This window comes from Tamandua tetradactyla, chromosome 17 (assembly GCF_023851605.1).
Source record: "Tamandua tetradactyla isolate mTamTet1 chromosome 17, mTamTet1.pri, whole genome shotgun sequence".
Taxonomy (NCBI): domain Eukaryota; kingdom Metazoa; phylum Chordata; class Mammalia; order Pilosa; family Myrmecophagidae; genus Tamandua; species Tamandua tetradactyla.
Window position 1 is genome coordinate 18,971,782 of NC_135343.1, and position 288,358 is coordinate 19,260,139.

At 45.9% G+C, this 288,358-nt stretch overlaps 3 protein-coding genes, 1 long non-coding RNA gene and 1 pseudogene across 12 annotated transcripts; 1 reads left to right on the plus strand and 4 right to left on the minus strand.

Moving 5' to 3' along the window:
• Positions 1 to 4,954: 4,954 nt before the first annotated feature.
• On the minus strand, positions 4,955 to 14,114 carry LOC143660788 (uncharacterized). Of its 2 annotated transcripts, none has more exons than XR_013164251.1 (3): positions 13,996 to 14,114; positions 10,073 to 11,558; positions 4,955 to 6,624 (listed from the first exon to the last, which is right to left on the minus strand). It is a non-coding gene; the product is annotated as an uncharacterized LOC143660788 (long non-coding RNA). The 2 variants fall into 2 exon arrangements; XR_013164252.1 differs by lacking the exon at positions 4,955 to 6,624 and adding an exon at positions 6,634 to 9,797.
• Positions 14,115 to 14,660: 546 nt separating this feature from the next.
• Positions 14,661 to 128,460, plus strand: TTC7A (tetratricopeptide repeat domain 7A). 2 transcript variants are annotated; one of them, XM_077134151.1, is made up of 20 exons: positions 14,661 to 14,980; positions 23,106 to 23,269; positions 30,076 to 30,244; positions 44,438 to 44,568; positions 48,207 to 48,322; positions 60,728 to 60,806; positions 61,559 to 61,716; positions 62,328 to 62,391; positions 69,517 to 69,654; positions 70,223 to 70,306; positions 74,525 to 74,629; positions 81,960 to 82,077; positions 83,520 to 83,577; positions 84,860 to 84,932; positions 88,910 to 89,070; positions 104,054 to 104,170; positions 107,022 to 107,119; positions 108,687 to 108,824; positions 116,455 to 116,657; positions 126,375 to 128,460. In XM_077134151.1, exons 1-20 carry the CDS (start codon positions 14,794 to 14,796, stop codon positions 126,594 to 126,596), a joined length of 2,583 nt encoding a protein of 860 aa, XP_076990266.1. In that variant the 5' UTR covers positions 14,661 to 14,793; the 3' UTR covers positions 126,597 to 128,460. The 2 variants fall into 2 exon arrangements, with proteins under 2 accessions (XP_076990266.1, XP_076990267.1); XM_077134152.1 differs by having other exon boundaries at positions 108,690 to 108,824.
• A 25,831-nt stretch (positions 128,461 to 154,291) lies between these two features.
• STPG4 (sperm-tail PG-rich repeat containing 4) lies at positions 154,292 to 206,716 on the minus strand. Of its 4 annotated transcripts, none has more exons than XM_077134155.1 (7): positions 205,556 to 206,711; positions 203,715 to 203,774; positions 201,484 to 201,741; positions 189,733 to 189,797; positions 189,230 to 189,284; positions 156,832 to 156,859; positions 154,292 to 154,431 (listed from the first exon to the last, which is right to left on the minus strand). In XM_077134155.1, the coding sequence occupies exons 1-7, from the start codon at positions 205,631 to 205,633 to the stop codon at positions 154,364 to 154,366; spliced, it is 612 nt and encodes a 203-aa protein (XP_076990270.1). In that variant the 5' UTR covers positions 205,634 to 206,711; the 3' UTR covers positions 154,292 to 154,363. The 4 variants fall into 4 exon arrangements, with proteins under 4 accessions (XP_076990270.1, XP_076990269.1, XP_076990271.1 ...); XM_077134154.1 differs by having other exon boundaries at positions 156,832 to 156,936; positions 205,556 to 206,707; XM_077134156.1 differs by lacking the exon at positions 154,292 to 154,431 and having other exon boundaries at positions 156,831 to 156,936; positions 189,230 to 189,261; positions 205,556 to 206,708.
• Positions 159,605 to 164,594, minus strand: LOC143661655 (Y-box-binding protein 1 pseudogene; annotated as a pseudogene).
• A 3,395-nt stretch (positions 206,717 to 210,111) lies between the features above and the next one.
• Positions 210,112 to 226,078, minus strand: CALM2 (calmodulin 2). Of its 4 annotated transcripts, XM_077134160.1 has the most exons (7): positions 225,397 to 225,469; positions 219,622 to 219,652; positions 215,810 to 215,877; positions 213,128 to 213,271; positions 212,938 to 213,044; positions 211,664 to 211,799; positions 210,112 to 210,750 (listed from the first exon to the last, which is right to left on the minus strand). In XM_077134160.1, exons 4-7 carry the CDS (start codon positions 213,195 to 213,197, stop codon positions 210,722 to 210,724), a joined length of 342 nt encoding a protein of 113 aa, XP_076990275.1. In that variant the 5' UTR covers positions 213,198 to 213,271; positions 215,810 to 215,877; positions 219,622 to 219,652; positions 225,397 to 225,469; the 3' UTR covers positions 210,112 to 210,721. The 4 variants fall into 4 exon arrangements, with proteins under 4 accessions (XP_076990275.1, XP_076990274.1, XP_076990273.1 ...); XM_077134159.1 differs by lacking the exons at positions 215,810 to 215,877; positions 225,397 to 225,469 and adding an exon at positions 226,060 to 226,078; XM_077134158.1 differs by lacking the exon at positions 215,810 to 215,877 and having other exon boundaries at positions 225,397 to 225,527.
• Between the last annotated feature and the right edge of the window lie 62,280 nt (positions 226,079 to 288,358).

The following is a 288,358-nucleotide window of genomic DNA, read 5'->3' on the forward strand; positions in this document are numbered from 1 at the left end:
GAATCTGATCTTTTTCTTCAGGACCCACCCTGCTGGGAAGTGAGAGAGAAGACTAATTTAGTTCACTCCTCTAAATGGTAGTTTAATTCAATCACTTAAACTGTCTGTCTAGATGGTCTATTCCCATAATTACTCGGCCTCCCAGCTTTTTCTTCTATTCAAGACAGGTTTTAGGTATGCAGGGCTGGTGGCTCACATAGCTGTGCAGTGTAGGGGAGAAACTCTGTGGAGTTCACGTGTGCAGACCTTTGCGCTGTCCCCATGGTCAGAAGCTCTGCTGGCCTACCAGGTTGAGGCCCACTGCTGGTCAGCACGTGGCCCATTTCACCTCTTCCCAACAAGGGCTCTGTGATCCTCTCAGTGGATTGGCCCCATCCCAGACCTCTCATTTTGATCTAAATATGCCTCTGAGGTCTGGCTGCGATTATCGGTGGCCCCGCTCAGAGTTTTCTACCCTACAGACCTAGCCTCCAGGGGAGATTTGCAGCCCTGACCACCTTCAGCCCATCAGTGACCTTTACAGTGCCCCGCTACAGGGCTCTTAGAAATTTCTGGACACCTTTCATATTGCTGAGAAACATAGAGGAGCTACATTCTGGCCTTCTGCCTGCCCAACGAGGCTGCACCCCACTTCTGCATTCCTGGGGAAGCCCCAGGTTCCTGTGAAGGGCGTGCTCAGGGGATGGGCGGCAGGGGAGGAGCACAGTACCCTTGGAAATGTACCCTTCTGTAGTCCAAACAGAAATTGTGTTGCAGGCCCCTCATTTGCTTCTACCTTCACCTTTAATTCGGCCTCTTCCCTCCAAAGAGGGGCGAGAACATAGAGGCCCCAACTTTCAATGCCTCCCCTCTCCCACCGCCGGCCCCAGTAGCTGAGGCTCACTAGATGAGCTTTCCAGTTACTCAGATCTTCAGGGCAGAACTTCTCCTGTGTCTTTCCTCTCTCCTTCCTCGGGTGCCCTCCCTTCCCTGAGGCTTTAATAGCTGAATGACTGGTGGAGAACATGATTTATGGAAGCAATCATGAGAAATACAAGAGTTTCAATTTTTCAAAATATTATCCTCATTATGCACTTCTAGGAATCTATTCTAAAGAAATAATTGATGCATGCCCAAGGGGGCTGCAAAGAATTGGAAACCACCTGAATGTTCATCATTAGGGGATTTAATAAATGGGGTACAGCCATATAATGGAACACGACTGATAAAAAGGGTAAGATGGATCTTTATTTTTATGGAAGAAAATTATCCTCACATTGTTGTGTTAACTGGCTCTAAAACAAGATGTATAGTGCTGTCCCATTTTTGTAATTCAAAAAGATACAAGTTATCAAAGAGAAAAGTCTGGAAAGGAATACAGCAAAATCTTATCTCTGGGTTAGCTCTGGTATCTCTGGGAGTTGAGACTGCACTGAGCATAATTTTCTTTTAAATGTCTGTATTAAATTAATTTTGTAAGAAATCTGCTTTACTTTTTTAATCAGAAAAAAAAAAAAAACACCAATGGTGATATATTCATTCCAATAGAAAAATAAGTGCCAACAGGATGTTAAATTTGAAGTTTTGGTTGGAATGCTAAAATATGACAATTGGACATCAAAGTAGCGTGGGAGGAGACCACAAAAATGCAGATTTTCAAAGGAAATTTTCAAGATCTGATTACATGTCTCTTGGTCCCCTCACCCAGAGAGAAAAGAGGATGTTTTGGGATGACATTATGCCAAAGATTTCTTTGGAAAAAATCCCCGGATCACCTGCTCCACCCCCTCCAGTCTAGCGAGGGGGCTTCGAAGGGTCCACCACTGGGGAGTTTGGTGTGTGAGCTGGGAGCTCACGCTTGCCTGGTGCCGGCTCCCTGGGAGGCAGCTGAACAGCTCCAGCAGAGAAGAGGCCTGGGGGTGAAAACGGATCCTGGGGACCAGATAAGGAGGTGGCAGAGGCAGCCTGGTCAAGAGGGTGGCCTGCGAGGGCCGGGAGATCCCAGGAGTCCGAGGCTGGGTGGTGAGCGCAGGGGCAGAAGCTACGGGGGAGCAGGAGGAGCGCACTAACGGGAAACAGGCTGAGTCAGGGGAGATCAGCAGGGGCGTCTCCAAGGACCGGACAAAAGCCCCTGTGTGTCAGCTTTAAACATCTGCTGGAGAACCTGCAGGTCCCCAGGGGTGGGGCTCGAGCAGCCATCTTTCTAGGAAATTTTCTAGCCCCTTTCCTCTCCTCCTCTCTCCACTTTGACCTTGCCGGTCAGAATCAGCCACAAAAAGAGGAAGTGAGTGAGAAAGTGAAGAAGCTGAAGACAGTGCACATGTGCACGCGTGCGCGCACACACACACACACAGGCTGCACAGAGTCCTAGCTCTGAAGACGTGGGGGAGAAATCTACCTTTGAATGAAGGTTAAGTATTAATTAGTATAGTTGCTTGGACCTTTTAATTATTGATGTGACTCTTCCTTTGTTAACTTAAAGTGAGCCCCAAACTCTTTTTTACCCCACGGTGCCCAGAAAAGTGATGAACCTGACAGCCCACTGAGAGTAGGGACCACCTCACCCACGGAATGGGATTAAAAGGCAGTGGAAGAAAAAAAAAAAAGGCAGTGGAAAATAAAAAGTAAGTGATTTTGGTGGCTACAACCCGTGGTCCTGCGTGTTCAGCATACCGGTTATGCAGGATTCCTTTCTTTAAAAAGCACTACGCCTTGAGTTCTTCGATATGCTACAACAGTGTCACCCAGTCGTCAGCCAGGGGACCCTCTTCCCTTGGAGATTTGGATATAATAGGATCAGACCTAGCCAATCCCACAGCCTGTACAAGTCTGAACTTGCCCCATCATTCCTGCTCGTTCCAGGAGGCTTACTCACCCGAGGTGCTTTTGGCCTCTAATTTGTGTGTCTGTTTTGCTCTCCACTGGCAGAAATCAGCACCTTTCCACCTTCCCCCGACAGAAGAATCCCCTTACACGAAGAGCAGCTGTGAGCAGTGGGGAGCTCACTGTGGGTTTGACATCTCCCCAGAGAAGGATCAGGGAGACATGGCCAAGGAGGTCCCCCAAAGTTCAGTTTAGTTCTGCACATTTGTGCAGTGTCTGCTACTGTTCAATACTGTGCTAAAGTTGACAGCAAAAATCAGTGAAATGGAAAATAACATGTAATACAGAGGATCAACAAAAACAAAAGTTGGATCTTTGAAAAGAACAATAAAATTGATAAATCCTTGGCAAGTTGTCAAGAAAAAGAAAGAAAGCAGCAATGCACAAATAACCAATACCAGGAATGAAAAGGCAATCCCTACAAATCCCACAAACACGAAAAAGATGGTAAGATGATGTTATGAATGACTTTATGCCTAAAGCATGAAAAGCGAGATGAAATGAACATATTCCTACAAAAATACAACTTACCCAAAATTGACCAGATAAGGAAAAGAAGTTTTGAAGTCCTAAAATTTTTAAACAGACTGAATCAGTAGTTAATAATGCTTACCATATACAGATCTTCTACAGAATAGAAAAAAAATAGGATGCCCTCTGTGATGATTTGAAAGGATTTATGTACCCTAGAAAAAGCCATGTTTTAATCCTGATCCAATCTTGTGAAGCAGCAGTTTCTTTTAAACCCGATTCAGTACTGTATGTTGGAAACTTGATTAGATTATCTCCATGGAGATGGACTCACCCAATTGTGGGGATTAATTTCTGAATAGAGGGAGATGTACTCCATCCATTCCAGGAGGGTCTTGATTAGTTTCCTGGAATCCTTTATAAGTGGAAGCATTTTGGAGAGAGGTCTTTAAAAGACAAGATAGCTACAAGAACTGAGAGAACCCACACAGCCAGAGACCTTTGGAGATGAAGGAAAACGCCCCTCGGCACTCTAGAGCATGGGGGAAAGATGACTTCAGTAAAATAATGCTGGAACAAAAGAGTATCCATAGAGAAAAAATAAAATTTGATTCCTACCTTACATCATACTCAAAAAAATCAATTCCAAGTAGAATATAGACCTAATAGAAAGATAAAGCAATGAAGTTTTAAAACCTATCATAGGAGGATATCTTCATGACCTAGAGGTAAGAACATATATTTTAAAACAGGATGTGAAAAGCACTAAGGAAAGGAATGATAAATCTGATTACATTAATAACTTCTGTTTACCAAAATAAGCTATTAAGAGAGTAGAAAGCCAGGCCGCAGAATCTGAGAAGATATTTACAGTATGTAAAAGGAACACATATATATCCAGATTATATAATGTCCTCCTTTATAATAAGAAAAAGACAAAACAATAATACGGAAAACTGTGAAAGAGGCTTGAATAGATTTTTTCACAAGAGAGGATATCGAAAAGGCCAATAAATATACGAAAGGTACTAAACCTCATTAAAATTCAGGAAAATGTAAATTAAAACCCTGGGGTGGTTTATCACTATACAACCACCAAAATGCCTGCAATTTAAAAGCATGGTAATATTAAGTAGAGGCAAGGAGATGGAGTAACTAGAATTCTCATCTAGCTTGTGTATGGGAGGGTGAAAATTGGTATAGCTATTTTGAAAAAACTGTCCAGCATTATTAACTAAAGCTGAATACATGTATGCCCTATGATTCAGCAACTCCACTTGTAGGTGTCTATTATTTACCAGGAGATGTGTATACAGGTTCAGTTAATGAAAACATTATTTTAAAAATATATTAAAATGTAAAATATCTAAAGTATTTAATATAAAATATTTTAGATATAAAATATTATTTAGTCACTTCTTCATTAATTTAAATAATATAAAGATAATTTAAATATTAAATATACTATTTATTATTATTTAATTTAAAATATCAAAATATAAACATTAAAAATTAAAATATTTAAAAAATTAAATTTATTTTTGACAGTATTTAGGAATACAGGTTCAGTTGATCAAAAATAAGGAAAAGCAATATAGTAATTACCATAGGAGCCAGCAGTTACCTTTAAGAGGGAGGCATAGAATTTATGTGGGCAAAGAATATATTGGGAGCTACTGGGATACTAGCAACACCCTATTTCTTTCTTCTTTTTTTATTGTGAAATATGATATACATATAAAAAAGCAATACATTTCAAAGTACATTGTGACAAGTTGTTATAGAACAGATTTCAGAGTTTGGTATGGATTACAGTTCCACAATTTTAGGTTTTTCCTTCTAGCTGCTCCAAGACACTGGAGACTAAAAGAAGTATCAATGATTCAGCAGTCACACTCATTTGTTAAATCCTATCTTCTTTGTTATAACTCTTCCTTGTCCTCTGTGATCTTTCTCCCTGTGCCGATCTGAATCTGTGGTGGACCCCAGAAAAGCCATGCCCTTTGATCCTCATTCAATATTTCTGGGTGGGAGCATTTTGATTGTTTCCATGAAGATGGAACCCACCCGATTGTGGGTGGTAACTTTTGATTAGATGATTTCCATGGAGGTGTGTCTCCACCCACTGAAGGTGGAGTTGCTTGCTGGAATCCTTTAAAAGAGGAAACATTTTGGAGGGAGTCCCTTTTGGTAGAGCCACGTGAAAACCAGCAGACGCTGCCATGTTTGCCATGTGTCCTTCCAGCTGAGAGAGAAACGTTGAACGTCGTTGGCCTTCTTGAACCAAGGTATCTTTCCCCGGATGCCTTTGATTGGACATTTCTATAGACTTGTTTTAACTGGACATTTTTCTCACCCTTAGAACTGTACACCAGCAACTTATTAAATTCCCCTTGTTAAAAGCCATTCCGTTTCTGGTATATTGCATTCTGGCAGCTAGCAAACTAGAACACTCCCAATCTTTAGGGGTATTTGGGCTATGTCCATTCTATCTTTTTCATTTTGGAAAGGGCTGCCAACACTATGGGATAGGGGGATGGAACTGGTTGATGTTCTGGAGAGGCTGGACCCTCTGGTTTCAGGACTTATCTGGCCTAGGAACCCATCCGGAGGTTGTTGGTTTTTGGAAAGTAATCATGGTGTGTGAAGCTTTTATAGAATCTCGGATAGAGCCCTACATGTTCTTTAGGGTTGACAGGAATGGTTTTGGTTGGGGTTTGGGAAACTATGGTAAATAGCAGTATCTAGCTGAAGCTTGCATAAGAGTAGTCTCTTGACTCTATTTGAACACTCTCAGCCACTGATACCTTATTTTGTTACATTTCTTTTCCCTCTTTTGATCTGGAAGGTGTTGTTGATCCCACAGTGCCAGGGCCAGGCTCAGCCCTGGGATTCACAGCCCACGTTGCTAGGGAGACTTTCACCCTTGGATGTCATGTCCCACATAGCGGGGAGAACATGATATTTCTTAACTATAGCTGATGGTTGGTGAGAGTTTGCTAAATTTATGTCACAATTTAGTTTCCTAGGCTGCTTAAATCAATACCATGAAATGGTTCTGCTTAATCAATGGGAATTTATTCATTTATGGTTAGAGTCCAGGAAAATGTCCAAATCAAGCATTATCAAGGTGATGCTTTCTTCCTGAAGATTGGATGCTGGTGATCCTTGGCTCCTCTGCCACGTGGCAAGGCACATGGTGGCATCTACTGGTCTCTCCCTTCTTGTCCAGGTTTTGTTGATTTCAGCTTCTTCTTTTTGTGGCCTTCTCTTTTTCTCTTTGTATTCATTCTGGGCATAAAGGACTCCAGTATTAGGATTAAGATCCATTCTGAATGAGGTGGGTCACACCTTAACTGAAGTAGCCTCATTAAAATGTCCTACATACAATGGGTTTAGACCTATAGGAATGGATTAACATTAAGAATTTGTTTTTCTGGGGTACATATAGGCTTCAAATCATCACCCTTTATAGTAATTATGCTTTATCCATTTTCTTGTGACTGTATTTTTCACAACAAATATGTTTTCCAAATGATAAAAAAGAAAGATAAAATAATAGGGAAATTGATAGAGCAAAACTATATTTCAGGGCCAAAAACTTCTATAATCACCAAGAGGCCTTAGGATTGGTGGGGCTTAAAATCAGACCAGCTAAGGTGAGCTGAAAAGGCCTGATGACTTGTGTGTGGGGGTGGCTTTTCCCCTCCAGGATGGCAGCTGCTGGGTAAAACATGGGCCCCTGCTCTGGGGAGAGGGCCAAAGTAGCAGCCCTGGGAGAGCACACAGAGAACAGAGAGGCCACCGAGGAGAAACAGGAGCTACCTGGGACCCCAGAGAGCAGAAGGGACCAGGATGGCAGGGGGCATGGTGTTGGGCTGGGTCAGAGAATGGAGGGCAGGTGTTGGAATCCCAATCATGAAGTGGGGGGGTAGGGGTCAAGGGAAACCCCACTGCTCTCATCTCATGGCTGGGGAAAACTTGAACATTCTGGGATTCGAGAATTTATGTCACAAATAATTGCTGAGCACCTACAGTGCTCAAGCGCAGGGCTCGGGTGTCAAAGCTTGCCTTTGCAGAGTCTTGACCCTTACCCTGATGATTACACAGTTGTTTTGATAGCTGTCAAATGGGAAAGACTGACCATACAGCCAGCTTCTCACAGAGCTTTAATGTCAACATTGTGGGAAGCTGGCTCAGGTCGTGAGCCCACAGTATTAATAAGTCAAGACATGAGATACCATGCACCAGAAATGCCAGGAGTGAAAATTCAAGGTAATAAGGAAAAGCTGATTTCAGAATGCAAGGACTGTTGGCTGGGTGGCCATGTAAGATGGGGGATGGCAGTTTATCATTCTGACCCACATCACACCTGGTGATGATATCAGAATGGGTGACCATTACCCAGGAAGCAAAGGTTTCATCTACAATTAAATCGAATTTAGATTTTGGGGTGACAGCAAGATGGGGTGCTATTAAAATAGAGCATAGGTCACACTCTAATATGTGTTGGGGCACTTAGGTGAACCTAAGGAGCAAAAACAATGATATAAGAAGACTGGAGTAGCTCCTCAATTGGCTTGTCCTACACCTCGGGTTGGCCAAGAGCACTTGGTGACCTCCAGCCTAATGCCTCACAGTTACCATGGCAACTGATATGAGTGATTTGATTGACGGGGTCTGTGTCATAATAATCATATGTAATAAATCTTGGACTCAGTATGCAGAAGAACCAAAGCCTTCTACATCCACACAGCTTACTATTGACATTCACATGACTTTACTATTCCAGGAACTCTTGCCCAGGATGATAAAAGTTGTAAGCAACATTTTTTCAGAAACTTCAAGAAGCAGCCATTTAAATAAGCTTTGCAACTTTTCAACAGCTAACCATCAACCACTGTTTACTCTCAAAGACTTTGAAATCCTCACTTGAAAACTCTCATCTTGCCCTATCTGACCTGTTTTCAGTTCTGACCTATTTTATCAAGATTCTTGCCCAGTCTTATTCAAGCTTCCCTCACTGGAAGAGCTGCCTTAAAACAGATCCCAAAACTTCATAAATACACTTTGCCCCCCAACTACTAGAAGCTACCAGGATGACTCCATCAGGGTGGAGCCACTCCTTTTCCAGCAGTGAGACAGACTTAGCTTTGCATTATCAGAAGGTGGTTTTGGATATTTCAGGGAGCAAGCATTCAACTACTGAGACCATGGCCTCCTTGCCACTGTGGTCCAAGACCCAGGACTCAGAAATAGGGGCTCCTCTGAGATCCTCGAGCCTCTTGCGTGGGGGTATCTCTGACCATAATGGTGTGGGACACTAGTTCTGCACTGGTTCTGATACCAAGTTCTTTTTGTAATTCTTCTCTCCATTGAGTTCCCCAAATACTGTGAATGTTTTTTTTCCTTAGGAATAAGGAAAAATTTTTAGGAATCCTTTGCTCAGATTTCAAAATCTTTTTCCTTGGTGGATACTGTCTTATTATCAACAATGCTACTACTTGTCTAGATCCATCCTAGTCATTTTTTGTTGTGTAGCTATAAAAGGAAAGTTCATAAGGAAGAGGATGTAGTGTGAGTCCCAGTAAGTCTATTCCAAAGCCAACCCCAGGACAAATTTTGTCTTGGACCAACAGTGAAAAACCTATGAGAGCTTTCCACAGATTTGTCTTTTTTTCCCCCCAAGACAGTTCAGTTTAGGGAGAGATCATTCCAAACTCTCTATCTGCAGACTCTGCAGATTCATCAGGGTTGCACTGGAGAAGGTCTAGCTGTGAAGATGGGGGACCCTGAGACACAAGATGTGCAAGTAACACTCTCAACTGAATATTCCCATATTCTTACTGAGTTGTCTCAGTGCAAACCTCAGTCCACACCTTCTCTGGCCAGACTTCTGCCTTACAACTCCTGAATTTATGCTATAACCTGAAATTGTGCACTTATTTTACTAAATGCATAATTTTACAAAGAAAAGTTTTGAATTACAGTGGCCACTATGGGGAAAATTTTAATTAAACTTTTTATTCTGAAATAATTTCAAACTTACAGGACAGATGAAAAATAATATAAAACTCATACAAAGAACTTCAGTATACCACCCTTTGAGATACACAGATCCACCAATTTTAACATTTTGCCATATTTGCTATCTATCCCTCTATCTGTCCATTGATCACATTTCTAAACATTTGAGGGTAGGAAGTATACATCATGCTCCTTGAATGCAAAATACTTCCATGTTCATTTCTTAGGAACAAGGCTATTCACCTATGTAGCCACCTTACAAATAGTTGTCAAGTTTAAGAACTTTAGCATTGATATAAAGCTTTCAGTCTATATTCCAATTTTTTTCATATTTCCTAATAATGTCCTTTTGAGCCTTTTCTCCTCCATTATTAGTTCCAGTCCAGGATTATGTATTGCATTTAATTGTAATTGTCTCTTCAGCTACTATGGGGAACCTTTGATATGAACAAAATTATTCAGTTAAGAGGTGCTAAGGGCAAAGAGAATATAATTTCAAACAGCCATAGGTCTCCATTTTTTTTAATTAATATGAAGAAATGTGTTCCCAAATTGCCACCTTAACAGGTTCCTTGGCCAAAGCAAAAGAAAAATGTGAACAACTTAAAACCATCTTTTGATTTCCCTCGTAAATCGCAACTTGAACCCACCATTCCTCTTTCCCATTCTATGTTCCTCCCTCTCCTTCTGCCCCCATCTCTCCCCGACTCACCCTCCTTTGTTCCTTGTGGGCCAGAGCCCCCGGAGCTCACTAAATCTTTAAAGGTAAACCCCCTGCAGAACAGAAAAATCTTATGGTGGATTTCCAGCCTTGGTCTCATTCTTAGTTGAAAGCTACTGTCGAAGACTCTTCAAGGCCTCGACGAGATAGACAGAAATTCGCAGAGGAATTTAGAATAGTTTTCGGGACATATAATGCAGGGCCCTCAGACACATGTCAATTAGTTTATATGTAAGAGCCTCAGATGCAAAATAGTCCAGTGAAAAAGTCAAAAGATGAAGATCTTGAAGGGGAACTCAAAAAACTCTGAATTGTGTAGGAAACCAGAAGGGTTTAGAACAAGTGTCCAAGTTGGCCAAGGTCTTTCGGAGGCGATCATAGGTTTTTTCTCCCATGAAAATAGAGTGTGCGCTGATTCGGTCCTTCGGGACTGCAGTGCCTCAGGGATGGACACTGGAATGCTTGGCCACAAGCCTTTCGGCAGAAGAGCCTGAAGCAGGGGTGAGCCCAGCTCTTCTCTTGTGAATGGTCTTAAGCCAGAAACAGGGGATTTAATATGCAAGCAAAAACTAGAATGGAAAATAGTCCCGTGGCCAGATCTCTAAAATCCTGCTGAATATTTTGAAAGAGCTCTAGAACTAAAGAAAAAAAAGGGGGGGGGGAAATGAAGTAAGTCAGCTCTAAAAGTTTTTGATTTCCCTAGAACTTCTACCATTAACTTTCATACAAAAATGCCTCTAAAAATTAAAGGGCAACCTTGCAAATATGGACACAATAATATCAATCTTAAACGTGACCACTCTTGTACAATCTTTTCTTTGGAGTAAATACACTACTATGTAAAAATATTTGGAAAGCATTCTCCGTGCTCCAGCCTGCCCGTCAGCCTCAGACCTTCGAGAAATATCCTTTTCCTCTCTTGGGACCTTACACTGGTTATCTTAATGGGGAGGGATTTACTGTGTGACTCGAATTGCTACATTAAATGCTTTCCTACTGGTCTCTTCCTTGAAATCCCTAAGGAAATGAGATCATAGCTAATTTGGATATTGATTTATCAGTTCTTCTATGTATCAGTTAAGCATAGCTTGAAGCCCTCTCGTGGGCAAAAAATTCTACTGCTCTTGGCAGGATTACTGGAGCTAATCCTGCTCTAGTATTAAATCTAACCTCTCCCCAAACTTCAACAACAGCCTTTAAAATGAGATGCTAGTAAAGGAATAAATTTCATCATTGAAAGCCTTATAAAGAGAGGAGTCTTCATGCCTTGCACAAGTCCTTCTAACACTCCTACCTTGTCAGTCAAAAACCCAGTGGGCAGTAATATAGGTTCATTCAGTATTCCAGGGCTATAAATATAATAGTCACTCTTCACTTATCCTATAGTATCAAATTCAGATTCGATTTTTATCTTCAAAGCCTCTGGAGACCACATGTTTTTCAATCGTACATCCGTGATGTGCATTCTTTGGTGTACCTTGAGATAAAAAAAAAAAGTCAAAGTTTGCATTCCTTCTCCAGGGAAAGTCAACAATATACCTGGATGGTTACGACCCAGAGTTTATAGAGGCACCCTTCTGCTTTCCACAAGTCCTTAATCAGGACCCACCTTACACAGCCCTGGGATTCTATGCTATCTAACATGTGCGTGACCTTTTGTTGTGTTTTAAGATGAGGTAAGTGCAGACGATGCTATCTATTTTTGTGCAGAGAGGACATATGGATTCCCTAGAGAAGTTACAATTTTTCAAAGTAAAGTGCATTATCTAAGACAAGCTTTATCCCTTGGAGGTAAATCCTTTACTGTAGACACGAGCTGTGCAAACCGTTCCCAGGCCAAGGCCTAAAAGACAATGGCGAGGATTGTTGGGTCTTACTGACCACTGTGGGTAGTGGGTCCCCAACTTTGCTGAAATCTCCATGTCATTATTTCACTTAACCACGTCCTGGGTAGCCAAACCAAACCTTTTCCCTGGGAACCCAAACATTGAACAGGACTTTCTTGAGTTAAAAAAAACCTCGTCAACACCCTCCCTCTTCTTTAGGGCCCAGCGAACTCTCACAGATCTTTCTACCAGTTCATCCCCATGCAATTCATCTAAATACTGCCTTTTCCTTGACCCAGTGTCAGAAGTCTCACCATCTCATTTAAGAGGAGCATCTAAACTGCTGGAATCTTCTGTCCTGCTGACTTGGTTTTAGGGCCTCCTTTAAACCACTTAGTCTTGCAAGCTGTACAATCACTGTCACTCTTCAAAAATACCCGGCCTTGCTCAGCACGTGGGTTTACCTTCTATGGATTTCTACTACCTTCCGTGAGACATTGTCAAGACTAAATAAATGTTCTCCCTCACTGTAAGCAAGAAACTCAGCTTTGCCTTTTCAGCTAGTAATTCGTAGCACTCTTGGTGAACCAGCATATGACAGCAGTCCTAGGTCAGAATGTGTTCTAAACTCTCATCTCAGAGATTTCAGATGATTAAAAACCAGCAACAACAACAAAATCACCCCATCTGACTTTCAGTTTGGCAAGTGTTACTGATTTGATTCTAGATAGTTCTTACAGTCATTAACACCCCTTTAAAATGTTGGGCTCCAGAGGGCTGGGTGGGGTCCTGTCCTTGCTGGAAGAAAGAGTACTGCAGGGGTCAGGGCTGGCTGACCGCTGAGGAATGGCTCGTTACAAATTTAACTGTGATGATGGTAGTTCTGCTACCGTCTGCCCTTCTGAGACCCACGCAGACACTGGTGCCCAGGTCACAGAAACAAGCTGTATTTCCCTCTTGGGTTGGTTCTCTAGTCTTTTGCAATCTGGGGGTGGGATTGGCAAAGGGTTGAGGAGAAAAGAGGGAGGAGGGGAGGTTTCCTTATTTCTCTCAAGATCTTGTCCCTCTTATCGCTCCTGTCTCCACTCCCTGCCCCAGGGCGGACTGCCGTCCTGGAGCAAACCAAGGGGTGTCCTCAGGCCACCCCAACCCCACAGCCAGGCTCATCACTCTGCAGGTGAAATCTCGTCCTGGCCGCCAACAAGGGCAGCCAAAGGGTGGCAAAAACCAGTTTGAGGACTTGACAGGAACAGTGGAGGAAGGAGTTTACCGGCTGATTGAGTGAACTGTCCCAGTTTTCCTCCATTTACCTCCCGGCCTTTCCAGAACAGACACCAGGTGCTTAGCGCAACACTGAAGGTCAGGAAATCCTTATTTCCTCACCCGAGGAAGGGGGATGGGAGAGCGGGATTTGGAGCCCGGACAGGAGGGTATGCACAGGAATTGGGGGTGAAGTGGAAGCAGGGAGACTGTCTTCAGCAGCTCGTAGGCTTGAAAACCAGCCCATAGTTGCAATTGTCCATAAACAGGAGCAGGGCACTTCCTGCCACTGAAAGCGTTCAAACTGGCGAGGAAGGCCACGTGTCTCACAGTGGTGACAGCCACACAACCCAAGGGCCCTTCTAACTCTGTAATTAAAAGATTGCCCTGACTCTCCTGTCTTCCGAACTCCTCAGTTTGTGCCCCACAACACTAACACTTTGACAGTTTTTCCTTTTCTTTTTTTGTCTTGCGGTTTCTTGCGCGTTGGTATCGACCCCACCCCCCCACCCCCAAGAGCTGTGGGCCCGGGTGGCACTGGATACCGCCCCCGTGCGGCTGGAACCGTCCCCTGGCGAGGGTGGAAACTGGCCTCCCTCCCTCTAGGCCACGCCCTGTACTTCTTTGAACTTTTGGTACCCCACGGCGCTGGGCTGGGCCCTGCTAAGCGCGCCAAGCAACTTTGATCGTTGAATGAAATAAGTGCCAAGTTAGGGAAACAACTTATTCCAGAGCAGGAGAGGTTCCGCACGGGGCGGGCCAGGCTGCTAATGTGGGGCGAATCAAGTTGGAAAGAGGAACCCCGCTGTCGGAAAAGGGAAACGACACCTATCGGAGTGTGGACGTCTAGGGACTCCGAAGGCGCCCGTTTCCTCCCGGGCCCTGGGGCTGCAGTGCGAGGCCCGCGCGTTCCAGCAGGGCCCGGGAAGGCTCGCTGTCGCAGTGGGGGGGGGGGGGGGGCGACCGGCCTCTCCCCGGATTTGTGACGTGCCGGGGGCAGCAGTGGTGACGGGGCCACCGCACAAAGCCGAGTCGTCGGGGCGCGCATCTCCCAGGCCGAGAGCCCCCTGGGGATGGGGAGGGGGTGGGGAGCGAGGCGCCCCCGGGCGCCCGGGTTCCGCGCAGCATTAAAGTGAGCGCAGAGGCGGCGGCGGGGGGCGGGCGCCGGGGCGGCCGCGAGCGCCCGTCGCGCGCCTGGCTGGTGTGGCCGCGCTGGCCGCCCGCGCACCCAGCTCGCCGAGGTCGCGCCACGCCCCGGCGGGGGTGGAGCAGCTGCCAGGGGCGGGTCCGCAGCTGGCGGCGCCCGGGCCCGGGGCGGAGGCTGTGGCAGCAGCTGCAGCTGCGGCGGCGGCGGCAGCGGGAGGAGCTGCTGCAGCAAAGGCGAAGGCTGCTCCTAGACGCGTCCGGGCCTCGCAGCCGAAGCCCCAGCCCGGAGGCGCCGGGCGGCGCGCTGGGTGGTGTTGCTGCCCGCCCGCCGCCGCCCGGTCCCCCGCTGCCCCTCCGGCCCCCGCCGCCGTCCGCACCTCCACCAACCTCGCCGCCGGCGGGTACGCCCCAGCCTGGACGTCGGCCCCGGCCGGGTCTCCACTTTTCGGCCGCTTCTTCCGTGACAGCGCCCGCTCGAAGATGGCTGCGAAGGGTGCACACGGCTCCCACCTGAAGGTGGAGGGCGAGCTGGAGCGCTGCCGCGCAGAGGGCCAGTGGGACCGCGTGCGCGAGTTGGTCCGGCAGCTGCAGACGCTGGTCGTGCAGGGCGGCGGAGCCAGCAGACGATCCAGCCCGAACGCCGCCGCGTTCACCGCCCAGGACGCCGGTGAGTGAGGGAAGGGACTGGTTGGTTCCTAGGCATCGAGCGCGCGAAACGCGCCGCCTCTTCCAGGAAGCGCGCCCCGACTGTCCCCGGCCGGCGACGGCCGCCTTCGAGATTACTCCTCCCTGCAAGTCCTGGTCTAAGGCTCAGCCTGGATAATTAGGGCGGTTCTTCTACTTGGGGGGAAAGAGAAAAAGGACGTTTTGCTCTATGCGCCTGGAGATCATGTGGGTAACTTCGTCTACTGCAAAATGGTATCTGCACGTATCAGTGCATCCACTGGACTCTGTCCTCGCCACAGTTCGGGGATGTTCTAAACTCTTTCGGGTGAAGGCTGTGACTTCTTGCCTTCCTCTCGACTCTCCTTGTCCTTCCCTCTGTTTCCACCAAGTAAAGTTGAGCACGGAGTTGGGTTCGCAGCAGACACGGGTGGTGGTTTGACCTAGCGCCGGCGCGGGGTGGTGGAGAAGTGGGAAAGAGGCCTGGCCGGCCTCGGTTTCCTCATCCGTGGTCGGGCCCGGAACCCGGCTCGCCGTGGCAGTGGGTGGCTTAGCGGTAGGGCTGGTTTGGCTGGGCTGGGGCGGGAAAGCACCCCGATGTGGCATTGGGGGAACACCCCGCCTCACTTCCAACCTCAAGTCCTGTTCCGGTGCCTGCAGCCCTGCCTGGAAAGCCCTAGACCCTGAGCGCCGTCTGTATGCAGAGCCACTGCCTGGTCCTTTGTGGAAAGCCAGCATATAAATAAATATAAAGAGATCGGAAAGGAAGGCTCTGTGGGGGTGGGGAGGGGGGAAGGAATGATAATAATAATAACCGCCAGTGCTTATCTACCTCTTACTCGGGACAAACACTGTCCTAAAACTTTAGTCAAATTATTAACTCCTCAAAACCACCCCGCTGGGGCAGGAGCCCTTATTTCATCCCACTGTATACATAGATAAGGAGAGTGAGGCACTGAGAAGTTAAATGGGTCACGCAGCCAGTAAATGGCAGAATCAGGATTTGAACTCGGTTTCTGAATACATCCTTTTAACTTACTGGTACAGTAGATAATTCCTGCCCTCCGAGAACTCCCAGAATGGATGGGGAGACAGGGAAGTGATCAGAGTGCGGTTGTGTAGTTGGATTGCTCAATTGAGAGAAAGGGAAGAGGACCTCGAGGAAGCAGCATACTTTGGCCTCTGATGAGCACTTGGGAAGGTCAAGATATGCTGGGCAAGAGGAGAGGGAGGGTGGAAGGCTGCTGCAAGGGGTTAGGTGGCAGGGGCAGTCACTTTGAGGCTTTGGGGTAGGTCTGAACGAGGCAGTGAGGCCAAAGCTGAAGATGCGTGTTTGGGAGAAGCTGGTACAGGACAGGTTCCCCGCGGTGTGGGGTAGTGGGCTGGGAGGGGGCAGGGAGGGTGGGAGTGGGAACCGAGCCATCAGATGGCACTGGGTCCTGGGCCAAGTGTGGGACTCTGAGTGAGGCTGGCACCCCAGAGCGCTAGACAGGAAGCCTGAGGGGGGGGGGGGGGGGCTCCTTGTGTCTACCCAGGGGCTGAATCTCCTAAGCTGATCTTCAGAGGTCTCAGAGAGCTTGAACACTCCATAAACATCCAAAAAGAAAGGATATGGGAAGTCAGTAAATTTGGAAAGTGGAAAAAATGGATTCAATCACATTAAAGAGAATTTTTTTTTTTAACTGCAGGAATTCCCAGAGCCTTTAACATGCTCACCTGCCATGGTATGGCCAAGCCAGGGTTAGAATATAAAATACTGCATTTCCCAAACTTACCTTGGCCACATTCGTTGGAACACAGTTTGGAAAACATTGGTATGGTATGGCAGGCTATAGTTTGTAAAGTGCTTTCTCTATTTTTTATTTTATTTTTTTGTTTGTTTTTGTAATTCTTGCCCTGTGAGAAGGGCAAGAGTTATTGTCCCCATTTTAGAGACAGAGATACTGAGGCCCAGAGAGACTGTGGCAGAGCCTATACCCAGGGGTGGGTCCCTGCCTCCAGATGCTGCCCCTTCACTGTGGCTCCTGAGTTAGGGGTAGTGGGGCCCCTCCTGCCTGCTTGGATTTGGGCTCTGTGAGTGATTTTTTTTCTCCCATTGTTAAATCCAGACACCCCCCCCAACACACACACACACACACACACACACACACAGGAGGGAAGAAAACAAGTGGCTCCCCAACTCCATCAGTGGAGCACTTTTTCAATCATCTCTTCTTTTGGTTTTCTCTGTCACGGGGTTCAGAGCCTGCTCGTGTTGGGGGTGTAGTGCTGAGGGCCCCCCCACCCCCGCAATCCAGGTTGGAGATTCTTAGAACCCCACCTGGACTGGAGCACACTCGCAATCAGTTCCATAATTTGGGGGGGTGGGGGGAAGGAAGGTGCTGAGGGAGGGACTCGATCCCCATTTTATAGACTGAAGCCCTGAGCTCTCTCTCTGTGTCAATGAAATTTCCTCCAGAAACTGAAAACACAGCTCCCAGAGTCCAGCCTCGTTTCCAATGGGGCAGAGCGCCGGAGGAGCCGATGGGGCTGTGCGGTGGCGGTGGGGCCACTCTTTCTGGTCGGGTGGGCGTGAGGCATCAGAAGATGCTTAAGAAGACCGACCCCCTTTTCCTGTCTGAGGAGGCTCCATGCACCCCCACTGGGGTAGAGTCAGGGGGTAGTGGTAGTACTGTTTATACATTTTCTTTGAAATGCACATCCGGTCCAGATTTGGTCAGGGCGGCAGCAGGGGAACCCCAAAGTGTGACTGGCTCTGACGGGGAGTATTTGGGTAAAAATAAAGAGCCCATTCAAGTGGTTAAAACAAAACAAAACAAATGAAAACCCTATTATGAAAATTTTCAAAAACTGTAATTTTTGTAAAAAATGTAGAGAGAAGAATAAATCCCATGTACCCATGGATCAGCATGAATGATTGTGAGTGAGCTCCCGAACAATCTTTCTGGAGCAATAGCCCACACTCCCCTGCACCACACATAAGTATTTCAGTGTGTATTTATTAAATAAAAACTCTTTTTAGAAATATAACCACCATACATTATCACACCAAAAACTTGATTACATTTCAGAGTTGGTTTGTTAGAAACAGGATCCAGATAAAGTCAGATGTTGCATTTGGCTGATGTGTTCAGAAGCTCTTTCTTTTCTTCAGCATTTATAGTGCAAACTTCAAAGCAAAGTTGAAAGAATTTTTTACAGCAAAGTTGAAAGAATTTTTCAATTCCTGTACAACTACCACCTAGAGTTTACCTCTAATGGTTTACTGTATTGTTTTATCACGTCTGTCCCTCTGTCCATCCCTCATCATCCATGCTGAGTCTCTCCTAATCTGTAGTCCTCCTTTGTTCTTTTTTTTTTTTTTTTTTAAACGAGGTTGTTCTGAGCATTTCTTCGCTTTAAGTTAGAGGGGGTGAGGTTTGGGGCAGGTGGCCTCTCACTGGTTTCAGCTTCCTCTTCTCTCTGTGGTTGGAAGTTTCCAGCTGGCAGTGGTCCTGTGAGATGAACAGCTGCAGAAACCATGGGGCCTCCATTTGACCTGGGGAGAAGGGCTGGGTCTGAGCCCTGGGGTGGGCAGGCTGGCCATGGTGAGGGGAGCATCGTCCTCCACGTAGGGGTCCGGCGAGGAGACTGGTGTCTTTGAAGTGGGTCCCTGAGAAGGTCTGGAGAAGGGCAGAAGCTACAAGGGCTGTGGGGAAGGTGGCCGAAGAGGCCTTCGAAACAAGGGTTGACAATGAGAAGACAGGCTGACCACTAAACGGCTGATTCCCTGGAGCCTCCGGAGGGCAGGGTGGTTGGGCTGGGCTGCCAGAATCACAATTCCCCGAGAAGGTTTGACAGTCCTGAGTCTTCCTAAAGGATCCCCTCCCCCACCTCCCCACTCCTGGGTGACGGGGGTGGGGGGCGAGGGTGAGGGTGGGTGGGGAAGCTGGAGCACAAACCTAGATAGGGAGTAGGATTCAAACAATGAGATGATAAAAGAACAGTAGTTTTATCTTGTTTTGGAGAAGGACAGGAACGTCTCTATCCACTTGGATTTTTATTTTAACAACTGAGAATCTAACACTTTCAATTCCAAAATATCCTTCAGTTCCCCAGACTGGCTGGTTGAGAGTAGTAGGATGGAAAGAAGAAAAAGGAAGGAGTACTGGGCAAAGAAAGAAGAGAAGGAAGTGAATTACAGAATACCTGTTAAAAATAAATTGGCGGAGTGGAGGACTGAAGAGGGAGGGCAAAAAGGCATGGGAGAAGGACCTCAAGTATTAGTAAAAGAGCCTGATACTTGCAGGTATATGAAAGTGAGAACAACTCTTATCCCTACTATTAGCTGTTTTTTTTTTTCTAAATGCAGTTTTATTGAGATATATTCACACACCATAAAAACCATCGGAAGTACACAATCACTGGCTCACAGTATCATCACATAGTTGTGCAAACAACCCATGATCAATTGTAGAACATTTTCATTACTCCAAAATGCTATTAACTTCTTTTTTTTTTTTTACATGGGCAGGCACCGGGAAACGAACCCGGGTCCTCTGGCATGGCAGGCAAGCGTTCTTGCCGCTGAGCCACTGTGGCCCGCCCAGAATGCTATTAACTTTTAATCTACATTTTACAGCTCTTAGACTGTTCTTTATTTTTTAAACTGCAGAAGCTTTGGTCCTATGGAATGCAGGGGGAGACAGACTGTTTTTTGGGTTAAATGGCTGTGGACATAACAATATTGCATATATATTCAGTTTTGGCTGATCTATAGCTATCCCGTGCTTCGGGTAATGATTTAAACCAGTCATGATTTCCTCTACAGTCCACTTTCGGTAGCATAAGCATGTAATGGCTTAGATTATAGAAATGTTTCTTCCTAGGGGCCCACTCCCTATAATTCTCCACTCCCTTACTCCATTGACCATAACAGCTTCATCCCAGGGAACCACGAGTAGAAATGTAACATCCTGAGGCAAGCACACACATGCACACATACTTGTCACTCTCATACACATCTGAATGTGTGAGGCTCCACATTCCCCTGGGGAAGAGTTTTGGTAACCCACAGAGTCATGCCCTTCCATCCATCCCTGCAGACCCTTGAGGGCTCCTTGTGGGCTCTCAGGTACCGCCAAGGCCTCTGGAACAGGTGGTGGGGAGAGGGGGGGTTTGGGTTCCCCCAGACTCAGATTTGAATTCTAGCTCTGCCGCTTATGGGCCTTTTGAGCTTATCCTTGTTATTTTTAGGTGTCAGTCTGCTTTCTCCTCTGGAGAGACCAGAAAAGTGCCTGGGTGCAGCGTCAATGCTCAGGAAAGGCTAGCTTTATCATCTATAAAATGGGCATACCTTCCTCTGTTAGGGCTGTGCAGAGTCAATGACACTATATATTAAAGCGCCTGGCACTTAAATCCTCAGCAAATATTAGTCCCCCCTTCACAGTAAAAGCACTGTTGTTTAGAGCAGGGCTTCTCAAAGACCTGTGAAGGATCGGGGTTTTTAAAATTTGTTTTCAATTTCCAATCTGTTGTGCTCTGATACTTTCAAAAGATACAACAAAAATCAATGCCTAGAAAAACGAAAAGGGAAAATACACAAACACGACTCAGTGTTTTGTGATTAGATTCAACAGGCCCAGAATTACTCTGTCAAATTATTATCAAAGTTTCTAAACTGTACTCTAAAACGTCTGCACTTACCTCCTCGGGATTGGGTAACAAACATTCCCGGACCCACACCAGTCGCGGGCCGCACTTTGAATAGTGCGGGTGTCAGGGCACGCCCGTTATTTGGGGGAAAAGTGCTTACTAAAGGGAGTATTTTGAGATTGAGGTTTGCCTGGAAGGAAGCTGGTTTCTCCCGGCGTAAAGGATCTGAACCGACGAACTCCGGGGACAGCTCGTAGTTTGCGCGGCTGAGCGAAGGCGGGGGGCCTCGGGGCCCGAAGGCTAGGTCGTGCCCGCGCGTCGCGCCGGTGAGCGTGCCCGTGAGCCGTGCCCGCCTGCCGTGCCCGCGCGCCGAGGCACTGGGCGGCGGAGACGCGGACCAGCCCGGGAGGCGGGGTTTCAGGTGGGAGCTGCTGGCGACGTTCCGAGGGACACGTTTCCCTCCGAAGCAGCCGAGGTCTGGAGTCCAGACTCTTGGCAGTCTCCTAACCCTCCCCCCTGATTTTGCAGGTGTAATATAGATTAGAGAGGGAAAGCACCTTGCCCGGGGTCACACAGCCGGGTTATAACCCAGGAATGCAGCTCAGGGCTGTTTGTCCCGTGCACCCACTGCTAAGCAGCCCGCCTTTCCTCCCAGCTGACATTTGGAAACGGAGAAGATTGCCTTCCATTCCTGTTTGGTTTGAATGTTACTTTGACTAGGTTCAAAATCCCCAAGGTCCCAGAGTAAAGTGTGAAAAGCCTTCTGGCCCTCTCTGTCCCCTGCCCCACCCTCCAGCATAAGCCAGAACGGTTATCAGATGTTTGTGTATCCTTTCACATATTTTGTGCATCAACACACATATTCTGTGCATTGATGTGCATTTTGCTTTCATATCAGCTCACCTTGGCGCTCATACCATAACAAGCACATAGAGACCTTCCTTTTTATGACTCCGGGATCCCATTTCATGGGTGTAACGTACTTTATTAATCACTCATCTGTTGAGGGGCATGCCAGTTGTTTCTAATTTTTTTTTGCTATTATAAGTAGTGCTGCAGGAAAGACTTTGTATGTAGGTCATTTTACACATGTACAGGGACACCCTCAAGAGTGGAATTGCTGGGTCACTGGGGATGTATAAAAATAAATTATATATATATAGCCAAACTGCCCTTTTTGAAAGGTTCTGCCAATTTATGTTCCCACCAGCAATGGATGATAGTTTGAACTAGGTACTTCTTTTTTTTTTTTGCCATTACTTCAAAATGTTAATTTAAAGAATCATGAGGGGGCGGGCCACGGTGGCTCATGCTGCGGACCCTGGTTCTGTTCCTGGTACCTGCCCATGTTAAAAAAAAAAAAAATCATGAGGTAGCAAAGGATCTGATGGTACGCTGTAGCATTCTCAGAGGTAAAACATCCTGCAACTGCTCCTCGGATTCTGCTCTCTGAGGGGGGTCTCCTTACCATTTTGGATCGGTGGCTTTGAGATGTGAGCAGATTCTCTAACCCTGTGGTCTGAGAATGCCATCCTGGCAGCTGAAAGAGCACTGGGAGAGACTGGGACCAAGTGGGCATTCCTGGAGACAGGTTTGGGTGGTCCCTCCGTGAGCCTTAGGCTTGCTCAGGGGGTAGTTTAGAGCTGAGTCATTTGGCAGGTATTTGGGGCTCCTATACCAAGTGACAGGTTTGGTCCTTGCCCTCGGGGGCAGTGGGCCAGTCGCACAGAGCACAGCAGCCCAGGCCGTCGTGGACCCACTCTCGGGCCAGCCTCAGACGAAACAGTCAGCTCCCAGTCCCGTCTCCTCGGCTGGAGGTTGCAGTGTTCGGTGTGGTCTGGGCAGGCAGCAAATTAAACCCAGCAGAGTAAAGCTGCCCGCCATGGGGTGCAGTCTGCAGACGAGGGTCCGCACATGAGAACACCCTCTAAAGGGTCAGCGCTAAGCCTGTTCAAGGGTTTGCCTCGCTGCATTAGTAAATCTGCTCTCCGCCTTCACTTTTGGCTCTGTCCGCTAAGCTTTCCTTGGGTCGTATTAAAATACCTTAAAAATGGAGTAAACCGATTATGGTTACACAGAAATTAGGAGCATGTGAAAATGCATCAGCCCACTTCATATTTTCCCTCCGGTTTGGGGAGAATTCTTCATTTGATTGAGAACTTATTACCCACAGCAAGGACTGGGTATGACTTTTTCCTTTTAAAATTTCATTTTAAATACTAAAGTTTTGGGAATTTGCCCCAAGTCCTGGGAACTCTACCTCCTCAACCATCAAACTGCAGCAGGAAATAAACCCAAAGGGGACATGTGAATGTGGCCACGTTTTAATTTGTGGAAAATGTGCCTTTGTTTTCTCAGACGTGAGCCATTCATTTGCTGGGGCTGGAGTGGAGTGGGGGGGGGGCAGTGCACGGGGGCACCTACCGCCCCCAACATCCACGGGGTGCAGGGTTGCCTCTGGCACGTACCCATCTCGTTCCTGCCCTGTCTTCCAGATGATTTTGGAAAATTGCTCCTGGCTGAGGCCCAACTGGAGCAGTGTTTGAAAGAGAACCACGCGAAGGTCAAGGACTCCATCCCCCTGCTGGAGAAGAATGAGCCGAGGATGAATGAAGCCAAAAACTACCTGAGCAGTATCCTTAACCACGGGAGGCTGGCGGTAAGTCCCCAGCCCCCGGGCCTAGGCCTCCTGCCCCTCCCTCCTGCCTCCCCCGTGCTGTCAAGCCCCACCCCCTCCCCGGGTCATTTGGTCCCTTGAGCAATGTGCCCCTCTTAAGGGTTAGCCCTGCACTGTCCAGTTCAGTAGCCGCTAGCCCCACATGGCCGTTGAGCTCTTGAGATGTGGCTTAGTCTGAATTGGGATATGCTGTTTAAGTGTAAAATACCCACTAGAATTCAAAGACTTAGTATAGAATGAAGACTAAAAGATTTCATTGATATTAATAACGTTAATGGCGGGCCACGGTGGCTCAGCAGGCAAGAATGCTTGCTTGCCATGCCAGAGGACCCAGGTTCGATTCCCAGTGCCTGCCCATGTAAAAAAAAAAGAAAGTTAATATTTATATTGATTACATGTTGCAATGATATTTGGGATATATTGGGTTAAATAAAATAAGTTATTAAAATTAATTTTGACTATTTTTTTTACCTTTTTTAATGTGGCTAGAGAATTTATTAGAAAACTTGACTAGAAAATTTAGAATAACACATGTGGCTTGCATTCTGTTTCTACTGGACGGCGCTGGGTTGGCTTAATATGCACCTGCCTTTTTAGGCTCTCTGGGGTCCCCAGGGAAATAAGACCTCAGTGAGTCTGTGAACTAGATGGAGGCACCATACATACAGAGCTGGCTAGCTATAGAAGAGCTCAGTAACAGGGCTAGCCAGTGTAAGTCCATGTGAATTTACTGAGCACCTACTGTATGCAAGACCTTCTTTATACCTTTGCTGCTCAAAGCATGGTCCACCCACCAGCAGTGCGAGCATCATCTGGGAGCCAGTTAGAAAAGCAGAATCTGAATCAGAACTTGCATTTTAGCCAGATCTCCTGGTGATTTGGGTGTGCATTGACATTTGAGACTGCTCTAGATTACAGTGTATCTTGAGCCCTAATAGGATATGGGTATGTTGTTAGACATACTCATTAGTGAGCTTCAACAGATGTGTGAAAGCAATCTGTGTACTAACTTAAACATTTTATCAAGCACCTGCTGAGTGCAAGGTACTGTGTTATGTGCTCTGAGGGTAATAAAGATGAATCCAGAAGGGACCCTGCCCTTGCAGAATTGCAGGTCTAGTAGGAAGATAAGTCCTATAGGCAAATAAAAGCCATGGTCCAGGGCGGGCCACAGTGGCTCAGCAGGCAGAGTTCTTACCTGCCATGCCAGAGACCTGGGTTCGAGTCCTGGTGCCTGCCCATGCAAAAACAAAAAGCCATGGTCCAAGGTGGGTATGATATATATGTGGGTGGGGAGCAGGGTCAGGGTGAGGGTAGTATTAGAATTGGAACTTTCTGGGGGCTGGACCTTGGAGGGAGGAGAGATGCAGACACTTAGAGATGGTAGGGCTGGGCATGAGAAGGTAAGGAAGCAGCATGCAACCTAAGGGCTCCTGGAAGAAATGGGAGGTAGGTCGGTTTAGCATGCGTGAAGGTGAGTGGTGCAGAATTGGGTTGTAACATTGCATTGGTGCCGGGGAATGGTCATTGGAATGCCAGGCTGAGGAGTGTGCAGCTTCTTCTGTGAGCAGTGTGGAATGCTCAGGGAGGTTGGGGGTGTCCTGGGACTTGAAGATGAAGGGAAAGCACAATGAGCAGACCACCAGCCCCTGAGACGTGTCAGTGGAAATGGAGGGTCTGCTCCTTGAGTGGAGAAGGAGGGAGGGTCGGGGAGTCTTCTCAGGGGAGGGGGTGTTGGCCTGGGTTTCAGGTGGCTCACTTAATTCAGCAAGTATTAATTGAGTGCCTACCATATGCTAGGTATTTGTCTAGGCAGTGAGGGCACTGGAATGAATAAGACAGTAAAAATGCTGTCTTCACCAAGCATACATTCAGTTATCTGTAAACTAGATGAACCAGTAACCTCTGCAGTAAACTCGGCAAGATGTCAGATGGTGATGGAGCTGTGAGGAGAAAAACAAAGCAAGGAAGGGAAATGAGGAGTGATGGAGCAGAACTAGAATTTTAGGGGGTATGGCCAGGAAAGGTCTCACAGAGAAAGCAGTATTTGAGCAGTGGCCTAAAGAAAGTGAGGGAAGGAGCATGTAGGTATTTAGGGAGAAGGCATTTTAGGTGGAGGAAATGGCAGGTGCAAAGGCCCAGAGGTGGGAATGTGCCTGGCATGCTCAAGAAACAGGAGGAGGCCATTGGTTGGAGAGGAGTGAGCTGGGGGAGCACAGGGGAGATGGTATCGGAAGGAGAAAGAGAGGGTGTCGTGGGAGGCAGACCCTGTAGGGTTGTGGAGCCCACTGAAGGAAAATGGCTTTCCCTCTGAGTGAAATGGAAAGCCCTTGGGGGATATTCAGCAGAGGAGCTTCAATATGTCTTCGGGTTTGAAGATTCTTGGTGGCAACCAAAGAAAGAGGCAGATGGCCTGGGGCAGCCTTTCGTTCTAGGGGCTTTGCCCAAGCAGCACATACCTGCCTTGTTCACATGAACAGTCTTGCTGGGTGGAGGTAGAACCTGTCATGAGAAACCTGTTTTTAAGCTCCTCCACAGGGTTCATGTTAGGTTAAAGTAGCTGTTGGACCTGCACATGTCCCTTGACCTCTAGGGCCATCAATTCCTTATCTGCCAAGGGAAAGGGTCAGACTTGTTTGGTGGGTTCCAAGTCTTTCTCACCAAGACCCATTTTTATTTGAATCCTGATAGGTGCCATTAAATTTAAAAAAAATCCAAAGGTGATGCATTCTTGTTTTCAAAAATATAGCCAATGAATAATTTGAATAATAAATAAAAGCCCCAGGGTTGAGCACTAGTCACCATTCTGTGTGTGTCCTGCATACCTTTTTCTTTTCAACACACATACACACACACAGTGCTTTCTCTTCTTACAGGAATCATAGGAGGTATATTTGACAACTTGCCCTTTTTCATTTAGAACTTGAAGCTTTCTCCATGCTGGTACCTTATTCCTTATATTTGCTGAGTAAATGATGGCCACATGTATCATTTTGAAAACTGTTTCATCTACTAGATCCCATTTATTAAATGCAAGCATTACCGTGTTTAATTAACCAAACACATACATAGGTACCAATAATGGTGAGAAATTGCCATTATATATATTTATCTCCAGGTCAAAGTCAAAAACTTGATGTTGATCAGGCAAAATAAAATATTAAAAATAGTTTGTGGGATTCTCTGTCTTACCCCCAAAGGTCAGGGTGTGTCTGGGGGTGAGCTTCCTTGGCAGCAGATGAAATCTCACGTGGAACCTCGTGCATTCCAAGTAGCTCTGAAGGCCCAGGAGGGGAGGTGGGTCTTGGGTTACCTACTCCAGGTGATCCCCAGCCACTCATCAGAACCTCCATTATCCAACAGAAACCAGGCATCATGCTATCTCATTGCTCTTGTTCCCATTTTCTCAGGGACGAAACAGGCTTGTGAGAGGTTAGGTCACTTAGCCAAAGTCCGCGGTAGCCGGTGTGGAATTTGAACCCAGGCCTATTTCTCTCTAAGACTCTGAGCTCTAATGTACCAAGACTCCTTGTGCTGCCTCCCAAAGGACTGGAATGGAGATAAAATACTGACCGGGAAGCTGGGACTAAGGTTAGCTGTGATGCTGACATGCCCACTTCCATAGGTCCCGTTTTACAGTTCATTTCTTCTTTCCTCTTACCCAAATCACCTCAGGAGGTCATGCCTTCCTTTTTATTAATGGAGACCTGAGGCAAGCAAGAACAGGTGACGAGCCTGGCACTCACAATGGAGGGGTTTTTCTCCAGACTCAGTGACCTGCCGGGTCTCACAGCTCTGAGACTGTTGTGTTCACAGACCAAGATCACTTCAAATCCAAATGCACGGGTCCTACAGAGTGTAGCCAGCTTTTCACCTTGCCATAAGGACATTAAAAAAAAAAGCAAAAAGCAACAGCAAACTGTACCCTCTTCTATAACTATCACTCCAAAAAGGAAAGACTGTTGATGCAAAATGCAAGATGAGTATACTGCTTTCAAGGTAAAGGGCAGCCTTTTAAATAGCACAAACTTAGCTTTATGAAACATTCACTTCATGGTCTTTAATTTTCCCCACGCTCTTCTTAAACTGTCATCAGTCCACCAGGAGCCACCATTAGCTACACCCTGTCCAGAAGCCCTGAAATGTGTCCCTCAGAGCCTAGCTCCCACTTCCCCCTTTGCAGGAGAAGAGGATAATAATAATAATTACTCATACCCTGTATTTATCTCGCTGCTTTCTCGAGAAAAGTTCAAAGCTCTTTTCTGGACCTTGCTCCATTAATACTCAGTATTGCTGCAATGGGAGGTCAGGCGTGGGTGTCATCAGGAAAACGAGGCCTGAGTAGGGAGGACATGTGCCCATGGTTTGCAGCCAGTGGGGGGCATGGCCCAGCTTGAAGGGGATGGGGGCTTTGTGTCTTTGGGGGTGTGTAAACTTTGGTCCTGGCCTAGGGAGTGGGTAGGTGGCCTATTTGGGGAGACCAGTAAATGCCCTTGAAAAATTCAGCATTTGAGAGTTAATCAGTAGTCAGAGAATACATAAGGCAGGCAGGCAGGGCTGAATAATGGTCCACTTGAGAGAGGCGTTGTAGGCACCTCTCAGAAGGGAGGGCACTGGTAGTCAGGGAGGCTTCCAGGAGGAGGTGGCCTGAGCAGGGGCCCAAAGGATGGAAGAGGATCTGGATCTGGAAAGGCTGAGAGGAAGGAGAGATGACTGTTCCAGATAGGGGACCTGTGTCAGCAAAGGCTTGGAGGAGGAAAGTGTATTTACAAAAACAAAATCACCAGTAGGGAGAGAGAATTTGGCTTCCCTCGAGCGTGACTTTGCCTCTGTCCGTTTCTTAGTTGGCTTCTGAGAGGGCAGCCGATGGTGGGGAGCGGTGGAGGCTTCCCCCCGGGGTATAGATTCCCAGACTCTTACTTCCCTTCAGGGAGGCAGGGACAGAGTACCCCTGCCCTGACCGAGGCCAGCGTGGGTCCAGGGCTGTGTGTCTCGGAAGCCCTGAGGGCAGCGTTGGTGATTGGTGGCAGAGTCCGGCCCCTAGAGTTGCTGGCGGCCTGAGCCCGGGAATGGGGACAGGGGGCTGCGCAGGTGACGTCACGTGGTGGGAGCCCTCAGAGCGGGCCCGCCCACCCTCCTCAGCAGCACTGGGCGGGGGTGGCCAGTGGCACCCCTGGCCTCCTTGGGCGATAAGGGAGACCTTGAGGGTCCTTGAATGGGGCGGAGGTTTGGGCAGCAGCAGCACTCGAGGAAGTAGGGGAATGGGAACAAGTTTGAGTCCAGGCACTTTGAGCATCCTTGATCTTGAACTTTCACCCATTTTTTTTTTTTTTTACTTGAGAAATAGCCACACACGTACAGTCCAGCCATATTGTACAGTCAACGGCTCACAATATCATCACATAGTTGTGTGTTCTTCACCATGATCATTTTTAAAACATTTGTATCACTCCAGAGAAAGAAATAAAAAGAAAATGAAAGAATTCATACTTCCCATACACCTTACCCCTCCGTTTAATTGATTGACCCATAGTATTTCAATCTGCCCAATTTTTACCTTTTATCTCTCCCTGTTATTTATTTATGTTATCCTTATTTTATTTATTTATTTTTTTAACTCTTCTGTCCATACCCTGGAGAAAAGGAGCATCAGACACAAGGTTTTTAAAATCACACAGTCACATTGTGAGAGTTTTATAGTTACACAATCATCTTCAAGTATCGAGGCTACTGGAACACAGTTCAGCAGCTTCAGGTACTTCCCTCCAGCCACTCCAATACACCATAAACTAAAAAGGGATATCTATATAATGCATAAGAATAACCTTCAGGATAATCTCTCGACTCTGTTTGAAATCTTTCAGCCATTGAAACTCTATTTTGTCTCATTTCTCTCTTTCACTTTTTGGTCAAGACGGCTTTCTCAATCCTTTGATGCCGGGTCCCAGTTTATCCTGGTAGACCTGTCCCACGTTGCCAGGGAGATTTACACCCCTGGGAGTCATGTCCCAGGTAGTGGGGAGGGCAGTGAGTTCACTTGCCAAGTTGGCTTAGAGAAAGAGAGAGAGAGGCCACATCTGAGCAACAAAAGAGGTTCTCTGGGGGTTTCACCTACTTCTGTTAAGAGGCACCCAGTGGGCCACCTTCCTCCTCTGCCTCCTGTCCCGTGCTGGTGGGGCAGCTCCTCAAAGTCCCCAGCGCCAGTGAGGGGCTGCGGGCTTTCCCCAGGGGCTTAAACTTCAGGGCCTCTCCCTTGCAGGGCTCTTTCCAAGGCCTTTCACCTAATTATATATGATATATTTATAATATATATATTTGTAAAGCCGCATTCGTCTTCTTGAAGAGGACCCCCCCAGATTGTGAGAGCCATGGGCAGCACCAAACTTGGCTCTGTCCCTGGGTGCCTCATGGCATTTAGAACAAGGGCCTGCGCTGCTGAGTGCCCAGCCTTGGACTGAAGCCCACAGGGACTTCAGGAGAGAGAAGATGGGGCCCAGTCTGCAAGCTGCCCGGAGTCTAGTTGGGGGCAAAAGACACACATGCATGAAACAATTCGGGACGCGTAGAAGAATTTTGAGAGCCAGGGTGCTGGCTTGCAGAGAAGGCGAGCAGGGAGCTGCCAGCACGTGCTCCGGCGTCGGGGTGGACTTCCAGGGGGAGGCAGGTGTCCGAGCAGACACGCAGGCAAATCTTTGTGGCCTGCAGGGGTGTTCACCCCAGGGTGCCTGGTAGGGTGGGGGCGGAAGTGCTGGGGCCGGAGCCCACTGACCAGGTCCCTGTGCTTTCAGCCACAGTACATGCGTGAGGCCATGCTGATCCTGGGCAAGCTGCACTACCTGGAGGGCTGTTACCGCGACGCCATCAGCATGTACGCGCGGGCCGGGATCGAGGACATGTCCGTGGAGAACAAGCCTCTCTATCAGCTGCGGCTGCTGTCAGAGGCCTTTGTCATCAAAGGTAGCTGTGGGCGCAGGCCAGGCTCCCCCAGAGCCTGGCACAGGGTGGCCTAGCGCAGTGGGTGCTGCTGTGTGGAGGGCAGGTCTGCAGGGGTGAGGGCCAGATGTTTAAGCCCCGGCAGCGCGCAGGCACTGACCGGCCCCACCCATGCACACGGCCGAGTGCCGGACACACAGGCCAGGGGATAGGAAGACTCGTGTCCTTGCCCCGACTCTGCCGACAAGGGGCTCCTCGGCTGTGTGCACTCGGGCTCATCACTTCTTCACCTCTGCTTGGCCTCAGCTTGGGTATCTACAGGACTGTGGTCCTCACTCCTGCCCTCGGAGGGTTCCAATGACCAGGAGGAATCAGAGGCATCATCTGAGTTGTATAACCAGGTTGAGAAAGCCAAAAAATGTGTGCTGTCTCACCGTCAGGCTGCTTTTAGTGGCCGACACTGCCTACGGCCAGACGGGGTGCTGGGTGCTGTAGCGGCATCTGCCGGTCCTCGGGTGTTTGTGGAGCACCTGGTCTCGTGAGGGGTGCTGGGAGCCAGTGATGACAGGTCAGGGCCAGTTCTACCCCAGGGGAGCTCTCAGCGTCCTCCCTGGGGTTCGGGGACCCAGAGGCAGGGGCGGAGGAACTTCATGAGGACCCTTGGATGGCCTTGCTGGGGAAATAGTGCTCCTGCACCGGCCCTGAATGGGTTAAAAGTTAATAAAAGGCCGACCCAAGATGGTGCATTTCAGGGGCTCAGAGAGCCTTAGGGGTGGCCCCTCTGCCCAGGCTGTTGCCAAGAATGTTAGATGTTTGATCATGGTCCCTCTCCCGGGCCAAATCAGTCCCTGGAGAAAAGTCTAGAAAAGCTTGTGCCCATGTGGAGATTTGGTGTCCGGCATTATATGCATCCCCTCTTCTCTATTGAAGATAGGAAGGCACATTCCCCTCTTCTAATATATGGGGAAACTGAGGCCCAGAGAGGAAAAGTACCTTGCCCCACGTCACCCATGGATTTCTGGTGGCACCAGGACTAGGACCGTCAATCTCTGACTTTGGCCTTGGAATAAGAGCTGCCCCTCCGCCCACACTTCTCTGACTCCTTTGGGTCCCCCCGGGGGTGACTGTGGCATCTGTGCAAGGGCAGACCCTCCTTTGGCTCTGGCTGGTGGGGGCTCTTAAGGATTATTTGTCCACCCCTGGATCCTTGGGTCTCCTCCCCATTGAGAGCTGCTCATATTGTCCCAGTGCCGGGGGAGGGCGGATGCCCAAATGGGATGGTCCAGTCTGTGGGGGAGGCCTTTTCCCTTTGCTCTCTCACCCCCCTTGCTGTGCCCTGGCATGGGCCGATCTTAGGGCGATCTTCATTTGGGGTTTGGGTCTTTTGGGCGTCTTGGAAGCCACTTCTGCCGTGGGCTCTCCACCCAACAGTCTTCCTTGGGTTTCCTTTTCTGTACTTTTCCCTGTAAATCTGGCTCAGTATATATTGCTCCCTGTCTCCTGCTCTCTACTCTCCAGCATGCTTCCAGCTTCTTGGGGAAACACAGTCCTGGTGGTCAGAGGTCCTGCCGGGGAGGTAAGGAGCCGGGCACTGCTGGCATGGGCTGCTCGGTCGCGGGCTGTGCTAGTTCCCCACCCTCGGTGGCTGCACGTGGCCCCCACTTCCCTGCCCCCTCCTGCCCGTCCTCCTTCTCCTGTTGTGACTGCACCCTGCTGCTTGGCATGCTGAGGTTTGCCTGACCCTGGGCGGGCTTGAGACTGCACGTGGTCGCATGATGCTGCGTTTCCTGGGTCTGGGGGGGATCTGGTGGTTCTTCCCATGTAGAGAAGAGAGGGTAGGGTGACTGGTTGTTGGTCCTGACTCAGTTCTGTGAGCCTGAGGTCATGACAGCAGAAGGCCACAGCATTCACAGGAGAATATTAAGCCCTCGTGCATGCCAGGTGTGCCCTTGTTTAATCGGCACAGTAGCTCTCCTAGTAGGTCTTCTCTTCATCCCCTGTTTCAGATGAGGAGTTAAGGTTGGAGGAGGAGAAGGGATTCATATGGGGCCTCCAGAAAGTGGTTGAGCCTGGACTCAAACCCAGGCAGCCAGAACTCATCCACACCATGTAATATTGCTGCTCAAAATTTTAGGCTGAATGGAACTATAGAAATGCTCTGAGCCAGCCCCTCATGTTTCAGATAAGAAAACCGAGGCTGGCAGAGCAGCTCTCCCGGGGATGTGAGCTGGCTCGTGGTTGAGCTGGAATCCTCCACCCCCCCAGCCTGGTGCTCCGTTTCAGGCTCTCCCTGCTCCCGGTGACCTCCTGCGCTCCCGAGCTCTCCACCTGGCCGTTGCACCACCACTGTGTTTGCCTTGTGCGTTGGCTTGTGCTCTGGGTCCCATCTGGGCGGGGCAGGGAGTTGGTTCTCAGGCCCTCCTGGCCAGGGGGAGGGGACGGGGCTGTGCTGGGGCAGGGGGCCTAAGCGGGCCAGGTCACACCCTTCTGGGACCCTCTGGGTATAAGGGTCTCCAGTTTGGAGTTGCTTTTCTTGTTAGGGGAGTCAGGACCAGCCCCCCAAGACACAAAAACACATTCGGCCCCTCTCTCTTACCTTCAGAGCATCGTGACCCTCTGAAGTGCCCCTTACAAGGACCCGGTCTTCCTCTGAAGTAGGAAGCCGGTGGATTCGGCCTGGAGATGCTTCCTGAATTTCAGGGAGGGCCTTGGACCCCAGCCCAGGAGCATGAGGGGGGGTGGGGGTGGCGGGCAGTGAAGCGGTCTTGGGTGTCCCTGCCGGGAGCCCATAAACATTGTGCTTATGTGTGTGTTTTGGGAGAAGGGGGCACGTGACCCTCTGACTTCTCTAAGGGGAAGGAAGTTATTGTCCCTAAGTCATTTGTTTGTTCAGAAACAATATAAAAATAGTAAATCTTTCACTAAGACAGAAAATAGATCACCTATCGGGGAAGGCCTGACGGCCCCACACCCGAGAGATCTGTGCCGCCCCCCGCCCCCCGCTCCCCAGCCTTTCAGTCCATGTGTGCCCAGGCTGGGCTGGTGGTCAGGGTGGGCCTGCTGGGAGGAGGGGACTGGACTCATGGAGCTCATGGTGGCATCTGGGAGGTGGCCGCTCTGGGCTCTGGCTCTTCCTGCCCGCAGCTGCAGGGGAGGGAGCAAGCAGGAGGGACCAAGAAGGCTGCCTGAGGAGGGGAGGGTAGAATTGGGCTTTGGTGCACTGTAGGATTGAGGCTCAGAAAGTGGGAGGGATGGAGTAGAAACTTCAGGAGCAGAGCACAGGAGTGAGCTCTGTGAGGCGTGAGGGGGTGGGCCACGGGGTGTGTCAGTGGAGGGAGAGGTGACATAGACATGGGCCTCCCAGGAGGAGAGGCTGCACAGGTTTTATTGGTTTTTTTTTTTTGCATGGGCGGGCACCAGGAGTCGAACCCAGATCTTCGGCATGGGGTTTTATTATTTTAAGGACAGAACTTTTAACATTTTTTAATTCTCAGAGTTTGCTCATTATAGTTAGTTTATAATAGTGAGAGCATACAGTATTTGTCATGTCAGTGGACCCCTGGGCCACCTCCATCCATTGGCAATCATGAATACTGCCGCCGGAAATGCCAGTGTGCAAATGTTTATTTGTGTCCCTGCTTTCAGTTCTTCTGAATATGTTCCTAGGAATGGGATTACAGGACCATAGTTAGCCTCCTGTGGAACCGCCACGCTGCCCTCCAGAGGGGCTGCACCGTTCTACTTCCCTACCAATGGTGAATAGGTGTATCTCTCCCTCCACATCTTCTCCAACATTTGTATCTTTCTCTTTATTTTTAAATCGTTTTATTCACACACCATACAGTCCATCCTAAGTGTACAATCAATGGCTTCTGGTACAATCACATAGTTTTGCATTCACTACCACAATCTATATAAGAACATTTCCATTTCTTCTGCAGAGAAAGAAGAAAAAAAAGAAAGAAAAAAACAGAAAGAAAATTTTTAGGAAAGAGAGAAAGAAAGAAAAAAATCCCATACCCTTCCCTTATGTTCCCCTCTTATTGACATTTACCTGTGATATATTGCCTTTGTTACAATTAATGAAAGAATACTACAATGTTACTGATAACTGTAGACATTAGTATGCACTAATTGTATTTTCCCCATGTACCATCCCATTTAAGACCTTAGAATGGAGGGTGGGTCACGGTGGCTCCGTGGCAGAGTTCTCGCCTGCCATGCTGGAGACCTGGGTTCGATTCCCGGTGCCTGTCCATACAAAAAAAAATGGTGATATGCATTTGTTCTTGCTCATGTAAAAACTTGCTTACATTTGTACAATTAGTCACCATCATTGTCCACTCAAGGTTTTGCTAATTATACAGGCTGGGTCCTTATCCTCTGTCCTTCTTCTGGTGTCAGACACGCCTCCCTCTTGCCGTCACACTCACGCTCGGCTTTGTTCATAACACGTGCAGTGCTGTGCTGCCATCAGATGGTGTTGTGCTATCCACTTCTGCATCTTTACAATCAATCTTTAAACAATTTTTTTTAAATGTTTTTAAGAATAAATGTTTTAATAAATATAAAACACTTAACAAAATCCAGGACAAAGAGAGAACATTCCCAAAGTTAACTGTTATCATCCCTCATGCTTGCATAAGTTGTGAAGTCAGGCTATAACGTCTTGGTCTGCATTTTTCATGCTTCTCATTCGGTTGATGTGTCAGCAGAGTATTGGTTAAACGTTTTGTACTCCTGAAGTGTCAAATGCCCAAATGACAGGTATTTTAAATATGACTTATTTAATTGTAAGTTTTTGTACCTTAATTTTTAATAATGGCTATGTTGAACAGCCAGCTCACAAAATTCCTGAAAACTTAAGAATCTGCTCTCATGAGCTAGTACCAGCAGGCCCTGGCAACCACTGAGCAAAACAAACAAACACACAAGCCATCCGAGTGTTAGCTTCATGCTGTTAGAGATTGAGACTGTTCGACTCGGTCTCCCCTAGAAGTGCGCTAGGCTCTTGCTACTGAGAGTGAACCAGCAGCATCGGCATGACCAGGGCCTGGTTACAAATCCCAGGCGCCTCCCCACACATGCCAAATAGAGTCTGCACTTTAACAGCATCTCCTCGTATTTATATGCACATGCCCGTTTGAGCAGCAGTACCTGGGACTACTTGTTCAGTAAGGATTTGTTGATTAGCTTTCATCTCTGTAAGATGAAAGGTAGTTGTTCATCAAATGGATGAAGAAACAGGCTTTGCTCACGGTCACACAGCTTGTAGGTAGCAGGGCTCGGACTGGTGGCCAGGTGATTGTCTCCAAAACTTGTGTCCTTTCTGAAACAGAGGAGCCCACGTGAGGGTGATGGAAAACAGATTAATTATAGTAAACTCTGAGATGGGTTTGCTCAGCTGAGGAGGGAGCTTTCTCTTTCTCCAGAGAAAGGAGAGAGAGCCGGCAGTTACTGCACAGCCAGTGGACTGGGCCTGGGCTGAGGCCTGGCCGGGAAGGACTGTGCCTTTGGGTGTTACTCTGTCCCTTCGGGGTAGCCCAGAGGAGGGCCTGACTGGGAACTGGGGGCCCAGACCAGGGCTCTCGCCTCTCGGCTCCTTCAGCCCTATGTGGAGTAGGAGCCGCAGCTCTGGGGAAGGCCATGCGACACTCTCCCCCAGGCTGCTTGGTGCGGGAGCTGCCCAGGGGTGGTGGTGATGGTGGGTGAGTTGTTCAAAAACTCTGCTTCTCTATTTCAACATAAAATCCGTCATTTTGGTTCAGAACGGGAAACCTGCCCCTCTGAACAAGTGCATTGGAGCTAGGGAGGGCTCTGGGAAAGGAAGCAAAATCTTTGGGCAAAGCAGCCCAGTTTTGGTGGGAAATGTCTCCCATTTACGTAGTGTTAAAAGCAGTATAAGGCGGGTCACAGTGGCTCAGTGGGAGAGTTCTCGCCTGCCGTGCCGGATACCCACATTCAATTCCCGGGGCCTGCCCAAGCAAAAAAAAAGCAATATAGAATTTTTACAACTGCTCTTAAAAAAGTAGAAATCAACCCACCACCCCCGCCCCCTAATACTACAATATAGAATAATTTGGCTGTCTCGGGTAACCTTTCCACAGTGCCACCCAGAGTCCGGCTTATTTTATTCTTTTTTAAAAAAATTATTATTTTAAGGTTTATTTTTTTTAATATTTTTACTGAGCTGTCTTTACACACATACAGTCCATCCAAAGTAAAAAATCAGTTGCTTACAATATCATCACATAGTTGTGTATTCATCACCATGATCATTTTTAGAACATTTTCAACACTTCAGAAAAAGAAATAAAAAGAAAAGACTCATACATCCCATACCCCTTACCCCTCCCTCTCATTGACCACTAGTATTTCAATCTATCCATTTTTTTACCCCTTACCCCCCCATTATTTATTTATTTATCCTTTTTTTTTTAAACTCATCTGTCCATACCCTGGATAAAAGGAGCATCAGACACAGGGTTTTCACAATCACATTGTCACATTGTAAAAGCTACATAGTTATACAAATGCCCTCAAGAATCAAGGCTATTGGAACACAGCTCAACAGTTTCAGTACTTTGCTTCAGCCACTCCAATACACCATGAACTGAAAAGGGGTATCTGTATAAATGTATAAGAATAGCCTCCAGAATAACCTCTCGACTGTTTGATATATTTCAGCCACTGACACTTTTACTGTGTCTCATTTCTGTCTTCCACTTTTGGTCAAGAAGCGTTTCTCAGTCTCATGATGCGAGTCCTGGCTCATCCCAGGAGTCAGGTCTCATGTTGTCAGGGAGATTTACACCCCTGGAAATCATGTTCCATACAGGCGGGAGGGCAGTGAGTTCACCTGCCAAGTCGGCTTAGAGAGAGAGGCCACATCTGAGCAACAAAGAGGTTCCCTGGGTGTGACTCTTAGGCATAATTATAGCTTCATTTTGTATGCTCAGGGCTGTCAGTCCTGTTTCCCCCCAGAACCTTAGCCCCTCGAGATAGGCATCACCTCCTCTGTGCCCCTAGGCAGTCGCCTTCCCTTTCCTCCCTCCCCGTCGCTTTGGGCTCCAGCCAGCTTTTCTTTTTTTTTTTTTTTTAGGTCTAAGCCCTAAGGGCTATTACCCAGCCCCCCTCCCTTTTTTTTTTTTTAACAGTTTTATTGCAATATATTCACACCCACCATACAATCCATCTGTTGTAGTTTACTAGTTGCCTGGAATGTAATATACCAGAAACAGAATGACTTTTAAAAAGAGGAATTTATTAAGTTGTAAGTTTATGGTTCTAAGGCCATGAAAATATCCAAATTAAAGCAAGTCTATTAGAAATGTCCAATCTACGGCATCCAGGGAAAGATACCTTGGTTCAAGAAGGCTGATGAAGTTCAGGGTTTCTCTCTCAGCTGGAGAGGCACGTGGTGAGCATGGTGATGTCTGCTAGCTTTCTCTCCAGGCTTCTTGTGTCATGAAGCTCCCCCAAGGGCATTTTTTCTTCTTCATCTCCGAAGGTCTCTGGCTACATGGACTCTTTGGTTCTCATGTTTAAGCTTTTAAAAAAATTGTTCCTTCTTAAAGGGCTCCAGTAAGCAACCTCACCTTGAATGGGTAGGGACACACCTCCATGAAAATCATCGAATCAAAAATTACCACCCACAGTTGGGTAGGTCATATCTCCATGGAAACAATCAAAAAGCCCCCACCCAGCAACATTGAATGAGGATGAAAGGACATGGCTTTTCTGGGGTCCACACAGATTCAAACCAGCACAGTATCCAGGGTGTACAATTAGTGGTTCACAGTATAATCACAGAATTGTATGCTTATCACCACAGTTTCAGAACACTTTCGTTACTCAGAAAAAAACAAACATCCCACAGCCGTATCCCACTTTATTATTGACCCTTAGCATTGGTATGGTACATCTGTTACTGTTGATGAAAGAATATTAAAATATGACTAACTATAGTTCATAGTTTGTGACAGGTGCGTTTCCCCCTATATACCACTCTCTTATTAATTCCCGTAATGGTGACGTAGATTTATTCTAGTTCAAGAAAAACCACTTTTATATCTGTATGGTTAGTCTCAGCCTTTGTCCACCACGGGCTCCGCTGTGTTATACGGGCCCACGTGTTAGCCTCTAGCTCTCCTTCTAGTGACATGCATGACTTTTAACTTCCCCTTCCCACCACCATCACACACGTCACTCCGTGCTGTTAATTACACTCCCCATAATGTGCCACCATCGCCTCTGCTCATTTCCGGACGCTTAAACCCGGCTCCCCCGGCTGGGCTGCTCCCCGGCCTCTCTGTGGCCTGCCCTCCCCGTGTCTCAGGTCACCCAGCTCAGCCCCAGGAACCCCCTCCCCACTGTTCACCCCCGGGGGGTAAACACCCCCTCGGCCCACAGCCTCCCTGGACTCTCCTCGGCCCGGGCGCTGCTGGGTCTCTGGCTCTAGCTCTGGGTAAAAGAACGCAGGAGTGACCCTCACGTCTGCCACACAGGGGCCTGGCCCGGAGAGGGCCCCGCCCTTGGTGTTGGTGCCTGGTTTTCAGATCTGTAAATGGGCGTGGACCCCTAAAAAACCAGGCCTGCCTGGGGTCTCAGCCCCCCACCCCTCACTTTCCCTTTCTCCCTGGCAGCCCAGGCCCGGGGAGCCCACAGACCCGCACTGGGCAGACGTGCTGGCCGGCTGGCTGGGAGCGGGTTGGCCAGGCTGGGAGAGGAATGACCTCGGTTTACATACAAATACGGAAGCGAGGGGCTAGATGGTGACAGTGCTGTGAAAAGCAAAAAAACCCACATTAAGTAGCTGTGGATTATGATCTCCCCACATTCTTTTCTCCTCACCTCTCAGGTTGTTTTTCTGTTCTCTTTTGGTTAATGCAGCCCTAGGCAATTCTGCTCTCACCTGGGATTTTGTGGCTTGTCACAACATTTAAAAATAAAAAAGAGAGTACTGGGCTCTTCTAAGGGTCTTACTATTTTTTTTTTTTGGTCCTGGTTTGGCAGGAATTAGCTGTTTATTTTGGCCTCCTGGGAGGGCTAGGGGCCATTTGCCTTGTGGGGATGGGGGTCAGCAGTTGGGCTACTGCTGTGGCCCCTCCATCGCCCCCCATCCCCGGCTGTGGCCCCCAGAGGGAGGGCCTAGCTTCTGGGTGGAAGGATGAGTGCAGGCCGCAGGGGAACCCTGGAGGCTGGGCATGGAATTGAGCCTACCTTGTGTACCTTCCTGCATCTGGAGCTACAAACCAGAACCAGATACCTATCCTCATCTGGTCAGGGGGCTCAGAGGACGGGGTGTGGGTGCATTTCGGCCACGGGGAACCACTGGAGGGAGACCGTATAATCTCCCGCAGCCCTTTCCTCCATTCTCCAAAGCTCCCCTCGGGAGGACTATGGGGGTGACGTGTGGACAGGGCTTTTCGGGTGTCCCGACCAGCCCCGGGCAGGGTGAGAGAGCTCGGGGTCAGCCTCAGACGCCCCCGTGAGCGGCGGGGAAAGGCAGGGGTAGCTCTGGGCTGGTTGGGAGCCTGAGGGGTGGACCCTGGTGGGCACTGAGATAAGGAGAGGCTCCCAGGGGTCTGAGCCAAGAGAACAGAGGGTGACGAAGCCAGAAGGCTGGATCTAGTTTGCACTCTGGCACTTCTAGCTGATGGGTCTCGGAATGGATCTTTTATTCTCTAAATTATGTTTCTCATCTAGGATAGAGTCCATCTAAGGCCATTGTGAGCATCACTTAAAAACGTTTTCTGAGTACACGCGCCCCCCTCCTTATAATCAACCCCCTAATCTAATCCCATGGCTGCCCTGTGAACCCGGCGTTGCACACAACCCCGTTTTGTGTTTGGCGAAACTGAGACCTGGATCTTGGCGAATATTTTGAGATGTATCCTTCTAGAATTTTTTCCCATATCTTTATATGTTTTTTAAAAACAGATGTAAGTTCATATTGCCATTTTTTATCTTATGCCTTTTATTTGCTTGTCTCTATTCTGTTTTTCTGTTTTTGTTTATTTATTTATTATTATTTTATCTTATGCTTTTTCAAAGTTAACATTGTAGGAACTATTTTCCAATCCACATCTACATCACCATTTAAAGTAGCTTCATAGCATTTCATTGTAAGGATCTATTGCAATTTAGTGAACCTGTCCCGTGTTATTGTAACCGTAGGATAAATAACTTTTTTTTTTGCTATTATAGATAGTGCTGCAATTAATATCTTTGAATACTTTACAAACATCACTGATTTCTAATTGTAAATTCTTAGAAGTGAATTTACCGGGTCAAAGGGTCTGTACTTTTTGGACGCTTTTTGATACATGGTGCCAAATTGCCCATTATTTTTGAGTGTGATTTGTGGGGGGGGGGGGGGGGGGAGTCTTCCCTTCCTGGCCTCTACACGCCTTCCTGAGGGTAAAAACAGTGACTTGCATTCTGTCCCCCTCCCCTGCCCCTGCCTGGGGTACCCAGTTCTGGCGAATGCTCTGGGCGCCCCTGCTCTGTGAGCTGCGGGGAGGGTGGGGGGAGGTTTTGCACCCCACCCCTAGCATCAGAGCCCAGGGCTCCGGGGCAGGGCTTCCCTGCAGGGTGCCTGCCCAGGGTGCAGTAAGTGGAGAAGCTGGGACCAGCCCGGAGCTTAGCCAGGATCAACTCGCTTCCAAACCCAAAGATTGGAGTTAATTAAAAAGCAAGCCCTCTTCTTGAACAGGCTTGTAGAGCCGGGCATTTTTACAGAAGGGCTCCCTCTGCCAGCGGGACTTAGGAGGCAGTGCCTAGAGCTTCCTGGCAGCCCCTGGTGTCCTGCCCCCTGGACAGGGCTGTGCTCCCACCACCTGCTCCTTTGCAGACTGGCTCAGGAGTGTCCATCTCCGTCGAATGCTGTGGTTTGGCCATTTCTGCAGAAATGCTGACCGGGAGGAGGGTGAGAAGCCACTCAGGGGTTGCAGTCCCGGGCTAGGTTTCAGATCGGACATCAGTGGATAGGGAGGCGGACCTTCCTATCAATCAGAGAGCGAATATAAGGTAAAGAAGCCCCTTTGGTGACTAGACAGCCGCCTGCTTAGGAGAAGCCGTTGTGCCGAACCTTTTTGATCTTATGTATGCTGGAAATTATTTGGCAGGACGAGCCCCCTCAGTGAAAGTATTCTTTCCACTTTGCTGTTTTAAAATCCTCTGGAATCGTAACGACCTCCTTTCAAAAATGCATTATCTGATTATTTTTAGGTAAATGTGCACACAGGTTGATGCACAGAACTTTAAGTGTATAATTCTGTGCATTGTACAAGTGTAGACGCCCATGTAACTAGCACCCCAATAAAGACATAGAACATTTCCATACCCCAGAAAGTTCCTTCGAGCCCCTTCCCCACTGCCGCCTCCCCTCCCACTTGTTTCTGTTAATATAGATTAATTTTGTCTTTTTGTGGCGTGCCATATGAATGAAATCATACGGTATATATTTCGTGATGTCTGGCTTATATTGCAAAATATAATTTCTGAGAAGTTCATCCATGTTGTTGTGCATACCAAGAACTTGTTCTTTTTTTGTCCTTTTTGAGTAGTTTTCCATTGTGTAGATATACCATGGTTCACTCATGAATTCTTCAGGACCATTTTTTAAGTAGAAAGGGAGAAACCCCATTGGTCTGTACACTCAGAGTAAATGAATCTGTCCATTCATTCCCTTACTAAACTCGAGGCCCTGAGCCGGATTGCAAAGGTCATCAGAAGTGTGCAGAGAAGATGATGGCAACGTAGGAGAGGGCACATGCCCGGGAGATATGACTCATGCCCTGCTGGTTCAGAGGCTTAATGTCAGCTGGGAAGGCTTCAGAGAGGAGGTGGTTTTGCTTGGAGCATTCTAGGAAGGCCGGATCTAGATTTGCAGAGAATCATGGTAGAGAGGCCCCCTAGGGGAGTGAAATGAAAAAATGAAGCCAGAGGGCAAGGAAGGCCCCACTGACAAATGTTCGGGGTTCACCGCTTTGCAACGGCCGGTCCACCAGAGGCTCGGTGCTGGTGGCCTGGGCTGCCACTTAGCTGGGGTCGCCCATCCCGGTTCTGGGCCCAGCAGGGTGGCTGTGTCAAGTCCGTTTTCCGTCTTCTGGGACTGGCTACATCCCGCTGCCACCTGCAGCTGGTCTCCCAGGCCAGGCCTCTGAGCAGTTTGTCTACCTTCCTACAGGTGGGAAGGAGGAGCCGGCCGGCCTACGCCTGCCTTCTCTCTGTGCCTCCTCTGCGGCTGCCTCTGTCCCTCCTCCCCCTTAGCGCTCTGGAGGAAGCTTTTTCCTCTTGGCCTGACTCATCTGACAGGAAGCACGCTGACTCTTGGTGACCCCCTCTGTGATAAGCCAAGGCATTCATGCTCTGTATCCACCTTCGCCAGCCCAAGGCACCCCAACCTTCGGACTTGGTCATACCCCACCCTGGCAGAGGGCACACTCACTAATCCATATGGGTTGAAATCTGGCCAAGAAAAATAATAATAGCTCCTTGTATTTGCAAAGCCCTTTGTGCTTTGTCAAACATAAGCAGGCTCGTTTATTTCTTCATCCAGTCAGCCAACACTGAGTGTCCGCTGTGGGCCAGGTGGCAGAAAGGTGAATAAGATCAGTTTGATGCCTATAAATCCGGTCAGGAAACAGATGTATGAACAAATAAGTATAGGAAATGGTGGGATAGAAACATATAAGGGTGTGCTGGGGCCTCAAAAAGGGAACGGCTGGTGATACCAGGATATATCAGGAAGAGCTTCATGGAGGTGGTGGCACTCAAGCAGTATCTTCTCAGAAGGTGAGCATTCATTTTGGGCTATTGAGAATGGAGTGCATTCCAGGCAGGAGGAGCAGCCTGAACAGAGTCAGGGAGGCATCCCCAAACCCTGAGGCTAAGAGGAGGGGATGGATGCGAATGTGGCAGGTGCAGTGAGAGATGAGGCTGGAGAGGTGGCAGGGACTGGATCCTGCAGGGCATTGGGTACAGTGACAGGAGTGTGGACTTTGTCCTGTAGCAGTTGGACCTTTGGAGAGTTTTAGGCAGCAGAGCCGAGTCCAGGATGGATCCAAGTGGAGTGTGGTGGAAATAGGGAGGCCAGTTAGAAGACCATGGGGGTCACCCAGTTGAGATAAAAGGCCCAAAGTGGGGTAGTAAGGGAGGGGGAGGGAGGTTTGAAATGTTAGGGACCTGGTCATTAGCCGGATGTCAGCCGTGGGGCAGGGAGTAGTTGAGGATTCCATTTTTCTACGTTCCTTCCGCAAGTTCTTCTTAAGCACCCACTACATGTGAGCACTGCATCATGTGGGGCACTAAGACGAGGCCAGACGTGGTTCTGCCCATTGAGATCCCACAGTCCAGAGTGTAGCATTCTAGGGGTTGAATCTAGGGGTTCCCAAGCAGTATCTTCAGGGATCTGCCTCTCTCCATCCTAGCTTTGTTAAGGCTGGCTTTCGCCAGCACTTTCAGGCGCGTTTTGCCACCTTAACCCTAGTGAAAATGCTGAGACTGGTTCTTCTAAGCCTAGCCTGGGTTGTTATGCTCATCTGCTCACTCCGAACTGGTCACTGCAGCCCTGATGACCGGTTGAGCCTGGCTCACGTGCCTCCCCTGGCTGCGAAGTGGGGGGTCATTGTCCTCTGAACCACATGAGATCACAGGAGGGCTGGTCAGTGGCACCAGAAGAATGGGTCACAACTACAGGCACGTATGACCTGAGCGCAAATAACATACGTGATGTGGAAACTGACTTCACAGGAGGGACAATAGAAAACATCACGCAGACCCCTGGTGAATGCAAGGGGCCATACTAGGAGCTGTGATAGTCCCAAAAGGCCCACGTAGCACTTCCAGCTCGGAGGGGAGACCTGGACACAAATAACCCGAGTCCAGTGTAGAAGGCATAGGGCCTCGATGTTTAACAGGTGGAAGAGAAGGGGTCAGGAGTGGCTTTGGGGAGGAGTTGGGCATTGGGGTGAGGCAGCCCAGTTCCCTGTGTGGGGCATGGATGCCTTCTCTTGGGCCACTGCTTAATCCCAGCTGCAGCTAATACCACTGTTGCTTTAGCCTCCTCCTTTCCCTCTGCCAACCTCTGCCTCCCGCCGGCTGCTCCAGAGCCTGCGTCTCTTTGGATGAGCCCACCCTGGGCCCGTGGGAAGGACCTGGAGTCCGGGGGGCGTGAGCAGGGCAGGTGTGAGGTGTTGCCCTCTCCCGCAGGCCTCTCCCTGGAACGCCTTCCCAACTCCATCGCTTCCCGCCACCGCCTGTCGGAGAGAGAGGAGGAGGTGATCACCTGTTTCGAGCGGGCCTCCTGGATTGCTCAGGTGTTCCTGCAGGAATTGGATAAGGTGAGCCGGGAAGAGCCATGTTCTCCATTGGGCCCCCGCCTAAGGGCTTTCCACCCATGGCCCCTGCTAAGCCACAGGGCCCCTTGTGCCAAATAGAACAAGGTGTCCTTCCCTGAATACCTTGGCTTCATTGGCTGGAAAGATCATTGTAGTGCAGCGGTTTTTTGAGGACGCGGCTCTGTTCTGCAGACTGTCCACGCTGTCAGCAAGGGGCCCGGGGCCTCCTGGGGGGGCTCACCTTGTATCTGCAGACCGTCCTCGCTGTCAGCGAGGGGCCCGGGGCCTCCTGGGGGGGCTCACCTTGTATCTGCAGACCGTCCACGCTGTCAGCGAGGGGCCCGGGGCCTCCTGGGGGGGACTCACCTTGTATCTGCAGACCGTCCACGCTGTCAGCGAGGGGCCCGGGGCCTCCTGGGGGGGCTCACCTTGTATCTGCAGACCGTCCACGCTGTCAGCGAGGGGCCCGGGGCCTCCTGGGGGGGCTCACCTTGTATCTGCAGACCGTCCACGCTGTCAGCGAGGGGCCCGGGGCCTCCTGGGGGGCTCACCTTGTATCTGCAGACCGTCCACGCTGTCAGCGAGGGGCCCGGGGCCTCCTGGGGGGGACTCGCCTTGTACCACCAAAGGTGACAATGCAGTTTGACTCCACCAACTTCTGTGATCCTCGCGGTTCTGGAAGTGGGGATGAGATGGAGCCCCGTTAAAAGATGAAGGAAATCAAGGTTTAGAGAGTACATCTCTCATCTTGGAAGGGCTGGAGTCAGCCTGGTGTGTGCATTTAAAGGTCTTTCCCTCCTCTCTGCTGCCTCAGAAGCTCCCTGCTGGGTCCCCGGGGCGGGGCTCGGGTCTGGGGTGCATTCACCAAGCCTTTCAGAGGCTGGCAAAGAGCTGAGGTCGGGGAGTTCTCAGGGCTCCCCCCAGCCGCCCACGATGACCCATAGTTACTGCATGCAGCATCCAGCTCCAGGTGTTGGAGCACCGTGACCGGTTTCCAGATCTTCCCCTGCTGGGGGCTCTTTGTTGTGTTCAACAAAGATAGTGAGGCCTTGCTTGTGTGCCGTAACCCTCATGGTAACTCTAAAAAATAGGGACTGTTTCCCACTTTGCAGATGAGGAAACTGACATTTGGAGAGGGGTAATAGCTTCCCAGACTTCATTCAGTTAGCAGGTGGCTTTGGCAGGATTTGAATCCAGGCAGTGTGGCAGGCTCTGTGGCGGGACAGGTAAGGAGGAGGTGGTTCTGAGCGGAGAGACTTAGAGCCCAGCAGATGCTTGATTCTTACCCGCTTTGGTTGACATTTTGGCGCTTGCCAAGTGTCACCTGTTTTTAAGACAGGACTTCTTGGAGGAGGCCCCGAGGCAGGCTGATTCCCCTAGAGCTTTCTCAACCTCAGCAGTACTGACGTCTTGGCCCAGGAGGTTCTCCGTTGCAGGGTCTGCCCTGGACATTGTTGCCAATGTTTAGTGGCATCCCTGGCCTCCACCCACTACATGCTGGTGGCACTGTGCCCCCCCTCGCCCATTGTAACAACCAAACATGCAAACATGGCTTCAGATGTGACCAGATGTCTTTGGGGCAAAATCACCCCCCTGCTGAGAGCCATTAGCAATTCCCTCTGCTTGATTGGCCCTCAGGAGAGAAGAAGTGATTGAGGGCTCAGTGCCTGTGCCCTCACAGGCTCACTGGAGGCCTCTGGGGGTGGACAGGTCCCCACTAGGGCCATGGCACGTGGGTCACTGCTAGACGATTGTGCTTTAGGGGCCCTTCACATTTGGATTGCATGCAGTGTGGAGGAGACTTTCATGAAAAAGTCTCTGGCTCAGCCGGAAGCCCAGACTTTGGACTTCTAAAAGGGTAATGGGCTGTCATGGTGTCACGGGCTGGAATCAGGACCCAGAGGCCCTGGGCACACAGGTTATCTCAGGCAGAGGGAGGGCAGGCCTTGGAACCCGGGGCATCCTCAGAAACGCCGCCTGTCCCTCCCAAGACCCGTGTTTTAATAGTGAAATGGGTCGGGTTAAACAATGGAAATTTATTCGCCCACAGTATTGTGACCAGGAAAATGTCCAAAGCCAAGCATCATCGAGATAATGCTTTCTTTCCAAAGACTGGCTGCCAGCAGCCCTCGGCCCTCCTGTCACAGGGCAAGGCCCACAGCTGTGTCTGCTGGTCTCCCTTCTCCTCTGGGTTTCCCTCTGTCCAAATTTAATTCTCTTATGAAGAACTCCACGGTAGGATTAAGACCCATCGTATTGATCGATCCTATTGATCGAGGTGGGCCACACCTTAACCAAGGTGACCTCATCAAAAGGGCTCACTTAGAGTAGGTTACACCCACGGAAATATATTTAGGAACATGTTTTTCTGGGGTCCATACAGCTTCAAGTCACCACACCCCAGCTCCAGCCACAAAAACTAAGAATCTTTCTGGTCTACTTGGATTCCGGAAAGATGAGGTGGCTGGTTCATTGATGTTTTCTCCCCCTTCAGGTCAGCCCAGAGAGGGGATAGAGAAGGGAGGTCTTACCCGGTGGGGCTGGTTGACCACCGCCCCAACTTTCGGGCCGAGGTTCTATTGACGGCTGCATGAAGATAGTGTAGTTTTTTCTCAGCTTCTCCTGAAGCCGGAAGTCCCAGCCCCTGGCTGGGATGTCCCGGGTTCCAAGGCCTGCCCTCCCTCTGCCTGAGCTAACCTGTGTCACCGGTTACGTGACGGGTGACAGGGTGCTGTCTGGCACATGGTAGACACTTTGTGTTTGTTGACTGAATGAAACAACAGAATCACCTGGACTCTGAGCTGGCCAGACTTGAGTTTGAAGTCCAGGCACACACAGCTTTGTGACCTCAGGCACTTTCTGAGCCTCAGTGTCCTGGACTATAAAAGTCATACACAATCAGCTGAGGTTGTGATACTTAAATAAGCTTGTGGTTTGCGGTGACTGTGTAGTAAGTGTGTTTCGTTTCCCCCTCTCTTCCCGGGGCCAGGGGTGGGGAAGTGGAGGACAGCAAAACTCAGGAGACAAAGCCCGTGGGAGCAGAGGCTCATGGAAGATGAGATTTGCTTACGCGGAAGAGCTTACTGGGCCTTTGAAGAGGGAGGGCCCTGCGCGGCTCGGAAAGGAGGGGAGAGGTGCAGTGTGGAAGGCGGGGAGAAGTGCAGTGTGGAAGGCGGGGAGAGGTGCAGAGTGCGGGCTCGGGCCGGGCTGCCTGGCTCTGCCACTCACAGCCTGTGTGACTGCGGGGCAGTGAAGTAGCCTCTGCCTCAGTTGGCTCATCTGTGAAATGGGGATGACGGTAGCTCCTACGTCATAGGGTAGCTCTGAAGTTTACTTGAGCTGATGCGTTTATAAAGCTTTGTGGTTATTGCATAATGTTAGATGCGGGGCTTGAGGGCACCCAGCATTTGGGTGGAGAGAAGGTGCTTTAGACACTTTAAAATACATTAATAATGTAAAGCAATTTAAGTTGAGTTTTTGTGTGAGAATTGCACAGAGAATTGTGTGAGAATTGCACAGAGTGTCCCGAGGCACAGGGTCCTGGGGTGGCGCCGGGGTGGCCCCGTCCCTGCCCCTCGGCTCCTTGAGCATCTCCCTCGGACCCCTGAGACCTTGGCTCTCTCTGTTGTTCCCCTTTCCAGACTACAAACAACAGCACGTCGAGGCATCTGAAAGTCCCTCACCCGGCTGACTACGAGCTCACCTACTTCCTGGAAGCTGCCCTCCAGAGCGCTTACGTGACGAACCTGAAGAAGGGGTAGGTCTCGGGAGGGGTGGGTCTCGGGAGGGGTGGGTCTCGGGGTCGGCATTTGTCTTGGGTCTGGGCGCTTTGCACCTTCAGTTACCTCCCGCCTGCCTGCTCTGGCGTGCGTGCGTGCGTGCGTGCGTGCGTGCGAGCACTCTCCCAGGAACTGCACGGGGCTGGTTTGTGTCACATCTTGTCAGGCTGGGGTGTGCAGAGGCACTTTTGGTGGGAAGGCCAAGTTTCGGGAAGCTGCCAAAACCATAAAGCATGCACATGCTTCAGGGGAGAACTGCCCAGAAGAAAACCAGGAGTGGTTGTCTTTAGAGGGGAGCGTTTCGGGAGCCCGGGAGCCTGGAAAATGGTGCTGAGAGAGCAGAGGTGGGGCGGAAGTCTGGTTTGGGTCACTGAGGACTGAGGTGTCAAAGTTGTTCTGCTTCCGTGGGCCCCCGTCTGCCCCCAAGTTCATGGAGAAGGCTGCTTCCCTCTCACTCCGGCTTTCAGGGGCTGGGGAGGCGGGAGGGGAAAGTGTGGTCAAGATAAAGGCCTGGTGTGGTTTTGGAGGGTGCAGTTGTCCTGCCGAGGAGGTGGCAGAAAAACTGCTTTTCCTGTGGTGACCTGAAGCCTCCGCAGCCCTGAGAGCCACGCCTGGTGCCCCGAACTCCTGCCTCGGGCTTTTGCCCCCTGGGGTAGGCAGGTTCCCTCCCTCTGTGACCGCCCCAGGGGGACAGCTTTGGCCGGTGTGAGGTGCCCGGCGGGGACTAGTTGCTTGGTGCTGTGTGGTGGCGGGGTTGAGGAGAGAAGATACACGAGCAGGGGGGCCCTTTGCAGGCAGCTGTGGCTCCTTCCTGCCTGCCGGGGCTGCGTCCATCTGGGCCACTCCTGGGGTTTCTGGCACCTGGGGTTCCCTCCCCATCACAGCAGCAGAGGCTTCGTGTCCCGTCGCTCCTCTGCTTTCTTACAGTCCTGGCCCGTGAGGACATCAAGGGCAAGAGAAGACACCTCGTGCTGGGTGCAGCCATGTGCCAGTATCCCCGGGGTGGGTAGGGGGTTCCTCACCAAGCCCCCTCCCCTGAGCCTCCCACCTGTCGGGGGTTGGGCCGTGCAGGTGTTACCTCCTCACAGGCGAGGAGACTGAGGATCAGAGCTTTCTTTTAAGGGCTTGGCTGGAGTTTTTTTTTTTTAATTAATTAAAAAAATTTTTTTAAATACCAAAAAACACCAAACACAAACATTCTTAATTTTTGATCATTCCGTTCTACATATATAATCAGTAATTCACAATATCATCACATAGTTGCATATTCATCATCATGATCATTACTTAGAACATGTGCATCTATTCAGAAAAAGAAATAAAAAGAAAACAGAAAAAAGTTCATACATACCATACCCCTTACCCCTCCCTTTCATTGATCACTAGCATTTCAATCTAAGTTTATTTTAACATTTGTTCCCCCTATTATTTATTTTTATGCCGTATGTTTTACTCTTCTGTTGATAAGGTAGATAAAAGGAGCATCAGACACAAGGTTTTCACAATCACATGGTCACATCGTGAAAGCTGTATCATTATACAATCATCTTCAAGAAACATGGCCACTGGAACACAGCTTGGCTGGAGTTCTTTAAGGCTATATTCAGTTTTTTTTTTTAATTCACTTTTGATGGATTTCTTGGATTTGGTGGGACTTGAGCTGGGTTGGCGGAGGGGAAGATTCACCAAGATGGGAGGAGCCGGGAGGCTCCCAGCAGGTGGGGTGGGGCTGGAGATTCCAGGACGGGGTCTGCAGAAGAGAGACCTTGGCCAAATAATTTTGGGAACCTCGGGGTTAAAGGTTTCCTGGAACCTTTAGGATGTGAGGCTCTGTTAGGGCCTATGGCTCACATTTTGGGGAACAGCACTGTCCTCTCAGAGCTGCCCCCCAGTTCTCTGTCTGGCTGTGGAAGCCCCTGAGCCTAAGTCCTTAGCTGCCTAGAGGAGGAGCAAGTGGGGTTCCTCGCCCAGAAGGCGGAGCATACCATGGTGGAGCCCCGGGAAAGGAGGAGGGGACTGGGATGGCTGCAGGCAGGCAGCGGGGGTGGCCTTGGGCAGGCTGGGGAGGCAGTCCTTCCCTGACCACACCCCCAGCTTCGGGGACCCCTGTGCCCTCCCCCCCATCCCGTGCTCGCTGTTCCATTTGCAGGCTCAGGGTCCTCTGGTATGGCAGGCAAGCATTCTTGCCTGCTGAGCCACCATGGCCCACCCTGTGGTCACTTAATTTTACTGTTTTTTATGGCAGCCACAGCTGGACAGGCTGCTGATCCAAGTGCGAGCCTTTTGCCTTTTAATTTATCTATTTTTAAAGTTTCTCCAGTGCTGGCCAGGTGGGTGAAGGTTTCCCGTTTGGTAGCTGATGATCTGGAAGCTCAGAGGGCCCAGGCAGCTCAACCCCAAGGGGTACTTTTAGTCTTTTTATTTTTGGTGCGCTTCAGAGCAACAGTGGCCCAGGCTGCTGGTTGCTGTTTCTTCCTGTCCAGGCAGCTGCCTGGCCTCGCTCTGCTGCTAAAGTGCACGGAGCTGGTACCTGAAGCTTCTTCACCTCCAGCAGCCTTCAGTCTGCCAGTTGTGAGCTCCCAGGGACCAGTCTGGGGGTGCTGGCTGCAGCTCCCGGGTTGCAGAGGTTCGGAAAGGAGGGAGCCTTGTTGAACCTCTCTGGCAGGGGGCAGTGATAGCCCACTTTCGTAAAGAAAGTTTTAATAGCCGTACCCACACAGATACACGTTGCCTCAAAGGCAGAACTGATTAATTACAACAGTGACTTTATGGCAGAGCCTATAATGTTTACTGTCCATTCCTTTACAGAAAAAAGTTTACTGATCCCTGTTCTACAGAGTTTAAGGAACTGCCCCCACCCCCACTCCCACCCCACCCCTCCCCACAAGGATTCTTCCAAGCACAAAGGGCAGAGGAGCTGCCCTCCTTATGTATGAGTGTCCCGTGGAGTAGATTTTGGGGGAAGGACAGCTCCAACTTCATATTCTGTTGCTATTTTTTCATTTAACAAACACTCATGGAAACAGCACATGCCGTTCATTAAGTGCTAACACTGCACCAGGGACTATTGAGTGCTTTGCTTGCTAGGTGGACATCATCCTCCCGACAGCCCTCCGACGTGGTACCTTTGTGAGCATCCCTCTTTACAGAGGGAAACTGAGGCTCAGGGAGGGCAAGTGACACGCCCCAGGCTGGCTTTCGGAGCCGGTGCTCTTTGCCCACAAGGCTGCACTGCATGGCAGAGCTCCTGGGGTTAATAAGATTCTGCTGCTGCCCTTGAGAAGCTCACAGCCCAGCATCCACTCCCCGAGCCTCCTTGCACTTGGCAGGGGCTGGGTCCCAACTTCTCGTATGACAAATGTGGTGGGTGCCATAGCCACCTATGAGCAAGTCAGGGTGGGGTCAGGCAGGGCCTGGCAGCGAAGGCCACTCACTCTGTGGCCGTGGGTGAGCTCTTCTCCCTGCCCAGCTCTGCTTCTTCACATTGCTTCTTAGATTTGCCTACATCCTGTGGGGGTGAGCCTCAAAGGAGAGGGAAGGAATAAAAAAACACTTAGGCACACATCTCAGAGCACTCAGGAGGCTCGGCTGTGAGCCCCCTCTCTGCTGAGGGCACTCCCTTTCCACCACAGCTGCATTTTCTGCAGGGATGGGGATAAATTGAGGGCCAAGGCCAGCCAGGAGGGCAGGGGAGAGCCAGCAGCTATCAGGCACCTGCGGTGTGCCAGGCTGGGGTGCTGGGGCAGGGCTCTGGGAAGAGGCCACACGACCCCTGTCGCACTCACCACTGAGCAGGGCCGAGTGGCCATGAAACCCAGGCTGTTTCCAGTTTTTGGGGTGTGGAAGGCAGCCTGTAGGGTGTGTGGGAGAAGGACAGGGCCTTGGTGATGATTGGGAGTCTGTGGACTGGTGATTCGGGGCCCTTTTCGCCCCCATGCTACCCTGGGTCTTGTCTTCAGATACAAAATTATATCTTCCTGGATGAATCGCCACCAGTTCCAATATTTTCCTACCTCGGGCTCTGCCTCTTCCCAAAGGTCCCCCCCCCCCCCACCCCCGGTGGGTCTGTCCCTGCCCCCATGCACTCCAGAAACTCAGGCTGTATGACAGGGGCCACGCGAGCGTGGGTGGGTTCAGCGGTGGTGGCTGCAGGCCAGGACTAGCAGACTTCGTTGATGATCCTCACCCCTCCTAGAACGCCTGAGTAATTTCCGTTGTTTTTCTGTTCCTGTAACTCTGCTGCCCGCCCTTCATCCTCTCACCTTCGTGAAGCACAGAGTTTACTCCTTAAAGCTAGGATCCCGGCTCTCCCCTCCTCCCCGCCCCAAATAAGGAAGATTGGAAATGGAATCACCGTTTCTTTCAAAATAAACAGCGCAAACCTTTTAAAGCCTCCAAACAGTGGGCAGCAGTCCCCAGAGCACATGGCCGTGGCTCAGCCCCTCTGTTTCCCGCTGCCACATCAGCCCCGAGGTGGCCCCAGAATGCGACAGATGTTTAAAGCAGGACTGTTGCCCCATGTGCCTGGCCAGGCTTTAAACAGTTTCTCTGCGCATATCCTCACAGCAGTAGCTGAGATTTGTTGGACACATCCTGCCTGCCAGACAGCGTGCTAATTCCTATCTATGTAATCCTATGAAGTAGCAGCTAATAATACCCCTGTTTTACCAAGGCAAGGAGAGATTAAATAAATTGCCCAAATTCCGGGGGCGAACAGGTGGTGGGGCCAGTGTCCCTGGAGCTGGACCTGGGTGTGTCCAGCCCCGTGGCTGCACCCTTCTTCCCCAGAACCCAGGCCTGGCTGCAGTAGGTGGACTTTAATAAGCTTTTTAATACTATTGTCTTTAGGTGCAAAGTTATGTCTTCCTGGGTGAATCACCACCAGTTCCAGTATTTTCCTTATTCATTTTTTATTATTGTTAGGATCTTAAAAAAAAGTCACCCAAGCCGGCCCAGGGTTTCTCAGCCTTAGCACTGTTGACATTTTGAGCCGTGACTGTTGTGGGGCCTCTCTGCCGTGGAGGCTGTTGAGCAGGCCTCCCTGCCCTCTGCCCACTGGATTTCAGTGGCACCCTCATCCGGAACTATCTCCAGGCATTGACCGATGTCCCCCAGGCGGCCACGTCCCCCCGGGTGAGAAGCTCTGCCGTGGCCTAACGTGAGCGAAGGAGACGTTCAGAAGCAGGTTGGGGCCTGGACCCCTGAGGGTCGCCTTCTCCAGGGTAGCACCCACAGGTCTTTTCAGCGGCCCCAGTGCATTGGGAACTGGGAGAAGTCCTACCCTGTCTCATGGCGCTCACAGCCCAGCGGGGGCATGGGGTGAAGGTGAGAAAACCCAGAGGGCAGCCCGCAGGTCATTTCCCAGGCAGCCTGCATGCCCGCAGCGTGCTGGGCACTGCACCTGGCTCGCAGGTGGGGCTGTGGACGGGACAGGGCGCTCATGGAGCCTGCGCCCCAGGGCGGGAGCCCGCGGTCGGCCAGCAGCCCAGCGTAGGGTTGCGTTCCCGCAGTGCGCCCGGCTGGGGCGGAAAAGGAGGCGGTCTGGGGCGGGGCAGCCTGGAGGCCGGAGCTGGAGTGAGGCCAGGGCCCACAGTGCTGCCCAGGTGCCGGGGGTGGGCTTTGGGGCTGAGGACGCCAGGGGGTGGCGGGCTGGCTTCTGGACCCGAATCTGGCAGGCCGAGCTCATCCCCCCAGAATCCGGGTTAGAGCCAGCCGCCTGGCAGGGGGGCCCTGCCGAGAATGGGGTGCTCAGCCTTTGGGGCCAGATGGCCACACAGTGCCACTCCACCCAGGGTCCAGCCTTGTTCCTCGATTGAGGATTTGACATAATTGAAGGGTGTCATGTTCTCCCTTGTGCTAAGTGGGTGACGCTCGCTTGAGCCCCAGACAGCGTCCCTGGCTTTATCCCGAGCGTGGGAAAGCCTGGCCCCCCTCTTGCTGTCTAAGCCTAAGTGACTCATTCAGTATGTCTGAGGGACATTGCTTTTTTCCTGGGGTCTTGCCCTGTTGATCAAGCATTTAATTCCTTGCAATGACTCCTGCCTTGCGGCTGATGAGAGGGCTCCAGATTGGCCTGGAAGGGAAAATGCCGGCCTGGAGGTGCAGTCCGTAACTGGAGTTCCCTCGCCCAAGGCCTGGGAAGCCCGAGGCGCCTGTCTGCTTGCTGCCACCAGAGGGCAGCCGTGGGCTCCAGTGGAGCCTCTCCCCGGGAGTTCTGCAGCCTCCAGCTTCTTCCATGCTCCTGGGGATTGGGGTGATGACAGCTGGGTCCCGGGGTCCTGGCTTCCGGGAAGGTTCCGGAAAGGGATCTTGTTCTCTTTTGCATAAAGCAGCTCCAGGAGTGAGGCAGCAGGGCGGGCTAGGGCAGAGCAGAGCCAGGGAAGCTGATTGTCCCTGTCCATGGCTCTGTCCTCCCCAGGACCGAGTCCCTGGGCATCTTCCGAGAACAAGAGCATGAACCGACTCCACCCCTTCACCCAGAGGATGGGCACCGGGCCATTTCTCTTTGGGTTGGCTTTTTCCCCCTGCTTTCTGCCTAGACCTGGCAGAGCTCATGCTTGGCTCAGGGCTTGGCACAAACCTCAACTGTGGTGTTTGAACCAGGTGGGCTGCGTGTTTTGTGCACGTATTAAAATGATCTACCTTATCAATAGACGAGTAGAACATATGGAATAAAAAATAAATAATAGGGGGAACAAATGTTAAAATAAATTTAGTTTGAAATGCTGGTGATCAATGAAAGGGAGGAGGGGTCAGGGGTATGGTATGCATAATTTTTTTTTTCTGTTTTCGTTTTATTTCTTTTTCTGTTGTCTTTTTATTTTTCTGAATGGATGCAAATGTTCTAAGAAATGATCATGATGATGAATATGCAACGATGTGATGATATTGTGAATTACTGATTATATATGGAGAACGGAATGATCATGTTAAGATGGTTTGTGTTTCTTTCTTGTCATACTCTAAAAAAATTTAAAAATTGATAAAAAAATTTTTTTTAAATACATTTTTTAAAGTTGCTAAAGCAACATATACTCACTGTACCAAAATCAAACAATAGAGAAGAGAGCGACTGTGTTTTCCAGGGGGATCCCCAGCGCTGGCAGGTTGTCAGAACTTTTCAGGGCCATGTGCCTGTTCCCCCAGCCTGCAGATGGTTATGGGGAGAGGGGAGGCTCTGCGGAATGAGGAGGTGCCTTAGAAAACCCAGCGTGCCACTGGTATGACCCGTGAGGGTTGTGTTCAGTCACTAATTTCGTCTTGTCCTCAGCAACCACCTGCTATCTGCTGGGCAGGGGGAGGGCAGAAAACAGATTGTTCTGCTGAGGGGGTGGGGGGGTCGGGGACTGCAACTGCCCCACTATCAGTCCCACCTTAGAAAAGGCGCCACCCCATTGCCCACCTGTCCTCAGTGCCACGCAGGGAAGTGTCACAGCCTTTGGCGCTGGGGGTGGAGAGGAGAGTTTGATATCACAGATGATTTGGGTCTGTGTTGGGAGTGAACCGCTTGACAACTGTTTAAACTCCGCCTGACCTTGTCCCCAATCCAGCCCTCCAGCTGTTTGGACCGGTTGGCTGTGCCCTACTGGGTCTTTGACTGGAAACCTCATACACAAATAATGGTGCCAGCCCTGAGATGGGAACCTCTGGTCCGAGCCGTACATGCTGGTATTTGTTTCTGTTCTGCTCAGTGATGAATTCTGTACAGTTTCTCATGATTCTCTGTTTCAAATCAAATCAAACAAAAAATATTTGTTGAGCATTTACTGTAGGCAGAATACTGTGTTAGGCTCTGAGTACTCCAGAGTATGACTGTAGGCAGAATACTGTGTTAGGCTCTGAGTACCCCAGAGTATAACTGTAGGCAGAATACTGTGTTAGGCTCTGAGTACCCCAGAATATGGCTGTAGGCAGAATACTGTGTTAGGCTCTGAGTACCCCAGAGTATGACTGTAGGCAGAATACTGTGTTAGGCTCTGAGTACCCCAGGGTATGGTTGGTTTAATAGACTGTGGGCCTCTTATGGATAGACCATGCAAGTCATGCATCACTCGTTCCATCTCGTTCGCTCCAGCAGTGTTTGCTGAATGTCCCGTGTGAACAGGGTGCATGAGCAGGCATTTGCTTGGCTTGTAGCAGATGCTTTGTAAGGTCTTAGTAAATTGAGTGCCTCAAATTCTGGAATTCAAAATTGTCAGAGGAGAAATGTGTAATAGTGCCGGGTCAAACGCTCTCCGGGGTCTTTTTGGTTAAAAGGGAAGTCAAATCTGATCTCCTTGGCCCCTGCCATGAGCCCACCCTTACCCTGGGGTAAACAATCTCCTGGAACAAGAGGCATCTTTAAGGCTTCAGTTCTCCTGTTGGAAAATGGGGATTAATGCACATACTCAGTGATGACTTACTTTGCTTTCTCTGCACCAAGCACCATGCCGGTGCCTGGGACAGTGAAGTGGGCTCCACCGAGTTCACAGAGGCTGCTGCAAAGCCCAGCTAGGTGAAGCCCCTGACAGCTCTGCACTGCTGCCCGCTTGATGCCGAAATGGAGGGGCCTGACACCTCCTCCCCGGGAAAGCACCTGGAGACCACCCTGAGATGAGCTCTTTTTCTTGACCCATCAATGAATGCACATCTCCTTATTTCTGTTCCTGGCTGATCAGGACTTACTTTAGTCAGAATAAGTGGCTTCCTGGCTTCTCCCCACACAGCCTGTCTCTGGGCCAGGGTTTGTTTGAGGCCCTGTTTGGATGTTGTTGAAAGTGGGCAGCTTTGCTTAGAAAGGTCAGCGTGAGAGATGGAAACAAAGACATCTTTGAAGCTGGCCTCTCTGGGCAGCCAAAAATGGCTCCCAAAAGCCCCAGCTCTCCCTGGTATGGACAGCTTTAGACACAGCATGGGATTGCTCAGGTTTGTGCCATCTGGGAGGAGGAGAGGCCTGAGAAGTCCCCACATGGTTTCTCATTTCCCAGAGGGGTAAGTGGAAGCAGAGGGTATTACAGACACCTTGAAAGGGGTTAGTGTCAGGGTCAGTCCCAAGCCACTCCCTGTCCAGCCCTGGCCCCTGGAGCCTCTGTGTTGGTTTTTCCCTTTAAGTACGTAGAATAAAAATTGGGATTTACCCAAAAGATACCTCAGAGTGATTACATGCTAAAGGATTCCTGAGAGTTTATTTAAATACTAAAATCCCTTATAGATTTGGAAATAGTCAAAATGCAAAACTTTGGGGACGTGAGATCCTTAAAATGCAGGGCTGATTCCTTACCTGTGTGTGTGCTGAGAGGCTCTGCCCTTCCCACGCCCCCCAGGCGATGCCAGTGCAGGGCCTGGGAGCCCTCGTGAGTGCTGAGGGTGTGGAGACCGAGGAGTGACCCTGAGCGGCCCTGGAGGAGGTGGGGCCGAGGGAGGAGCACCTCTCCCTGCAGTGGGGAGGACGGAACGCTGTCACTCCTTGGCTCCGGTGTTGTGGGAGCCGCCCGGGCCAGGCCTGCCAGGGCGGAGGCTGGCAGGGAGCCTGCAGAGTGGAAAATCACCCGCAGTCCGGGGAGCTGGGGCCACAGGGCCTGGGGCAGCCTGGCTCGGCCTGCGGCGTTGGCCCAGCGGTCAGGGCAGGGCACTCCAGCCAACTGAGTCCCCGGAGTCAGCCATTTCTTCCCTCTTGAGCTCATGTGGTCACATATCTTCTTTTATTCTTTCTGCTGGGGGCGGTACAGGGCTCTTTCCTCAGCTGGCCTGTGGCCTGTGTCCAGCTTTTGGGGATCTTATTAAGGCCTCAATGGGGCTTTCTGCTCAGGCTTGTGGGGACTCAAGCATGTCCCTGGGCTTGGTTTGTCCAACCTGGAGTGTCTTAATGAGGAGTCCTATTCTCATAGCATGGAGGGATGGGGGTGGAAGGAGAAAGACACAAAGCTGGAGGACCCCCTCAGGCATTCCCCGCCCAACTCTTTAGTTCCTTGACTTCCATGCAAGATTGTATGGTAAGTTAAATTAAAATTATGATCTTTAAGACATAAATTAGAAGGGAGAAGGAAAATAGCTCGTGTTTGTTTCCCGTGCGTCTACCACATGCCTGGATGTGTTTGGGGCTTCGCATATGTTCCTCTTCCTGAGAACAGGGAGGTGATGAGGAAGTGTCTCTTCTTGCAGATGGGGAGACACGGCTCGGGGGGCACCTCGCTTTCCCAGGTTTACAGATTTAGGTTATGGCCACCAAACTGGGGTTTCTGTCTCTAATCATCCCTTCTGAAACCCTGGCTTTTTGACTAGGAGGACTAGAAGACACGAGATCATCAAAACCTGGGGTTCTCAAACTTTGTTCCACCTCAGAATCCCCTAGAGCCTTGTTAAAACTAATCGCTGGGCCCCACCTCAAAGTTTCTGATTCTGGAGGTCTCGGTGGAGGCCTTAGAATTTGCATTTCAAGTAAGTTCCCAGGGAAGCTGATGCCCCTGGTTTGGGGACTGTGCTTTGAGAACCACCCAGCTAAACTGTCGTCTCTCAGAGTGTGGGATGAGTGCCTCCCTTGGTTTCAAGTGATACACAGACTAACCTTTTAAAATAAATGGCTGAATTTATTATATATTGTCCAAAAAAAAATAACTAGCACACCAAACCCATGATTTCCAGTATCTTTGATTAGGGTGGGATATGTACTGAAGTAAAAAGAAAGCAAGTATAAAGAAAAGTGTTAAATGAATAACAGAACTGGTGATGTGCCCAATGGTAGCAGAATCGTGAGTCGTAAACAAAGAGCAATGGCCTCACTCGAGAGAAGACGTCGCTGGTCCTGGGCCCCAGCTGGGCAGCAGCAGCCCGGGCTAAGCCCCCTGAGGGGCTGCCGCTCCTGTCTTGCTTGCCCCTCTGTGCTGGGGGAGGTCTTTGGTCTCCATTCTCAGCCCCAGACCAGGGACCGTGTTAACAGTGTTGACAGACTGTGCATCTGGAGCTTTCTTGTTTGAGGCCACAGCTTCCCAGATGGCAGGGACTTGAGCTGCAGACATGATCTTTTAGGGCTCCCGGGCCCCAGACACACCAGCCCTATGTTCCTTCCGTGCACTGAGGTAGGAGGGCAGACCCGCACCACTTGCCTCATTGCCAGCTTTGGCTTTTCATACTTTGTGGTCTTTCCTTTTCTAAATTTGCTGGCCTGGCAGCCCCTGCTGTCCCTTGTGTGGAGTGATCCTGGGAACCCCTGAGTGTGCGAGAAGCACAACCCCTTTCCCTAGTACAGACGTGTACTAGCGCCTGCCAGGTGCCAGGAGCTGGGATTGAAATTCAGGAACTAGGAGGCGCACACCGTGGCGGGGCAGTCAGACCTGGGGACAGGAAATAGCCAGGCCCTGCAGTGCCTGCTTGGAAGAGGCATTTACAGGGTGCAAGAGGGTACAGGGAGGAGGGTAGGTGTGGGAAGGGACTTAGGGACGGCTTCATGGGGGAGGTGATATTGGAGCAGGTGTCCGAAGGGTGAATAGGGAGAAAGCTATTCCAGGCGTTGGGAACTGTGGGTAGAAAGGATGATGAATTTGGAGCAGGTGAGGGGCAGGCCCACCAGGTGGGCCACTGTGCCGAGGTTGGGGCTGGATCCCACAGCCCTGGGTGGGTGGGTTGGCCGAAGTGGCCCAACCTGGGAAGGACACAATGGCATGAGGTGGGGCCGCTCTTGGTGGAGCGGGCCACTTTCTCAAACCCCAGGCCACAGGCCCTAGTGGGTTGTGCGATGTCCTTAGTGGTCTGCAGCCAGTGTTTTCATCAAAGGGGATGGGAGGAGGTAAAACAGCAAATATCGGAGTGAGCTGTACATAGGAGAGATGGGTGTTGTTTCAAGAAACTTCAGTTTTATGTCAGGAAGGAGTGTATCTGTCCTGGGTCTTGGCGTGAAATGTATTTCTTACGGTGGGTCATACTTTAAAAAGCTTGAAAGGTGCCTCGTGGCATAGAGAGCTGGCTGCAGGGGCTGCGACTGGCTGGTGGGGCCATCCAGGCCCCTGGTGACGCCAGCCGGCCGGCCTAGGGAGCTGAGAAAGTCGGGACTGAGACAGTGAATCTCAGAGTTGACAGCATGCGGCCAGTGAAGGAGAATGTGAAGTTGACTCAAGTGAAAAAAAGCTTTGGATCGAAAGAACATCTTGTTTGAAATAGTGTCGGAGCCCATCTGGTTGGTGGTCAACTATAAGCCCAAGTTGTTGGGGGGCTTTGGGAGAGAAGGGGTGCCCCTGTTCTCTGATGGCTGACCCCTGGCCCTCTAGGGTCCTGGTGCTACCATGTTGACCTTCCCACCCATAGATGGATGCTTTCTCAATAACCTCCGCCTCCCGCAGTCAGGTCTCTCCAGGGGGGTCTTGGTAGGAAGGGGACTGGTAACGCCTCTGCTTCTGCTGTCCCCTCACTAGGAACATCGTCAAAGGCATGAGGGAGCTCCGGGAAATCCTGCGGTCAGTGGAGACCAAGGCGACTCAGAACTTCAAAGTGGTAATGGGGGAGCCCGGGGCTGGTGCAGCTGCAGCTGCTTTACTCCGGGGTTGGCTCTCACTGGCGGGAGGCAGAAAGCTCAGCAGGGCCCTGGAATTGGGGTGTCAGTGTGGTGCCTGTGGCCCCCATTCTCCCCGCTGGGCGCACACTGGGCACTGTTGGTCGAAGTCGGCGCTCTTTCCCGCTCAGCCAGGACGCACCCTCAGCGCCCTTCTCAGCACAGTACTGCGGGTGGCCCCACGCTTTAGATCAGAGAAGATGGTGTCTCCCCAGGTGGAGTGCTCCCTCAGGGATTTCTGATTTTAGGAAGGAGCATCGGCTCTGCTCTCCTGCCTCTTTGGGCCTTCAAGTTAGTTTAGCTCAAACTCAGAGCGACAGCTGCTGCTAGCTCTAGAATTTTTGGTCAGAGATCAGGAAAAGCATCTGGTAGAGACAGCTCCCTGTTCCTGTGGCTTTACACTTTTTCCCCAGCTCGGCAAAAGGACCCACCACGTGCTCAGGGCTGTGCTGGGCTCCATGGGGTCAGGAGGAGGAAATGCACCCCTTGTCTAGGAGGGGAGAGAAGATGAAAGATAGAAATGGGAACCATGAAAGACTGCAGTGGAGGGGCCCTTGGGAATAGAGCAGGGCCTCCCAGAAGGGCTGCAGGCTGCACGGTGGGCAGGTGTGGCTGGGTGGTGGGAGTTGGCATTCAGGGCCAGGGTGGGGAGAGCCACCCGGTGCCAGGGTCTCAGTCCCTCTTTCTCTCCCAGATGGCAGCCAAGCACCTGGCAGGGGTTCTGCTGCACTCCCTGAGTGAGGAGTGCTACTGGAGCCCCCTGTCCCACCCTCTGCCTGAGTTCATGATCAAGGAAGAGAATGCCTTCGTCACGCAGGCACTGCGGAAGCCTCACCTGTATGAAGGAGACAAGTAAGCTGAACCTGCCTGGTTGGAAACCACCCCCTGCCCCCATACCCCATCCCACATGCCCACCAAGGGCTCATCTCTGCTGGTGGCCCTTCTCTGTCCTATGGTCTCTTCCCACTCCAACCCAGCTCACCACCTGTGGGCCTCTGGGCAGGAGCTCAGGTGAGGGGAGACTCCCATAAGCATCCAAAAGCCAAACATTATTTGGAGGTCACCTGCCTTCCTAATAGTTTTGCTTACTACAGTATTTCTCTTCTTATTTGCACCAAAAATTGAAGATCAGATCTGATCTGTGACCAACCCAGCAGAGCTTCTTTCTGGCTTTCCTCCACTCCTTGCCCCAGCCCCTTGAGGCTGTGCTGGGTGCTGGAAGGGGCATTTCTTCCCCAGGAGCATCTGCAGTAGGTCCGGCCCAGTGTCCACTGCCCACAGCAGCCTTGCAGGTCTCTAGCTTGGGGCATGTTGGAGCTGCAGGTGGTGTCTGGTGCCTGTGAATTATGCAAGAGAAGGTCACCTTACCAGGGCCAGTACTGACTTGGGCAGATGGGCCGGCGTGGGGACCAGTGCTGCTGCTTCGTTGTGTTTGATCCAGACCAGCCATTTGTGTCTTTCAGCCTCTACTGCCCGAAGGATAACATAGAGGAAGCCCTCCTGCTCCTTCTCATCAGCGAGTCCGTGGTGAGCTCCGGGGGCTCCTCGGGGGCCTCCAACCCTCTGACCCTAGGGGGTTAAGTGTGGGGCTCAGGCACAGCCACCCAGGTCCTGGCCTCTGCCTCCATGGGTGTCCTTGAATAGGGAACTTCTTGGATCTGCTCCTCACACGTGGAGCCAGTCTTGCTCACTGCTTTGGGCCTGGCTGCATGTATCAGTCAAGGTTCTCCAGAGAAACAGCACCAACAGAATATCTAGATTTATTGTAAGGAATTGGCTCATGTGACCATGGGGCTGGCACATCTGATATCTATAGGGTAGGCTGCAAGCTGGAAACTCTGATAAAGGTGATACTGAAATCTGTAGTCCAAATTCCCCAGGGGAAGCTGGCTGGCTGGAAATTCTGGCAAGAGCCAATGCTGAAGTTTAATCTGAATTCCTCTTCTACCTCTGATCTTCTTAGTTCTTGCTTCTAAGACCTCCAGCTGATTGGGGAGGCTCCACACATTGCTGAACCATGTCCTTAATTGATTGTAGATGTACTTAACTGATTGCTTGTATATGCAGACCCCATCTTGAAATACCCTCACAGTAACAAGTAGCCCAGTGATTGACCAAACAATTGGACACCAGAACCTAACCAAGTTGACACATGAGATTAACCATCACATTACGCCAGGCAGCATTTAGGGCCATGAGTCCTAAAACCTACCCCAGATGAAAAGGGACTGAGGAAACAAGTCCCAAACCAACTTTCTGGGATTGCAAGAGATGAATGTTGGTGAATGTCAACCAGTCAACAATGTATGTTGAGCACTGTACCAGCGTCTTTGGTGGATTCAAAGGAGGGGCCGAAGGAGAATGAGCTTCAGAGTCAGAAAGCCTGGATTCAGGTTCTAGCTCTTGCCGCTTGTCAACCTAGGGCCATGGGCACCACTTCCTCTCTTTGAGACTCAGCTTCCTCTCCTGTAAAATGACTATAACTCATAAAGGTAACTATACCCATAGAAGAAAATTCATTTCTTCATTCAACACATATTTAATGAGTATTTACTTTGTGCTAAGCCCAAAGTCTCTGCTCTTGTGGAGCGTACATTGTAGTGAGGGAGACAGGCAAGAAATTAATTAATGATGAAAATATACCATGCATCAGTGTGTACGTGCTACAGCACAGTGAAGCAGGGGAGGGAGATTAGTTCTGGGCAAAGAGCAAAAGTGTTAACTAGACTTGATCCCAAGGCCCGTTTCCTGTGTCTTGGGCAGGGAGAGCCGGCAGCACACACTCGGGGGCCACGGCGCCCAGCAGCCCTGGCCAAGTGCTGGAGGGCTTTGGAGGTGCAGGGGGAGAGAGCAGTGTGGCTGGGTTGCCAGGAGGAGATATGATGAGGGGTGGGCAGGACTGGTCCAGGGGGAGCAGCAGGTCCAGAGGCTTTGTCCTCTGGCTGAGGTCCCAGTGGTTTCCACGCTGGGATCACGTTGGGAACCAGGTCATTAAAAATGATGCATCTGATGTGTATGTGGTTTTAGATAATATAAAAAGATTGTATATTCAGATTACTGCATTGAACTTTTCCAGACCTAAGTTTTATAAGTTTATTTTCCTGGTAAAGTGTGTGATATAAAAATGTACAGGCTAATTTAGAGCTAGCATTGTATCTAAAACAGGAATTAATCAAATGACTCACATAAATAACCAGTTTTAGCAACCAAAAGGAATCCTTGAATGTAAGAATCTAGAGGAAGAATAAAGTGGTTAAAAGTGTAAACTCTGGAACCAATCATGGCCTGTGTTCAAATGTTAAATAAAGAACTTACTAGCTGTTTAAAAAAAAAATGATGCATCTGTGAGCCATGTTAGAAGTGGAGTTTGAGAATCAGACCCTCTGAGGTGGATGCCCGAGTGTTCCTTTGGACATCTGGGGCACGGGCTGCAGGTCTTGCTGAGAGGACTTTGGTCAGTGTGCTGCCCGGCTCAGCAGGCCGAGGGGCCCTGTGAAGAGTGTGGATATCTGGACCCAGATTCGCAAACTAGCCAGGGCCTGTTTGGTGGAGGTAGGGGATTGCTTGCAGAGGGAGCTGCTAGATGGTTGGCTTGAGGTTACCATTCACTTTAAAAAGTTAAAAAAGTGCCTCCTGGGCTTGGCTCCAATGGAATTCTGCGGATGAGCACAGTGTGTCCCAGCTTTTGGCACCTGATTTGTTCTAACACAAGGCCCTTCTCTTGTGAAGGCTGCGACTGGTGAAATAACGGTGCCAGCTCAGATCAGCTCCAAGGACTTTGCTCAGCAGAGGTGGGAAAGCCTCTCTCCTAGCTGGTGGGAAGGTCTGTGATTTCTGCCCAGCAACTTGACATGGCAGGAGAGCAGGGGCTGGTGAGAGCCTGACCCGGGTCGTTGGTAGAGTGTGTTATTTCCTAGCTCTGTGGGCTGGCAGCTTGAGAGCTGGTGGTAATTTTGTCTTCTGGTGGGGGAGCAGCAACATGAGCTGAGCATTACAGTGTTCTTGGGAGGGGGTGTATGCTGGGCACAGATGCTGCCAGATGACTCCTTTCTGAGCACAGTTGTCCTGGGGCATCAGCAGCAGTGGAAATGCAGAGGCTGGCTCTGGTCATGCAGCTGAGCAGGGCTGGGGACACATGTGAGCAGCCCCTGAATGGGAAAACCACCGACCTGTGTTTTGATTTGGTTCTTGCATAAGCAGAGCCATCATGGGGTCTCTGATGCTGTCGGTGGGCCTGTTGGACTCTTCCTCGGAGGCAGGAGAGGAAGCCAGGGCGTGAAGTCTCAGCCCCCTGTCTTTATGCTTTGGGCACTTACCTGGCCTCCCTGGGCCTCTCTCAGGCCTCCAAAACAGGAATGATCATCCTCGAGAAGGTCATGGCCTGAACTGCAAGATGCCACTTACGAAGTTCTCTGAAAGCCAGTTCCCTTTCCTTCTCTTGGATTGGAGCCCTGCTCACTTCCAGGATTAGAGGGGAGAAATAGGAACTGGGCAGAAGCAAAGGTCGTGCTGCCTGAGGCCCTGCAGCCAGCGGAGGGTCAGAACTGCCCTTGCATTTTGCTGAGTCGGAAGAAGAGTGGGCCCGAGAGGCCCAGGAAGCAGTAAGGACCGGGGTGAGCTACCCTGGGTGGGCCCTTATATTAGCTCACCTTCTGGGACTCAGTCTCCTCATCCACAAAGAGAGGTCAGTGACTTCATCTCTGTCCCTTCCGTGGCCTTCCTGTGAGGCCAGATAAAATGAGATAGTGGACATCAGAATTCAGCCTCTGAAAGGGTAGTCCATGGCACATACGTGCAGGATGGAGGAATGATTATTTGTAAAGGGTTACCCACGTCTTGGGCATCACTTGGGCCAACCTGCTTGGGGTAATAGAGATTCTTTCATTGACCTTTATGTAAGACCTCATATTGGCTTCATGGTCCTAAGACCGTAAGTGGGTGATGTTGACAGTGATGAGCTATTGATGATGGGTGAGGGCGGTGCGGCGCAGGTGGTTTCTTTGACTGCTCCTCCTCTGAGCTGCTGGAAGGTCGGAGGTGAATCTTCCAGCAGGGACAGTTGGAGACACCTGAGTTTAGGATTAAATGCAGACCTGAGATCAGTGCATCCCTGAGGTGGGAGACTGGGGGTGGGCCTGGGATTATAACAGTGAGTGCTCTAGGCTGGGAAAGACCAGTGGAGATATTCCACCATTTTTCCTGGAAGAGTAAGGGGGACAGTGCAAGAATACTTAATGTCGGCATATTGCCATCAGAAGCACATTCACGGCTGTTAACTGCATTTGATCTGGAGGATTTCCTGTAAAGTGGGAGTCTGAGGCTATTTAAATGATAAAGGGGAAGGAATGTGGCCGGAGGGAGAAGGGATCAGTTCGAGGCTTAGCTGCCTGTAGAGCCCGAGTGGCCGCGGGGCAGAGAACAGGATGGCGGGGCCACAGGGCAGACCTCGAGCCCCTGGGGTGGAGGCCGTGTCCTCTGAGGCCTGCTCTAACCCTGAGCTGCACGTCATTTCCTACCCGGCTGTGCCTCTCCCTCCAGCCCCCACGGCTTCCTTCGGTCTAATGGGGTTCCCCGACCCCGCCCTGTTGCCACTGGTGACCAGCGGCACCCCCAGCATTTCACAGCGGCCCTGTCCCAGAGCCGTGGGAACACTTCTGCTCCCGGTTGTCCTTTGGGGAACTGTGCTCCCCTCTTGCCCAGGTGTGAGTCCTCAGGACCCCCGAGAGGACGTCCTGCCTGCCGCCCGCCTGGTCACCGGGCTGAGAAGAGGAGCTGCTGCGATTCCCTTCCTCTCTGACCTGATCCGTACCCGGGTCTGACAGCCGCACCCCGCCCCCACCAGACGCACATCCAGAGGGGGGGGGGCGGGGAACGTTTCCACCCCACGCCCAGAGCCCCTTCCTCCAGGGCCACCTGCCCCAGACGCGGGTGGTGTGGAGCTGTGGGTGTGAACACGGGGCCGGGCGCTGGGCTCGGGGGGTCAGCCAGGCCCAGCCTGTGCCCGCGGGAGCGGCAGATGGCAGGCGTGCTGGGGCGGAGGCGCGGGCCGGGTGCGGAGGGAGAGTGAACGGAGGCCTTGACCGGGGCCTGGGGAGCCGGTCAGGGCCGGCGGCTGAGGGAAGGGATGCCTGAGTGGAGGAATGAGCGGGCGGCCAGGTGGCTGGAGGAAACCCCAACCCAACCAAAGATGGGGGGCCATGTGAGGATGGGGGGCTGCGTGGAGGGGCAGGTGGGGAGGAGATGCCGGGTCGGGCCTCGGGAGGCTGTCACAAGAAGTGTTTAGACCTCATCCTGGGTAGGGAAATTGGGAGGTGGGGTCTGGCGGGGGCCAGGGATGAATTCCCCTTTGAGGCCAAGCCCAGCAGAGCTGAGGCCTGTGGGGACGGCCGGCCCCTCTCCCTTGGCAGGGGCGGGCCCCACAGCCCCTGCCCCCGGCCCGCCTCTCCCTACCCCTGCGGATGTGCCACCTCAGCCTGCCCCTTCGTCAGCCCACACCAGCTCAGGGGTGCCTCGCTTGCCCCACACGGCTTCCGTTTTTCGCAGCCCCCACCCCCCTGACTCCCCCTGAAAGCAGGGATTGCATCCCCCTGGCCCTGTCTCATTCCCTTCCCCGCCCCTCGTTGTCCTGGCGAAGGCTGCCTGGCCCCAGCCCGTTGGCGAGTGCTGGGCGTTGCTAGCCGTGCGGGGGTGGGTGGAGGGTGGGGAGGACATTGCTGGGGACAGAGACCTGTGTCCCTGCTTGGCTTGCTGCAGCAGCTCCTGCTCAGCCTCTCCTTAGAATTTCTTTTCTCTTCCTGTGTGGGTGGATTTTCTGGCACTCCCCCCACCCCCTACGTAAGCCTGTGGGGCACCCGGCCAGCTCTCATTTACCAGGATCCCCTCCTAGGGCTGGGCCTGGGGAGTGGGCAGTACTCCCTCCTGTGGCCAGGGGTGCAGCTGCCGGCACCCTGGCCCTGGCCTGCCCCACGGCCTCATCTCCCCATGGATGAGTCACTTCCTTGGGTCTTGGAGGCATTTTGGCTTCCAGAAGCCTCCATGAGAGTGTACTTCAGGCCCTGGGAGGCACAACACACCCAGCGCCTGCAGTCCAAGGCTGCTGGACTTCTGGCCTCTCCGGCCACTCGCCCCTGGGAGCTTAGGTCCCTGATCTGTAGGAGGGGAAAGTAGTTGTGCCCCGAGGGAGGTGGGGAGGACTGCCTGGTGGGTGCGTCTGAGGAATGGGTTTGAAGAGGCAGTGGCTCCCCTCTTCTTCAGAAGACCAAGTCCTTGCTTCTGCGGCCCTGTGTGGGGAAGTAGAGGAGGGTGAGACCCCCCACACACACACACAGAACCGGGATGCTGGAGGGAAAAAAAAGGGCAGGGGAGGTAGCAGCCAGCAGACTGTCTGGTCAGAGCCCAGCTTTGCTTCAGCTCAGGCACAGCCCCCGGGGTGTGGGTGGGGAGATAGGGGGCGCTGTCTGTTTCAGGCCCCACCTCCCCAGCCCATCCCTTCTGCCCCCTAGCCTGAGTGCTGGCCCTTGGTGTGGGTGTAGGTAGTGGGCAAGGAGTGGAAGGAGGGACCCGAGTCCTTGATGGTTTCAGGTTAGGGACCTGGGAGCTCCCCTTCTTCAAATCGTAGAGAATCGCCCACTCATAAAGCACGTTTCCCTCTCCTCTCCCTCCCTGGGCAGCCATCTGGCAACTCTGTGAGCCACTGCGATTCTTAAGTGCTGGATGCCAAGAGCAGAGTCCTTGAGTGCAGGGAGATTCTTTAGGGAGGGGCAGCGTGGACAGCCAGAGGGCGTCAAGGACAGGTCTGGGCTGGATGCAGAGGTGACCGGGACAGAGTGGCACGTCCGGCTCCTTGTCCACAGGGCCTGGGGGCAGGGGTTGTGGTGGGAGAGAGGAGGGCACTGAGGGCCACAGCAGAGCCGAATGTGATCGGAAGCTCTCGCTGCTGGCGAACAAGTACAGACACACCAAAGACCTGTCCCTCATGCTACTGGCCTGTGTGCCTCAAAAATGCCGGAGTCAGGGAAGACGAAGAAAGGCAGAGGATTTCTAGGTAAAAGGAGACTAACAAGACAGCAGCTGATGGCCAGGAATGATCCTGGATTGTGTTCTGGAATGAGGGAAAATAAATTACCATAATGACATTTAATGGCGGAGGGGATGAAATTTGAATCTGGGTGGAGCTCGACGACATGCCGTTATGAAGTTAGGTCCCCTGGATGTGGCAGTCCTGTTGTCATATGCAGAACATCCTCTTGTATTCTGTGGCAAAGGGGCCTGTTGTCTGAACTGACTTGCAGTGGCCCAGCAGGATAACAACACAAGCAGTCAAGTTAGAGGCAAAGCAGGGGTACTGAATGGTAACAGTTGATAAGTGCAGGGTTGATCATTACTGTACTGTTTTTGCAACTTTTCTGTAGGTTTGAAATTTTTCAGAATGAACTACTGAATACCAGGTGTTTGAACCCTCAGCCCCTGTCCCCTCGCCTTGGACAGGGCTTGTGCGGGGGCGGACATGGGGAAAGGGGGCTCTGGCTGTTTTTGTCCAGCCTGAGTCCATGGGCGACGAGGTAGGGGTGGGGGGCCATGGCGTGGGGCCCTGTGGGGCAGGCGCCTGTCTGCTTTCTGCCCTCACCCTCTCCCACTGTGTCCCACCCCCAGGCAACTCGGGACGTGGTGCTGAGCCGGACGCCGGAGCAGAAGGAGGACCGGATGGTCAGCCTACGGCATGCCGCGGCCATCTACGACCTCCTGAGCATCACGCTGGGCAGGAGAGGACAGTACGTCATGCTCTCGGAGGTAGGCCACGCTGCCCGCCCACCAGTGCTGCCCCGGGGAGGCACTTTGTCCACACTCCCTGGAGACACAGTGCCTGGATTCAACCTCGGCTCTGCTGCTCACCGGCCCTGTGGCCTCAGGACAATGACAGAAGCCTCAGCTTGCTCATCTGTGAAATGGGGCCATTAGAGAACCCACCTCACAGGGCTGGAGGGAGAATCAGTACGTTCCTGTGAGAGTGAGCACAGTGCCATGCACACTGCTAACATTAGCTGTTGTCCTTTTTACCGGATGTCTACATTTTGAAAAAGCACTTTGAGAACTCTCACTTCATTTGCTCCTCGCAGTTCCTTGGTGAGATGTTAAGGATGTGAGAACCGAGGGCTGGAGAGGGTGACAGAAGTGCAAGGTCATGCCATCTGCCTGCAGCAGGGATGGCATTTTTCTGGAATTTTCCTACAGGAACCGGCCGCAGGCCTCCCAAAGCCACTTGTGGACAGGGATTTGGGCAGTCGTTACCCCTGAGGGCGTGGGCGGGCCTGGGGTTGTGGCCTGGATTGGGGGGCTCTGACTACCTCTCTCTCCCCAGTGCCTGGAGCGGGCCATGAAGTTTGCATTTGAAGAATTTCACCTCTGGTACCAAGTGGCTCTGTCCATGATGGCCTGCGGGAAGGTAAGGTCCAGGGGGTTGTGGAGTTGCACACTCACTCTGGGGGGGTTATGCCGTCCTCTGGCCTCTTCCTGGAGGCTCGGGCGAAACTGGGGGTGGAGATTCCGAAGTGTCATCCACCAGCAAATTTTCATCTCCAGGGAAGTGAGGGGCACAGGGAGGGTGTGTGCGAATCTGGTGTCCACATGCGGCCCCGGCGTGCGAGTGGGAGTTCCTGGGTGTTTTCCTCTGAGTGCCTGTGCAGCTGGAGGGACGTCGTGGCATTTCTGCTGGCGAGCTGCTGGGTGCGGCTGCACGAGATGCAGGTTCCAGGCAAGGGAAGCCCAGTCTCTCGGTGGCGGTAGTACTTGCCCTGCCCGCCAGGGAGCCCTGCCCAGGGTCCAGGACCTTTCCAGGAGGGAGGGGCTCCAGTTCGGAGTGGAGCAGGGGCTTCCACCAGGGAGTCTGGAGGGAGAATTGGGAGATGGATGCCACGGGGGCCCTGGGTCAGGGCCAGAGCCAGGAGGCACTCTGGCCAGAGCAAGAGTTGACGGTATTCCTGGTGGCGTCGCTCCACCGAGCCCTGCTTCAGCATCCCCAGGTCTTTCCTCGGATCCGAATGACGCTTACATAAGCCTCTATTTTAAGCAGAAGCCTTTCCGGAGCTGGGGGCTGAGGGTGTTGGGGCTGAGTGCTGCGAATCCAGGAAGTAAGGTGGCAGGAGCTGGCCCTTTGTTCCAGGAGCTGTAAATACCCGGAGCCCTTTCATGGGGCTGAGGGAATTCCCCGCCTCACCCCCTCCGCGGCCCGTCTGTCCCTCCTTCCATTTCTGGCCCCATGGTGGTCTCTGAGCAGGCCCCCCACCCCCGCCCCGGGCTTGGCAGCGCCTCCTCCAGGAGGTAAGGAGAGGCTGGGAAGTAGCGCCCAGACCTGCGAAGAGAGCCATCCGGGACCCCTGCCCACATTTGTGCCCACCTCCTCCATCCCATCAACCCTGTCCCTGCACATCAGGGACTCGTCCTGGCCCACCCAGACTCAGGAGATGAGAAGAGCCCACCTTGGAGCATGTCGTGTTGGGTTTAGGTGGAAGCGGGGAACTGGGAGGAACAGCCTCCCTGGCCAGGGAGAGAGCAGGGACAACTCCCTGGCTGGGAGGATGCACCTGTGGGGGGTGAAGGAAGGTCTGGAAGGCGGCCTGCTGGGGCAGCAGGGAGTGGACGGAGGAGGTGTGGGGAGCTTATACACAGCCTGGACCAGCTGCGCACAGAGGAATGTGGCAGCCCCACCCCCCATCCCAGAGTCAGAGAAAGCTGCCCCTCGTCTTGCCATAGGGAGCATCCAGGAGGAGGGGAGCCCAGGCCCCCTATCCTCGAGTAGACCCTTCTGAGGAGCTGAGGAAAGCTGGGGACGCCTCTTCCAAAAAAATGCACTGCACACAGACTTTGGCTTTAATTTCTGGGGGAGCTCCTGGGAGCACCCCCAGCATCAAGAGGTGACGTCCCATCAGCCTGGGAAGTCAGGAGAGGCAGTCAGGTCAGAGGCATGCAGGTGCACCTGGCACTGCCCGAGGGCCCTAGGAGCTGGTTTCCCCACTGGCACCACCTGAGGGCCCCAGGAGCTGGTTTCCCGGCTGGCACAATTGCAGATGTGGCTTAAGTCTCTGAGTCTGTCTGGGTGTCAAATGGAGTCAATGATGGCTTAGGCAGTGGGTTGGAGTGATGGGTGAGTTCCTCGTGTGTGGGCCCTGGCAGGCTGGAAACCCAAGGTTACCACCCTCTAGGGCATTCAATGAGGGGCAGATTGTTCTGGAAGCCTGTTCTCTAGCCCTTGAGGAGCCCTGTACAGGAAATCAGCCTGCCCAGTTGTCCCAGGCAGAGAGTGGCCAGACCTGAGGCGGGCATTGTGGTTCCCCAAAGGGGAGGCCGGGAGAATAGAAATATACCTGGCTCCCCCTGCCCCCACCACAGGAATGATGTATGGGTACCATGCCTGATTTAGGTCGTTCCTTCCCTTGGTTTCCTCCGAAAAATGCATAGGCTGTGTTGCTAGGTAACCAGCACGACAGAAAAAGAGCCCACTGCGCAACTGCCGAGTCCTCAAATGGTTCCTTAAATAGCATCATTTTTTGTTGGGGGTGGGGGGACGAGGGATGGGGGGAGCAATGTGCAGGGTTAAGGGTAGAACATCCAATGTTTCAAGGGTCCAGGGGTCACCAGCCCAGAGAAGGACAAGAGGAGAGGCCTGGGGCTTACGGGGTGTGCAGGCGGAGACCTGGGTGAGCGAAAGCCACCTCCGAAAGACCTTCCTTTCCCCTTCCCAGAGCCTCTGGGCTTTTGGAGGGAGAGAGCACAGGGCAGGCTGGGCTTGTGTGCTGGGAGTGGCATTTTCAGGAGAGTTTGGGGAAGAGACAGATGCCTGGCAGCTCCTTGAAGCCAAGGCAAGCCCACTCACCCGCCTCCCCGCCCCAACCACGCCCGGCCCCTGTGCATCTCCCAGCCTCTTCGCCTTGATTTCTTGCCCTCTTGTTTCCTGAGAGAACTGTGGGTGAGGTGGCATGTGTCTTCTCTCCACATCCTTTCTGTGGACTCTTGTAGGCAAGAGCCATGCCTCTTCCCCCTTCTCGTGGTATTGCCACGGCCCCTTACCCAGCCCGGGGCTCAGAGCAGGTCCTTAGGAAAGACACCTGCGAATTAGCCCAATAACCTGACCCAGGCCCAAGAGCGCGGGGAAATCTGCCCATGTCTGTGTCTGGGGTGGAGAAGGGAGGGGATTCGCCAGGGGGGCCCCAGCTCTGCATCTGCTGCACTGTGCCAGGTGAGGTCTGCCTCCAGACTAGACGGTGAGTTCGGGTACCTGGCCCACAGGAGGGCCCGGAGCGTGGGAAGTGACATAGTTTGCAGACGTTCACCCTCTGCTGGGGGTCCGGGTGTGCAGGATTGTGTACCTAGAAATGTGCTGGACTCAGAAGGCTCCAGCCCTGAGTGTGCGTGTATGTGTGTGCACATTTGTGTGCACTGCCACTGGATATGCAATTACCTGTGCCCTGTGTGTGGAGGGGGCAGGCGGAGCAGTCTCCTCCCCGGCTGAGGCAGTCAGCACAGAGGCAGCAGGAGGTACGGTTCAGAGCACAGGTTTTAGAGCCACACAGTGTTCGACCTGCCACTCATGGGCTGTGTGACTTTGAACAAACCGCACAACTCCTCTGCACCTCAGTTTCCATATGTGTGAAATAGGAACATAATACCCACCTCATGGGAGTGTGGAGAAGATGAAATGGCTTGATGTTTGTAAAGGTCTTGAAACTGGGGCCAGCACACTTTTTCTGTAAAAGGGTCAGAGAGTAAACATTTTGACTTTGTGTGCCATATGGTCTCTGTCACAACTGCTCCACTCTACCACTGTATCACGAAAACAGCCGTAGACAACACGTGAATAACAGGCATGGCTGTGTGCCAATCAGCCTCCATTACCAAAACCGGCAGAGGGCCAGCTGTGGCCTGCAAGCTGTCGTTTGCTGACCCGGACCTAGAATAATCCCCACCGCACAGAGGGATCCAGCTAAGCATCAGCCACCGTTCTTCCTCTTAGGACCGTCAGTGTCACGGTCAATGTCTCCATCTGGCTCTGGCTGCTCCCCTTCCGCCCTTCCCCCGCCCCCGGCTGTCCTCGCAGATTGAGTCTAAAGCCTTGGGGGTTCCCCAGGTGCCTGTTTGGAGGTTCTCTCTGGCTCTGCCAGCTTGGCTTCTCATCTGCACTCTTTCTCTGCCAGCTTTCCCTCCCCCCACTGGTGGGTGGGCCATGGGGTGGCACACAGGAGGGCAGGCAGGGCCGCTCATTTAGGAGGACCAGGCTTGACATGCTGCAGGAGCCCCGTTGGGTGTCCTGCCCTGCCTCTGAGACCTCGGGCAGGATTGGCCTCGTCTGGTTACCTATAAACTGAGGGTGTTGAACTCAGGGTTTGAGAGAACCCATTTCTATCTCTGAAAAGTCTGTGGTTCGCGGTCCATCTGCTGTCATGTCAGCTCCTCACCACGTTACCTGAGGACACTAAAGGGTCACAGCCGCCCAGGGCAGGATTCGCCACCAAGATGGCCTGTGCTTCTTCCACTTGGGTCTTCCTCCTGGCTCTTGGAAGGACGGGGGTACAGAGCAGGGCCTGGATGTTTGGGGGCGCTACCCCCGCATGGCCAGGAGGTGCTGCAGGGCTGTGAGTGACGGTGTTTCCTGTCTTTCCGCCTGCAGTCGGCCTATGCTGTGTCGCTGCTGAGCGAGTGCATGAAGCTGCGGCCCTCGGACCCCACCGTGCCCCTGATGGCCGCCAAGGTCTGCATCGGGTCCCTGCACTGGGTGAGTGTCCTCGGGCTGCAGATGGGCAGGGCCAGGCCCAGGCGGGCATGGAAACGGGGGTGTGTACGTCTTGGCGGGTCTGTGGGAAGCATGGGGAGCCGTGAAGCACAAAGGCCTGGGGTGGGGAACACTGTAGCCTCCGTCTCCAGTGGCAGGTCCTCCAACTCAGGATGGTGTCGGGTTTGCAGTTCAGCCTTCAAAGGTGGTCTCTGGAGAGTCAGAGGCAGGGAGCGTAGAGGTGCCCCCACAGGCCAGCAGAGAGCAGTCATCTGAGCTTGGTGTTTTCCTTGGAGTTTTAGAGGCCCCAGTTTCCCTAATGTCCCAGTGCACCAGGGCTGTGAGGGGCCGTGGAGTGTCAGGGCCAGCTCCCGGCAGCATGGGAGGGTGGCCACCTCCATCAGCCCCTCTTCTTCCTCTGGGTCGCAGCCCCCACCTACTTAAGGTGGGGCCCTTCTAGCACTGCTTGCTTTCCCCAGCCCCATGACCCATGAGAAACCCCTTTGCTCCCCAAGTTTTTCTGGAAGACTGTGGGCCTCTTGCATCCTGGAGGGAGGATATCTATGTGACATATGGGTGCCTCCGGATGGGGGTAGCCTACGGGTGTTGGCAGAACTCAGGCTGAGTGCTTGCAGAAAGTGGGGGTATGAGCTGGCAGATGCAGGGAGGGTGGGCTCCCTGAACCCTGGCTCAGACCCCTGCTTGCATCCAGGGCTTCCGTCTCGCAGGGAGGGGGGTAGAGCGGGGGAGGGCGTCTGTGCCCCTCCAGGCTGCCAGCTGGGCCCACCCCACCAACGGCCGCCCTTGCCAGGAAGCCCTAAATTTAGGTCTTCCCGCCGTGGAGGAGCTGTTTCCCTCCGCAGCATAATTACAGTAATTATGTGCATTCAGATTACATGGTAATAAAATTAGGATCAAATCAGTCCAAATTGAAATCAGATGAGTTAGGAGCAAAGTAATCAATGACAACATAAATAGAAAAGCCCGAAAGGAAAGTGGAACACACAGACTTGTCATCAGAATCGGGGAGAAGGGCGAGCTGTTTAACCTCAGCTGAGAAAGCATATTTGGGTTTCAGGGGCTGCTTTAGAGCCAGGACTTAAGTCAGGTACAGGTTAAGCAAGCTTTTCGGTGAGGGCCAGGAGGGGTGACCCCAGGTGTCCTTCCCTGACCTGGAAACCACAGTCCTGCGCATACCTGCATTATCATCATCTGTGTATTTCTTGAGCGCAGGAATTGTCTCTCCCCTTTGAAACCCCAGCCCAGATTTCAGTGCCTCGTGCTTGTTGAATGGATCCTGCTTACAGATGGGAAAAGTCACTTGGCCACAAATTCTGCCTTCTGTGGGGATTGTCTTCCCATCTAGATGGGGAACGTCTTCGCTTGCCAGGCCTTACACTCTGGCCACCTGTCACCCGTCGCTACCTGCTGCACCAACCCCCCCCAAGACCTCTGGGCATAGTTGGTATTAGCCAATAGCTTATAAAACGACTCACATTGCACAGTTCACAGAGCAGAAATGGGTGGGGGAGGTCTCGTTTGGTTCAGTGGTTTTCCTGGCTCCCACACCCTGTGGCTAATCTTTGCCCCCTGGGTTGGCACTGGGCAGAGAACAGATCGTGGGGGTACCAGGGACCAGGAGCAGGGAGTCCACCACTCTCTCCACCAGGCCTGCAAGAAGGATGGGTGTGCCGGTGGTGGGCAGGGTCCCCTGCAGAAGCAGGCTATGAATTCTGAAAGGTGACTCCCTCTGCCTCGGTCTTCCACCCTCCCGGCTCCTCTGGCTAGGGTCGGTCCCCAGCAGGCCCAGCCAACCGCCCTGTCAAGCCCAAGAGAAGGTGGCAGAAATCTGGGGGTGGACAATTTGGCCTGGGTTGCAGGAAAGGAGGTTGAAAGTGGGACATTTGAAAAACGAGTTGTCCTGGGTGAAACCCAAGTGGGTGGCTGCGTGCCTGGAGGCGGAGCACCTGCTGTCCCCACATCCTCCGCGTGCCCAGAGCCAGCGTGGGACGCCCAGGGCTGTCCGGCTCTGAGGGCAAGTTGCCCTGGAGGGGGTGGGAGGGAGGGCCTGGCAGGCACATTAGCAGCTCACATGCTTGCAGGTTGGGGGTGGGAGGAGTTGCTAGAGCAGGGGTGGGGTCCGGGTGGGGGAACCTGGCCCCTGGGACCAGGATCAGCCTGAGGCATTTCTCCCAACCCGCCCCTACCCTCGTTGGGGGAGGGCTTCTCAGGCTCGGACCAGGTGAGAGCAGTGCTGAAACCAGAGAGGCTGCCTCCTGCCTGGTGCCTCCAGCCAATTATTTGGGGGCAGAAGGAAAGGGAGATGGAAATATTCTTTAATAGTCCTCCAAACACAATTATTTAAAATTCATTAAATCAAGAAAATGAAGCCTTTTCAGAAGGCAGAGAGGATCAGAGATGAGGAGGAGGGTGCTATAGATGTGGGAGGAGGCCATGGGCTGGGAAAGCCAGCGTGTTCATCTGGAAAGGTCTGTGATGCTGACTCATCCTCTTCCCCTGAGGGGGGCAGTATGAAGTCGTGGATAGAGCCTGGCCCTGGGAGTCAGAGGGGCTGTAGCTCCAATCCCTGCCTCACCACGTACTGGCTGTGTGACAGTGGGGGAGTGGTTTACCCTCTCTGTGCTTCCATCTCTACGTCTGTAGCCTGGAAGCCCTCAGGTGCAGATGGCATGGTGACCATGTCCTTAGAGACGAGGAGTACCCCCCACTCGGCTGCCCTACGGTGCCGGGTGATTGGTGGTCGTGACTGCTGCAGCCCCTGGTAGACAGCAGGTGCACAGAAAGACCGCAGTGTTGCATTGTGCCTCCATTTTTCAGACTCAGGGTGGTCAGAGCCAGGAAGGTAGAGTGTGTCTGAGGCAGGGAAGAAAGAATGCCAGCTCTCTTGCCACAAATGAGAAAGATTGCCTGTTCCTCCCAGGAGGTGAAGAATGAAATTTCAGTAGAGATAATGCTAGATACCAGACCCTGCAGGAGGACTGCAGGAGAAACTAGAGGAGATCTTGAAATGAAGCTCTGCAGGCTCAGAAATGAATTTCCTCTTGTTCCCAGGAAAGGAGGAAGAGGTTGGAGATTCCAAGGGCAAACCCTCTTTGGTCTGCTGCAAGATGAACGTGGCAGCCCTTAACATGGAAGCCAGTCCCAGTATGAGCAGAGTGTGAAAGGAAGAACCCATCTGTGCAGGGCCAAATTAGGAAAACCGGAGGGATACAGGAACTTGGGGCACAGAAAATTTTTCTTTACTTATGCAAAGCAGAGACAAAGAATGAAACATATCCTTCAATGCATCGTTTTCCCCAAGGGTCAGAGAAGAAAAAAAGAAAAACTACAGAGGGCAGCTGTGAATCGGGCAGCTTAGAAAGCTGGGAATCAGAAGATGTGGGTTTGTAGTTCAGGTCTCCATTTGCTGGCTGGATGACCTTGGATGTGTCAGATAAGCGCCCTGCCCTGAGCCTTCAGCTATAGGAATACCTCTTCCAGCAGAAGGCAGTGGTGCTCGGGTTCTAAATCTCTAAATCTAGAACGGCAAGGCAGGAGAAGGAGGCTTCTTCCTTGAGTTCTTGTGGCAAAGTTAGATGGCTGCCATAAGTAAAGAAGATACTATGATAAACAGAACGTGGTATATGCACACAGTGGTATACTATAGTTGTAAAAAGGAATGCATTCATGTGACACCATGAATGCGACACCATGAGTGAATCTTAAAGACATCATGTTGATTGAAATAAGCCAGACACAAAAGGACAAATATTGTAAGACCTCACTGATATGAAATAATTAGAATAAGTAAACTCATAGAGTCTGAATCTAGAATATGTTACCAGGGGATAGGGTGGGTGTAGGGAATGGGGAATCAAGGCTTAAAATGTACAGACTCTATTTGGGGTGATGGAAAATGGTTGGTTTTGATAATGGATGATGGTAATGGTGGTGCAACATTGTGAATGTAATTGACAGTGAATTATGTATTTGAGTAAAAGGGGAAATGTTAGTAAAAGGGGAAATGTTAGGTTTCATATATAAAAATTTTTTTTATGAAAAGAAGGTATTAGAGAACAGTGCATTATTAGGAGGAAAAAGTTTGAAAACCTCTCACCCTAAAAAGATTTTGATGAGCAGGATGGGCCCAACACTGTAACCTTAGCTTCTTTTAGAAGCAATAGAGCTGGTGACTACAGAGCCACCAGCGTTAACTTTAGAGACCAGAGGGAAGAAGTGTCCAGAGACTGGAAAACAGCAAGTAAGGTGCTAGGGGAGAGAAGGATGACTAGGCTAGTCCTGAACAGTGGGAGAAGGATGACTCTGCTAGTTCTAGATGGTGGGAGAAGGGTGACTCTGCTAGTTCTAGATGGTGGGAGAAGGGTGACTCTGCTAGTTCTAGATGGTGGGAGAAGGGTGACTCTGCTAGTTCTGGATGGTGGGAGAAGGGTGACTCTGCTAGTTCTAGATGGTGGGAGAAGGGTGACTCTGCTAGTTCTGGATGGTGGGAGAAGGATGACGCTGCTCATTCTAGATGGTGGGAGGAGGGTGGCTATCTAGTTCTAGAAGGTGGGAGAAGAATGACTATGCTTATTCTGGATGGGGAGAGAAGAGTGACTGCTAGTTCTAAATGGTGGGAGAAGGGTGCTTGTACTAGTTCTGGATGGTGTGACTGCTAGTTCTGGATGGTGGGAGAAGGGTGACTCTGCTAGTTCTGGATGGTGGGAGAAGGGTGACTCTGCTAGTTCTAGATGGTGGGAGAAGGGTGACTCTGCTAGTTCTGGATGGTGGGAGAAGGATGACGCTGCTCATTCTAGATGGTGGGAGGAGGGTGGCTATCTAGTTCTAGAAGGTGGGAGAAGAATGACTATGCTTATTCTGGATGGGGGGAGAAGAGTGACTGCTAGTTCTAGATGGTGGGAGAAGGGTGCCTGTACTAGTTCTGGATGGTGTGACTGCTAGTTCTGGATGGTGTGACTCTGCTAGTTCTAAATGGTGGGAGAAGGGTGACTATGCTAGTTCTAGACATGGGAGAAGGGTGACTAATTCTAGATGGTGGGAAAAAGGTGATTATGTTACTGATTGCATATGTAGAATGGTATGATTTCTAAATGTTGGGTTAAGTTCTCTTTTTCCGTTAATTAATAAAAAAAAAAGTGATTATGCTTGTTCTGGACGATGGGAGAAGGGTGACTGTGCTGGATGGTCAGATGCTGGGCAGCTTAAACAGTCATTTTATGAGTTTTTCTGACCACACATTGAGACTACTCAGTGGGTTGTGAAATAGAACTCTTTTGCAGAAATTAAAACAGACTGTCGGAGAATCGGATAAAAAATACCCGAGGGTGTTACCCACAGTGGGGCTAAGTATCACGACACTGGATAGGTGAGTGGGTCTGGGGGTTGTGTGCACACTGGACCGCGGTGGGTCAGGAAGCTTGACACCGACCCTGGCGTAGCAGCCAGCCCAGTGTTGCAGACACCAGCCTGTCACTCATCTTCCCTGACTAGGGGTCAGGTTGTGCGACAAAAGGCAGGCAGTGGTTACCTCCTCTCTGGATTCCAAGAGAGTCTTTCATGCCACTTCCTAATTTGCCAGTGAGATTAAACAGCTACAAGGAACAGGGACTTAACCCGGGTGACGCTTGCCACCTCTTAGGCTGAGCCTTTAGAACCCCTGAATGGTAACTGATCATCTGTTACTACAGCTACTACGAATGGTTTACATTTATTCAGAGCCCAACTCTTCACTGGGTCTTATCCTCCCAGCAACCGTCTTGTTGTCCCATTTTACAGATGAGGGATCTGAGGCCAGCCAACTGAATTGACCTTGGGCCCCAGAGCTTGTGTCCTTAGCTACCAGGCTGGAGCAGCCAGGGGCAAAGGGCCAGGGTTGGGGGCTGGAGGTCTGCACTGTCGGCCGTGGCCTGGCCAGCCTGAGCAGGGGTTTTGGCCGGGCTGCAGAGGGCCCACAGCCGTCATCAACTGCCCCTCTGCCATCTGTCTCTGCAATGTCAAGTCGCCCACTCTGCCTCTCTTTACCTCTCCTTTACTTTCTCCCCTCTGCTCATAGGTTCTCTGCTTCTTCCAGCCATTTGCACACGGCTCCACCGAATGGTGGTGTCAGCCTCAGCCCACCTCCCCATCGCGATCTGTCTCTGTCTCGGGATCTTACTTCCTCAGTAGAGGGGAGAGGAGCCGCCGGGTCAGCTAGTGGCCAGTGATTAGGGCTGCTCGAGGCGTAGAGCTTCCCCCTCCTGTGGGCAGGGTGGGCTTGAGCGGGCGTTGGGGGCAGGGGCAGCACTGGCTCTGGGGCCAGAGGCCAGGTGGGTTTTGAACCTTGCCCCCAGTTGACAGGCTTTGTGAGCCTCTGATCTGTGTTTCGGCGGCTTTGGTGGCTGGTGGCCTGGAGGATTTGGGTGTGATTCTTCTGGCCCCTGGCTCTGGGGGGGGGGTGTGGATTTCGGTAACGGAAGGGTCTCCTGCCCGCCCTGGAAGCTGGTGTTCTCAGTGACACAAGTGCCAGCGGACAGCCATACCGGGCACAGGCGTGGGTGACATTTCCTGGGTGGGGTGGGAGGGAGGGGCCTTTCTTAGACCGCAGAGGCACGTGGGCCATGAGTGGGCATGGCTGGGTTCCCAGCTATCCCCTGCGGACCCCCTGTATCCCCGTGACACCCGTCTCCTGTGTGCCCTTCCCTCACGTGTTATGTGTGATGATGTGTGTACGTGTGACCCATGCCAGCTGGCCTCTTTCCCACTCCCAGGACAAACACAGCCCCAGGCCTTTTTCCCCTGAAAAGCCTGAGCGCCCGATCCCAGGGAGTGCACAACACATGGGGCTGAGCGGCAGTCTGTCTGTCTGCTTTGAGGGGCTGGCGATGTCCTCTCTGCTGGGAAGGGCAAGGACAGACCCAGTTGCCCGCAGGAAGGAGCTGGCACAGTCTGGCTGGTCTTGGGTTCATGCCCTCAGCTTTGGGGCCATGGGATCTATGGGGCAAGGGGAGCATCCCCCTGTTGCATTTTGGTCCAGCCCACGAGAGGCAAAAAATGCCCTGTGACCTTGGTCCCCTTGGTGGAGTGGCTGCTGGCGGAGGACACAGCTCTGGTTCTTCTCCTCAGTAGCCGTGTGTCCTCTCCAACCATGGTGCACATATGTGAGGACTCGCCCACAGGGGTCCCAGCCACTGAGTATGCGTTGTCTGCCAGGCCTTGGCGCAGGGACTCAACTTCTTGGTCCAGAATGCCTGAGAGGGCCCAGGATTGAGCACGCTGACTGCATGCCGAGCCCTGCGTAGCCCTCCCCAATGACCTCTGCCTCTCCCCTCTGCAGCTGGACAAGGCGGAGCGCTTCGCCATGATGGTGATCAGCCTTGGGGAGGAAGCCGGGGAGTTCCTCTCGAAGGGCTACCTGGCACTGGGTCTCACCTACAGCCTGCAGGCCACCGACGGTGAGTTCCAGGAATGACTTGGGCTTTCCAGGTCAGACTGCCTCTGAGGCCTCTGGTCCGCGTGTGTCCTCCCATAGACACCCTCCACCGTTCCAGAATAGACTCAGCCAGGCCCATCCCACTCTTTTGCCCAGGCTGTCTTGCATCCAGTTCTTCCTGCCCTTTGAGGACCAGCCCCAGCTCCTCTGCAGCCCTTGCTGCCCTCTGCCTCTGTCAACCTCCTGTGGTGCTTTCAGTTCTTAGCATGCTGTCAGCCCTCGATCCTACATCCTGCCTTTACTCTCAGCACTGCTGTTAAGTTCTGGGGTCTTCTAAGTCTCCATCAGCCCATGGCATGCTGCCAAGTAAACATAGGATCTTAATAAATACTTGTGGTAGGCTGATGGGTTCCACTCCTCCCTGCCCTAAGCCTGGCATTTTCCCCCAAGGCTGCCCTCTCAGCTGTGTGGCTCTTCCCCGTCAATCAGGCAGCCTCCTACTTTTGTATCCTTGCAGCTTGAGGGAAAGGGAGTGATGGGCCTGGAATAGTAGTCGGCGCTCACCCACACTTCCCCAAATGCCAGCCCCCTGGAGCCGGGCTGTGTGCAGGGAGCCTGCTTTGCATCGGGCCTCAGAGGCTGGGCACAGTGCGAGTTAACAAGAGTGGGTGAGGGTGGCGAGAGATCCTGGTGCAGTGCCAGCTGCCTGTTCTTTAGCAATGCTCATGGTTCCTTCAGGGTATTGAGGAGCCTCAGAGAGGGACAACTGGGTGTCCTCACGTTGGTTAAATGAGGGAGCCATCAGTTCCTTTGTAAACGTTTGGTTTGCTTTAATCTGAAAACTCTTCCTGTGCCTTTAACCCTCCTCGGGCAGTGATTCTCAGCCCTGTGCACCTTAAAAGCAGGGTTGCTCTCTACACTGGAAGCTCTTAGAACTGTCACTGCCTGGGCCCCCCAGCAAGGGTTCTGATACATAGTGTGGTCAAGGCAGAGGACGCCTGCCCTACCACATTCAAAGTTGGATCCAGTTTGTCAGAAAGGTGCCTCGTTTGGGGTAAAGCAAGGAGCCTCGAGCGTGAAGAGCACAAGAGGGCATGTGGCCAGGACAAAGGTGGTAACTTTCTCTTGAGGCTTGGGCCCCCTGGGGGGAGCACCCCTGTCCCAGTGTGCTTATAGGCTTGGGCCTTAAAAAGGTCACCTTGGCCCACATGGCAAAGAAGGCAATGGAGCGGAAGGAACCAGCATGCCAAGAAAATGCTGGAGGCTGGGGTCAGGGGAACACCCAGACCCTCCCTCAGTAACCACAGGGGCGATGGCATCAGCCTGGAGGCTCTACCAGACAGGGCTTGCTGGGGTGTCACCCTGCAGAGCAGGTGTGCCCCAGGCTGGGGAGTGGGGGTGCAGGGCTGGGTCAGCATTCCCTCAGTAACCTGCATGGCTCTGTCTCCATCCTGTCTCCTGCAGCGACCTTGAAATGTAAACAGGATGAATTGCACAAGAAAGCCCTGCAGACCCTGGAGAGGTGAGGAGGTGCTGAATTCTCAGCAGAGCCCCCCCTTGCCTTTGTGGGCACGAGGTGTCACAGTCGCACGTGCACCATCATTGGGCCCTCTGAGGTACACAGAGCAGAGGTTTCTGTTCCCATTTTATTGACAAGGAAACAGAGGCTCAGGTTGTGGTCACCTGGGGAGCAGGGACGGGCCTGTGGGGGCAGGTGGGGGGGGGGGGGGCCTTGAGCCCTGCTCACAGGGGGAGCGTCCACTGCAGGATACAGCAGTCAGCCAGGCACAGCCCCGCCCTCTAAAATGGAAATCACAACCCTTAACTCAGAACCACTGTGATAATTACACAGTACAGCAGGAAGAACACCTCACACTGTGCCCTACCTGGAGCAGGGGCTCAAAGAGTGGCATTAGCCCCTTCCGCCCCTTCCCTAGCAGCCAAGGTCTTGGAGTATTTCAGCCCTGCCTCAGCCTACACTTATGCACCCGCCGCCAACACTTAGGGAGATTTCCTGGTAGCCCAGGGTCAGGGAGGGAGCAGAGAGGCAGAGAAGCCCCTCTTTCAGTGTCCGCCTTCCCTCAGGCCCACACCTGCTCAGCCCTTCTCCCACTGCAGCCCCCCAGCCAGCACCCTCCCCCAAGTACCCCTCCTCCCCCTCCATCCTCTGCCCCTCACCCTGAGCCCTCTAAGTGCTTTGTTCCCTGCTGAGCCCTGATGTTGAGTACTGCTGGTAGGGTCCGCCCCCACTCCTTGAGCTTCCCTGGGAAATGTGGCACTTCCTGGCTCTGTCCTGCCCCTGCATCCTTCCTTGGCTCTCAGTCTTCTGAGGATTTTTCCCTTCCTCCCCCACACCCACACACATTGCGGTTGGTTGCTCCCACCTCTGGACCAAGCGAGGTGAAGAGGAGATTCTAATCCTGTTGGCCTCCTCTGAGCTCTTCGTTCCTGAGGTTTCTTGCCCACAGAGGCCATTCCCAGGTTCTGCAAGCTCAGGGAGGAGTTCAGCTCTGTCCGATGGGGGCAGGACAGGCTTAGGATCCAAAGCAGTTTGGATCCTAAGGCCTGCACAGTGGCTTCCTCTACACGCCATCTCCCATGCCCCCACCCCACCCCTCCTTTGAGATCTATCTCCTCAGGGCTGCTGTCCTAGATTGCCACCCCTACCCCCAGCCAGCACCAGCCTCTCAGATTCCTCCATGCACTGCCCAATGCACAGGGCTGGCATACTGGAGGCCCATGTCCCATGCTGGATGCCCCTCGCGTGCCTCAGTGCCTTACTTGTTACTCCCTCCCCCCAACAGAGCCCAGCAGCTGGCGCCTGGCGACCCCCAGGTCATCCTGTATGTCTCCCTGCAGCTGGCCCTCGTCCGACAGGTGGGTTGTCACAATTCCTAAGCCCCAGACCTTTGGGGCTGCTGATCTTCTGACCTACCACTTACTGCTGTGTGACCCTTTGCAAGTGACTTAACCTCTCTGAGCCTTTATTTCCTTCTGTAAAGTGAGCACTTTTGTACTCACTCTCCTCAGAGGGAGCGGGTGAAGATGAAATCACAGGTAAAGCTTCTGACATGGCGGTACTCAGGGAGGGATCATTCTCTGCCCTCACTTCCCCTAGAACATTTCAGTCTCCTGAGAAGTTGTTGAGTGGCCACGGCAAGAATTTGTTTGTATCCTCACCTTCTGATGCACTTTCCCAAGGTCTGGGGGGAAAGAGTGATTGGCACATGGAACTGTTTCTGGATAGGCCTTCCACGTAGCCTCAGAGCTTCTCCCTGACTCAGAGATACCCCTGTCAGGCCTCGGCCGTTGGGGCCAAGTAAAGACCTCCTCTCTGCTGACCACCTTCACCCCCTGGGACCATGGGGCTCTCCAGACAGGCCTTCCTCGCTCTCCCTGCCCTTCAATCTCCTTTGCTCTGTGCAGTCTGGCCCCCGTGAGCCTGAAGCGTGGTCTCAGAAATCTGAGCTTTTCTGACCCCGTGCTTTTCTTGCCAGTCAAGTCTACAGTAACACTTTGGTAATTCATTTTTAAATATCTTTAATTATTCAGTCATCTCTGATGAATGGCACTGTCCTTCCCTTGAGGGAAGGCCGGGTCAGGCTGGTGGAGCCTGGTGTCCAGTTTCCATGGGGACCCCAGGCCTTGGCAGCCTAAGGGGGTTGAGGGCCCCTGAATGGACACTCAGTTGGTTCCAGCCTGCCTGCATCTGAGGCCCTCTGCCTCAGCATGTCTGGCTGCTCTGAGCAGTGAAGGCTGCAGACCTGGATACCCTGCCCAGAATGACAGGGTCCACTCTGGCAGATCACCAGGGCATCATGAAGACTCAGACTAGCTGAGCAGGTGGCCACTCTAATCTCAATTTCCTACTCATCCTTTCCTTTATCTAGCCACAAAGGGAGGTTCCTGTGGGAGAGCTCTGGGCCTGGCATTGGTGTCCACAGCCTGTGCAGAGGCCAGGGGTGGAGACAAGGCAGCAGCTGGACAGATGGGGGCCCATAGGGAGCCTGGGGAGGCTGGTGTCTGATGTTTGTTTAGGAGCAGGACTTTCTGATAAAAGACTCAGGAGATTCCAGGAGGATAGAGCCCTGATGTAGTTACGATCACTGGAGCCAGTGCAACTCCCAGGCCTGGGTGTATGAGGGAGCAGGTACTTTGGGATTAGGAGGCTGGATCTTACCTGCCTATAAGCTGCCAGAACTTTGGGTGGTTTGCAGATGGAGACACATCTTCAAATGTGTATCTTGTGCCTGTGCTTTGTTTGGCATTTTTCACAACCTCAGTGTCACTGTCAAAGATATAGCCATTAGCCTTATCTTGCAGTAGAGGAACCGCAGCTTGCAGAAACCAGCTCCCTTCCTAAAGCACTAGCTAGGATAAGGGAGAGCTGAGATCTGACCCCAGAGCCCAAGCCCTTGCCACTAGGACGTTCTGAGTAGGAGGGAGTAGGTACCTGTCAGCCACGCGCCAAGTTGTCCTTTCACTTGCCATTGCAGGAAAAGGTTCTAAGAGGGTATGGTCAGCTCCGTCTGTAGCTAGTGGATTATAACGGGGCCAGGCCTCTGAGACAGTGATCAGGTGGTGACGTCTGTCCCCAGTGCTCCCCGCTTCCCCCTGCCCTTCACCCTCCTGCCTGCTGTAATGTTCTCTCCCAACGCTCCATCAGTACCAGGTCACAGCACCACCCACCCAGCCAGGGCTCAGATGACTGAAGATGAGGGGAGAAGAAGGGATTTGCCTTCTTGCAGGGAACACAGCCTTAAGCAAAGGGTGCACTCTGAGGATGCAGCATGTGCCAGGGAGAGGTTCAGGCCAGGGGTGCTGGGGATCACAGGGGCAGGAAGCAGATGGTGGCCAGCCAGGCGCTACCAGGGCACTGGGCCCCAAGCATAGAGGCTGGCCTTCACCTGGTTGAGACTTGAGTCTAGGTCCTTTGTTCACCCAGCACAGGTTCGCTGACCTCTGTGAGCTCACCCAAGGGCACTGGTCCAAGAGTCAGGACCCTCACGTGGCAGCCCCTATGCTGCTATGCCCTCATATGCTATGATGCTGGACCTCGAAGGGTAGGGACATTTGAAAAGATGAAAGGGGTAAAAGATGACCAGGCTTTTTTCATTTGTACCTCCATAGCTCTTTTAACTCTTTTGAGGTCAAGTGGTCTGCATTTTGAAGATAAGAAAATTGAACTCAGGGAGCCAGGGAGCAGCAAGGACAAAGCGATTGTAGAGGCAATGCTACAACCCCAGGGTTGTGAGTGCGCAGATGTGATGCACTTGTTCCAACACCCCAGCTGTCCCTGAAACAAGCATGGCCCGGGGGAGGCGGTGTGTGTGGAAGCAGGAAGATGGGCCCACGGGTGCCTCAAGCAGGGCAGTGCCGGGGTAGAGGTGGGGAGGGAGGAGGCTCGCACCCCAGGAGTGGAGAGGGGCCTCACGGGTCATAGGGGCCTGCTGGGTGGGCTCCTGCCCTCCCCAGAGAATTCGGCCTCTCTCTCCTTGAAGAAGAGGGTTTACACTGGTGGCTGACAAAATTCCTTTTCCTCCGTAGTGCTTGTGTAAATTTCCCCTGGGCTCTGCAGGGGTGCCCCTCTTTTGAGAGCCAGCATGCTTCAGGCTGGGCACGAGAGCAAGGGGGCCTTTCCCTGAGTCGCCCCAACCCCGCTGAGGGGAGGTGGGTGGAAATGCTGAGAGGGGGAGTCAGGGGTGAGGATTGGGGAATGCAAGTGACTCGCATCCTGGAGACTTTTGGGACGCCCCCCCCCCCCCACTGTGGGATGTTGTGCCAAGCATGGCTCCTCCTGGTTCTCCTATGAGTGGGGACCCGCCCTGGCAGGGTGGCAGGCCACCCCCGGGCAAGCGCATGGGCTTCACCCGGAAACGGCCGCCCTGGGGGATGTTGCTGGGACCTTACGGACACAGTGACCTCCTGCACACTGGGCTCATGGCCACTGCTGCAAATCACCCGACAGCCCAAGTGACGAGCTCGGGTGGGGTTCGGGGTTCCCCTCGGCACTGCAGTACAGAAGATGCGCCTCCCTGCTGCACCCGCCCCTCCTGGGCCCATGACAAGGCTCTCTGGAGCTGCTGGGTCCTGCTGTCCACGGGGAGCCCTGGGAAGGGAGGCTATGACAGCTGGGCCTCCCGATAGCCCTGCGCCCTTCCCACTACACGGACTCTGCTGGCACCCACTAGAAAGGCTTCCTCGGGCCACCCCCTGCCGTGGCTTCTCACTTCTTCACAAGTCCACACCCTTCATGGTCTGGCTCCCCCCTGCCTATCTCGTTTTGCTTCCTTTGTGCATAGCCAGGCTTAATAATCATTTGTTGAATTACAAAAAAAACAAAGTGGGATGGAGCCCCACCCTACGTCCACACTCAAGGCTAGTCTCCCCATCTTCGGGACCCATGACTCTGTGCTTGCCCTGCAGCGCCCCCCCCGTTTTCATCACCTCCCACCTGGAAGGCCGGCAGCCCTTTTCCTCCAAGGAGGATTCTACTGACCCAGGAAAGCATTTCCACACCAGCCTGGGTGGCCGCTCCTACGTCTTACACTCCTCCAGCTTAGGAACGCTTCTGCGTGTGTTCCCCCAGCGTCTGTGCTATAAAGTAAACCTGCTTCTCTCTTCCTGAGTAGGGACAGCCATGGAGCCCTCCTCGCCATGGCATTTGCCTGGCGGTGTGTTTTCTCACTTGAGTCCCACCCTGTCCCTCCAGTCCCCGGGGTCTCACTTGAGTTCAGTCTGGGGCCTCCTTGTTTGGCTGGGACCAGAGTCCTGGGGTCAGGCCTGTGCTTTGGGACTAGGCCACCGAGAGCAGCAACAGCAAGGGTCCCTGACCTGCGCATTTTCTTGGACAGATCTCCAGCTCCCTGGAGCAGCTGCAGGAGGTCCTGCGGCTGCGCAGGGATGATGCCAACGCCCTCCACCTGCTGGCGCTCCTCTTCTCCGCCCAGAAGCACCACCAGCACGCCCTGGATGCCGTCAACATGGCCATCGCCGAGCATCCCGAGAACTTCAGGTGAGCGGGCCTGTGGACGCTGCCTGTTGTGTAGCCACGCAACAACGCTGATGACATGACCCCGCATGCGTGCTCCTGGCTGCGGAGAGGGTGGGTGGGGACCCGTAGGGTCGGGAAGGGCCCTGGCGCTGTGCGTGTGGTTGGGGAGGGGTGAGCGCTGTCTCCTGCGGGCTATGCTGGGCGCTGCAGGGACCTCAGGGAAGACGGCTCACATATGTGCGCTCCAGGTGCTTCCACCCCACCCGGGCTCTGCGCACCGCCTCCTGAGGCCACCACCTTGTGGCTTTTACTCATACCACTGGCAGAGGATGAGGTTCTAAGACAGGCTGGGCTGGTGGAGCTCAGGGGCCATCCCCTGCCTCCAGGCAGACCCACTGGCTCTGTTTGCTGCTGGGGGAGGGGTTATCTGCCCCCAGCGTGGGTGGTTGCTCTTGTGTGGGAGGAACACAACTGCTCCTCGGCGGGCCCCGTGTACCTACATCACCCAGGTGCCCGTTTTCTTGGATCAGCTCTCCAAACTGCCCTTGGCCCCGCAGTGGGGTGGGGAGTGGGGGTGGGCAGGACTAGACCTTCCCGCCCCCTCCGAACCCAGGACCTGCTGCCACCTGAGCAGGGTAGAGGGGAGCAAGGGCCGTGTGGGGCCAACTGAGGCAGGAGGGTGATTGCTCTACAGGAAGGAAGTAGGGGGAGGTTGCTGTTTGGTGCCCCGCCCCCCTCCGGCAGGTGACACTGGGTGTAGCAGGCCTTATTTCTTTGACTCCTGTGACCCGAGAATAAGGGGGGGCCCCCAAGCCCCCCATTTCCACCTTCTTCCACCTTGGGGTCTGAGGGAAGGCCATTAAGGACCACCTGGTGGCTGTCCCGCTTCAGACGGCAGGGAGGACGCTCGGGTCCTGGCTGCCCTGAGGCAGCTCACACTGCGAGACCAAGCAGGTCCACCCAGGACAGGGTGGGAGCCCAGCAGAGATGGGTGGCAAGGAGAAGCTGCAGCTGACCCAGTCCGGGGCTTCCCTTCTCGTGAGGAGACAAGGCTGACCCCGGGGGAGAGGCTCAGGCTCTCCTGTGCCCGTGGCCTCCTTCAGAGGATGCTGCAGTTGGTTTTGCTTGTGGACTTGGCTGGGCACTGAGGGCTCTGCAGCTGGCTTCCACCTCGGCAGGACTCCTTGGAGGGTGGAGCTCCTGAACGATAAGCTCTAAGCTTGCCAGCACGCCTCCCAGTAGCTCCCCAGCACGCCTCCCTAGTGAGGGGAGCTGGGGCAGGAGCCTCGTGAATTGGGCTCAAGGCGGGAGCTCAGGCGTCATCTCCCTGTGCATCCTACAGGTTGTGGGCCACTCTGCAGCCCCAGGAACCTGGGCCCCTGCTTGAGCATGCTGCTCCAGACCCACCTCCCCCTACACCTGGCTTCTGAGCCCACCCTCCCCACCCCCATCATTCTGGCCCAGGTAGGTTGCAGCTACCCACAGCCAGGTGTAAGGGGAGGTGATGAGTGGCCAGTTCAGCACAGCCCACCTGTCCTGTTTGGAGGCAGCCCTGACCCTTGGCCTTGACTCTGCATTTGAGAGATTATGAAAATTTTAATCACTTCTCTTTAAAAGGCCTTTTAGGAAATACTAAAACATGATACAGTAGTCCGAGCGGACAGTAGTTCACTTTATCTCATGAGTCCCAAATACAATACAGCAAGACTAACTATGGTCACATTTTTTCATTTTATTTTTAATTTTTAGTGAAAATACATGAAGGACAAAGGTTCTCCTCTCCCAATCTCAGTTGATTTTCTTTATTCCAAGCTCCCCCTCACATGTCTGGCACAGTGTGACCCGCTGTCCGCTCTGTGTGTGTGTGTGTGTGTGTGTGTTTGGTTTCCTCTCCTGTCAGTCAGGCTTCAGCAGGAACAGAAACTGTCAAGATGAAAGGCCTAGAATCCTCTGGTGGGGAAGGGGCTCCTTGCCTGCCCCTGGGCCTGAGGAGGTATCACATTATCCTGATGGACTCCTAAGAGACCAGAGGCTGGGCTGGGCTTCAAACATTGTTTTATGAATAAGACCTTTTTCCACGTGAAACTTTACACAGAAATTAAGAGTGTGAAGCTGAGGGGAGCAGAGCTGTTCTGGTGGAAGCAGGGGAAGGGGGTTTGCAGCCTGCCCAGCAGGCCCCTTCCCAGCCCCCTCCGCAGACCCCTGCTCAGACAGCTCCACATCCCGACTCCTGGACTGCGCACTTTCTACCAGGCAGCAGCAAGGTGTGGTGAGGCGACCTCGGACTCCGCTTTCTGAAAATCTGATCGGAGCCCAGGCTGCAGGAGGTGCCACGAGACATGGGGTCTGTCCCTGTGTGGGGCTGGGCCCTCTGGCTCCCCCTGCACTCACCCCCACCCACCCCGATGGCCTCCTTCCCCCTCCGTCTTCCTGGACTCTGGGACAAGCCTTGAAGCTGCCTTCTGCACGGTCCTCTCACAGGGCGCTGTCCTCCCGCTGCCCTTGCCTCCACACGCACTGCCCGTCCCCCTCTCCTCCCCGCCTCCCTGAGGTACTGACTCCTTTGCCAGGAAACCTGGGCTCTGAAAACACTTCCTCAGGCAGGGGTTCTTGCCGCCAGGTGGGTGGCCCTCCCCCAGGAGGACTCGTGGGGCCATTGGAACTGCACCCCTGTTTTGTACTGGGCCAGTATCCAGGGAGGTGGCTGCCAGCGGGCTCTCATCGAGGTCACCACCCCACCCCACCCCACCCTCCACAGTTGTCAGTGTAGAGGCTGAATGTGCCCCTCTCTCCTGTGTTTCCCTGGGGCTTGCAAGGAATGTGCTTGGGACGTGGTGTTTCCACCTCTGCAGGCAGGAAGCTTCGAAAGGGACAGCCTCTGCTGGGGGCACAGAGCTCCTCCATCCAGTCATCTCAGATGGCTGCAGGGGCTCTCAGGGCTTTCGAGGGCTGGGTCCTTGGGGCTGGCAGCAGCAAAACACCTGAGGTCAGAGCCAAAGGCAGGAGCGCACATGACTTCCATCCCTTGAGACCTCCCGGGAGCCTCTGCTTCACCGTTACTGCCTTGATTTGTGCCGTGGAGCACTTGGGGACAAGAGTGTCCCATCCCAGTGGGGCCATGCTTCGTGTGACTTGCTCAGCCAGAGGCAGCAGGCAGGAGCCGCAGAGGCAGACTTCTTTCTCTCCGGCCACCACGAGCCTGTCACCTCCAGAATCATGAGCTCTGGTTTCATCTAAACTGGCCCTATTAAAAGCTGGAAAATGTATGAGGAGCTGTTTAGGGCATCACCGTGGCTCCTTGCAAATGAATCAATGCTGTTCCCCAGAGATGAAACCCAGCCTACAAAAACCTCATAGATTAGCAGGAAATGTCATTGAGCTTCTTCGGGATCAGGGGTCACTGAGAAATGTCACTGCTCTTTGGCTGAAACTGTCCTGCTTCTCCAGCTGCTCTCTGCCTTGGGAACAAGCTGTGTGTGGCTCCAGCTGTTACCACGGGAGTTGATTAAACAAACGGGCAGTAAATATCTCTGAGGCCAAACAAAAACTCAAGCCCCTTCTCCCTGACCTCCTCTTCCCTCATGGTCTATATTCAGGGGACCCTGAAATGCCAGCGGTCTGGGCCCCTCTTCTACCACAGCCTCACAGACAGCTATCCCAGGTCCTTTAGAGTCTTTTCCTTTCTGTAAAGACCGTCAGTGCCTTAGTTCCAGAACCTACCGTATCGGAGGAGGAAGCTGGCAGGCCAGTGTGAGGGCTGTGCCCGTGTCACCCTGTGCAGCTGCCGCCTGGCTGGGGCCTGTCAGAGGGGAGCATTTGGAGGGCGGCCTAGACTCCTTTCACCTAAGCAGATCCCTTTGGGGTGGCAGATGGGGCAGTGGAGTCTCTGTTTCTAGAGCCTGTTGTGAGACCCAGACAAGAGAACATGATTTCTAGGTGGAACTGAGGAGTGTGGAGGAAAAGCTGTGCCCAAGGACAGTGTGGACTATGAGGGGAGACCCAGGGAAGGCAGTGAGTCAGGAACTCAGGGGTGGGAGGGGGCAGGGAGGTGGAAGGGCTGCAGGCTGGACTCTGAACAGAGGCAGGGAAGCTCCAGGAAAAGGTTTTCAAGCTCCTTATCTGCTCAAGGGATCACTGTTTTCATATAGCAGTCTCAAAACTCTGGGAGAAAAACTCAGCTTCCATGAAGCTTAACTTTTGAAAATCCTCCTGATGTCAGGGATTAGAAAGCAAAGCAGAGAGGGATCTTGATTTCTGTGCTGTGGGATGTCCTTTCGTTAACAGAGCTCATCTTCAGAAAAGCAGAAACGTGATGAGGGTGAGACTGGGGCCCTTCAGGGTAGAGTGTGAGCCCGATGCCCTTGCAGCTTCCTGAAATCCTGAGGCCTTGAAACTGGGCCCTGGAAGCCTCTGCAGCCCAGACTGTCCCGTCCAGCCGGCCAGGGGCCTCTGGGGGGCAGCCGTGCTCCCTGCTCGGGCCTGGGTTCCTGCCTGGCCACAGAACGGGAGAGGCCCTGGGTAAGCTTTTGCTGCTCCATCTCCTGGTTTGGGTATGAGAGGCAGCCGGGAGGCCAGCCTGGGAGGGGCAGGAACAGGGTCGGGGAAATGGGCCTGCAGCAAGCCAGTGATAAGCTGTTCCTGAGGCCACAGCTGGGAGCGGGGGGTGGGGGGTGGGGGTGGGGTGGGGGGGTGGGGGGGTTTAGGTAACAGATTCCTCATGCTTTAGTCAGGCCTCTTGTAGTAAAGGTCACCATAGTAACCAAACAAAGTTCCTCTGCTGATAGTGGGATATTTCTAGCAACTAGCGTGTCTGTCATGGACCCCACCCTGGGCCTGGCAGCCTGCCACAGCGGTGTGGGATGCCCAGACCTCAGGGTGGCAGAGGAGCAACCCGGTTTCCTGGGCCTGTCCCTCTCCACGGTGGGAAAGGTCCTGTCTTCCCACCTGGGAGTTTCTGCCTAGCCCAGGGCTTGGGGGACTTGGAAGTTCCTTGGGGCTAAGTGGGTCGGAGCCCCGGGAGGCAGTCCCTGGTGCCGGGACAACATGGCCATCTCGACATGCTGGAGCTCGCAGCAGGTAAACAAATGGGCACCGTCACGGCCATCTCCCCAGAAACCGAGACTGTTTTGGAAAATGTTGGAGCTGATTACTGGGCGTAGCTGAGACCAGGCCTGGACTGAATCTGGTTGAATCTGAAGGGCACCTCTCAGAGCTACCTGGCCTGCCTCACCTTTTTTTCAGGTTGCGTGCAATGTATTTCTAGTAGTACATTCCACGAGCAGAAAGGACCAGAGCTTCCTGGGGCTTCTGTTAAATAAGTAGTTTGTTTGATTGTTATGATTGTTTATTTGGTTGTTATTAGGTACTTGTAGTACATTAAAAGGATGCTTAAAATACCGACACTCCAGTGAGGGGACTGGAATCAAAGGTTTTAACACAAACATAGTTTATCACTTTGCTGGATTCATTAAGCATTTTTGGCTATGATAGCCCTTGAGGAGAAACAGCCACAGGTTAAACCTGCAGGCAGTGTGCAGCTAGGTGTAATTGCAGAGACATCATCCTCTCTCCTCCCCAAAGGTCAGTCCCTGCATCAGCTAAGCCGCTTTGACATTCAGCTTTTCCCTTCATTAGTTGTTCCATGAGAACCTTCTTTGATCTCGTTCTGTGTGACACTATAGGGGTTTTTGTTGTTGTTGTTGTTGTTGTTGTTTTTGGCATGGGCAGGCACCGGGAATCAAACCCAGGTCTCTGGCTTGGCAGGCGAGAACTCTGCCTGCTGAGCCACCATGACCCACCCTTTAGACTTAAGATATAATTTCTTAATCTCTGGGTGAGTGGGCTGCTTAGTACATTCAAGCTAGATGGGTAGATGATGTAGGTAGGTTGTTTTGTTTGTTTGTTTTGGTTGGGAATAAAGGAAGAAAGAAAGGACGGCAGACATTTGTGGACTTCTCCAGAAGGAATTCTCCGTTTGTGATCAGAGGTGGTTTTAGCCTCTACTTTCTGATACTTACTGTTTGATTTCTCTGTTTACAACAAAGGCTGCCGGCAGGCAGTGTGGCCCGGGTCACACTGTCCTCCCTAGCGGGAGAGACCCCAGCCCCAAGATAAAAGCCTTTCGACCTCCAGGGACAGCCCGGGCCAACGAGCCGGGCTGTCAGTGGTCTCTGGGCCCCTGGGGTTCCACACACCGGGCAGAGACCATGAGCTGCGAGATGGAGTTCTTTGCTTCTTCATGTCTCCTACCGGGCTGGGGATCTATATTTATTCGACCTCAGGACCTTCTCTCTGGAAGTTCCTCCACCCTTGGCTGGTCACGAAAAGGCTCTGTGTGGTTTGTGCGCACGTGACTTTGTGTTTTGAGAGTCATCTCGAGTTCACTGGAGTTGAGGAAGCCCAGGTTAGAGGGCCGTCAGGCCAGCCATCACCTGCCTGGCTGAGAGCACTGTGCCCGTGCCATTCATGGGGCATGCCAACCAGATGAGCCTGGGCTGGCGCCCCAGGCAGGGCAGGGTCTTGAAAGGAAGAAGGAGCTAACTTCAGAGAGCAGACGCTTGCAGCCTCCTGATCTTTGAAGCTCCCACATCAGAGCACATTCAGTGTATTAGGAGGTGGAGTATCCACCTTGAAAGATTAGGGGACAAGGGTCCGTGTAATCCTCCAGACCCAAGGGACGGTCATCAGTCTTTGGGGTTAAGAAGAGCCGCTGAGAAAGTCGCCTTGCTCTCCCTTCCATGTTGGGGTCAGTCTGTTGGAAGACCATAAAGCTGGAACTAAGTATGGCCCTCTCCCTTTAAGGGAGGTCACTCCTGTTAGAGTCTCTTTAAAACTCCCAAAGAGCAAGTGTGTGAGTTTAACTAGTTTCTTGCCCCCATGGAGGCTCTCCCAGAGATGCCTGGGGTTTGGAGGAGTCTGGGGGACCAGGCCACTGGGTGTTTCCCTGGTGTTTCTGGGCCAGGATTGGAGCCACCCTGATCTCTAATTCCTGTGAGCCCAGTGGCTCTGGCTGCCCTCGCCTGCCCGTGCCACCTGCCCACCCCCACACCTCTGCCCTGCTGCTCACCACTCTGGGTCCCCTCCTCACCTCTTGGCATCCACATCCTGCCCCTCCCCTCTGGCTCCCGCACTTCAAAGTTGAGCCACTCAATTGAGTACTCAGTTCTGCTCTTTTGTCTTGTTTGCTCACTGCTTCAGGCGAGCAGTGTGACCTCCTGAGTTGGAAGTGGCTTTGGAGCCAGGACTGTGGCCTCTCCTCTGCCCACAGCACCCACAGGCCCGTTAGGTGCATTACTTCCACACAATAACCCAGAACTAGTAGATACTGTCATTCCCATTTCACGGACAGGCGAACTGAGGCCCAGAGAAGTTCAAGACTTGCCCAAGACTTGTTCAAGACTTGGGCAAGTGGACTTGCCCAAGGCCACTTGGCTGGAAGAAGGGAAGCTGGGACTTGAGTCATCAGACCTGGACCCTGCTTTTCACCCGAGTCCCACGTGGTGCAGCCCAGGACAGGGCCAGCTTCCTGTAGCTCCCTGTGCCATGTGCCTACTCTGGCCCCCTGGCCAAGGAGTTAGACTTTGCAGAGGTGTGGCCGCCTGACTCAGAGAATAGCCTGCTTTCTTGCTCAATTATGTGTTTTCTATAAAAATAGAACTCTTCATTAAAACAGTGTGGCACAGCCATCAGCTAGAATTACTAATTACTGTCCTTTAAAGATATAATACCCCCTTTCGTGCATTCGCCACACCTGCCACCCACCTCCCCCCCACCATGGAGCGTTCCCACAATGGCCGGGATCCATCGAGACTGGGAGAGCCGCCCAGGCTCAGGGAAGGCGCAGGTGGGCCTGTAGAAAGGAGGCGTGGAGAGCCCCACGGCCGCCCCACAGCTATAATTCCTTGGAGTTGCTCTGATCCCAGGACCTGGTAACAAGCAGTTTTCTGGGCCTGAGTGAGTCCCTGTAGGTTAGCTTCCTTTTTTCGTCATTCAGCAAAAGTCTGTTGCGTGATACCAGGTGAAGCACTGGTATATCTAGGAATATAAAGATAGGAAAGATTTGGTCCCTGCCCTCGCCCAGGGTCTGGTCAGGCAGGCAGGTAATGATGCAACGTCTGAAAATAGTGACAGCTGACTTTTCCTGAGGGTTATGGTGATCCAGGCACTGGCATTATGGGCTGTGTTTCCTTTAATCAGCTCAACAAGCCTTTTATTGAGACCATTGCTTTGTTTACAGGTGAGTAGGCAAAGTTTAAAGGGGTTAAGGAACTTGCCAGTAAGTGGCAGAGCCTGGAAGCCTACCCGTGGCCTCTGATGCCAGAGGCCATGTTTCCAACACCACGTCCTCCCCTTTGGTGGAGAGCGAGCCAGCGGCCACAGGGGCCCGGTGTTTCCCACATCCAGTTTCTGATTGCCAGTGTTGAGTGGTTTGGGAGTGGGTTGCTTTCAGGAGCATGAGAGTAAAAGTGTGGGTCTTTGGGGCTCAATGCCCCCCACAGCAATGCGCTTCCACTGCAGACAGCTCTGCCAACATCCCTGCTTCAAAAATGTGGCACTGGAAGGAGGTGCAGGGATAGAATGATTGGAGGCCCCAGAAAACAAGGAGAAATGAGATGACCTTTGGCCCCAGAAAACAAGGAGAAATGAGATGACCTTTGGCCCCAGAAAACAAGGAGAAATGAGATGACTTTTGGCCCCAGAACAGTGCTTGCTTAGCCAGAGACCTTGTCACATAAATATCTCCAGTTTATAAAGGAATTGTTTTTTTAAAGAAGTTTTTGCCAAAGCTCATGCTCGCTAAGTTCTCAGGAGGCCCACCCTAAGAACTAAGGTTTCTTCTCTATAGTAATGGAAATAAATTGTTTGTCTTTGCCTCAAATGGGAGAGGCTCCAAGTCTTAATCCTTTTGACAAATAATAAGCAGTTGATCCTGCCCCAGGAGTGCTAGCCCGGCAGGGCCCTGGAAGAGGGGGAAGGGGAGGGGTGGATGCCAGGCCAAAGCAGGCATTCCCCGGGAACCTCTGTCATCAGCCCCTGGCTAGAAAGAGCAATTGGGAAGATTGGCAAAGCTGGGTGACCTGTGGCACCACCCATTTTATAACAGCAGGAGGGCTGGCACTGGAGCAGGGGGAGACAGATGCTGCAGGGCTGAGACGTTTTGTGGTTCAGTGGGGGCTGGCTCTGTTCATCAGGCTGAATGCCTGTCTGCGTCCCCCGAGAGCTGGACTGTGCCCGTGACACGGGAGATGGCAGGCCCCCACAGTGACCCGAATGCAGTTGGCAGATGAACCCTGCAGTGAGAAACATGTGCTGTGGACGTGGGGGTTGGTGGTGGCCACTGCAGCCACTGAAGGTGGCATTCTTGGAGCTCTGGAAAGTGGGCTTGGTGGCTGCCCTGACGTCCCTGCTGGGACCAGGGCAGGGGTGCGGTGCCATCGTGGATGGGCTAGGGAGAGTGCCGGGAGTGAGATGCCGTTCAGGACCCTGGCTCTGCCTCCCCGTCCCAGCAGCCTCGTCCAGCCGTGGGGCTGAGCACATAGCATCTTCGCCCTGAGCCTTGCTCCTTTCCCTTCCCCCGAGAGTACACTCAATCTCACATCTTCCTTCAGACGCTGATGGCGTGGCAAGGACGTTTGGCCTTTAAAGACTTCAGTGTTTATTCCTCGTTGGCTTATACAGCTTAATAAACAGGGAGATCCTGCAGTAAGGGTCACAGCCAAGGCCGCTTTACCCAGGGCCAGACCTGCAGGGCTCTGTTCCTCCCCCCGGGCCTCTTCCTTTCACTGGCTCGTCTTAAGTCTGGGCTGAGAGGGGAGGCCTGCTGGCTTCCTGATGGGGCGGGAAACTCAAGGGCCGTCGGGCCTGGGAACTTGCTTTGCAGGTCTGGCGGGCCTGAGCTGGCACGCCCGTGGACAGGCCTCGTGCTCGAGGACAGGGCTCCGTATCCGAGTCCAGCTGTGAGGTTTTCTCTGCAGCTTCTCTGGGTCATTACAGCTCGCTCTCGTGAGGGTCCCTCCAAGTAGGCAGGGCAGCAGATTTCACTCCTGTGTTACAGCTGGGAGAGTAACAGCTGGGACTCTGGCTCGTGTTTCTGACTCCTGGGCCAGTGTCTGTCCACTCCGAATGACGTCACAGTGCAGGGTTTGAGGACAGTCATGTGGCCATTTCTTTTCTTGCGTGGCTTTTGTCAGAGGGCCCAAATGTTGGGGGGCTGCTAGGTTTGCCCTCCATCCTGGTGGCATCCCAGTTTCAGAGACGCTTCTCGGGTGTATGTTTGGCCTTGCCCAGGTGACCGTCCCTGGGACGAGGGCCTCCTCATGCAGGATGAGCCAGGAGCCTTCGTGCCATGCTCAGCACCCCACACGGAGACCGTCTGGACAGTTGGAGAAGGAATGGGCCAGCGCTCTGCTGTGGGCTGCGCGAGTGAAGTGATGAGTCTCCTGGCTCGGAGGTCCTGGGGAGGGGTCATTGTCAGAAATCTGCTCGGATTAACAGGACTTGCGAGACCCCGAATGTGGCCAGTTGGTTTTAACAGCGCACGTTTTCACAGTGCCGGGTGGACTCGTGTTCTCAGCCCCGTGCCCGGTGCCAAGGTGAGGGGCACGCCAACGTGTCGGAAGGGACCTGCCATCCAGGTGGTGTGCAGTGGGACACAGGACGCAATGAATGGCAGTTTGAGCATCTAAAAGCAGGCCTGGCCACACCTGTTTCTAGTATGTCTGGCTTTAAAAACGTCTGATATAAATGTGTCTTCATCATTAAACTCTTAAGCTAATGCAACAAAAAGGAAAAATGTGGCGTGTGCTTCAGTGCTAAAAGAGCATCACCCTGCCTGTTCTGAGGAGGGCAGGGGTGGTCACGTCAGGGGTCTTATAAATTCACAGAGCTGTTTCTTCAGATGATATGTTAAACACGAGTCTGTAAAACACCTAAGGGAGGTGTTGGGCTGGTTGAAGCAGGTGGGGAGCCCAGAGGCTTGCTCACTCTGCCCCCCAGTTCCCACTCCCAGCAGTACCCCAAGGCCCTGCTGAGACGCACAGAGTTCCAAGGAGGCCATGGCCACGGCTTTGACTCCCCTGTCGTGTGGGCTGGAAGGTCTTGCCCGCCAGCATGCTGGGATGCTGTCACCCTTCTTATACTGTCCTTCTGAGGACCTGGGCCAGGAGTGGGGGGTGGGAAGCCGGCCAGACAGAGAGGGAGTTCCGTGTGCCAACAGGGTCTGGGGCAAAGGAGCAGCAGAGTCACGCCTTCCAGCAGAGCGGAGTTGCTGGCTGAGCTATGTTGCAAGAGGGCAGGAGTTCAGAGGTGAATTGGAGGCATGCTGGCAGGTGTGTGGAGGACCACGTCCTGGCCTGGTTAAAGCTGTGCTGGAGCTGGTGTGTGTGCACAGCCCCCTTGGGGACACACCATCAGGAAAGGACACTCCATCTGGTCAGGAGTTGGTTGGTGTTGGAGGTGGGAGGGAGGTTCCCAGTGGAAGCAGCAACGTGAAACAGAGCTCCGATGAGCACAGGAGCCTGTCCTGCAGTACAGGGAACGGCTGATACCCATGTGCTCAGCACCCAGTACCCAAGGTCGTGGGGAAGAGGGGCAGGAATTGGAGGTGGAGCAGGAGCAGCAAAGACCTTGAGGTCCGTGCCAAGGCGTTAGGACTGTCCCGGGCAGTGCTGAACCTCAAGAGCAGGCAGATATTCCCAGCTAATCCAGAGCCTCTCAGGATCCAGGAGTAAAGGATCAGACCAAAGAGTGACTGTTGAGCCCTTACCCCAACCCAGAGAGGATGTGGTTGGGTTGAGAAATTCCGCCCTGGGTCACTCATGCCAATGGAATGTCAGCAGCCGCAAGGACACAGCCTGTCTGTTGGTTTGAGAGTCCCTGCGACGCCAGTTCAGCTTCCAGCCATTTCTTTTCCAAGCACATGGTGTGGTCAGGCCTGCCGGGGACACAGCCTGGCTCTCCGAAACTCAAGAAGCAGGAATGGGAAGGGGGGGCTCTGGCAGAGGAGCGTGCTGGGGAGGAGGTATGTCTGCAGAGAGCTGTGCAGGGGAGCACCAGGCTGTGGCCAGGGAATGCTGCAGAGCTAGTCTGCCCGGGGAGCTCAGCCCAGTTCCCCTGTCCCTGGGGCCAGACTCTGGTCTGGGGGAGGGGCAGCCACGGGATAGGCTTGTCTGGATGTGCCCCTCAAGGGTGGGGCTTTCACACCTCCCAGTTCCCTTCTGCTCCCTTAGGCTGCCCACTCCGTCACCCCCACCTCCTCCTCTCTCTCTCCCCGTTCCCAACCACATCCCACCCCTGCTTTTCATCAGACACCAGCCCCAGGAAGACCCCGTCTCTGTTCTTCCCTTGCACTGAGTCCGATCCAAAAATACAGCACTCGATTCTCCAGGCAATTTGTCATTTATAGCACTCTATTACCTTGAAGGCAGAAATGGTGTCTTCTGCTCCATATTCCCTAAAGCAGAAGCTACTAATACTTTTGCGGTGCTAGATCTGTTTGAGAATCTGAGGGAAAGGGGAGGGATGGCAGGGCCAGTTCTCCGCAGCAGCTGCCCACCCAGGGGCTGAGATCACGCGTGTGGGTGCACCCTGTTCCTGCGGGGGTCCCAGGCCGCTGCAGCCCACGCTCGGGGACCACTGTATCTGCGGGGCCTTACACACCAGCCGGGGGGTCATTGGTAGATGTTCCACAGAGGATGTTCTAAGTCTGGGAAGCCTTCTTGAGGGAGCTGGGATTTAGCATCACACCTAGGGGATGCCTGAAAAGGGGAAAAGAGAGGCCATGTCAGGGAGGGGGCACTGGGTGAGCCAAGTAGGAGAGGCACGTGGCATTTTTTGAGGAAAAGTGAGGAAGAAAATACTTGCCCAGGACCAGAATGCCCTGTTGGGGGCTGAATCATGTCTGCCACAGAAGGCGTGTTCAGGTCCCAGCCCTTACTTGGGATGAAACAGGTGTGAGCCCGTTTGTAAATGGGATCTGTGAAGACGCTGTTAGCTAGAGTGTGCACAAACAAATGAGGGCGGGCCTTGACCCAATATGGCTGAAGCCCCTGTGTGCAAAGGAAATTGGACACAGAAGACAAACCCGCTTGGAAGAGAAGCCAGAGGTCAGCAGAACCTGGAAGAGAAGGGAGAAGACGCCACCATGCGCACTGCCATGCGACAGAAAAACCAAGGACCAAGGATTGCCCGCAGCCAGCCCGAGAACGCCACAGCCTTTGGGGGGAAAACACTGCTTTGCTGAGGCCTTGGTTTTGGACTTCTCCTTCCTTCCGAACCCTGAGCTGATCCATTCCCATTGTTTGTACTTGCTTCAGCAGTTGGGAAACTGAAGCATTTCCCCCTGCTGCAAAGAGGACTGGGGCCAAATCTGCTCTCTTCTTACTCTACCAACACGTTGCCTTCTGAAAAAACAATGTGAGAAAACAGTAGCGGTGTAAGAGCCTCAGAGCCCTTTATGAGGCTGCTGAGCCCGGCATCCGGACGGCCAGAGGGAGCAGGAGGCCCAGGTCTCGGTGCAGGGGAAAGGAAGGCCAGAACACAAACTGAGGGAGGACTCCGAGGGGAAAGCCTCTGGGGGGGGTTCTGCCTCCTGCATGGGGCCTGCCCCCTTCTGCAGCTGAGGGGCGCAACCCCACCCCACCCCCTTTGCTCAGCCCTTGCCTGTCTGGCTGCAGAGCTTGCCTCCCTGAAGGCCTGTGTGCCAACCTCAGATGGGCTGGCAGAATCACCAAGAACCTATCAGTTTCAGGACCTAATAGCCACGTTTGCCCAACAGTGGGTGCTGCTAATAAAAGGGGCTCACTGCTCACCGCTCATTGAGAACTGGGAATGGAAATTTTATTTGGGTCTCAGAGGTTTATCCAAGTCGCTTGGCGGGCTGCCCAGACAGCTGGTATGTATCAGTATTGCTGGAAGCACCAGTGGTAAAAATATTGCAGCTTCCATTCTTGTTGGTGAATAGCCACTGACTTGATCCTCCTAAGTGCCCCCCAGCTGCCTTGACCCCTTGCCCAGGATCCTCAGACTTTCCCAATAATTGATTGGTTACCAACTGGCAGAAAAGGGCATCTAGATTCCCACTCCAGTTCTTGGCAAGCAGCATTCCGATTGGTCTGTGTTAAATATTCTGGCTGTCACTGCTCTGCCTGGGGCATAGGGAGAGAACCATCAGCCCTTACGGTGGACCTACTTCCAGGTGGGACCCAGTCCCACCCTTCCTTCCCATCCATGCTAAAATCCACATCCACACACCTTTCCTCTTAAGAGTCCAGGTTTTCGGGTCGAAAAAAATTCTGTAGTTGCTCTCTTCCTTTGCACAATAACTATTCCTAAATGGTGGTTAAATAGGATTTCATACAGCTTTAATCCTGTTGAATATGTAAGAGAGCTGGCTATTTTGGCAAATTCAATGGAGAATCCTTTGATAAAATAAAGCATGACCCTCAGGTATCAAGAGGCAAGAAATCAACCTTGCTATTCAATTTAGTAGATGTTAATTGAGCACCTATTACATGCCCTTTAGGTCACCACTTGCCAATTCCTTATTTAACCATCTTTTTCATTAATCCCAAGTCACTTTCTGGGTCTATTTTTTATACAAAGCCCATCCTGGGCACAGTGAAGAATAGAATATACAACATGGCCAGGTGTTCAGCTTTTAGATGAGGATGTGGGTAAAGACAGCAAACAAAGCAAAGACTAATGATCACACTTGACAGTGCTTCGAAGAATGGGCAAGATAGTGTATGCCAAGGGGACATGTGAGATGAGCAGTGCGGGTGCAGATAAATGCCTCATGCTTTGGCAGTGAAGATGGGGAGAAACTGAGGTACAGAGAAAGCAGGTCATCCAGGGTCGCTCCTAGCACTCTGCCATCTGTGGGCTGTGGAGGAGGACAGACGGGCTGCTCTGGGGGCGCCGAAAGCCCTTGGGATCCATCCTCCCCGGCAGGAAGGCCAGATGAAAACAGATCTCAAGGGGTGCTGACTGCGCTTTCTCCCTGCAGCCTGATGTTCACCAAGGTGAAGCTGGAGCAGGCTCTGAAAGGCCCAGAGGAAGCTCTCGTGACCTGCAGACAGATGCTGCGGCTCTGGCAGACCCTGTACAGCTTCTCGCAGCTGGGGTGAGTGGCTGTCATCTTTCCGTGGATTGCCGGAGGGTACGGGGTAGAGTTTGCAGGCAGTGGTTGCTCAGCAGTGCACAGCTGGGCGGCCAAATACCCTGGAGCATGGAGTGAGTGACAGTGTTTGAATATGAGAGGGTAGAATTTAAGGTTTGCAGAGCTTTTTACATTGGTAGTCTAATTTCAACCTCTTGAAAATCCTCTATGAAGTACATAAGGATCCTGTTCAGGAAACTGAAGTTCCAGGGAGCAAGATGGGAGAGAAATGATATTGAATAGCAGAGCCAGGGGCTGGGCTCGTTGCTTTACTGTATACTTCAGCTTCTTAGATCTTATATTTTACCGGTTAAGTATATTCTCACACCAGTGCTGGGACTTGAACTCAGATCTCCAGAATCCCCCACCCCCCTGGGAGACCGTCCCTTCTTTCCTGGTTCCATTTGGAAGCTAAAGAGGAGGAGGAGTCAGGAGTCCTGAAGGGCCACCCAAGCCCTCCCCACTCACCCACTGTCTCCACACGTCTTGTGCCCTGCTGTAGTCTCCGGCCTGGGCTCTGGCTTTTTTTCCAGAGGGGACCCACCCTTGTCCTCCCTGAATCTGCAGAGAGTCTTTGTTCAGCCCCAATGGGACGCCTGGGCTCAGCCTGCACAGCCTGAAAAGGGGCCTCCTGTGGGTTCCTGGTGCTGCAGTCCCCTACCCCCTCTCCTGCCCTTACCTTCTCTGGCGTTGCTTGCTGAGTCATCTCCCTCAAGCCTTCCAGGGAACCCACTCTGGTGGGTATTTGCATTTTCACAGGAACTCTGGGTGAGATGCTCAGAGGAGGACCCAGGGCAGTCTGATGGAGTGAAAGACCTTGGGTCCAGTCAGCACCCATGTGGTAGGTCTCTGAGCCTGGGAGGACCCAGGCAGAACAGGACCCATGGTGGAAGCTGTCTGGAGAAGGCTCTGGGATGAGGGACTTTTCAGAAAGGGAAGGGGGCGCTACCTGGCCGCTGGTGTGAGGCTGTCCTGCGTTCAGATCCCCCCTCTCTGCTACTCTTTGGCTTGGGCAGCAGCAGCTCGGGGGGCTTCATCTGACCTTCCTCTCCTGTGGAGGGTCGCCCAGAGCTGGCTGCCTCGGGAGGTAGGAGCCGGGTTGGTGGCTGATGGCGGTGGGGCCCTCTGTGGGCTTAGCCTTGGCTCCCTGCTGTTAAGGTGGGGCCTGTGCCCACCCTTGGAGACTGAGCTCCAAGGCTACCAGGTGCTCTCCTCGGGGCCTGGGGCAGTGGGGTTTGCCTTGAGATCGTTTCAAGCCACCACCTACCTACTTCAGCTCTGATCTGAGAGCTTGATCAAACTCATCACAACGGGAAGCCCCAAGGCAGCCCTCCTGGGGAACCTCCAGCTGCTCCCCCAGCAAGGGCCGGCTCCATGTGGAGCCGGGACGGGCCCGTTTTTCAGTTGCCTTTTTCTTGATTCGGTGCTTATCCAATTACTACAACCCAGAGCTCCGAGAAAGATGGCTCTGCCAGTTTTTGCAAGCTATTCAAAGATTCTGGGGGGGAATGGAACCATTACCCCACATTTCACTCCTCTGTCTTGGTCAATCAGGAGCCCTCACCTTTGGTGTCCCGTGAGTTTAATTTAGTGTCTCTGCCTCTCCTTTACCACACCCTGGTCCCTCCCACAAATGGAAAGGACGGGTTATAGGGGAGGGAGGTGACCCGCCCTGAACCACTGGGTTATTATGGATATTTTTCCTTTAATGCCCATTCAAATGGCCCTGCATGTTCCTGCCCAAGCGTGGGCTCCGGAGCCTGAGCTAGGCTGGCGCGCATACCCCGGGCCCTGGCAGTCCTGATGACTCATGATCTGGGTGCCCCCCTGAAGAGAAGAAGCCTTTAGCCCCAGGCTGGGCCTGCCTTCTCTCCTGTATATCCCCTTAAGCGTCCCCACCAGCAGGGCCAGGGCCAGGGTCTCCTCGGCAGTGGGAGGGGTCTGGCTGGGGACTGGCAGGCCGGGCTGCCTTGCTGAGCTGATGGCTGCCTCCTGCTCCCCCACCTCCCATTCTGTGGAAAAAGGAACCTCCCTAGTAGTGTGGGGGCTGCAGGAACCCAGGGTATTGGGAGGGGAGTGAGATGGGATGGCCTGAGGTTGGGGAGCCCGAGGCAGGGAAGCAGCCTATGGCCTTCCTTCCCCAGGGAGTGGGCTGGGGCTTTTGAAAACCAGTCCACAGACCCCAGTCTCTGCCTGCCCTCTGCTAGACACACAACAAAAGGGAGAAAAGGCCTCCCCCTGACCTGCCAGCGCCTCTAATCTCAGCCACTTTGGAGGAGGGAATAGGCAGTAGGAGAGTTTCTAATACTCAGCAGGGGCGGTGCTGGCCTCTTTGCCCACTTAGAGCAGGCAAGGAAGAAGCTGAGGAGCAGGGGAATCTAGGAGGCTTTCCTGATAGATGGGAGGCACTTGGGCTGGGTCTTAAGCATAGGTGGGGTTTAGGTGGAGATAGAAAGACGAGACCCTTCCTGACAGCAGCAAGAGCAGCGGGAAGGTTTGGGAGCAAACTATGGGAGCTCTGGGGAAGAGAAGAGACTGATGGGCCTGACAGGCCCACAGCAGGCGCGTGTGTGTAAGTGCCAAGGAGAGACAGAAAGTCAGTTTAGCTTCAGGAATGAGCCAGATGCTAGAATCCCACGCCCGAGCTCTGATCTGTCCGGCCACACTCCTTGTCGCGGTCTTTCCCCGTGCCCTATTCTCAGGCCTGGCCTCTCAGCCCCACGCCTACATAGAGTGTCTCCTTCATTCTCCTGGCCGGCTCCGGGCGGTCCCAGCCCTCCCCCTCACCAGGCCCGGATCCTCCCTTGCCTTCCAGAGGTCTAGAAAAGGACAGCAGCTTCGGCGAGAGCCCCGCACTGAAGAAGCACAGTGGCATGCACCTGACCCTGCCTGACGCCCACGACACCGACTCAGGTAAGGACAAACCCTGCAGGCCGGCGTCTCAGACTGAGCCCTGCCCAGCCTGGGCACACCCACCCCTGCTCCTTGCTGACTGCTGCCCAAGCGCCTTGGCACTGAGGAGCTCCCTTGGGCATCTTTCAGACCTGCACCTGGCTCTGGGTGAGGATGCTCCTGGCTGTGGGAGCTGGTGGAGGCAGGGACGGCCCTCCACTTACTTGCAGGGGGCGGGGAGGTGAAGGGAGAGGGGACACAGATGAAAAGATGGCTGTGGAGCACAGCATCTGCTTCCCCTTAAGCTGAAGCTGGACGCTAAGGCCTATCTAATGTCCTCAGTGAGCTAGCCCAGTGGAAAGGAATGGGCTGAGCTTATATTTACAGATCTAAGCTCAAAGCTGGCATTTTCCTGGTAAAGCTCATCCTGAAACCCAAGGCTTATGAAACTCAGATGTGAGTACAAGCTCACATTTTTTAACTGAGAATCTGATTAAAGCAGAACACCTTCTTTAAAATAAAAAGGATTAGTCATAGGAACGAAAGTGTAAATGGAGTTTAGTGGAATTGCTCTTTTTTTTTTTTTTTTATTTCTATGGGTGCGAGCCAAGTTGTCAAGGGATGGAGTTGATTTTACAAGCCAGTCCTAGCACTTCCCTTTGCACACACCTCTCAGGAGCGCGTGGCTGGCTGTGGAGCTGGTCTCCAAGGGGGAAATGGAATGGTTGAGGGAAGGACCATCAACAAAGTTATTACAACTATGGTTTGCCCTGAGGGCTCCTGAGTTTATTGGAGCCGTTATTGCTTGAGTGAGAGAAAGTGCTCAGTGCTCGCATTTCACCTGCTTGTAAATTGTAAATGTCAACAGCTTATATAGCCTGAGCTGTGAACCCACATGGCCCAGAACTGCCCTGAGAAGAAATTCTCCCGAGGCCACAGGGTCTGGCTTGAGCTGCCACCCAGGAATCCTTCCCCCATCAATCTCAAATGGAAACTTTATATGTGTGAATCAATAATATGCACTGTTGTGAAATCAGAAGTAAAAATATCAAAAGAAAGAAAAGGAAAATCACAATCTCACTCCCCAGTCCTTGAAAAATGGCCTGTGCTCTTTTGTTAACCTATTTCTGCGAACTGTACTGTTAGAATCTTTCTGCATCACTGTGTGTTTATACATCATTATTTTAACGACTATATTGTCTTGTACATACTCCCATTTATTTTTAATTGATCCCTATTGTTGGACGTTCAGGTAACAGCTATTTTTGTCAGTATTATAGGCCGTGATAAAATGAGCATCTTTGTCTACATTATGATTGTTTTCCTTGGCAGTAGGTTCTTGGGTGTGGAACCTCTGCGTGGTTACCCCAGCAGGCTCCCCCATCAGCCTGTATGAGAGTCCCAGGCAGGCCCTTCCGGTGGGGGGTGGGGGGGGGCGGTCTGTGCACTGCATTCTGGCTGCTGGCCTGGGGCGCCCTGCCCCGACTCAGGTGTCCTGTCTCTCCCCAGGGGTTGGGTGATTACTGCTCCAGGGCCTGCAGTGAGCGGCTCTCTGACTCTGCTGCTCAGCCCCTACCCTCTCATTCAGCAGGCTCTCGACGGGCATCGTCCATCGCCGCCTCCCGGCTGGAGGAGGCCATGTCGGAGCTGACCCTGCCCAGCTCAGTCCTGAAGCAGGGCCCCATGCAGCTGTGGACCACATTGGAACAGATTTGGCTCCAGGCTGGTGAGTGCCCTGGCCCCAGCTGGGAAGCTGCATCCCAGCGACACCCGCCTGCCTGCCCACGGGCCACCCAGGCTCTCAGAGCCCTGCCCTGTCCCGGAGAAGGGAGTGTGTGGTTGCACGGGCTCCTGCCGGGGCTCCCGCCAGCTACAGAGTGCTTGGGAGAGGGCCAGGCGTCGAGGACCTGGAGCTCTAGTGGCAGCTGTTCCTTGGCTTGTCTTGGGCAAGTCACTTAATCCATGTGGCTTTCTGTTTCCTCACCTCCAAATGAGGACGGCACCTGCCTGCCCACCTCAGAGAGGCTCTGTGGCAGCAAATACAAATATGAGAGGCTTTGAAGGCCACTCAGATGGGTAGTCCACTTAGTCTCAGAATCAGGCACCAAACCTTATTCTCGCCTACCTTCTCCTGAGTAGGACTAGTTAGGACTTCAACCCCTGGAGAACTCTTGAAGTAGCTGGAGAAAAGAGGTGAGGGGTGGGGGCCCTAAAGAAAGTAGGTTCTGGTGGTAGAGCTCATTGAAGTTCATGGCCATTCAGGTGACAATCCCTCTTGATAACCGGTACCGTTGCCACCGTGGAGACTGAAGGTCAGTGAGTGTTGGGGAGGCAGGCTTGAGGAAGCCCCGGCCCAGCAGCAGCTCCCTCCTGGCTAGCCCTGCGCTCTTGGAGCCTTGGTTTCCTCTGAGGCCTGGAGGGGAGACGGGAGCTCACCTGGGTAAAGCACTTAACACTGTGTGGCGCGAGTGGATGCCCAGTGAACGGAGCTCGATGTCTGCCATCGTGTCCACTGTCACCGTGGTGGGCTAGAGGCCGTGTGCCACCAAGGTGAGCATTTGTAATGACTCGCTGGAAAGCAGGCTTTGGAAATGTGATGTGGTGGTGGGAGAGGTGGATTCCAGTCAAAAGGGCGGGAGTATCTAGTCTGGAGAGAGGTGCTTCTGTGAACTAAAATGGCAGCAGCCAGGGAACAAAGAGGAAGGTGAATAAGTGGAATCCTAAACATGCCACTGGGCCAGATGGCCCTTGATCTAGAACTGCCCAGGGCAGCTCTTGGCCACAGCCCACCTCCTCACCTTGTTTCTTCCGGGTTCCGTTGCCCCCCAACCTCTGGGGGTTCCCTTGGCTTCCCTCTGTGACGTCCGCTCTGCTTACAGAGGCTGCAGCAGTCCCGATTAAAGCCCAGCCTGATCCCGGGGGGGCTGCCCTTCACTGACGTAGCATCTTCAGGAGACCCTCTTTACGGTGGGTCCCCCCACCCGAACACGGAGCAAGACCAAGGACGTGTTCAGAGTGGGGTCCACAACTCAGCCCCCCACACTGGGACTGAAGATTTGGCAAGTCAGAATTAGAATGTGTTTGTTACCTGACGCTCTCAGGTTTCCTGTGGCATGTTATGTCGCACAGGGCATGTCCTGACACAGGAAGCCCACTCCCTTCCACCCGCCATTTAGGTTCTGAATCTGGAAAAGACTGAACCAGGACTCACAGGAAGACTAGACAGGGAAATGTTTTAATAATGCGAATATTGCCCCAGTTACCACACCAGGGCCCACAGGATGCTGGTGATGTGTGGGGCTGCAAGCTTGTTGCTTCTTCTGTAGAAAAAGGAATGTTGAAAAATTAAGAGGATGATAAACAAGGCCTCCCCTCAGGCAGAGATTCCCCTGCCTGCCACCTTCTAAGACAAAGAGCCCTGAAGGCTCTGGGTGGGGTGGACTGGGGTCGCTCCCACCTGCCCCGGGGGGCCGCACGGCACCCAAGCCATGAATCTCGCCACCTTCAGGAACGGGATTCTATCAGTAAATAACAATCACATTCCAGCTTTGAGTGTTGCCCACGCTGACACTCCCAAGGCCTGTTGTTTTTATTATTTTACTTGTTTCCTGCCATCTGCAAATGAAAATGTTTTTTGCATTCCACAAACCTGCTTGCATTTCTCAGATATGCTATTTTATGCTAGGGATGCTGGTATATTCTGGTAACTCCAAGTCAGGTGCAAGGCTTTCCAGAAGCCTGTCATCGGTCTTGGGAATGTCAATATAAATACACCCTTCAATAATTTGCACCTTGGCCTTTCTTCTCTGGACATTATCCTGAACAGTGACCCTACAGATGAGAACTCTGTTAAGAGCCGAGTCTGAATCTTTGACCACGATGTCAAACAAGGGTTGGGTATAGTATTCAGGTATAAGTTTGGGTGCATGTAACAGATCCAAAATAGGAGTGACTTATACCCAGTATACTTATTTCTCCCTGTGTAACAATTCATAATGATGGCTGTGGCAGCTCTGACAGCTTTGTTCAGGATTCAGGGGCCCAGGCTCCTTCCATTTCCATTGGATCTGTAACCCCTGGACTGTCAGGCTCATGCATTTGGTCCAATGGATGGCCCTCCCCACCACATTCACATTCCAAGGCATAAGATAAACCAGGAAGAGAGGAAATGCACCCCCTGCCTATAAGGACATATCCTGGAATTTGCACATAACACTTCCTTTTTCAGTCCATTGACCAGAACTCACATGACCACATCCAACTCCAAAGGACTCTGGGAAATGTCATTATTCTGGGTATCCATGTGCTCATTAAAAATCAGGGGACCTATCGCTGTAGCAGAGGGGGAGGATAGATTTGGGAGACAGCGCCACAGCCAGGCAGTGGGCTTGCATCCTGAGCATGGGAGGATTCTGGACCATTTGCTCCATGATGTTTCTCCCCTCCCTTGGCCGCCCTCCTCACCAGCCAGCATCTACTGAGCGCCCGGTGAACGAAGGGCTGCCAGGCACGGGGCACCAAGGCAGTGCTGTTTCCTAAATCACCTCCCCCACCTGACCCAGGCTGAGAAGATTGTCATCAGCATCCCCACCCCATCACCCACCCCTGTCTAATGATTCCGCCAGCTGTAGCAAACTTGCAGGAAGGGGAAAAGATCCCTTTATCATTTTGGAATGAGCTCTGCTTCAAGATAAATTTCATCTCAATCTGTTTGGGCAGCAAGTCCCATCGTTAATCCACTCTGGCTGGGAAATGTCACATCCTTCCTGTCCCAACCCTCCCCCCCCACCCCCGTACCTACTCTGCGTTGGGGGAGGCTGGCCCAGCTCTCAGCTCCCCATGTCAGGTTCCAGGTTTGCAGTCTGGACAGTCTGGAGGTCTGGCCCTGTAGGTGACCCCACAGAGGAAGCTGCCCTAAAGCCCTGAGGCTGCGCAGTGGGACACTTGGATTGGGCTGGAGCTCATTTATTAGGACATTAGTTCTTGCCCTTGGCCCCTGTTTGCTCCTCTCTACTCTTGTATTCCCCTTTCCTCTTCCTTCCTTTCCTTTGTTCCCAGCTCTTCTACCCGGTCCCCACCCTCTTTCCCTCCTGCTTCAGTCCTATCCCGTGTCTTCCTTTTCCCTCCCTCTGACTTTTCCTTCTTTCCCCCTCTCTGCTCACCACCCTCCCCCAGCTTCCTGAAGTCATGATAAGAGCAGCCAGGACCCCAGACCCATTCAGTCTCTGACTCCCTTGTGGCGTGAAGCAAATGATGCCCCTTCTCTGTGCCCCTTGTGATCTGCAACCGGGGGGGGGGGGGGGGGGGGGGGGGGGAGAAGGTCTTGGACCACCCGGAGAACTCCTTAGGTCCCTGGGTTCTGTGGCTCTCCTGGTCTTCTCTCCCATTCTCCCTCTCTTCCCCCGCACCCTCCCCTTTCCTGTCCTGAGGATGTATTATTCCCTGGGGAGGGAGGAGCTACTGGTGACCAGCTCTCTCCAGCCTCATCTTCTGGCTCCCTCTCCTTTCTGAGTCCCCAGGGAGTGGGAGGGAGGGTCTCTCTAGGAAGCACACCTCACCCACCAGGAGAGGCCCCAAAAAGCCCTCCCTGCAAAGGCGCTGTGGAAGGAGCCCCCTAAGAATAAACCCACCCCCAGTCTCAGGTCAGGGTGCGGGCTGAGGGGTGTAGACTGAGGTGGGGGGGGGTCCACCTCCAACATTGACAGAGGCCTGGAGCCAGCTCTGTGTGTGGGGTTAGACCAGGCCACCTCAGAAAAATAATAAAAGGGACTCTCGCAAGGCTCCAGGGAACAGATGTTTTCCATTTGTAGCCTATGGAGCGAAAGGCAGACACAGGCTCGGGAGTGGAGGTGTGGGGTATAGAGAGATGGAGGGAATGGGAAGAACCCTGGAGGCAGACCGAGAAGATGGGGGAAGAACTGCCAGGCATAGGAAATGGGGCTCTTAGACACTGAGGGTGCAGCAAGGTCCCTGTTTACTGGGGTGATGACATCTACAATGAAAGTTCAGAAATTCAGTAGCAGTGAGCCTCATCCAGCCTGGCCAGGGGAGAGCTAGGGTGTGCGTGCCGGGCCCTAGCAGCTGGGGAGTGGTGAGGGGAGTGGGGAGTGGGGGTTAAGGAGTAAGGAGGGGTGGCCGATCAGGGCGCCGGGTGGGCATGGTGCCCGGCGGCTCCCACTGCCTGTGGCTGGCTGACGGGGGAGCACCATGTTTGGTAAAACAGCAGGCAGGACCCAAGGGCAACTGTCAGGGACACTGGAGAAGAGGAAGGGGTGCTCCCTGCAGTCCCCAGACCTGGGGGCCTGTCTGCGGGGTGAGGCCCTGCCCCTGCACGCCTCTGGAGGCTGGGCCTGCAGGGGCTTCTGCAGGTGGCTGGAGGCCCTCAGAAGACCTTACTTCTCAGGCTCTGTTATGTGTCATCTGGTGTCCTGCCTGAAGGGTGGTGAAGCCCATCCAAGACAAGCTGCTTGTTTTCAGGACCTCAGGAAGCCTTGGGGCCCCGAGGCAGGAGGGAACGGGTGGGATCCTCATAATTGAAACCTGTTGATGTTAAGGCACTGTGGAGGTCTCCCCCAGAGAGGCCAGGACAGCCTCCAGAGACAGGGTACAAGTTGTAAACAGCTTAATGAGCTGTGCCTGGGGCCCATTCCAGACCTGGGGATAGGGTTGTTGGGGCAAGAACTAGGGGCTTGGAGAGCCTGGTCCCTGCCCCTCAGCTGAGCTGAGCTCCTGGTGATGGAGGAGGCAGCCCGAAGGGCTGGTACAGGAGAGGCTTCCTCACCTCCCAACACTTCCTTCTGTTTCTGTCCTCTCTTGTGACGCTGGGGGATCCTGCGGCTTCTCCAGTGGAGCTTGTCCTCCATGTCAGCTCTGCCTCCCTTCTCTCTGCTGGTTCAAATGCTCCCACAGCATTTAAGCCTCAGGATAAATGCTGCCTCCTCCAGGTAGACTTCCCTGACCTCACTAGCTCAGACTGACCCTGCCTGAGTGCCCTCAACACTCAGAGGTGATACTTGGTCTCTCTCAAGCCATTTGAGGGCTCGGCAACATCCCCACCCCACCCCCACTCTTTGTGTTTCTCATGGGAGACCAGGTACACAGTCAGTGCTCAGTAGTTGCACATTAGATGCTCAGTTATAAAGGCGGCTGGCTTGGAGCCCCACGCAGCAGTTTGAGAAGGGAAGAGGAGCTGAGGCTGAGATAGCTCAATCTGAGACCACTGGGCTGGCCTCTCACTGCCCCCAGCAATGCCCGCCACCCCCCACCCTGGGTTCAGAGTCTGCATTTCCTGGCCTCACCTTCCTGCCTTTCTGCCGTGAGAATCTCCTTATCAAGTGTCCCTGTGGGGAAGAACCTGGATTTTTCCCTCTTGCCATTCCCATCTCCATTAGAAAAAAAGAGTGCCCTTCAAAAATCTCTTGGTAAACTTGGGGATGTTCCGACCTTTGAAGGTAGTGCTGAGTAGTTGGACTGAGAGATTTTAGGCATACTGTAAAAATCATCCGTGTGTTCTACATGCCTGGCTGTGTTCCAAACGCAAACATAAATTTCTTCCTTCTTCATTATTTTGTAGTATCTCTGTCTCTTTCCCCTTTCATGAATACTGCTATTGGAAAGAAGTGTGCAAGTTCAAAATCTTGGTGTATCATGTATTTTTTTAAAAGAAAGCTTTTGTGTTAAGCTGAATATTTATACAAAGCTTAAGTTTTCTCCTTGTTAAAATAGCATGGATTGTTAGTCTGCTCTTAATGTAAAGATTTTTTAAAAGTTTTTCTTAATCACCTGAGTACTCTGTCTACAAGACAAAGATCTTCCATCAGAATAATGTCCTTGTTAATATCAAAAAAAAAAAAAAGCTCTTGGTAACCCATACCCCCCCCCAAAAAAAAATAGAAAAAACTAAAGGTCAAAGATGGATAGATAGATAGACAGATAGACACAAGAAAAGCTCTTGGTAGCATTTTGGGCGTCGCGAGCTGTTTTTGTTGCAGGACGAACCTTGGGCAGAGGCTGGTGCTGGGCGCCCTGCGTGCTGCCGTCAGCCTCCGTCAGGCCTCCTGCCTGCTCCGTGTTGGCGTGGAGACCAGGGGTGCCTGGGTCCAGGTTTCCCCCCCGCTTCCTGGGAGTTTCCTTTAGGGATGTCTGTTATCCACCCGACCCCAGACATAATCTGAACTAGTGTAACCTCTCCCCTCAGCCTTTGCTGAGCCGGTCGCTGTCAGGCTCTCCTTGTGCTTCTCTTCTCCCCACTTGTGAGCTCAGGGTGGGCAGCTGGGCCAAGCCCCCGGGCTGCTCCCAAAGGAAGGCTGCGTGGGCCGCGGAGCTGGGCAGCCTCCCACAGCAAGCAGCGATTCTCACGGTGCCTGCCGTGGGTGTGCACCCGGGAGCGTGGGTTCAAAATGCGCTTTTATGTGGGGCAACTGGGGTTGGAGAAACTGCCCATTTTGGATGGATCTGGGGGAAAAAACAAATGGGTTTTGGGACAGGTCCTTTTCTGCCTCCTGGCAAAAAGATAGTGCTGTGCCCCGTTTCCTCTCTGCTGCGTCAGAAGGCCCGGGCTTCGGAAGGGGCTGGAGAGCGTGCTGGGGATTCCCGTCCTGGCCCTGCCTGCTCGGCCTCTCTCGGCCGTGAAAGCACCGGCTCCCTCCAGGAGTTGTGAGGACTAAATGAGAGGAAAGGCTTTGCTGGGTTGGGGCTTGGCACACAGTGGGTTCACCATGAACGCAGGTGGTCGTTCTTCGTACGTTTGCGCCCCAGCTCTGCCTGTGGTGGTCCCTCCTGCCTGCAACCCCTTTTCAGGCAGCGTCAGTCGGTTCTCCTCCAGCCCTGTCCTGAGCATACCAGATGGAGTTAGCTCTCCACACTCAGCCCCCACCCCAGAGTCAGAGGCCTCAAGGACAGCCGCCAGGTCTGCCTTCAGCCCCTCACCCCCAGACACGTAATGAAAAAATGACATGGAGATGCTGGAAAGAAGGCAGAATCCCCAAGAGCACACTCCCCAGGGGAGATCATTCCGGTCCCCACTTCCAGGCTCTGAAACCAAAGGCCTGATGCAAAGCCTGGCTCCTGCCTTCCTCTCCCTGTGTCTTAGGCCAGTTGCCTGGCCTCCTGGGGCCGCAGCGACTCCTCTGCAAGGCAGGAAGTAGAAGTACCTGTTCCAAGGGGCTCTGTGAACCCTTGGCCCAGAGCCTGCCATGGAGTCACCACTCAGAAGCCACACCCCAGGGGAAGCCCGTCCTGTGCGGTGACTTGGTGGGACACTTCCCGTGACCTCACAGGGGTTCCTGAGCTCTGGGGGATGCAGCCTCGAACTTTCCCCACCACTCATGCCTCCCCCTGCCCTTCTGGTTCCGCAGCTGAGCTGTTCATGGAGCAGCAGCACCTCAAGGAAGCTGGCTTCTGCATCCAGGAGGCGGCAGGCCTGTTCCCCACCTCGCACTCGGTGCTCTACATGCGGGGCCGGCTGGCCGAGTCCAAGGGCTGCTTGGAGGAGGCCCAGCAGCTGTACAAGGAGGCGCTGACGGTGCACCCCGGCAGCGTGCGCATCATGCACAGCCTGGTGAGTGAGCCCTGCCTGGGACCAGCCCTCGTCGCCGCCCCCTCTGCCTGCAGGGCCCGACTGTGGCTGTCCCCCCGTGTTTGGGTGGCTTCTTCCCAGTCTGCTGGAAGGGACACCTCGGTTTGTGGTTAGAGCAGGGTGTTCCCGTTCTGTCAGGGCCTGGGTTGATGAAACAGTCTCGGAGGGTGGATTGTGGTGACCTATTTGCTGTTGGTTCCTGTAAGGGGCTCTGGCCCCAAACAGCCTTGGTTTTTGCTCATCAGATCCTTGTCCCGGAGGCTAACACAGATCTGAGGCAGGTACCGAAATGCTGTTCTTCGTGGGGGTCCTCAGGCTGTCCCCTGAGGTCAGAGGCTAGGGTCCCGTTTCAGAGGAGCCCCGTATCTCCTTGGTGAAAGACCGAGGGTGTCTTCGATGGGTTGTCATGTCAGCCAGACTGAGCCCCCAGCAGCTTCTTATCCGAGGACATGGAGCACACTGACCCAGGGTGGAGGGACCTACCTGTGCAAAGGTGCAGAGCCCAGGAAGCAGGATGCATGTGCTCTTGTCCTCCTGGCTGAGCCACTCTCTTTTCGAGCCAGGCCTGCCCACTTGTAAAGTTACAGGCAACTTCTAGAGAGCTGTCGACTCCAGCGTGGGCAAGCCAGCCACCTGCCCTGACCCGCAGGTGTACTTGCATGTCCAGTGGGGAGTCCCTGATCCAGGAAGCAATTTATCGAGGACTGCCCTGACCAGTGGTATCGTCAGCCATGGAGGTAACCCGTGTTTCCCCTGGCTGCCTTTACTACTTTCAGAGAGCACGTGTCAGAAAATCTGTAATGTGTACGTGGCTGCACATGCACAGAGGTTTTTGAAGTATAATTTAGGAGTCCACACTTAACATCACAGTCTAACTGGGGGTCTGGGTTCTGTGTTGGGTGTCCCCTCTGAGAGCTTTTTAAGGAGAATGGCCATTGGGGTTTTGACGTCTGCCACGTGGAGAAGACAGGAGAGTCAGGAGAAGAATTCCAGACGGGTAAAGGGTTATCATCGCCAGGAAGGGTCTGATTTGTTCATGAGTAGAAGCTACCAGGAATTAAATTTCAGCTGGATGTCAGGACAAACATTCTAATTCTTAAAATAGTCCCAGCACAAACTCGATTATCATTCAGTGAGGATGTTGCCAAGAAAATGTAAACATTGGTGGGGTTTGGAGCTGGTCCAGATCATCGTTAAAGGGACCTTTCCAACCCAAGAGTCCTTTAAAATGGAATAGACCCGAGATCCCCAGCTCGGCTGTTTTTCCACTGCCTGATTTCTTTAAGGATTTCTAGGTTAGGCCCGTGTGAATATGCAGTACTGATTGAAGAAGACCTGTGCGGCAGCATGGAAACCCTTCCACAGGGCTCTGGGTGGCCTTCCAGCCAACTCTGCAAATGTTTGTTTTTTTGCAAGGCACATCCTCCTTCCCCCCGCAGTTCATACATTAGCTTCTCCGATAAATGCGTCGCCAGAGGTCACATCCAGAAACTTGATTGAGGGGCGAGGGAGGGAGGAAGTGGGTTATGTCATTAGCCTGCAGCCTGGCAGGGACAGCTGCCTTCCACCGCGTTCGCAGGAGCGAGTCTGCAGTCTCAGCCCCTGAAACCCGACGAAATCCAATAACTAGTACAATTTTGAAGTAGCAGTGTACCATGTTTCATTTATGCTTATTATTATTTGTAGCTGTTTTCCTGAAACTGAAGCAGTTTCCAAGAGTGGGTTTCCATGGTAACTGAATAGCAGTCCAGAGTGGCTCCCTGCAGAGGTTTCTGAAATGGTCCCTTTGCTCCTCCTGGGGTGCCTTGCTGATTTGATGAAATTGGAGCAAGGGGGAGCCAGGCCTGCCCACTTTTAAAGTTACAAGCAACTAGAGGGGCAGTCGACTCCGGCGTGGGCAACCCATCCACTTTCCATGCACTCTGTTCCTGCCAGCATCACACTCAGAGGAATAAAGAATACACATTTCAACCCAGGGGGAAGAGGCTCCAAGCACTGTATTCCCAAAGACACAGGAGCGCTTTGGCCATGTACTGGACTCAAGTGTTCCCCGAGCAGGTGTCTTCCCTCTCCTGGCCTCAGACTCAGGACATGTGTGGATCTCCTCCTCGTTCTGGCCCTCCTTCACTTATCACTGCCGTACCCCAGAGGAAGTGGGTGATTTAGGAAAAGGCACTTAACTTCCATGCCTTCGATGTCCCCTTTGGTAAAATGAACAATGGTCTTCGTTGTTCCCAGACCACGGTGTGGTTCTAATCAATGAAGTGATGCATGCGAAAATGCCTCGATGAGTCTACGAGGCAAAACCAGACAAGGCAGAACACAGCCTGTGCCCCCCATTCTCCAGTCCCTCACCCGAGGCAGACGGCGCTGATCAATCACAGCAGTTTCTCCCGCTGAGCACAGATGTGGTGCTGGGATCTTTTCCAACACGATACAGCGTGGTGGGAGCCACTACCGGTCAGTCTAAGCCAGCGTGATGGTGACGTGGGGGATTGATTGTGAAAATGGCCCTTCAGTAGTGAGAGGGACCCATCAGTTGCCTCAGCCTTTGTGAACTCTGGAGGTTTCTGCACCCCTGGGGAACTAGCCAGAGAAAAGAACATTGAGGAGAATTGGTACCCTTCCTATGACGTCATTGTCCAAGGCAGGACCTCCTGGCCTTACACTGTGGCTTTATGGGGCCGCTAGCCTCTGATAGGTATGAGGGGAAAGAGAGACACCCCACCTTCTAGAGTGTGCCCCACCCCTTCCCCCCAAGCCTGGGCTGGAAGAGCTTGGGTTCCTCTGTGAGCCCTCAGAGGTAGAAGGTACACCCCTCTCCCTGAGGTCTGAAAGGAAGAGGGTGAGATATTCTAAACGTGCTCTTCTGGTGCTGGGTTTAGCCCCACAGTCCTTAGAGTAGGTTTGGCAAACCCCAGGAGGCCAGCCCTGGAGCCTGGCCTTGGGGCCATGTGTGCGAAGATTTGAGGACAGGCTGGAGCAAGCTCTCTGGGAGTGGAAGGCTCTTTCCTTTAGGAGCCAGGATTCAAATAAAAACTCTGGCCCAGAAGCAGGTTTTCTGCTCTCTCCACCCTGCTGCCCTCCTTGTCCCAGATGCACCGGGGAATATTATCATGGATTTGGCTCCCCAGCTTCTCCACCCAGTCAGGCGGGAAGAACATGCCCTTCCTTGGCAGTGTTCAGCCAGGATAGAGCCTTCTCCACGCCGGTAGCGGTTTCCCAGAGGAGTTGGTGCCTGGAGGTCTGGCCCTGCAGGCTGCCACCTGGCTGGGCTCAAGCATGGCCAGCAGTCTTCAGGAGATTGCCAAGAGCAGGAAGGAAAAGGCCTGCTCTCTGCAGATGGAAATTCCAAATCAAATCACAGCAGCAGCTCCTGACAGTCTATCGGCTGTACTCCAACCTTCCCCTCAGGTAGCCAGAAACGGGCTGGGCATTCAGAAATTAATTTCTGGCAGAAGAATCTCATTAAGAGGGGAAGCTTGAATGTCACCGACCTACCCCTGAGGAAGAATGAGGAAGAAGCAGGGTCCTTCCCAAGATCAGCAGGGGAGTCGGCCCCAGGTGACACTGTCCTTCAGAGAAGGCTCTGGGGCTTGGCCGAGAAGGACCTCACCAGCTTACCCTCTCTTCTCTGAGTTTGTGGCTGCCCTGCCACCTCCCAGGATTCCCTCAGCACCACCCCTGCTGAAGACCTTCCAAGGCTGGGGCATCAGGAGAAGGTGGCCCACTGGGGCCCCCCGAGGCACGGTGAAGAAAGCAGGGAAGCCCAGGAAGGCTGCTGGAGGGGGCAGGCCACGGAGCCCCCTCCCTGGGGGCATGGAGGCTTTGGTGCAGCCAGAGTAGGCGGGGAGTGGGCAGGTGAGGCCGTGTCCCCACCACCTACGTCTGCGGATGGTGCTCTGCCCCTCCCTCCCAGGGTGCCCTCTTCAGTCTGGGTTTCCCTGGCCCTCACTGATTCCTGACCTCTGTCTTACTTTCTTCTCAGTGACAGAGGTCCAGGCTCTTGCTAACCCTGGAGCTCTGTCACTGAGAGGAAGGCCACTACCCCATCTCCCCAGAACCCTTTCCTCCTCGGTACCCCAGTGGGGAAGCTGTTCTGTGTGTGTTTTGGCTCTTCTGATGTAATTCCCTGGATGTCATTTCTGAAGCAATCATGACCAGGTGGCCTGGCCTCTTCTCTCTCCAAATGTCCCTGTAAAGATGGGATGACAGCATGGCGCTCATCTGTTGCTCTCTGGTGAGAGTGTGCCAACGAATTATTCCCGCTTGCTCAGAGCAGGGACCAGGGCAATTCTTAAGTCCCCTGGAACTTCCACCCTACCTGCTGCCTCACTGGCCAGGTGCCCAGGGCAAGGTTCTGGGTTGAGTTTTTTGCAAGTACTCTGGGAATCCAACAGGGAGGTTCTGATCTCTAAGGGTGAAAGAGGTGAACTCTGGCTGCACAGGTCACTTCATCTATCCCCATCTCATGGCTGGCCCCATCCCCAATCCTAGAGGGCAGGACAGACAGCATGATGACAGAACTAAGGTAGAACCAGTCCTACTTCTTTCAAAATATTGGGGAGACCTCAGGGGGTTTAGTCTTCTCACTGGGTCAGTTTTCTCTTCTATCAAATGGGGACCGGGTGGTGGGACAGTGCCTCAGTGGCAGAATTCTCGGCCTGCCGTGCTGGAGACCCAAGTTCGATTCCTGGTGCCTGCCCACGAAAAAAAAAAAACCAAAAATGGGAGTAACAATTCAGGCTCTTGTGTCCTCAAAGGGTAGTTTTAGGGCTCAGATGAGCTGAGAGTTGTGAAAAATTAAGTCAGCATTAGGCACTTGTGTTAGAATTTGCATGACAGGCTTGATGACAAGTGGCCTGAGGCTAAGCCCCATCTCGAACCAGGCTGGTTTGGGCTTGACCGCCCTTACTGGAGGGTGGAAGTCAGTCCGTGGCCCCAACTTTCTTCTGCTGCAGGGATGGCCCATGCTCCGGCAAGATGCTGAGAAGGCAGGGAAAAGGAGGTGCTGGGCAGGGTCTGCTCCAAGGCCAGCAGGTGGGGTGGGCTGCACCAAAGCCTGCACACCCCCTGGGAGGCTGCCCGATGGCCTGCTCACTCCTCCATCCCTCCTGGGCTCCCTTCTTCCCTCAGTAATGCCTTGGAGGGGCCTGCGGACCACCTTCTCCCAGGGCAGTTTTCTGCTGCCTCTGGGGCTGGTTGGCTGGGTGGGATTTTAAACCCCAGTGTTAGAGCTAGAGGTTGGAGCCCAGCCTTTGAGTTCAATGGACCTGGACATGAGCCTCACTTTACCTTTACCTGCTGTTTAACCTTAACCAAGTTCCCTGACCTTTCAGAGCCTCAGTCTCCTCCTCTGCAAAATGGGGTCACAGTGGCAGGCACCAAAGGTTACTGTCGCAATTTGGTGAGATGGTTCTGTAAGTGTATGGCAGGAATTGTGGTTTTTGCCTTTTTCTTGCTGAAGCATAGCTCCCAGGCCACACTCAGATGCTCTTGGTTTGCAGAGGGAAATAGAAGCCCTGAGCCAAGCCCCAGAAAGGTGTCACAGCAAAGCAGATCCATCTCGCTGGGGAGGGGGGGATTGGCCAAGGCACAGACCACGGTGTGCGGGGCATTGTCCCCACCTCCCCGTGTGATGGACGAGAAGTGCCCGTGGTGTCCATTTACCTGACCCTTGCGTGCCTCACAGCCTGTTCACCTCTCGAACAGGGTAGGGCTCTGGTGAGTCCGGGGACCCTTTCTGGCAGAGCCTCCTCCCCCCAGAGCTTCAGTGAGCTCCGCGGTGAGCACTTCTGCTGGGCCCTGGGTGAGGGCTGGAAGGATTTGCGCCCCTTCCTCCAACAGGGAAGCAGGACCAGCCTGTGCCTTGAGCTGTCCGCGGTGGGGGGCTGTGGTGATGGAGGGCAGGTGCTCGCCCAGAGAGAGGCCTGGTTCCCAGTCAGGCAGGACAGGTTGAGGCCAACATGCCTGAGGAAATTGGAAATGCTGTGGGAGCCCAGAGTCCTGGCTGGAATGTGGGGGCTCCAGTGCAGATTACAGAACCCGGGAGCCCAGAAGTCCCGGAGCCTCCATGGCAAGCTGTGTTGGCGCTCCAGGCTCCGGGCCTTTCCGATGGAGCAGCTCTAGGTTGGCCGCACGGCTCCTCCTTGCAGCCCCAGCGTCCCCAGGCAGGGGCCCCAAGGACCAGGAGCCTCGAGCAGCCTCCAGCTGATTCCCGACTTCCCAGCTGGAAAGGCTGTAACAGAATCCAAGGAATGTGTCTTGAGCTCAGAAAGAAAATTCTCAAAATAACTTCTATAAATACTTACAGGGGGTGTGGGCAGCCTGCTCACAGCTGGCCTAGCAGTAGGGCTGCTTCCCAGGGCAGGCGTTCCCCCAGAAGGAGAAGGTGTGCTACCCCAGGGCCTTCCTGCAGCCCCTCCCCTCTGGGGGACATTGTCAGGCACTGAATTAATGGGCCAGGACAGTAGGCAGTGACCGTTCTGGGGGGGTGGGAAGCAGGACCCTTTTCCCCCTTTGACCCCCAAGGACCCTGTGCATCCTAACAGGGGTCCCACTCAGCGTCTGCATTCAGTCAGCAGCGAGGCCAGACCCAGGCAGGCTCCGGGCCCCTCAGGCAGCCAGTCCGCCTGGCTCTGGGAGTCTGGGCTTGCCGAGCTCCGCCTGGCAGCCTGCCCCAGACAGCAGGTCCCGGTCAGTGAACATCCAGTAACTGCTCCTGCTGTACCTGGCTCTGAGCCTAGGACTCTGCCACTGGAGTGTCATCGAGCTGCATCCTGTGTGGAACAGCAAAGCGGGCAGGAGGCAGCGAGGAAAGGGCAGGCGGGACCACCAACCAGAGCCCCCCAGCGACTCAGCCTTCATAGGGCTGGGCCGGCAGGAGGCGCTGCCGTCCTCAGGGGAGAATTTCTGGGGGGTTGCTGGCCAGGGTAGTTGAGAGGTAGCCAGGCTCTCCCTCCTCCCTGAGATTCAGGAAGGGAGGGAAGAAGGAGGGGCTGAAGTTGGGAATCTCCGGGGTCTTCTCCCATAGCCCTGCCCCCACCCTCATGCCCAGGGTGAGGGGGGTGAGGAGTGAGCAGGGACATTGGATGGAGTTGAGATCCTGGCTCTGTGCTCCCACTGTCCCCCTGGATACCTGCTCTCTGGTCAGCTGGGGGCGGGGGGAGGAGGTGCCAGGAGGATGTCAGCAGATCCTCAGCACAGAGCTGGGCTGGGAGCAGAGCAGGTTAGACCTTGCATCTTCCTGGGCCCAGCCCAGTTGTCAAGCAGCAAACAGCAGAGTTGCTACCAAACATGAACGCGGCTGGCGTTGGGGGCAGGTGGTGGCAGATCCTGTTACAGGCCCTGGGCCTCTGGGCCCCAACCTGACCCCAGCCGGGTGTCTCCTTTCAGGCTCTAAGGTCGTAGCTCTGGGGGGGTGGGTGGGGGTAGGGATCCACGCACCTCCTCAGCCCACAGTCGTCCCTGACAGAGAGCCTTGCCCTGTCCCAGCCACTAGAGAACTGGGCTGTTCTGCCCTGTCCACCCTCATAGGACCCCCTACTCACCTTGAGGACACTCCCACTTGCTGTCCGCCCACCGTATGCCCCCCAGACTACGTGTCTTCAAATCCATTGTCTCAGAATCCTCGCTGTAGCAGATTAGGACTGTCCTTATGCCCAATTTACAGATGAGGAAACTGCGGCTCAGGGGAATCGGCCCCTTGGCCATGGGCACGGCCCTGGTCAATGGCAGAGCTGGGATCCAGCCGGGCCAGGGCTTCTGGCCCCCTCGGCTTTTCCTTCACACAGACCTCCCCATGAGGGGCCTCCTGAGAGTACCCCCGCACAGGAGCCTGCAGGCATGTCTGCCCCCAACCCCCACACACTCGTTGAGATCAGATCCAGAGGTTTTCAAACACGTTTTTAGCCCCTTTTACAAACAACCTGCTGTGGAAACCCAGCGTAGAAAACTGCATGAAAGACCTGCTAACCCGGCTCCTCTCCCGGAGACCTGTGGCTTTGTGGGGCCCTGCTGGCCTTCTCTATCTGTCCCCTACAGCTCCCCTGGGGCCAGGACTCACAGGGCTCAAACCTTCCATTTTTGGTTCTTAATGTCAGTGCCTGGTGACCCGTCATCTCGCCTTCCTTCACTCCTCCCTGTGGGCCCTGTTCCACTGTGAGCTGCCCAGGCTCCAGCCCTGTGGGCAGAACAGCTTGGCCCGGAGCCCTGCTGGCCAGACTGGGCACTGCCCCCTGGGCTCAGCCAGCCTGAGTCAGCACCGCCCTGCACCGGGTTCCGTCCTCCCCCTGGTCCTCCACTGCAGCCCCTGGGGTCCTTGGGTGGGCTCTGTCCCTTGGCTGCAGGACCTCCAGCCAGCACCTCTGGAGAGGGAGAGGCTTTTCCTAGGACTTCTGCAGATCCTTCTTTCACCCCTGCCTAACTGGTTGTGCTCCAGGCTCTTGGAGGACTTTGTGAAATCAGGCATGTGCATCTTCCCAGTGGGTCTCCATAGCAACGGAGGGCCAAACTCTGGGGAGCACGGCAAGGAGGAAAACGTTCTAGCTAAAAATGTACATGGCCATCAGTGGGCGGGCACCAAAGAGGGGCCTCTGAGCGGGCACAGGAGGCAGCTCCCCACCCCCACCCCAGCCCCCGCCTTTCCAGGAAGTTAGTGTGGTTATGGCTTTACCACATGTCTTCAGATGAGAGAAGCAGGCCCCCTCCGTGTTCCTGTCCCATGCTGCCTTTAAGGGCTGGAGCAGAGATCCACGGGACAGTGCAAAGCAGCCTTTCTGGGACCCGAGGCAGGCTTGGGGACCCCAGGGCAGTCCTGGTCTCCCTCCTCCTGATTACCACCCTCTCCCCTGGCACCCCTTCCAGTGCAAGTGGAAGGGTGTATAATAGGGACAGGGTGCTAGTTTCACTTCCCAATCTCTTCTGTGACAATTTCTATCACTTCCTCTATCTCTCTGGCAACAAGATTGTTTGAGCCAAACAGTAGGGCCAAGCCTCTTGAGCCGATCCACCCTTTTCACTCTGCACCCGCCTCTCGTCCCAGGCCATCTGCTTCTCCTCCTTGATCCTCACCTGCCATGCCGGCCTGGGAACAGAGGCTCCCAGGAAGACACGCTGCTTAATGCAGGCAGAGGAGCTGCCCCTTCCTGCCGACAAGCTTGAGTTTCTCCTCTCAGTGGTGTGCATGAAGCCATCTTAATGTACATTCCTCAGCCTCTTGGCATTCCTGGGGTCAAGGGCAGCTCAATGATGCAGCCACAAGGACTGTGGAAACAATAGTTCCCTTTATCGAAAACTTGTGGCATGGCAGACACTGTTCCCAGTGTTTATGTATATTGACTCACAGAGACTTCACAACAACCTGGGGGGTAGCAACTGTCACTGGACATTTACAGATGAGGAAACTGAGGACCAGAGAGTTGTGTGACTTGCCTGCGATCCCTGGTAATAGGGAGACTCAAAACCAGGTCTGCTGATTGGAAAACCTTCCCCTTAGGCCCAGGAGGAACAGAGCACCTGCCATGGGTGACCCGGGAGGCCAGAGTTGGAGAGGGCTTGGATGGGGACAGGTAGGGTTTTCATGGTAAAGGGTGCCCAGGCTAGAGATCCAGGTGGCAGGGCTGGTGGCGGTTAGGCGAGCCACCGCCCACTCCTCGCCGCCCGATGCCCTCACTAACTTGGCCTGTGCTTGGTTTCCAGGGTCTGATGCTGAGTCGGCTGGGCCATAAGAGCTTAGCCCAGAAGGTGCTGCGGGATGCCGTGGAGAGACAGAGCACCTGCCATGAGGCCTGGCAGGGCCTGGGCGAGGTGCTGCAGGCGCAGGGCCAGAGCGAGGCTGCAGTCGACTGCTTCCTCACCGCCCTGGACCTGGAGGCCAGCAGCCCGGTGCTGCCCTTCTCCATCATCCCCAGAGAGCTGTGACACTGCACCACCGCCAGCCTCAGGGAGCCCGGAGCGGGCAGGCAGTGGGGCCAGGGAGGGCAGTAGCACTTTAGGTGTCAGGCTCAGGGAAAATACATCTTAGCAAACAACTCTGCAGGCTGCAGCACCAATTCTCATCTCCTGCCTCCACTTTCCCTCCAAAGCCATCTGGGTCCAAGAACTGCTCATCTGGAGTTGGATGGAAACGCTTTGCATCCAAAGCGGATCTCTTGCTCCTTGGCATTCTGATATCGTACCATTTATGGGAAGGAAACAATGGAGAGGCCATATCTGCACGCGGACCCCTCACCACCAGAGTGTCTGTGCATCATCTGAATGTGCTCTCAGGGTCTGTGTGTCTCCCTGCCCCTGTCTAGAAGCCTCTGTACCCTACCTGCCCCCCTCATCCAGCATACATCCCTGACACCTGGGTTTCCTGGTTTTGTGCACACTTTAGCCTGAAAGCACAGCTGTCTACTCTCCAGTACCAAAGAAGAATCCCACCAGCTGCCTTCTGCCTGGGCCAAGAGGATTTTCCCAGATTCCCTCCTTGGGATCTCAGGAGACAGTCTGGCTTGAACCCTAAGTGACTGCAGTTGTGGTGACTAAACTCGCTGCCCTTCGAGCACGGTTCACGGGCTCCACAGCTGTGCTTCACACTCACACCACCCCGCCCCACCCCGTGCCTCTGTGCCTTGGCGTTTGGGAGGCCATCCCATATCTCACTTCCCAGTCTCAGGGCAGCAGCCCAGGGCAGGCACAGCTTGAAGAATCTGCTGGCAAGTGGGAAGAGGGTACACTCTTTGGGTTCTTCTCCCAGGCTGATTAAATGGATGGTGCTTGGCATTGCCCCTCTTTGCCCTCTGAGGCCATTTGAGCCTCAGTTTGCTTTTCCCTTCTGCTGCCAAGTGTCTTTGGTGCTTGTGGTGCCCCACAAGCACCAGCCCTAACTGAGCCTTCCATTTCTGCTCACTGTCCCCCTGGAAACAAGTGCAGGCAGGCCCCAGGCCCTCTGCCCCTCTTGGGGTGATGGCCATGGAGGTGGGCAGTCTCTAGGGCTCTCCCCAATACCCTTCACCCCCTGCAGCCCCTGGATGTTTGACTCCTATGCCCAGGGCCCCACAGGGGTGGAGATGGGCACCCAGCCCCTCCCTCCCATGGGTGAGCAGGTCGTGGGGCACAGGATGGCCCTATCTGCTGGGCTGGGGGGCTGCTGGGTGGTGTCTGCCCTGTAGGCTCCCCCAGGCCTGCTAGGTGATGAAATTGGAACTTCCCCAAGAAGTCACCCCCTGGCAGCCATCAGGGAATTCCCTTTTTATCCACACTTTGGGTTTCATTTTTAAAACTCATCAGGTGCAGCTTCTCATTTTAGGATGTGTGGAAAGGTGGGGCAGGGACTGCCCTGGTTTGTCATAGCCTGGTCTGTCCCTCAGAAGGAATGGACTGTTGGAGACCCACCCTCAGCACTGGCCTAGTACCGCAGGCCGTGAGGCACTCTGAGGAGAGCCCAGACCTTCTTGCCTTTGCATCTAGCCAGGAGGCCCTGCAGCAGGACACTGGATCCTTTACCTCTTGCTGGAAGGCTCTCTATGTGTGTACATAAATATAGATATATATATACGATATATATGATAGAGATCTATTTTTATTCTGGTATTCTGTTAGGAAAAAAGTAAACAAGAAAAAGCAAATGCTATTGATTTGCCTTGGGGTACCCAGAGATGCTGATAATCAATTGTTGACGATGGGAAAGTCTCCAGATGCACTTGGCTGTAAAGCATTCTCATGCAGGAAGCCACAGAGGGCTGGGTCAAGTTGCTGACACTGTCTGCAGATTGAATAAAGAGACTTGAAGGGAAAGCAAGTTCTGATGGCTGGCTGAAGCAGTGTGTTCATTCATCCGGCACTTAGCCCCAGGACAGCCGTGAGCTGAGGCCACACTGGAAGGAGGGGCAAAGAAGCTAGGGCCAGACAGGTCGGGAGGAGGCAGGAGGGGAGGGAGTGATCCTCGGGGAAGGTTGGACAAGCCAGGAGGAGTAGGGAGGGGTCCAGGCAGGGCTGGCTGGAGCAGGGTCAAGTCTGACCTCTGCTCTGTGCTTGAGATGCTGCAGATCTGAGCGTCCTGCTGCATCCAGGGCACAGCAGGGAGAGCACAGGTGGACTTGACCTGCCGGTGCTGCCGATGAAGCACAGTCAGCACCTAGAGGAAAGCCTCAGAGGTGTGGCAAGGATACAGGAAGCATCCCAATCAGGCACCTCTGCGGAGACACGTCCATGCCAACACATTCCTAATATATGTTAATGTTTCACCACATGGCAATGCACTATATTATAGAACATGCATCAGAAATTTTAAAGGATGAGATAAATGCACACAGAAGATTTTTCCTTTTTGTACCCCACTTTGGAGATAGTTGCCCTTGAGGCTTCATCTAGAACTCAGCACTGGTGTCGGCAGACCTTTCTGGGCCCATCTCTGCTTCCCTAGGACCACTGTGTCCTCACCATGCCCTGGCCTCCTCTATGTAGCCACATCTAACTATGGCTTTGCTGTCCTAGTGAGGAAGGGCTTTTCTCAGAGCCTTTGGGTGTCCGTCCAGCTTTTCTGTTGTGATACTTTTTTTTTTAAGGTGCCATTCAAAAACCTTGGTGATTCAGCCATAGGTATCTAGTACTTGTCACATACCCTAACCTCAGCTCCTGGCCATCTCAGTTGAAAATTAAAAGACTGCCTTAAGCCACAGTGGTTACATTGTCTGCCAGGCTGGAGAAAGGTCTAGAAAGCTCATCCTATCAGGTCATAGGTCTCTCTGTCCCGGCTTTGTCCGAGCTGACCTGAAGTGGGTGGATGGTGGAATGTCAGGCAGTAGTGGAGACATGCTGAGCCCCAGGCATTTCCTGACTCCCCAGATTCCAGTCTGCAGGCCTCTCCCTCACATACACTCACACACACACACACACGCCTTCATTGGAAAAGGCTTCATTGGCGGGAGCCAGACATCATGTCCACAATAAGGGTTAGAGTATAGGGACAAGACTCGGGGCTGCCCGGTCACTCCAATGGCCCTTCCTCCTACTCTCCCCCCACTTCCCAGGACACAGCCCCACTGTGTACTTCAGTATTAATCGTGTTTATCTGGCAGGGGCAGATATGCTCGGAATTTCGGCCCCCACCCCGGAGACTCCTGTCTGCGCGCACACCCCCACCCGGCACACATGCCGTCACCAGGCAAGCATTTCTCGGCTATGGGAAGGCTCGTGCTAAACAAACCTCCCCATTTGCCCAGGCCATGCTGCCAGCTCTTGATGGCAGCCCACAGTTGGGGAGTCACGCACAGGCGACCTGGCGGCCACCCACACATGGTCCTGATCCAAGCAATTCGGAATCCAGGGAGGTCTTGACCACTGTCCACGGCCATAACTTCCTTCATATTTTCAACAGGCTCCTTTGATTGCTAGGAACAGAGACACCCTGAAGGTAGCTCAAGGAAAGAGACAAGAGGGGTCTCCCTGGAGCCCTGGGCCAGGGAGTGCAGCCACGTGGCCCTTCTGCAGGAGGTAAGGGCCTGGGCACCGCTGCCACCTGGCCCGAATTTGAAGACCCAGCTGTGTGACCTTGAGCAAGTCACTCTGCACCGTTTCCTTGTCTGTGAAATAATAATGCGGATAGTCCCTGCTTTGTGAGCTGTCACAGTGCTTGAAAGAGAAAAACACGTACAGAGCCGGCATCACTGCTAGGCCCACAGGAAAAAAAACAACACATGTGAGCTGTTACTGTCTCTGCGGCTGCCTGCTCCAGCCTCCTTTCCCTGCAGTCTGGCTGTGGTCATGCAGGGGGCCTGCTCCTGAGGACGCCCTCAGCACCACCCACTCCAGCCCCAACCCTGACTGACCCACGTTGCTGAGGCAGATCCCCTCTTGCTTTCCCCTGGGTCGCTGAGCAGCTTGTAGATCACTGCCCTTGGGCAGGTGCCTTCCCTCATCCAGCCTACTGTGACCAGAAGGCAGAGGCCCCACGATACAAACCATCTGGAGGTCTCGGTGGGCAACGACCCGGCCTTGTTCCTTCAAGCCTTGCCCCTTCTGGGCGATGGGTACGATGCAGATGCCCTGGAAGACGCTGACAACAACTCAGCCCCCTGGAACACCCCTTCCTTCCCCCTTCTTATCACTATCCCTTACAGTGCAACCATGGGGGGCTCACTAGTTGTTCTCTTGGAATGATGATGCAATGACAATAGTAACAGTACTAATTCCTCCCTGCACTGTGCTGATTATAAGGCACTTTACTCTGCAGTGACCTTGTTCTCCCATGGCATTCCTTTGGGAGTCATGTCAGCTTAGGGAGGTAGGTGGCCTTTGTCTCCATTAAAGATACAGACATCATGGTGCCATCACTCACAGTGACTTGGTAAATGGCAGGGCCTGCAAACACAGGTCCTTGCCGGCACTCTGTCCATTGCCTTCCTTCCAAAGATGCTCTTCACAGCCCCCGCTCACCTGACCTTGGGAGGGAGACAGGAACCTCTGGGATCCATGGAAACTTGCTCACCATGAGCCCTGCCCCACTGGAGAAGAGATCCACAGGTACAAGGGCCTTGTGGTGTCCGAGAAGCCCACCCCTCTGCTTAAAGAAGAAGCCCTGCTTTAGGAAGGGGAATGGATGTTGATACTCAGTGCCCACCACCCAGCCCCTTCGGTAAGAGAAGCCGAAGTGAAGATTCCTTAAGTGGAGGTCACTCAAGATACTAGAAGTTTCTCCTAAAATAGTGAGGGTACCCAGAAGATGCCAATCCTCCAGAAAACATAAGAAGTTGCTCCACAGGATGTATGTGTTGGGCTACCTGACTCCACTGTCCTGACCATCAGCTGAATGGACCACGGATGAGTTCCTGGACCAAAATCCATGCTCCCTGGGCTGGTACACAGCCTATAAGAAGGAGTGGGGTATCCTATACTGGTGGTGATGGGGGCAGCCCCATACAGAGGCAACTCCGTCCTGGTGGGGACTCATTGTTCTCTTGTCCTTGCTCACTCTCTTTTCCTAACTCTTTGTTTCAAATTTGGCAAGAAGTAAGTCACTGCAGACTATTTTTAAAAAATACATATGGGGGATCGGGGCCAAGATGGCAGCTTAGTGAGGTGTAGGATTTAGTTTGTCCTCCAGAGCAGCTAGTAAAAGCCAGGAACAGTATGAACAACTGCTGGGACCCTGTCAGTGGCCCGACACACAGCGTACCCCAGTCTGGACCAGTTGGACCTGCTACGAGCTCAACCAGAACCGTGAGTTCCCCAAGCCACAGCAGCTGGCGCCCCTCCCCCACAGGCTGCTTCCCAAAGGGGAAAGGAAAGAGACTTTACCAGCACCAGGGGCTGAGTGCAGCCAAGCTCCAATTGTGGAATCAATTAACAAATTCTGACTACTAAAAATAGACCCCCCAGCTCAGCTGAACCTCAAGTAAAAGCGGAGGTCGCTGGCTTTTGCCCTGGCACAGAGGGAGCAGGGCTGACAGAAAAAGAAAAAAAACACAGAGGTTTTTTTGGATTTGAAAAGGTCTGGGCCCTGAAGGAAAGGAGGAGGCACATAGGACCTGGAGATACACAGAGCAACCCACCAACTTAAGCTCTTGATTGGCAAACGCGGGAACTGGGGTCCAGCTCTGAAAAGGATTTTTCTCTTTCATTCTGGTGGCTGTGTTTCTATGGCTTGACTGCTCTTTGGATGTAGCTGCAAGGCTTCTTGGGCTCCACTGCCCCAGGCATATGCTCGTTTGAGTGTCTGGAGCCTGTGCCTTCCCCAGGAGAGGGGTGGGGCCCAGCTCAGGTGGAATCCCTCCCCCAAGGAGTTCAGACCCCAGGGTCTGGAAAAGGGAAGCAATTAAAACCAGACCACAAACTCCCCTCTGTCTCCACCACCCCCCACCCCAGCAGGGAGAGTCTGCTGATGTTTAAGGTACCACATCACCTTATGCTGGTGGGACCTGCAGGCTGACAAGCACCACATACTGGGCAGGATAGGAAAAACAGAGCCCAGAGGTTTCATAGGAAAGTCTTTCAATCCCTGGGTCTCACCCTCAGGGAAAACTGACACAGGTGACTCTTTCCTCCTGACAGGAGACCAGTTTGGTCTGGTAAAATCTGTCTGGGGTCTATAATACCTAAGTAGATCCTCCTAAGGGGAGGGGGGAAAAGGCACCATACAGGCAGGGCAAAAAACAAGAAAACAAGAACTGAAAAATTCTGATCTGTTAAACAAAACCTAAGCTAGAGGTCCAGAATAAGCTGAACTGAATGTCAAAGAACAGATAGAGAACAAAGTCATACAGCAAGAAAATCCTAGGTAAAAAATAAGTGAAAACAATCTCCAGAATAAACTAATTAAAGTAATTAAATGCCTAGATGCCAGCAAAAAAATAATGAGTCATACTAGGAAAATTGAAGGTATGGCCTAGTCAAAGAAACAAACCAGTAATTCAAATGAGATACAGGAGGTGAAACAATTGATTCAGAATGTTCAAACAGACATGGAAAACCTCATCAAAAATCAAATCAGTGAAATGAGGGAGGATATAAAGAAGGCAAGGAATGAACAAAAAGAAGAAAGCAAAAGTTTGAAAAAAAATCATAGAATTTGTGGGAATGAAAGGCACAGTAGAGGAGAGGAAAAACACAATGGAAACTTACAATGTCAGATTTCAAGAGGCAGAATATAGGATTAGTGAACTGGAGGATGGGACATCTGAAATCCAACAAGCAAAAGAAAATATAGGGAAGAGAATGGAAAAATATGAGCAGGGACACAGGGAATTGAATTACAACATGAAGCGCACGAATATATGTGTTGTGGGTGTCCCAGAAGAGAGAAGGGAAAGGGGGGAGAAAAACTAATGGAGGAAATTATCACTGAAAATTTCCTAACTCTTATAAAGACTTAAAATTACAGATCCAAGAAATGCAGCATACCCCAAAGAGAATAGATCCAAATAGACGTACTCCAAGACATTTACTAATCAGAACGTCAGCTGTCAAAGAGAAAGAGAGAATCTTGAAAGCAGCAAGAGAAAAGCAATCCACCATGTACAACGGAAGCTCAATAAGACTATGCATAGATTTCTCAGCAGAAACCATAGAGGCGAGAAGACAGTGGGATGATACATTTAAATTACTAAAAGAGAAAAACTGCCAACCAAGAATTCAATATCCAGCAAAATTGTTCTTTAAAATGAGGGAGAAGTTAAAACGTTTTCAGACAAAAAATCACTGAGAGAATTTGTGACCAGGAGACCAGCTCTGCAAGAAATACTAAAGGGAGCACTAGAGACAGATACGTGAAGACAGGAGAGAGAGAGGTGTGGAGAAGAGTGTAGAAATGAAGACTATCAGTAAAGATAAAAAAGAAGGAAAATTAGATATGACATATAAAATCCAAAAGGCAAAATGGTAGAAGAAAGTACTGCCTTTACAGTAATGACACTAAATGTTAATGGATTAAACTCCCCAATCAAAAGACATAGACTGGCAGAATGGATTAAAAAACAGGACCTGTCTATGTGCTATCTACGGGAAACACATCTCAGACAAATAACAATCAGAAAAGAGCAGGAGTAGCTATACTAATATTCAACAAATTAGACTTCAAATGTAAAACAGTTAAAAAAGACAAAGAAGGATACTATGTACTAATAAAAGGAACAATTCAACAAGAAGACATAACAATCATAAATATTTATGCACTGAGCCAGAATGCTCCAAAATATATTATGTAAACACTGAAAACACTGAAAAGAGAAATAGACACCTCTACCATAATAGTTGTAGACTTCTATTCCCCACTCTCATCAATGGACAGAATATCTAGACAGAGGATCAATAAAGAAACAGAGAATTTGAATAATACAATAAATGAGCTAGACTTAACAGACATTTATAGAACATTATACCCCACAACAGCAAGATATACCTTTTTCTCAAGTGCTCATGGATCATTCTCAAGGATAGACTATATGTGTTGGGTCACAAAGCAAGTCTCAATAACTTTAAAAAGATCAAAATCATATAAAATACTTTCTCAAATCATAAAGGAATGAAGTTGGAAATCAATAATAGGCAGAGTGCCACAAAATTCACAAATATATGGAGGCTCAACAACACACTCTTAAACAATAGTGGGTCAAGGAAGAAATTACAAGAGAAATCAGTAAATATCTCAAGGCAAATGAAAATGAAAACACGACATCAAAATTTATGGGATGCAGCAAAGGCAGTGATAGGAGGGAATTTATTACCATAAATGCCTATATCAAAAAAGAAGAAAGGGTAAAATCAAGGAATTAACTGTCCACTTGGAAGAACTAGAGAAATAAAAGCAAACTAACCCCAAAGCAAGCAAAAGGAAAGAAATAATGAAGATTAGAGCATAAATAAATGAAATTGAAAACATGAAGACAATTGAGAAAACCAAAAAACCAGAAGTTGTTTCTATGAGAAAATCAGTAAGATTGATGGACCCTTAGCAAAGTTGACAAAAAGAAGAAGAGAGAGGATGCAAATAAATAAAATCAGAAATGGAAGAGGAGACATAACCACTGACCCCACAGAAATAAAGTAGGTAGTGAAAGGATACTATGAACAACTTTATGCTAATAAACTTTACAATGTAGATGGAATGGACAACTTCCTAGAAAGGCATGAACAACCAACATTGACTTGAGAAGAAAAAGATGACCTCAACAAACCAATCACAAGTAAAGAAATAGAATCAGTCATTAAGAAGCTCCACAAAAACAAAAATCCAGGACCAGATGGATTCACATGTGAATTCTACCAAACATTCCAGAAAGAATTAGTACCAATCCTGCTCAAACTCTTCAAAAAAATTGAAGCGGAGGGAAAGCTACCTAACTCATTCTACGAAGCCAACATTACCCTCATACCAAAGCCAGACAAAGAAAAGAAAAAACAAAAAAAGAAAACTACAGGCCAATCTCTCTTATGAACATAGATGCAAAAATCCTCAACAAAATTCTTGCAAATCCAATCCAGTAGCATATTAAAAGAATTATACACCATGACCAAGTAGGATTCATCTCAGGTATGCAAGGATGGTTCAACATAAGAAAATCAATTAATGTAATACACCATATCAACAAATGAAAGCAGAAAACCACATGATCATCTTGACTGATGCAGAAAAGGCATTTGACAAAATTCAACATCCTTTCCTGTTGAAAACACTTCAAAGAATAGAAATAGAAGGGAACTTCCTCAATGTGATAAAGGGAATATACAAAAAACCCCACAGCTAACATCATCCTCAATGGAGAAAAACTGAAAACTTTCCCCCTAAGATCAGGAGCAAGACAAGGATGTCCACTATCACCACTGTTATTCAACACTGTGTTGGAAGTTCTAGCCAGAGCAATTAGACAAGACAAAGAAATACAAGGCATAAAAATTGGAAAGGAAGAAGTAAAACTCTCAGTTTGCAGATGATGTGATGCTGCATGTTGAAAACCCCGAAAAATCTACAGCAAAACTACTAGAGCTAATAAATGAGTATAGCAAAGTGGCAGGTTGCAAGATCAACACTCAAAAATCTGTAGTGTTTCTATACGCTAGTAATGAACAATCTGAGGGGGAAATCATGAAAAAAAATTCTGTTTACAATTGCAACCAAAAGGATAAAATATTTAGGAATAAATTTAACTAAAGAGACAAAAGACCTATACAGAGAAAACTATAAGAAATTGTTAAAAGAAATCACAGAAGACCTAAATAAATGGAAGGGTGTAGAATAGCTAAAAGTATCCTGAGAAAGAAAAATTAAGTCGGAGGTCTCACACTACCTGACTTTAAGTCATATTACAAAGCTACAGTGGTCAAAACAGCATGGTACTAGCATAAAGATAGATATACTGATCAGTGGAATCGAATAGAGTGTTCAGATATAGACCCTCTCATCTATGGACAATTAATCTTTGATAAGGCAATCAAGCTAACTCACCTGGGACAGAACAGTCTCTTCAGTAAATGGTGCCTAGAGAAGGGGATATCCACATGCAAAAGAATGAAAGAGGATCCATATCTCACACCCTATACAAACATTAACGCAAAATGGATCAAAGACCTAAACATTAGATCTAAAACCATAAAACTGTTAGAAGAAAATGTAGGGAAATATCTTATAAATCTTATAACAGGAGGCAGTTTCTTAGACTTTACACCCAAAGCATGAGCATTGAAGAAATAAATAAATAAATGGGAACTCCTCAAAATGAAACTCTTTTGTGCATCAAAGAACTTCATCAAGAAAGTAAAAAGACAGCCTACACAATGGGAGGCAATATTTGGAAATGATATATCAGATAAAGTTCTGGTATCCAGAATATATAAAGAGATTGTTCAACTCAACAACAAAAAGAAAGACAACTCAATTACAAAATGGGCAAAAGACTTGAACAGACACTTTTCAGAAGAGGAAATACAAATGGCCAAAAGGCACATGAAAAAATGCTCAACTTCCCTGGCTATTAGGAAAATGCAAATCAAAACCACAATGAGATATCATCTCACACCCACCAGAATGGCCATTATCAATAAAACAGAAAACAACAAGTGCTGAAGAGGATGTGGAGAAAGAGGTACGCTTATCTACTGTCGTGGGAATCTCAAATGGTATAACCGCTGTGGAAGGCATTTTGGCAGATCCTCAGGAAGCTAAGTATAGAATTGCCATATGTCCCAGCAATGCCATTGCTAGGTATCTACTCAGAGGACGTGAGGGCAAGGACACAAATGGACATTTGCACACTAATGTTTATAGCAGCATTATTTACAATTGCCAAGAGATGGAAACAGCCCAAATGTCCATCAACAGATGAGTGGCTAAACAAGCTGTGATGTATACATACGTTGGAATATTATGCAACTGTAAGACAGAATAAAGTTATGACATATATAACTACATGGATGGACCTTGAGGACATTATGCTGAGTGAGATTAGCCAGAAACAAAAGGACAAATACTGTACGGTCTCACCGATATGAACTAACATTAATGAATGAACTTGGATAATTTCAGTTAAGAATAGAGGTCATCAGGAGAAAGAAATAGGGTAGATATTGGGTAATTGGAACTGAAGGGATACAGAGTGTGCAACGGGACTGATTGCAAAAATTCAGAAATGGATAGCACAATGCTATCTAACTGTAATACAATAATGTTAGAACACTGAACAAAGCTGAATGTGAGAATGATAGAGAGAGGAGGCCTGGGGGCACAAATGAAATCAGAAGGAAAGATATGTGATAAAGACTGAGATGGTATAATCTAAGAAATCCTAGAGTGTATAATGATGGTGACTAAATGTACAAATTTTTTTTAAACTTTTTTAATTAATTAAAAAAAATTAACAAACAAAACACTAAGATATCATTCCATTCTACATATACAATCAATAATTCTTAATATCACATAGTTGCATATTCATCATTTCTTAGTACATTTGCATCGATTTAGAAAAAGAAATAAAAAGACAACAGAAAAAGAAATAAAACGATAATAGAGAAAAAAAGATTATACATACCATACCCCTTACCCCTCACTTTCATTTACCACTAGCATTTCAAACTGAATTTATTTTAACATTTGTTCCCCCTATTATTTATTTTTACTCCATATGTTCTACTCTTCTGTTGATATAGTAGCTAAAAGGAGCATCAGACACAAGGTTTTCACATTCACAGAGTCTCATTGTGAAAGCTATATCATTGTTCAATCATCATCAAGAAACATGGCTACTGGAACACAGCTCTATGTTTTCAGGCAGTTCCCTCCAGCCTCTCCGCTACATCTTGAACAACGAGGTGATATCTACTTAATGCATAAGAATAACCTCCAGGATAACCTCTCAACTCTGTTTGGAATCTCTCAGTCTTTGACACTTAGTCTCATTTCACTCTTCCCTCTTTGGTCGAGAAGTTTCTCTCAATCCCTTGATGTTAATTCTCAGCTCATTCTAGGGTTTTTCTCAGTCCTTTGATGCTGAGTCTCAGCTCATTCCAGTATCTCTGTCCCATGTTGCCAGGAAGGTCTGCACCCCTGGGAGTCATGTCCCACGCAGAGAGGGGGAGGGTGGTGAGACTGCTCGTCATGTTGGCCAGAGAGAGAGGCCACATCTGAGCAACAAAAGAGGCTCTCTTGGGGGTGACTCTTAGGCCTAAATTTTAAGTAGACTTGACCTATCCTTTGTGGGGTTAAGTTTCATATGAACAAACCCCAAGACTGGGGGCTCAGTCTATAGCTTTGGTTGTCCACACTGCTTGTGAGAATATCAAGAATTCAACTTGGGGAAGTTGAATTTCTCCCTACATGTACAAATTTAAAAATATTTTGCATGAGGAAGAACAAAGGGATGTAAATAATGCAAGGTGTTGAAAATAGATGGTAATTAAATATTTTAAAACTTTATGTGTGAGACTAAAGCAAAAAGTGTTTATTTGGTACAAAATTTATATTTTGACTAGTGCGTTTCCTAATATAACTTATGTGAACAGCTTATTTGAACATCATAAGTATATGGAACCTTGAGTAGGGCATTAGATTTTGTAGGTTTGTCTGAAGTGATGCCTCAATAAATCCCAGAAGGACTTGAACAATGAATAAAAAAGTATTTGCAAAGTCCCCTTGGGGGAATGGTGAGAAAGGGGGAAAATCCAACTTCCCCAAGTGGAGAATTCTTGATATTCTCACAAGCAGTGGGGACAACCAAATCAATAGGTTGAGCCCCCAATCTTGGGGGTTGTTCATATGAAACTTAACCCCACAAAGGATAGGCTAAGCCTACTTAAAATTAGGCCTAAGAATCACCCCCAAGAGAACCTCTTCTGTTGCTCAGATGTTGCCTCTCTCTCTCTCAGCCAACATGACAAGCAAACTCACCGTCCTCCCCCTCTCTATGTGGTACATGACTCCCAGGGGTGTGGACCTTCCTGGCAATGTGGGACAGAAATCCTAGAATGAGCTGGGACTCGGCATCAAGAGATTGAGAAAACTTCTCAACCAAAAGGGGGAAGAGAGAAATGAGACAAAATGAAGTGTCAGTGGCTGAAAGATTCCAGAGTTGAGAGGTTATCCTGGAGGTTATTCTTATGCATTAAGTAGATATCACCTTGTTAGTCAAGATGTAATGGAGAGGCTGGAGGGAACTGCCTGAAAATGTAGAGCTGTGTTCCAGTAGCCATGTTTCATGAAGATGATTGTATAATGATATAGCTTTCACAATGTGACTGTGTGATTGTGAAAACCTTGTGTCTGATGCTTCTTTTATCTATCTTATGGACAGATGAGTAAAACATATAGATTGAAAATAAATAAATAACAGGGGGAACAAATGTTAACATAAATCTAGTAGATTGAAATACTAGTGATCAATGAAAGGGAGGGGTAAGGGGTACGGTATATATGATTTTTTTTTCTGTTTTCTTTTTATTTCTTTTTCTGAATTAATGCAAATGTTCCAAGAAATGATCATGATGATGAATATGCAATTATGTGATGATATTGTGAAGTACTGATTATATATATAGAATGGAATGATCAAAAGTTAAGAATGTTTGCATTTGTTTGGTATTTTTGGTATTTTTTTTTAAAAATTAATTTTTAAAAAAGTGGTTAGAAAAAAATAAATACATATGGTTGTTTATTTTTTTCTGAACCATTTGAGAATAGATTTCATAAATAATGGCCCTTTACCTTTTAATACTTCAGGGTGTTTTTACGAAGAGCAAGGTCATTCCCTTACATAAGCACAGCACAGTTAACAAATGAGGAAATTTAACATTGATAACAATAGTTTTATCTGATCTGCCGTCATTCCAGTTTTGTCACTCATCTTCACAGTGCTGTTTCCCCCCTCCCCCCCCACCCAGAAGCACATAGTGAGTTCAGTTGTGAAGCTTCTGCAGTCTGCCTTCATCGACAACAGTCCCCCTGGATGTCTCTGCCTTTCCTGGTATCTACATTGCTGAAGAATGCAGAAGATCTGGCTTCTCTTAAGCTCTACGGATAATGAGGGGAGCAGAAGCTCTACGGATAATGGTGATGGGAGCAGAAGCTAAAAAAGCAGCAGAAACCGGGGGGCAGAGAGGAGAATAGGAGCGGCTGGTTGGGAGGAGTGGGATGGTAAAAGCAAAACTGAAGAGTAGGTGACGCTCCGTAAAGGCAGAGCTCTGAAATCAAAAGAAATGGACGCCCACTTTTGAGGGGGCAAAAGGACGATGGAATCACTAGAATACCATTATATCCCGAATGGCCTTTTTAGCACCTACAGCCTGATTTTGTGGTCAGTGTTCCTTTGCTGGTTTGAAGCTGTTCTGCACCCCCAGAAAAGGCCATGCTCTTTTAATCCATTCATGTGAGTGGAGACCCATTGTGGGGGGGACCTTTTGATTAAGTTATTCCAATTGAGGAGCTTCCCCAAGATGGGTCTTATTCATTTTTCTGGAGTCTTTTAAAAGAGGTGAAATTGAGAGAAGCTCATAGAGAAAAGCTCCAGAGAAGCTATAAAAGCACCCACAGAAGCTCAGAGAGGAAGCCATTGATGCCAGAAGCCGAAAGCAACGAAACTAGGGAGAGAAGGACCAATGGATGCCAGCCACTTGCAGAGGTGTCCCAGATGCCGGGAGCCATTCTTCAGAGAAGGCATCCCATTAATGCCTTAATTTGAACATTTTCATAGCCTTAGAACTATAAATTTGTATGCTAATAAATCCCCATTATAAAAGCCAACCCATTTCTGGTACATTGCATTCTGGCACCTTTAGCAAACTGAAAGTTCCCATCTGCCTTGTTCCCTCATATCCTTACAGTTGCCCCATGAAGACTTGAAGGTTCCTGAGTGTGTTCCTGGTGGCCCTGCACACAGCACAAGAGAGTGTGCTCTTCTTCTGTGTTGTTATCTCCGTGCACCTGGAGGCTAACCTGAGGGGTGAGGGCATGAAGCAGGGCACCCACCTATGAGGGTTAGATGCCTCCAACAAAAACGAAAAGGGGCCCAGGTGGGCATTGTAAGGTCTCCATGTCACAGGAGAGGAAACAAAGTGCAGAAAAATGAGGCGGCTTGCCACATCCCTCAGAAATAGGAGTGGTGATTGGAACCCTGGCACTCTGTGTTCCAAAACCTCAGGCCATTACATTTATGTGTAGCACATGCCAACTCTGGGGAGGTTGTACACTGAACTGGGCATTAGGGCAAAGGCCAACAGGTGTGGAGAGACTATGGTGGAAGAAGAGATGGTCTCAAGTGTCAGGAAGGAGTCCCTTCCCTGCTTGAAGATCAGGAATACTCATGGACTTCTCCCCAGGGTCCTCAAAGCATGGGCAGTTTCCCGTGGCTCTCTGTGGTTTCTCTCGCTCCAGCTTAAGCCTAGAAAGAAGAGGCCTTTGCAAGCTCCCTCTTGTATCCAGGCCTGACATCATTTCAGAAGCCCACAGCTCACTTCCCAACAGGGCCCAGGTCCAGGACTATGGGAAATGGTACTCTACATGACACACACCCCACCCTCTGGACAGCCTGGCCCGACACAAGGTGGGTATGAGCCCATAGAGGACCCCTGCTGGCTGGGCTGGGCTGGGGACTGGGGCCTCTTCTTCTCCCATCCAGACAGCTTTTATTCTGAGCTGGGAGCTACACCCTTCAGGTCCTCTCCCTCTTTTAGTTCTCCCCCTTCCCTCCCTCTTCCTACTGTGAGTCCACCTGGTGAGTCCACCAGGTCTACCATGGCCTCTATCACCCATGATCCACAGGTCTACTCCATGCCTGCAAGACCTCTTTCCAACATTCCTCCTAGGGCTAATTCCTTCCTCCTCATCCTTCAAGACCCAGTTCCTATGCCTTCCAGAAATCCTACTCCCACTAATTTCCACCACCCGCCTTTGGAGACCCTCCTGCTTTCTCAGAACACCAGCTGATACAGGCTCTGTGCATTCTGCGTTCTGGGTGCAGATCCCCACATCCCACCTGCCTGGCCTCAGCTACACCTACCGTGCCTCATGATTGGAACACCAGCCAGGCCTGCAAAAGGCTCTCCTGCCCCTGGGAGACTTGAGGTATGAATATGGAGTTAGGCCATCCTGTCCCCACCCACAGGTTGACCTTGGCCTTCCTGGCCCTCTTTGGCCAGGTGGCCTCACCCAGCCCACATGCCATCTCAGCACCTTACCCTAGTGGCATCTGAAGAGGGATCTCTGCAGAGGGCCACAGCCTTCCTGAGTCTATTATAGCCACTCAAGGACTTACAGTGGGTCCAAAACCCACTGCAGAGGCAACACAGGGTGGCCCAGGGGCCCAGGGCTCCTGTCCCTTCCCCACTTTCCCCTCAGGACCCAGGAGAAGAGCTTCCTCACAGGAAGTCACAAATATCTTGGGCCCAACAGCTTCAAATCAGCCTGGGTTTATCCCAACATTCTGGGGTGGGTCTTGGGTCTCCACCAATTTCAGGGTCTTTTCCTCCCCCATCCAGCCTTGTTCCTGGGTCCTCAGGGCAGATGGATCTTAAGAATATATTTACAAGAGTTGGAGGTTAATAAAAGACATACACACAGTTCTTTCAATACTTTTGGTATATGTTTGAGTGTTGGGGTCCTATTTGAATATCTAAACTTTCAGTTGAAATAAATGTCTGTTATATTTTCTTAATGAAGTTACATATATCTAAATCACATTATATTATACAAATTAAATCACTTTAGAAATATGTATTTTCACCATCAGGATCTTTGTCAACATGATACACACTCAGGTCACTGAACACAATTTTCCAGAACCTTCATTTTCACTTCTTTAAATACCTTCATCTAAGATTTTTGAAATAGGATACTTTTTAAATCCTTGAAGAATGTGGGCGCTGAAGATTTTATCTGGAGCCAGAGGTCCCATTTGTAAAATATTAGGAGAATTTTCCCTACACCTCCCCCACCCCAACTAAATTTCCCATAGGAAATTTGTAAATTGTCATAATGCAACTTTTAACTATATTGCTTTATTTATTTATTTATTTATATGTTTTAGAGCAGTTTATAGAAAAATCATGTAGAAAATACAGTTCCCGCATCCCACACCACTACTACCGCCCTGAGCTCACACACACAGTTTTCCCTATTATTAATATTTTGCATTAAGGTAAGGTACATTTGTTACAACTGATAAACCAATATTATTAAAATTACACTATTAACTAAAGTCCATAATTTATATTAGGGTTCACTCTTTGGTTTGCAGTGGTTTTTAAATTTTTTACATACAACATAAAATTTCCAATTTTAACCACCTGTAAGTATACAATTCAGTGGTGTTAATTAAATTCACATGTGCTAATATCACCACCATCTATTACCAAAACTTTTCCATCACCCCAAGCAGATTGCTTTTTAAGTGATCTATAGAGAGCTAGCTTCCTTTTTGCAAACTTACTTCAACAGATTATTTCTGTCAGCATCCAACACCAGCTATGGTGGGCTGTCCAGGCGGATAGCTCTTTCCCAAACAGTACCTTGTGGTTTAAAAATAATCAAAGGAAAAACAGCCTATATGGACTTGAGAAATAGAAGGCATCAACAAACCAATCACAAGTAAAGAGATTTAATCAGTCATCAAGAACCTCCCTACAAAGAACAGCCCAGGGCCAGATGTCTTCATGAGGAATTTTACCAAACAATCCAAGAAAAACTAACACCATTCTTGCTCAAACTCTCCCTAAAAAAAATTGAAGAAAAGGGACACTACCTAGCTCATTCTATGAAGCAAACATCGCTGTAATACCAAAACCTGATAAAGATACTACAAGAAAGGAAAACTACAGACCATGGTCTCTAATGAATACAAATGCAAAAATTCTCAGCAAAATACTTGCAAATTGAATCCAATGGTACATTAAAAAAATTATACAACATGACCAAGTGGGGTTTCTTTCAGGTATGCAAGGGTGGTTCTATACAAGAAAATCAATTAGTGTAATACAACACATTAACAAATTGAAAAGGAAAAATCACATGACCATCTCGATTAACACAGAAAAGGCATTCGACAAAATTCAGTATCCTTTCTTGATAAAAATACTCCAAAAGATAGGAATCGAAGGAAATTTCCTCAAATTGATAAAGGGCATATACGAAAAACCCACAGCCAGCATTGTTCTCAATGGTGAGAGACAGAAAGCCTTTCCCCTAAGATCGGGAATGACAAGGATGCCCACTGTTGCCACCGCTATTCAACACTGTGCTACAAGTTCTGGCCAGAGCAATTCGGCAAGAAAAAGAAATAAAAGGCATCAAATCAGAAAGGAAGAAGTAAAACTCATTATTTGCACATGACATGGTCCTATATTTGGAAAATCTTGAGAAATCTACAACAAAGCTCTTAGAGCTAATAAGTGATTCAGCAAAGTAATGGGATACAAGAGTACCATACAAAAATCATTAGTGTTTCTATACACTAGTGATGACCTAACTGAGGAAGCAATTAAGAAAAAAATTCCATGCACAATAGCAACTAAAAGAATCAAGTATCTAGGACGTGCACACAGAAAACTACAAAACCTTGTTAAAAGAAATCAAAGAAGACTTAAATAGGTGGAAAGACATTCCATGTTCATGGATAGGAAGGTTAAATGTCAAGGTAGTCAATTCTACCCAAATTGATCTACAAATTCAATGCAATACTAATCAAAATTCCAACAACCTACTTTGCAGTACTGGAAAAAGTAAATTATCAAGATCATTTGAATAGAGGCTATTCTGGAGGTTACTCTTACACAAGCTTCAGCTAGGTATTGCTAATTGCTACGGTATGCCAAGCCCCAACAAACAGTATCCCTGGAAACCCTAAAGAATACCCAGGATTCTACAAAAAAACTTCACTCATTAAGTTTGTTTTTCAGAATCCTAAAACTTCCACATGGTTCCTAGGTCAAATAAGCCCTGAAATCCAGAGCTACCAGTGTCTCCAAGAGCATTAACCAGTTGCATCCCTCTACCCCATAATGTCAACACCCCTTTTCAACATGAAGTTAGAATAGTCATTGCCCAAATAGCCCTAGAGATTGGGAAACAATCAAAGGAGAAGGAGTTGTAATAGAGAAGATAGGATTTAATGAATGAATGTCTGCTGAATTATTATATTGATATTTCTTTTTAGTCTCCAATGTCTTACAGCTGCTGGAAGGAAATATATGGAATTGTGGAACTGTAACCCACACCATACATCGAAATTTGTTCTATTACTACTTGTTAAAATGTAATTTGAGGGTGGGCCACAGTGGCTCAGCAGGTAAGAGTGCTTGCCTGCCTTCCCAAGGACCCGGGTTCGATTCCCGGTGCCTGCCCATGTAAAAAAAAAAAAAGAAAGAAAGAAAGAAAGAAAAAAACGTAATTTGAAAGTTACAACTTTTTTCTATATATGTTATATTTCACAGTTAAAAAAAATGTTTAGGGCGGGCCACACTGGCTCAGTGTAGAGTTCTCGCCTGCCATGCCGGAGACCCAGGTTCGATTCCTGGTGCCTGCCCATGCAAAATTAATAAATTAAAAAGTTTAAAATAGTTAAAAATTTATATGGAAAGAGGCCTCACATAGCCAAAAACATCCTAAAAAAGAACAAAGTGTGAAAAGTTATACTTTCTCACTTTAAAGCTTATTCTAAAGCCACATTAGTAGAAACAGGATGGTATTGGCACAAAGACAGACAATGGAATCAATGGAATCAAGTTGAGAGTTCAGAAATTGATCCTCAGATCTGTGGTTAATTGATTTTTGACAAGTTCGCAAATCCAATGAATTGGGACAGAATAGCCTCTTCAATAAATAGGGCTAGTGATAAGAGGTAGTTTCTTAGACCTTACACCCAAAGTACAAGCAATGAAAGAAAAAATAGATAAATGAGAACTCCTTAAGATTTAACACTTTTGTGCGTCAAAGGTGAAGAGGTGGGCAGGCCACAGTGGCTCAGTGGCAGAGTTCTCGCCTGCCATGCCAGAGACTCAAGTTTGATTCCAGGTGCCTGCCCATGCCAAAAAAAAAAAAAAAAAGGTGAAGACATATCCAACTCAATGGGAGAAAATATTATGGTAATCATATGTTTGATAAGGGTTTGATATCCAGTACATATATAGAAAAATCCTATAATACAACAATAAAAGGACAAACAACCCCATTATAAAATAGGCAAAAGATGTGAATAGACATTTCTCCTAAAAGAAATATAAATGGCTAAAAACCACATGAAAAATGTTCATCTTCACTAGCTGTTAGGGAAATACAAATCAAAACCACAATGAGATATCATCTCATACTTATAAGAATGGCTGCTATTAAGCAAACAGACAACTACAAACGTTGAAGAGGTTGTGGAGAAATGGCAAAACTTATTCACTGATGGTGGGAATGTAAAATGGTACAGCTGCTGTGGAAAACAGCATAGCAGTACCTCAGAAAACTAAATATTGAGTGGGCATTTCTATCCAGAAGAACTGAAAGCAGTGTCACAGACAGACATTTGCACACCAATGCTTTTAGCAGCATTATTCACAATTGCAAAAAGATGGAAACAATCCAAGTGCTCATCAATAGACAAGTGAATAAACAAAATGTGGTGTATACACATGATGGAATATTATGCAGCAGTAAGAAGGAATGAGGTCCTGAAGCCTGTGACAATGTGGATGAAACTTGAGGACATAATGCTGAATGAAATAAGCCAGATACAAAAGGACAGATATTATAATATGATTTCACTGAAGTGAACTAATTAGAACATGTAAACCCAGAATCTTAAAATGCAGGATATAGAGTATCTAGAAACAGACAGACCCTAGAGAAAGGTGAATGGTTACCCAATCAGTACAGAATTGTTAAAGAAGTTGAACTTCAATGTTTGGAGGTGACGAGGTGATAGTAGCTCTTTCTTACAAGTATTATACAAGTGACATATATAATACGTCACTATTATAAGTAATAGTGACGTATTGTAGATAAATTTGATTGAAAGTGATTGGTTAAAGTCATTTATATAAATTAAGTTCTCGCATGAACTACTACAAATGCACCTTTTTATTTTGTTAGAGATGATTGTGAGGAAAGCCCTCACTTTATTTCGGAGCTTATACTGTCTTCATGGAGCACCTACAATGTGTTAACACTTCTGCTAGGTGCTGGGAAACTCATTTGTGCCAAATGGTCCTGACTCTATGGTCACAGAACCCATACCCAATATTGGCCTCAAAACAAGTATCTGGGGCTTCTGGAGCACTTGTGAGAGGCACCCTCAGCCTGCGGGGGATGGGGGAGGATGCTTGGGGCTCCCACACCAAGGGCCAGGGAGAGGGCAGCATTTCAAGCAGGACGACATCAACCCCCTACTCCAGCTAAAAGCTAGATAGATGGTGTGCGAGGCAGAATAGCACCCCCAAAACAACCATATCCTAATCCCTGGAACCTGTGAATACGTTACCTTACAAAGTAAAAGAGACTTTGCAGATGTGATTGAGTTAAGACTCTCAAGATGGGAAGATTGTCTTGTATCATCTGGGTGGACCTGATATAATCACTGGGGTCCATATAAGAGGCGGTAGGAGGATCCGAGGTAGGAGTAAAAAAAAAATGTAATGATGGAAGCAAAGGTTGGAGTCATGTGAGGATGGGGCCACAGGCCAAGGAATGCAGGCAGCTGCTAGAAGCTGGAAGAGGCAAAGAGCCTCTCCTCAGAGCCTCCAGAAGAAATCAGCCTAACAGTAACCTTGACTTTAGCCCAGTAAAACTGGTTTTGTACTGCTGACCTCCAGAACTGTAGGATAGTATTCGTGTTGTTTGAATTCACTAAGTTGGTGGTAGTTTGCTACAGCAGCCATAGGAAACTAATAGAAATAGTTTGATTGAAGAGTTATCCTTGGCATGGGGCTGAGAACACAGAGCTCAAGGAATATCTCGTAAACCTGAGTGCTGGGTTATTCTGTGGTGCAGCAACCTTGCTCAGGCAGGAGGAGGTGAGTATTTGAAGCTCGAGCAGGTGTGGCTTTGCCGGACATGTTTCCAAGCATCCCCCTGGCCCTGTTGAATCATGGACGCTCCAGCAACTTCCCTTCTCCTGACTCTCAGTTACAATGCAGAAGCTGTGGACTCTGGGAACCTTTAAGAGGAGGACAAGGGGCCAAAGACCAGCCTCACTGAGTCTAAGTGCTATTTGTAACCCACACAGCTCCCAGCACACTGTCCTGCTGTCCACCCTGACCCTTCCCCAGCCTTTTGGTTACAGTGCGGTGAATTGAATGGAATGCCTTGTCAGTCCCTGTTCCCTCTCTGGTGACCACACGATGCAGTGGTGATCAGGTCAGAGCCAAGTCATGGCCCGCATGTAAGGAGGCTCTATCCTGGTTAAAGGGCTTCCAGGGGACCTGAGTCCACTTCCCTGCAGCCACCCCATCTGCCGACAGTTCTCAGGAACTAAGCCACACTCCCACCCAAAGCAGCCATGGTGCTACTCCCTCCCCTTGCTGGTAGCGACCTTCTGAGGCCTCCCCAGTCTTTAGAAAGAAGGCACCTTTTTTCTGGTCTCTAATATGCCCAAGAGCATGATGAACAGGGCAATGAAGGCCATTAGCTGGGGGACTTTCTCCATCTGTCCATCCCCTGTGCCCCCCTTTCTTCTTGCTATTTCTCTTTCTCGACTCCTGCTTCCCATTTCCCTCCCTGTCCTTGCCTTCACCACCTCAACCTCCCAATCTCTCCTGGTTTCAGTCTTGGCTCAACCTGCCATCTAGGGTGGCTTTTCTCTGGGGAGGCTGCATATAAGCCCAGCCAAGGTTTGCATCTCCAGCAATGGCCCCCACAGGCTCATCCAGCCCCACTATGGAGAGGGCAGGTTGGTCAGGCCCTGCTGTCCTGAATCCAGAGTCCAGATACTTCGGCATGTCTGGCGCTCTGCCCTTGGCCAAAATAAGAGAGACTGGGGGGACATCAGCTGGAAGTGAGGATAGCAGGAAGTGCCTGGATTCAGGCCCCTGTGTGTCCTCTCCACCCAGAACACCTCTACCTGGTAATGTTCCCGGCATTAGTTACCCCCAGAAAAACTTTGACCCTATGCCAACTCTCCCTTTACAGCTCAGTCAGTTGCTAAAATGGGTCCATCTGTCTTGCTAGCTGGAGAGTAACTTCCCAGAGCAGGCACCCTATCTTCTTAAACCTTTAGGGCCGGGGGCTGGGTAACTGGTGTCTTCACGCCATCTCAGCGGTAGCTCACATCCTTGGCTTGTTATTGGAATCACCTGGGAGGGGGACTGTAAAAGATACTGGGCCTAGTCCAACCCCGAACCCCCACCCCCAAGAAGTGTGATGTGATTGGTCTGGGAGCTGGCAGGATCCAAGATTTTGTTTTTGTTTGTTTTTGGGTTTTTTATTTTTTTTCCTTTTTATGTATTAATTTTTTTTGCATGGGCAGGCACCGAGAATTGAACCCAGGCCTCCGGCATGGCAGGCGAGAACTCTGCCTTCTGAGCCACAGTGGCCCGCTCTGTTTTTTGTTTTTATTTTTATTGACAAACCAAAACAACATACAACACGAACATTCTTAACATGCAAAGATTCCATATATGGTGTACAATCAAGGGGTCCCCAGAAGATTCTAATATGCAGCTTAAGTTAGGAACCATCAATTCTGAGCTTGAAGGTTTTGAGCTGTGTTTTCTTGTTAATGGGCTTCCAAAATAACCCTGGGCATATGGGCCTGAGATCAGGCAGCTCTATGCCAGAGGACGGTGGCATCAAGCATGTTAGAGATGATGCTGGAGTTGTCCTCTAGGCAACCTGTGGCCCTAGGCCTCAAAGTCTGTGCCCAACACCCAGCCTCCAGGTCTGAAAGGGTCCCTGTAGGCCCAGAGGTCAGTGAGGGGGTGGGGTAGGAAGGAGGAGATGGAGGGCAAACTAGGTCACGAGTCACAAGCCTTTGACATGCGCTGATGTACTGGCGGAGGAATTTCACATGAAAACAGCAGAATATAGCTTACAGACAAGAAAAATCATTCTCTTTGGTTGGAACCAAATTCAGAGGGCAGTTGAGGGGTTGTGAGGAGAGAAGAGTGAAGGGGTGTTCAGGGAAGTGGAGAGACAGTCACAGAAACTGGGCAGGGACTTTGAGAAGCTGGGGCCACAGCAGTTAACAGGGAGTAGAGGAGCGGGTGGACTATTTGAGACCCTGCAGGGTCCCTTAAACATCATAGTCCCTTCCACCTGTCATGTTCAACGTTTTTCTCCAAGTGCTTTTGTACACATCATTTGATGTACACAGTGGCCCTAGCGGGCAGGCGTTAGATCCCAGTCTCAAAGATGAGGAAACTGAGGCTCGCAGCTCAAGACCCGCCTGGCTCTGTGTGGCCTCTCCCCTTCCTCCATCTTGGAGAGGACAGAAGGAGGTCTTGCTCTTCAGAAACTGTCCCAGGTTTAGGTTCTTGGGGAGAAAGAGCCATTCAGAATCTCTCCAACCTCTCTAAGAAAACCTCCCCCAAATTGTATGGAACCCCATAAAAATGTATTCCCAAATGTACACCTGCTTTTCTTATCACCTGGCTCCTGGCAACCCGTTTGCTGATACCTAGGGCGGGGTTTCCGTCGCATCATAAAAAATAACAAAGGCGGTAGGGGCTGTATTACAGGCATATGGTAAGACGGTAAGAAAGACAAGTCTGAGGTACAGGCAACCCCAGCTCCAGAAAGGAAGCCAAGCCCAAGACAGAAGGAGGTTTGGGGCAGGGTGGGGGCGGGGGGTGGGCAAAGGCAAAGGCTTAGTGGGCGTCCCAGGTGGACACGAGACGTCAGGGGTGGCCCTGCAGAATGTTCTCCAGTGGTTTCCCCTCCCGCAGAAGTCTATGCAGGCCGCCCACGTTCCCTTCATGCAACCAGTCAAGACACCCTCCCTTTCTTATTCTGAAAGGGTCTTCAGTCTCTGCTAGGAGAGCAGGGAGCCTGCCCAGCCACTTACTACCCCAACATACACCCCTGAACCCCCAAACCATTGGGCCCCCACAGCATGTCTGCACAGAGGTTCTTTGTTTTTTATTGTCAAACCTTAACAAACACACAAACTTTCTTGACATGTGTACAATCAGTGGCTCACAATATCATCACAAAGTTGTGTGTTCATCACCATGATCACTTTTTTTGAACATCTGTATCTCTCCAGCAAAAGAAATAAAAAAGAAAAACTCATTCATGCCATACCCCTTACCCCTCATTGACCACTAGTATTTCAATCTACTCAATTTATTTTAAACTTTGTTCCCCATATGATTTGTTTATTTTGATCCATATTTTTGATGCATTGCACAGAGTTCCTGGTCCTCCTGGGCACAGCTGATTGGCCTAGAGTGGACCCTGGCCCAAGCTGAACAACTGGAATTGTTCTCAGGAATTGAAACTGGAACCAAGAGGTGCTGGTTACATTCTTGAGGTGTTTGACTCAGGAAATGATGTGAGGAGAGGCGGAGGTGGCCACATTTGGTCCTATACACATGGAGAGGCTGGGAAAGTCGGTCTCCAGAGAGAGGAGAAAAGCAAGCCGGAGAGAGAGTCAGTGGGGAGACCACAGGCCTCGGAGAAGGCAATGGATCCTGCTAGCTCCTGGCTTGCACTCTTGTTGGAGAGACACCCCCAAACACAACACAACCCCCCTTCCCCTCGCTAGTGGGAGAAGTTCCTCTAACTTTCCATCGACAAGCCTGGACTAAGACAGACATAACCACCTCCTGCCAATCTCTCTTTCTAGAACCCCTCCCCTGAGCACCAGGTCCCACCTAAGATGCTACTTCCCCAAGAAAACTCCCTCCTTCAGAACTGCCAGCATTACTTTCTAATCTTGCACGGACTTTGACTCACCTGGAATATAAAACTTGAAATTTATTTGTCCCTATAGCCATCTTCTAGTCAAAGTGGGACAAGAGATGCCTCCCCTCAAACATCAGTTTGACCTTCCATCTGGTTGTTTTTTTACTTTGAAGAAATTCAGTAAGGAGTCCCTTGCACAAATGTGAGATGAATAAATTCCCTTCCTTGCCCCAATACCTAGTTTATAAGGGCTTATAAATCTGAACAAAAGATTTCTTTTCCTTTTTTAGAACTATAACTAAATTCATCATATATTTGTATATATATATATTCCTCTTTTTAAAAAAAAAAAGATTACTTCCAAGTAGCAAGTGTTTGTTAATGACTCTGGGATGTTTCTGACCTTAACTGGGACACTGGCTGTAAGTCAGTCTCTCTGGAGCTCCTCAGGCAGGAATGACTTCTCAGGAAACAGGGTCCCTGTATGTGGTGGTCCCAGCCTTCTGACTGAACCTTGCTAGCACACTCCACTCTAGCTGGGACAAGTTTCCTCTATTCCCCTCCAGCATGTGGAGTTGCTGGGCTTTGGCACAGGCAGTGGCTCTTGCCCCGAGCCCTCTCTCCTCTCCTCTCTGCCTATCTCGGCTTCCTGACCCCTTGGGTGCTGACCACACTGCCCTCCAGCATGTGACCTTCTCCTTCCTGTGAACACCCACAGCCTCCGTTGTCAGAATGGCTTCTCTGAGCACCCAGCATGTGATTTGGCAGCTTCCTGAGGCTAAAATCTGTTTCCCATTTGAATGGTTATTTGCATAAGCTTCAAACCCAAGGTGACCAGTAGCAGTTTCTTGGCACAACTTTCAAGTTCCCCTGAGCCAGGGACTGCCCCATCTGCCTTTCTGGTTTTGTCTGTTCCTACAATCCTCCCTAGGTTGGTTCCAGACCTTATTCATCTTTGTTTCATGAACTCCCTAAGCCAGCGCAGCACCTTGCCCAGAGCAGATACTCAAAATATTTGACTTGAAAGCATAAATATTCATTGAGTTGAATCAGTGTTGCTTCTTTAGGAGAGAAGAACCATTTGTGATCCTGTCTTGCTTGGCTTGAACTAAGTTTAATGCCACCCATCCAAAGAAATTCCCATTGAGGGCTGTCAGATCTTATGATCTCTGCAACTGGCAGAGAGCCCGTGGCTGCACAGGGCACAGTCCCTCGGAGCACGCCCTTTGGTGATAAGCAGTGGGAGCATATAATTTATTGTTCAACCCAGGACACTTTTTTTTTTAACTTTTTTTTTATTGTATAACATAACATATATACAAAGCAAAGGAAGAAAGAAACAATAATGTTCAAAGTACTCTTCAACAAATAGTCACAGGACAGATCTAAATTGTCTCAGATTTTTCCTTCTAGCTGCTCCAGAATATTGGAGGCATCAAAATGGACTTTTTCTCCCTTTTTTGTGAACAATAACATATATACAAAAAAAGTAATAAATTTCAGAGCATATCACAACAATTAGTTGCAGAGCAGATTTCAGAGTTTGGTATGCAACCTAGGACACTCTTGAGAGTGAACTGACAACATTGCTGGGACCATCCCAGACAAACGGGCTGGATGGTCACCCTCGGCAATAGATCATGTTCTGTGGTCAAATCCCTGTAAAAAAAAAAAAAAAACAAGCAAAACTGGTATGCACGGGAAGTTCAGTGGTAGAATTCTCACCTGCCATGTGGGAGACCGGGGTTCAGTTCCTGGCCCATGTGGACTCCAAAACAAGAGGGAAAAATCAAGGTTTTTAAACATAAGAACTTGCTAAAACTCAAAGTAGGTAGGTGCCAAGATCGCTTTATTTTAAAAGCCGATTGTGTTGTTGAAGAAAAGGCTGTGTTCTCTGCCCATCTTAGCTACGCTTCGAGGCTGCTTGGGGAATTGATTTGAAGATGTGTATGCTCCTGGGCCTGGGGTTTTCTGAAAACAGAACAGAAAACAGAGACTAATGAGGTGGTGGCATCGGAACCCTGGAGCCTCCTGTGCCTGGCACGTGGCTGCTGCTTAGACATGACTGAGAATTCCCCGTGGCGAGACACAGGGCCACACCAGCCCCGCCAACCCTTGACCTGGAACGTGTCCTTGGAGCTAAGGCTTGCTCCGTCAGGGTCTCTCAGCAAGGCTGGGGAGGTGCTGAGAGAAGGAAGGACAGGACAAGCCCGCTGCCACCTAGCACCTGCAACCCAGGGCTCGCTTTCTCCCAAAGCTACTCTGCCAGGCAGCACCTGTCCCCAGGGATGCCAGTGCCCTCCCCTAGTGGTGAGCGGATGGAGAGAATGGTTCTGAACCCATTTTTTAAAAGGTCATGTTTTCATTTTGATGAAATTCTTGAAAAACTACTTTCCGAATAATTTAAAGTTTCTCCTCAGCACTGATAAATTGCCAATGAATGTCATTTTCACAAACTAAGGCTTCAATCCCTTCCCACAGTGTTTCCCGTGCCGGAGCGCACGCACATATTATTGAAGCCCAAGGAGATTTTTTTTTGTCTTAGGTTTGTTTGAGAGACACCAGTGTGGTAGGTAAAGGCAAGGGTTTTCATCTCCCACAGGGTTCAGGTCCTAAACCTACCACCTCTGCCTCAGTGTGTCCTGGTTCAAATGCTCCCCATGCCTCCTGCAATGACTGAGGCAGGTGGCTGGAGGCTTCTACCACCAGTATTATATGCTATTAGCACCTACTCGTTATTTCCAAACTTCTTTTTAGTTTGTTATCTCTTCAGGACACAGTGAGAGTGGAAATAGGATTATCCTGAGAGTGGAACAGAAGCATCAGCCCAGAGTGGATGACATCAGCTGCCTGCAGCGCCTTAAATGACAGGATGTTTCCCTTGCCAAAAGCTGAAGAGTAGCCTGGAAATCTCATCAAGTCCTGGCCGGATGTCAAAGGAAACTGAAGCCTTTATTGGTGCTATTAATGAGGATCCAACATGCGTGTGGGGTCCCAGAACACAAGCCCACAGAGCAGGAGGTTGAGCGGACCTGGGCCCCCCCAAGGCCACCCCTCAGGACACTGCCAGCTGGGATTAGTCACCTCAAGAACATCCTGCCCAGTCCCCCAGCCCTGATTTCACTGTCACCAAGTGACCTCTGATTGACTTTAGCATCCATCAAGATTTTCCTATAAGAGAGAGACTCCATAGAGAACAGACCCATCAAGTGGGTCTGCAGACATCAAGCTCCATCAGTGGAGTCCCATAAATTAATACTAAACCCTCTGACTTCTCTATCAGTTTCCTAGGAGTTTGGTTAGCATGAGTCAGACCTCGTAAGGATGATCATCCCTGTGTGCTCTTACAAAAATCTGTTTCTGGTGACACTGTCAATTGTGAGGGTCTGCTTAAGAGACCCATCAGCCTTCCATTGATGGTCTGTTTTTAATTTTACTGGACTCACCTCTCCAACACCCCTCCAAATAAACCCTAACACCACAGTGGAGCAGAGATTCTGAAGGGGATGGCCTTGGACACCACAGGCCGGACTGAGGAGGTGATCTGTAGGCCTGTAGGCCCAGCAGCGGCCCTCTCCTACCCCCTGCCAGGGCTTCTCCCCTCCACCTCTCCTATCCCATCCCACTCCACCCACGTGGGCCTATTTTATTATAAGCAGAACTACTAAGCAGTTCTGCCTCTCCAACCATCTCAAATGACCCCACATACCAGAAAGAATTGGAGGCTTTCAGACTGGGGTGCAGGTTTAGGGAATTAAAACTGTCTTTGGGTGTTTAAAAAAAAAAGCCACATTCCTAACCTCCATGTTATGCTTTCACAACCTCTCCTGGTATTCTCAAGGTCTCTGAGGTTCTCTGCACGCACCCAGCATCTGCCTTTATTGTACCTTTGTGGACTTGAGCCTCTTCTCTGTCTGTCCTGCGTCCTCAGAGCAGAGTGATTACTTGTGGCTTAATGATCACCTTTGGTTCAATATTAAATGCTTTAGCTCTGACTTTTTGCTTTTTTGGGCCCCCAGAAACCACATACACAAAGAATAGATCTGGTGCGAGGTGGAGGGGGGCAGCCATTGCAAAGCACCCAGGGCATAACATTGATGACTAGTTACCGGGCTCTATTTTTGGCTGGACTCAATTCAGCCATGGCCTTGGGTGTGCCTCTGAGCATGCAGCTGGCTGAGGGTATGCCAGATGAAAGAGTTCTATACTCTTTACTGCTTTGACAAGCATATATTAAACCGTATATACGTATAACCCCCCAGCTCCCCATCCCTGCACTAGTCTCACCAACCCCTCCTCCACACACTCACAACCGCAAAACCAACCACCACAATCACACCTCTGGGGGAGTCTGTCTTTTAGAATACTTACTGAACAGGTGGGCAAGAATCGAGGTACTCTGGATTGAAAACAAGAAGTAACAGAATTTGTTGTGGGTATTTTCAGGTTATAATGACCTGGTCCTGGACCCTCATGCTATAGAAAAATTCAAAAACAAAAACAGAGTGTTTACTATTACTAATGTTTGGCATCATTTAAAGCTTTATTTGCCTTCCACAAATATGCACATGGATCAATGTGATACAGTAGAAAGATCCCTGAATGTGGGCTCAGAAGACATTTTTAAGATGTGACTTGAAATGACTCGTTGTGAAATGGGAATAAAACCTGCTTTACCTACCTCATGTGATAACTGTGAAGACTGAAAGAGATAAAGTGACCTGTGACATCTCCCCTGTCCCTGCCAAGGCTTCCTGACACCCACAGGCCTCCCTCCCCAGCCCACCCACACCTCACGTATGTCTCACTCCATAGCTATTCTACTGACTGCCAATAGTGTCTTGCTGCTTCAGCCAGATACTGAAAATTGCCACAGTATGTCAAGCCCCCACCAACAGTTTTTCTGAGAACCCTAGAGAATATCCTGGGCTCTAAGGCCCTGTAAAAATTTTTCTTAGTTTATTTTTTCAGAAACTTAAGGCCTCCATATTTTTCCTCTGCAAGATAAGCTCTGAAACACAGAGGTAAGTCTCTCCAGGAACATCAGCCAGTTTCATTCCTCTACCCCAAAAGGTCAACACCCCTTTGCAGATGAAGCAGTTAAAATAGTCATTGCCCAGATACCCTGAAGATTGAAAGATCAAATGAAAGGAAGGAGGTGTAACTGGGAAATTAGGTTCTAACAAATGATTATGACTTCTGATTCATTATATAGATATTTCTTTTTAGTTTCTAGTGTATTAGAATAGCTAGAAGGAAATACCTGAAATTTGTTGAACTGTAATCCAGTAGCCTTGATCTTTGATGATTGTATAACTATATAGCTTTTATTGTGTGACCATGTGATTGTGAAAACCCTGTGACTGATACTCTCTTTATTCAGTGTATGGGTAGATGAGTAATAAAATAAAGAAAAAAAAAAGGGTAAGGGTAAGGGGTTTGGGATGTTTTGGTGTTCTTTTTTATTTTTCAGAGTAATAAAAATGTTCTAAAATTGACTGTGGTGATGAATGCACAATTATATGATGATATTGTGAGCCATTAATTGTATACATTGGATGGATTATATGGTGCATGAATATATCTCAATAAAATTACATTTAAAAAAAAGAGAAAATTCCCTGACAACCCCGGAAAAAAATTTATTAAAATTGTGGCTTGTTGCTCTGAGATGAAAGCTGTATAAAATGTTCTTACTCTTTCATATAAATGTAATATTTGTTATCTTTGTTCAAGAAAGCATTCACAGAAATTCACTGATGTAAGTGCAACGCCACAAAATTAGCATAAACAATTAACACAATTAGAAAATGACAAACGTCCCAACAGAAAAGTTAATATAAGGCAATTCACAAAGAGGAAATACAAACAGCCAAAAAAATTGGGGGTGAGTACTCTATAATCTCATTAATAATAGAAATAAATTATAATTTAAAATGTTTTATTTATTATTAATCTAGAAAATTACAAAGGTGAAAGAAAAGGAAAGAGAGGAAGGAAAGGAGGGAGGGAGGGAGGAGGAAGGGGTGAAGGAGGAAGGGAGGAAATTCAGTGAATTTCTGTGAATGCTTTCTTGAACAAAGATAACAAATATTACATTTATATGAAAGAGTAAGAACATTTTATACAGCTTTCATCTCAGAGCAACAAGCCACAATTTTAATAAATTTTTTTTCCGGGGTTGTCAGGGAATTTTCTCTTTTTTTTAAATGTAATTTTATTGAGATATATTCATGCACCATATAATCCATCCAATGTATACAATTAATTATAAGGGAGGAAGGGAGGAAGGAAAAAAAGAAAGAAGGAAGGAAAGAAGGAAAAGAAACCCAAAACTTTAGCACCCATCACAGGTACACTTAATATGAGACTGGCAGAAGTATAAATTTAAATTACCTTTCTGGAGTGTTGTCTGGCAAAATATGAAACATCTTAAAAATGTATATAGTGATCCAGAGGGAGAAGAAGAAGAAAGGAGGCGGGTTATAAGATTGCTGCAGGTATCCAGGCCTGCAGCTCAGATGTGGTAGAGAAAATGGAAACAGCCTAACCACCACTCTGTGAAATGGTGACACGATGCTAACCTTTTTTTTTCCCCTAGTAATTCACTTTTTTCCTCTCTCATTTTCAAATAGCTAGTGCTCTACCTCAGGGGTGGGACAGAACAGAAAGCAGAAATGAGTGTTTCTAGAATAATGACACATCTGCTTGAAAATAAGGTAAGTGAAGTATAGAAAAAAATTGACTAGGTCTAATAGTTGAAAGGGTGCATGGGAATTCAATATAGCATTCTGATTATATTGGTTTGGGGGCTTTTTTTTTTTTTTTTTTTTGGTAATTTAAGGCCTTTAATAATAGGTGCTTGCAATGTGTTGACTTTTTTGAAAAAACCAAGTTGTAATCTTTTATTACAAATTAAAAATCTCAACTTGACCAGATACGAAACAATTTTAAAACCTTTAAAGGTGTATCGAGAAAAACAAGACCTCTCCAGATTAAAAAATAATAATTATAAATAAATAACAATAGCAAAAAACATGCTGCATAGATAATGCAGATAGTTCTAGTTATCTGGTCAAAGGGCAAAAAGCAAGCACTTAGGGTTTTCAACTCCAATCTTTGCTCACTTCTTATTGTTGGAATTTCATCTTCACGCTACCGGATGACGGTGGAGATGGGCAGCCTTTACTCAACCATGCCCTGCTCAGCCTCGGGAGCCGAGGAATTCTCAGCTGGTAGGTGGACTGCTTTTGTCTCTTTGCCATCTTGTGGTTTTCTGGGCCTCTGCGTGGCTAACTGAAGTTACGGTCGTTGAGATGGCTGCTGACCTCGGGGCTCAACTCCTTGATTTTCCTTATCATCTTCATTGCCTTCCTCTCTAGGCAGTTTTGGCCAGAGGCCCCTACGGAATCGTGGTCTATAACCCCGCTACCTATTTTGCCTCACTGGTCTACCCTGTCCTCCTGCACCCGGGTTGCCTGCACCCTCCATCAGCTCCCGTGCACAGGAGGGTGGGAATACCGTGGGCCATGCCCTCAGGGTCTCCGCAAGCCGTAAGGTGGGAATTCGCCCAGGTGGGTCCGGCCTCCGGGAGCCTTCTTAGATTCCTCTTTCTTTTCCCCACTCTCACTCTTCTGGTAGTTTCGCTGGTAAGTGCGTGGAGGACCCCTACGACGGGAGAGTATCTGTAACTGTTAGGACTGCTGCACATTTACTGCCTTGCCCTGGAACTCCACCAGGGCCTGTGACGTTTGCTGCCTCCGCCGCCTTTTCTCCTCCAATAGCATCAAACCCCACGGTCTCTCCTACTCCTACGCCTGCCCCTGGCAGGTGCCACGGGACGTGAGGCCGCTGCCCATGATGCGGGGCTGGCTCTGGCCTCGCCGCGCGGGGTTGCGGTGCTGGCGCCCGGCCGGCTGCGGCCACGGGGCTGCGGATAACTAGGCAGGGCGGAGGCGGCGCTCAGGGCACTCTGAGGTTGGCCCTTCGCTCCTGTGGTTGTTTTCACTTTTTTTTTTTTTAATTATTAGCGCAGGTATAGGTTTACAGAAATACAGAAAGTGCAGAGTTTCCATCTCGAACCACCACACACACACACACACACACACACAGTTTCAGTACTATTAACACTGCATTAGTATGGTATCTTTGTTACAATTGATGAAACAATATACTGTAATTATATTATTAACTATAGTCCATAGTTTATATTAGGGTTCACTCTGTGTTGTAGTTCTGTTGTTTCGTGTGTGTGTGTGTGTGTGTGTGTGTGTGTGTGTGTGTTTTGGTAACATACATACAACCTAAAATTTCTCATTTTAACCTCTTTCAAATATACAATTCTTTGGTGTTAATCACCTTCACAAAGTTGTGCTACCGTCACCCCATCCATCACCAAAACTTTTCCACCTGCCCCCAGACAGAAACTCAGCATGGATTAAATATTAATGTCCCCTTCCCTACCCCCAACCCAGGCTCCTGGTAACCTGTAATTTCTGACTCTGTGAATTTGAGATTCTAATTATATTTCTTGAGATTTTTACAATATTTGTCCTTTTGTGTCTGGCTAATTTTACTCAACTTGATGTCTTCAAGTTTCATCCATACTGTAGCATGTATCAGAATGTCATTCCTTTTAATGGCTTAATTATCCATTGCATGTGTGTACCACATTTTGTTTATCCATTCCTCTGCTAATGGACACTTGGATTGCTTCCACCTTTTGGCAGTTGTGAATAATTCCACTATGAACATCATTGCCAAAAATCTGTTCAAGTCCCTTATTTCAAGTAGAATTGCTAAATCATATGGTAATTCTATACTCAACTTTCTGAGGAACTGCCCAACTGTTTTCCATAGTGGCTGCACCATTTGACATTTCCACCAACAAAGCAGGAAGGGTCCTATTTCACCACATCCTGCCCAACACTTGTTAGTTTCCATTTTTAAAATAATAGCCTTTCTAGTGGGTGTGAAGTGATATCTCTTTGTGGTTTTGATTTGCATTTCCCTAGCAGCTAATGATGTTGAGCATCTTATCATGTACTTAATGGCCATCTGGATATCTGTCTTCTTTGGAGAAATGTCTATTCAAGTCCTTTGCCCATTTTTTAGTTGGGTTGCCTTTTTGTAGATTGTAGGAGTTTGTTATATATTCTGGGTATTAAACTCTTATAACCTATATGGTTTCCAAATATTTTTTCCCATTTGCAAATTTCTCTCTTTACTTTCTTGATAAAGTCCATAGATGCACAAAAGCTTTTAATTTTGATGAAATCCCATTTTTCTATTTTTCTTTTGTTGCTTGTGTTTTTAGTGTAAAGTCTAAGAAATCATTGCCTACTACAAGATCCTGAAGATGTTTCCCTATGTTTGTTTCTAGGAGTTTTATTGTTTTAGTTCTTTTTTAAGTCTTTGATCTATTTTGAATTAATTTCTGTATATAGTGAGAGGTACACCTTCACTCTTTTGCGCATGAATATCCAGTTTTCCCAGCACCATTTGTTGACGAGACTATTCTTTTCCCATTGAGTGGATTTGATACACTTGTCAAAAGCAACTGACTATAGATGTGAGAGTATTTCAGAATTTTCAATTCTATTCCATTGGTCTATTTGTTTGTCCTTGTGCCTGTACCACATTATTGTACTGTGCTTTATTTAATGTTGCTTTGTAATAAGTTTTAAGATTAGAAAATGTGAGTCCTCCGACTTTGTTCTTCTTTTGCAAGGTGGTTTTGGCTATTCAGGGACCATTATTAACCTTCCATATGAATTTGATGACTGGCTTTTCCATTTCTGCAAAAATGACTGTTAGAATTTTGAATGGGATTAGTATGAATCTGTGAATCACTTTGGTTAGAATTGTCATCTTAACAATATGTAGTCTTACAATCCATGAAAACAGAATGTCCTTCCATTTATTTATGTCTTCGTTGATTTACTTTAGCAACATTGTAGTTTTCTATGTATATGTCCTTTACATCCTTGCTTAAATTTATCCCTAGATATATTATTATTTTCATTGCTATTGTAAATTTTCCTTAATTTCCTCTTCGGATTGTTCATTACTAGTGTATAGAACATCACGGATTTTTTTTTTTTTGTATGCTGTGCGGTAGGTCGCATTTCATTCTTTTTCCATGTTAATGTCCCATTGTTGTAGCACCATTTGATTTTTTTTTTTTTTTTTTTGGATGCATGGGCTGGGAATTGAACCTTGGTCTCCCACATAGCAGGTGAGAATTCTACCACTGAACTACCCATGCACCCCCTACCACTGATTTTTGCATGTTGACTTTGTACCTTGCTACTTGAATGAATCCTTTTATTAGTTCTAGTATCTTTTTTTGTGAATTTTTGGGGGACTTTCAATATATAGGATCATGTCATCTGCAATTGGGGAAAGTTTTACTTCTTCTTCTCCAATTTGGATGCCTTTTATTTCTTTTCCTTGCTTAACTGCTCTGGCTAAAACTTCTAGCACAATTTGAAAAACAGTGGTGATGGTAGGCATCTTTGTCTTATTCCTGATCTTAGAGGGAAAGCTTTCAGTTTTTCACCATTTAGTGTGATGTTAGTTGTGTGTTTTAAATTTTTCATAACACAAAGTTAAGAATAATACATATTTATACTTTTACCCAGAAATTCCACTTTTAGGAATTCAATAATTAAGAATATGTTTAAATAGTTAGCCACAAAGTCATTCACTATATCTTGCTTCTAAAAAATTGGAAAAATTGAAAATTGGAAACAAACTAAAATGACCAATGATATGTAGCTGGTTAAACAAATCATTATCCATCCATCTGTCCAGTGTGATGAATTTTCATATAAAAAACTATTCCCAAATATTGTTAGTGAAAAATGCAAGTTTTTAAAAAATGCATAGTAAAAACTTAGAATGGAATTATCTCTGGGTGATAAGAGATATCTGAGTATATCTCAGTACTCAGATAAGAGATATCAGACAGTATGCTGAGTATGCTGGCATGTTGAGTAAAAAAAAAACTAATTGCTTATCTGCATTTTCTAATTTTCCTATAATGTACATGAATGCCTCGAAAAATGAAAATATTTAATTGTATAGATAAAAAAATATTGAATTTGGGTCAAGGAAAAAGAAGTAGAAAAAGAAAAGATAAAACAAGCAGTAAGCGTAGAATAGAGAAACATATCCTGGTATATCCTTGTAATAGGTAAATCTGGGTCACAAATTAGCCAATGGATATGACTGAACACACACCCCAGACTCAGACCTTCTGCGGGTTTAAGAACAAGTCTTTCCCCTGCCTACTCTGGCGGGTGGCACAGGCGTGTAATTAGGGCTGCCATTTTCAATTATTCCACCATGAACGGAGTCTGTTATTAACAGCCAAGCATAAGCCTGATAATGAAGGGATAGATGAAGACTCATAATTTTAAAACTCATGGCAGAGGGATGAGAACAGTCACGTTTTCAAACTCATGCACATGTGTGACTGAGATCCTTATCAGGAGGAAGCTATCTGTATGGCGTGTGTGTACCTTGCTTCACATTGGAGAAATCTGTGCCACCATAAAAACAAAGGAGTAAACACTAGTGAAATTTTGGGAGAAACGGTCCATGCAACCTCCCCTTTGTTCGTCCATAATAATGCAGTACCCTCCGGCCAGATCAATAGCTAAGGCAGAAAGGGATGCTGCATGTTCGCATGGATTCCACGCACACAACCACCATTGCAAGCATGGCCAAGAAACACTGCAAGCTGCATCCTTTCCCCTCAAGCCTAATGTGGCTTTTATTTCTAAGCTTCCAAATCAGGAGCTCCTCAGGAGTCCTGTCAGGCCTGATGGAGTACTAATATGTACCTGTGCCAACCAGAAGCCTCTGTGCATGGGCTTGACTTTCTGAATCAAATGGACCAAGACGTAGAACAGAAGGAAATTACTGAAAGCTTTTTATCCTACATGTGTCAGAAGAAATCTTTAAGAGGGAACATGAGGGAATTGGATACCAGCCCAAGTTAATATTCCAGAAGCCACAGGAATGCTGAGGCAGGCAAAGTCATGACTGTTTCAAATGAAAAATAACAATTCTGCAGTGATCCTACAACGGTCAGGAAGCAGTTCCATCAGTGCCCACTTCCGCGCCATGTAAGGACGGCTTGAGTGGGCACAGCAAAAATACAGGGAAGAGACTCGGTCCAAACTGGCTCTGAATGAATGTGGATCCAGAAATGGATCCAGTTCAACAGGAGGGTGCTTAAAATAAGAAAGACATTTGAACCATGTCCTATTTTTCCTTGAGGTTGGGAATTCTCCCTCCTTTACTGGAGACCATTGAACGTGATCCAGAGTTTTGGTCTCACATAACATATGATGTATGTGTGAATGGAAGGCACCAGAGTTCACCAAGCAGTACTAAGCACCTCTTACACAGTCAAAGGGAAAGTTTCTTAAATCTTCCTTATGTCAAGACCATACTTTGGCAACTCTGGGTTTCCTGATGCTAACCCCTTCAAAGACAATTGTCATTTGGTGCCAGGGACACCTGGATACCCTCCTTGAGTTCCAGAACCCGATGCCAGAGGAAATCACAGGAAATCTTTTATAGTATCCACTCCTCTGCTTTGAAGCATGATTACATCTTAACCCCCCTGACAAGGTGGTATCTTTTTCTTCCTTTAAAAATAATACTATTTAGTTGACTCTCTACTGGAGGGCAATTTTAACCAATAGGAGCTCTAGGGCTTGTATAAATGAATAAGTTGTTTATCTTTGACCTCAGAAGAGTTTAAAGTCCAGAGAGCGGACAGACAGAACCAAACAAAAATACCACAAAAGAATAAATGTAAGAAGCTGGGTGGTTATTAGTGAAGGCAGCTACCTGCTTGGCTTCAAAATTCCAAACCGAGTCATGGGGTAACCTGACTGTCCTAGCTAAGTGTGGCTTCAGTGGGCTTCAGGATATTGCCAGAGGGCCAGAGCTTTCAACTTACTGCAAAAGATTCAGAATACACTGTCTTTTCTAGAGTGCTCCTGGGTCCTTTTCAACAATGAAGAAGCTTGACTTATTTGGTTCCAATCCCTCATGGGCGATAATTCTGTAGCATTTAGGCCTTAGGTAAACCCTGGCATGTCCCCCATTGAGCGCACTCCTTCTCCAGGGCTGAGAGGATGGGACTAGTAAATCTATACGACACTGCTCAGGAATTAAAGTGTGTATCCCTTTGGGAAAGGTCAGGGCAACAAAATGTCAGGGGCCTCTAAAAGACCATATGGGAGTAGATAAAATTGTCCCAAGTGTTCAGCTCATTTCTTCATTCAACTGGTATACAGTGTTCTAGGTAGTGTGCTGGAAGCTGGGAATCCAGTGGTATGTGATTGCCTCCCAATATCCATATCCCATTCCTTAGTGTTAGAACTCATAGTGAGCACACATCAACCCAGAATAAACACTAAATTTCCCACCTTCCCTTACAGCAAGATGTGGCCACATGACTAAGTTCTAGCCAACAGGATGGAGGTAGAAGAGGTATATGCAAATTCCAAGGAGCATCCTTAAGAAGAGGGCAGTTTGTCCTTCTCAGCACTCTTGGGCCATGGAAATGGAAGCCATGCTTAGCAGAACAGCACACAGAAGGAGTCTGATGCTGTAGAATTATCATGTCAGACCTGTACTGTCTACTGCAGGAATTTTATCATATGAGAAATACTTGAATTCCTAGCTTCTTTATAATATTATTATTTTGGGTCTCTGTTTCTGGCAGCTGAACTTGGTCCTAACTGTTACAATAGTTGCATGTATCTTGCTCTCGTGGGGCTTACATTTTAGCAGAGGATATATACTTTACAAAAAGATTCTATGTTAGGCAACAAAACAAATGTAAATAAATTTTAAAAGACCGAAACCACAGAAAGTACCTCATCTGATCACAATGTAATGAAATCAGAAATCAAAAGAAGAAGGAAAACTGGAAAATTCAAAATATGTGGAAATTTAAAACATACTTTAAAACAACCAATGGGTTAAAGAAAAAATCACAGTGAAATTAGTAAGTAGTCAGGCAAATGAAAATGAAAACACAACACATCAAAACTTAAGGGATGTCAGTGGAAGAGTGCTTGCCTTCCATGTGGTAGACCCAGGTTCAATTCCCGGACCATATATGTAAAAAACAAAACAAATAACAAACAAACAAAGAAACTTAAGGGATGAAGTGAAAGCAGTAATCAGAAAGAAATTTATAGTTGTGCCTACATTGGAAAAGAAGAAAGATCTCAAATCAATAACTTAACCTTCTACATTATTGAACTAGAAAAAGAAGAGCAAACCCAAAGGAAGCAGGAGGAAATAAAGTTTAGAGTGGAGATAAATGAGGTAGAGAATAGAAAAACAATAAAATCAAAAAAAACAAAAGTTGGTTCTTTGGAAAGCTCAACAAAATAGACTTTTAGCTAGACAACCAAGAAAAAAAGAAAATTCATGTTTCTAAAATGAGGAATACTGTGGGAACATTTTTCCTGACCTTATAGAAAAATTAAAAGACTATAAGAGAATATTATGGACAATTATATGTCAACAAATTAGATAATCTAGATGCACAAATTCCTAAAAACATACAAACTACCAAAAGCAATTCGAGAAGAAATACAAAATCTGACTAGGACTCTAATAGAGATTGCATCAGTAATCAAAAACATCCAACAACAAAAAGTCCAGGAACAAATGGCTTTACTGGGGAATTCAATCAAATGCTTAAAAAAGCATACTAATTCTTCTCAAACTCTGCCTAAAAAACAGAATAGGAGGGAATACTTCTTAATTCACCCTATAAGGTCCATATTACCCTGATACCAAAGCCAGACAAAGACAACAGAAGAAAACTACATATCAATATCCCTAATGGGTAAACATACAAAAATCCTCAACTAGAAACCAAAACCAGCAACATATTAAAAGGATTATACACCATAAGCAAGTAATTCCAATCCTAACAATATACCCAAGAGAAGTGAAAACAGGTGTTCACACACAAACCTGTACACAAATGTTCAAAAAGTTGAAACAACCCAAATGACCATCAACTGACAAATGGATAAACAAAGTATGGTATACCTAGACAATGGAATAGTTTTCAACCATAAATAGGAATGATGTACTGATGATCCATACGCTAACATGGAACCTTGAAAACACTGTTTTCTGAAAGAAACCAGATACCAAAAGCCATATATTGTATGATTCCATTGATATGAAATGTCCAGAACAGGCAAATCCAAAGATACAGAAGGCACATTAGTAGTTGCCAGGGGCTGAGGAGAGGTTCAGCGGGTACTGACTGCTTAATAGGTACAGGGTTTCTTTTTGCAATGATGAAATGTTCTGGAATTAGATGGTGGTGATGGCTGACCAACACTGGGAATGTGCTGAAAATCCCTGACTTATACACTTTAAAATAGTTAAAATGGTGAATTTTATGTTTTATGGATTTTACCTCAGTTTAAAAAAATGCTGAGGAAGAGTTTGGAGGGCAAAAGGGATGTGGGAAGGGTTTGTATAGGAAGCAGTGATAGAAAAGGTCAGGGAAGGCCAAACTAGGCGGGCCCTTGAGGGCAGCCCTAGAGAGGGGGATGCTATTCATTTTAGCTCTGTTGAGACAACTTTGCTGTATCACAAATTTAAAACAGAAAACGCTAACTGACCTGTGTTGAATTAATTAGTAGAAAAGACCAAAGAGAAGATTATTAATGGTCTCTGGGACATCTTAATCTTTAGACAAGTTAATAGTAGTTCTTTTCCATTCAGTTTTTTTAACTATGTTATGTCTCAGAGGGTGGGGACTGAAGCTAGGTTGAATGTGCCAAATTTTCTTAAAACAGTAAGTCAAATCCACAAATAGTCACTGACACCTGCTGGGTCCTTTATGACAGGGATCCTGGGAGATGCTAAAAACCATTTAATGTAGGATCAATGACTTCAGGGTGCCTACAATCTAGTTGTGGTAGTGAGGGTCAGGTGTCAGCTTGGCCAGGTAAAGGTGCCTAGTTCTATTGCTATGGACATGAGCCAATGGTACGTGAACCTCATCTGTTGCTCATTACATCTGCAGTCAGCTAAGAGGCGTGCCTGCTGCAATGAATGATGTTTAATTTAATTGGCTGGTGCTTAAATGAGAGAGCTCAACATAGCACAGCCCAAGCAGCTCATCTCAGCACTTGCAACTCAGCGCAAGGCCTTTGGAGATACAGAAAGAAATCACCCCAGGGAAAGTTGTTGGAACCCAGAGGCCTGGAGAGAAGGCCAGCAGAGACCATCCTGTGTCTCTGGCATCTCCCAGATGTTTTCCTAATGGTAGGAGAAGCAGCTTCAGATGAGGGAAGGAACTCTGGGAGGCCATCTTTCTCTCTTCAGTGCCTCTGGCACCAGAAGATTCCTCTCACCTAGATAGCAAACATACCCTTTTTGCAGTCCCGATAGTGGGTATCCGTGGTTTTGTGTCCCAGCATCCCTTCCCTATTCTTCTAATAACTAAACTCTTTTTCTAGGTTTGGATCAGGCGTACCCATTACCACCACCACCATTAAAAAGACATAACCCAGTGCTGAGGAGAGAGCCCACTACTCCTTGTCACAGCGATTGGTTCAGGGGCAAGCACGTGACCCTAGCCTAACCAATCGGAGGAGCCTGCTGCTTTTTCAGTCTCTGGGAGCGGAGCCCGCGGCGTGCAGATCTGGGAAGCTTGTGGCCATGTCCTGCTGTTGGAAAATGAACGTCCAAAGATGGGGCAAGATAAATCAGTTTGAGAAGAATTAGTATGCTTTTTTAAACATGTGATTGAATTCCCCAGTAAAGCCATTTGTTCCTGGACTTTTTGTTGTTGGACGTTTTTGATTACTGATGCAATCTCTGTTAGAGTCCTAGTCAGATTTTGTATTTCTTCTCGAATTGCTTTTGGTAGTTTGTATGTTTTTAGGAATTTGTGCATCTAGATTATCTAATTTGTTGACATACAATTGTCCATAATATTCTCTTATAGTCTTTTAATTTTTCTATAAGGTCAGGAAAAATGTTCCCACAGTATTCCTCATTTTAGAAACATGAATTTTCTTTTTTTCTTGGTTGTCTAGCTAAAAGTCTATTTTGTTGAGCTTTCCAAAGAACCAACTTTTGTTTTTGTTGATTTTATTGTTTTTCTATTCTCTACCTCATTTATCTCCACTCTAAACTTTATTTCCTCCTGCTTCCTTTGGGTTTGCTCTTCTTTTTCTAATTCAATAATGTAGATAAATCAGTGGCCAGACATGACAGAGATTATATGTACCAATGAATTCCGTCCCACTTTCATGCTTTTATTTTCTGCTTAAACTAATTTGGTGTGGTTTCTATCACTTGCAATTGAAAAAAAAATCCTAATACATTCTCCTTCTTTTCCTAGTCAAGTTATTGTTAAAAGGAAAGCAAGCAGGAAAAGCTTCACCTTCGCAGCTAGATAGTGATACATGACTCTGCTGATGTTAATATGATTGGAAAAGTTACATAGATTTAAGAAAAAAAATTGCCAGGAAAAATTTTCTTAAAAATCCGAATGTATCTGGAGTTATATTGGAAAGTTTATATTTTCCCCAAAATGTTAGCCTCAAGTGAAATCAACTTTCAGGAGATTGAGGCTCAGACCTGCTTTAATCATCTTAACTCTCAGATTACACTCAATAAGAAATCAATTTGCGTTTGGCTTCATTCATTCTATGTTAATTATTTTCTTCTAAAATTCTTAAATGCAAAAACAGTTAAAATAACTTAAATTTCATTCAAAACACTAATTTTAATGCATAGAGGATGCCATAGTTCTGACATCCCTTTTCAAACTCTATTAAATGTGACTAGGCAAGTCACATAATGACCATTTATATCTGTTCATATAATTCTGCTTATCCAATCCTTTTCTTATTCTTTATAGTCCTGTCAGATTTTAAGAAATACAGATATATCTTAAAGTATTTCTAACATCATTTGTTTCCAATCAGTAAAGACATACATGTCTTAATTTTCCTCTGCTATACTTTTATGGTAACCAATTTGATGGCTCTTTTCCTCAAACACTTCCTTTCTGTCTTTTAAAAATAATATTTTGGAAAATTATAAAATCAGTAGAGAAGAGAGAAAGGAAGTAAACAATTACTCTTAGTCAAAGCACCCCAGTATAGCCACTGAAAGCATTTTGGTGCATTTCCTCTCTTTTTATACACATGATTTTTCTTACATTATTTTAATCATAATACAAATACTGCTTTGTATCCTGCTTTTTTTCACTCCACGCCAGAACATAAACGTTTTTGGTGCTATTTTATAGTCTTCACAATAATTGTTTTAATGGCTGCAAAATATTCCTTGGAGTGGATATGCACTAATCTTTTAGAATCATTTCCCTTCTATTAGATATTAAATGGTTGCTGCTGTTATTTTGTTATTATAAATCATCTCTTGATGATATATTTTTGTAAATGTGTGTTTCTGTATTTAAGGTTATAAGTTAAGGAGAGTTTTCTCAAAGTGGAATCAATGGGCTAAAAGATATAAACATTTTTTATAGCTCTGTATATCCTGCTCTCACTACCAATTGACAAGAAAAGCACTGAATCTCTATAACTAACATGCCAAAAAGATATTGAAAAAATTAGAAACAAACAAAATCTTCCTAATTCCACCATCTTCCTGGAATTCCTCCCTCCTTACCCTAATGGGACTGTTAAATAAAGTCAACAATAACCTCTATACATTCAGAAAAGCCATGCAGAATATGATCTCCTTAATACCCTCATTTTGAAATACATTCAGAAGGTAATAAAATTCATGCAATTTCTTTGGCAGATCGAGAGATTCATTTGGGTCTTTTATAAAGCAATTAAATCCAGTAAAGAGGGGCAGCAAGGGAAGGAGAGGAATAAGAAATTCTAAATGACAAGATTTATTTTGTTCAATTCTCTTGGCTGAGAATGGCTGGATTTATTGCAGTTTGCTTTTTTGTCTTTAAAAATATCTTGGTTATGAGTGAACTGCACCTTTTGGTCTTGAGATTTGTGGGGCTTGGTAATTACCAAAGTCCGAAAAAGGAATGGTGACTGGTAAAAGTTTCTAATACAATTTTATTTTCTGTGGATGAAAAAAGGGGCTTTTTACTTATGGTAGTAACATATCCTCTGGCATCTGACTCTCCAAAATGCTCACATCAATAGTTTCCTTAACAGTCTTTCCCGTGGAAAAAACAATTATGTGATTGTATTAATCAAGGTTCTCTAGAGAAACAGAACCAACAGGAGATATCTGTAAATATAATATAAAAATGTCTCAAGCACCGTGGGAATGCAAGAGTCCCAAATCCTTAGGGCAGGCTGTGAGGCTGGCAGCTCCAATGTAGGGTCTCTACTAACTCCATAAGAGAAGCTCATTGACTGAAGAAGCAGTGAAAAGGTTCTCTTCTCCCTTAAGTCTTTAAGGGATTGAATCAAATCACCTGATTGGGTTATCTTGTTTGTGGGAGGCACACTCTTAGTTGATCCTAGCTGTAAACAGCCGCAGCTGCAATGACTGATGATTTAATAAACCAGCCTTCTGGTTTATCAACCAGCCATGAGATATCCTCGCAGTAACAGGCCAGTGCTTGCCTGACCAGACAACTGGGCACCATCACCTGGCCAAGCTGACACCTGAACCCAACCATCACAGTGATCCATAATCAATTATTATTATTTTTAAAATAACTGAGATAGCCAATAATTATACATCAAATTGGTAATTTAAAGATTAAAAACCATGTTCGAAGTGGACAAATCTCTTGCCCACAGCCTTTTCTGAGAGTTACCAATGCTCTGAGACAAAATATAATTCACCAACTGACACAAACAAGAAGGCTGTGTTTTTTAACAAGTGAGAATGTCTCCTTACACTAAGAGACTTTCTGAAACATAAGATTCTAGATGATTTTCAAATTCAAAGCTTATGTAGTTATCACACACACAAAAAATCACATTTAATCTAATATGCCTTCATATGATTATTTACTCATTTTTTTAATAGGTTTCTCTTTGGGATTTCATGTATAATGGATAAATGAATTTCAGAAAGCTAGCTTTTACAAGTCATGTAAAGAAAAGAGGAGAAGCATATCTGTATATAACTGTCTTTTATGACCTGCCTTGTTCTCAAAGGGCCTTAAAGTGACTCAGTGAATGTCTATAGGTTTGCACTATATGGCACTGTATCTACATGTCAGATTACTGCTGATTGTTGGTTTCACATATGCCAACAATGGGGCAACCTGTCCTAAGTCGATGAGGAAGTGGCACCCCAACCTTACCATACAACCATAGATAAAACAGGTTTCAGAGGAATTAAAGAGTTAAAAGTGAAAAACAAAACAATCAAAATGTAAAATAAGCAGAAGAAAATTAAAGTGTACATTATGTCTCTGGAGGGAATTTTTTTTTTATGTGGTGGAAGAAATAAAAAAGGAGAAGATACATAGATTTCATTCATTCATTCCATACATTTTTTGGAGCACTGTACTAGGTTCTGGGCATTTATGAATAAGACAGATATAGTCCTTTCCTTCCAGAGCTTACATTCCAGAAAGTAATAACAAATTACCTAATTTAAGGGCATAATATTTTAACTTTTGTATATATAACAACACAAAAGTAAAAGATAAGATCCCTGAAAAACTTCAGCAAATAGAAGTATTATATCTCTTCCTTATAGATAGTTTATACAAGTCACCAAAAAGAACACTAAAATTCTGCCCAATAAATAAATGAGCAAAGACTAAGCAGAAAGCATACAGGAAGGACCAGAAGTAATTGGTTAACGAATAATCAGAATGTAGCCACAGATCAATTGAGCAGATGTAAAGTAAAATAACTAGATAACTTTTTTAACCATCACATTTTAACATATCTTTTAAGTCTTGATAAACAAGATTTATACAGATTTTGTGAAATGGGCACCCTCTTAATTATGGATGGAGATGCAATTAAATTTTTTTAAGGTTTGGCCATGTATATGCTCTTGTAGGTTCTACTTGTGATAATCCATAAAAGACAATTCTAGACTGTGAAGAGAATGAAGAGACAAGCCACAGACCGAGGGGAAAATAATTTCAAGACACATATCTCGCAAAGGACGTGTATGCAAAATATACAAAGAACTCTTAAAGCTCAGTAATAAAACAACCAACCTAATTTTTCAAATGGGCGAAAGAGCTGAACAGACACCTAACCAGAGAAAGTGTACAGATGGCAAATAAGATTCTCAATATCATATATCATTAGGGAATTGCAAATTAAAACAAGTCACTACTGTACACTTATTAGAATGGCTAAAATCCAAAACACTGACACCACCAAATGCTGACCAGGATGGCGAGCAATAGAAACTCTCATTCATTGCCAGGAGAAGTGCAAAATAGTACAGCCACTTTAGAAAATGGTTTGGCAGGTTTTTACAAAGCTAAACATAGGCTTACCATATGATACAGCATTCATAGGTATTTATCCAAAAGAGTTGAAAATGTATGTCCATGCAAAAATTTGCACATAAACATTTATAACACATTTATTCACAACTGACAAAATTGGAAGCAATCAAGATCCCTTCCATAGGTGAATGGAGAAGCAAACTGTGGCACATTCATAAAATGAAATATTATTTAGCAAGAGAAAGCAACGAGTTATCAAGCTACCAAAAAGCAAGGGGTCGGGCCGCGGTGGCTCAGCGGGCAAAGTGCTTGCCTGCCATGCCGGAGGACCTCGGTTCGATTCCCGGCCCCAGCCCATGTAAAAAACAAACAAACAAACAAAATACAATAAAACAAGAAAATGTTTAAAAGATGTTTCCCTTTCTTCCTCCCATCCTTCCTTCCTTCTCTCTGTCTTTCCTTCCCTTCCTCCCTCTCTCTTTAAAAAAAAAAAAAAAAAAGCAAGGAACCTTAATGCTATTAATACTATTGCTAAGTGAAGTAAGTAAGACTCCATCTGTATGACATTGTGGAAAAAGTAAAATATATAAACAGTAAAAAGATCAGTGTTTTCCAGGACTTATGAGAATGATGAATAGGTGGAGCACAGGGCATTTTTTATGTCAATGAAACTATTCTGTATGATACCATATTGATAAACATACGATATTATACATTCGTCAAAACCCATAGATCTGTACACTCAAAGAGTGAACCCTAATGCAAACTATAGACTTTTGTTACTAAAAATGTATCAAAATTGGTTCACTGAATGTAACAAATATATCACATTAATGCAAGATATTAAAAATAGAAGAAACTCTCTGGGGGTGGGGTATATATGGGAACTCTGTGCAATTTTTTCTGTAAACCTAAAACTGCTCTAAAAAATAAACTTTATTATTTTAAAAAATAAGATTTCCTAAATCTAAAAAAGACATGCATAATGTCTTATCACAACATTAGTCTTTCAATCTGAGTATTCAATGACGTAGTCTTTACAAGACAAAGGTGTGTATGTAAGCAAAAGCAAAAGTTTTCCTAATACAAAAGAATTCTCCATTGTGCTGACTCCCTATAAAATTATGTCCTATTTAAGCATCTCTCCCTGCTCAATGCTGGCATCCACCATTGCTACAAAGTCATTGTCTTTGTGAATCAGTTTCTTTCCCTCATTATTAAATTATCATCCAACAATACAAATAAGTGCATGTCTACTTCACTTTGGTGAAAATGCAAATTTTACCAAAACAATCAATATTTCATGAAGTTATGCAAGTATGGAGCAGTACTTAAATCATAGGAAATGCCTTGTAATTGACTGATGAGGATCTAGTTGTTCTGGAAGTTGTCTTTTCATTACTAAATAGTATGCTTATTGTTATTTTTTTTCACTTTTTTATTAATTTTTAAATTAAAAAAAATAACAATTCAAACATTCTTAACATATAATCATTCTGTTCTACATATATAATCAGTAATCCACAGTATCATCACATAGTTGCATATTCATCATCATCTAAGAAATCATTTCCTAGAACATTTGCATCAATTCAGAAAAAGAAATAAAAAGAAAACAAAAAATTCATACATACCATACCCTTTACCTCTCCCTTTCATTGATCACCAGCATTTCAATCTACTAAATTTATTTTAAAATTTGTTCCCCCTCTTATTTATTTTTATGCCGTTTTACTCGTCTGTTGATAAGGTAGATAAAAGGAGCATCAGACACAAGGTTTTCACAATCACACAGTCACACTGTGAAAGCTATATCATTATTCAATCATCATCAAGAAATATGGCTACTGGAACACAGCTCTATGTTTCCAGGCAGTTCCCTCCAGCCTCTCCATTACATCTTGACTAACAAGGTGATATCTACTTAATGCATAAGAATAACCTCCAGGATAACCTCTCGACTCTGTTTGGAATCTCTCAGCCACTGACGCTTTATTTCATCTCATTTCTCTCTTCCCCCTTTCAGTTGAGAAGATTTTCTCAATCCCTTGATGCTGAGTCCCAGCTCATTCTAGGATTTCTGTCCCACGTTGCCAGGAAGGTCCACACCTCTGGGAGTCATGCCCCATGTAGACAGGGGGAGGTCAGTGAGTTTGCTTGTTGTGTTGGCTGGAGAGAGAGAGGCCACATCTGGGCAACAAAAGAGGTTCTCCTGGGGGTGATTCTTAGGCCTAATTTTAAATAGGCTTGACCTATCCTTTGTGGGGTTAAGTTTCATATGAACAAACCCCAAGATTGGGGGCTCAGCCTATTGCTTTGGTTGTCCCCACTGCTTGTGAGAATATCAAGAATTCTCCACTTGGGGAGTTGAATTTTCCCCCTTTCTCACCATTCCCCCAAGGGGACTTTGCAAATACTTTTTCACTGTTCGAATCACTCTGGAATTTATTGGGGCATCCCTCTGCATAAACCTACAAAATCTGATGCCCTACTCAACGTTCCATGTACTTAACAGTGTTCAATTAAGCTATGCACATAAGTTATATTAGGAACTGCACTAGTCAAAATAAAAATTTTGTACCAAATAATTATTTTTTAATTTACATTTTAGAATGTAAAATTCTGCTTGTTGAAATAAATGAGGCTGTCTTGTTCTATGCACCACTACCCTCTCCTCATCCATTCAAAATAATATCTAAATCACTAACCACTGTTTACTAAATAACTATTTATTCCTCATAGAGCCAAGTTATGTAATATGGTTTCTTTTCTTATACAGCCTTTTGTTTTACCTGGAGTTAATTAGTGCCTTGTTTCACTTGCACATTTTGTTTATACATAGTTTATTATTTTCCCACTATGTTGGTTGTCTTTGATTCTCCTTTTTCTTTAGAGACATCCTTCCTGGAGTTCTCAATTTTCTTTATCAATGTAGATTGGTTTTAAGGGTAGCTCAGTGGTAGAATTCTTAAAAAAATTTTTTATTTTTAATTAAAATTAAAAAGTAGATTGATTTCTCTCTCAGCCTGCTATACAGTAATCAACTGGGACATCTCTTCACTGCTCTCCACTTTCTCCTACATCCCATGTCTTCCACTTTCTGGATTTATTCTTTTGTTAGTTGCATTTTATTAGTAGTAGCATCTTTCAAAGGGTATTTAGGAGGTAATTTTTCTGAGTCTTTGATTGTCTTATGTCTTCACAATTGATATTGGACTGAATATAGAATTCTAAGTTGAAAATAATTTTCCCTTAGAATTTCAAGGGCATTTTTCTCCATTCACTTCTGGCATCTAGTATTGCTATAAAGAGGTCCAACATCACTCTAAATCTTGACCCCAAATTTGTGGCCTTTGTTTTTTAATCTATCTCTGGAAACTTATAGGAATTTCCTTTGTGCCCAGTGTTCTAAAATTTCGAGATAATGTGCCTTGGTATGCATCATCTTCATTCATTTCACTAGGTTTTCAGTAAATCTTTTCACTCTAGACTCTTATTCTTCAGATCTGGGGAAGTTTCTTATTTCTTTGATAAATTTCTCCCTCTAATTTGCTGTTCTCTCTTTCTGAGATTCCATTTAGACAGGTATTGGGCATCTTATGCTATTGTCTATCTCTTTTTCTTGTTAATTTTTCTAGGAAATTTTCTCTTCCAACAATTCTAATGATTCTACTAAATTTCCAGCTAATACATTTTTAATTCCAAGAGTGCTTTCTTGTTCTATAATTATTCCTTTCATATAGCTGCCTGTTCTTTCATGGTTGCAATATTTCCTTATCTCTCTGTGGATACTGATTGGACTTTTGGGGGGGGGGGTAGAGGGAGTTTGTCCACTCTATCCCTGAATTATTGTTTTTAACCAGGTCTCTATCCTCTTGTTTGTTTATATACATCTCTGAATCGTGTTAGAGGCTTTTCTCACTTACCTTGTGGAAGTTTTACGTATGTGACTAGGATATGGTGAGATCAGACAATGGAATGGCAGGTCAGTCTTTTCTCAGGGGATTCCTAAATGTCAGGATATGCTATTCTTTCTTCTGTGTTAATTGAGTTTCTCCAGAGGGTCAAGCGACCAATCTTTTGTCCAGTTCCTAGCATTCTGCCTGAAGAGAGGGAAGGGAACCTTCAAATCCAAACACTGTATACACACTTTCAAGTAACTCCCTAGTTGTAAGCCCTGTATCTCATCTTCCCATCCTTTAAATCCTGATGCACTCTGGGACTAAAAAGGCTGCTATTCCTTTTGTATTCCCTGTGCCTGCTTTTCAGCCTGAGGCTTTTTCTACCCTGCTAAAACAATTACCTCCTCCATCTGTTTTCTATCTTCCAGAAATGGTTGAAATCTTTTGTCTGTTGATGTCCTCTTTTTTCTCTTTATGGGGATTTCTTTTACCACCACTTTATTGGGATTTGAGAGTGAGAGGAGATAGATGTATGCAGCCAATTTGGCATATTGAACAGAAAATCATGTATTACTTTTATAACAGAAGAGAAAATATAAACTTTAAGTTAAATACTCATTGTGACCATAATTACATAAAGCAGGAGTTTTCAAATTGCACAATGTCAACTTATCCCACATCTCTCTTGCTTTGTGTGTGTGTGTGTGTGTGTGTGCATAGTAGGCGAGTATTCTGTCACTGAACCACCTGTGCACCCTTGCATTCATTTTTGTAGATATTCCATGAAAGAGTTGGGTTTTAGTTTTTCTTCTGTTGTAGATCCTTTTCTGTAATTAACTTAATGTGCAAAAGTGTAACCCAGACACTTAATGAACAGTTAATGATATTAGTGTCTAACAACTGGAAATTCTTTCTCATATTTCTCCCTCTTTTCACTTGCTTTTTTTTTTTTCTAACTACCTTAATTCTTTTTGCCACATCTATACTCCTGGGAGCCTGGTGAGGAAGGAAGATAATCTAACAAATTATTAACTAAAATTCATGACTGAGTATAAATTTGATTATTATTGTCATGGTCAGGTTCATGTGTCAACTTGGCCAAGTGGTGGTACCTGTTTGTCTAGTTGGGCAAGTGCTGGCCTGTCTGTGGCAATGTGGACATTTCATAGAATTAGATCATGATCATGTCAGCTGCAACCACAGCTGATTCTATTTGTAATCAGCCAAGGGGAGTGTCTTCTGCAATGATGATGCTCAATCTAATCACTGGAAGCCTTTTAAGGAGGATTCAGAACAGATAGGCTCTCTTCCTGCTTCGGCTGGCGAGCCTCTCCTGAGGAGTTTGTCCAGACCCTTCATTGGAATCGTTGGCTTCACAGCCTGCCCTGCGGATTTTGGACTCTGTGTTCTTGTGGTTATATGAGACACTTTTATAAATTTTATATTTGTGAGTGTTCCCTGTTGATTCTGTTTCTCTAGAGAACCCTAACTAATACAATTATATTTCTCCTCGGAAGGGTTTTCATATTTTGAAGAGACCGTATAGAAAGAGGGACTCCTCTAAAAAGAATTCTCAGCAGTTAAATTGATTGCCATGTCTCAGCTTGGTGGCTATCATATCAAAACCTCTACCTGCGGAGTCTCAGGCATGATTGAAGTGCATGGGGAAAATATAAATACAAAATTGCCTTTCTGGATCTCTCAAATAATAAATCCCTGGTACAAAGCCTCTTTGACCCAAAACCTGAGAGGACAACCAGCACTTTGGTTACTTTGACCTTCGCTTAGGATGTTGGCTCTGAATGGATAGACGTGGTGCCCCTTTCTCATCCAAGCCTTCTCTTCACTCCTGCCCTTATTGCCTTCCTCTATCTAGAGTTAGGAAATTGCTGGAAGCTTACCAAGTGATTGTATTAGAAAATGTAGGTGGTAACTAGTAGAGGAAGAAGATACATGCGTTTCTATTAACAGATAATATTAAACTTGAGTCATCATTGGCAAATGTGGGGTGCTGTGTTGCAAAATGTATATCCTAAATTATTTGGTCCCACATAATCAGACACATGCATGGTAAATCATATATTCTCATTTAACATGTGTAAGTTTGAGTGTGTTCCTATATATACTAACATTGGTTGGGTTATTGACTATGGAGTGACACAAATAGCCCAGCCCCAGCTCTTAAAGCACAGGCAGGGAGCTGATAAAATAGTCTCACTTGCCTTTGTATTCTCAGAAACGTTCTCTAGGCACAAGGCTACACACAAATAGGCATCCAAAAATGATTTGTAGAAAGAGAAATGACCACCTTGCTCAGTAATAATCAGAAATTCTAACATTCTAAGGGTTTCCCAGAGTAAAATATGGCCAGTGAGGAAAAGCCAATGTAGCAAGACTCCCAGCTTGAGCTTAAACAGCATGTAGGCATTGTAAGGGCCTCCGACTGTCAGAGTCCAATAGGCAGGTTGGCAGGTGGGCTCCCTAGGAGGGCCTGTGGAGCCTCCTGCATATGAACTCATCCTATTTCATAGGAAATCAAATAAGAAATGTGGCTCTATAACCAGGCCTCAGTGATTAGAGTAGGGAATTGTGACTCTAGAGGTTGTCTACCATTTGTATTTGGCCCCAGGACAGCTCCTTACTGTGTAAAGACCTTAGGCAAGTCACTGGAACATGGTTACTCATGAGGCAGGACAGCTTAGAGGTCTCCATTGCATGGAGTCCTGATTCTATGTCTTAATAATTGTATGACCTCAGCAATTAATTTCAGTTTCTTGATCTATAGAGATGCAAATACTACCTCACCAAGCTGTTGTGAGGATTAAATGAGACAGTATATATCAGTCATTGAGCATTGGGCCTAACATCAGAAACACTCAATGAATGGTGGTCATGGTCATTATCAAAATTGACACTAATAGAGTAGATGATTTATAAAGTTTCTTCCAGTTTCAACAGTTCTTAACAGTTCTATGACAATGAAGTTAATTTCTAGTACAATTAAACAGAATGATAAATCAACCAAATGAATGTTCAGAGAAAGGCTGAGTGGCACATCATAATGGCCTAAGGATTAATGCATTTATCTCAAGAAAATCTGAGACAATGTTCTCCTAGCAAATACATATTTCTTTACCATACTCACTCTGCCTATCAACTTCTTCCAGTGTTGGGACCAAAGAACTTTGCTCTGGGCAGCTTATAAGTTTGTGGATCTCAACCAAACCCACAAGGCTGCTCTTGGAATGTCTGTTTAAGACAGACACGAATCACTGCTCTGGGATGTTTCTTTATTCTTGGAATATTTTCCATGAATGTATTTTTTCCAATCTATTGAAGGACAAGATGTTCCAAATTAGTGACTGACTTTTTTTTTAATGGGATATATGAGATGATGTCAGCAAAAATGGTGGCGTAAGGAACCCCCAAAACTTCTCCTTGTATTCTCTCCATAAAAGCAATGAAATTTTGTATGTAGTCTTTCCATAACAGCAATGAGAACACTGGCAAAATCTTTCAAAATCAACATTTTCAGAACTCTGGAAATTAACCAAATGCTTGCAACAATCCAGGAGGCATTTGTTCAAGAAAACTGTCGGAATCTCGGTAAGAACAGTGAATTTGTGGCATTTTAACTTGCCCTATTTCCACCCCACCCACCACAACCCTGTAGCAGCCTTGAAAGTCAACAGCCCAACCAAAAGCAGATGCAGTCACTGGAGGAGGCAGAATGCATTGGATCACCTTCAAAGCCCCACTCCCAAAGGATTGTTTGGTTGTTTCCTGGAAGACTTTATTTGTAAGCCTATCTTTATTTGACCTCAGAGCTCTCCCAGTATGAACAGACTTTTCCCCAGGGAATTTGTCTAAATCAATCACTGTTTAATTTCACAGCTATCTGAGACAGTGGATAACAGTTGGGGCAAAAAATAGGCCAAACTAAAAGCTTAGTTAGTTTGTTAGTTAGTTAGATGCCCATGGTGGGTTTTGAAAAGCTCCAACATCTAGAAGGCCACATGCATGACCAAAGATAAGTGCATGCTCAGAAAAGGTCCCGGGCTTTCATCTCTGGTTGACCTTGTGGCTCTATGCCAGCAGGAAGTGAAGGCTAAGGCAGATTTTTTTAACTACCTGGCTGAGTGTTGAAGGTGAGCCCCAACTTGCACACAGAACCCCTCGGCAAAGACAGGGAGATTTTTATTTGTTTCAGGTTGATGTGATTTGAATTGTGTTCCCAGAAAGGTATGGTGAAGTCCTAACCTCCGGTATCTGTGAATGTGACTATGTTGATTTGAACATGTTATGTACCCCAGAAAAAGGCCATGTTCTTTTAATCCATTCCTATTGTGAATGTAGATCTTTTGTGAGTGGGAATCTTTTGATTAGGTTGTTTCAATTAAGATATGACCCAGCCTATTTAAGGTGGGTTTTGATCCTTTATTGCAGACTTTTATGAGGATGAAAGAGAGAGAGACACACACCTAGGAGAGCTGAGAGAAACACCCAGAGAAGCAGACAGGCCCCACAGAAGCTGAAAGAGCCAGCACCTGAAAGCAAAGAAACCCAGGAGTGAAGGGCCAGCAGATGCTGGCCATGTGCCTTCCATGTGTGACAGAAGAACTCCAGATGCCAGCAACCTTTTTTCAGAGAAGCTATCATTCTGTTGATGATTTATTGGGACATTTTCATGCCTTAGAACTGTATATTTGTAGATTAATAATAATAATAATAAATCCCCATTGCAAAAGCCAACCCATTTCTGGTATATTGCATTCCAGCAGCTTTAGCAAACCAAAGCAGCAACCTTACTTGGAAATAGGGTCTTTGCAGATGTAATTAGTTAAGATGAGGTCATAGTGGATCTGGTAGATCCTAAGTCCGATGACTACTCTTATAAGAAGGCCATATGAACCCACAGACCCACAAAGAATATACAATGTGATGGTAGGGACAGAGATCAGATGACATACCTACAAACTAAGAAACTCCATAGATTGCGAGCAACCACCAAAAGCTAAGAGAGAGGCATGGAACAAATTCTCCCCTAGAATTTCCAGAAGGAACCAACCTTATTGACACCTTTATTTCATATTTCTAGCCTCCAGAACTGAGATAATACATTTCTGCTGTTTTAAGTCACCTAGTTTGTTCTGTAGGGAACAAATACACAGATGTTTTAGGAAATCTCTGTCCAATCATTAGCTGGACACTAAGCTAACTGAGCAGAGACTTCAGTGCCATACATGATAAAGAGTACATACTTCACAGAACTATCTCACAAAAGTCACTAAACAAATAAACAGCAACAACAACAAATCCTGGTGAGGAGGGGAAAATCTGATTTACAGAGATGCCACATTATATTATTTAAAATGTCAACAAAAAATGACAAGACATGCAAAGAAAGTATGGCCCATACATGGGGGGACAAAGATAGCCAATATAAACTGTCTCTGAGGATGACAGTATTAGTTTGCAAAAGTTGCCAGAATGCAATATAACCAAAATGGAACAGCTTTTGAAAACGGAATTTATTAAATTGCAAATTTACAGTTTGAAGACTCAAATATCCAAATTAAGGCATTGCCATAAAAATGTCCAAATTAAGGCATCGAGGGAAGGATATCTTGGTTCAAGAAGGCCCATGATGTTCTGGGTTTCTCTCTCAGCTGGAAAGGCACATCGCAACGTCTGCTAGCTTTCTCTCCAGGCTTCTTCAGTGGCTTCCCCAGGGCTCTGTCTATTCTGTTGACTCTGTCGGTTCTGATGGCTCTGGTGGTTATGTCTGTACTTTCAAAAATGGCTCCCTTTTAAAGGGCTCCAGTAATCAACCCCACCTTGAATGGGTGGAGACACATCTCCATGGAAACCATCTAAACAAAAGTTATCGCCTACAATTAGGTGGGTCACATCTCCATAGAGATAATCTAATCACAAGTTTCCAACCTACAGTGTTGAATTGGGACTAAAAGAAACACCTGCCTCAACAAGATTGGATCAGGATTGAAACATAGCTTTTCTGGGGTACACAATACTTTCAAATAAGCACAAAGACCAAATATTGGACTCACTAGACAAAGACTTTAAATTAGCTATTTTAAATATATTCAAAGAACCAAAGGAAACCATGTCAAAGAACTAAAGAAAATCATGAGAACCATATCTTACCAAATAGATAATATCAATACAGAGAGTTATAAAAAGGAACCAAATAAAAAGTCTAGAAGGAAAAAGTACAATAAATAAAATGAAAAATATACTAGAGGGGCTTAACAGCAAATATGAGCAGGCAGAAAAAAAAATTCATGAACTTAAAGATAAGTCCATTGAGCTTATCCAATCTGAGAAACAGAAAGAAAAGAGTAAAGAAAAACAAACAGAGTTTCAGAGAGTGGGAAGGATGAGTTAGAGCTTAATTAATACCACAATCCATCTCACTTAGTGTTTCTCTGCATGCAGTGTAAAATGTGCAAAAGGATGCTCTCAGCAGACACAATTTGGTGAGGGCTTCCACCTCAACCTGAAAAGGAATGGAAGCACTTACTTCTGAAGATGATATCTGAATGGGTTACTGGGCTGTGCATCCTGCAGGATACCCAACTTTAACTAAAAGCAAATTATTTATTTATTTATTTAAAAAACTTTAACAAATCAACTAAAACATTAACATATATAATCAGTAATTCACAATATCATCACTTAGTTGCATATTCATCATCTTAGAACATTTGCATCAATTCAGAAAAAGAAATAAAAACACAACAGAAAAAGAAATAAAACAAAAACAGAAAAAAAAAAAGATTATACATACCATACCCCTTACCCCTCGCTTTCATTAGCATTTCAAACAAAATTTATTTTAACATTTGTTCCCCCTATTATTTATTTTTACTCCATATGTTCTACTCGTCTGTTGACAAGGTAGATAAAAGGAGCATCAGACACAGGGTTTTCACAATCACACAGTCACATTGTGAAAGCTGTATCATTATTCAATCATCCTCAAGAAACATGGCTACTGGAACACAGCTCTACATTTTCAGGCAGTTCCCTACAGCCTCTCCATTTCATCTTGAATAACAAGGTGATATCTACTTAATGCATAAGAATAACCTCCAGGATAACCTCTCGACTCTGTTTGGAATCTCTCAGCCATTGCCACTTTGTCTCATTTCACTCTTCCCCCTTTCGGTCGAGAAGGTTTTCTCAATCCCTTGATGCTGAGTCTCAGCTTATTCTAGGGTTTTCTCAATCCTTTGATGCTAAGTCTCAGCTCATTCTAGGATTTCTGTCCCACGTTGCCAGGAAGGTCCACACCCCTGGGAGTCATGTCCCACATAGACACAGGGAGGGTGGTGAGATTGCTTGTTGTGTTGGCTGGAGAGAGAGGCCACCTCTGAGCAACAAAAGAGGCTCTCTTGGGGGTGACTCTTAGGCCTAAATTTTAAGTAGACTTGACCTATCCTTTGTGGGGTTAAGTTTCATATGAACAGACCCCAAGACTGTGGTCTCAGCCTATAGCTTTGGTTGTCCACACTGCTTGTGAGAATATCAAGAATTCAACTTGGGGAAGTTGAATTTCTCCCCATTCTCCCCATTCCCCAAAGGGGACTTGAAAGCAAATTATTTTTAATTAAGTTGGTTTTTATTAGTAGTACGTAGATTGTTGTTAACTCAAGGCATTCATTTAAAGTGTTTATTTCCAAAGAAATAAAACATCACTTAGTAGATTAAAAAAAAAAAGTTATTTTGTTTTTTTGACTGCTTGTTGCCAAAGCCAACTTAACACATGTATTTATCTCTGTTTCTTCCCTCTTAAGTAAAAAAAGGTAAAACCCTCTTATCCACACACACCTGTACACAAAGAGAGAGTGCCAAGAGAGGAGACAACAGCCAATAAGAGATGATGACATATTTCTGGAAGATATGAAGCAGTTTGGAGGAATGGTAGTTGACTTAGTAGTAAGGAGAAAGCTGAAGTCTAAATGCTTGGAGGTGGGTAACCAATGAGAAGCAGGCTGATTTGCTCCATAGAACCCAAGAAAAGCTCAGGAATTATAGGCATCAGGGACCTGCAAGTGGCAGTGAGTGCTGGTGCTGAAAGCAGCAGGTCTGGTTAAAAATTATTGTCCCATGTCTCTACCTCACTCTACCCCCAGAAATCAGTTAACTACTCTTCTCCCACCCCTACAGGAAACAGGCAGTTAGTTTTCTAGGAAAAAAATGTACCAGAGAATCAGGACTCAGGAGCCTGAGGCACTATGAGAACAGGAGGTTTTACTGAAAACACAAATTTAGTGAACTTCTCCCACTCAGCTCTCAGAACACTGGCAACCAGCTTATACCCCAGGGAGGAAGCTAAGAAGTTATTTCTGAACCAACTGACAGATCCTACAGAAAAAAATCTACAAGTATAACATTTGTGAGCTATGCAAGGGAAAAGCAGGTTCCTGATTCCATTAATCCATGGTGAAATCTACCTGGAGATAACCCCTACCTGATTTTGTTTCCTGCTGCTGCTATAACAATTTTTCATAAACTTGGTGGCTAAAAAACAATAGAATTGTATTCTCTTGCAGTTCTGGATGACAGAAGTCTGAAATCAGTTTCAATAGACTGAAATCAAGGTATCAGCAGGACCGTGCTACCTCTGGAGGTTCTAGGAAAGAATCTTTCCTTGCCTCTTTCAGACTCTAGTGTCTGCTGGCATTCCTTGGCTTGTGGCTGCGTCACTCCAATTTCTGTCTCTGTGGTTAACTGCCTTCTCCTCTTCTGATACAGAGTATGTGTGTAAAATCTTCTTCTGCTTTCCTTTTACAAGGACACTAGTGATTGCAATTTTGTGCCCACCTTGATAATCTAGAATAATCTCCACCTCTCAGATTAATATACTTAACTTAATCACATCTGCAAAGTCTTTGCCATATAAGGTGACTTTCATAGGTTCCAGGGATGAAGACATGGGCATATCTTTGGGAGCCATTATACACCCCAAACTACATACCACACCATCCATATACAGAGAACTTTCAATCAGCCTTTCAATTTCTCACACTTAAATATTAGTGAGATCAAACATCTTTTCAATTTCATTAGATATCTAAATTTCTTGTTTTATTAACTATCCATTCATGGCCTTTATTTGTTTAACTTTTCTATGGAGATTTTTCCTATGGATTTTAAAGAGATTTTTATAGATAAGTCTATCAACACATTATCTGTCATGGATGTTGCAAATACTTTTCCTAATATGCATTTGTCTATTAACCATGTTTAGTTTTTTTGAGATGCAAAAATTGAAAATGTTATCTAATCAAATCTAACATATTTTTCATTTGTGATTTCTTTCATTGCTATTATGCTCAGAAAGTCTGCATTATCCCATGGATATATCCTATAGATATATGTTCATATATTTTCTCCTGGTTTTATGGTTTTAGAAGCATTTAATTCTTTAATCAATATGGAATTTATGAATATGCATAATGAAGTAATAATATAACTTAATTTTTTCACATTATTTAATCAATTGTCGAGCGCAAAATCGTCCTACCTTGCCCCACTAATTTGTCATACCATCTGTCTTAGTTCAGGCTGCTATGACAAATACAACATGTTGGCTTAACACAACAGGAATTTACTGTCTCATGGTTCCAGAGGCTAGCAGGCTTGCTTTCTCCTAGAGTTGGTAGCATTCTGGTTGGCCAGCAATCTTTGGGTTCTTTGGCTTCCCTGTCACATGGCAATGTCCTCTCTTTTGGGTTCTACTGACTTTTACTTCCAGCTCTTCCTGAGGCTTTCTCTTATTATTTCTGAATTTCTTCTATTTATAAAGGACTCCAGGAATCCAGATTAAGACCTAACCTCACATAGCTGAGCCACATCTTAACTAAAATAACATCATCAAGAGATCCTATTTACAATGGGTTCATACCCAGAGCATAAGATTACGATTAAGAATATGTCCGCCCCACCCCCCTACCCCCTGCCACCTGCCCCAGTATATAATTGAACCCAACACACCATTTTTATCAAATATAAAAATCTTACATATTCTAGGGTCTGTTTCTGAGTTCAGTTATCTCAATTTTTTTCAGGTTAGTTCTTTCAAATGCTTGCTGTTTGGTCTTCTTTTTTTTTCTCTGAATTTCTAATTATGAATAAATAACTATAGCCCATCACACCACCTCAAGATAATTTTACATTTTCTCATTCTTTCAAACTGTTTATATAATTATCATTTATTTTTTATATCCTACTGATTACTCATCTAAGAGAGTTCATTTTCATCATAATTCATGTACATGTATTTGGAAATTTTTAGAAACAGGAAAGCATTTTCACATTTTTAAAAGGAAAGAAACCAGAAATACTCTTCCTTTTTGTTATTAAATAAAGATATATTGAATATCTCTGATGTTGTAATTAATTAGTTAATTAATTCAACAAATACCATGTGCCAGCCACGTTTCCAAGTGCTAGACCTATAGAACAAAATCCCTGACTTTAGGAAGCTTACATTCTAGTGTGGGGAGAGAAAGATAAAAATAGGATATGCAGATTTTTTAATAGGTAGAATATAGACAGTGATGTGTGTATGGAGAAAAGATAAACTGGGGAAGATGTTTTAGTTTACTAAAGCTGATGAAATATAGAATACCAGAAATGGGCTTGCCTCTACAATAGGGAAATTATAAGTGTACAGTCTGAGCCCATGAAAATGACCACATCGAGGCATCATCAAGACACTATCTGGACTCTAAAAACAGGCTGCCAGCGTCCTCAGCTCCTCTGTCACATGGGAAAGCCCACGGGGGTCTGCTGGCCTCTCCCTTCTCTCCCGGATTTCCTCTCTGTTTCTGTGGATTCCTCTCTGTTTCTGTGGTTTCCTCTCTGTTTCTGTGATTTCCTTTCTATTTTCTGTGTCCTCTCTCTCAGCTTCTCTGGCTTTTTTCTCTTGGCTTCTCTGTATCTTTTATCCTCCAGTAAGAGGATTGAGACCCACCCTGAATGAGATGGGTCCCAGCTCAACTTAAATAAAGATCCTATTTACAATAAGTCCACACCTATAGGATGGACTAACTTTAAGAACTTCATCTTTTCTGGGGTACATATAGCTTCAAACTATCACAGGGGAACAGGAAGTTTTGAACAGGTGACTAGGGAAAATCTCACTGAAAAGGTGATTCCTGAATCAAGAGCTGAAAAAAGTACAAGAGCTGAATGTTTTTTTCTATAGCTTGCTGTAAATTGGTGACTAACTCTGAAATCTAAATCTTCAATCAAATACATTAATCTTTCATTGCTTATTTACTATAATGTGTAAAAATGTTAATCTTGATATTTCAAAAAGAACAATTACATATGTGAAACATCAAATTCATTATGAGTTAATTGTCTACAATATACTTACAGGAGTGAAACAGCCTGTTGGGAATCTTTGAACTGTAGAACGAAATACAAAGTCCCTTAGTAAAAAAGAAAAGATAATATATGATTTTCTAAATATATTTTTTAAAGTAAGGCTCTTTGTTAACATTATTCCCTACTTTTTTTTTTTTTTTTTTTTAAAGGAAAGACAGAGAGAAGGAAGGAAGGATAGAAGGAAGGAAGGAAGGAAGAAAGGGAAACATTTTTAAACATTTTCTTGTTTTTATTGTATTCTGTTTCTCCGTTTTTGTTACATGGGCTGGGGCCGGGGATCGAACCGAGGTCCTCCGGCATAGCAGGCAAGCACTTTGCCCGCTGAGCCATCGCGGCCCGCCCCCTACTTTTTATTAAGTATTCAAAATGCTAATCTGGATGTGATGAGCATAAATGAGGTTTAAAAGCCATTAGTATTGATTGTTAAGAATGTAAGTAGAAAGAAATGAGTAAAATGATTAAAAGTCACTTAATTAATGAGTATATACTTACCTGGAAGCGTGCTTGGGAACTGGTGCAGGAAGTATCTCATACTGCCCTGGTGAAAGCTGAATTGACTGTACATAATGGACAAGGACACCAATAATAGATTAATACAGATCTTAAACTCACTTTTTTATGTCATTGATAATCTTTTATTTTATGATTTTACAATATTATATAACATTCTCTATTTTAATAGTGGAAAAAGGTACATTTTCATAGGTGGAACTTCCAAGCATTCAACATATATTCATTTTCACAGTGAATTTTATAACTGACTGTGCCTGAGATGCACCATGAAAGGATGCTGTACAATTGCTCACACTTTAAGTGTACTAGATTCAATTCAGTGTGACCACCAATTGCTGAGCATGCTTTGTGGGTAAAGCACTGTGCTAGATGTGGGAGGAAATACAAGGTAAAGATATGGTCTCTAACCAGCAGGAATGAGAAGATGCATATACAAATAATTCTCATATAAAACACTTTAATCAGAGTCAAAAAAGAGATTGGAAATTTGGGAGGGGGGATGGGTAGTGAAAGATTAAATCTAAAGATCTAAAAATGGTAAATATGATGAAGGGGAGAATATCATGTGATAGTATAATCCCATTTGTTTACGTTAAAGGGGCTTTTAAGGAAGGAAAGACTTCTACTCCAAAAGTTAAGGGCCTGCATAAATTGACTCCCTTGTGGACTGCTGAACTTGGGAGTTGGGCCTTGCCAAGCTATCTGGAGGGCCCCACTGTGCCTGGTCTATAGATATTAGCCTAGAAATAAAGAAGTAAGGGAGTATCAGAAACTAGTATGGCTGGAGAGCCAGATATGTGAAGGAAGCAAGGGAGAGAAAGGAGAAGAAGAAGCATGGAGAAGACTGGCCCAACTTCTAGAGCTTTCTATGTGGAGTCTGCAGGAAGGAATTGTATTATAAAATCCTAGGAAGAATCATTCCCCCGTGAACAATTTGACCCCCACCCCCTATAACATTTAAATCAGATATTCAAATGCCTTTAATGAAAATGAGGTTTCCATATCCTAGCATTACTTGCCACATGGAAGTTCAGCTATTATATTTCATACCCCAGCTGTCTTTCGCAGCTTAATAGATGATTTTGATTGCAGAGGCAGCTTTTTGTGGGTAGAGTGATAATAACAGTAAGCAAAAATTTTATGATGAAATATACACATCATCCTGATGCACTTGTACCTTGTAATTGCTCACTTAACAAATAAATGCCAAGAAAATACTGGTATAATTATATCATACTGCAGAAGCAAAGAAACATATTTTAAGCAGGGGGCTTTCTCGGGGACCAGCAACATTCTATTTCTTGACTCGGATGATCGGTTACAGGGTATTTGCCTTCTACTTACTTTAAAATATTCATATTTGTTTATGCTCACTTCTCCATGTATCCCTCCCTCTCTTTCACTCGCACTCACTCACTCAAGCACATACACACAAACAGGTGGCAAAAGAAGAAAGAGAATTGAAAAGGAAAAAAAATACTTCAAGCAGCTGTTTTGTTCATCTATATTCAGCAATCCACATAGATTTCTGCAACTAAGTGCTCATGGAAAAACTCTTAGGCAGCATTAGCCTGGAAAGGAATATTAGTTACCCGTAACATCTATATTTGTCTGACATATTTTCCATAAATTCTTGAACAGTCAGCTGCCTTACAAAGGAGACCATCTCTCTACATGTTGCAAAACTTTTTGCAAACTCTCTAGGTGGCTCCATTTCCTTGGGTCTAATGGAATACATATACAATTTCACTACATCCCACATGTGCTTCTCAGTTCTTTATGTGTAAGGCTCAGTAGATCTAGGCAATGTGCCCATAAAAATATCAGGTTAATTAATGTTTCAATGCATGCTGATTAGGCCGTCAGACCCTTTCAGTAGCTTGGAGTCATAAAAATTAGGATGATTTTAGTGTAGATACTTTATCCAGTTATATTTTCACCACCATCAATGTCAGAAAACTGGGCTGAGTGAGAAAAGCCAACCCTACTTAGTAAGTGCTTCTCTGTGTCAGTGTGACAATATTTTGAGAACCCAGGCCCATAAATAGGTGAATACTCCATTAGAACAATCATAAGGCGAATGGCAGGTGCAATCTTTTCAGGCACTATTGGTAGAAATTTCATCACATGGATTCTTCCTGAGAAGTACCGTCTCCTGTGTCATACAGAAGCATCACTGGCTTACTGCTTAGCCTCCTTTATGGCCTGGGAAATAGACAACATGGGATTTTTTTAAAAAGGAAGCATGCCTAATGATACCAATGATATTGCTCTTAATTTTATCAGTACCCTGTAATTTGCAACAATTCCAAATGAACAAAGAATTACAGATGAGTCCCAGTTCCAGTGATAAATTCTCTGTATCTTTCAAACTTCACTTCCATTTGCCACATTCTTGACATAAGTACATGTGACAGTCACCTCTTTGCCTTGTAGTTGCTCAAGAAGTTTAGCCTCAAAAAATATCTGCTAAATAAGCCAACTTTGAGGGCCATTTTTTCATCTAAATGAATAATGGACTGCTTCAATCTCCTCTACTTTTTGCTCTTTGTTAACCCAACATTTAATTCTTAAATTCCAAAAGTGACCAGCACCCTCCCTAATCAAGCCAGCTTACATCTATACAGAAGGGCAAGTGTTCAAAGTCACTGCCCATTTCAAATTTAAGATTCACCATTTTACCATTCTCCTAAACACACTGAACACTTGAAGTATGCTGGCTGCTAAAGATTTCAGGACTCCAACTCTGACATCTGCCACCACTCCCACAGTATCACTTGTCAGCCCCTTTTTGGGCACAAAGTTTTTCTCTGTTGATATCTGCCTGGCTCAATGAAAAACCATTCTGTTGAAAATTGCTTCAGCAGTTATTTTACCATGAAGCACTTTGCAAATTAATGCATCTTCAGAGATATTGTGATCACAGCTATAAACCCAGATAACCAAAGATCAATAAGCCAGCCACATTCTTAATGTCAATGCTTTTATTCAACCTCAGTCTCTTAGGCAGCTGTTCAAGGATATCTTTTGAACACATTAAAATGGCTCCTTTGATTTATTCTCTAATTTGATAGAGTCACTCTTTCCAACCTGACTACCTCCTTTTGACCTAAAACAGATCTGGGGAAGGAGGAACAGAATCACCAGATTTGTTTCTTTTACATGAACTTCATCTTCCAAGACAATGCTAAAGCTAACCTGGACAGAAACTTCGGGCAATTTTAAATTTTGTTCATGATTTTCATTAAAATGCTTCCAACCTACAAAGTAAAAAAGAGCATTTTAAAAATGATAATGTAAAGTCATAAACCATTAAGAGAAAAATGCTAGTTGGAAAAATTTCAAGTTCTTTACAAATGAGCATGATCAAAAAATGTATTACTTGCACACTGAAAACAATTCAAAATCTACAGAATGAATCTTTTTAAATTAAAGTTAAGTTTCTTTGCCCTCTCCCCATAGCCTTTAGTCCCTTCCCAAATAGAAACCACTGCTAACGACTCCTTAAGTATCTCTCAAGGAAAAAAAGTTTGCATTTAACATATATAATGTATATGTATGTAGACTTATTTTAATGTAAACAAATGGGATTATACTATCACATGATGTTCTCCCCTTCTGTCTGTCCATGTTCAGACACTAGTCATTTTGGACTAAGGGCCCACCATTCTCTAGCGTGACTTTTTTTTTTTTAAATAACTTCTAAGTTACAGGAAAGTTGCAAAAATGATACACAGAATTCCAATATCGCCCCTCACCCAGAGAACCAGATTTACCAACTTGTGGCATTTTGCAACATCTTTCCTTTCCTTCCCTTTCCTTCTTCTTTCCCTTCTTTCTTCCCTCCTTTTGTCCTTCCCTCCCTCCCTCCTTTTTTCTTTCATCTAAACATTTGAAAGTAGGTTTCTTTTGTTTATTTTTTAAACCAGAATATATATTTACATTGGATTGTAAGAGAACATGACTCATATTTGCCCTTTGATGCAAGACTGTGGAAGCCAGGCTGTCAGTACAGTTTTTTTAAAACCCCTTTGCATCTTCATAATGGTAGCACCCTACTCTCCTTTAGATTAACTGATCTTGTTCACTACTGATCCACTGGCAACAGCTTGGGGCAGTTATCTTCATCTTCTCCCTATCCCACTCACTGCAGGGAGACTCGTGGACTGTGCATTATCTGGTACAGATTAGCTGATTTCAGTCTGTTCGGAAGTTATCCTAGCATGCTGACTTCAAGTTTATACTTTAAACTTCCCCATTTATATCATTTGATCCATGTTTACAGTTAAAAATATAACTATTATGTGAAAAATGGTACCAGACTTATGCTTTGCAAGAATTGCAAAGCAGGGCAATCACTATGTGGGGCATTTTGCAATATATCTCTGTTTCCCCAACTCCACTTCTATGACTAACAGCAGGGAATGGTTGAATATATTGGGATATGTCCATATTTAGAAATCTCGGCCAGTATTAAAAATGATGTGTAGAAGAATATACAAAGGTGTGGTAAAGAGTCACAATATATTGCTAAGGAAAGAAATTCCAGTTTTCTGCTAATGATAGGCTAAGTTGTTCAGATGAACGCTCCTACTGCAGACAACGAGAAATGAAAAATAAAATATTTAAAACCAACAAACAAAAGGATTTTAGAAAAGCATAAAATTATTGACAAGATAATAAGGAGTTATAAGACCTCAAACTAAGAAATAGCAAGGATCTAGGGAGGTAAGTGGCCCAATTTTGCTGGTCCAGACTGAGCTCAGCAAAGAAACAGAGCTGAATTTGAGAGAGCTTCAGAGAGGTGGAAGGATCCAGGGGTAAAGCCTGGCCCATTGATGACGGGGACCCCATGCACAGGAAGTGGAGACCCTAAAAGGGTATTTCCTGAGAATAAACCCTCCCACCTCACCAACATTGCCAGGGGATTATAGAAAGAGTTGCCTTGGTGCTAAGCAGAACTAGAGAAACCATCCCTGAAACATTATAACCATGGGCTAGTACCTTTCATGGATTCCAGTCAAAATTCACATCATTGGGGTGATCCAGGAATATATAAGAGGTGCATTTAAAGTGGCAGCAGACAGGTAGATACAGTAAGTATTAACAGAACCAAAAGCAAACAATCTCTAGAAGATTCCTGAAAATAATTTTTCAAGAACAATGACCAACACACAAAGATAATCACACATACAAAGAAACATAGTAAGAACCAGTCAGATTTCAGGCATTTGGGAAATCATTAATTCCCTCATTCAGAATTTACTGAATGGCTGCTACATATCAGACACAGTTCTAGATGTAGAGATGTTACAGTGAATAAAACAGATATATATTCATGTACTCATGAGATTTCATTCTCATTCTCAGACAACAAATAATAAGTGTAAAGTATAAGTAACTTACACAGTATATTTGATAGTTTTATAAATGCTAACAAAAAAGATAAGAACAGAGTAGGCAGGGTCAGGAGTATTAGATGGCAATTTTAAATGTGGCTCATTGAGAAGGTGGCAGTTGAGCAAGGACCTAAAGAAGGAAAGGGAGTGAGCCATGCAGATATTTGAAATAAGAGCATTCCAGAAGAAGGATGTACAAAGTGCAAAGATCCTAAGGTGGGAACATGAGTGACATATTCAAGTAGTAGCTGCTTCCAAAAAAAAAAATTTTTTTTTTCAACAAATGGTGCTGCAATAAGGAGATAGTCACATGGAAAAAGAATGAAATGTGACCCCATCAAAAAAAATAGAAAGAAAGAAAAAGAAAAGAATGAAACGTGACCTCCACCATACAGCATACAAAAAAAAGAAATAGCCAAGAGGGCAGTAACGAGTAAGAAGGAGACAGAACAGTAAGAAATGAGGTCAAGGTTAAAGTCAGTTCACAAGAGTCCTGTTGACCCTGATAAAAACAGATACAGATCACACCCACTCTCACAATTCCTTAACCCAGTGGTTCCCATCAGGGAGCACTTTTGTCCGTTAGAGGACATTAGACAGTGTCTGGAGACATTTTTGGTTGTTACAACTGGAGGGGGTTGGTCTGCTACTGGCATCTAGAAGATAGAGGACAGGGGTCCTGCTAAATGTCCTAAGATGCACAGAGCAGCACACCCCCCACAACAGCAAAGAATTATCCTGTCTAAAATGTTAATAGTGCCAAAATTGAGAAGCCCCAGATTAGACATATAAATGAAGATGGCAAAATGTACTTCAATATACAAGATTGGAGCTCAAGAGAGAAGTCTGGGCAGGATTATTAACTTGGTAATCATCAACAAGTAGATGGCGTTCAAAGTTTTAAGACTGGATGAGATCACTAAGAGTAAATGTAGATGGAGTTGAGGTCTGAGTGCACGGCACCCCACCAAGAAGAGGTCAGGAAGAAGGATGGGACTAGCAAAAAAAGGCTGAGAAGAACACCAAGAATGAGGATTGGGGAAGAGGGATTAGTGGTTTGAAAAGAAGGAAGATGGTGATATAAATCCACCTAAGAGAGTGGGAGAATAAACGGTCTAGGGAAGCCGATTCAGGGTCTACTTGAGAAGAATTTAAGAATTTAAAACAAGACCAGTCACTCGGCTACATGGATTCAGGTACAAAGCAGCACACAGTTAGATTTAACCAGGGTTGTAGGATTGCCAAACAAGCAAGATGGAGATGGGAAAGGGAATTGAGGGCATAAGCAGGGAGAAACTATAAAGGTTGACTGTGCAGTTTAAGCTTTGCAAGAAAGGAAAAGAAAACATCAGGGGATTGAGAGTTGGTGGAAAGGTGATAGGATCAACAGATTACAGGTTGGGGTGAATGGAAAAATTGTTAGGGGTGGGAGATTGGAGGGAGTGAGTTGGAAGGATGGGAGAGGGTGGTAAGAGATTGGGATACATGTACTTTAGATTATGGAGGGTTCAAATTATTGGTCTTCAAAAACATCTAAGAGTGAGTAGCTGAGGTAGGGTAGAGGAGAGTTCAAGAAATTAAGAAGCGAGGTTAGCAGATCATCTATATATATATCAAAACAATGACAAGAGTAGTAGAAAGACTAGTGCATCTCCTAATATAACTTATGTAGATAGTTGGTTGAACACCTTAAGTACATGGAACTTTGGGTAGGGCATGAGATTTTGTTGGTTTGTCCAGGTGATGCCCTGATGAATCCCAGAGTGATTTGACCAGTGAATGGAAAAGTATTTGCAAAGTCCCCTTCGGTGAATGGTGAGAACGGGGGAAAACTCAAATTCCCCCAAGTTGAATTCTTGATATTCTCACAAACAGTGTGGACAACCAAAGCTCTAGGCTGAGCCCCCAGTCTTGGGGGTTGTTCATATGAAACTTAACCCCACAGGGGATAGGTCAAGCCTACTTAAAATTTGGTCTAAGAGTCACCCCCAAGAGAACCTCTTTTGTTGCTGAGATGTGGCCTCTCTCTCCAGCCAACACAGCAAGCAAACTCACCACCCTCTCCCTGTCTACATGGGACACGACTCCCAGGGGTGTGGATTTTCCTGCCAACGTGGGACAGAACTCCCAGAATGAGCTGAGATTTAGCATCAAGGGATTGAGAAAAACTCTAGAATGAGCTGAGACCCAGCATCAAGGGATTGAGAAAACCTTCTCGACCAAAAGGGGGAAGAGTGAAATGAGACAAAATAAAGTGTCAATGACTGAGAGATTCCAAACAGAGTCAAGAAGTTATCCTGGAGGTTATTCTTACGCATTAAGTAGATATCACCTTGTTATCCAAGACGTAATGGAGAGGCTGGAGGGAACTGCCTGAAAATGTGGAGCTGCATTCCAGTAGCCATGTTTCTTGATGATGATTGTATAATGATATAACTTTCACAATGTGACTGTGTGATTGTGAAAACCTTGTGTCTGATGCTCCTTTTGTCTACCTTGTCGATGGATGAGTGGAACAAGTGGAACAAAAATAAATAATAGGGGGAACAGATGTTAAAATAAATTTAGTTTGAAATGCTGGTGATCAATGAAAGGGAGGGGGATAAAAAAAAAAAAGAATAGTAGAAAGTGTAACAATCAGAGAAAGGAGCCAAACTTATCAAGAAATAAGGGTGAGCCAGGGGTCAGAGGATAACTGCAATGCTGGGGAGGGGGGGAAGGAGGACAGAAAATTAAATAGAGAGAGATGGTCTCATCTTTTATACATATATTCTACAACGAAACTGTATTATTTCTTTAATAAGAAAAGTTATTGTAAAAATTAAGGTACCACCTCAAATACTTTTTAGAAAGGGCCAGATATAGATGAATATATGCATCTTTATATATTTATACACCAGGCATACATAGGTACATTCAAATACACATATACACATGCTAAGATTCATTCATATAGACTTTCCAGTTGCATTACATGCTTCAGACTAAAGGTGTTAAAAATAGCGAAAGCTTTCCTATAAATAAAACATAGCAGACCTGAGTAAGTATGATATTAAAAGTTACGAAGCTTCAGAATGTTGTTCTACCTTGGATATACAGCAATAATTATATATATATTTTGAACTCTATCTACCTCAAATGTAAATTATTTTACTGAGTTCTAATATTAAATATACAAGAATTATATATTTCATTAGTGAGTAAACAATGTTACACCTGAATATTTCTCCACTTGTGAATAGACCATCATATATTTTTGAAATAGAAAATTAAGAAAACATCTCATTTTTCCAGTTTCAGGAACTCAGTTTTTTGTGGGGAGGTGGGGAAGAGAGGGTGGAAAGAAAAGAAACAGGAAAATATCCTTGCAGAGGACTTTGTCCATCTCTCTAGGTAAGCCAAATTCTTTTGGTCTTTTAAAGCTTTAAGCTTTGCCCAATACTAACCTTGTACATTTTCTCCCTTAAAACAGTGGGCCTTTGGCCTTACCTCAGAGACCCCTAAAAGTAAGGGAAAGGAAAATAAATGGTAGGGGAGAATAAGAAAGGATGACTTGGAGGTGCAAGGGTAGTTCAGTGGTAGAATTCTTGCCTACCATGCGGGAGACCCAGGTTCGATTCCCGGTCCACGCACTTCTCAAAAACAAACAAGCAAAACAAACAAAAAAACCCAGACAAACAAAAATTAAACAAATGGTACTGCAAATAGTGGGATACTCACATGAAAAATAATGAAATGTGACCTTGTTATACATCAAACAAAAAATAAATAAAAAAAAGAAAGAAAGAATGACTTCGCATTTGAGGTGGTGAGAATGGCTTCACATGTAGCATGGTAACCTGACACCCTGCCATAAAAATCTAAGTATAATTTAATGTTTGTATTTGTCCAGGGAAGCAAACAGGATAAGATTTACCCACTGAACATCTACTACTCTATTCTGCTTCAAAAGTATAATATGCAAAGCAGTAGGAAGGGTCTACCTATTGGGTACAGCATAGCTCATCCTGCTAACGGGATGGGATGTGATAACCCATCCCGTTATCACAACCTCTTGTTCTTAATTCAACCTCCAGTTGCAATGCATTTCTTCTCAGGTTATCACAATGCTCTGAGGAGGCTGGGAAGACTGACACCATTGTTAGCGTCTTCATAAATGGCACATATTAAGGCACAGAAATCTGATACAAGTGTTCAAAGTCCCAAGTAACAAAGTCCAAGTCCCAATTCTGTCCCTTGAATAGGTTATGCTCCTCTCATTCCATGCCTTTGCCAATGCTATGTCCCTCCCTTGAAGTGTCTCCCTTGGGAGGCAATGTTAGACTGGAAAGAGTACCAAATTTGGGCTCAAAAACCCTCAGTTAAAAGTACTGCCTTAAAGCAGTGGGGACAACCAAATCAATAGACTAAATCCTCGATCTTGGGGTTTGCCCCTATGAAACTTATTTCTGCAAAGGAGAGGCTAAGCCTACTTATAATTATGCTTAGGAGTCATTTTCAGAGAATCTCTTTTGTTGCTCAGATGTGGCCTCTCTCTCTCAGCCAATTCTGCAGGTGAACCCACTGCCCTAGCAACATGGGACATGACTCCCAGGGTTATCAATCTCCCTGGCAATGTGGGACAGAACTCCTGGGATGAGCCGGGACCCAGCATCAAGGGATTGAAAAAGCTTCTTGACCAAAAGGGGGAAGAGAGAAATAAGACAAAATAAAGTTTCAGTGGCTGAGGAATTTCCAACACAGTTGAAAGATTATGCTGGAGGTTATTCTTATGCATTATATAGATATTCCTTTTTAGTTTATGGTGTACTGGAGTGCCTGGAGGGAAGTACCTGAAACTGCTGAGTGTGTTCCAGTAGCCTTGAATTTTGAAGACGATTGTATAGATATAGCTTTTATAATATGACTGTGTGATTGTGAAAACCTTGTGTTTGATGCACCTTTTATCCAGGGTCTGGATAGCTGAGTAAAAAAATATGGATAAAAAAATAAATAAATAATAGGGGGGATATAAGGGGTAAAATAAATTGGTAGATTGAAATATTAGTGGTCAATGAGAGGGAGGGGTAAGGGATGCATGAGTTTTTTTCTTTTTTCTTTTTATTTCTTTTTCTGGAGTGATGAAAATGGTCTAAAAATGATCACAGTAGTGAATACACAACGATGTGATGATATTGTGAGTCATTGTACACCATGTATGGACTGTATGTGTGTGAAGATTTGTCAATAAAAATATTAAGAAAGGGCGGGCCGCGGTGGCTCAGCGGGCAAAGTGCTTGCCTGCTATGCCGGAGGACCTCGGTTCGATTCCCGGCCCCAGCCCACGTAACAAAAACGGAGAAACAGAATACAATAAAACAAGAAAATGTTTAAAAAAAAAAAAATGTTTCCCTTTCTTCCTTCCTTCTATCCTTCCTTCCTTCTCTCTGTCTTTCCTTTAAAAAAAAAAAAAAAAAAAAAAAATATTAAGAAAAAAAAGTACTGCCTTATCTACTTATTTATTAGCTATGTGCCTTCGAGAAACTTACTTCGTCTCCATTCACCACGTAAAATGGGGATAACATCTGTTCCACCTGTTCCAGAATGCTTGGGAGAAGCGACTAAGAGACTATATGTGGAAGCCTCCAATAAACTATTAACAGCCCCATAAATATCATGTATTATTCAAGGTTCAACTTAAAGCTCCAGGGAGTCTTCCATCTTTCAACCCAGTCTATATCTAACCCTCCTCTGGCATTCCTGACTGCCCTATTTATCTGAGCACTTGAATACATTTTGTCTTGTATTGCTAACTTAAAGATTTCACAATCAGGAGTCTTTCCTCTAAAGAGCCTTGCATGAGCTATAAGCATAACAGTGCTCCAAATGATTAGTGGAGCTAAGAGTAGAAACTGACCCTCCTGATACCACAGTGCTTAAGAATTTTTTTAAAAAGTTTCTCTATGATAAAGTTATATGCAAGTTTTAATAAGGATATTCACTGAGACAGAGTATTTTCTTTTAAAAGAAGACAGTAAACCATATCAACTGTTGGGAAAGACTGGCAGTATAACCCAATCACAGATAAGATCCTAAAGGCCCCCCAATCTGGGAAAATCCCACCAAGAGTCAGCACCTCCCCACAATCAGAGAGCCCAAGAGGGAAAATTCCTTGCCATATACCTAGGGCAAAATCTTGCTGAACATATTTGTGAATCAGGCAACCCTTGTTTCATTTCTATAGGAAATAAGACATTCAAAAGTATATGTATATATATATGTACAAGGAATGCTTTCCTTAGGGGCTCTTGGTAGATTTCCCATAAGAACCAATCCGCTAGTAGAGCTTTACCTGATCTTTGTAAACTAGTGTGCTGGGACTTGATCGTGGTTTGTCTTTAAATGAGTAAGTAGTCCTTTGCTTCTTTAACAAGTCCAGGAAGTCAGGAGGCATGTACTGGGGAATATCATTTAGTACTGGGTAGTTTCTTTGCACAAGAGGTGTTTTTTTCCTTCCTTCATTTTTAAAATTATAGGTTGCTATCACTGGATTTAATAGGGATTCTTCAATAAAAGTTTTCAAGTGGTAGGTGCCAGGTATAGGAGTATCCTGTGGAAAATTGACATGTATTATATTTTAAGATCACTATGTAAACCTATAACATCTCCTAAAGTACCATTCTTGGAAAGGTCATTCCTAAGTAGCAGTTATCTTTGTTTTAAAGGTTAATGAAATTCTTTCAAATATAATAAATATTCCCAGAGAATCATGATTATTTCCTTTCTGAAACAAATGCTGAATTATAGCAAATGGATTATGGTTATATTGAAATTTAACTTTTTAAAAATTAACTTCAGGGATATACTTAAACTTGCAATTCAACTTGACTATAAATTTCAGGTCTCCAAAAAGGGGAAGAGAGAAATGAGACAAAATAAAGTGTCAATGGCTGAGAGATTTCAAACAGAGTCAAGAGGTTATCCCAGAGGTTATTTTTATGCATTATATAGATATCACACCTTTTTAATTTATGGTATATTAGAGTGGCTGGAGGGAAGTACCTGAAACTGTAGAGCTGCGTTTCAGTAGGCATGTTTCTTTAAGATGACTGTATAATAATATAGTTTTTACAATGTGACTGTGTGATTGTGAAAACCTTGTGTTTGATGCTCCTTTTATCTACAGTATGGACAGATGAGTATAAAATATGGATAAAATCAACAAATAGGGGGAACAAAGGTCAAATAAATTGAGTAGATTGAAATAGTAGTGGTCAATGACAGGAGGAGTAAGGGGTATAGGTATGTATATAAGTTTTTTATTTCTTCTGCTGGAGAGATGCAAATATTTAAAAAATTATCATAGTGATGAATACACAACAAGGTGATGATATTGTGATACACTGTACACCATGTACAGAATGTTTGTATGTCAAGAATGATTGTATAGGGCGGGCCACGGTGGCTCAGCAGGCAGGAATGCTTGCCTGCCATGCCCGAGGACCTGGGTTCGATTCCCGATGCCTGCCCATGTAAAAAACAAAACAAAACAAAAAAGAATGATTGTATGTTTGTTAAAGTTTACAATAAAAATATTAAAAAAAAAATTAAGGTCTCTTTTGAGACCATCTGGGATGGTTTCTCAGCTAAATAAAAGTTATCCTACTTCTTCTGAGTAGATGCTGTATGTTTCTTTCAAGTCTTCAACTAGGAAGCTAAAGGATAATAACATAAGCCTGAGGATGAACAAACGGAAACATGATCTAATGAGTTCAATGAGAGGTTGATACTTTCAAATCACAACCGCACACTGCCTAAATGAGCAAGGCTGAAAGTTTAGCCACTCTGTTTTTGTGGCCATCTTTCCACTAAGCACTCTGCTTAGTTCTACTGTTTAAAATTAGTTCGATTCCAAGAAGCCTATGACCCAAGGGGCCCCTCTGTTGTTGAAGGTACTGACAGAAAATACCTCTGCGATGTAGAAACTACGTCTCTTAAGAAAGGGTTTCTGGGGCATTTTTCGGTTTGGGCTATCTTGCTTTGATACAGGTTAAGAATAATTATCAGAGGCTCTATTCCATCTAAGTAAGATAAAAACTGAAACCAAAACACCTTTCTAGAATGTATGCTTTTCTTCCAGGTGTAATCACACCAAGATCATAAACTAGGATGACCTTTTCTAGATATTCTGCAACACACTTGGATTCCTAGAGCTATTTTACCTTTCCAAGCTTTAATTGCATTCAGAATTTAAAGCTAACTTCTGATTCATATGCTGATACAAAATTATAAGCAGGAGAGTGGGCCATGGTGGCTCAGCAGGTAAGAGTGCTTGCCTTGGGCAGGCCACCGTGGCTCAGCAGGCAGGAATGCCTGCCTGCGATGCCAGAGGACCCGGGTTCGATTCCCGGTGCCTGCCCATGTAAAAAAAAAAAAAATTATAAGCAGGAAGTGAGGCTCACAGAGAGCTAAACAACCATTGCTTTCTTACAATGATATGCTGCTGACCTAAAGGGTAAGACTGCTAAACATATTAGCGGGAATAGATATAATTTGAACAAGAAATACTGAAAATGTACATACCGTTAATGCTATTCTCCACCATCCTTCTCTTTCAAAAGATGACATCTTCAGGATTGACTTCTATGACAAACATAAGGAACACTTATTCATTTGAGAGATCATCCCTTGATGTTAATTATAATTTTTAAAACATTTACTTGAAGAAAGTAATACCTCCACCAAAGTGATCAGCACATATTAAAATAAAAGCTACACAATGATAAGTTTTACCTGTAATATTTCCTTAAATTATGATTTTAATTGTTTTTAAATATCTAAATTCCTTTTGATAAAATTAGAATAATAAACATCTCCATCACAGAGATGTTATAAGGATATTAATGTGACAAAATTTAATGTTCTTAGGAAGAAAAGAGTTGTATAAATAAAAATTGTACTGTTATAATTATTTTAGATTTTATAGCTCAGGTGATTCTGCTGGGAACTCAAGGTGAAAGTGTAGTCATCACATTAATATGATATTGGGATACAAATTCCTAGCAATATGGCCACTTCCTGGATTTAAACATACTATCAAATATTGATATAGCTTCATTTCTCTAGCTTGTCCAGCTAATATCTTTGAATGATAGAGGCAGAGGGGCTTGGGCTGGAATCCCAGATCTGCTATAGCTGTGTGCACTGAGCAAGGTACTTAACCCTCATGAGCTTCAAGCATTTGTAGCCACAGCCAGTGCTCAATAATGTAATTCTTATTTTTAACATTTGTTCTGCCAAATTAGATTATTTTGGTGTTTCTCAGTTTCCAAGGATAGTCTTATCTTTCACAGTAAATACTATATACCCATTTATTATTCCACATTTGTTTCAGTCCCACTGTCAACAAAATGCAGTTGTTTAGTTTTTTCCCTTTACTATTTCTACCAAGTAAAATAATTAAAATAGAGTTCTACTTTCATTTCTAATATTTTTGTTATTACTATGAAAGAGGTATCTCAAGAATGCATTTGAAAAGAATGAACAATTTACTCAATTCATTTTTCCGGACTAGTAACTTAAATCTACTCTAATTATGAGAACTCCTGGGTTTAGTTTTACTATGAAATATGTGCATTTCTCTAAAAAAATATCGCTTCATATATACTGCTAAATCTGAATTTTTTTCTATACATTCCCTGAATCAATTCTTATTAAATCTTCTCTGCTGCATGTTTATAGATACAGAAATTGAACTTTTGTCGTGCAGATGAAGACGGGTCTCCCATAAGCATCTCCACAGTAATTCCACCTCTACCTAGGAGCCAGGAAAATGAAGTGGGAAAGAGATCACCGAAGTAATGTGATGATTCTAAAAGAAGGTCAGGAGTAGCTGCTGCTTTGTTTTGCTAAAGCGGGTGACCTAAACTCCACCCATGTTCCATTTTACCTTCACTTTAAGGGGAAAGATAAACAAAGGTTAAACATCCCTCACCCAGATCTATTTAAAAACTAGAGAAAGGTAGTTTCAAATATTTTACAAATAGTCAGATAGGAGATGGAACAAAAAAAAGACATAAGAAAGAAAAGTCCATTTTCTGGCAGAGGGAAGGGAAAGTGAAAGAAATCTAATCATCGGACTAGAGCAGTTGTCCCGCACGGATAGTGAGAAAAAGAAACAAACAAACAAAACTCAGTAAACAGTAGACAAAGGGGAAGCATAAGGGAGGCAGCAAGGGAAAAGGAAATAAAGTGAAGGAAAGATCAGATAAAGGCGAGAAAGAAGGACGAGGGCAAGTGGAAAGAATAAGAGAAAACGGGAGGGGTGCATGAGCCAGGAAGTGGAAAAAAGGCAGAAGAGCCTGGCCAGAGGAACCGTGGTGGAGACAACAGAGGGAGGGCTGGCAGGGTGAGGACTGTGGTACCGTGGTAGAGAACGGATTGCCCTGCCGCAGTTCGCCCCGGACCGCGGCGGTGGTGATGGCCAAGACTGGCTGGTCCATCGCGGCCTCCTCTTGCCCAAGGCGTTGTCTAGCCGCAGTCGGTTGCTAGGAGACGCCTCCCGCCCGCCGGGATCTGGCCCTGAGCCAGGACCCACAAAGTTTGTCCCCAGGGAAGCGCGGACACAGGGAGGGGAGGTCGTCATACACTTCGAGACCCCACGCGAAGCCTCACGTAGAGTAAGTCGAATGGGACAATCACAGACAACCGTGCTAAAACCTAGAGGGGGCTCTGAAGTCGCCAGAGAGCCCCTGGGTAGAATCTGCGCGAAGGGAGTCTTGTAAAGGCTTGAGCGCACCCATAATCTCCATCAGCTCCCCTCCCAAATCACCTCTTTCTACACTCCTAGATAGGCTAAATAGAGGGAGTATGCTTGGTAGGTACTCTTAGCTTTAAGGCAAAAGCCTTCCTTAGCATCCACTTTAGAAAATTCACATTTGTTTCTAAACTCCTCCAGAAAGAAATTCTGGGGATTACTTCTCATCTGATTGGAGTGAGTTCTGGACCAAGCACGTTTCCCTACCTTTCCACTCTGTATAGACACTTTCCAATTTCCTGACTGAAGCTTCTTAACCTATAAAATTCTTATCTTTAAAAACAAACCCTCCCTCAGCCTTTATAATTCCATTTTATAGACTACCTACTGTTTTAGTAGTAGGTATTGAAACAGTAGGTAGTCACACTAGGAGGTAATTAGTCCCATTTTATGGAGTTTTAATAGTTGACTTAACGTCACACTGAAGTTGCTGAGACCCACAGCCTACTACATCAGAGCTTCTGCTTCCTTTCACAAACTTACAAGTGATTCTTTCCTTACTTGCTGTACTTTTCTAAATTCATCTTAATCTGACGTGTGCACACCTTTCAATTAAACTTGCACTTTGTTAAACTCACCAGTGATCCGATTGTCAAATCCAATGGATATTTTTCTTTTAGCAAACTTGGCCTCCATTTGTCATTGCTATATTGATTACGCCATCCTTCATTCTTTTTCTTTTTTGCATGGGCAGGCACTGGGAACTGAACCCAGGTCTCTGGCATGGCAGGTGGGAACTCTGCCTGCTAAGCCAGTGACCTGCCCCACCCCTTCATTCTTGAATCCCTGCCCTCCCTTAACTAGCAAGATTTAAATGCTGGTTGCATTTGATTTTGTGACTTATTCTCCTTGCTTGTTTCTTTATTTATAAAGATGGAGATAATAAATCAGTACCTGCTTATATGTAGTTGATTTGAGTAAAATATTTGGACCCATGTCTGGCACTGTGCACTTAGTGGATATGGGCTATCATTATCTTTAGAACAAAAGCAAAACTTTAAAAATCCAACCTCTCGCTTCTTCTCTCTCCCTCATTAAGACCTTATATTCTGCATATTTCATACTTCTATGGTCTTCCCCTATGCTGGCCTCCTTTCTGCTTGAAAGGCCATTCCTCCCTGACCGCCTGGCAAACTGATCCTCCTAGAGCTAAACACTCATGCCTCAAAGGACCACAGTTTGAGGACTCATTTTGACAGCCATTCCTCCCCTTATTTCAGACATATCCAAAACAAGGTTTTTGTTCTAAGTCTTGAGCCCTTTGAACACAGAAGAGACCAAATATTTGAACAAATGCTCACCCAGCTCCTTTCTATAAATTGAGGAACTAGAATAGTGTTTTTCAAAAATTATGTGCATACAAAATACATTGGGATCTAGTTAAAACACAGATTCTGGGGCTGAGTCTTAAGATTTTGCATTTCTAATAAGCTCCCAGGTTGATTCTGTGGGTGACTTTTTAAATAACAGGAGACTTGAGGGCTCCATTTAACTTAGTAGGACTGTAAATGCATTTAATACAGCTTTCAAAAAGAAAAACAAAAAAATGAACAGGCTACCAGGCTTGAAATCAAGAACTGAAATTAGGCCAGGATACAACTTAAAAAAGTGTTCACTAAAGAATTAATCAAGTCCATCACCATGTCTCATTTCACTTTCTTATTTTGGATGAGCCTGTAAAACTGGTTCAGCAGACAAGGGATTGGTACCCTAGAGACTTTTTTAAAATATGATGAAAGGTACAGAGAAGTCCAGAAACCCATACAAGGCGTGAGATAGAAGGGAACATCTAGATGAGAAAATAGCTTCAAGTATCTCAAAAATAGAACTAGCATGGGTCAATGATTTAAAAAACTTTACCCTACAAGCACGTTTTGGTTTAACAAAATATCCCATTAAGAGAATAGTCTGGTACAATATCACTGAGGAAAGATTTAATGTTCAGAGTTCAACAGTGCCTCTGCTTGCATTAGGATCTTTAAAATGTTTGCCCCTTAAAAATTTTAGGTAAAATACAATGCCCTAGGATCAACAGCAATAGTTGAGTTTTTAGAATTCTCAGAGCAAACATGCTACAGATGGCATTGAAGAAAAGAATTATCATGGCCCTTCTAAAATAAAACCATAATTTGGTGGTCTTGAAAGTGCTAAGATTTCAGAATTATAGTTCTGGGTTCAAATACTATGATGCTGTAGAAACAGGGGACCTGAGATTTGAACCTCACCCAATATGTGCTTGATATGACTAGCTAAGATTACTTAACTGCTGTGTACTTATATCATAAAATCAAAATGCCCATGTTGTGAAGTTGTGAATTCTGTGAAGATTGAAAGAATATAAAATGATCAAGTCATGACAGACTCAAGTGCCCCCAAAATGCTACTCCTTCCACCTTGTTACCCATCTTTTGACCTTAACAACTTACATAAAAGCACTGACCATTTCACACCTATAGGATGACTATTAAAAAAAAAAAGGAAAATAGGGTTGGAGATAACTTGAAGAACTCTAGTGCATTGTTGGTGGGAATATAAACTAGTGCAGCCTTGTGGAAAGCAATATGGCTGTTGTTCAGAAAGCTAAATATAGAATTACCATATGACCTAGCAGTTTTGTTCCTAGGTATGTACACGTAAGTCTCTAATACTTGTACACCAAGGTACATAGCAACAGTATTCACAATTGCCAAAAGGTGGAAACAACCCAAACATCCCATTAACAAATGAATGGATACAGTTTGGTACACACACACAATGGTATATTATTTGGTCACAAGAATGAAGTTCTGAGATATACCACAATATGGAAGAATCTTGAAAACACTGCACCATAAAATAAACAAGGTACATAAGGACAAATAGTGTTTCACTTGTAAGAGATGAATCGAAGGAGCAAATTTGCGGGGATAGTAAATTAGAGATTATGAGGGGGCTAGGGTAGGGAAAGAAGCATTTAGGAGAAAAATGCCCAGGATTTGGTTAAATGCTTTATCGCATGATTTCACTGAATTGCTGTAAAAGCTCTGGCTTACAAACCATCTGGGTAAATTATACCCATTTTACAGATAACTGAAGCTTGGATAAGATTGAACTCTTCAAGGTAATCCACAGCACTGATCTGAATACTGCTACAGTAAAACTCCAAAGCTCATTGCTTATTTTAACATCCCAGAGATGATGCCTCAACAGCCAATAGGTATCTTCTCCCACCAAATGCCTTGTTGGAATTCTGAACTCTCATCACATCATATTAAGGAGGCTCAGTAGAGTGTACATCTAAAAGTTTCCTATTTAATTAACTAACCTCCTGCCTAATATGTGATAATGTAATACTCTCCCCCCCCCCTTAGGATTATCAATGCTTGTAATTTTCCTCATCCTATCTAAAATATATTATCACAATTTTCAGTTTTCTATTTTCTGCTAGGGCGAAAAACAGTAGTACAGAAAGTCAAAGATGGGCAGTAAACTGCCAAACATAAAAATTGCTCCCTTGAGAAATTAAAAACCTGTGGCTATAATAGGTAGGTAACAATTATACTCAATGTTTTAAAAGTGGCTCTGGTTTGCTATGGAATCTTTCACTAACTATTTAAAAGGTAGTTAAAAAACAAAAAACCCTGACAACCACCGTTTGAGTAGCTTACAGAGAAATGGTAGAAAACAAGCACAAACTAAACCTAAAGCAAAGATTCTGTCACTATAAAATCTTTTTCAAAAAACATGTTACACAGGCAAAACCAACAGTGCTCCTTTGTCTTATGGTAGAATTAAAAAGCAAAATGAGTGAAAGATTAGGTAATAGAGGCAAAAATAAAACGACCCTCCCTCCAACTAGGTTTCTATTGTCTTCAGCATTCAAACATTTAAAAAATGGCTGCAGCGAATATGGAATGATGGATGTCCAAGCTGAAAAACACAAACAGGGTAGAAAACAATAAACACCTACTTTGTCAGTTCTCATGCTAGGTATATTCAAAGGTTTTTAAATTTTTCATTTAAACCCACTGAAGCAAGTATACCGATTTAAAAGCTGAACACAACATTGAATAGTCAAAATACTTATGCTAGATTACACCAAGCAGAAACCAACTCCACATTTTATCCTCAAAATTGGTAGACCTCAACAGCTAATTAATGACTCAATTCAGAGCACCAATTGGGTAAATTGTAATTTTTTTTATTGGAAAACAAATATACAACTTGGAATGGATTTGAGGCAAATTGTGCCATAAGCAGATTTTCTTTAAGTGGCTAAACAAAGTTTAAAAAGCAAGTAACAATAAAAGAAAATGTTTCTGGTACAGGACCAGCAGTACAAAAAAATAGTGTACGAGTACCTGGATAATACACCCGTTTTGCAATAGTGCAACTTTAAGTACATATTGTTGACTGTCCATAGTCCACGCAGAGTTACAACTCCACACTTCAACAACAACATGCTAACAGTTCCTAAAGAAAACTATTTTAAAAAAAGGCATAACCCAGATGTTCCCTCATTTGACCAACTCCATCTAAGTTTAGATGTGCAGAAGGGCTTAGATATATCCAGAGTAAGCCACATGCAACATGTTACTTGATCAATTTTCTAAAATAAGGTTTAGGACAATGACAGTAAGATAAGGGAAGAAAACATGGAGGAATGAAATCCTAATTACTATACATGCATATTCTTTTGACAGTAGGGAGAAACCTTTTACAGATAAGTTACAAACAAAGAAAAGGCAAATAAACAATTTTGTACAAGAAATTTAACACATTCTGTACAATGTCTTCACTTTGCTGTCATCATTTGTACAAACTCTGAAAGAGAAGAAATACATGAAAAATTGAGTCAACAGCAAGTCTGACAAAACCAACCATATTTACTCAATCACTGAGCAGTCTCCATTCCTATTTTGCTTTCCTTAGAATTGCAATAAAGTGTTGATGATATAGAGGAAAACTAGTTTAAAGCCAAGGATGGACCTGCTCAAATCTTAGAAATACTTAAGCTAACTAATACATAAACTAAACCAAATTAATGCTTTAGATAAGCCATTATAAACTTCAATTTCCAATCTGTCATGTTACAAGCCAAAATTACCTCAGTGCTAAGGGACTATGTTTAATGTTTACAATGTTAAATTTTATGCTGCTTTCTTAATTAGAATAACTGCATCACAACAAATATAAGTGAAAAATATAAAGACAGGTTTTATTAGAAATTTCCTCAATTTTCATTAGAAATTTCCTCAATTTTCAAATGCCTTATATTCATGCCTTGGGCCCTCCAAAGTTTACAATCACAAAGGATACTTCTGAATTAAGGCAGTTTTATACCAAAGGCAATTAGAGGAAACAAGACAATCCAAAGAAGGAAGAAAGCCACCTTAATTTCATTTTAGGGATACTGGAGTAAGCTTGCAGTTTTTACAATTGTGTTAACAATCCTTATACAAACTAAATAAAACCGCTTTACATTAAAAAAATGCATATGAATCATCTAGGAATCTTGTTAAAATGCAGATTTCTATGTTTAAAAGTAGGAACCTGGTAGTAATAATTTCTAAAATGTTATCCAATGACAGTGATGTTGCCTAGTCTGCAAAAGCTTAGTAGGTATGAAAAACTGTTTCAGTATCTTTAGTTTTTTGGAAGAACGTCATTAATTTTGTCCTATCAGATATCTCTAAGTATAACTCAAAGCATACAACGGAAGTGGGGAGATTCTTACCTTCATAGTTTACTTGACCATCACCATCAATATCTGCTTCCCTGATCATCTCATCAACCTCTTCATCTGTTAACTTCTCTCCAAGGTTTGTCATCACATGGCGAAGCTCTGCTGCACTAATATAGCCATTACCATCCTAGAAAAGATTTGGTAAAATTATAGACCCAGAGTTGGAATGGAAGTTTTTTGTTTTTTTTTTAAAAGGAGGAATTTATTGGGCAGGCCACGGTGGCTCAGCAGGCAGGAATGCTTGCCTGCGATGCCAGAAGACCCGGGTCCGATTCCCGGTGCCTGCCCATACTTAAAAAAAAAAAAAAAGGAGGAATTTTATTAAGTTGCAAGTTTACAGTTCTAAGGCCATGAAAATGTCCCAATTAAAGCAAATCTATAAAGATGTCCCAATTAAGGCACCACCAAGAGATTACTGTCACTCAAAAGAGGCCAATGAAGTTCAGGGTTTCCCTCTCAAATGGAAAGGCACATGGCAAACATGGTGATAACAGCTGACTTTCTCTACAGGCTTCTTGTTTCATGAAGCTCCCCCAGAGGTGTTTTCCTTTTTCATCTCCAAAGGTCTCTGGCTGTGTGCACTCAACTCACTCAGCTCTTGTAATTCTCGTGGCTCCATTTCCATTCCATCTACTACATTAGATCCCCAGTAAACTAATCAAGACCCACCTGGAATGGGTAGAGTCACATCTCCTTCTAATCAAAGGTTAAAACCTACAACTGGGTGTGTCACACCTCTGTGGAGAAAATATAATCAATTCTCCAACATACGGTGAATAGGGATTAAAAGAAATGGGTGCCTTCAAAGAAGGATCAAGATTAAAACATGCCTTTTCTATGGCACTTAATCCTTTCAAACTGGAACATGTAGAAACGGAATGAAAGTTTTAACAACCTTACTAAACTTACTATTAGGGAGAAATCCATACTTTGAAAATACATACAAGTTAAACGAACAATAAACAAAGTTAACTTCTAAATTAAGTGTCACTGGATAGCCAGGCAAGATGTCCTAAAATTTAAACACACTTTATTCAAATCACTACACTTCTTAGTTCCAAAGTCATGTGATACATCCTCTGTCACAAAATCAATGCCAAAATATACATCATTAGGAAATCTAAGTTTAACTGAATTATTTAAAATCTTTTGCTCGGTATGAAGGCAAATCATTAGGAAAAAACAGTCCTTCAAAGAATCAGGGGTCCCAATGTCTCCATTTCATCCTCAAAATATATTTAATAATTTAGTCCTTAAATACCTACTTTATCAAACACACGGAATGCCTCTCTAATTTCTTCTTCACTGTCTGTGTCTTTCATTTTCCTTGCCATCATTGTCAGAAATTCCGGAAAGTCAATTGTACCATTACCTAAAATGGTTAGTTGAAATATTAAAATAGAATTTAAATGCGATTTCTCCAAACTACCCCTCCCCCTAAATTAAGAGATTTACCATCAGCATCTACTTCATTAATCATGTCCTGTAACTCTGCTTCTGTGGGATTCTGCCCAAGAGACCTCATCACAGTTCCCAATTCCTTTGTTGTTATAGTTCCATCACCATCCTTGTCAAATAGTGAAAAAGCTTCTTTGAATTCTGTTTGGGGGGGAAAAAAAAAAGACCACAATTCAAATGCACTGGTTAACAATACAAATTAACCTTCTAAATGCAATCTACTAATCAACTCTTATCTCCACATTTGGAAATAGAACCTGCAACAAAATTTTGATTCTTGAAGGATTCAGTGAGGAAAAAAGCGTATTTCAAACATCTTTTGTCAATCACAGCACTATATGCTCATATTAACTGCTTAGGGAGTTTTCATCAAAATCTTAGCAGGGAACACTCCAATATCTAGATTAGTTAAAAGTTATTATTCTGGGTTGAATAATACAACAAGACAGAACACCCGAATGCTTAAATGATTGGCTTCTCCATTTTCCACTGAGGTTGCTCTGTGAGTTATAATTCAAAATTAAAGACCTAAGTAGTACACACATTAGAAAAATAAGACAAATACATATTTCTATAGAGTAACTATACAATTTATTTGCATTGTGGTTAGAATTAACCTCAAATGTTAAAAGACTGTCTAAATCAATCAACTATTAAAAATAAAAGACTTTAAACTTCACAAAACCAAGCAACAGGCTAGTTTCCTTTTCTACAAAGTAGAAGGGACTATCACCAAATAACCTATCATGATAACACTGGCCTCGATCATGGCATGCATAGCTAATTTTCATTTAAGTGTTTTATCACAGAAAACAAAGATAATTTAGATCCTTCTTTAAAATATAAAACCCCAAAGCTTGTAAGAGTAAAATATATTACTAAAGATTTTTTTAAAAAATCTTTCTGTGCAATTATGTTCCTTCTTATTCACCACTAGATTACCTGGACAACTAATGGGAGTACAATCATTATTCCTATTCAAAACCATGAACAAGCATAATGATTAACAGTAAGAATTCTGGAGTCCAGACTATCTAGCTTCACCACTTAAAGAAACTAAAACAGAGATTAAATTTTAAGTGTAAAGTCATACCAATGAGTTAATAACAAAGCTAGTACTTTCCAAGTAAGGCATTATCTAAAAGATTTTAGATTCTATCATCAAGCAAATAAAAATGCATCTTCAAAGTTCATAAGATTATTAAAGTTTCTCTAGCATATCTATGTATTTCAAACTGTACACTATTTGAGACATGTTTAAGAAACTGTATACCACGTGGGCCATGGTGGCTCAGCAGGCAGAGCTCTTGCCTGCCATGCCGGAGGCCCAGGTTCGATGCCCAGTGCCTGCTCATGCAAAAAAAAAAAAAAAAAAAAAAAAGAAAGAAAAAAAGGCATACCTCCTTTTTATAATCCAAGGCTATTTATTTCACTACCTAACTCCAGACTCCAATACCTATACTTCCATTTCCATTCCATCTACTATCTCCTCTCTGGAGCTTTCTTCAACTGTTTATGCCCCTTGGTAAATAGTTATCTTCATGTTTCTTGGCTTAAAACAAATTTAAACCCTAGATATATATTATTTTAACTGCTTGTCCTTCATACCTGTCCCAAACTTTGAAAGACACTATTACTCATCCCTATTTCCTCTCTCCCCACTGTTAAAATGACTTGCAGCTCCAACCCATCAGCTGAAAATGCAAAATTCATCAATGACCACCTAGCTGCCCAATCCATCAAAAATATGTGATGGCTCTATGGCACAGAAACTTAAAGCACAGACTTTGGAACTTAATTGCTTGGGTGAAAACATCCTACTCTCTACCACTTACTAGTAAACCAACCGTGGACAAATTTCTAAACCTTTTCTGTCTCAGCTTCTTCATTTGTTAGAATAGAACCTACCTTCTAAGTTTGTTTTCAAGTACTATATATAAATTAAGTACTCAATAAATGTCAGGAAAAAGCTGATCTCATTTCCTACAGCATCCTAACCCGCACTGAAACTGTCAAACTTCTCTTGGCCTTCCTAACCATTTGTAAGTTTCCCTCCTACCTACATCATCAAAGCCTATTGCTCTTATCTGTGTCTTACCTGTAGATATAACCGAACTTCTTATCCTCTTTCCTCTCCTTAGCTATTTCATCTATGCCCATTTACAATGAAGACTTTGCTACCTTTGGCCTACTTACCTCTCTCAACACAATGTCTTTATTTCTGACAGCCTACAGGACTTCTCTCCTGGCTGACCTCAAGAAAGATAGCTGAAAATGAATTCTATACTCCCCAGCAACAAACCCTAGAGACCCAGGCAGAAAACCAAGAAGACATCATAACTTGTACCCCCTGAAAATTACCAATGGTTCTGTTAAATTCTTCCATCTAAATACTGCTTCATTCTTTTTCTATCTTTACAATCAAAGTTTTGTTCAAGACCCCCATCATCTCTTGCCTGGACTATCACAACAGCTCCTAACTTGCTTCTCTCTTTGAAATTACCTGGAGTCTGCAGTCCTATTATCTTTTGGGATCAACACATTACATTCTTCTGCCTAAAATCATTTAATTGCTTAGCTTCAGACCAAGTATTACTGACTAGCTGCAGTATGTTTTATTCAAAAGTAAGGTAGTTCCGTTCCATGTAAATATCACTATTTGTTTCCAGAGGAACTCACCTGTGATCAAGCAGAAACTTAGTACCTAACTGCAGGTCCATTTTATGAAGTTAATATATAGTGCTAACCTAAATCAGGCCAATGACAAAAGTAGATTAGAAAGTTCCCACCAACAAATATCAGTATTCAATGAAGACAATTCCTCTTTATTCAGGTTCCCCGCCCCCCCTCTTTTTTTTACAGGATATAGGAATACTTTCTAGAACACAATCTCTCAGTGTTTAAACACACGGCGTCTATAACTTAATAACTTAGGCTACAAGAAAATTTAGATGTTCATTTACTTAATTACAATCCTCTGCTATAGTACTTAGCTATGCACATCTTTTACCACCACCATTAAGTGCAAAAATTCCTGTTTAACTAGCACTAATCATTTTGCTGCTATATGATTCAACTTAAAGTCAAATTACAGGAAACTGCATGGTATACATTTATAAATGTTTCCTAAATTTCAAGAAGTTTTGAAGTCTAGTAAACCCCTAAAAGGTTTGATGGAATAAACAAAAAGCAGACAAAACTACATCTATGCTATAACCACTATTTTCTTTACGGATGCAAGAAAAGAACAAATGAAAATATTTGTTTTAAAGGTGAGGGTTTATTCCAGATTTATTTGTATGTTTTACAATATCTGCTAAAACCCTTGAAATATAATAAAACCAAAAGTACAAATTCAGTTCACCTGCCTTTACAGCCCACCTATACTTCACAACTAGTATAATCTTTACATGAAAGCAGCATGTAATTATGAAAAAAGTAACTCTTCTCAAGAATGACTTGAAATATGAACCCAGGAGTCAAAACCTAAATACACAATAAAGAGAACTAGTCCTGAATGTAACAGAACAGCTAGGTTCTACATAACTGATATAGGAACTCTTAAGATCCATTCTAGCTGTGCCTACGTTAAAACTTTCAGAAAAGTCATATTACTACCCGAGTTTTATTTGTTCATTAGCTATCTCAGGATATATTCCTAACTTAACAATTTTACAAAAGTGGGTTACCTGAAACAAATTTAACAAAAGTACAACCAAATGCTTAACTTTTATTTCAAATATTTTAGTAGTAAGCCCTTAAAAAAGAGGTCACTGTTATCAGACTTATGTTGGCACTCTGCAACTGTTACCATAAAATGAAAAAAGCCTGATTTTTTTAATCAAACAAGTTTCATTCTTATAACAGGCCATCAAAGTTTAAATAAAGGTTTAGGTACAGATTCCTAAAAAACAAAAAAGTTCTTATATACTTTTCCTATCAAGCCTCCGAGTTTCAAACAGTAACTGACATCATAGCAGACTTCAACAAAATTAACTTATTTTATTGGTGCTGTCACACTGGACTGTTCTGGAGTGCTCTTTAAGACCAGGTACTATAAACTATCTATTAGATACAAAAGTAATCATCTAAACAAGAAGCAGATTTTCCCCCCTAGACCAAGTAATTTGCTGTTAGGATTTCTAAACAAATCTGAAGCAGCACTGATCATCACATTAAGAGAAAAATAGCTTTAAAAGTATCTTAGTATATTTCATGTTACTTTATATTTATGAAGCTTGTTTCCTTTAACAATCTGGAAGAACAAGTAGGTTTTAGACTCTTAAGATGTTACTGGTACTAGCAATCACAATTTACTAAATAAAGAAAAACATCGACTTCACTTCAAAAATGGACATTAAAATATACCAAATCCAAAAGAAAAGGATTTGGGGAGGAGGAGGAAGAATTTTTAGGATAGGGTAGATAGTGTTCTAGAACATTTCTTGTGCCATACACCTCTTTAAGAATGAATTCTATTCATTCAAGAACCATTTATTCAGTGCTTACTATGCAAAAGGCAAGTGGATACAACAGGGAACAAAAAAGGTTCCTGATCATGGGACTTACATTTTAGAAGCATAAAAGCTTTGGTTACTGTCTGAAAGTTCTACAGGATTCTATGAAACGGCTTTAAAGAAATCTATAGTCTATAAAAAGAGTAGGGAGATATCCTAGAACAGATCTTTCTCCCACTCCCACAGGAAACCTAATTTTATGATGGAAGTAAACAAAATGTTGTAATTTGTCTTATAAGACAATGTTCCAACAAGCTATAAGGGTTTTTTATTTTTAAATAAAATTACCAGTCTTTAAAGATTCTCTTTTATTTAACAGACACGAGCCATTTTTAAAGTATTGTGTGTTAGAGGGGGTGGTAATAAGCATTAACTACATAATAGGCAGAATGAAAACATACATCTTCTTTCCTAAGTGAACATGGTATATATTATAGAGACAACTACTAACTGGGAATACTGAAAAATGGAAGCCAGAGAGAAAGGCAGGTGTATTACAGGCGGCCAGAGTTTAAGACTGGAAACATTACGTAGTCACTATTAATTTCTGAAGAAGAGACATAAGACATAATATTTCAGAAAAACTGATAAATTTTTATTTTTTCAATTTTTCTTATTTTTACTTATTTATTTATTTACATGGTCAGACACCAGGAATCGAACCCGGGTCCTCTGGCATGGCAGGCGAGCATTCTTGCCTACTGAGCCACCATGGCCCGCCCCTAACTGATATATTTTCCCTAACTGATATATTTTAAATAATATTAATTGAAACAAAGAAATTACTTCAAAGCTCTGTGTAACTGCTTCAACACACCTCCTATACACAATTTACCAACCCTAAAAATGAACCCCAAGTTTAAGTCAAATTCACACATTAAGAACTGAAAATGAGAATAGCTTAAATTTGATCCTTAATATTAATAGCTTTATATTTTATACAACCCTAACAAATAATATTTGTAATGGCTATTTAAAGAGATGGGTCATTTCTGGTCCCTCCCAGCTGTGTATGAAGAAGAGAGAGACTTTAAATGGGCTATTCACAGTTGAGTTCCAACTGGGTGTTTTCTTCAGCATTAAAACAGTGCTTCAGTGCTTTTGAGCACCTACCAAACTCCTTGCCTACCAAGAATACTGTGGAAGTGCTAACTACGTGATAATTTAATAAAACAATCTTTAATGCTAGCAAAGAATAGTACTTTAATTAAAAAACAAAAACTCAGGCAATTTTACCATCATTTTGATGTTACCAGCCATCTCAAACTACTAAAACAAAGATTACCATTCTTGATACAGCAAAAAAAACACAGCATTTTATATAATTATTTTACACATTTCCATAGCAAACCAAAGGAAATAAGATTAAGAAGCTCTTTATGTCAATAGCTAACATTGCCTTTTAAGACAAAATTCAAATTACTACAGTAACATTTGTAAAATAAAATGCTAACTTTCGGGTCTATGTTTTCACTAGAGATAAATGGTTATTTTTTTTATTAACTAGAAACACAATTCTAAGGCTAAACTGTTAGTTAATTTAAACTAGAATAAATTCAAAAGCCATTTACTGATTCTACATTTCAAGTCACTTCAATTACTACTTGGCTTTCTCTTACGAAGACTGATTTAGAGCTGTGAAATCATAACTTGCCCAGAAGTCATGTTTTATAGTAAAATAACTTTAAAAAAAACAGCAACTACAAAACAATCACCACCACCAACATGCTCCAAAGTATAGCAACATAGCCTAAAATACATGTCTTTAATTACAATTAACACACATCTTTCACAGTTAAGTTTACCTTCTAACTTACGAAAACAGGTTCAATTACCTACACTACACTGCATACGTCGTTACCATCTATAAAACAGATCAAAATCAATTCTTTTATACAAGTATCTTATTTTGAGGCTGGCTATTTTACAGTTAAATTCAATGAATACAGCCTAGTATAAAGTCATTTCACTCACCTGCAATCTGCTCTTCAGTCAGTTGGTCAGCCTACAAAGAGATCAGAAATAAGTGATTTCAGATTATCTAGATTGCCAATGCAGAAAAGAGGTTTAAAAACTTTCAAAGTTCACTGTGTACCATAAACATCATTAAGTTCCAGTAACAAATACAATTGGGTAGAAAATGCACCTATCTGCTTCGGTTAAACTGTCTTAATCCCAAGTTTAAATATACAAACATCTCAGAATACTTCTGAAAATCTAAATTTTATTTGCAATTGAAAATAAGCAAATTGACATACTAGAAAGTTTAGATATGCTACTCTTCCATCTAAGGCAAGGATAGAATCCAACAGAAATATTGCACCCTTCTTCAAAACTGAAGAAACAGATTTAAGCTCACCATTATTACCAGAAATTTCCAATGAACCAAAATCAATATTTAAGGGTCACAATTGTCAATTTACTCATAAAAGGTGGTTAAACAAATCACTTTGACATGACCACGATATAACAAGCCTCAAAAACACACACACACAAAAGTAAGCAAGAGTCCCATATATTAAAAAGATAAAATCTGAGTTGTTCTGGTTGGTGAAACATGAAAGCAACCAGCTTTTATGTCTTTCTCACTGGCCAGGCAGCTGAACATGTGAATTACCCAGTTACCAAATGTGGAGTCCAGCCACCCACTTTCCCTTGATTTTTTAAATCTCAAAAATAAATCTAAGGTTTGTGACGCTTCTAGCACAGACGTACCTGGTTTTGGTTTTAAAAAAATATTTCCAGATGTTTGCTAAAACCCATTATATATATGTTGTTCTTCAATCTTCACAATAACCCTATAATAGTATTATTACCCCCTACTTTATTGAAGTTGGGAAAGGTTTAGGTTAAGTTTCAGAGGTGGGGGTACAGAGCAAGATAAAAATTCAGTAACTAGGAGAGCCAGTATTATGAACTAAGATGTCAGACATCTCTAATGTTTATAAAATTTAAATTCAGAGCACTGCAACATATAAAGATGTTTGCAAAGTATCAAGATTCCTTCATTCTTCCTATGGCCTTCATCTTTGGATATCTCACTGCCTATTAGTAAATTACATCTATGACACAACTGTTTATGTGGTACCATTTCAGGGCACTGTCAAGAAATAGCCTCCTATCTAAAAGTCCCTACCCATGTGGAGTCAAGTGTACAATGATTAATCGATTATTTGCAGGGAAATGAAATTAAATATTACCTGGTTCAATTCTTTTTAAATGAACGCATCCCTTGGAAGAATAATACACCTCAAGTAGACTAGTATCCCATTAGCTCTATGGGGCAGCATCAGAAAATCTAAGAAACCAAGAAAGCAGAAGTGCCTTTCCCTGTCCAACAATTTTGATTTGACCACAATGTCTTTCTATTAAAAAAGGCCACATACCTTAAAATCGAAGAGCCAAATAAGCTCAACCAAAGCATATTAAAAAAAAACCTATCTACTTTTACCCTTACAATTCCAATCCTCCACCAACAAACATTTGGTGTGAAGTCAGTCCATTTTCCCCCCTAGAAGTAAGATTTAAAACCAAGTAAACCCAGTGAGTTAATGTTTACTTTGTTATAAAGGAAGCTATAGAGACTTTACTTCTAGTCTGATTCTATTTTGTAGGACTTTCCTCATTTCTGAAGGGCAGCAAAGCATGGTTGGAGAAAAAAGCATGGTGTTCTGAGTCATAGCTGGGCTGGTATCCTAGCTCTGCCCCTTAGCAGCTGTGTGACCTTAAGCACGTTACTCAACCTCTCATAGTCCCTTCATCTGTTTACAGGGACAATAATACCTACCCTGCAGGCTTACCGTACATATTGAGAATCTATGTAAAGTACTTGCAAGGATGTAACTGTTACTATTAGTTTATAATTAACAAATCAAAGAACCTAGGACGTTAAATAGCAACTTGCCTAGCTCGACTTCCAAACGGAAGGAATTTATGACATTATCAAGGCCCAGATTACTTTATAAACTTACCACATTAACTTTAAGCTGAGAAAATTTATTTGCACAAAGTGCAATACAGGATGCAACAGGTGAAATCAGTTCAGGTCTAAAACGTTCAAGATAAGCTAAATGTGTGACTAACCTATAAATGAAAACTTTAGTCTGATTTTTTTTAAAGGCCAATTTTGAGTGCCTCACATCATCTTGCCCAGGTTCCTCTCTCAGGCAAACTCATTTCAGGAGATCACAAATGAGCTTCAAAAGATGGACTAAGCACATGCAAGACTAAATTACTTATATTACCAAAAAATTCTCCTTAATTTTGCTTGGAAAATTTCAAAGCTTGAGAACTGGATGCAAATCAAATTCGGCTAGGAGAACAATTTTGAATTAGAGAAGTTTTCTGTACTTACTACTTATCCAATATTCAAGGTTTTAAAATGAACGTCACCAACAACGCAAGAACACGGTTTCCAGCTACAGGTAGATAAATGTTCATATTTCAGTCCATGTAGAGTGCTCTTTTCTTAGTTAGAAAAACCAGAAGAACTATACTTTTGGGAAAACCCAAGCTCATTAACAAGTGTTTATCTCAGCAAAGTGAAGATTAATTCTCTAGAGAATAGAATAGTTCTTACTCCCTTATTTCTGCAATTATTAATATAATTTGCTTCTTATTGGTCTTGTCACTCCAGAAAAAAGCTTCCAAGCATATTACTAAGCAGGATGGAAAATACCAGCTATCAAGATGAAGTTGCCCGCTACAGCCAGTGTGAGATTGTTTTCAGTTTAGCACTACAAAAAAAGGTAACAAAAACCATTTCTAGGGCGGGCAAAGTGGTTCAGAGTTTTCACCTGCCATGCCGGAGATTGTCCGCCCATGCAAAAACAAAACAAAACATTTCTAGGGAAGCACTGCTTAATGAGTAGAGTTTTGGTTTAGGATAGAACAGTTTTAGTAATGGATGATGGTGGCAAAATATTGTAATTGTAATTAATGCCACTTAATTGTTTATTTATAAAATGAGAAATTTTATGCTGTAATATACTGCCATATTAAAAATTTTTTTTTAAAAATGGTTTAAAGGTTACTTAGACCGTGCTACTCCGAAGTGTGGCCTGGAAGAAAAGCATTATCACTGGGATTTGTAAGAAATGGAGACTTTCAGGTTCCACCCGAGACCTCCTGAATTAAAATCTGCATTTTGTAGAAGAACAGAAGCATTGATCTAGACTACATGAGTGAACTAAAGAAAACTTATTATGTATCAAACATTTCTTAAACGACATTCAAAAGTAGGTATGAATACTCTTGAATGCTATTTAGTGAAAAATGGTATAAAAATAATACTAAGTTCTTATCTGAATAAATGGATGAGTTCACAGGCTTGACAGGGAACACAAACTTTTACTATCCTCCATCCTTTCCTATATGTTCATTCCTCAAGCATACGGTGCATATATGCATTTTCTCCCTACAATTTCACAAGGCAGGGTATTTGTTTTACCTTCATCAAAAATACAATCTAATTACTTTAACAGGGCAAAAAAAAAAAACAAAAAATTTTAATCTGACAGAACAACACTACCTCTACAGGACCTTGGAGCAAAGAGAAACCATTGGGCAAAAGGACTTAAAAATTAGAACCTTTATTAAGGACCTAAACTGACTATCCCAGCTAAATTTAGAATTTTAATATAGCTATGGTGAATCTTGGTCTAACAAGAAAAGAATAATGATTTATTTCTTTAGACTCAAATGGCCTACCTCATCACATCTTTTACTTCTCTCATCACCCTGGCCTTCAGCCTTCTTGAAGCATTTCCCTTTCAATGAGCATATACATGTAAACTCAAGAACTATATGAGCAATCTTATCAAATAAATTTTTATTCCTTAACTTGACTGAATTCTAATTTTAAAATTTCCAAGTCTTATAATTATGGTGCTAACTAGGGTCAACTTCAAATTAATTTATTACTTAATTATGACTGTCAACTTAACAGACCAACCGAAAATCTCCAAAGCATTAATGATGCAAACAGTAACTTAAAAAGTTTATCATTGTCAGGTGACCACCAGTCTTTAGACACAAACTCTAAGCATTATCATTAAACCTACCCAAGCCCCTGATTATCAGAACTAATTAGCAAACAACCAGATTTTTCATTTCTAAATCAAATTTTAAAGTTTACTCCACAACTTGAAAGGAGCACACTAAAAAAAAATCTGAAATAAAAATAGAACAAGTGTATCAAACGCAGGTTTTGTCCATAGTGAACTCTCTCCACACCCATACATGCTGAAGGTTTCAGTTGGCAAGGATTCCTACCTCCTGTTTAAGATGTCACACTGTCTCCTGGACACACCCATCGTGGTAACCACTTGGCAGAAGGAAGCATAAATAAGTATTGCGAATTACTGTGCTCATGAAATTTTTTTTATAGGAAAAAATCGAAGTTACTGTCCTAGGTGACAGGAAAAACGCTTTTTTAAATTCCTTGCCCCTCGAAACGTCTTTTATCACTAGTCTCTGACAGCCTGATATTACAGTACAAATAAACTGAACTATACGTTAAGATGATCTGGCAACTTCTACACGGAAATAAGAAATGATTTCCGAGAAAGTTGGGATGGAAAGGCTGTGTGTGGCAGTACTTCTTTAACATGAGGAGTACACCTGGATACTTCAGAAGGATATAGACACTGGCCCTTTTCAACGGCATCCTTCCAACTATGACATGAGGATAACTCCGACTTCCACGTTTAAGTTCATCAAAGGCATCCATCCTTCCAACTATTATATTCTTGGTTAAGACCCAGAATGGCAAGTACCCGGGGTTGCTTTTGCCAGGTAACTAGGAAACGCCTTTCAGACCCTGGCTGCAGCCAATTGCATTCCCTAATAAGACGATTGAGAGGGAGCGCCTGCCTTCAGACATACATCATTATTTCATTCGACGACAAAAATCACTTAAATTTTTTTTAATGCCTGGGTGAAGGAGGGCCTCAGGGCCGGATGAGGTAGAGCGATCAGCATTCGCTAAGCTTCCTTCTTGCCACCAGGAGCTAGGGGAAGCTGTCGCAGCCCCCCTCCCTCCCCACCCCCCTGCCCCAAAAGGGAGGCCCCGCTGCGGCGCGAGCCGCGGAGACCTCCGCAGTTCTGCAGGTGCCAGCGCAGCAGCTGGGGCGCGAGCGCAGCCGACCCGCCCCACCCCCACCGGCCGCTCCCTGCGCCGCGCGGCCCGCCCCCTCCCCCCGCCCAGCACGCGGGAGACGCGGTAACGGCGGCGCTGGCGCTCGCCCGGGGTTTCGCGCGCTCCCTCCCGCCCTTTAGCGCATGGCGGCCGCAAGCGGACAAAGGCGCTTCCTGGCGCCCGCACCAGCCGTCCGTTGGGATTTGAATCCCGCCCCTGGATTGACCTTTCGAAATCCCGACTGAAGGCTTTCTGCGCCCGCCTCCCACCCCACCCCCCACTTCCACTTTCTTTCCTCCGCATGTGCTGGGCTGTCCTCCACTCCGGATCCATCCTCACCCAGCTAAGCCCTTGTGGCGATTCACAACCTCAGGGTGTATATACCTGGCCCCAAATTCGCGAGAGGAAACCTCCCTGAGGACAATGGGGGTAGGGGAGCACCTGCGACATAACCGTCGAAGGCACCCCCCCCCCCCGGCTCTTCAGCGTCATCCCTCAGGCAAAGACTACTTCTTGAGGGAGTAAGGGAAGCTAGTTTTCTTTCTTTAGTCAATTTGTTTCGGTCTGTTCCCCCCACGGGCCAAGCGCCGGCAGCTTAGCGTCGCACTCACCATGCTGCAAGCGCTACCGGTCTCCCAGACGCGACCACACAACCGCTCGACTCGCTAGCTCCACTCGGACTAATTCTCCCCCTCCGCCCCCAGCGCTTCATAAACACCTCCCTCCGCCAGATCCCTCCGCTCCGTGCTAGATAACGGAACATCGCAAACGAGTCCCGCCAACCCCCTCCCCTCAAACGCTTCTCGAGACCCCTTTAGCTACAGTTATTGGGTCTACTATGCGAGAGCTAAAGGGATGTTGGAGAACGGATGACGTAAGTCGATTCCGTTCCCCAGAGAGCCGTTAAAACTCCGGCGGACTCCCTCTTTTGGGGCGCTACTTTGCGGCGCGGAGGAGCACCGCGGTAGTGACGCGTACGTCGATGAACGTTGAGCCGGCCTCTGATTGGCGAGTTCGTACCTGCAATGCGTCACTCGGGCTCGCAGCCGCCGCCGGACGCGGAGTTGCTGTTGGTGCACGGGCGTGCTGTCCTAGCAACTGCGCCAGGCGGCGGAGTCGCCTGCTTTGCGCTGAGCAGGATAACCGTTCTCCTCCCTCTATCCTTCCCTGCCCCACTGACTCACACCCACACTTTCCTGCCCCTTGTTTAGAGGTAGACGAGAATACCCTAAGTCGATAAAGAAGGAAGCTGAGAGACCCTAATAAATACGTACCTTGTGTTCAGCTTCTCCTTAGCCATTTCGCTCCCTCACAAACCCGTGGAAATCTGGGTAGGGCCCAATGTAGCTTCTCATTATCTGAAAGGGTCTTCCGTTTACGTTTCCTTCCCTTTTGCCTTCCTTGCCAGTGGTAATTTACCAGAAAAGTCGCTCAAAAACCATTTTTTTGTATCCGAGGTTCTGTGGAATTAGTCACTCCAATAGCCTTTTGATATTATGGAAAAATAGGGTTCTGGCTTGGAGTTAGACCTGGGTATGAGTCTTGGGTACCTTTCTTAAATGTATGACTTGGAAGGTTTATTTGGTCTCATTTGTAAAAAGGAAGAAATAAGACGTATCTCAAGAGATAATTGGAAAAATTAGAATTATGTAAAGATTAGAGTTCATGTAAAACAAAGTGCATGGCACAGGGTGGGCACCTAACAATTGATTGCTGTAATTCACTAAGTCTTTATAACGAATTTGCCCTTTTGGTATTTAAACTCTTAGAGTTAAATAGACATTTTTAAACCACATAAAAATGAGCTCTTTGGTCCCACCCAAAATAAGCAAGGGTGAGCATAATCTGGAATGCTTATTAAGCAAATGTGAACACCTACTGTGCGAACTTGATTTTGGTTGTAGTATAATTGTTACCATACGGGGCAGGGAGGGAGGGGGCGGATGTAGGCTTACAAGGCATAGAGGAAACACTCTTAACTAAGCACAGAGGTTCCAAGAAGGATACCAAGAGAAGATGCCTCCTAAATTAAGTGTGACCTAATAAATGGGCTACGACAAAGCAGAGAAGAAAAGGGAAGCAAATTCTAGGGGAAGGAAACAACAGGGCAAGATCCAGAGGCATGCAATTGCATATCATGATGGGGGAGCTGCCAGAGATTAGGAATTCCAAAAGTATAAAGGAGAAAGCCAGCAGAGGGAGAGGAGCCTGAGAAGTAAGAGAAAAATCTAGTAAGAGAAAAATCTAAATCTAATGCTGAATTGCACTTTGCCAAATGGGTGTAACACTCTGCCCTCTCCTCCCCACCATCCACCTCCATCCACCACCCCTACCCCCGCCCCAAAAGGAATTGTCTTTAGCCATGTCAGGGTCTTAGAATATCCCGGTATAAAGCACAGGCTCTTGGACTCTTGAAGCCTAGTGAACTGCATTTTTAGCAAGCCAAGGTGAAATCTTGCCAACCAAGAAGCCTCCCTCCAGAACATCTTCCTGCCCAGCAATACCATTTCCAAACGCTCCCCAACTGCTGTCTGCACCCATTTGGAAGGCTTTGGTGGAATTTAAACTCCTTTAGCCAAATTAGACATTTTCTTGCGCCATCAAAAGCATTTCTTCTCCTAAACCAGAGATGGGCTCTTTCAGTCATGCAAACCAGGCATTAAGTGCTCTTTCAATTAGCACTGACAACTCTATGACCTCCCTTTCAGATGAATGACCACTCAATGAAAATTCAATGCCTCTGCTTCTATTGTCCTTGCTAATGTGATGTGATGGTGTAGGGAAAGGAAGCTTAATTAACTTTATTCCACAAATGAAATATCATTGAGGCTACTTAATGTTACTTAATAGTGGTCACCTCTACTTCCAAATCTAAACTGAAAATGGAGCTTTCAGGCCCAATTTGCTGTGCATTCTGGTAACTCCCAAATCTTTCCCATCTAATCCTCAGAAATTTGCATCTGATTCCTCCTCAAATGGAAGTGCCACTGATAATCTTTTCTTTTAGCTTAGTCACTAAAAATATTCTCCCTTTCTACAGCATCCCATCAGTATGCAGTCATTTTACATATGAAATTTTTAATGGTGGAAAATTGAATGACAAAACGTATAATCACTTCCTCTAGAAAATGAACTTTTAAAAGGATTGATGCATCGCATATAACTAGTGGAAGCTTAAGTCTAATACACAGATGTGTGCTCATAGATGTATGCCTTGAATTGAGCTGTTATACATGTATTTGCAAATGAAATATGTCTCTTAAAGGGAATACAGAAAAGTACTAATTTTTAGATTGAATTTCAGTAAGTCTCCTCTTACAGAAACTTCCTTGCTGATGTCACCAAGAAGAGAAAGAAAAGGAAAGAGTCAAGACTTACATTTAAAGCCAATGTGTTTTCTGCATATTTGAGGCTGTTCCAAGTTAATTTATTTATAGAGCATTTGTCTTCCACAACATGACAAACAGTGCAGCCTGACTTTGGCAATTGCCAGCTGAGAAGCAAAGTCAGTGCTTCTCAGTCCAGGCCTGGAATGTAGTTGTCTTGTATTTTCCCCTTCTGACCAGTGTGAAGATCTTATAGCTTTCTACCTCTACACATCTTGGGGAAATGAGAATATACTTCCTCTCTAAGTCTCAGTTCCTCAATTTGCAGAACAGAGATAACACCAGCCCCGAACTTTGACATTTCCTTCCCATGGCTTCCCTCTTCCAGCGGCTGTGCTAATGAACAAGGGCAGAGGGATATCACAGTGTTCTTGATTACAGGGCCCATGCGTTTTTCCACTAGTGAAAGAATTAAGCCTTAACTGCCCTAAGACATCCATCATATGTAATGAATCAATTTCTCTCCTATGCATCCAGAATCTTGCTAGTTATGTGCTATTGTTGTTACTAATTATGCACTGGTTGAAAAGTGAAAGTTATCCTTTCTCCAGGGTAATGGGGCCAAACAGCGGGAACAGGAATCCAGCCAAGTCATGTTTCACCCATAGCTCCTCAGCTTGATAGGGGGTGAAGAATTTAAGGAAAGAATTGAATCCTCCAGACATTTTGAATGGGCTTATGCTCGTACACACACACATACACACACACGCACAAAATGTTAAAGTTCATCAACTTTTATATTGACATGCTGACATTCATTGATTTGCTCATTCAAAAAAAAAAACTTGAGATGTTGTTTTAGGGTGACTAACCATCTCTATTTGACTAGGACTAAGGGTTTTCCCAGGATGCGGGATTTTCTGTGCTGAGACCCCAAAACAGTTCTGGGCAAAATACGGTCACCCTAGATGCCATAACCATTCACTCAATAAATGTCAATAGGCCATTATGTATTGTAAATGTGCTCTGAGAAGGTAAACATAGATGACCCTAAGAGCACATGGGAGGGCAAACTAACATTCAAGAAGACTTCCTAGAGAATATGAAATTATGCATAGGAATTTGTAGAGGTGGCGAAAGTGAGAAAGGATATTTAAGGCAAACAGAAACAGTATAAAGGAACAGAGACATTATCATCACCGTTTCCATTGCCAATATCATCAGATCAGCCACTGATGAGTGGGCAGTAACCATGAGCTAGCCACTATGCTGACACTTTACAGACATTGTCCATATTAATGACCATTCCTTTCTTCTTCTTTTTTTTTTTTTCGTTCCATTCTCCTTGAAACACTTTCCTTGATTGGCTCCTGGAACTTCCCTTTGCTAGTACTTCTACCTCTCTGGTAGCATTTTTGCAGGATCCTTTGCTGGTTCTTTTCCCTCTTCCTGTTGCTTAAAAATGGTGTGTCTATAGGCTGAGCTCCCAATCTTGGGGTTTGTTCATATGAAACTTAACCGCACAAAGGATAGGTCAAGCCTACTTAAAATTAGGCCTAAGAGTCACCCCCAAAAGAACCTCTTTTGTTGCTCAGATGTGGCCTCTCTCTCCAGCCAACACAACAAGCAATCTCACCACCGCCCCCACCCCCCTGCCATGTAAGTGGTACATGACTCCCAGGGATGTGGACCTTCCTGGCAACATGGGACAGAAATCCTAGAATGAGCTGAGACTCAGCATCAAGGGATTGAGAAAACTGGATCAACCAAAAGGGGGAAGAGTGAAATGAGACAAAATAGTGTCAATGGCTGAGAGATTCCAAACAGAGTTGAGAGGTTATCATGGAGGTTATTCTTATGCATTAAATGGATATCACCTTGTTAGTCAAGATGTAATGGAGAGGCTGGATGAAACTGCCTGAAAATGTAGAACTGTGTTCCAGTGGCCATGTTTCTTCAGCTGATTGTATAATGATATAGCTTTCACAATGTGACTGTGTGATTGTGAAAACCTTGTGTCTGATGCTCCTTTTATCTACCTTATCAGCAGATGAGTAATACATTTGGAATGAAAATAAATAATAGGGGGAACAAATGTTAAAATAAATTTAGATTTAAATGCTAGTGATCAATGAAAAGGAGGTATGTATGAGTCTTTTTCTGTTTTCTTTTTATTTCTTTTTCTGAATTGATGCAAATGTTCTAAGAAATGATCATGATAATGAATATGCAACTATGTGATGATATTGTGAATTATTGGTTATATATGTAGAATGGAATAATCATAAATTACGAATATTTGTGAAAAAAAAATGGTATGTTTTGGATTTCCACAGGCTTGCTTGTCTTGTGACTCTCAGCACCTAGCCTGGACATTCTCTCCACTCCCACGGCATTAGTTCTGTGCTGATGACCGTCAGATCTAGAGGTCCAGCGCTAAAGTCTCTCCTAAACTCCTGATGAATATTTTCAATTGCTCAGGCTTGCCCTAACATTTGTATGGCTGGGTGAAGAGTACAAACGGAGGGCTACAGACCTTACATTAAATGATTAAATTTATAAATCAAGCTAATGAAAAAATAAAATATGTTCTGTCCTCTTACCTTGACAAACTTCTGTAACAACTTGAAAGGTGACGGTCAATTTTATAACCTTGGCCTTGAGATCCATAATGGATCTCATGCCAGATCGTGGAAGTGTAGGGAAAACCAGCTGCTAACCCACAGCCATTTCTAACTCACCCCACTCTATCATGCTCTGCGAGGAGTCTTACATGCAGTTGTGTGGACTCTCTAGTACTCCTAACGAAGCTCCACCCCCAGCCCTGCAAATAGTTGCTCCTTGACTAACCCTCAGAGGAAGGGACATGCACCCCAGTGGTCCAGTCTGCTTCCTGGAGAGAGTGGGCCTAGGGAAGAAGACTTGAGCTGGTTGGACAAGGAATTCTGTGATTCTGGCAACGTGAAGTAGTCTAGAAGAGGTGAGGGAAGTAGACTTTGGATGGTGAAGTTCTTTTGGTGATTTTCACACAGTCACATTGTGAAAGCTTTATCATTATACAATCAGTTCAAGAAACATGGCTACTGGAACACAGCTCTACATTTTCAGAAGTAGGTTTGGTGCTGTGTGGAAGCATGCATCAGGAGAAGGGCCAGAACATGGCCCTCTAAAATGAAGATCTAGGACAAGGCCTTCTCTTGCCCAGGTATTGGGCAGTACTACAAACACCTACTGACAACACCTCCTAGAGGCCCACTGGTCCTAATGCATCACATCCAAAACTGAACCCACCGTCTTTTACCCAGACCTGTTCTCCTCTACTCTCATTAAAAGGCACACTGAATTACTTGCAGTTATCTGGATACTCTATGCTATTTCCCACTTCCATGTCTTTGCTTATGCTGCTCCCTCCTTCTGCCTACCATGTCCTTCCTCCCCCTTTGCCTGCCTGCTGTATGTCCCCTCATACTTGTCTCAAGCATCACGTCCCTTTTGATGTTTTTCTCACTCCACCAGCCTCTCTCTGCCTACTCCAGGAGGAAGTAATTAGTATCTTTAAAACACTTTGTGAGGTTCATAGATTGTAAGCTCTTATACAGTCACATCTATTCCTGAGTTGCAACTGTTTTTTTCTAAATTCTGAGATGCTGAGCTCTTTCTGTATAACCTACTCATTCCCTGGAACTTCAGATATTTGTGTGACACCTGAGACTCAGAGTTAAAGCTCCAAAGCTTTAACTTTGAAAGTCAATATTACCCCATACAGTAACTGTTAAAGTTGAAAAAGTGGTCAGACTTCAAGTAGGGATAAGAATGAAGCTGATTGGGATAGGTCTAAGGTAAATCATAATACATGGTAAAGGATAATATGGCCCATATTTTCTTTGTTTGTTTTTTTGTTTTTAAAATTGTATTAATAAAACAATCAGCATACAATATAAACATTCTTTTTTTCATGACATAGTTGTATATTCATCTTCATGATCATTTCTTAGAACATTTGCATCAATTCAGAAAAAGGAAACAGAAAAAAATTCATACATATATGGTCCATATTTTAAAACTTTTGTGTTTATTTGGTACCAAATTTATATTTTGGGTAGCGCATTATCTAACTTCTATGATCAGTTTCTTCAAACACCGTAATTATATGGAATCTTGAATAGGGAGTGAAATCTTGTTGGTTTGAATAGGTTAGTGTGATGCTCTGATGCATCCCAGAGTAATTTGGGCAGAGAATAAAAAAATATTTACAAAGTCCCCTAAGGGGGCTAGGAAGAAAGGAGGAAATATTAATCCTCCTCCTTTCATTTGGAGAATTCATTTGGAGAATTTCTGATATTCTTGCAAGCAGTGGGGACAACCAAATCAATAGGCTGAGCCCTCGATCTTGGGGTTCACCCCTATGAAACTTATTCCTGCAAAGGAGAGGCTAAGCCTACTGATAATTATGTCTAAGAGTCACCCTTAGAGAGCCTCTTTTGTTGCTCACATGTGGCCTCTCTTTTTAAGCCAACTGGGCAGGTGAACTCGCTGCCTTCCCTCCTGTGTGAGACCTGACTCCCAGGGGTATAAATCTCCCTGGCAACGTGGGAGAGAAATCCCGGGATGAGCCAGAACCTGGCATCGTGGGATTGAGAAAGCCATCTTGACTAAAAAGGGGAAGAGAAAAATGAGACAAAGTTACAGTGGCTGAGAGATTTTAACAGATTTGATAGGTTGTCCTGGAGGTTATTCTTATGCATTATATAGATATCTCTTTTTAATTTATGGTGAATTGAAGTGGCTAGAGGGAAGTACCTGAAACTGTTGAACTGTTTTCTAGTAGACTTGATTCTTGAAGAAGATTGTCTATGTAGCTTTTGTAGTGTGACCGTATAATTGTGAAAACCTGTGTCTGATGCTCCCTTTAAGAGGGGTAAGGGGTATGTATGAGTTTTTCTTTATTCTTTTTATTTCTTTTTCTGGAGTAATGCAAATGTTCTAAAAAATGATCATGGTGATGAACGCACAATTATATGATGAAATTGTCAGCCATTGATTGTATACTTTGGATAGACTGTATTGTGCATGAAGATATCTCAATAAAAATATTTTTAAAAACACTTTATGGGGTGGGCGATGGTGGTACAGTGGCAGAGTTCTCGCCTGCCACTGCTGGAGACCCAAATTCGATTCCCAGTGCCTGCCCATGTAAAATCAAACAAACAAAAAAACATTTTATGATAATATTTAATTAAAGGCTGGTTACTTATCTAGATTGAGTTCCTTGAGGAGCCTTTGATTATATTTGTACTTCTAGTACCTTGCATGGTGCTGAGACATAGTTGATGCTCAATAAATTTTTTTGAATAAATAGGAAGATGAATGGATGTTATTGATATTATTGTTTTGTACGTGCCTTGTTCATTTGGCTTTTGATAAATACTAAGAGGGTTTTACAAAGTGTGCTTGTCATATAAATTATGAAAATCTTTCTTAATCAGAGAAAGCAGCCATAGGGCAATTCTAATCTTCTTATATACATTATTAATTAAATCCATTTGAAAATGCTAAATATTTACTTAATCAAATAGAGTTTTCATCTTCTTTGTTTTTTCTTAATGTCATTGTGTAATAATTCCTTACATAATTTTTAAATTGCATTTGTTCTCACCTTAATTAGGGAATTTATGGTTCAGACTATATTAACTTCATGAAATTAAGATTTAAAGCTGAAAAAAACTGTGCTTTCAATTCTTTGGATGGTTTCAAAGAAAAGAGGTGATTGATGTTTTTGCTATTATTTTGTTGGCAGCATGGGGTGGGGGGCTATGTGGAGGGTGAATCCTCTGGAAAGGTGCCTCAAATTTTACTTCATTTTCTTCTTGCTGACTGAATTTTTGCCTCCATTGACAATGAAAAATCAGGATGCACATTCTCAAGACTAGGAAGTTAGCATTGTCTCCTCTCTTCTTCTCACTCTTTTCTATCTAGCTGGTGTTCTTAGGTTCTAATCTTGGAGCTCTGAATAAATAATTGTCTACTCTGGGAGATTTAAAATGTTCTCAACTAGACTGCCTGCATACCTACCTTCTCTCCTTCATTTTCCATATTCCATTCTCCTTTATTCTGTGCTCAGGACCATATTATCTACTATATTTTCCATGGAACTCTTAGTAGCATTATCAGTTTAGAAGCTTGTCTATCATTTTGTTCTCTGTTCAAGATGTACTGACTGCTCTTCTGTAGGGAAACAAGGAACCAGGGGTCAGATAGAATCAGAGGAGAGAGTTTACAGCTTGATGAGGCTGTGAGGTCAGATGTGCAGACTGTTAAAGCCTGATTGGAAGGCAGGGATGAGTATCTGGACTTGATAAATTCTTCATGTTATTTGTATTTTTGATGCTCTGAAATCCTATCAGTGAAAGATAATATGTTTGATGGGGAATTGTTGTCCCTTGTGGCTTCAAAAAGTCTGCAGAGGGCCTTCCCTGAGGGTTTCTCCTCTGCATGAGGAAATGGCAGTTACTTAGGGAAAACATCTTTATTTTACAGCCATTTTTTTACCTTGACTAATCCCAGGGTGAAGTAAACTCTGTGAGAAGCCACAGCCCCTGACATTCATTGTGGACCTGGAGGAGACATAGATATGCCCTATTACAATAACAGGATTGACTAGGAATGAAAGAGCTTTTGTTTTTCCAGATGTAAGCTTTTTTAACAGGCAAATAGTTTCCTTGAAAATTTAGTTCTCAGTTTATTTTGAAAAATATGATATGTACAGAAAAGTTAAAAGAATAGTACAATGAACCATTCATATACTGTTCCCTTAGATTCAACAATAGCTAATGTTTTTGAGACATGTGCTTTGTCTGTTTCTGTCTCTGTCTCTCTCTCTAAACATACACATATATATATGTATGCAAATTTTTTTCACTGAACCATTTAAAAGAAAGTTGCAAACATCATACTTCAGTCTAAAATTTCAGTGTGTATCTCCTAAGAATAAAAATATTCTTCTACAAAACCACAGTATTGTTATCAAGCTTTAGAAAAACAATAATCTCATAATATCATCTTAGATCCCATCTATATTCAAATTTCCCTAATTGTACCCCAAATGCTTTTATAGCTGTATTATCTTTTTCCATCTAAATCCAATAAAGATCATACATTGCAAGGCTATATCTCCTTAGACTCTTAAGTCTTTTCATCTAGATCAGTTCTCCTACCTTGTTTGTTTGTTCACAACATTGATTTTTTGAAGAATCCAGAAAAGTTTTCCTTTAGGATATCCACATTCTAGCTTTGACTGATTGTTTACTCATGGTGTCATTTAACTTGTTCCTCTATTCCCTGTATTTCATGAAAACTGGAATTTAGGTCTAAAGGTTTGACAAGATTCAGGTTGAAGATTTTTGGCAAGAATATTTTACAGTTAATATTGTGTATTTCACACTGCATCATCTCAAGAGCACATACTATCACTATTAGTAATGATGAATTTGATCGCATAGTAAAGGTGGCATCTCCCAGACCTCACCATTTTAAGAATACATTGTCCCTTTAAATTAATAAGTAATCTGTGGGCAGTACCCCATCACCATATAAATACTGCATTTCCCAACACTCTTCACCTAATGATTTTATCATCTATCAATGATGCTTGCCTAAATAGATAATTGCACTGGGGCTTGTAGTTGCAAAATGGTGATTTTTCTAATTATATAATCCCTTCTATCTGTATTAGCTGGCATTCTTTTATAAAGAAGAATTTCCCCTTTCTCCTTCTCTCCTTCTGAGAGCATTACTATTAACTTGATAGAATAGTGGATATATATCTTTTTAATTTTGAGTACTTTTCTTGCTTTCTGGCACATAATGTTCCAGGCTCACTTTTGCTTTCTCTGCCCAGACCTGCAAACAGCATTTAATTCAGGGGTCCTCAAAGATTTTAAATGCATCATTTTATTATTATTATTATTCCTATTCTTTTCAAAGTCATTTGTTCTATATTTATTGGATTTGGCCTGTCCATAAACAGTTCAGTGGGTTTCCCTGGGTCCTTAGAAGTTTTTGTTCTATGTGTAGTCTTTATCCTGGACTCTTGCTCTTGATTCCCTGTGCTGTCTCTGTGTCACTGTTAGCATCCCCTTCAGTCCTTTCCCAAGGTATCATATTTGGGGGTGTAAAAAGTGAGCACTGCATGAGTATGAATACACAACTATGTGATGATATTGTGGGCTGTTGATTGTATACTATGGATGTACTGTATGTGTGAAGGTTTCTCAATAAAAATATTTTTTAAAAATGAGCACTGGTTCAAACTGGAATATGTATAATATCACAAAGCCCCCTGGGAAGCAGGGAGTGAAAAGCCCAGGTAGGCAGGGACTGGGCAAGATAAAAACCCAGACCCTCAACCAGCACGTTGCAATCCTAACTGCCCTTAGCAGAGAGGCCACATCTTCCAGCAGCCCCCCACTCCCACCCTCACACCTACTGCAGCTGCTGCTCCTGCTTTGTGCTGCCTTCCTGGAAGACAGAGAGGGCTGGAAGAGAACAGGAATTTTGCTTCCATCAGAAAGGTCAGTACTTGGGGTAGGCAGAGCACCGCATCAGTAGAAACAGAGGGATGTAGCTATTGCTCTCTGTCCCACAAAGACCAATCTTATATTCAAATATAAGATCTTATATTTATAAGATCTTATATTTATAAGATCAATCTTATATTTATAAGATCAATCTTATATTCAAATATATTCAAACTCATAAAACTATTGTTTTTGAATACTTATATAGGAAATTTCTATGTTAAATTTTCTCTTGTGCCATATTTAAGTTGCTTTATTAGAGTTAATTCTGCCTGGATTTATTATAGCTTTTAATAACAAAGCAAATAATTTTACTTACCAGTGATTCCCAGTTCTCTGTAGTCATGCACTAGGGCAATTTTCAGCCATGTCTTTCTCTATCTAGTGGCATCACCTCCAAGCAAGCCCTGCATTATATTCCTTCTCCCCAGCAAATACCTCATGGGCTATGAGGTCTACGGTCTTGGAGTCAAATGACATGGTACAGGTGACCCATCACTGCACAGAAACTAAGAAGGTTGAGATTTGCATCCAGACCAACAACTAGCTCTGTGATCTGTGGTAAGTCTCACGGCCTCTCTGGACCTCAGTACACAAGGCTGCCACATAATCTCTTGATTTTAAGATACCTTTTAGTAAGAAAGAAAGAAAGAGAGACAGGCTTCTGCCACAAATTATAGATTGTTTGAATGGGAAGGGTGTTCTAGTTTGCTAGCTGCTGAAATGCAATATACCAGGAATAGAATGGCTTTTTAAAAGGGGAATTTAATGAGTTGCTAGTTTACAGTTCCAAGGCTGAGAAAATGTCCCAATTAAAACAAGTCTATAGAAATGGCCAATCAAAGGTGTGCTAGTTTGAAAGGAAGTATGCCCCCTAAGAAAAGCCATGTTTTGATATAAATCCCATTTCTTAAAGGTAGAATACTCCCTATTCAATACTGTATATTTGAAACTGTAATGAGATCATCTCCCTAGGTGATGTGATTTAGTCAAGAATGGTTGTTTAACTGGATTAGGGGATGACATGTCTCCACCCATTTGAGTGGGTCTTGATTGGTTTATTGGAGTCCTATAAAAGAGGAAATATTTTGAAGATTCAGAGAGATTCAAAGAGAGCAGAGAATGCTGCAGCACCACGAAGCAGAGAGTCCACCAGCCAGCGACCTTTGGAGATGAAGAAGGAAAACACCTCCCGGGGAGCTTCATGAAACAGGAAGCCAGGAGACAAAGCTAGCAGATGACACCGTATTCGCCATGTGCCCTTCCAGCCAAGAGAGAAGCCCTGACTGTGTTCATCTCACTTGAGAGAGAGACCCTGAACTTCATCGGCCTTCTTGAAGCAAGGTATCTTTCCCTGGATGCCTTTGATTGGACATTTCTATAGACTTGTTTTAATTGGGACATTTTCTCGGCCTTAGATCTGTAAACTTGCAACTCATTAAATTCTCCGTTTTAAAAGCCATTCCATTTCTGGTATATTGCATTCCTGCAGCTAGCAAACCAGAACAAAAGGCAACCAAGGAAAGATACCTTGGTTCAAGAAGGCCGATGAAGTTCAGAGTTTCTCTCTCAAGTGAGAAGGCACATGGTGAACACGGTCAGGGCTTCTCTCCCAGCTGGTAGGACACATGGCGAACACGGCATCATCTGCTAGCTTTCTCGCCTGGTTTCCTGTTTCATGAAGCTCCCGGGAGGCATTTTCCTTCTTCATTTCCAAAGATCGCTGGCTGATGGACTCTCTGCTTTTTGTGGCTATGTCATTCTGCTCTCTCTGAATCTCCTAAATCTCTTGACTTTCTCTCTTGCTGTTCTCTTTTATAGGATTCCAGTAAACTAATCAAGGCCCACCCAAATGGGTGGAGACATGCCTCCACCTAATCCAGCTTAACAACCACTCTTGAATAAATCACATCTCCAGAGATGATCTAATTACAGTTTCAAACATACAATACTGAATAGGGATTAGAAGAAGTGGCTGCCTTTAAAAATGGGATTAAGATTAAAACATGGCTCTTCTAGGGTACATACATCATTTCAAACCAGCACAAAAGGATTTCACAGGTCATGTAATGCAACCCTCTAATGAGGAAATTAAGGCCCCAAAGATGAGATGATTTGTCCAAGGTCCTGCAGCTAGTTGGAAGAGCCAGATCTAGAACCTAGTTCCTCTGACCTTCAGTCTTGTCTTTCTATTTTAATCATGGCTGACTCCCCAATCTACCCTCTTTAAAATTCTGCTAACTCTCTAACATCTATGGACACAACCACTACTCTTTTTTGCCTGTGTGTAATTATATTCATTCACTCACCCATTCATTTTACAAGATTTTATTAAATACCTACTAATGTTCAACACTGGAACAGGAACTCTGAAAAATAAAAAGAAATGGAAATTCCTGTTCTAACTGGAGATGCAAAATCTATACAAATGAATCAACTACTCTAAAATCCAAGGCAAAATGTGTGGTATAGGAATTCCAAGTAGTTCTTTTCTACATCAATAGACTGAAAACTTTCTGATGGCAGGATTTGAATCTATGGTTTCAAGAATACAATGGGTTCAAGATAGCTAATGGCTAAAATTAATCTCTTGTCAGACAAGAAATAGAGGTTGGGTATAGAAAGCATGTTTAGTACTGGGAGCTAAGCTAAAGTCATAAATTCATACAGAATTTACAGATCCCACTGAAATTGTGGGATCAGCCGCTAGACAAGTTGAATATCTACTACATACAAGGTGCAATGATGGGGATCGGGAAGACAGGGAAGACAACCAGAACATTCAATCATTCAGAAGCTGGGTTGGGGTGCACAAAATGCCATATCACAGATGGCTTTGGGATTATCAGAAGATTCTGGGAAAAGAAATTTGTCTTCCAATGGGAAGTGGAAAATGACAAACGTGGATATTCTGGGAGTATAGAAGAGGAAAGGAAGTTTGGGGGTTGAAGTGAGGACCTAGAAAGTAGTCTGAGAAGTCCTCCAGCAGTCTTGCTCCCTGAAGATGGAAGTTCAAATTCCCTTCATTCTACTAGTCTAGACCAACTCATTCTTGAGGCTGCTACACATTTCTGAGTAAATAGTTTAACTGTTTGCACAGTCAATCAGACTTACTGAGTCAATCTGAAATCCTAAAGACAATGAATTTAAAACCAGTTTGGTTTGTGACCCAAATTTAGTGTGATCTGAGATACCCTGTTCCCTTCATTGGAACTGCTTTAGGATTGTTGAATTACGGGGTGAACATACTACTATCATTAGTAATGTGGAATTATTTCCTCTGAAATAATGTTGGGTAGTGACTTTCCACTAGAACTTTGAATTCTTCAATCTAGAGTTTTAGGATGCAATGAAGTGACAACAACAACCCGGACTTCCTGAGGAAAGACAGAATCACTTCTTTAGGCAATTGGTTTTCCAGAATTACCATTACACCAACTGGCTTTTAAGGAACTAAAACAAATGGCCTCCCAAGGGCCCTGGTAACCCCCAACATTCTGAGATATTTCACGTAGATACTGACTCCCTTTTCAGTATTCTCACTTATGCAGTGCACTATGCTAGTAGGTACTGGGCTTTGAAAGTTACAATCCTTTTGTGGAAGGATTAAAATTGACCGGGGTTTTGCAATATGGCAGGCTTCTGGTGGGCCATCTTTCCAGAGGCTCCAACTTTACTGACAGACTCCTCATTCTACAAGGAAGCTGCTGGATGTCGTTTTCTTAATTGAAAATGCAAATTTTTCCTGACTTTGGGGGCAGCGTGTCAGTAGTTCTGTGGCATGCAATGATCTAAGACCCCAAGTGCCTGTTACTATGTGACAAAAGCTAAGGTCAACTGTGATTTTCTATCAGTGACCCCCAGCATCCCTCATGCCTTTCACAGCAGTCTATTTCAAAGAGCAGACACTTTAACATTTTAAAAGGGAACCAGAATTATCATTCAAATGATAAACTGGCACACAGACGATATTCTTCCATGATTCATTAAAGTGCAGGTCTTAGGAGGTTATGCATTCAGTCTCAGTGTTTATTAAAGAGAGAGAAAACAAATAGAACAAAGAACAAATCACACATTGCACATCATATGTGCCAAGCACAACAGAATAATCTTCCAATTTTAATATATGGGCCACATAACCCCACCGGGCAAAAACATGTTTTATTCAGGAAAACGACAAATCGAATAATCTCTCTATACAAAGCCATTTACGGCTCATTTGGAAACTGAATTCATAATCTTTAATAAAGCCTGTTTATACCAAAGATGAAGGAGTGTCAAATAAATAAAGCTGAAAGCAATGATAAATTAGCCCCTTAGCCTTTGTATGTTTATTACACTGCAATCATTCAGGCCCAATGAAGTCAAATTTATTTTACCAATTCCCTAAATTCAATCCAGTGGGTTCCTGGATCTTACACAAAACCAATTCATATTGTCAAGTGACAGCAAAAAAAATTAATATGAAGCTAGTTCTTACTATCCAAAGGGACTTTACTAAGTGTAAGTAATAGCATGGGTTTTGCCATCCAAAAATTCTTATTTAAATGTAAATACTAGCCACATGCTCTGATTCCCTTAAATGGCAATGAAATAAAAAGCTGACCCGAGGGAACATGTCATACCCAACATGTTAAAAAGGATGCCTAGGGCCTTTGTCAGGAAATAAAGAGCTGCCCTTGAATTTTATTGAAAAATCATGATGACAAAGCCCTTTCCATTTAAAAATCACAGCTCATCAACATCATCAAATCAGTGGCTGGAAATGAATGGGGAGGGGTCTCCTTCCGCTCTCTGCTTGGCCCCCAACTCTGGATAAAGCATTTACATCACCAATGACAAATCAGGTCAGGAGGTTCTGCTCAGAAAACTCCCTGAGACGACAGGGCTCCTCCCTGGCAGAGGCTCAAGCCAGGCTGATGCTTTCCTGCTGCTGCCTGCTGCAGGTCTATTTCTCACTGCCTCACTGTCACTCGCTGGGATGCCTGGCTCTCCTCGGAAAATCCAAAATGCCTTCCTCTTGCACTGAGAGCTTGAACACATGCTGTATTTCTCAGCGCTGGGGCTTTGAGGGCCTCAAAACTTTTATTCCTTCTGCCTTATTTAAATGATGTGCGTTATTTTTCTTTACTAGGATTTTCTAACAGAGGTTGCTATTGGAAATGAGAGCTGGGACAGCGTGGGGCAGATCTGAGCCAGGCTCTACATAAGCCAGACGCTTCATTCCACTCTTCCTCACGAGAGAATGCGGGAGGAAAGGTAAACAGTGCACGTGAACCTCTCAGAGCTGCCCAGACCGGAGAAAAGAGCATTCTCTCCTTCCCATTCATAGGGCAAATATTTACTGAGCCTGGACCGTGTGTTTGCTTTGTATGCAGCTGGTTAATGGCTTAGCAACCTTCTCAATTAGGACTATGGACGCTTCCTCCTTTTCACCTAGCTAAACCCATATGGGGAAGGGGGGAAAAAGGATTTCAGAGCCTAGAAGATATGGGCTTGAAACCTATGGCACCGCTTAATATCTGTTGCCTTTGAGTGAGTCACTTAACCTCTCTGAGCTTCCGTTTCCTCACGGTTAGTAGCATCTGTCTTGAATGTTAGTGTGAAGATGAGAGTTAGGGCATGCCAGGTCTCGCTCAGGGCCTGGCAGTGAGCAAGAGTTCCTTTCACCATCCTACCCTTACTGTTCCCTCCCTTCCCAGACCTACTAGACATTCTGCATCCAGCAGCACAGGCCAGAAGAAAGGTCTTATTTCCATGACAAAGTTCTATGAGAGGTCCTTGAGAGTGGAGCTTTGCATCTTACCCAGCTCTGCACGTCCCCAGGACCAGCTCCAGCTTCACAGTGGTACACTCTTGATCAACACTGGCTGGCTGCCTGCTCAGGAAACAAGAAAAGCAAGATTCTCTCTCTTTTTTCCTCTCTCTGTTGCCTTTTCTGCTGCAGTCAGGTCTGCAGCCAGAAAAAGCCCAAAATCTCCCTGCCCCCAAGCCTCCCCCACGGCTACATTTTTCCCTGAGCAGCAGCTGAGGCAGAGGCCAGGAAGCTGCCCCAAACTAAGGCTGTTATATGGGGTCTCTCTCCAGCCCACATCTTCTTTGGGGAGGCAGGTGGGAGTGAGACAGGAGGAGAAGCACAGCATGTCCCGGTGGTCAGAGACTTCCTGGACACTCCTCAGTCTTTCCCTTCCCCCAGTATTCAATCAAGACAGTGCCACTGAATTCAAAGCAAATCCTTGTCCTTCTGGGTGAAGTCAGGAGAATGAAATCCCTTTACTGAGCACTACCGTGGTCCAGGCACTGTCCCTGCTGGTTTTCAGACGGGATCAGTTCATTCTCAGAGCTCATGCATATAGGGTACATCTTATTAACTCCAGTTTACAAATGAGGAGACGGAGATGGAGAGGTTAAGTCACTCTCCCAAGTCAGGGTCAGAAAGGGTCTAGGCTGGCATTTGAGGGCCCCAGGCTATCTGACTCCAGAGCCTACCACCTCCACTTCATCAGGCTGCCTCCCAAGCAGGTCGCGGTGAGGGAGCTGACTCATGGCTTTTGATTCATTCAGTTCTCTTTTCTGCATTAGCATTGCTTCAGCCTAATGAATAATATTGCATTATGCATTTTTCACTTTGCAGACAGCCTCATGCGGCAAGCCCAAAAAGTCATAGCACCTTCAGGTGACATATTTCAGACAGGCTTGTGGAGACATTAAAAAGGAATCACTAAATGTTGGAGCCCTTCGAGATCATTTAAATCAGGAATTCTTAAGCTGGAATTCAAGCAGGACCTCAGGGGAGTCTGTCAAACCCTCAATTTGTATTGATATGCAGTTTCCTAGGGCAAGGTCCAGGACTTTGATGAGATTCTCAGAGGTTCATTAACCTCCAAGGGGTTAATAACCGGGCATCACCTTGCCAAACCAGGTGGGCCACGGTGGCTCAGCAGGCAGCGTTCCCATATATATATATATGGGAGACCTCTCCGAACCAGGACTCCCAGCATTCCCAGGCCTGCTCCTGCCATTGCCCCATGAGGCAGCACAATTTGTGACAGAGGAAACACAGAGCTGAATGCCAGAAGCAGAATCTGAGCTCTGAATCTTCTGGCAAACATTTTAAAGACTCATGAATTATTTAAATGGCTAATTAAGTCAACCTTCACAAGAGAATATTTGCTTTTCCCCCTCATCCTTGAGCTCATGGTGAAACTTGACTTCACTCCATCATTTGCTTTAGCACAAGGCTGGCTGCTTTTGTTCTTTCCTGGCTGGTCTAGGAAGGACTTTGTGTGGCCTGCCTGGTTACCTGGTAGTGACCTGCCAGTACCTCTGTGTACACAGCTGGGAGGCTCTGCCCCCATTTTCTCTTCTCTGCTTTCCATAATGCAGCTCCACACAGCCTCTCTCCAGCTTTAACCCATACACTCTGCTCTGTGTCAGCCATGCCTGTGCCCACATCTTCCCCATTACTGGGCTTGCTCTCCTCCCTGCAATGCTGTGAGTGAGTGGCCTTGAACCAAAAATATTTATATCCATGATCAGGTCAACATATGTTGTGAGGTCACTGACCTCAATTCGGCTAGTGATGTGGCCACCTTCATACCTACCCCTACAGTTAGGGGTACATTTTCCAGGCAACTCCTCCTTCTTCTTTGTCTATTCCAATTCATTCTTTTTTCCAACCAGATTATAAATTTCTTGAAGGCAGGAACTTATTTTTTCTTTTTCTAATGTTTTTACCAAGAGGTTTTGTACCAAAGTAGGTGCCATATAAGAACTGTATTAATTTACAGATAGGCTTTTCTCCCCCAGTCTTTGAGGTTGACCACTTGCCAATGGGCCAACTTCATAATTTGTGGAGCCCATTGTAAAATGAAGATGCAAGGCTCTAGCCAAGGACAAGGAAGTCAATCTCTCCATTACCATGGGTGACCATCAAAGGATTGCAACCTCCATGCCCAGATGCACTCAGTACCTGGGTCGGAGTGGGCGAGGCCATCACCAAGTAACCTGCCTAATGCGCTATAGCTGTACCAGCCCAGGGCAGGGATCACTGCCACCTTGCCCCACCCTGAGATTCCATGGGGCACACGCCCAACCGCCAACTGTCCCTATGCCTGTTCCCAGGGCCCTGCCGGGAGCAGAGGCAACAGCAGCACACAGGCTTTCCCCTGCTGATGCAACACAGTAGCTGCCTCAGACAGAGGGTGGAGCAGTCATGGAGCAGGGGAGGAGAGGCCAGGTGAGGCCTGGGGCTCCCGGGGATGGGAAGATGGTCTAGAGCCCATTCTGGAAGGGTGAGAAGGCCACAGGAGGCAGGACTCAAGAATCAAGGCTATAAGCCCCTACACATGGGTGCATGCTCCTTGTCCTATCAGATTTCACTTACAAAACACAGATGCAAAGACAGAATCATGAAGAATTTCAAAAGAGCAACCACAGATTAAATGCAGTTGAACTCCAAGCACAGGGCCTTTCTGAGTGTGAGGCCCAGTGCAACTGCACTGGTCAGGTGCCCATGAAGCTGGCCCTGCTTGCCAAATTGTTCCCTGAAATCTTGCATGTAATTTCACCTGTGAAAATAAGAGGAACAAGAAGTAATTCACTTAGGGAATCATGGAGTCACCCTCAGGACTGTGCGTAGAGCTCCTTACCTCATCCGTGTTTTTTATGAACACAAGTACTCATGACTTGGAATTATGTTTGAATAAATCAGCAAATAAAGCACTTATTTCGTATTTAGCAATTGGATACGCAACTTTAGTTTGTATGGTTTTATTTTAAAATTCTGTTTTTTTAATTTAAAAATAAAGGTTGATTTAGCCGTGTCCTGCCTCACCTATTCCCAGTGAAGTTATTTCCTTTCTTACCTTCCAAAAACTCAAGACTCCTTAATACTTGTCGGAACAGAAATGGTTAAAACAATTTTTACTCAGTTCCTATTAGGCCTCTGCAAGGAGATTAATTCAGTGTCACACTTCGGTTTTAAATCCAGTGTTAACCACTGTAAGCTATAGACTATTTTTCTCTTCCACACATCTTTAATTCATGACTGTAGCTGAATATTTATCCTAAAAAGATTTTTAAAAGGTTGATTGATCCAACTGGCACTGGCCTGGATTGGTTCCCAAGATGGATAATGTTATTTGTTTTTTAACACAAGCAAGCAGTTCCTTTCCTACATAACTGAAGTCTTGATAGAGTGAGGCAGCCTTCAAAAACTGAATTTCTGAGCTTGCCCAAGGTAGGGGCTGTTGCTTATTTGCACTGATGACGTCTGGGGAAGGGAGCTGAATGCTTCAGCTGACTCTGAATTTCCTTTTTTCTTTTAAACATCTTCAGACTTTGGTTGGATGAGTGCGCCTCATCTGGTACCCAGCTGCTGTGCACTGCTGATTTGACAGGGAGTTGTGTAGCCCACAGGAGTGAGTTGCATTGCCCAGTAAGTGTAACAAAACAAGAGTTTAAGAATGGAAATGAGCTGTTGGGATGCTGGTTGGTTTTTGCATAGTGGTATCTGAATCCTGGGAACATACTCCTTTGTGGTTGCTAGTTCCTACTCGTCAGCAAGCTTTTCCAGGACAGGAGCAGGTTTTATTTATCTCTTGGTGTCTACTACATAATTGAGACCCGGTAAATCCTTATCAAGTTGAAATGGACCCAGTCTTCTTTCCTTTTCTTCATTTGCACCTCCACATCCCATCCCCACCCCACCCCCCAGAACTAGTATTAGTTTCATTGGCAATATTTTTGCTAGGGATTTCTCTTTAATTTTGGTTACTTGCTTTGGTGAAGCAACAGCATTTTTGACACACCTTCCAATGAGATTCCAATAGATTTTTTCCTTGCTCAGCCTTCCCTATGGCATAGATGACTTCCAATCCTAGGGGTCCCTGGAGAAATGGCAGATAGCAGATAGCTCCTTCCTTCACTAACTCAGGAGATCACTGCTAGGAACCATTGACCTTTTGTCTGTGGGTTGTTTCTCTAAACTGAAATGGAGAATTGAATTACAGGTCCAAATTCCCATTAAACCAATATTCATTTTACCTCTGCTTTCATGGAAAGCAGTAATAAATCTTGTTTTGTAGGGCCTTTTGTCTCTTTCAGTTCCTCAGCTAATAAGATCAAGGCCATTCTTGAAATTAGATTAAATAATTTGACTCTCCTCTTTCTAGAAGTTTTGAAGCTCTTCCTGACCTTTTTTGAAGAAGCAGAGGCTGTCTTGTTTTTTCTCTCCCAGTGGACTGTGAATATCCTGTCATTCAGAGAGCCAAAATAAAAAGAACGGGTAGGGTAGAAAGGCAGGGAAATGGGGAGGCAACTTCTACTAATCAATTATGTGGCCCCCAACTCTCTCAGGGCCTCAGTTTCCACTCTGTAAAATTCAGGACTAAGACTAAAAAGCTGTCTCTAAAGGTCCCTTTCACTCTGAAAATCTAGATATCTTTGAGGCTTAGAAGCTTCATAGATAGGCTATAAATCTTCAGGCCTAAGGAAATTGCTTCCTTTGTGATGAAAACAATTATTTTCCTTTCTTTCTTCCTTCCTTCCTTCTTTTATTTAATTTTTTATTATTAGAAAAGTTATGGGTTTACAGAAAAATCATGCATCAAATACCCATCTACCATCCATTATTAACACCTTTCCTTGGTGTGGGAATTTGCTACAATTGGTGAAAGCACATTTTTATAATTGTCTTATTAGCTATAGTTCATATTTTCACTTAGTATTCATTCTTTTTGTTATATAGTACCATGGATTTAAAAAAAATTATTCTAGTAACGTATATACAACCTAAAATTTCCTCTTCTAACCACATTCAAATATATAATTCAGTGCTATTAATTACATGGATAATGTTCTGTGTGTCAACATTTTGTTTGTCCATTCACCAGTTGATGGACCCTTAGGTTACTTCCATCTTTTGGCAATTGTAAATAACGCCACTATGAAAACCAATGTGCAAAGGTCTGTTTAAATTTCTGCTTCCACTCCTTTTAGGTATATGCCTAGTAATGGGATTGCCAGGTCGTATGGTAATTCTATGTTTAACTTTTTGAGGAACCACCAAACTGTCTTGCACAGGGACTATATCATTTTATATTCCTACCAGTAATGAATGAGTGTTCCTATTTCTCCACATCTTCTTTAGCACTTGTAGTTTTCTGTTTTGGACTGGGTACAGTGTACTTCACCAATGGTACATGACAAATAGGGCTCTCTGAGCCCCTTCCCTTCTTCAGGGAATCTGGGATGGATGGTGTGGGGGATGGTGATACTCAGTTTTAGGGGATGGAGTTGGGACTCCCTAGCAGCTGTCTGCTTCTCTCTTTCTCTTCTGTTGTTGCTGGGTCTGGTGGTCCAGGAGCCCTTGCTCCTTGGAGGCCATGTGAACGGAAGGTCTACTCCCCTGTTGCTGTAGCTAAATTTATTGTCATACCATGGTGGCTCAGCAGGCAGAGTTCTCACCTGCCATGCCGGAGACCCAGGTTCGATTCCTGGTGCCTGCCCATGCAAAAAAATAAAAATAAAAATAAATTAAAAATAAATCAATTTATTGTCATACCAGGAAATGAACTTGATGAAGTGGTCGTTGAGGGCAATCCCAGCCCCAGCATAAAAAAGTAGAAGAGTGGGTGTTGCTGTTAAAGTGCCAGGAGACTGAAACTATTGAACTGTAATCTAGTAGACCTGATTCTTGATGATGATTGATTAACTATATAGGTTTTATTGTGTGACCATGCGATTGTGAAAACCTTGTGACTAATACTCCCTTTATCCAGTGCATGGGAAGATGAGTAATAAAATAAAGATAAAAATAATAAATATTATAATAGGGGACAAAGGAGGTATGGGATGTTTTGTGTTTTCCTTTCCCTTTTTATTTTATTTTAAAAATATTTTTTGGAGTAATGTAAATGTTCTAAAATGAATTGTGGTGATGAATACACAATCATATGATGATACTATGAGCCATTGTATACTTTGGATGAAAAAAAGGCAAAATTTTTTAAATAATAAAATAAAAGGACTTCTAGATCAAAAAATATATATATATACCAGGAGACAACCTGCTCTTCAGTGTAGTACAGGATGCCCTTTAAGAGGCCCCGTGATGCCCACTTCCCATCATTTTTTTTTTTTTTTTACAAGGGCAGGCACCGGGAATCGAACCCAGGTCCTCTGGCATGGCAGGCAAGCATTCTTGCCTGCTGAGCCACTGTGGCCCGCCCTTCCCCATCTTCTTGATGGCATTGTGTTTGACTGTTTTCTCCAGACAACAGGTCAGATCCATGATGGGACAGTTGGGGGCGGGGTGGGGGGAGGATGCAGAAGGCCCTGCTAGGGAGCTTTTCATTCAGCTCCAGGATGAACTTGCTCATCACCTTGGCAGTGCTGGTAGATGCAGGGATGGTGTTCTGGGAAGCTCCATGGCCGTCACACCACAGTTTCCTAGAAAGGGCATCCACAGTCATCTGGGTGGCAGCGATGGTGTGGACCGTGGTTATGAGTCTCTCCATAATACCAAGGTTGGCCAGGGTGTCAGGCAGTTGATGGTGCAGGAAGCATTGCTGACAATCTTCAGGAGGTGTCATACTTTCTGGTTCACACCCATCACAAACAAGGGTACATTGGCCAAAGAGGCAGAGATGATGACTCTCTTGGCACCTCCCTTCAGGTGAGCCCCAGATTTCTCCAGGGTTGTGAAGATGCCAGTGGAAGACTCCACAACATGTTCAGCCCTGGCATAACCCCATTTGATGTCGGTGGAGTCTTGCTCCTGGAAGACAGAGATGGGATTCCAATTGATGACAAACTTTCTGTTCTCAGCCTTGATGGTACCTTTGAAATCACATGAAACATATAGACAATGTAGCTGAGGCCAATGAAGGGGGTCACTGATGACAGCGACCTGCCAGAGTTTACAGCAGCCACGTGCCCAATACGGCCAAATTCGTTTACTCTGACTTTCACCATTGTGTCTCAGGAATGCGGCTGGCACTGCATGAATAGATGCTGCTGTCTGTCGATTGGGAAGGAGCAGAGAGTCCTGTTTTGTTTTGTTTTTTTTGTTGTTGTTGTTTACTTTTTAATAGTAGCCATTCTACTTGTGTGTGAAATGTGTATCTCATTGTTTTCATTTGCATTTCCCTAAAGGCTAATGATGTTGAGCATCTTTTCATGTACTCTTGGCTGTTTGTTTATTTTCTTTGTAGAAATGACTATTCAAGTCTTTTGCCCATTTTTAAATTGGGTTATTTGTCTTTTTATTGTTGGGCTGATGGATTTCTTTATATATTCTGGATATTCAGCCCGTATTGGATATGTAGTTTCCAAATATTTTCTCCCATTGTGTCATTTTACTTTCATGATAAAGTCTTCTGAGGCACAAAAGTTTTTAATTTTGAAGAGGTCTCATTTATCTTTTTTGTTGTTGCTGTTGCTTGTGCTTTTGATGTAAAGTCTAAAAAACCATTGTCTAACACTAAGGTCCTGAAGATGCTTCTTTACATTTTCTTTTAGTAATTTTATAGTTCTTGCCCTTATATTTAAGTTTTTGATCCATTTTGAGTTGAGTTTTGTATATGGTGGGAGATTTGTCTATCCTTATGCCAATACCATACAACCGTAATTACTCTAGTTCTGTAGTGAGTTTGAAATTGGAAGTGTGAGACTCCCAACTTTGGCTATCTGGATCCTTTGCATTGCCATTGCCATAGAATTTTAAGATCAATGTATGAATTTCTGCAAAAAAAGCTAGCTGGGATTTTTTTTAGTTGAATCTTAGATCAGTTTGGGGAGTAGTGCCATCAATTATATCAAATCTTCCAATCTTTAAACATGGGGTATCTTTTCATTTATTTAAATCCTTGATTTCTTGCAATAATATTTTATAGTTTTCAGCATACAGGTCTTACACTTTTCTTGTTAAATTTATTCCTAAATATTTTACTCTTTTTGATGCTATTGAGAATGAAATTGTCTTCTTAATTTTATTTTTGGATTATTTGTTAGTGTACAGAAAGACAATTGATTATGTATGTTGCTCTTGTATCCTACGAACTTGTTGAACTTGTTTATTAGTTTTTCTAGTTCTGTTTCTTTTTTTGGGGGGGGTGGTTCCTTAGGATTTTCTATATACAAGATCATATCATCCATGGATAAAAACAGCTTTACTTCTTCAAAAAGAAAAAAGTGCCTTCATTCTTCTGCATATGGAGATCTAGATTTCCCAGCTCAAATTTTCAAAGTGACTATTCTTTTCCAGTTGAGTGGTCTTTACCCCCTTGTCAGAAATCAGTTGGCCATAAACGTAAAGGTTGATTTCTGAGCTCTCAGTTCGATTTCATTGGTCTGTATGTCTATTCCTTGTGCCAGTACCATGCTATTTTGATTACTGTGGCTTTGTATTAATTTAAGATCAGGAAGTGTGAGTCCTCCAACTTTGTTTTTCTTTTTCAAGATGGTTTAGCTATTTGCAGACTCTTAAGCTTCTATATAAATTTTATGTTTGGCTTTTCCATTTTTGCAAAGAAGGCTGTTGGAATTTTTATTGGGATTGTGTTGAAACTGTAAATCACTTTGGGTAGAATTGACATCTTGACAATATTTAGTCCTCCAATCCGAACACAAAATATCCTTTCATTTATTTAAGTCTTTGATTTTTTTTTAGCACTGTTTTGTAGTTTCCCTTGTATAAGCCCTTTACATCTTGGTTAGATTATTCGTAGATATTCTATTATTTTATTTGCTAGTGTCAATGGACTCTTTTTTCCTACTTTATTTTTAAAAAATAGAACAGAATAAAATAAGCTCAGATCATAAGTTCAGCTTATTTCTTGCTAAACCTCAGGATTCGTTTTCTAAAATTGCTGGGGTTTTTTTCTTCCTTTAAAGCCACAGGAGTCCTCAGTCTTGTCAGCCAGTTCCATTGCTTTTATATTTGGTTCTGTGAAATGAGGAAGCCTTTAGAGCAGACTTGAAATGAGCAATGAGAGGTTCTAGGCATGGCTGAAAGCCCAAATGTACTAACCACCCAGGAGGTCAAATTGGCTCCCCTCCAACATCTCTCATCATCCAGAATTCTATCCAGAATCTGAGTGAAGGAAATAAAAGTCTATTTGTCAATCAACCCACCTGTAGTTTTTCAAGTGGCTGTGGCTTGCATCAAACTATTGATTCTTCATATTTATAACTGAAACAGTTTTATGAGCCTTAGTTTTCAAAATAAGAGCAAGCCATTTTATTGAGATTTCAGGACAACATTTTCATAAAAGATCATCTCAGAAGAGTATAGAAACTAAGGGCATGGACTTTAGAGTAGTCAGAATAGGTTCAAATTCTGTCAACTCCATCGACTAGCTGTGTAAGCTTTAAGTTCCATACATTTCGATGTCCTCATATGTAAAATAGAGATAGTAAATAATACCCACTTCCTAGGATGGGGCACGGAATAACTGAAATATGTATGAAAGGGCTTAGCGTAGTGTCTAGCACTTAGCAAATGCCCAATAGATTCAGTTATTGTTAATGGTGATGCAGCATTAATAATACATGAAGGAGAGATGACCCTTGTATGCCCTAATCTAGAGGAGCAACTTGCGGCCTTTGGCATCACATGCCCTTCTGGATTTCTCTTGAGTCCCTGAAGCAAACAGAATAGGGGGAAATGCTACCACGTTTCCATTGTGTCTTTGAAATACCTACAATGTTATATATATATATACATTTTGGGGGGGATAAAAATTCTTCAAAGAATCTTCTTTGGCAAATAAAAGCCATACTTCAAATTTACCTTTTTGTTGAATTGGATCAACACTTGTAAAATGTAAGAGATACATCTTTACATGAGTTAACGTAGAAATGAAACAAAGCTAAATTCATAAAGCAAAGCATGGACAGCAGCATCTCACCTTTTGCTAACAGCTCTAAAAATGCAGATTTTCTTTCCTTAAGAGCATGAGTGGTCTTCAGCTGGGGTTTTGAGTGAATGAGGAAAGATCAATCCTCTGATTCTCGGTTGAATACTACAATGTAAAAATTGCTCCCTTCAGTGAGAGAGAGAGAATAAAAGAATTTTCAAAAGAGAGAGAGAAAGGGAATTATTTGGAGTTTTTCTCTCCCAAGGGTGGGATTGGTGTTCCAGCTTGAGCCAAAGGGACAGGGAGTGGGTGGCGAGAAGAGGAGAAGGAATTGGGACTGGCACGGGCTATGCCACCAGATGGACTGAGATAGCTTGGGCCGCAGTAATTCTTGCTTGACTGAAAGCATCTATTCTGGTGTCACCCCCACCCTTCCCCCAGTCCCTGGAAATCAGATGGTGTTATAAACCCAGAGGGCCAGCACAGATGAAAGACAGTGACTCATCCTGAGTGGGGAGGATGCCCCGGGTGAAACAGCAGTCGCGTTTCCACTTTCCACATTCACATAGATCCAGGAGGAGATGGAGCTCACATGCTCCCTTGGGAGAGGGGGTAGAGCAAAAGTCCCAGAAGAATTTGGGTTCAGGTTTGAATGTGACTAGCTAGCTCCTGACCTAAGTCATCAGGGGATCCCTAACACAATTCTCTCTCATTACAAAATCATCAGCTGACTCCATCTGGAATAGATAGACACAGAAGTGTGGGGTTGCTCTACCAAGTCTGGCTCCAAACTGGAGATGGCTTCGTCTAAGGTGTAGCCCAAGCCACCCACGGAACAGGCTTGCCAGGCGCTGGCTACATCCGGAAGATCAGGTGACGTAAGTAGGGAGGGAAATCTTGTCTGTCCAGGAGTGGAGACAGAAGGCCGACAGATCCAGCCAGTCACTCAGGTACAGTGAGAGGCTGTTTAAATTGGGGGGAAAAAATTATCATGCAAATCATAACCAAATTATTGGAGGGAAGACAAGGCAGAACAGGAAATATGTATTCAGATGAGCGAAGCCTCCTTAAAATCTTCACTGCAATTATCAGAAAGGATTTCAATTAATCTGATGAAGTCCAAGACAATCACAGCTGGAAGGAGATGGGTGTGGGATTCATCTATTGTTTCCTACAGCAGTTGATAAGGGAAATGTTTCTGATGAGAGCCTAGCTGACATAAAACCCGAAATGATTAGGATCAGGTTAAAAAGAAGGAACTGTGTGACGATGCTGTGAGCCAGTGATTGGATACTTCGGATGGTTTGTATGGTGCGTGAGTGTATCATAATCAAATTGCATTTTTAAAAGAAAGAAGAGCAAGAAGGAGAAGGAAAAGAACCCTAAAGGCAGTATTTTCTAAACACGACTGCACATTTAAGTCACCTGGGAATATTTAAAAACTTCCCAAGCTCAGGCCACACCCCAGACGGATTACATCAGAATCTCTAGAGATAGGGCACATACAATCAGTGTTTTCTGACGCTCCCATTGATTCCAGTGCGCAGACAAGTTCTAAAACCACTGCCCAGTGGGAAATAGACACTGTGGAGGCAGGAGATGTGTGAGGAAAGGGCATGTTAGGTTAAAGGAAAAAAATACAGTTATTGAGAAAAGGCGTGCAATGAGCCTGCCTTAACCCAGAACAGGGTATGTCTTTTGATTCCTCTGCGTGTCGTGTCATTTTAAGAAATGTTTATCAGTGTTCCAGAGAAATGGATGAAGAGACAAGGGCCACATTGGAAAAAAAAAAACAAAAACAAAAAACAGCCGCCATCATCTAGAGTTAAACTCAGTGAGTAATCACTGAGTGGGGACCCTGTGGCTGGGAGTAGGGGTGTGGTAAAGAGATTGGGGGAGCTCAGCATCATCAGGAATATATCCATTTATATGGTTTTTGCTTCATAGGATGTTTACATGTGTGACCTAATTTTAACTTTCATCTCTGTGAAGTAGGCAGAGAATATATTATTTTTCTCTCCCACTTCCACAGATGGGAAAACAGACAAAGGGACGCTCATGATTTACTCAGTATCATGGAGGAGAGCTGGTGGCAGGAATGAGGCTAGGATCTGGTTCTTCGAAAATCCTAATTGCATGTCATTTCCTCCCCACCGAGCTGCTTTCCTGCCCTTGAAAAGCTCTGTAAGAGTGGGAAACTCACAGCGATGTCCAAAACAAGACAGCACGACACGTGATTAGCTGAACAAAGGAGTTCTGCTATTGGGAGAAGAATCTAGAGCAGGGGCCGAGAGACACATCTAGGTGGTGTCAAAGGGTTGAACGTTGGCCCTTGGTGATGCTTCATGGATATCGGATGATGTGAATAGAATGAATTTGCTGCCAAATTCACATTGGGTTGGTGGGCAGTGACAAGGTCCAGTGAGGTTAGAAGTAGTTGTTTTTAGGGAAAGCGAACAGAAATTTGTGGGAAGGGGTGTCACACTAGGGTGGGTGATAGGCCTAAGGGCAGGAGTACGGTCAGATTTAAAGAACAAGAACTGGGGAACCACCGACGAACAGGAAGTCTGGGAGAGATATTCTCTCCAGCTCTCATTTCTGTTTCAGAGTATTTGTGTCCTCCTTTTTTCTGGGGGATTCCCTCCGCATAGTGGTCACAGACAGACACCCACAGATCCCAAGGTCACATTTCGACGTGGAAATCAGGGCCGTCCCCTCTCCCTCCCCCTCTCCCTCTCCTTCTCCCTCTCCCTCTCCCTCTGGTCTTTCTCATTCAAATATAAACTCTCATGAAGGAGACTCTGTTTAGCCCAAATTGCCTCAGGACTCCATCCCTGATCGAGTCAGCTCTGAGGTGGGGCACCTTATATGTAAATAGCTGCGGGGAGCCACCCTCCACAGATGGCCGTGAGATATTTAGAGATAGGAATCATTTAAGTTGAACACATGTACATGTACCTCTAAATAGATCACCACATAAAAATACTCTGAAAAGACTGATCACATTCGCTGTCCTGGAGTGGCCTAGTTGAGAATAATAACTAATGCATTAACCCATTCATTCATTCGGCAAGCATGAATTGACCATTTCTTACCCGCAAGCTGTGCCAAGCATTTGGGAGAAGGCCCAGTCTCCAGGCTCAAGGGACATATTAGTGAAGAAGACAGATACATAGATAATTTCACTCTGATAGGATAAATGTTAAGACTAAGACATGCTCAAGGCCTCAGGGGATTCGTATGAGGCATGGTCACGAGGACTGCTTAGCTTGTGCAGCGACGTCCTAAAAGGTGAACAGAAGTTCTCCTGGTGAGGTGACAGGAGGGAAGAAAGGCACTCTAGACAGAGGAAAGAAATACACATGTTCATGGAGGTGAAAGAAAAGTGGCCAGTGGGATGCGGGTAGTACATGGGTGTATATGGGAGGGGGAGAGGAAGTCAGAGCCAAATGCAGAGGGCCTTGTTTTTTTTGTACAAGACAAAAGATTCTGGATTTCATCCTGGAGACCATGGCCAGTACCTCAAGGATCTTCAGCAGGGGAGTGAGAGGCAGAGAAGTGGAGGCTACGAAAATTGAATTAAAGAGAGGGTAGCAGAACAGAGTTAGCACAGGGTAGTGAGAAGGAAGAGAAGCAAGAGAAGAAGAGTCAATAGTGTCAAATCCTCAGCAAGACAGGGACTGAAAAGTGGCCCTGGCTTGGCATTGAAAGGCTCTCTCATGTCGTTTGCACACTTTTAAGGTCGAGTGTGGCCTCACCAAGATACGTTACCATGAAGTTAGGCTAGGAGGGGAGAAGAGTCACAGCACTGTGGAGAGAGAACGTGTTTATGCATGTTATAGTTTTCTGGCTGCTAAAGCAAACACTGTACAATAGGTTGGCTTAAACAATGAGAATTTATTGGCCCACGATTTTGAGGCTAGGAGAAATCCAAAATCAAGGCATCAGCAAGGCCATGCTTTCTGCAGGCATTCCAGGGCTGAGGGCTTGCAATCCCTGGTCCTTGGCTTTCCCATCGCATGGCAGTGCACATGGTGGCTTCTCTCTCTTCCTGGTTCCATTGACTCCCAGTTTCTGGCTGCGACTTGTGGGTTCTTTTTCTGTGTCTAATTTCCTTTGCCTTTAAGGACTTCAGCTATATTGGAGTTAGGCCCACCCTCATTCCGTTTGGACACACCCTAACTAATAACATCATCCGAAGGTCCTATTTACAAATGGGTTCACACCCACAGGAAGAGGGGTTGGGACCTGACTTGTTTTTGTGGGGGTGTGATTCAATCCCTAACAATGTGCTTAGGAGAAAAATGGAGAAAGAGAGAGGGAGAGGGGGAGTGAGAGGAAAGGAGGAGAGTGGGTGGGGGGCTGGGGGGTGAGGGGTGGGGGGGTGGGTGGAAAGGAGGTGCCAAGTCCACAGAGCTTTCAGAAAAAGTTACTAAGGGGTGGGAAATGCTTAGAAGACTGCTACGGGGAACAGTTACCTGACTGGGATCCTATGAAAGATTTCCAGGCTCCTTAGCAAACCACTGAGGCTCAATTGATGACTCTGTAGTGGTGCCTGTCTGTGTGGGGCATGACTTTCTCCAGCAGCTCTCAGAAGCCCTGGAGCCCAGGTGTCACAGTGGGGGAAGAGCCTGCCCAATTGGATGAGGTGCTGGATAGCCAGGCAGGAGCAGCAGCAGGGCAAAGGGAAGGGGTGATGAGAAGGCTCCTGGATTTTAGGCTAAATTAGGGAAGGAAGTGAAGATGGGGCTGGAGAGGGGGTACATGGAGAGGGGAGAGGGAGGCTCTGATGCAGCAAATGGCAAGGGAAAGAGACTGTGGGTTTTTAGGAAGTTGAAAACCCAGCATACTGGGAGTTAGGAGTGGGCGGGCTGGATGGTGGGAGGCTTTGATCAGAGTGGGCTGGAGAACAATTCAAGGCAACATGTAATCAAGTGTTAAAGAGGGTGGTATGAAATGCAAGTGGGCATACGTGCTGGGGGGAGGGGGACCTCAGAGAACAGAGAGCTCAGTCTGCACTGGGGAGAAATCCAGTGCATTCACAGTCCGCATGGCACACCCAGTGGCTGATAATGTAGCAAATGGTATGGTGAAGTCTAGAGAACACTGGGCAGATCAAACCTTTCAGAGGACACACTTTCTTTGGTCTCAGTAAAGGGGGAAAGTGAACAATAGAGAGAATATTGAGATTCTCTTAATCCTGCCTTTGAAATGCTGCTGCTTTCTCCCTGCAGGGGGCCCTGTAATTTATGCTCTTCTCATACCTTTCTTGCTTCATTCACTCTGGTTCAAGTTCCCTTTTGACATAACCTCCACACCCTCTGTCAGCTGATCTCAAACTTTTTAGAAGCCTAATACGCATCGTACATTTCCACAAAATAAGGCCAGGAATGTGTTTTGTTTTTCTGGGGTGGGCTGAGGAAGGAGGCATAATTACGGTGGTCCTCGGTGAAAGCAAGGCTTGCAGCCTTTGGTCTAGTCCCTACAGAGCAGCCACCAGCCCTCCTTCCTCAACGAAGCTCATAGCTCTTCAGGGAGCTCATCTCCTCCCCTGCCCACTTCCTGTCCGTCAAAACTTGAGCCTTAACTTCTTTCACTTACAAACTTCATGCTGGAATGGAGTTGAAGGGCAGCATCTGTGGTTTTGCCAAACCAGATGAGAGCACTGTTCATGCCCATTTGTCCTTTCTTCTTTTTTTTTTTTTAATATGGGAAGGCACCAGGAATAGAACCCGGGTCCTCGGGCTTAGCAGGCAAGCATTCTTACCTGCTGAGCCACCGTGGCCCACCCTGTCTTTTTTTCTTTTGATCCCAGCATCCAGTCTGGCTCTGGTGAAAAACCTGTCCCCCGCTCCCCTTGCTCCACCCAGGGGCGATCATGACGCCTGAGCTAAGCCCGTTCTCTGCTCCCTAGCTGAAATTTCAATCCTCAGTCAAAATGGCTGGGGCTGTTTGAACCTGAAGAATAGTTCCTAGTACTCTCAGACCCCTTTCAGAGTCTGATTCTAAAGCTTTTCCCTCAGGTTTGGGAGGTATTGCATATCCTTCCAGAAAAATCCCCATTAATAACTTTGTATGAGTGGGGTTTGATGCTTACTGAAAAACAACACAAAGTTCTGGAAATCCAGTATTTGCCACCAAACGAGAAAATGGTTCAACCGGGTTAGGGTATGATAGCACCCCACATTCTGTCTGTCAGTAAATCCTACCAGCACTACCTTCAAAATATATCCAGAATTCAAACAACGTACTTGCCCCCCACTGCCACCCCACCTCTGTCACTACTCTAGTCCAAACTGCCACTGTCTTTGGCCCAGACCATTGCAGTAGCTTCCAAGTTGAAGGTCCTGCTTCCACGGGTGCCCCGATGTCCATTCTCCACACTGCAGCCAAGAGGATCCTGTTATAATTAGGTTGGACCACGTTGCTCCTCCACTTACGGCCCACAGCACTTGAGCTATGACCTTCATGGCCCATTCCTGCCCTGCCCCCCTATCCTGCTACCCTCCCCATCTGTCAACCTTCTGCTCTAGCCACTCTGACATCCTTGCTGCCCCTCCCACACACCAGGCACACTCCACCTCTGGGCCTTTGCCCATGCTGTTCCCTCTGCCGGGAATGCTTTTCCTCCAGGGACCCCAGTGACCTGCCCCACATTTCCGGCAGGTCCTTAGTTAAGTGAGGACTTCTCCAGTCACTTTTCTGCATTCTCAGTACCTTCTACTAAATTTCATTATCCTTCTTACTGTTTTGTTTTTTTATTTCTAGAGCATATATCATCTTTTTTTTTTTTTTTTGCATAAGCAGGCCCCGGGAATTGAACCCAGGTTTCCAACATAACAGGCAAGAACTCTGCCTGCTGAGCCACCATGGTCCGCCCTATATCACCTCTTTTTTTGTTTATTTGTTTCACACATTTTATTTATTTATTTATTTTTTATTTATGAAACATCCACATACAAACACAACATTCTTACCATGTGATCATTCCATTCTTATATAATCAATAACTCACAATGTCATCACATAGTTGTATATTCATCATCATGGTCATTTCTTAGAATATTTGTGTCCATTCAGAAAAAGAAATAAAAAGAAAAAACATTCATACATACCATTCCCCTTACCCCTCCCCTTCATTGATCACTAGCATTTCAATCTACTAAATTTATTTTAACATTTATTCCCCCTATTATTTATTTATTTTTAATCCATATGTTTTACTCATCTGTCGATAAGGTAGATAAATGGAGCATCAGACACAAGGTTTTCACAATCACAGTCACATTGCAAAAGCTATATCATTATACAATCATCTTCAAGAAACACAGCTACTGGAACACAGCTCTACATTTTCATGCACTTCCCTCCAGCCTCTCCATTACGTCTTGACTGACAAGGTGATATCTATTTAATGTGTAAGAATAACCTCCAGGATAACCTCTCGACTCTGTTTGGAATCTCTCATCCACTGACACTTTATTTTGTCTCATTTCTCTCTTCCTCCTTTCAGTTGAGAAGGTTTTCTCAATCCCTTGATGCTGAGTCCCAGCTCATTCTAGGATTTCTGTCCTATATTGCCAGAAAGGTCCACACCCCTAGGAGTCATGCCCCATGTAGACAGGGGGAGGGCAGTGAGTTTGCTTGTCGTATTGGCTGAGAGAGAGGCTACATCTGAGCAACAGAAGAGGTTCTCTTGGGGGTGACTCTTAGTCATCTCTTTTTTAAAAATTTATTTTGAAATAATTTAAGATTTACAGAACAGTTGCAAAGATAGTACACAGAGTTCCCACATATACTTCATTCATTTTTCCCTAATGTTAACATCTTATATAACCAAAATACAATTATCATAATAAGATATTCACATTGGTACAATCCAATTAACTAGACTATAAACTTTGTTCAGATTCAACAATCTTTCCAATGATGTCCTTTTTCTGTTCCGTGATCCAATCCAGGATATCACATTGCATTGAGCATTTATCATCTTTTGGCATCGTAGAATTTTATTTATTTGTCTTATTTACTGTCTAGCTTTCTAGACAATATTAGTGACTAGCTTACTAAAAAGCAAACTCCATGAGGACAGGGATTTTTGTTTTACTCGGTGCTATATACCTATCACCCAGCCCCTAGGGCCTGGCACAAAAAAGGCACTCAATAGAGATTTGATAAATGAATGAATGAATGATCAATTATGAATTGGCCAGCCTGGCATTTTTTCTCCTTTCTCAGAGTATCTTCTAACAGCGTGTTGGGTGGAGGGGTTTAACTTTGAGAGGTCAGCCTTGTGTTACATTTTTAGATAGTAGCTGTGAGGACCAGAATCACTTTTTTTGTTTGTTTGTTTGGGTGCATGGTCCAGAAATTGAACCCTGGTCTCCTTCATGGAAGGCAAGAATTCTACCACTGAACCACTCACGCACCCTCAAGTCACTTTTTATATTTGTTTCTGGAAGTGTAATTCAAAACCTAGTGAGATATATATAAATACAGTAATACCTTTAAGAATCAGAGACAGAAAAATAAACAAACCCAAACAAAAATAGGCACAAATATGTCTTCCAAAGGGATGGAAGCTCAAAGGTGTGGCGTCTGTGGGGCCTGAGTTCTTGGGGGAACAAGGCTGACAGGGAGAATTCGTGTTTTTTAAAAAACCTTTAGTGATACATTACATAAATCCCCTGGAATCCTTTCTCAGAAGTGTTTCACTTTGCTTCAATATTACCCTGCATTAGAGAATTCCACAAACTTTTTATTAACTGCCCTTGAATAATTCCTGAAAGAAGCATGTTATAAGTTTTGAAAACAGAAAACCAGCATATTTTTTTATATATGTATATTGCCTATTTATTTTTTTATTAATTAAAGAAAAACAAGAAATTAACACAACATTTAGAAATCATTCCATTCTACATATGCAATCAGTAATTCTTAACATCATCACATAGATGCATGATCATCATTTCTTAGCCAGCATATTTTAATAAGAAGATCAGCCTCAGCTTGGGGCCTGCAGAAAGCTTCTGTTTTAGTTTGTAAGCAATATACCAGAAACAGAATGGCTTTTAAAAAGAGCAGTTTAGTAAGTTGCAAGTTTACAGTTCTAAGGCCATGAAAATGTCCAAACTAAGGGATTTAGGAGTCCCTAATGTTTGAGGCAGTATCAGGGGGTTTCCTGGAGGTAAAGTTTAATAGTTTCATATTTTTTCTGCCATCCCTTAAAGGACTTTGCCAATACTTTTAAATTATCTGCCCAACATACTCTGGGATGTATCTGAGTATTACACTAAGCTGTACAAATTGCAAGCCCTCATTCCCATTCTGGGATCCCTGTATTTGGTTTGATTAAATGATCTATCCAGATTGGTTGAGTTAGATTATGTGTTATGGAAAATTTAGGTTTTGGACAAAATAAATTTCTCTTCCTTTGGCATCACAGAGTAGGTAAAGTTCTAAAATACAGGCAATGTCCCCCTGTTTTGGTTTGCTAAAGCTGCAGGAATGCAATATACCAGAAATGGAATGGCTTTTATAAAGGGAATTTATTAAGTTACAAGTTTATTAAGGCTATGAAAATGTCCAAATTAAAGCTCCAACAAGAGGTTACCTTCACTCAGGAAAGGCTGATGCTGTCCAGAACACCTCTGTCAGCGGGGAAGGCACATGGAGACATCTGTTAGCTTTCTCTCCTGGCTTCTCACTTCATAAGGATTCATAAGATGCAGAAGGGTGTTCTCCTTCTGCATCTCCAAAGATCTCTGGCTGTGTGGGCTCTGTCTGCACTCTGGGCTCTGTTGGCTCTGAGCTTTTTCCAAAATGGTTCCCTCTTAAAGGACTCCTGTGAGCAACCCCACCTCGAATGGGTGGAGACATATCTCCATGGAAACCACCTAATCAAAGGTTACCACCCACAATTAGGTGGGTCACATCTCCATGGAAACAATCAAAAAGCTCCTACCCAGCAATATTGAATGAGGATTAAAGGACATGGTTTTTCTGGGGTACATAATAACTTCAAACTGGCACAGCATCTGCAGGACACTCGGCAGCAGTTACAAACCCCTGTGAAGGTCTTAGGGTCCCTACTACTTGATAATTCAGTCAGCATTTATGGTCCCTCCACCTTGGAGTCCTTTGGGATGGAAGGATATGACTCCAGACTGAAAAGGCCAATCAGCTCTCTGAGTGAGTTTTGCTCATTGCCCCAGCTTCCCAAGAAAGGGGTGCCCCTAGGCTCAGAGACTTCCATCTCCCTTGTTGCAGGTGCTACTCCAAATTCAATGGTGCAAAAAAAGAATTTTCCTGGGCTCTCCATAATGCCTCTTTTCATCCTCCTATTCAAAATATATATTAAAAAAATGTACAGAAAGTCTCCCTCTTGGCCCCCCAAAAAAAACCTCACTTTGCAACTCCCTAATTCTATCGCAGTTGAGTCATTTAGGCAAGACCAGCAACATTTATCGTCAATGTTTTCCTTTTTTTCCTGCTGCTTCACCCTCTCTAACCTCTTTCCCCATCTCCAGGAAGGTTCTGCTCTCAATTGTTTACACTTTGGGATTAATTTCAATGACAGTGTTTCCTCTTTCTTAAAGTTGTTGATGTTTTTGGCCACATTCTCATTTTAGGTATCAACAATTGTGTCTCTGAAGTCATAACAATCATAACAACCGTCTTTTACTGATTGTCTACTGTATGGCTAACACTGTGCAAATATTATACCATTTAAATAATAAGTTCAGATGAAATCATTTAACAAATGTGAAGTGCTTATCACGGTGCCTAGAACATAGTAAGTTCTCGATTAAAAGTAGCTATTATTTTAAAAATAATAATCTACATAATAATCCCTATGAGATGGATATCTCATATTATAGAGGAAGAAATAAAGTTAAGTGACTTTCTCAAACTGCAGGGTTAGGATTTAAATCCAGATCCTTCTGACTGCAAAAAAATATGCTCTTCCCACAACAGCATTTGGATTTCAAATCACAAAAGCCTCGTCTTATTCTACCTACCATGATTCTAGCCTGAAATTTGGGCACATAGAAAAGTGTCCTAAAATGCTCCTTCTTTAAAAAAAGATCATTGTGGTACCATATTCAGCATAAAATTTCCTATTTTAACCACTTGCAAGTATACAATTCAGTGGTGTTAATTCTATCCACAGTCTTGTGTTACCATCACCCCCGCTCATTGCCAAAACTTTTCCATCACCCCAAACAGAATCTCTGTACCCATTAAGCATCCCCTTCCCTGGTAACCTGTAATCTACTTCCTGTCTCCACATATTTGCATATTCCAGTTATTTCAGATAAGTAAGATCATGCAATATTTGTCCTTTTGCTTCTAGCTTATAAAATGCTTCATTTTAAAAAATAAACTTGTAATTTTGAAATAATTCCACTTTTGATTTGGATATTCTATGCAGTATCCCTTTTCAGTTGAATTCAAAGTAAAATCCTTCCCCTCCTGGAGCCTGCTTTAAGGCCCTACCATGAACCAGAAGACAGGGGGGTACTGGCGGGTCAGTGGTAGAATCCCCGCCTTCCATGCGGGAGACCCGGGTTCAATTTCCAAACCTCAGTCCCTCTTCCGAACTGGGAGAGAAATTGAAACAATGTCAGGAAGTAACTCCAAGGTTTCTCCCAGGTTTTGTCCACCAGCTATGATGGCTGTTTGGGTAGACAGACTCCTTGCTGTCCTTCTGCCTCTAAGTCATGTAGGGACACATGGCCTTGTGGTGCTGTCTGGGAAAAGGGATGCTTCAAAAAGCTTTGTTTCCACCCAGGGAACATTGATCTGCAAGGCTCTGAGTTTCCCTCATTCGGTCTTATCCATCAATATTCTGTCAAATTTAATTTCTGGATCTAACTGGGGTTCACAACTGATGGGTGCCAACCACCAGTGAGGTCTGGAGAAGGTTGGGCAGCTGTGTCATTGCCACAAGGGCTGGATCTCTGGCCTTCCATGTTGGGGATTTCTGAGTAACTGACTGGGAGTAACTCTGCTGGGCTAGAGCCCCCAGGTCCCCAACCAGGACCCATCTGCAGCTTTGCCCTCCTGGATTCTGGGGCATAAGGGCTGTGGGCAGCTGCAGGTCTCAGGTGTTGGGCACAGAGCCCAGGCAAGGAGGGTGGAGCAAGGCTGTGAATGCAGACTAGAGGATAGGCAAGGTCAGACTTGGAAAATACCACTAGAAATCTATCAACCAAGAATAAGGAAAAGTCAGCAGCCAGGAAATCAGTGCAGAGTGATAGGTGGGGAAGAATATCCAGGAAGACACTATGTGGAGATCAGAAGGCAAATCTTCTGTAAACCTGTAAGGTCGTCAATGAAAAAGAAAGAAAGTAACCTGTTAAGACTTGGAGTTAAAAACAAACAGCCGATCAAACTAGGAATATAGTCAAAAGACAATAATTGATTTATTTTTTATTAGAACAGTTCTGGTTTACAGAAACATCATTCAGAAAGTACAAAGTTTCCAGATAACCCCTGCTAATATGCAGTTTCCCCTATTATTGACATTTTGCATTAGTGTGGTACCCTCGTTACAATTCATGAAACATTTGTTATTATAATTATGCTATTAACTTTAGTGCACTGCTTACATCGTGTTGTTCATTTCTATGATGTGTGTGTGCGGTAATGTATATACAACCTAAAATTTCCTTTTTTACCCTCTTGTCTAGTTTGCAAGCTGCCAGAATGTGATATACCAGAAATGGAACTGCTTTTAAGAAGGGGAATTTATTAAATTGCAAGTTTACAGTTCTTAGGCTATGAAAATGTCCAAGTTAAGGCACCAACAAGAGATTACCTTGACTCAAGAAAGGCCGATCACATTCAGGGTTTCACTCTCAGCTAGAAGGGCACATGGCGAAGTCTACTAGCTTTCTCTCCTGGCTTCTTGTTTCATGAAGGTCCCCCAAGGGTATTTTCCTTCTTCATCTCCAAAGGTCTCTGGCTGTGTGGACTCTCAAGCTCTTTCCAAAATGGTTCCCTCCTAAAGGACTCCAATAAGCAACCCCACCTTGAATGGGTGGAGACACATCTGCATGGAAACCATCTAATCAAAAGTTACCACCCACAATTGGGAAATAATCCCAAAATAATCCATGGAAATAATCAAAAAGCTCCCACCTAGCAATAGTGAATGAAGATTAAAGAACTTAGCTTTTCTGGGGTACACAAAAGATTCGTACCAGCACACCTCTCAAACATAAACTTTAGTGGTGTTAATTGCATTTTTATTTTTTTATTTTTTTTGCATGGCCAGGCGCCAGGAATTGAATCCAGGTCTCTGGCATGGCAGGCAAGAACTTCAGTAGTGTTAATTACAAACACAAAATTCTGCCTCTATCCCCATCATCCATTGCCAAATTACCCCAAACAGAAGATCCATACAAATTAAACATTAGCTCATGTGCCAGTTTGAATCTGTGGTGGACCCAAGAAAAGCCATATCTTTTAATCCTCATTTAATGTTGCTGGCTGGGAGTATTTTGATTGTTCCCATGGAGATGTGACCCACCCAATTGTGGGTGGTACCTTTTGATCAGATAGCGTTCTTGGAATTGTAACTCCACCCATTAATCCTTTAAAAGAGGAAGCATTTTGGAGAGAGTCATGAAAAAGCCAGCAGACACCTCCATGTTCTCCACGTGCCGTTCCATCTGAGAGAGAAATGCTGAATGCCAATGGTCTTCTTGAATCATGGTATCTTTTCCTGGATGCCTTAGATTGGACATTTCTATAAACTTGCCTTTTCCCCCCAATTTTTATTAATAAAACCAATCGACATACATACATGAACGTTCTTAATGTATGAACATTCCATACTTGGTGTGCAATCAGTGGCTCACAATATCATCACATAGTTGTACATTCATCACCATGATCATTTCTCAGAATATTTACATCACCCCCAAAAAAGAAATAAACAGAAAAAAGAAAAAACTCATACATACTATACCCCTCACCCTTCCCTCTCATTGACCACTAGTATTTCCCTCTACCCAATTTATTTTAACATTTGTTCCCTCTATTATTTGTTTATTTTTAATCCATATTTTTAAACTCATCTGTCCAGATATAGATAAAAGGAGCATCAGAACCAGGTTTTCACAATCACACAGTCACTTTGTGAAAGCTGTATCATTATACAATCATCTTAAAGAAACATGGCTACTGGAACACAGCCCTACAGCTTCAGACACTTCCCTCTAGCCTCCCTCATATACCTTACACTAAATGGGGATATCTGTATAATACATACGAATACCCTCCAGGATAACCTCTCGACTCTATGTGAAATCTTTCAGCCACTGAGGCTTTATTTTATCTCATTTCTCTATTCCCCCTTTCAGTCGAGAAGGTTTTCTCAATCCCTTGACGCTGCGTCCCAGCTCATTCTAGGATTTCCGTCCACGTTGCCAGGGAGGGAGGTTTACACCTGTTCTAGTTTGCTAGCTGCCGGAATGCAATATACCAGAAACGGAATGGCTTTTAAAAGGGGAAATTTAATGAGTTGCTAGTTTACAGATCTAAGGCCGAGAAAATGTCCCAATTAAAACAAGTCTATAGAAATGTCCAATCAAAGGCATCTGGGGAAAGATACCTTGGTTCAAGAAGGCCGATGAAGTTTCAGGGTTTCTCTCTCATCTGGAAAGGCACATGGCGAACGCAGTCAGGGCTTCTCTCTCGGCTGGAAGGGCACATGGCAGACACGGTATCATCTGCTAGCTTACTCTCCTGGCTTCTGGTTTCATGAAGCTCCCCGGGAGGCATTTCCCTTCTTCATCTCCAAAGGTCGCTGGCTGGTGGACTCTCTGCTTTGTAGTGTTGCAGCATTCTCTGCCCTCTCTGAGTCTCTCATTCTCCAAAATGTTTCCTCTTTTATAGGACTTCAGAAACTAATCAAGACCCACTCAGATGGGTGGAGACATGTCATCCCCTAATCCAGTTTAACAACCGTTCTTAACTAAATCTCATCAACCAGGGAGATGATCCCATCACAGTCCCAAATACACAGCATTGAATAGAGACTATTCTACTCTTAAGAAATGGGATTTATATTAAAACATGGCTTTTCTTAGGGGGCATATATCCTTTCAAACCAGCACAACACCCCTGGGAGTCATGTCCCATGTAGAGAGGGGGAGGGCAGTGATTTTGCTTGCCGCATTGGCTGAGAGATAGGCCACATTTGAGCAACAAAAGAGGTTCCCCTCGGGGGTGATTCTTAGGCCTAATTTTACGTAGACTTAGCATATCCTTTGTGAGAAAAAGTTTCATATGAACAAACCCCAAAATCGAGGGTTCATACTATTGCTTTTGTTGTCCTCAGTGCTTGCAGGAATATCAGGCCTTCTCCAATGGGGAATTGAATTTTCCCCCTTTCTCACCATTCCCCCAAGAGGACTTTGCAAATACTTTTTCATTCACTATTCAGATCACTCTGGAATTTATCAGGGTTTCACTCTGGACAAACCTATAAAATCTCATGCCCTACTCAAGGTTCCATGTATTTATGGTGTTCAATTAAACTGTCCATATAAGTTATATTAGGAGAGGCACTAGTCAAAATATAAATTTTGTACCAAATAAACATTTTTGCTTTAGTCTCACACATAAGTTAAAGTTTTTAAATATGAATTACCATCTATTTTCAACATCCTGTAATATTGACATTCCTTTGTTCTTCCTTATGCAAAAACATTTTTTAATTTGTGAAATTTAGTCACTATCATTATACACTCCAGGCATTCTTAGATTATACCACTTCAGTCTTTATTGTCTATCTTTCCTTCTGGTTTCATTCATGCCCCCAGGCCTCCACCCTCTATCATTCTCACATTCCATTTCATTCAGTGTACTAACATTATTGCACTACAGTTAGTAGTATTGTGTTATCCATTTCTGAACTTTTACAATCAGTCCTGTTGCACAATCTGTATCCCCTCAGTTCCAATTACCTGATATCTACCTTATTTTTATCTCCTGATGACCTCTATTCTTAACTGAAATTCTCCAAGTTCATTCATTTAATGTTAGCTCATATCAGTGAGACCATACAGTATTTGTCCTTTTGTTTCTGGCTAACCTCACTCAGCATAATGTCCTCAAGGTCCATCCATGTAGTTATATATGTCATAACTTTATTCTGTCTTACAGTTGCATAATATTCCAACGTATGTATACATCACAGCTTGTTTAGCCACTCATCTGTTGATGGACATTTGGGCTGTTTCCATCTCTTGGCAATTGTAAATAATGCTGCTATAAACATTAGTGTGCAAATGTCCATTTGTGTCCTTGCCCTCACGTCCTCTGAGTAGATACCTAGCAATGGCATTGCTGGGACATATGGCAATTCTATACTTAGCTTCCTGAGGATCTGCCAAACTGCCTTCCACAGCGGTTGTACCATTTGAGATTCCCATGACAGTGGATAAGTATACCTCTTTCTCCACATTCTCTTCAGCACTTGTTGTTTTCTGTTTTATTGATAATGGGCCATTCTGGTGGGTGTGAGATGGTATCTCATTGTGGTTTTGATTTGCATTTTCCTACTAGCCAGGGAAGTTGAGCATTTTTTCATGTGCCTTTTGGCCATTTGTATTTCCTCTTCTGAAAAGTGTCTGTTCAAATCTTTTGCCCATTTTGTAATTGGGTTGTCTGTCTTTTTGTTGTTGAGTTGAACAATCTCTTTATATATTCTGGATACTAGACCTTTATCTGATACATCATTTCCAGATAATTTATCTCCCATTGTGTAGGCTGTCTTTTTACTTTCTTGACAAATTATTTGATGCACAAAATATAAATTTATTTTATTGGGACATTTTCTCAGCCTTAAAACTGTAGACTAGCAACTTATTAAATTCCCCTTTTTAAAAGCCTTTCCATTTCTGGTATATTACATTCCAGCAGCCAGCAAACTAGAACAGCTCCTCATTCCCCTCCTCCTCTTGGTCCCTTGTGACCTGTACTCTAGCTTCCGACTTCATGAATATATTTATTTTGCTTATTTCATTTAAGTTCTCACTTATATGTATTTATCCCTTTGTTTCTGGCTTATTTCACTCAAAATTATGTCTTCAGGTTTCTTCCATGTTCTAGCATACATCAGCATTTCATTCCTTTTAATGGCTGAATAATGTTCCATGATATGTATATACCACATTTTGTTTATCTATTTATCAGTTGATGAACACTTGGATTTCTTCACCCTTTTCACAATTGTGGACAATGCCACTATGAGCATTGGTGTGCAAAAGTCTATTTGAGTCCCTGCTTCCAATTCTTTGGCATATACCTACAAGTGGGATTGCCAGGTCAAATGGTAATTCTCTGTTTACTGAGGAACCATCATACTTTTTCTCATGGTGGATGCACTACTTTACACGTTCAAGTCCTCGCCAATAGTTGCTGCTTTCCGTGCTTTTATTAGTAGCCATTCTAGCTAGAATGTAGGTATCCTTGTGGAAGAAATGGAAATATTCTCATATAGACTGTGGTGGTGAATGCATATCTTGATTATACCAGGAGCCATTGATTGTTCACTTAGGATAGATTGCATGGTGTGTGAATAAAACTATTTTAAAAGTAAACAGAAAGATACAAGTGCTAGAGAAGATATGGAGAAAGAGATGTACCTATTCACTATTGGTAGGGAAATACAATAGTGCAGCCCCTCTGGAGGGCAGTGTGGTAGCTCCATAGGAGACTAAGTATAGGGTTGCCATATGATCTTGCAACCTCATTATTTGGTATATACTTGGAAGAACTGAAAGCAGAGACATAGTAGATGCTTGCACAGTGGTGTTTATGATGGCATTATTCCTGATATACAATGAATGGAGGTGGCCTAAAGGTACATCGACAGATGAACAGAAGGGAAAACTGGCCTGTTCATATACGATGGAAAATTGAGCAGCTGCAAGAAGGAATGAAGTTGTGAGGCATGCAACTAGGTGAATGAACCTTGAGGACATTATGTTGAATGAAATAAGCTAGAAGCAAAAGGACAAATATTGTGAAGCCTCACTAATATAAACTAACACTAATGAACAAATGCTGAGAATTGAATTTGAGAGCATAGGTTATCAGGGGATGGACGTGGGCAGAGATTGGGCAATCGATGATTAACAAGTCAGAATGTTCAACAAGGCTTATTGTAAAGGTTCCTAGATTGTAAGCTCTTACAGCAGTCACACCTGTTCCTCAGTTTTAACTATTATTTCTGAATTCCAAGATGCTGAGTTCTTTGTGTATAGCCTGGTAGTTCCTTGGAACTTTGGGCATCTGCGTAACACCTGAGATTCAGAGTTAAGAGTTCTACAACTCTGAAAGTCAGCATTACTCCATACAGCAACTGTTAAAGAAGTTGAAAAAGAGATCATATTTCAGTTAGAGAATATGAATGAAATGGACTTGGTTAGGAATAAAGCAAATCAGAATACAGAGTAATAAATGTTATTGACTGTAGTTTAAAACTTCAACTTCTGTGTGAGACCAAAGGAAGAGATGTCTATTTGGTAAAAAAAATTTATATTTTCTGTAGCACAGTACCTAATTCAACATGTATGGTCAGTTTATTTAAACAATTTATATTACATGAAACTTACAATAAGAAATGAGGTCTTGTTATTCTGTACAGGCTAATGTAATACCCCAATACATCCTAGAATATTTGGGGCAGAAAAAATATTTTCAAAGACCCCTTGAAGTACTAGGAAAAAAATGTAGAAATATTAAAATTCCCCACCTTGGGAATTCTTGATATTCTTGCAAGTAGTAAGGACTCCCAATTTGATAAGCCAAGTGCTTGATTTGGGGGCCTGCCCTTATGAAACATTCCTGAAAAGAAGAAGCTAAGCCTACTTATAATTATGCTTGAGATTCACCCCCAAAGAACCTCTTTTGTTGCTCAGAGGTGGTTCTTCTCTCAGCCAACTCTGCAAATAAACTCACTAACCTCCCGCCATGTGAGGCATGACTCCCAGAGGTGTAAGTCGCCCTGGCAACATGAGACATGACTCCCAGGGATGAGTCTGGCCCTGGCATCATGTGATTGAGAATGACTTCTTGACAAAAAGAGAGAAAAGAATGAAACAAAACAAAGTTTCAGTGGCTAGGAGATTTCAAATAGAGTCAAGAGTTCATTCTAGAAGTTAGTCTTATGCACTATACAGATATTCATTTTTAGTTTCTAGTGCATTAGAATAACTAGAAGGAAATACCTGAAACTGTTGAACTGTAATCCAGTAGCCTTGATTCTTGGTGATGATGGTATAACAACATAGCTTTTATGGTATGACCATGTGATTCTGAGAACCTTGTGACTGTCACTCCCTTTATCCAACGTATGGGCAGGTGAGTAATAAAATAAAGGCATAAATAAATAAATAAATGATGGGAAGGATAAGGGGTATGGGGTGTTTTGGGTGTCCTTTTGTATTTTTATTTCAATTTTTTCTTGCAGTCATGAAAATGTTCCAAAATTGATTGGGGTGATGAATATACAACTACATGATGATACTGTGAGCCATTGACTGTATACTTTGCGATGGACTATTTGGTGTGTGAAAATATCTCAGTAAAATTGCATTAGAAAAAAGAACTCTTCTAATACAATAATAATAAGATAAGCAACCCAATTTTAAAAAATGGTGAAAGATATGAACAGACATTTCACCAAAGAAGATACATAGACAGCAAATAAGCACATGGAAAGATGCTTGACATAATTAATTATTAGGGAAATGCAAATTTAAAACAGTGAAAAATTACTACATACCCACTAGAATGGCTAAAATTAAATTATTGAACCATACCAAATGTTGGCCAGAAAACGGAGCAACTGGAACTCCTCATATACTGCTGGAGAGGATGTAAAATAGTACAACCACTTTGGAAAATAGTTTGGCCATTTCTTACAAAGTTAAGCACACATCAACCAAATAATGTAGCCATTCTATTCTGTCTTAGTTCACCAGGGCTGCTACAACAGATACCACAGACTGATTGGCTTAAACAACAGGGATTTATTGTTGCACACTTTGGGAGGCTAGAAATCCAAAATCAAGATGTTGGCAGGATCATACTTACACCCACATCTGAAGCCTTCTGGGGGTTGTTTTACCAGGCAAGCCATAACTCAATCTCTACCTCCATCACATGGCCATCTTTCTCCTTCTGTCTCCTACTCTTCTGTGTCAAATTTCCTCTGTTTATAAGACCTCCAATTATATCAGATTGAGGCCCATTCATTCAATTTGACCTCACTTTATCTAATAACATCTTCAAAGATCCTATTTACAAATTGGTTCACATCCAAAAGCCCAGGGGTTAGTACTTGAACATGTCTTTGTAGAAGAAATGATTCAATTCATAAAATGCTCCTAGGACTGTGGTTAATAGTACAAATAGAAATATGTTCTTTCATGAGCTATAACAAATGTATAACACTAATAAAAGATGTTAATAATAGGGTGGTATACACCTCATGTAAACTGTGGACTATAATTAATAGTACTTGTTCTGATTTGTTAATGGTGCCGGAAATGCAATATACCAGAAATGGGTTGGCTTTTATAAAGAGAATGCATTAAGTTACAAGTTTATAGTTCTAAGGACATAAAAATGTTCAAACTAAGGCATCCAGAGGAATATGACTTGACTCAAGAAAGGCCAATCTGGAAAGGCACATGGCAGGCGTCTACTGGTCCTTCAGCTTCTGGTTTCAAAACAGCTTCCCTGGGGGCATTTTCTTTCTGCATTTCCAAAGGTTTCTGGCTGTGTGGGCTCTGAGGCTTTTTCCAAAATGGTTACCTCTTAAAGGACCCTAGCAAGCAACCCCAACTTAAATGGGTGGAGACACATCTCCATGGAAACCACCTAAGCAAAAGATCCCACCCGCAATTGGGTGGGTAACATGTCCATGGAAAGAACATAATAAAAAAGATTCCACCCAACAATACTGAATCAGGATTAAAGAACATGGCTTTTCTTGGGTACATAATAGTTTCAAACCAGCACAGTACAATTTTAATATTCCTTCATCAATTGAATGAGTGTTTCTTCATCTCCAAAGAAACAAAGTAATAAAAAAGATCCCACCCAAAAATATTGAATCAGTATTAAAGAACATGGCTTTTCTCGGGTACATAATAGTTTCAAACTGGCGCAGTACAATTTTAATATTCCTTTATTAATTGCAATGAATGTACCACACTAATGCAGTGTTAACAATGGGGGGAGTAGAGTATATGGGAATGCTATGTAGATATTTTTTACAGAACTTTTCTGTAAACATACAATTTCTCAAATTAAAAAAAATTTTTTTAATTATGCTAAGTGAAAGAAGCCAGACACAAAGTACTACACATTGCATGATTCCATTTATATAAAATGTGAATGTAAATAAATCTATAAAAACAGAATTAAATTAGTGGTTATGTAGGACAAGAGAAAGGTAGAGGGATTGAGAGGTGACTGCTAACGGGTATGGAGTTCTTCTTTTTGGATTAATGAAAACATCCTAAAATTGATCGCATTGAGGAATACACAACTCTGTGAATATACTAAATACCATTGACTATACATGTTGGACAGATTGTATGGCATGTGAATATATCTCAATAAAACTGCTTTAAAAAAAATAAGTAACAATATGGGTATCTGAGCTGTGTATGTTGGAGTTCTCTGTATAGATTTTATGTTATTTTTACAACTGTCCTGTAAGTTTGAAAGTATTTCAAAATAAAAAGTTAAAAAAAAAAAAAAAAGAAACAACACACCAAGGTATTTACTCTGAGGGAATGAAAACATTTATCTACAGAAAAACTTATACTTGAATGTTTACAGTAGCCTTATTTGTAATAGCTCAAAACTGGAAGTAATTCAAATGACCAATAGATGAATGAATGAACAAATTTAGTATATCCATATAATGACTACTAATCAGCAATAAAAAGAAATAAAGTATTAAGACATGAAAGAACACAGATGAACCTCACAATAATTATGCTGAGTGAAAGAAACCAGACAAAATAGAGTATACACGCTGTGATTCCATATGTAAGATTCTGGAAAATGCAGATTAAGCTATAGTGACAGAAAGCGGATAATTGGTTGTCTAGAAATAGGGCGGGGGGTGAGGGATGCATTACAAAGAGACAAGGCAATTTTGGCAGTGATGGATGTACTCATCTTGATTGCAGCCATGGTTTTATAGGTGTATTTGTATTTGGGAACTCATCACATTGAACTCTTTAAATAAGCACAGTCCACTGTACATCAATTATATTTCAATAAAGCCTTTTAAAAAAGAAGAAAAAGGAAAAAGCACACCCAGTGCCAATAATAGAGGAAACTGTGTGATTAGAATATGGGCTCTAGGAGCTTTCCTAGGTTTGGATATAGTTCTGTGATTTGCTTGCGAGGGGACTTTGGGTATATCATGCAATCTTTCTACGCCTTGCATTCTTTATCTCTAAATTAGGGATAATAATACTGCAATGAATATGAAATAATCTGATATTTGTAAAGAGCTTGAAACATTAAAAATAAGTGTTGGCTATCATCATCATCATCGTTTTTAAGCCAGTGTTGAAATACAAGGCAAAAAAAATGTAGTGGAAATCAGCCTCCAGGTGTAGGTGAGAAGTCCAGAATTCAAGTCTCACTGAACACCTGGAAGCCTGACTGCTCCAGGGAATGGCGCCTTTGTTTGTTTTTGTTTTTGGTGAACGGGTCTGGGTCTCTGGCATGTTGTTCAGGAATTCTACCACTGAACCACAAGAATGTTGTTTTGGGTTTAAAAATATATATTTTTATTGAACTATCTTCCCATACATACAGTCCATCCAAAGTATACAATCGATGGCTCACAATATCATCACATAGTTGTGTATTCATCAGCATGATCATTTTTAGAACATTTCCATCACTCTAGAAAAGGAAATAAAAAGAAAAAAACGCATACATCTCATACCCCTACCCCCCCCCCTCATTAACCACTAGCATTTCCAGCTGTCTAATTTTTTTATAGCTTATCCCTCCTATATTTATTTATTTGTTGTCCTTTTTTTTTTTTTTTACTTATCTGTCTATACCCCGGAAAAAGGAAGCATCAGACACAAGGTTTTCACAATCACATGGCCACATTGTAAAAGCTATACCGTTACACAATCGTCTTCAAAAATCAAGGCTACTAGAACACAGTTCAACAGCTTCAGATACTTTCCTCCAGCCACTCCAAAACACCATAAACTAAAAAGAGATCTTTATATAATGCATAAGAATAATCTCTGGGATAACCTCTCGACTCTGTTTGAAATCTCTCAGCCACTGAAACTTCATTTTGTGTCATTTCTCTCTTCCCCCTTTTGGTCAAGAAGGCTTTCTCAATCCCACGATGCCAGGTCCCGGCTCATCCCGGGAGTCCTGTCCTACATTGCCAGAGAAGGCAGTGAGTTCACCAGCAGAGTTGGCTTAGAGAGAGAGAGGCCACATCTGAGCAACAAAAGAGGTTCACTGGGGGCGACTCTTTGGCATAATTATAAGTACACTTAGCTTCTCTTTGCAGGAATAAGTTTCACAGGGGCAAACCTCAAGGTCAAGAGCTCACCTATTGAATTGGTTGTCTCCACTGCTTGCGAGAATATCAGGAATTCCCCAGATGAGGAAGTTAAATATTTCCTCCTTTCTCCTCAGTCCCCTAAGGGAACTTTGTAAACACCTTTTCATTCTCTGCCCAAATCACTCTGGGGTGCGTCATGGCATCACACCAACCTGTACAAACCAACAATATCTTCCATCCTATTCAAGATTCCGTGTAATTATGGTATTTGGATAAACTGACCATGAAAGTTAAATTAGATAATGTGCTACCCAAAATAAAAATTTTGCTCAAAATAAACCTCTTTCCCTTTGGTCTCACACAGAAATTGAAGTTTTAAAATATGAATCATATCGTCCTTTACCCTGTATTCTGATTTACCTTAGTCCTATCCAGATCCACTTCAGGGAATGGTGTTTTGAGGTAAACTCCTGCCTAACCTAATCCTAGTCCAGGGGCTTAGCCAGGCTAAGAGTTGCAGGGGAGAAAGAAGCGGATGCACCTGGGTAAAAGTGCACAGGTGGAAAATACAGACACCATCTGATAGGCCATATGGGGATCTTTCCAGAAGTTCTGAGTTCCTAGGCAACATCCTGTTGATGCTGCATTTGTCCAACTGGAAGTTGGGCTCTCCTTCATCCCTCTTGCCCTGGAAGCTCTTTCTTGATATATCCGAAGGAGCACCTTTCAGTATTCCTCTGCTTTGCAGCCAACCGTCCTCAGGGCTGAATCTCAGTTCCTGGGATCTAGGATGCCAACTTAGAGGACCAGCCCCTCCTGAGCTTCTTTCTTATCTTGTTTAGGTACTTCCCCAGAAGAACAACCAAGGGGCAGCTCCCAGGGGCCGGCTGCAAAATCTGCAGTGAAAAATGCTAGGCTTGGGTAGAAATGTCGAACTGGTGAGGGTGGTGGGGTGGGGCGAAGGTCACTGGTCAGAAATTGAAGGAGCTATGGGTGGTACCCACTGCACGACCATGGAAGCATAAACCCCAAAGAACATGGGATCAGAAGCTCAGGCTGTGGTGGGATCCAGCTGGCCGGAATCCTGGGCCCAGGCAATTTCATGTTCTGGGAGAAGTTTCTAACTGCAGCAAGGAGAAGGAAAAACGTGGGGAAAGGACCACTAAAATGAATAAAACAGTAACCCATGCCAGCGTCTCAATCTCTGAAACAGCTTACTCCAGAGTTGACAGTGCTGCCTGGTGGAAAGATGTCTGTTGAAAGAACCCCAGTCAGGTAGAGGGTTCCTAAGAGTACATGCATCGATACGCTGGAGTTCTCTGCTTTGTATTATTTTTTGTATTATTTTTGCAACAACCCTGTACTTTTGAAATTATTTTAAAGTAAAGTTAAAAATAAAAGGAGAGCACGGTTCAGAATCCAGCTCCACCACTGCGTCGATTGTGCTGGTTTTGCCCCCACCGTTCTCCTCTAACCTGCTCTGGGCCCAGATGGCTGGGCTCTTGAGACCGCCTCACCTGCTCCCTTGGCCTCTGGCTTCTGGAGGGGGTTTGGCCAATGGGAGGCCAATGGGAGAGAGAGCAGAGCAAGAGGAAGGAGAGGGTGGGGCATTTCTTCCCTGCTCCCTCCTTGCTTTCAAGGTCCAGTCGTGGCAGTGGCTGTGTCCTCCCCAACTCCAGGTCCTCCTCCGAAGTTTACCCTTTCACCTGTCTGGTGACACTCCTACCACTCCTTGGGTCTTAAGGCTTGGGGAGGGGAGAACTTCCTGCTGCTGCTAGTCTCAGGGTGCCTCGCCAGCTCTTCTTTGTTCCCTCACCCCTGCCCACATCATCCGAACCATCCTCAGTGAGTTCTGACCCCTCCCAGGGCCTCCCTGCTGCACCCACTTGTTAGAGTTCACCCTCTGGGTCTCCTTTCCCATCCGTGGATGGGGTAATGGCACTTGGGAGGCTAGAGGAGATAAGGCACACAGCCTCTGCTGCAAGCCCAGGGGACAGCCCAGCAGGGGGGCCTTGGTAGAGTGTGGATGTGGTCCCTCCCCACCCCCCTCCCTGGCCCTTTTGTCCCTTGGATAAACCCTGCCCACTCAGACCCAAGGGGAGAGGAGGCACGTGGCTCAGCTCTTCAGCACACAGGGTCATTCTGGCAGCCCTGTGGGTCCACCTTCCTCCGAATAAAGTCAGCCTGCCCGGAATCAGGAAGCAGTACCGGCAAGAAAGGTAAATCCAAACCCGAAAGTACAGGAATTGAGCGATTCCACCAGCGTGGGCCTGCAGAGTCCCTGCCAAGCACTGTTTATGAGGCAATAAACCATATAAATGACTCTGTTTTGGAACCTGCAAGGTCTCCTTGGATGACTTATGAGCAGATACTGCTAATAAGGCTCCAGGGGGAGGGAGAGCAAAGCTAGGTGGCTCTTCCCCTCTGTGTTGGAGCCGCAGGTTCCCTCTGGGGGAGGAGGGAGGCTCCTGCAGGGAGGGGCCTGTTCTGAGCCAGGTGCCCCCAGGAAGACCCCAGGCTTTGGGCAGGGTGGGCTGCAGCACGGGCACCCCAGGCCAGGACTGCTGCCTCCTGCAAAGCTGAGACGAGGAGATCAATTCTTTCTTGCTTTCTCAGGGAGGTGGGAAAAGGAGGGCTGCGGTTGGTGGTTAAAAACATGGCATGGAGCCCTGAGTTTGAATCCTGGCTCTGTTATTTATTTGCTGTCTAACCTCGGCAAACATACTTAGGCTCTCAGTGACTCAGTTTTGTCACCTGTAAGATGAAGTAAGAGTAATAATCTGCCTGCCTTGGGGAGTCTTTCTGAGGATTAAATGAGATAATGTACATGGTGTACTTAGTACACGGTAAGTGCTCAAAACAATTGCCATTATCAAGAATGCCACCAGCACTCCTGTCTCTTTCCTTCTGGACTCCCTCTCCCCAGCTCCCAAGAGAGCAAGGGCCCCTTTTCCTCTTCCTTCTTCCCCCAGGAGGCTGAGGCGTAATTACATGCCACTTCCTCTGGGAGGGCGATAAACACAAATTCCAGACCCAAAACAACTCTGCACAGCCCTGCAGAGTCCAGCAGCAGCTGGAGGTAAAAGGTAGAAGCTGGGGGCAGCCAAGTGAAGTGCACCAAACAGCCCCCAGAAGTGCCAACAGCTCGCTGTCACTTCTGGGGCAGTGGCTTGGGTACTCTTTGACACAAGGCTAGAAAAGCTGGGCGTGACTAAACACACCTCTGTGTGTTGGTTTTTGAGCTTCATTCTCACAGGTTAACCTTGTACCCCAGTTCTTGCCATCTTCATCATCAACCAGAAGGAGCTGGTATTTTCTGGTAATGAATAAAAGGGAAGAACAATCTAGAAGAAAGAAGAAGCCGTAGTTTCTGCTCTAGGGAAGTTTACAGTTAAAATAGTGTATTAGTCAGGGTTCTCCAAAAAAGCAAAGCCAACTATGTGTACGTGTGCGTGTGTGCGTGCGTGTATGTGTGTAAAAATTACAGGAATTGGCTCACGTGAGTGTGGGGGCTGGCAAGTCTGAATTCCACAGGGCAGGTCACAAGTTGGGAACCGATGGTTACGTTGAATTCCCCAGGACAAACCACAGGTTAGAAATCCAATGAAGGTGACAGTGAATTTCCCAGGAGAGGCTAGCTGGCAGAAGTCGAGAGAGAAATGCTTCTTTCCATCTTCTCAACTCCTAAGTTCTCCCTATCATTCCTCCAACTTATTGGATGAAGAAATTCTCCTCATTGCTGAAGGCAATCTCTTTTGTTGATTGTAGATTTAATCAGCCATACATGCAATCAACTGACTGATGATTTAAATCTAACTGTGAAATACGTCCACAGTAATGATCAGGCCAGTGCTTGTCTGACCGAACAACTGGACACCATAATCCAGCCAAGTTGATATATGCAATTAACCATCACCAATGGTTTAAAAAATACCACAGAACATAGATCTAAAAGGCCAATCTCTTCATATTTGCATAATGTTTTGGCATTTCAAAGAACCATCAGACACCATATGAGTTTCCTTCAAAGCATCTAAGAGCAAATAGCAAACAAAGGCTCAGCACATTTTATGAGCCGGATACTGATCTAAGCACCTTACATGTAATTGCAAAGTGTGGCAAATTGTACTTTACAAATATGGCTGCCACAATATACCCCATCATACATGTTCTTCTTACGACATGATGTTGACACTCTTCCCAACGAGTGGTGGGATTTAAGTCCTCTCTTCTAGTCCTGGCATGACTTTATGACTGCCTTGACCATTAGAGCATGTCAAAAGTAAAACTGTGTGACTTCTGTATTGGCTTGTTAAGCTGCCAGAATGCAATATACCAGAAATGGAATGTCTTTTAAAAAGTGAATTTAGTATGTTGCAAATAACAATTCTAAGTCCATGACAATGTTTAATATCCAAATTAAGACACCAGAAGAGGTTACCTTCACTCATAAAAGACTGATGCCATCTGGAACATCTCTGTCAGGTGGAAAGGCACGTGGCTGGCATCTGCTGGTCCTTGTTCTCCAATCTGTTGCTTCCAGCTTCTGATACCACTGGTTTCCTCTCTAAGCATATGTAGGCTTTCACTTAGTTCCTCTGGGACATGACTCTGGGTTCTGGCTTGCTTAGCATCTCATGGGAAGGCACATGGTGATGTGTGCTGGGCTCTGCCTGTGTCTTAGCTTCTGCTCTCTCTTTTGGCACTCCAAGCATCTCCAAACTTCCATGTCCCTGTCAGCTCTGAAGCAACTGTTCTCCAAGCATCTGCATCTCCGTGAGCTCTGAGCTGTCTCCAAAATGCATCCTCTTTTAAAGGACTCCAGTAAACTAATCAAGACCCACCTTGAATGAGTGGGGTCACATCTCCGTCAATCAAAAGGCCACACTCACAATTGGGCATGCCGCATCTCCATGGAGATAATCTAACCAAAAATTTCTGTCTACAATGGTGAATCAGGACTAAAAGAAAAAGATGGGTGCATGGGTGGTTCAATGGTAGAATGCTCGCTTTCCACGTGGGAGACCCAGATTCGATTCTCAGACCATGCACCCCCCTCTACCCCCCAAAAGCTACCCCCATAAGATTGGATCAGGATTAAAACATGGCTTTTCTGGGGTACATAATAGTTTCAACCTGGCACAACTTCTAAGACCAGGTCTTAAAAATGACATGCATTTCTCTCTTGCTCTCTTGGGATGCTCACTTTTGGAAACCAGCCATAAAGCTGTGAGGAAGACCAGGCTATGTGGAGAGACCACATGTATGTGTTTTGGCTGACAGGTCCAACTGGGATCCCTACCAAAAGCCAACATCAATTGCCAGGCATGTGAGTGAAGAAGCCTTTGAGATGATTCTAGCTCTAGCTCCAATCATCAGCTGACTGACAGTGCATGAGAATTCCCAAGTAAGATCCACTTGGCTGGATCCAATAAATCCCCACTGAGGTAAAGGATAATAATGAAATAACTGTGGTTGTTTGAAGTCATTAAATTTTGGGTTGATTTGTTACACAGCAGTAGATAGCCAGAACACAAGGCTATTTCAATGTTTATTTGATTATCTATGTCTCTTACCAAAGTATAAGCTAAATGAAGGTAGAGACTGAGTTTGTCTTAGTCATGGCTGTTTTCCTAGGATCTAGCAAAGAGTAAATGTTCAGGGTGGGCCACGGTGGCTCAGCAGGTAAGAATGCTTGCCTGCCAAGCCCGAGGACCTGGGTTCAATTCCCGGTGCCTGCCCATGTAAGAGTAAATGTTCAATAAGAAGTTGTTAAATGATTGAATGTGCCATTGCTCTTGATTCTTACAGACCTTTGGATGAGGTCAATAAGGCAGACATCCTTATCATTTTCTAGATAAGGGAAAGTGAACCCAAAGAAGTTAAGTGACATATTTCCTAACTGTCAGGGCAAGGACTAACTTCTCACATCTCCTGGCTCTTCTGGCTGGAGTTCTTCCTTGGGTCATGTTGCTGTCCAGCAGGTCCCACTCACACAGCTCTGGGTAACTGTCCTAAACTGGGGCCCACGCTGGAATAATGTCATCCAAATGAGTCCTAGCCTGGAATTCTTCCTGAAATGGGCCGTCTTCACAGGAAGTGTTGGGAGCAAGTAGGGACTATTACTTGAATGTGATAAAAGTCCTCTCAGGCCGACTCAGAGGATGGGAGGCCAGTTCTGATGGTGAATCTGTGCCGACCCTCTAAACTTCTTGGAACCTCAATTTTCCCATCTGTTAAAACAGGCAAGTACCACACGAACATTGATTATTGCTTCCTAAAAAAACAAAATTCTCTGCTATTGTATTTAACTTTACTCCATAAGAACGTACCAAGTACTTTCCATGTACAGAGAGAAGTAACAGATTCCTGCTGGAATACCAAATGTGGTCCCTGTTCTCAAGACTTCCCAGCGAAGACAAGGCATACTCATATAGAATCACAAGCAGTAAAACGCTGGCAATATGTGGCAGAATGTATTGTCGAATCAATAAATGCTCTCTCTGATCGGTTAATATGGAGAGGCTGCTTGGAGATGAGACTTGATGAGGGCATTGAAGGATGGGCAAAATTTAGGTAGACTGACAAAAGTCATATAGATTTAATATACAGCAAAATCTGCAATACAAAATTTATATTATATAAATGTAAGTTTATCTAAAGTTATCTAAAGTCATATTCATAATCTGAAGTTTATTTTATTTGTTCAAAAAATTTGCTGTCACCCCTATACACCCTGGGGCTGCTTCCGCTGGGAGGTGTATATTGCCTGCTCCTTCATTTCCCATTTGAATGTGGTGGACGAGATGCAGCTTTCAGAGCCATTGAGTGGTTCCTCATTGCTCTTCCCTTTGCTAAAAGGTAGAAGTGTCCCAGAGAGGGCCTGCTCCTTCAACCTGGATCTAAGAATAAAGAAGACAGAGAACACAGCTAAAGTCATCCCATAATGGATACGTAACATAAGAAAAATAATTGTGGTTAGGGTTATCTGTTTAGTCCAAGCTGACTGATAAAAGCTTCATGCAAAAAAAAAATCTGATATCATCATCAGGTACTTATTGAGCGCTTACACTGTGCAAAGCCCACAAGAGAAGCTGGAAATGATAATGATTTTTTTTTTAATCTATGAAAGTATTAACAATACCCCCCTGTACTGAACTTTACGATTTATGTAACACTTTGACATACCTTGTCTCAGCCAGTCCCTTGAAGTAGGTATTTTCTTCATTTTACAAATGAGGAGGGACACTGAGGTTTGAAGAGGTTAAAAGGTTCACCCCAGTTCACACAACTCAAAGCAGACAAGCCCCAGACCAAGGTCAGATCTTCTGGCCCCCAGTCCAGTAATGACACGTAAGACCTAGGCCCTGCCCCAAGACAGCCCCTGGTTGACACGTGTGCCACAAGTGCTCCAGCACCATCAGACAATTTAGGCTAAAAAGTCCAAGAGAGGCTTAGTCCTGGGATGGAGTTTGATCTGTCTATAGCAGCCCTAGAGCTCAGCAAACTGCTGTGGGGCTACAGGCTTCCCTTGAGGACCTCCTTCCTCACCTGTCCACTTTAGGGGCTAATTTTGAAAATTTGTTCATCTTGTGGGTGGGCTTAGCTCCCTTCACTGAAATGTGCGCCCTTCTCCTCAGCCCCCCAGCCCCTTCAGTCTGATTTCATTTTCCTTGGTGAGGTCTGTGCTTAGGATATGGGTGAGCGACTGCCTTAAAAATATTAGGGGAAGTGGGGGGGGAGGGACAAGAGTTAAGGGGAGGTTTGGATTTTCTGTTTGGTGAGGGTGTATTTATTGGTTATTTTTTCTCTTGGGAGCAATGAAATTTGCCTAAAATTAAGAGTGTTGATGATTGTACCACTAAGTGAAGATAATATGAGACACGGACTCTTAATTTCGGACATTATACATGATGCCCAATGGACAGAGGTGGCTGAAGTATACACTGACTGAGAAGTGGAATGACGACCCGTGGTGTATATATATGATCAGATCCTGTGCTCTTATGGAAAGGAATGACATCATGATGATTGCAATGTTGTGAATGGACTTGTGGGATATTATGTGATATGAAATAAGCCAGAAACAGAAGCAAATATTGTATGGTCTGATCTAGAAAATATGTATAAGAAAATTGGGGCCTAGATTGTAAGCTCTTATAGCAGTCACATTTAGTACAGAGCTGTAATTGCCATTTCTAGATTTTGAAAGGCTGTGTTACAAATGTATAACCTGGTATTTCCCTGGAACTTTGGGTTCTTTATGTGGCACCTAAGGCTCAGCATAGGAACAACTGTTACAGAAACTGAAAAAGAGATCAGGCTTCAATCAGAAATAAAAACAAAGATGACTGAGTTGGAACTAAGGTAAATCTGAATACAGGGGTAAGGAGGTGTGTTGATTTGAAATTGTTGTGTACCCCAGAAAAGCCATGTTCTTTAATCTTCATTCAATATTGCTGGGGGGGGGGGGATCTTTTTTATTGTTTCCATGGAGATATGACCTATTCAATTGTGGGTGATACCTTTTGATTAGGTGGTTTCCATGGAGATGTGTCTCTACCGGTTCAAGGTGGGATCCCTTGCTGGAGCCCTTTAAGAGGGAACCATTATGGGAAAATCTTCAGAGCCAACAGAGCATACACAGCCAGAGACCTTTGGAAATGCAGAAGGAAAATACCCCCCAGGGAATCCTTACTAAAACAAGAAGCCAGGGGAGAAAGCTAGCAAACGTCCCCAGGTGCCTTCCCAGCTGAGAGAGGCGTCTGAACAGCATCATAACCTCTTGTTGGTGCCTTAATTTGGACATTTTCATAGCCTTATAACTATAAACTTGCAACTTAATAAGTTCCCTTTATAAAAGCCATTCCATTTCTGGTATATTGCATTCTGGCAGTTTTAGCAAACCAAACCAAGAGGACATTGTTTGTATTTTAGAACTTCAGTTACTCTATGATACCAAAGGAAGTGAAGTTTATTTATCCAAAATCTAAATTTTCTGTAACACATAATCTAACTCAACCAGTCTGGGTAAATCATTAAACAAACCAAACACAGGGAGCCCAGAATGGGAAAGAGGGCTTGCAATCCTGTATAGTCTAATATAATGCCCAAATACATCCCAGAGTACATTAAGCAGATAATTAAAAAGTATTGACAAAGTCCTTTGAGGGATGGCAGAAAAAATATGGTACTATTAAACTTTACCACCAGGAAAACCCCTGATACTGTCTCAAACACTCAGGATTCACAAGTCAATACGCCAAGCCCTTAATCTTGAGGCTTGGTCTTGTGAAGCTTATTTATATAGCAGAGAAGCTAAGCCTACCTACAGGTATACCTAAGAGTTACTTCCAAAGGACCTCTTTTTTTGCTCAGATGTGGCCCTTTTCTCTCTAAACCCAACTCTGCAAGAAAAATCATTACCCTCCCCACTATGTGGGACATGACATCCAGGGGTGAAAGTCTTCCTGGCCATGTGAGATATGACTGCCAGGGATGAGCCTGGCCTGGGCACCATGGGATCAACAATGTCTGCCTGACCAAAAGGGGGAAAAGAATTGTAACAAATAAGGCATCAGTGGCTAAGAGAGTTCAAATAGCGTCTAGAGGCTACTCTGGAAGTTACTCTTACGCAAACTTCAGCTAAGTATTGCTATTTATCGTGGTTTGCCAAACCCCAATCAAAATCATTCCTTCCAACCCTAAAGAACATCTAGGGAGCTATGTGAGATTCTACAAAGGTTCCATGAACTTTGATTACTTTCCAGAAACCTGCAACCTCCAGATGGGTTCCAAGGCCAGATATGTCTTGAAATGCAGAGGGGCCAGCCTCTCCAGAACATCAACTAGTTCCATTCCCCTATCCCATATTATCAACAGCCCCTTCGAACATGAAAAAGTTAGAATGGGCATAGCCCAAATGCCCCTAAAGAGTAGAAGAAAGATCAAAGGAGAGGTAGAGTTATAACAGAGAAGATAAGATTTAACAAATAAGTATAACTACTGAATCATTATATTGATATTTCTTTTAGTCTCCAGTGTCTTGGAGCAGCCAGAAGGAAAAACCTAAAATTGTGGAACTGTAACCCATATCAAATTCTGAAATCTGTTCTATAAATAACTGTTGCAGTATGCTTTAAAACTTATTGCTTTTTTGTATATATGTTATTTTTCACGCACACACACACACACACAAACATTAGGGGAAGGGAGAAAACAAAGGAAAGGAAACGAAAGGAGGGGGGAGAAGAGAATAAAGGAAAAAATACAGTAAAATGATTCCCTATATATAGCCCAGAAATGGGATTGGAGGTTCTATACATTTGTTCTTATTACACCTTTACCTTTTTGGGGGCCCTTGATCAGTGTTCACCAGCCATCAAACCCAAGACAGAAGTTGCAGATTTGAACCCGTTAAGTTAGTCCAGTGCAGCCCAGGGAGGGCAGCCCATCTGGATTTATCAGTAAAGCAACCAACTGCTCTCACTCTTCCGCAGAGCATCCCCATTCTCAGGACTAGATTTTACACTGTGGTTTGACCAGGACAGGTGAGCCGGGGTCTGTTACGGTCTCACGGCTCCTCTCCAGCTTCTGGGGCTGCCCAACTGATTGATACAATGCTAGGAGTTGGAATGCCTTCCCAGGGAGCGCCCCACTCAAATTTGACTCTCATTGGATTCCAGCTTCCTTAAAGCCCAACCTTCTGTTTGAGCCTTTCATTTAAAAAGTGAGCAAACGCTTATTGAACACTCACTAAGGACCACACACCGTTCTAAGTTGTTTATGTGGAATAACTTGAGTAATACTCACAATCACTCTCTTTTTTTTTTTTTTTTTTTTTTTTTAAAGGAAAGACAGAGAGAAGGAAGGAAGGATAGAAGGAAGGAAGGAAGGAAGAAAGGGAAACATCTTTAAACATTTTCTTGTTTTATTGTATTCTGTTTCTCCGTTTTTGTTACATGGGCTGGGGCCGGGAATCGAACCGAGGTCCTCCGGCATAGCAGGCAAGCACTTTGCCCGCTGAGCCACCGCGGCCCGCCCACAATCACTCTCTTAATATTACCTCCATATTAGTGATCAGGAAACTGACAATTTCTGGTACAGTTACTATCTCTAGTGAAATGATCAGAAGGGGTGCCCTTAAGACTACTGAGGGAGCCAGGGAGACTAGACGGGCAAGACCTGAGCAAATGTGTGTCAATGCAGTAAATAAATGGCAAGCTTGTTGAATGTCCTGGACAAGTCCCCCTTTCTCTAACTAAACAGAAATTCGCCTTAAGGATAGATTATCCAGAAAGCATTGCATTGGGAGTTGGGAGACCTGGGACCCAACTCTTGAGCCTGTCTTTGATCAACAGTGTGATCTTGAACAAGTCACATCACCTTCCTATATCTAAGTTCCTTACCAGGGAAACGGGGTTGGGGGCTGGTCCAGGACATTCGGCCAGCTTGCCATTTATCATATTATCCCCAAACACTTGTCCAAGTCTTGCCCTTCCAATCTTTTCAACTTGTTTGTTAGTCTTAAGGGCATCCCTTCTGATCATTTCACATGGATAATATCTGTACCAGAATTTGTTAGTTTCCTCATCTGCACAAGGGGGTGGGAGTTATGACCTAAGGTTCAAACCTACCTGTGGTTATGGACGCTGGGCTCTGCAGAGCAGCTGGCAATGACATTCTGGGGAAATGAGCTGGAGGCTGCTACACTTTGGCTCTTTCCCTGAACGACTGGTGGACAGAGCAAGGAGGGCAGGACAACCTCTGAGATATGCTGGCCAACTGCAATGTATGGTAAGGGCAATCCAGGTGGCCAGTAGCCAAAAACCCATGCCTGTGTAATTCGCAAGTTGGAGCCTCTTCTTTTGAAGGACTCTTCCTCCAGCCTGTGGGGCAGGAGGTTTGTCTCATTTTACTTTTGCACCTGAATGCTAGCCTCAGCCTTCATGGGGATCCTGTGCATCTCCTCCATACCCTTGGCCAAACTGTGACCCCTCCCATGGGCTTGGGACTACCATGCTTCCTTGAACAGGCTTCCAAGGAGGAGGTCCAAGGGAAGACCACACTCCTTTTCCCTACTCTGCTCAGCCAAACTGCTGAAGGCTTGGGGTTGGCAAAAGAAAGTTACTACAGAACAAAAAATATTAAGTTGGGCATTGCTTGAAGATGCACCTTGAGTCCCTGACCCAAGGCAAGGGGTGTCTTGCTTGCCT

Coding starts and splice junctions, on each gene's coding strand:
- TTC7A (XM_077134151.1), top strand. CDS start 14,794: ATGGCTGCGAAGGGTGCACACGGCTCCCACCTGAAGGTGGAGGGCGAG. Junction 48,323..60,727: donor GTGACGAACCTGAAGAAGGG/GTAGGTCTCGGG, acceptor TCCCCTCACTAG/GAACATCGTCAAAGGCATGA. Junction 108,825..116,454: donor ACAGATTTGGCTCCAGGCTG/GTGAGTGCCCTG, acceptor CTGGTTCCGCAG/CTGAGCTGTTCATGGAGCAG.
- STPG4 (XM_077134154.1), bottom strand. CDS start 205,633: ATGGACCAGCCAGTCTTGGCCATCACCACCGCCGCGGTCCGGGGCGAA. Junction 201,742..203,714: donor GGTGGAGAATAGCATTAACG/GTATGTACATTT, acceptor AATTTTCCACAG/GATACTCCTATACCTGGCAC. Junction 189,285..189,732: donor GTTCCCAAGCACGCTTCCAG/GTAAGTATATAC, acceptor TTTTTTACTAAG/GGACTTTGTATTTCGTTCTA.
- CALM2 (XM_077134158.1), bottom strand. Junction 211,800..212,937: donor CATTCCGTGTGTTTGATAAA/GTAGGTATTTAA, acceptor AATCTTTTCTAG/GATGGTAATGGCTATATTAG. Junction 210,751..211,663: donor TGGTCAAGTAAACTATGAAG/GTAAGAATCTCC, acceptor CTTCTCTTTCAG/AGTTTGTACAAATGATGACA.